The 279,316-nt window shown below is 40.7% G+C and overlaps 27 protein-coding genes and 1 long non-coding RNA gene across 46 annotated transcripts in view; 14 read left to right on the forward strand and 14 right to left on the reverse strand.

Annotated features, from left to right (window-relative positions):
• The window catches only part of pitpnc1b (phosphatidylinositol transfer protein cytoplasmic 1b), a 15,727-nt gene extending 2,333 nt beyond the window's left edge, over positions 1-13,394 (forward strand). The window contains exons 2-10 of the mRNA XM_061050339.1: positions 2,838-2,986; positions 4,964-5,052; positions 5,296-5,303; positions 5,456-5,527; positions 7,832-7,924; positions 8,990-9,145; positions 9,890-9,953; positions 10,180-10,266; positions 11,764-13,394. Of these exons, the coding sequence (XP_060906322.1) occupies positions 2,838-2,986; positions 4,964-5,052; positions 5,296-5,303; positions 5,456-5,527; positions 7,832-7,924; positions 8,990-9,145; positions 9,890-9,953; positions 10,180-10,266; positions 11,764-11,921 (876 nt within the window). The 3' untranslated portion in view covers positions 11,922-13,394. The remainder of the gene's footprint in view (positions 1-2,837; positions 2,987-4,963; positions 5,053-5,295; positions 5,304-5,455; positions 5,528-7,831; positions 7,925-8,989; positions 9,146-9,889; positions 9,954-10,179; positions 10,267-11,763) is intronic.
• A 20,053-nt stretch (positions 13,395-33,447) lies between these two features.
• On the reverse strand, positions 33,448-47,501 carry si:dkeyp-69b9.3 (myocardin). 2 transcript variants are annotated; one of them, XM_061050367.1, is made up of 16 exons: positions 47,186-47,501; positions 46,107-46,235; positions 43,357-43,410; positions 42,492-42,547; positions 42,066-42,132; positions 41,158-41,283; positions 40,840-41,036; positions 39,251-39,391; positions 38,506-38,671; positions 38,178-38,397; positions 37,906-38,050; positions 37,228-37,797; positions 37,030-37,128; positions 36,775-36,912; positions 36,433-36,487; positions 33,448-36,345 (listed from the first exon to the last, which is right to left on the reverse strand). In XM_061050367.1, exons 2-16 carry the CDS (start codon positions 46,159-46,161, stop codon positions 35,924-35,926), a joined length of 2,511 nt encoding a protein of 836 aa, XP_060906350.1. In that variant the 5' UTR covers positions 46,162-46,235; positions 47,186-47,501; the 3' UTR covers positions 33,448-35,923. The 2 variants fall into 2 exon arrangements, with proteins under 2 accessions (XP_060906350.1, XP_060906349.1); XM_061050366.1 differs by having other exon boundaries at positions 46,107-46,273; positions 47,186-47,500.
• A 4,963-nt stretch (positions 47,502-52,464) lies between these two features.
• LOC132983834 (zinc finger protein 236) lies at positions 52,465-58,439 on the reverse strand. Of its 2 annotated transcripts, XM_061050341.1 has the most exons (3): positions 58,268-58,439; positions 54,790-57,233; positions 52,465-53,550 (listed from the first exon to the last, which is right to left on the reverse strand). In XM_061050341.1, exons 2-3 carry the CDS (start codon positions 57,202-57,204, stop codon positions 53,194-53,196), a joined length of 2,772 nt encoding a protein of 923 aa, XP_060906324.1. In that variant the 5' UTR covers positions 57,205-57,233; positions 58,268-58,439; the 3' UTR covers positions 52,465-53,193. The 2 variants fall into 2 exon arrangements, with proteins under 2 accessions (XP_060906324.1, XP_060906323.1); XM_061050340.1 differs by lacking the exon at positions 58,268-58,439 and having other exon boundaries at positions 54,790-58,259.
• Positions 58,440-58,574: 135 nt separating this feature from the next.
• ntd5 (ntl-dependent gene 5) lies at positions 58,575-67,254 on the reverse strand. The gene is made up of 8 exons (XM_061050342.1): positions 67,107-67,254; positions 65,642-65,788; positions 65,022-65,213; positions 61,354-61,471; positions 60,779-60,855; positions 59,743-59,925; positions 59,302-59,499; positions 58,575-59,187 (listed from the first exon to the last, which is right to left on the reverse strand). Exons 1-8 carry the CDS (start codon positions 67,174-67,176, stop codon positions 59,105-59,107), a joined length of 1,068 nt encoding a protein of 355 aa, XP_060906325.1. The 5' UTR covers positions 67,177-67,254; the 3' UTR covers positions 58,575-59,104.
• A 764-nt stretch (positions 67,255-68,018) lies between these two features.
• Positions 68,019-76,748, reverse strand: dbpb (D site albumin promoter binding protein b). The gene is made up of 5 exons (XM_061050347.1): positions 76,156-76,748; positions 75,691-75,978; positions 74,627-75,067; positions 71,085-71,338; positions 68,019-70,336 (listed from the first exon to the last, which is right to left on the reverse strand). Exons 2-5 carry the CDS (start codon positions 75,878-75,880, stop codon positions 70,121-70,123), a joined length of 1,101 nt encoding a protein of 366 aa, XP_060906330.1. The 5' UTR covers positions 75,881-75,978; positions 76,156-76,748; the 3' UTR covers positions 68,019-70,120.
• Positions 76,749-78,468: 1,720 nt separating this feature from the next.
• si:dkeyp-69b9.6 (zinc finger protein 628) lies at positions 78,469-86,964 on the reverse strand. 3 transcript variants are annotated; one of them, XM_061050344.1, is made up of 4 exons: positions 86,662-86,964; positions 86,150-86,262; positions 84,162-84,827; positions 78,469-82,085 (listed from the first exon to the last, which is right to left on the reverse strand). In XM_061050344.1, exons 3-4 carry the CDS (start codon positions 84,376-84,378, stop codon positions 79,723-79,725), a joined length of 2,580 nt encoding a protein of 859 aa, XP_060906327.1. In that variant the 5' UTR covers positions 84,379-84,827; positions 86,150-86,262; positions 86,662-86,964; the 3' UTR covers positions 78,469-79,722. The 3 variants fall into 3 exon arrangements, with proteins under 3 accessions (XP_060906327.1, XP_060906328.1, XP_060906326.1); XM_061050345.1 differs by having other exon boundaries at positions 86,135-86,262; XM_061050343.1 differs by lacking the exons at positions 84,162-84,827; positions 86,150-86,262; positions 86,662-86,964 and adding an exon at positions 82,374-84,155.
• LOC132983840 (uncharacterized) lies at positions 86,836-92,667 on the forward strand. Its single transcript, XR_009674882.1, has 2 exons — positions 86,836-86,971; positions 92,444-92,667. It is a non-coding gene; the product is annotated as an uncharacterized LOC132983840 (long non-coding RNA).
• On the reverse strand, positions 90,694-102,222 carry LOC132983838 (protein shisa-7). The gene is made up of 6 exons (XM_061050346.1): positions 101,269-102,222; positions 96,824-99,219; positions 95,891-96,045; positions 95,430-95,495; positions 94,997-95,182; positions 90,694-94,824 (listed from the first exon to the last, which is right to left on the reverse strand). Exons 2-6 carry the CDS (start codon positions 97,588-97,590, stop codon positions 93,899-93,901), a joined length of 2,100 nt encoding a protein of 699 aa, XP_060906329.1. The 5' UTR covers positions 97,591-99,219; positions 101,269-102,222; the 3' UTR covers positions 90,694-93,898.
• A 1,142-nt stretch (positions 102,223-103,364) lies between these two features.
• Positions 103,365-107,602, reverse strand: ube2s (ubiquitin-conjugating enzyme E2S). Its single transcript, XM_061050349.1, has 4 exons — positions 107,418-107,602; positions 106,234-106,381; positions 105,020-105,210; positions 103,365-104,905 (listed from the first exon to the last, which is right to left on the reverse strand). Exons 1-4 carry the CDS (start codon positions 107,418-107,420, stop codon positions 104,537-104,539), a joined length of 711 nt encoding a protein of 236 aa, XP_060906332.1. The 5' UTR covers positions 107,421-107,602; the 3' UTR covers positions 103,365-104,536.
• A 188-nt stretch (positions 107,603-107,790) lies between these two features.
• On the forward strand, positions 107,791-112,866 carry josd2 (Josephin domain containing 2). Of its 2 annotated transcripts, none has more exons than XM_061050356.1 (7): positions 107,791-107,886; positions 108,727-108,888; positions 109,103-109,231; positions 110,258-110,383; positions 110,845-111,039; positions 111,459-112,459; positions 112,654-112,866. In XM_061050356.1, the coding sequence occupies exons 3-6, from the start codon at positions 109,110-109,112 to the stop codon at positions 111,568-111,570; spliced, it is 555 nt and encodes a 184-aa protein (XP_060906339.1). In that variant the 5' UTR covers positions 107,791-107,886; positions 108,727-108,888; positions 109,103-109,109; the 3' UTR covers positions 111,571-112,459; positions 112,654-112,866. The 2 variants fall into 2 exon arrangements, with proteins under 2 accessions (XP_060906339.1, XP_060906338.1); XM_061050355.1 differs by having other exon boundaries at positions 107,791-107,860.
• A 69-nt stretch (positions 112,867-112,935) lies between these two features.
• ttyh1 (tweety family member 1) lies at positions 112,936-133,614 on the reverse strand. 5 transcript variants are annotated; one of them, XM_061050350.1, is made up of 15 exons: positions 133,229-133,608; positions 128,361-128,530; positions 126,584-126,813; positions 124,291-124,402; positions 122,874-123,211; positions 120,685-120,780; positions 120,419-120,491; positions 118,879-118,954; positions 118,661-118,716; positions 118,297-118,389; positions 118,107-118,199; positions 117,856-117,995; positions 117,014-117,181; positions 115,377-115,455; positions 112,936-114,015 (listed from the first exon to the last, which is right to left on the reverse strand). In XM_061050350.1, exons 2-15 carry the CDS (start codon positions 128,493-128,495, stop codon positions 113,932-113,934), a joined length of 1,773 nt encoding a protein of 590 aa, XP_060906333.1. In that variant the 5' UTR covers positions 128,496-128,530; positions 133,229-133,608; the 3' UTR covers positions 112,936-113,931. The 5 variants fall into 5 exon arrangements, with proteins under 5 accessions (XP_060906333.1, XP_060906337.1, XP_060906335.1 ...); XM_061050354.1 differs by having other exon boundaries at positions 117,121-117,181; positions 133,229-133,600; XM_061050352.1 differs by lacking the exon at positions 115,377-115,455 and having other exon boundaries at positions 133,229-133,610.
• A 2,367-nt stretch (positions 133,615-135,981) lies between these two features.
• Positions 135,982-141,673, reverse strand: leng9 (leukocyte receptor cluster (LRC) member 9). The gene is made up of 7 exons (XM_061050357.1): positions 141,253-141,673; positions 139,307-139,400; positions 138,588-138,712; positions 138,123-138,449; positions 137,757-138,021; positions 136,892-137,015; positions 135,982-136,798 (listed from the first exon to the last, which is right to left on the reverse strand). The coding sequence occupies exons 1-7, from the start codon at positions 141,368-141,370 to the stop codon at positions 136,136-136,138; spliced, it is 1,716 nt and encodes a 571-aa protein (XP_060906340.1). The 5' UTR covers positions 141,371-141,673; the 3' UTR covers positions 135,982-136,135.
• A 247-nt stretch (positions 141,674-141,920) lies between these two features.
• flcn (folliculin) lies at positions 141,921-150,268 on the forward strand. 2 transcript variants are annotated; one of them, XM_061050358.1, is made up of 12 exons: positions 141,921-142,198; positions 142,342-142,554; positions 142,721-142,879; positions 143,015-143,236; positions 143,370-143,536; positions 143,642-143,733; positions 146,146-146,309; positions 146,587-146,700; positions 148,187-148,310; positions 148,426-148,551; positions 149,477-149,579; positions 149,666-150,268. In XM_061050358.1, the coding sequence occupies exons 2-12, from the start codon at positions 142,342-142,344 to the stop codon at positions 149,871-149,873; spliced, it is 1,692 nt and encodes a 563-aa protein (XP_060906341.1). In that variant the 5' UTR covers positions 141,921-142,198; the 3' UTR covers positions 149,874-150,268. The 2 variants fall into 2 exon arrangements, with proteins under 2 accessions (XP_060906341.1, XP_060906342.1); XM_061050359.1 differs by having other exon boundaries at positions 141,922-142,198; positions 142,721-142,867.
• A 1,492-nt stretch (positions 150,269-151,760) lies between these two features.
• Positions 151,761-154,829, forward strand: zgc:174888 (uncharacterized protein LOC558116 homolog). The gene is made up of 5 exons (XM_061050363.1): positions 151,761-152,339; positions 152,708-152,814; positions 153,139-153,210; positions 153,478-153,624; positions 154,037-154,829. Exons 1-5 carry the CDS (start codon positions 152,327-152,329, stop codon positions 154,388-154,390), a joined length of 693 nt encoding a protein of 230 aa, XP_060906346.1. The 5' UTR covers positions 151,761-152,326; the 3' UTR covers positions 154,391-154,829.
• Positions 154,830-156,393: 1,564 nt separating this feature from the next.
• grwd1 (glutamate-rich WD repeat containing 1) lies at positions 156,394-163,084 on the forward strand. Its single transcript, XM_061050360.1, has 7 exons — positions 156,394-156,650; positions 156,756-156,873; positions 158,671-158,833; positions 158,942-159,152; positions 160,995-161,140; positions 161,806-161,997; positions 162,492-163,084. Exons 1-7 carry the CDS (start codon positions 156,428-156,430, stop codon positions 162,798-162,800), a joined length of 1,362 nt encoding a protein of 453 aa, XP_060906343.1. The 5' UTR covers positions 156,394-156,427; the 3' UTR covers positions 162,801-163,084.
• A 210-nt stretch (positions 163,085-163,294) lies between these two features.
• Positions 163,295-166,167, reverse strand: cdc42ep5 (CDC42 effector protein (Rho GTPase binding) 5). Its single transcript, XM_061050362.1, has 2 exons — positions 166,005-166,167; positions 163,295-165,199 (listed from the first exon to the last, which is right to left on the reverse strand). Exon 2 carries the CDS (start codon positions 165,195-165,197, stop codon positions 164,307-164,309), a length of 891 nt encoding a protein of 296 aa, XP_060906345.1. The 5' UTR covers positions 165,198-165,199; positions 166,005-166,167; the 3' UTR covers positions 163,295-164,306.
• A 2,913-nt stretch (positions 166,168-169,080) lies between these two features.
• leng8 (leukocyte receptor cluster (LRC) member 8) lies at positions 169,081-178,992 on the forward strand. 2 transcript variants are annotated; one of them, XM_061050364.1, is made up of 15 exons: positions 169,081-169,456; positions 170,189-170,321; positions 170,760-170,954; positions 171,123-171,200; positions 171,358-171,778; positions 172,093-172,264; positions 172,348-172,518; positions 172,627-172,875; positions 172,968-173,132; positions 173,280-173,574; positions 173,835-173,936; positions 174,056-174,124; positions 174,217-174,346; positions 174,441-174,648; positions 174,753-178,992. In XM_061050364.1, exons 1-15 carry the CDS (start codon positions 169,416-169,418, stop codon positions 174,913-174,915), a joined length of 2,592 nt encoding a protein of 863 aa, XP_060906347.1. In that variant the 5' UTR covers positions 169,081-169,415; the 3' UTR covers positions 174,916-178,992. The 2 variants fall into 2 exon arrangements, with proteins under 2 accessions (XP_060906347.1, XP_060906348.1); XM_061050365.1 differs by having other exon boundaries at positions 170,775-170,954.
• A 1,649-nt stretch (positions 178,993-180,641) lies between these two features.
• On the reverse strand, positions 180,642-194,101 carry rbfox1l (RNA binding fox-1 homolog 1, like). The gene is made up of 12 exons (XM_061050368.1): positions 193,680-194,101; positions 187,965-188,201; positions 184,550-184,729; positions 184,379-184,432; positions 184,205-184,297; positions 184,039-184,108; positions 183,795-183,854; positions 183,568-183,703; positions 183,437-183,476; positions 183,281-183,348; positions 181,970-182,051; positions 180,642-181,885 (listed from the first exon to the last, which is right to left on the reverse strand). Exons 1-12 carry the CDS (start codon positions 193,764-193,766, stop codon positions 181,841-181,843), a joined length of 1,152 nt encoding a protein of 383 aa, XP_060906351.1. The 5' UTR covers positions 193,767-194,101; the 3' UTR covers positions 180,642-181,840.
• Positions 194,102-195,196: 1,095 nt separating this feature from the next.
• Positions 195,197-197,499, forward strand: rps9 (ribosomal protein S9). Its single transcript, XM_061050370.1, has 5 exons — positions 195,197-195,284; positions 195,972-196,084; positions 196,193-196,315; positions 196,491-196,677; positions 197,239-197,499. Exons 2-5 carry the CDS (start codon positions 195,988-195,990, stop codon positions 197,414-197,416), a joined length of 585 nt encoding a protein of 194 aa, XP_060906353.1. The 5' UTR covers positions 195,197-195,284; positions 195,972-195,987; the 3' UTR covers positions 197,417-197,499.
• A 350-nt stretch (positions 197,500-197,849) lies between these two features.
• mboat7 (membrane bound O-acyltransferase domain containing 7) lies at positions 197,850-206,324 on the forward strand. Of its 3 annotated transcripts, none has more exons than XM_061050372.1 (9): positions 197,850-197,971; positions 199,134-199,216; positions 200,629-200,758; positions 201,139-201,265; positions 201,375-201,531; positions 201,895-202,090; positions 202,638-202,790; positions 202,941-203,117; positions 203,652-206,324. In XM_061050372.1, exons 2-9 carry the CDS (start codon positions 199,141-199,143, stop codon positions 204,037-204,039), a joined length of 1,404 nt encoding a protein of 467 aa, XP_060906355.1. In that variant the 5' UTR covers positions 197,850-197,971; positions 199,134-199,140; the 3' UTR covers positions 204,040-206,324. The 3 variants fall into 3 exon arrangements, with proteins under 3 accessions (XP_060906355.1, XP_060906354.1, XP_060906356.1); XM_061050371.1 differs by having other exon boundaries at positions 197,856-197,971; positions 199,137-199,216; XM_061050373.1 differs by having other exon boundaries at positions 197,859-197,971; positions 199,087-199,216.
• A 355-nt stretch (positions 206,325-206,679) lies between these two features.
• Positions 206,680-213,281, forward strand: tmc4 (transmembrane channel-like 4). Its single transcript, XM_061049420.1, has 16 exons — positions 206,680-206,734; positions 206,821-207,064; positions 207,884-208,032; positions 208,223-208,372; positions 209,121-209,206; positions 209,555-209,697; positions 209,829-209,976; positions 210,109-210,267; positions 210,356-210,519; positions 210,889-211,018; positions 211,542-211,639; positions 211,743-211,926; positions 212,050-212,180; positions 212,400-212,555; positions 212,698-212,776; positions 212,895-213,281. The coding sequence occupies exons 1-16, from the start codon at positions 206,680-206,682 to the stop codon at positions 212,973-212,975; spliced, it is 2,157 nt and encodes a 718-aa protein (XP_060905403.1). The 3' UTR covers positions 212,976-213,281.
• Positions 213,282-213,386: 105 nt separating this feature from the next.
• leng1 (leukocyte receptor cluster (LRC) member 1) lies at positions 213,387-216,330 on the forward strand. The gene is made up of 4 exons (XM_061050374.1): positions 213,387-213,833; positions 214,246-214,434; positions 214,652-214,959; positions 215,730-216,330. Exons 1-4 carry the CDS (start codon positions 213,702-213,704, stop codon positions 215,947-215,949), a joined length of 849 nt encoding a protein of 282 aa, XP_060906357.1. The 5' UTR covers positions 213,387-213,701; the 3' UTR covers positions 215,950-216,330.
• A 1,419-nt stretch (positions 216,331-217,749) lies between these two features.
• Positions 217,750-236,802, forward strand: lmtk3 (lemur tyrosine kinase 3). Its single transcript, XM_061050375.1, has 16 exons — positions 217,750-217,945; positions 220,250-220,383; positions 220,782-220,929; positions 221,918-221,991; positions 222,191-222,309; positions 223,890-223,977; positions 224,612-224,760; positions 224,865-224,949; positions 225,129-225,250; positions 225,683-225,832; positions 225,942-232,191; positions 232,287-232,450; positions 232,771-232,898; positions 233,396-233,730; positions 233,815-233,899; positions 235,338-236,802. The coding sequence occupies exons 1-16, from the start codon at positions 217,855-217,857 to the stop codon at positions 235,469-235,471; spliced, it is 8,256 nt and encodes a 2,751-aa protein (XP_060906358.1). The 5' UTR covers positions 217,750-217,854; the 3' UTR covers positions 235,472-236,802.
• Positions 236,803-236,934: 132 nt separating this feature from the next.
• prpf31 (PRP31 pre-mRNA processing factor 31 homolog (yeast)) lies at positions 236,935-242,718 on the forward strand. The gene is made up of 14 exons (XM_061050376.1): positions 236,935-237,079; positions 238,951-239,166; positions 239,268-239,328; positions 239,421-239,504; positions 239,594-239,691; positions 239,821-239,927; positions 240,053-240,222; positions 240,340-240,497; positions 240,596-240,685; positions 240,988-241,115; positions 241,386-241,458; positions 242,056-242,184; positions 242,276-242,374; positions 242,460-242,718. The coding sequence occupies exons 2-14, from the start codon at positions 238,951-238,953 to the stop codon at positions 242,571-242,573; spliced, it is 1,527 nt and encodes a 508-aa protein (XP_060906359.1). The 5' UTR covers positions 236,935-237,079; the 3' UTR covers positions 242,574-242,718.
• Positions 242,719-243,862: 1,144 nt separating this feature from the next.
• cnot3a (CCR4-NOT transcription complex, subunit 3a) lies at positions 243,863-251,486 on the reverse strand. 4 transcript variants are annotated; one of them, XM_061050379.1, is made up of 18 exons: positions 251,333-251,486; positions 250,658-250,729; positions 250,415-250,482; positions 250,235-250,309; positions 250,037-250,126; positions 249,795-249,923; positions 249,441-249,536; positions 249,092-249,311; positions 248,865-248,992; positions 248,623-248,679; positions 247,387-248,323; positions 247,186-247,291; positions 246,939-247,080; positions 245,898-246,006; positions 245,332-245,530; positions 245,032-245,164; positions 244,791-244,916; positions 243,863-244,679 (listed from the first exon to the last, which is right to left on the reverse strand). In XM_061050379.1, exons 2-18 carry the CDS (start codon positions 250,680-250,682, stop codon positions 244,581-244,583), a joined length of 2,739 nt encoding a protein of 912 aa, XP_060906362.1. In that variant the 5' UTR covers positions 250,683-250,729; positions 251,333-251,486; the 3' UTR covers positions 243,863-244,580. The 4 variants fall into 4 exon arrangements, with proteins under 4 accessions (XP_060906362.1, XP_060906364.1, XP_060906361.1 ...); XM_061050381.1 differs by having other exon boundaries at positions 245,907-246,006; positions 248,865-248,998; XM_061050378.1 differs by having other exon boundaries at positions 248,865-248,998.
• A 242-nt stretch (positions 251,487-251,728) lies between these two features.
• tfpt (TCF3 (E2A) fusion partner) lies at positions 251,729-256,700 on the reverse strand. Of its 2 annotated transcripts, none has more exons than XM_061050437.1 (7): positions 256,549-256,700; positions 256,166-256,267; positions 254,684-254,806; positions 253,941-254,011; positions 253,780-253,849; positions 252,668-252,828; positions 251,729-252,497 (listed from the first exon to the last, which is right to left on the reverse strand). In XM_061050437.1, exons 2-7 carry the CDS (start codon positions 256,265-256,267, stop codon positions 252,401-252,403), a joined length of 624 nt encoding a protein of 207 aa, XP_060906420.1. In that variant the 5' UTR covers positions 256,549-256,700; the 3' UTR covers positions 251,729-252,400. The 2 variants fall into 2 exon arrangements, with proteins under 2 accessions (XP_060906420.1, XP_060906421.1); XM_061050438.1 differs by having other exon boundaries at positions 252,673-252,828; positions 256,549-256,698.
• A 41-nt stretch (positions 256,701-256,741) lies between these two features.
• On the forward strand, positions 256,742-258,822 carry ndufa3 (NADH:ubiquinone oxidoreductase subunit A3). The gene is made up of 4 exons (XM_061050439.1): positions 256,742-256,829; positions 257,074-257,148; positions 258,397-258,474; positions 258,628-258,822. Exons 1-4 carry the CDS (start codon positions 256,823-256,825, stop codon positions 258,717-258,719), a joined length of 252 nt encoding a protein of 83 aa, XP_060906422.1. The 5' UTR covers positions 256,742-256,822; the 3' UTR covers positions 258,720-258,822.
• Positions 258,823-259,481: 659 nt separating this feature from the next.
• Positions 259,482-276,215, reverse strand: zgc:158689 (uncharacterized protein LOC791177 homolog). Of its 2 annotated transcripts, none has more exons than XM_061050430.1 (15): positions 276,065-276,215; positions 270,478-270,622; positions 270,265-270,340; positions 270,071-270,157; positions 269,478-269,539; positions 269,214-269,285; positions 268,350-268,487; positions 267,697-267,849; positions 266,982-267,158; positions 265,668-266,307; positions 264,718-264,922; positions 264,323-264,385; positions 263,780-263,948; positions 263,611-263,651; positions 259,482-261,930 (listed from the first exon to the last, which is right to left on the reverse strand). In XM_061050430.1, the coding sequence occupies exons 1-15, from the start codon at positions 276,166-276,168 to the stop codon at positions 261,858-261,860; spliced, it is 2,205 nt and encodes a 734-aa protein (XP_060906413.1). In that variant the 5' UTR covers positions 276,169-276,215; the 3' UTR covers positions 259,482-261,857. The 2 variants fall into 2 exon arrangements, with proteins under 2 accessions (XP_060906413.1, XP_060906414.1); XM_061050431.1 differs by lacking the exon at positions 276,065-276,215 and adding an exon at positions 272,829-273,319.
• Between the last annotated feature and the right edge of the window lie 3,101 nt (positions 276,216-279,316).

Genomic DNA, 279,316 nt, shown 5'->3' on the forward strand with positions numbered 1-279,316 from the left:
TTACAAACCACGTGGATATTATTTTCCTGGTTTGACGTCTAAAAAGGAAGTCATCTAATTTGATTCAACCTTATGCCCATGACACATGAGGTCTATGAAACTTTTTATAGGCACTGTTCTTCACCGCTTGATGGGCTTGATCTGTGATGATTTTTATTTAGGACTGAGGCTAAAGATCCTTTGGAGCTGAATACTAACTACGTCAATTTCAAATATTCAGTTATATTCGTATTTTGCATAAAACCGTTTTATTTTTGTTGTCAGCAGACAGATCTAGTGTTGCATAACAAATACAAGTCTTTGCTCTGAGCATTTTATCATTGGTAATAACAACAGTGGCTTTGAGCTGTGCTTCCTTTTAATCATAAATTCTTTCATTTTCCATGCCCGTCACATTGACACTATTTGCAGAGGCTCCAGCCCACAAAGATGAGCTATATTTACACTTCTCAGGAATTTATGACAAACTCACGGCTTGTAAACTTATCCTGGCCTTCTAATTTAAAGACAGAAGGAGGAAAAGGCATGCCAAATGTGTCTGAAATGAGTTTCTCAATATATCATTCATCACAGCCATTCACGGTAGTCCTATTGAACAGTGATTTAAGGCGAGATAAGTCTTTTCAACTTCCTGCTTAGATTAGGTGTCTAGGAAGTCAGAAAGATTCACAACCTGTTTGTGTGAATGACTCACTGCTCCATAGTCTGCTAAGCACCCATCGCTTTGATTAATTAAGCCCCATGAATACCCAATAAGTAAATATTGAATGTTGACATTCTACCGTAATTGGAACAAGTAGGAGGAGTGTCACATTGATGTCAGCAGACAACAGTGAAGGATGGAAAACTGAAATCTGCCCTCCTCTTTCTCACTTTCTCCCCATCTTTCTCTGTTTGTGTTTTTAATTAAAACAATGCTGTACTTGCACACCAATATAGGCCATCACAATGGATTACATTGTGGTGGCCACCGCAGAACAGTTCTGTTCTTTTAAAGTATAATTTTATTGCTTCTATAATAACTTGAAAACAAACTTCACTGAATGATTTGCAATTAAAGTAAACGAAAAAAGTGTACATAGACACACAGTGTTAAGGAGAAAAAGTCTGAAAATAGCAGTGGGTGCAAATAATGAAGTGTTATTGTATAGAGCATCTGATTTGTGCATTGTCTGAGAGGGGAAAAGGGATTCTGTCAGGCTGAGCTCATCCACATGCCCAAAGGCCTCGTCCTCTTTAGAAAATATTTATCCAGCCTCATCAGTATCGAGCAAAAACTAGGGCTGCAGCAGAAAAACAAATCCCCCCCTAATTTAGACACCATGCATTCCCACACACTGGCTAAATTAGAGTTTGACGTCTGATATGGTCACTTGAGGTTAATCTTTATACACAGCAAACTACTATTCAGAGCGAATACAGTAAGTCTGAACTGAAGCAGCACTCACTGCTGAACGTGCTGCAAGGAGATTTTTCTATCCTAACCCTCACCAGATACTTCTGCTTAGTGGCTGATGGTTGTAATCATTTCCCCAATGGAGTGTGCGGTTCATTGATAAGACCTGAGTAGATTTTTTGTAATTGAAGTCCCCAACAAGTCCTTTTTATCTTAGCGCCAAATCTTGTGGGATATTTTTAACTTAAACTGCTTCTTACATTTTGAGTCAAGTCATTTAACTTACCTACCCTCTAATCGCAAATTTGCATCAAGGAGCTTAAAAAATGTGTACAGCATGCACGTCAAGCTGCATCTTAAAACATCTACTCGAAACAGGAAAAACTCAGAGAGAGCATTAAACAGAAAATGAAAGAAACATTTTGAAGAGCAACAAAGGATGGTCCGTTTTCCCAAAAAAGTATGTGGACGAATTCCAAAAGTTAAAAAGAGATTTCTGAACAACAATTCAGCTATGGGTTGGTGCTGAATGCTTGAATTTTGTTTAAAGAAGAACCCGAGTCCTTGTCGGACTGCAGTTATAGCATTAGGTAGCTTTAGCCTCCAAAGCAGCAGAAATATCAAACCAACAAATTCAAACCTTAAGCAAGATAAAGCAATAATCACTCTTGATTTAAACCTTCAAATCACAAGAGGTGAAAAGTGTTTTTCTTTTCCAGGGACTGTAAAAGAAGTCGAGGGTTTGAGTGACCTGCATTCCTTCTTTTTGCCAGCAGGGGGGATCTCTAGTAGTTAGAAAAACAAGTCCACTGGCATAGGAGTCTATGAGAAAACAACTCTGCATCTAGTTTGATTTAAAACATGTTTTAATTTGTTTATGGTTTCAAGTCTTTTTCAACCTGTTATGTTCATCACTTTGTAAATTACTTTGTCATTTAGAATGAAATAGACGATGTGCAGGGTGCTGCGAGGCCTCGCTACCTTGTGATAGAAATGGGCAATCTCTCAATCAGGTTAAAGGCTAAGCAATTTATATCCGCCCTTTCACACAAACATGGAAACTTCTGAAACAAAAATAAAAAGACGGTGATTGACATTGACTGTGTGACATCTTTGTGGCAAAGTCTACCTCCTTTATACAGTCTATGGGTCTTTTAAAAGTGTCATGGTATCATTACAATACATTAAAGACGAAAATAAGGGCCTGTCAGCCTATTTAAAAAATGTCCCTGTATGGACCACCACCATCAAGCAGCGCTGTGTTGTTGAAAGGGACACTCATTCACTTTGGATGGCATGTTGAGGATTGTGAAATTAATTTGGCTTCTTGTTTTGCTTTTGTTTTTTTCTCACCACAACTTGTTTTCTCTTTCACTTTCTTTGACCAATCCCCATCCATATCCACCATAACCCCCATCCTACACTTCTTCTCTGGTTCCAGTACAGGATCGGGCAGCTGTATATGATCAGTAAGCACAGCTGTGAGCAAAGTGGTGGAGGAGAAGGGGTGGAGGTGGTGACGAATGAAACGGATATTCACCCCCAGCATGGACAGGGACAGCTGACCGAGAAGAGAATCTACCTCAGCAGGTAGTATAATGCAGCCATACTAATGATGTACTTAGACTCATAATTCTGGCTATTACCACCCTAAGCTTTTATCCTTATGTTGTCAGCTCTGTCATTATGATAACTGATAGGGATTGATCTTTGATCGCTTACATCACTGTAAAGCTTTACGTCCTATGGTTAGCAGCCTCAGGTCTGACTGACAGGCAATAAAATGGTTCAACACAGTAACGCTCGCAGTGCAGAGTAACCTTCTCCCATCCAAAGTCCAAGTCCCCACAGCCTGGAACATGTTGAGTCCTGTACTGTGAGGTTACAGGAGAGCTGTTATCATACCATGAGCTCATCTTGTAGAAAATCCTTCAAGTGGTATGGTTGACTTCCAGCTGAGACAAACACGTCCACGTCATCGCTATTGCAGCATACTTGAGAATTTTTAGGATTGTCATTCCTCTGTTGTCAAACTGTAACCATGTTTGCTCATAAGAAATGATAGACATAATGCTTTTTATTGATGGTTAATTTTAGGTTTATTCATTCAAATGATGACGTTTTACTTTAACACCCTCTAAAACTGTTCTGAACAAGTGATGAATGTTTTCATTATGATGCATTATAGGCTGTAGTTGGAAGCAGATATAAGAACATTTTTATTAGTTAATTTTCTGAATATTTCAGTTCATTGGGGATTTTGCTTCAGTTGGATGAGAAGATAATTTGAGTACAGTTTTTTGTCTGTGCAATAAATATGTAGTAGCTGTTAGCCTTACTTAGCATAGATGTCAGCGTGGCTCTAACCAAGGAGTACACAATTCTACAAGCACTTCCCAGAAGTGGATCTTTTAATCTGTACAAAATTCTTAAAGAACAACAGTTTTATGTTTAATGGGGGTCTTTGCTGGACTCCTTGTTAGCTTAGAGCAGTTGCCAGGCAACCTGCAAAGACTCAAGGAAGTTATACTGCTTTGACCTAAGATATCTAAAATCTAGATATGGTCCAGCACAAGTGTAGATAGGTGGATTTGTGTTACCTTAGTCAAGTTAGTTGTTCCGCCATTTACACTCTTTTTTTTAGCTTTATATTTATCATATTAAAGACATGAGAGTGGCATGCATCTTCTCAGCTAACTGCCCACAGCTAATACACAAAATGATGGTGTGTGTTTTTTTTTTTCAAACACAGCACAAGAGCTACTGTTATTAAAGAAGCAAGGAGAGGTTTGAGGAAATGTCATCACTGATATGTTAAAATGATTGTTCAATCTCAGGAATTTAAAGATGTGCACGAGTGAAGTGCTCATGTTATTGTGCTAAAATTATATGAGTTTATTTGCTTTTTGCTCAGGGAGAAAATCCATTAATTAATGAATTGTGATTCAAGTGAACTCCCAGTAAAAAAAAAAAAAAAAAAAAGCCAAAATCTCTTTTAACTCTCAATGTATTTCCTAACCCTAAGCTAACCTCAATCATTACCCTAATGTAACCTCAACTCTTATTCTAATCACCACTATAAACCCAAGGCCTAATCCTAAAATAAACTCCTAGAGAAGTAAAGAAATGTTCTCACTGTGGAGGATTTTCCTAATCTTTCTGTGCTTGTGGGACATTTGGTCCTCATTAGTAAAGATACATTGGAACACACGCGCGCGCACACACACACACACACACACACACACACACACACACACACACACACACACACTAACACACACTAACACACACAAATACATAAGTACAGTGAGTACCGAATGTATTCTACCTCAATCATGTTCTGACATGTGACCTAGAAGCTACAGTAACAATTCATCACCACAGGTGTAATTGGGAATGAGTCACACAAATGAACGCAGTGGTGCGAGTAGCCTACAGGTAATCTGGCTATAAATGGCACAAAAACCACTTACGATCTCTCCGTCTCCCTCCATAATCTCCCCCTCTCCTTCTCTTCCACTCTCTAACTGTGATTCGTCTTTCATCCTGTTTTCTTTTGCTTTTCAGTAAACTGCCGTCCTGGGCTAAAGCGTTTGTCCCTCGTTTCTTCTATGTGACAGAAAAGGCCTGGAACTTTTACCCGTACACAATCACAGGTGTGCGTTTGAGTGCCTTTGTTTGTGTTAAACATCAGGTTACTTTCACCTCAATGCATTACACAAAACTTATTTACTTTTACCAGCTGGTTTTCCAAGTACCATCAAATATTTATCCTTATGTATGAGTGTATTCCCCTGCGGTAACGTGAATGTGTATGTGAGTGTAATTGCGTGCTCATGCATGTATGAGTAACTAATGCTGTTTCTCCCTATCCATATTGAACGTCCCTGGTGCTGCAGAGTACTCAGTAAGTATTCTCACACATCATTTACTGTACATGAATGCAACAGAGCTCATCTCTTTGCTGTATCAGTGGATCTAATCTGCAGCCTGTTTCCACTCTCTCTATCTGTGCCCTCAACCCATTTTTCTACGTTTCTACCTCTTGTAACCCTGCAGGTATCATTCCTCCCCAAATTCACCATCCGTATTGAGACGAGATTCGAGAACAACAACGGCGATAACAGCAATGTGAGTATAACGCAGAGGGAGTAAGAAGTGCGAAAGATGGAGTGATTAGACAAGAAGGAGAGGGGAGAAATTGCAATTTGCTCTGCGGCACATAAAAAAAAAAGTTCATCCAATTGATGTTCCCATTACTAGGAAAACAGGGAAAACACAGAATGTTATATTGGCAGATCTATTAACCACTCATGCAGTGGCCTTAAGCATGGCTGCATTTTATCCAAAGTCAACATACACACACACACATATATACACACACAAGCTTCATAAATAATTGCTACTGTGTCTGCCCCTTGTGTCTGTGCTGTGTAATCGAGGAAGGTGTGAGGCAACAAGAGTCAACATGTCAAAATACAGAGAGAAAATCTGGTGGATCTTGTTTCATTTCAGGCCGTTACGTGTTGTATAAGTCAACTCCACACAAACACACATCATGCATGATGGACACACAACATTGTAAAAAGCTTCATAGGTCAGTGGTGAAAAGTACACTAACTCAGAACTGTACTATCTGAGGTACTTTGCCTTCTATCAATGCCACTATATGTTTCTCTACATTACCAATAAGAGGAAGATATTGTCATTTTTACCTTACTGTCACAATGTTCTTTAGAAATAAGTTTGTACAAATAAAACCTCTTGCTTAAAAAATGACAAGACTTTGATAAAGATTAAAATTTCAAACAGTACAAGGAGAGCTGAAATTGTTTTCGTTGTGTTTTTGGCAGTTTTCCTTGTAATTACTGTATGTTGATAATATTTTTTTTATTTAAACCAAAAAGTTGAAAATAAGAGAAAGAAATGTACAGTAAGGGATTTTTCACTATAAAAGATAGTTTAAAAAACACTCCACTTCCATCCAAAGAAAACCTAATAATGCTACATGGACATTACATTTCCATTCATAACAATCTTAAGTTATCATGCCATTGAAGTTGTGGTGCTTGAACAACATTTTCCTGATTACTTTCCATATGTCCTACCTTTTACTTCAGCTGTATAGAAGGCTTTTATCTGAAGCAGCCATGTATTGAAGAAGAGCCTTTATTATTTCTCATTCCCGCTGCCTGATTTGTATAAAAGGTCAGGGTTTTTTTTTCACCCCATATTTCATTTTCTCCCTTTACTGTAGTACTGTTAATGTAATTGCTCCTTCACTGGGCTTTTATTATGAAACACTCCCAGTAATGTATTGTGGAAAACTCATACAGGACCTTTAAATGTAGCTGCTGCCACATGTATGTCACTTTAAAACAGTTTGTCTGACACATTAACACGTAGACACATGCAGTGACTGAGAACCCAACACATTACACAAGTAATCTGGAACAGTTTAATACTGAAAATAACATAATTAAACTGTGGAATTAACTATCCTTGGTGTGCATGTACATAATATAAAAGCCACCCTGAGTTTATTCCCCCTCTTTTTTTGTCCCCAGGCTGTTTTTGAGACTGGCCTGGAAATGTTCGGTTGGCCAATTTTTAATACACCGCTTTTATTTGACTGCTGGCTGTTAAGAAGCACTGTTCATATTTTTAATGTACTAACATTTAAAAATGAATGATTTTTATTTGTAATGGAGTATTTTTACAGTGTGATATCCGTCTTCTTTTTTTTTTCATTGTTGAATGTATCCTCCTCCACCGTCTTTGTTTTGTTTTGAAAAACAACACCAGACACAAAGAGAGACAAATATGAGGAAAACATGATGAGCGTCATGCCCTGAACACAAACTGAGAAGCAACACAATGCAGATGCTGCAACACATTCCATAAGAGCGAACAGGAACCTTGGGGAGACACGGACCAACAACAGCACCACGGGAGCGTAGCCTGCTCTTATCTTACAGCGGGTTTTTCTTATTTGTTAGTTTTCAACTGTGAAATGAACAACTTGAGCGAGGCTTTAGAGCACATTTTAAACAAGGTCAGATAAAGGTGCACTCTCCCAGGTCTCCCTTCATTCTCTCTCAAGGAAAAGTGTATTCTCCTCTCATAACTCTTCTTTTCCCCTCTCTTTAATATCCCCCATACGTCCTTGTTTTTATTTTTTTTATTCCTCCTTGTCTCCCCCTCCTCTGCTCTCTTTGTCTGTGCTCTCCTCTTTGCTCCACTGTGATTTGCTCCAAGGGCCTCAGGGTAGGATATAGTGAGGGGTGTTATGGTGTGTGACCTCAGTTTTCTACACAGTTACTCATCTACTCCCATCCACTGAGTGAGTGACTGTATGTGTGTGAGAGTATCAGTTTATGTATGTGTGTCTGTGCTCATTATACTGTATGACCTCCTCCATCTGTTTGGCTGTAGGTGTTTGGGGACACTCCAACCCCGGAAAAGAATGTGAGTTTCCTGGATATCCTGAGTGACCCCATCCCGGAAAAGCACTACAAAGAATCAGAGGTACATACTGTACTGTTACAAGGGCATGCGCTATCAAAACAGATAAATACAAATGATTGTACAGCCTTGTTTAGATTGACAACTGTCATGGGAAAAGTCGAGTGTTGCCTTAGAAGATTAGTTCAGAATATCTTGAAATATAATTAAAGTAAAATAATGATAACACATGTATCTGCATTAAAAGTAGTGAGGTCATATCTGGTGACAATCAGCCCAGCTGATCATTAAGAGTCGGAGTGGGGAAAGTGCTGGCCTGGTGGTTTTCAGTGTTTTAAAATAAACATGTTAAAACCTCTTCATGTTACAACTTCATTTTCTCAAGCTAAAAGTGTGGAACTTAAACCTCAAATCTTTTTTTCAGTTTTGTTTACAACAAGGCTCGCTGTTCACTCAAGTGTTTATTTTAGGAGAATCTGAGTTAATCACCTTCAGGCCCTGGCTCCATATTAAGTGAACTGATATGATAGAGCTGTGAATCATCTAATGTACACAAAACAAAGGTGTACAGTATTTCTGAAAAATGTTCGACTGATTTTGCTGAACTGTCTTGTGTTTTTCTCCTGAAAGGAGTAAAACACCCACACACTCCTTTTTAATCTGCCTATGTTCATGTCCTCCCAGCCAATATTTTACACGCCTTTACTCCCTTTAAATCCTCAGAGATAAAGGTCAATTTGCAGGCCAGACACAGAAAATTGCAGATAAGTGTACATCAACAAAACAGAAGCATGAACATACACAAACACACAATGCATGCACACTCAAAAAAAACATAACACAAACACACCAATCTGTTGGATGAGGTGATACGGTGAGAACATAAAATCACAGACACTTTCCAATCATCCTTTTGTCACAGTTGCCTAATGTGTGTTATCACACTTTCCTCTTATGGGCTGTGTTGAGCAACATTCTACTTGCACCGCCACATTGCACACACAAACACACTGGAGGTACACAAAAGCAGTAAACATCTATAGTTTCTCCCTGAAGACGACTCACAGGGCCAAAGTTTTTTTTTTTGCAGATTCAGCAAATAACGTGTAGACTGTTTGCTCTGTGCAGGACCTGAGTCTTTGGCAGTCCAGTAAAACCGGCCGGGGGCCTCTGGGAAAAGGCTGGAGAGAGGAGCACAAGCCTGTTATGTGCTCCTATAAGAGGGTGCAGTGCAGCTTTGAGGTGTACGGCTTCCAGACCAGGACTGAGGAGTTCATCCACAGAGTGAGACAGAGCTTTTACTCCCATCACTCCCTTTCCCAAATATAAAGACAGTCGGATGAGGATATGATCCGTTATGTCAGGAGCCCTTAAAGGTGTACTGGAAGGTGGAGAAAAAATGAATTTACAGCTAATTGAATTTGATAAAGTATACCCTACTTCTTTCAAACAGTGATTTCTTTAAGTTGGAGTTTCTCACTTTGTAGGTTTACAGTAAAATGATGATAAATCAGTTATGATTGGTCTATTGAGTGTGCTATGTGTTGAAGTTTGACACAAATAAATCATTAGCGCATAATTTTTCAGACATTATTATAACTACCAAGATCACTGCCAAGAAGGCTGTTAGCCTTAAATGACCTCTGTACTCCGTTTAATGGGATCCGCCATTAGGTCCTATTCTTCTTCTTTCTAGGAAAGTCAATGTATTGTTTTATGCATCAACACAGACAAAGGGCCTCTCTTCTTCATGCGCAGAAAACAAAACAGGTTACACACAGTGATGGATGATGGAACAAGATAAACTTGTCAATCATATGTTTGCGGTGTGAGAGAGCAAAACTGGCAACTCCCCTTTCGTTTTTGCAGTTAGCAGAAGCGTTTCCAGGAAAGTAGCTTTGGCTTTGACTAAAGCTAACATTTAAGTGCCAAACTGATACATAATGCTGTGTGTTGTATGTTATTCTAAAACACCTGCAAACATCCAAATTCAAAGCACTATTTGTTTATTCTCCTGTTTCATTTCAGAACATTCAGGACATTCTTCTGGTTGGCCACAGGCAAGCTGTAGCGTGGATAGATGAATGGCATGGTGGGTTAGAAATACAGGCACATTGCAACATTTTACATATTGCAAAAACAACATCCAGAGCAATTCTGTTGTACTTGGTTGTACTCTAAATATGACTGTAACCTCAATACACTATGTAACAGTGAATTCATAATTCATACTCCGCTATGATACATGCTGTGTGTGTGTGTGTGTGTGTGTGTGTGTGCTTGTGTGTGTGTTTCTGTGTACATTTGTCTCCCCACAGGCCTGAGCTTGGAGGAGGTGAGAGAGTTTGAGAAGGCGATGCAAGAGAAGACCAACTGCAAAGTCAAATCAAGCCAGAACAACGCAGGTGAGGTAACAGCTCCTGACCTATACTCCTGACTATACTGAAATACCAAAGAGGAGGGTAAACACAGGGTTGATGGGGTGAGGAGCAAATGTGGATGGAAAAGTGAGAGCTTTGAATGTATAGAAAGAGATTGAGATTAAGGTTTGAAATGTATATTTGTGCTGCACAGTAATTCTTGGATTTAATTCCAGCATCATAAGCAGCCTGAGATGTACAGAGAGGCTAAATGGGCTTTTTAGTTCATTACCAACTAACAACAAATCTGAACAAGTATTCTGTACATGTTAAGCTTTCTATGATATCCATTCTTGTCCACAGACTGCATAAAACTTTGAATGAATAACTTGCTAATGCTGACAGGCTTGAACCCAGGCTGGTTGCAGCACTAGTGCCGGAGTTATGCCCTACAAGTGCCCAGATGGCTAGTGTACATCTGTGGATGGGAAGAAAGAGAGAGAAGAGCAGTCAGGAGGCATTTCACTACACAAGGAGCAGCAAGAAGGGAGAAGCAGAGGGTGTGAGCCCAGAAAAAGACAGATGTAGAGTGGGGGGGGGGGAGGAAAGAGTGGAGGCTTGCTCATGAAGTGATAATGCCACTGCGTCGCTCTGATAAACAGTGTAATGCAGCCACCTGCTGAACTCTCCCCATCACCATCGCCTTTCAACATAAATAACCAGCTATTGCAGCACTTAGCTGCAAATGTCAGCCCTGGTGGGGGTCTATGTCTGGGCATATGTGCTGTGTGTTGTGTGTGCATGTGCGTGAGTGTGTGTGTGTGTGTGTGTGCATGGTAATCCTGCCCCCTGCTGGTTGGTCTGGTGAACCTCAGCTTGATGGGAGACATATCAAAGGTAGAATTCCCAATATGGCCTGTAGCGTCGTTCTGCCTGCTCTCTCACTCTCCCCCTCTGTGTGTGATGATGAGAGATATCAAGCTGCAACAAATCTGCAGTCATTGCTCAACCTGCTGCAGCTTGCTGCACCGCCATGACCCCCTACAGGCCAAACGCTGCTACTGTGCTAATCTCTGCATAGCCCTGCACACAATTTTCATTCATCCGCTGTAATAAAAGTAAATGGATGTCATTTACTCCAGAGAGTCTAATAAAAAGTCGGAAGTGTGAGGTGAATATGAATAAGGGATTTAGATAATGTGCATCTAAGTGTACGACACAGGTCTTAAGTATACTCTCATTAAGTGAAAACTCAAACACAGAGTCCTTCTGTTCCTTTTCTGCTCAGTGCCTCTTTGGATGTTTTCTCTTTCTTTTTTTCCTTCTACTTTTTCTTACATTTAAGTGAAAAACATCTTTCTTTTTTTCTTTGTGTCTTTCATCTCTCAGTCTCTAAACTTCAATTTCAATGCGTTTTATTAGCACGGCATGTGGAGAAGAGGAATTGTGGATAAATTAAAAAGAAACGACTAATCTATCTACAATTAATTTATATATCTGTCTGTCTGTCTGTAAATATGTCTATCTATTTGTTTATTTCAGGCCCGGCAGCTGCCCCTCGTCCTGTTTTTTCTCGCTCCATCTCAGTGACAGACGAGCGTTCCCTGAAGAAGATGGGAGTGACGACAGCGGCAATGTCTGACCCCTCTCCCTCCTCTGGGCCTCAAACTCCTGTTCGCCTCAACTCCACCCCAGAATAATGACACACACACACACACACACACACACACACACACACACACACACACACACACACACACACACACACACACACACACACACACACACACACACACACACACACACACATACTGTTTTCACACAGAATCCCATGTCAACAGTCAACAGAGTCATATGAGGTTTCTCTCGGACATCAACACACACATGCAAACAGTGATTTAAACATCATTCTACAGCCAACCGAGGAAAACATTTGTTACCTCTTTTGGGGAGAGACGGTTGACAAAATCTGAAAAACTTGAATTCGTAGCTGTTGAATTCAAGGCAAATGCATTTAGCAAGTGAACTTTGATTAGCAAAAAGACTTGAAACAAGAAAAACAGCTAGCTCGGTTATGCGCAAAGGAAATAATAATATTCCAACTAATATTTCAAAAGTTCACATAAACTGTTTCTTGTTGGATTAATATACACATAAGAATGAGTATAAAAATGACATTTTGATGGTGGTTAATTATCAATCCCCTAAATTACCGTAATTACTAAATTGATGTTTTAAACATCAAAACCAAACATTAATAAATCATCTGCTGATGTACTAATGGGGGGATTTTGGACACATATGACATAGCTAGGCTAGCTTCTCCCACCTGTTACCAGTCTTTGTGATAAAATACTGGAAGCTAACTGGAAGCTAGCTCCATATTTAGCATGTTGATAAAAGTGCAGTATTTATCTTTTAACCCATCTCTCAAACAGAATGAATAAGCATATTTCCCAAAAATGTCTGAGGACTCCTGCAGAAATATCTATCTGTTCCTTTGCAAACATAGTATTCGCACATGATGTTTAAGCTGCACAAACACACACACAAGCTCTACGCGCCTGCTCAAAGACAATTTCTACTGTTGCCTTTGAAAATACTCAGTGCTTTCTCTCAGCTCCTCAGCCAGAGAGGAGCCCCTCGACCACCAGCAGGGCTCTCGATTGTTTCTCAGCCCCCAGCCAGCAGCCTACAGACAGATGCATAAGGAGTTTAATGGAGTGGATCTAATGAGAAAGCAGAGGAGAACGATGGAGGCTGTCAATGCTATGGATCGGCTCCCCTCTCCACCTTAGCCAATAGGTCAGACCTGGTGTATTGATAGAGGGCAGTGAGGCTTTGTATTGGTTCCTTGATCGCTTAGCTGAGGGCTGCAAATGGGTCAAGCCATGGATAAACTTCAATTATAAGTCAATGATGTGAGCATTTATAAGACTATTAGCTTAATTTTTGTAATACACTTTAAGGGGAGAATGGCTTCTCGTCATCAGGGATGAACAAAAAACAACAACGAACTAACACAATTCTTGTTGCCTTATTTGTAAAAATGTTGAGTTTTAATGAAGAATGAAAACTGATAATTTTCTGATAATAAGTAGAAAATTCATGTTGAAATCACGCTGTACAGTCTTTTGTAATGGATTTTTTTCAATAAATACAATTTCACTCTAGTGAGTAGATGTCTTGATATCTCGCTGGATAAGCGGAAAAAAATGGACTCTGTGCACACATTATCAGCCATGTTTGATCAGTATTGAGCTGTAAAGATGGACCAGCCGCTGGCATATCACAGCACTCACACGTAATCCACTCACCAATTTCACACTTGTGTGCCTTGTGGAACTGGTTTCAGCAGCAGTGGACATAAAGAGAGGCAGACAGTTGGTCCACATGTAGCTCTAAGCATTTTCTCTCTCTCTGTAACACAGAGGAGGATAATGAATGTTTAACAGATGCAAGGTTGTGAGCTGGGCGTGTGTGTGCATACCTGTTATCTCTGTCTCACTTTATTGTTCAGGATTTTAGGGCAAAAGTCCATGGAGAGACGTGCAGTTTCATTTGACTGACAGACATCGCAGCTTGCTTCAAATGCTGCTCTTGAAAGCTCACATCATGAGTCTCATTATGGCGTCTTTTATCCCTACAAATCAAGAGCCAGCATGAAACTTCGTTGTTAGCTCCCAACATAAGGCTTGCAGACGTGCATCCACATTCACATATAAATACATGCACGCAAAACTCTTTATCTCAATGCCTCTCCTTATAGCAGCAGCAGGAGGCTGATATAAAAGAGCAAGTGCTCAACACAGCCAGGAGTGCTCACAAGTGCTGCAGAGGGAGCAAAAGCTGTCGCCTGCACTGCATTAACATCCTTCTCTTTTACTTCTTTGTCTCTTCCATTAAATTTTCTCTCTCATTATTGCCATCTCCCATCCCTCTCCTGTCTCTTCCTTTATTCTCCCTCTCTCATTCTTGAAATCTCCCTTGATCTCCCTTTCTTTCACTCCTCTTTATCTGCTTGTCCTCATCTTCGTTTCTTAAGAGGGCCTCTAAAGAAGATGTACTATGTTCATTATATGGAAATGTCCCCCATGGTACATTATCATAGATCCTGACCCTGTAGCGCTGAATCATCTAGCTATTCCCAGTTCGCCCATCAGACCCCACAAATAGCATGGCAGGGGAACAACAGGACGCTTCCAGAGCTGCAGCAAGAAAAAGCTGCAGCGCCGTCCCCTGCACTGTACTCTACTGTAAAGATGCTTTCATGTGAAACGTTGAGCTGGCCAAATATGGGCACACAAGAAAGGGATGGAGAGGACATTGGAGAGAAAAGATGAGGAAAGTATGAAAAAAAACAATGAATAGAATAGAGGATTAAGGGCAGAAACCTCAATGCATAATAAAGAATACAATTTAGAAAGTCTGACAGCTTTACAAAGCAGTCAGGTGTGTGTGTGTGTGTGTGTGTGTGTGTGTGTGTGTGTGTGTGTGTGTGTGTGTGTGTGTGTGTGTGTGCACTTCTACATAATCACTCCTCCACCTTAATGGCTTTTGCCTAACCACGCTGATGTACAAGCTTCTCCTCCAGATCAATACATGCTCTCCATTCACTAGACAGACAGTAATGCAGCTTCTTCATTTGTTTGACGTGTGTGTGTGTGTGTGTGTGTGTGTGTGTGTGTGTGTGTGTGGGCAAACAGGACCATTTTGCTGTGTAGTATCTTTAAATCAGCCGTAAAAGTATAGTGACCATTAAGCCACATAGTTTAGCATGTCACTAACTTAATGGTTTCTTCAACATGCCTACACTGTTTTATGAGAATTCAATCGTGTGTGTGTGTGTCTTTGTCTGTGTGTGTGTGTGTGTGTGTGTGTGTGTATGTGTGTGTGTTTGTGTGTAAGTTCATACTCAGCGCTGCTCCTGGTGGCTGGTGCTGGGTTTTTAGCGAGTCACTTACACGTCACTCTTCTTTATTGTTAGTTGCTTGTAAATCCTTAAAGGCCTTCAGATGACAGTGGAACAGGCTACATACTGAAGGATTGGGTCAACTTAACCATGCTTTTTCACTTTAGTGGATTCCTTAAGTTAAAGTTTCCAACTGAAGGGAAACCGAAGGAGCAGGAATGAAACATTTTGTTGATCAAATAAGAGTTAATTTACCCATCCTGTGATTTAGGAATAATCCAAGTACTCAAGGATAACCACCCAGATTCATGAGAGAGATTGTGTGAGTGAGTATCCAGTAGAAGACATTACATTGGGTTATGATGTCCCCATTACAACAAACAAGAGTGTGTGAATCAACAACCAGAAAGTCCAGTCTCAAGTGAGCAAATGCGAGGAGATTTGCAGGATCATTAAATTATGCAACTTCTTGAAAATATTGATTTGAGAATTATTTTGTGTTAAAGACTTGTCCTTGCTATTCTACGTCTTTAACATGCAACATGCTGAACATTCTCTTGCTTTTATGACACAAAGTAATGGGGTAAAAATTACTTCTAAATATCTAAACGCTACCTTGGAAACCCATCAAAAAAGTTTTTAACTGTGTTATTGTATTAGACCTGATCAGGACATGACAAACTTGTGTAATCTTTACGAAAAATGGATCTTATAAACAATGCATTTATGCACATCACATTTACAGAAAAGAAGTTCACACTTGGACTTCACAGCATAAGTGGAGTCTGGGTCAGCCATTGGTTCCCAACATGTAAAATGGTATAGTAAAAATCTGATAATCCGCAGTATCACAAAAATGAGCATGAAATGTGAATTGGGGATTTCAGCATATAGACACAAAGAAAAATACACTGATCATTTTATATAGGACAAATATTAAGATGACACTGAGCTGGGGAACATTGGACCCTGGGTACATAGTAACACTGCGGTCCCCTGTCGGCTATAGACATTGACAAATGTTTACTCTTGTAAAGTGTGGAGAGACAGGCATACTCCAGCATGAAGATAAAAAAGATAGAAAATATAAAAGCAGAATAAATAAAATCGTAACCTATTTAATCCTTTTTTATTGCATTTTATACAGTTGTGTTTAAACTATGCACACTTTAAAAGAGTGCAGCAGAGTTTTGTCTGACCGAGATTGGAAACAAAGCCTGACATAATGAGGAAAGTTTTAATCAGACTTTCTGCTGTCGTGACATTATTTTCATTATCCAGCGTATGGAAGTATATTAATGACAAAACATTTTACAGGCTATAAAACTAAGTTTTGCATTATGATGTCAGCATGATGAACAAGGAATATTTAAAACGAGATGATACTTAATGACTAAAACACCCATTCACAGTGCATTTTAAGAGGCAGCCTTGACAAACTAAACTACGGATGCTTTAAAAGGGGGGCTAAATCAGGGTTCTGGAAAAAGTTCTTGAAGATAAAATCATTGGTGACATGGCTGTGTCATCAATTATTTTAAAGTGAATGCTTTAAAGATGCACAAAGCATTTAATCTTATCCAGGTGAGATTTAAAACACACGCTGAGGACATGCAGTGTTTTTACAGATCTATGACTTGATATAAGAAATTAAGTTACAAGGATTTCCATAGATTTATTTGTGTGTGTGTGTGTGTGTGTGTGTGGGGGGGGGGGGGGGGGGGGGGGGGGGGAGAGAGAGAGAGAGAGAGAGAGAGAGAGAGAAAAGTGGATGTGTTTTGATCATATTTAAAGAGCCCATATTATGCCCTTTTTGGGGTTCGTATATTTAATCTATGTACCTACTTTTGTACGTTCACAATAGCTAAAGTCCGAAAAAAGTGTCTGTTTTCATATACTGCTCCTCCTTGCTCCCTCTACGCTCTGAGTCCGTCAGCTGCACTCTGTTGAGCCCCTACTGTTAGACCCCACGTGGGCCAAGTCTGCTCTGATTGGTCTGCCGATCCGCTCTGTCGTTATTGGTGAGTTGCTCAGCACGCGTCTCGGAAATTTCAACATGAGCTGCAGGGCTTGCCACAACGAGCCAATGGGCTTAGAACAGTGATCTCACACTGACAATGACATCGGATTGACAAATTTTTATCGAGGGGGCCTAGAACCGAGCGTTACATGCAGCTAATGCTACAGCTAACAGGAGGACGTAGGAGAAGCCGCGTTTCCGCGGACTTTGAATTTTTGCACATAGATGTACCTAAACATGCACAGGACACTTGGAAAAGACACTAAAGGGCATATAAAACCAGAAAAAGTATAATATGGGACCTTTAAGGGTGTCATGTGGTGTTATAAATGTAACAATAGCATATTGAATGCATTTTACCATCCACTGTGTGATTATCGGGTTCTGATATTGCATGCGTGTGTGTGTGTGGCTGTGTTTTTGTGTGTTTTTGTGTGTGTGTGTGTGTGTGTGTGTGTGTGTGTGTGTGTGTGTGTGTGTGTGTGTTTGAATTCCCACAAGTGTAAGTCTTTCATAAGACTAAACGGTGAGGCCAAGATGCTTGTGTTTCCTCATTACAGTGTCAGCAATACAGTTTTTAGCCCACTCAACCACATAAATGACTTCAAATCCTCCGTGTATTAAGCCTCACCGTTGGGAACCCAATTTGTAACCTCTGCCCACTAATACGTTAACTGGACTTTATCTGGAGACAGGCAGAGTGTAAAATTCATACAGTATCCGAGAAAACTAATTGAACCAATTAAGGAAGTGAATATGGATTACTCTGGGACTGTGAACACACACATCCCCTCTGGAATAGAGTTGGAGACCAGTGCTTTCACGCCATTATCATTGTCATTGGAAATGGATGGCAGTGCAGGGTCCCACAGTGCTGAGCAGCAACACAGCCAGAGTCAGCTGGCTTTGCATTTACACTGATGTGTTTTCATTTTCTCAGCCGCTGATCCCAGGGCTGCTATCCTGAGCAGTAATTAATTACGTGCTGGTAAAGGAAAAGTCGAGGATAATTGTAAAAACTGTTGCTTGCTTTATACATACTCTAACATCACAAACAAACACAAAGGCATCGCACATTTGCTGGAGGAAAGAGAAAGCAAAGAAATATTCACAAGAAGATCTGCTAAAATTTGCACCAAAATAAGAGCCTTGGGTAATTCATGTTTTAAATATCTTAATCAGCAAGACGGTAAAGCCTCCCAATTTTAATTGTCCCACCATGACTATTAATTACATAACAGCAAACGGCAGCCAGCCCATATGTTCACTAATGGGGAAGGATGAATAAGAATAGTGAGTGGAATACATTAGGATACAACGGTTTCTATTGATCCACCATGGTAGCAATACATTTCCCCTCCAGGATGTACATACAAACAAGCAGCGTTGTATAATGTCAGCTTTAAAAGAATACAATAAACACATGACAGAAGACAATTTATATGCTAAAAGAACAATATGTCGCAATTGTATAGAAGACGAGATTACTGGAAAACAAGAGATGCAAGCCGTAAGGATGAAGCACCATATTCCTGTAAAACAAACAATGTGCATTAGACTGCAGACGCAGTGCACTGTATTGTTCTGCTGAAACACTGTATTGTTCTACTGAAAAACATGTGCATTGTTTTAAATACAAGCTTACAAATTGTACTTCATTTTATTGGCAAACGGTTAAAATAAACAACTCTTGATTGAAATATCTCCATATTCTGTTCTACTTGTGTCATAAAAAAGCAGAGGGCATTTCTCCCAAAGGATGCACTGATTGTTAGTTTTGTAGAAACAGTAATGATAATGTTTGTCCCGACATTTTTACATTTGTGGACCCCTGGTACTTCCTCTCTGGGATTTTAGTTTTGTGAAAAACTGTACTGACCAATAAAGCCTTCCACCAAATTAACTATTTTATTTTAATTATAGCGTAACTAAGATCTTTATGAATCTATCAATCAATCAATTTTTATTTGTACCACACAAAATGCATAACAAATGTTATCTTGAGACACTTTACAAAAAGAGCAGGTTAGACCTTTCTCTTTATTACATTTATTTACATGTCAATCAAAGTATTGGTGCCAAATATATCATATGTTGGGGCTATTGCAAACACATGTAATGTGTAAAGTGCTTAAACATGGGGGACCTTTGTAAACGTGTATTGTGGTATGTGGTAGGCCTATATATAATAGATTTTAAGCAATCTCCTGTGGACTGCTATTCCAAAAAAGGGGAAATATCCAGCAATGCGTCTATGTAGAGTTTTCTGTCTGACTTACAGAGCATGTTGACAGGTCGCTTCAGACTGACTGTACATTGGGAAACAGGCAGATACATGTCAACAGATGATTGGTTCCACAGTGACAGTTCAGGATGACAGTCAGTCGGCCTGCACACTGGAGCAGAAGGATCCTTTCATTTTTCCTGACTCCCCTGTTGCTGCTGCAATCTGCACTTTTGTAGCTCCTTGTATTTATGTTTTCTGGGCTCCTCTTTCTATTCACTCCAGCCTTTTTAAAGGCAGACAGATGTAAATTATTATTTCATATCCTTTAAAAAGTCTGATTTGTTTATTACTTACTCCACAATGTTATCTCATTTTGTGTTTTAATCCAAACTAAACAGAGAGTTTAATGTAATTTGCTTTATGAATAAAAAAAATGATCAAGACAGTGAATGGTTGCCTCATTGTGTTGGTACACAATGTTTGGTATGTTTCTCCATATGCTTTCACTCCACTGACACACCGTTTCTAGGCAGCAGGTGTACTGCTGTTTCCTTGCTTCCTATTTGTTTGTGTACTTGGCAATAAACCTACATTCTGATTCTGATTTTTAAATAAGAATATAAAGCATTATACTTCTCATGTCCTTCTCTCTGAGTTAAGTATAAATATATATTTATAAGGCTGCTTGATAAACACAGTTTAAACTTGTGTAACTGTATAACTGTGGGTATTAATTGGGGATGTAATTTGAGAAAAAGCCATGCATTCCTGTGAGAAACTGAGAAGTCTTAGACAATATGGTAATGGCTACCCAACTCTTAATTCCATAAACGCCCACATGCTTTTTATTCTCCAGCTGCTCACATAACATCTATTACCACTTTCCATAGCTCCAGGCCAAGCCTGTCTCTTGTCTCTCGTTCTTCTCCCCCCTGCCTCTCTCTCCCCCTCATCTGTGCTCATTACCAACTTTGCACTGCATTGTGTTTTATTTTTAAATAAAAGTAATAAAAAGGATCATCACTAAGGTGTTTTTTTAGCCAGCTAAGAAGGAACTATTGTTGTGGCAAGGGGGATGATGAGTGAAATAAAAAAAGTAGCAGGAAGCGAGCAGAGACACAAATCATAGCGGCCTGGCTGCATGACTTACTTTTATTTCAGATTCCAGCTCGATCTATAGAAACTGCCTTGGGGAAAAACTAGCCTGGGACTCTTACAGTGTTATAAGTCATCAATCTGTGGTGCTCAGTGGATTGAAGGAGTTCGTTTGTCATGTGGTGTTGACATTTTTACTTAACAATGGATTTTCCCTGTGTGATTGTTTAACAGTGGTGCAGAATCATACATCTAGCTAGCTCTTGTTCTTTGTTTCTGAGGTAGGCTATGGCAAAATCAAAACAGCAATGATTAAAAATAAGTTTTTTGTTCTCCTACTGAACTACCTAGACAGTTTTAACATGACCTCATGTTTTCTGTGTTTGGATATTATTTCATTTAGAAACAAGAATAACAAATAACACAGCTTTACAGCTATGCTAGCAGTTTTTTGGGGCTTTAGTTTAGCACAGGTTTGCTTTGAGCTAAATGCTATGTTCAACATGCTAAAATGCTTACTGTGATAATGCTAGCAGTGTGATGTTTAGTAGGTAAACTGTTTGCCGTCTTCACTCGTGTTAGCATGTTAATATTTATGATAAGCAAATAACCTGAGACTGATGGGAGAGTCATTTTGTTAGCAGGTGTTTACTTATAAACCAAGAGTGAGAAATATGTGACTTTAAATCTTAAACTGTAATGGCACATAGTTGATGAGCCAGGAGGTAAACTTGTTGCTTATTTCACCTACTCCCCATGAGCGACCTGATGCCTGGCATTCCATCCAATGGTTGTTGAGATATGTTGCTCACATACAAATATTTAAGTTTCATAGAAGAGCTATAAGAAGATGCCGGTACCATTCATCTTCTGGGATACATAAATGCATCAAAAAGATTTCACAGCAATCCTTTTAGAAGAGATTTCTTTCTGGACATATGTAGGTGAACAACCAACCAATCAAACAGACGGATCATCATAGACATCACCATTGAATGAAGATGTAATCTACAATTTAAAAAAAAAAGCTCCACTCAACAACAAAAGTGACTCAGAAATGCAGGTTGCATCTGCAAAGCTGCCCTGAAGAGCTTATTTTCTTCCATGGATTTTTTCCCCCCTGAAGCCACATTTGTTAAAAACAAGTCATTGTAAATAACAAATGGTGCTATTTAATTAATTAACTGAAATTTCTGTGAATTCCCTGAAGTTACTGGGGTGGAATGGAGCTTGCGTGCGCCTGTGAGCCTCTGTTACCGTGGGCCCGCTGCTGTGGGCTGTCGTGTCTACCTGCCTCACAGGCCTATTATAGAGACATCAGGGGTGTAACTGAGGCCGACAGAGACAAACAGGTCACCCTTACCTGGGCTGCAGGATAAACGATTTCCCCTCCACCATGGCCCTACCTCTCTTATTTTCCCCATCTTCCTACCGTCATCCCACCATTCGCCCCTCAGTCAGCCCTCCTCTCTTCTTTTCTACCTGTCTGCTTCTTTTCATCCTCTGTTCCCTTTACTGCCCTTCTCCCCATCCCAACCCCATTTCTGTGCCCCATCCTCCCTCCCACATTCGCACGCCTCTGCACGCCTCTACACAACAGAATTAATGTGTGTGTGTGTGTGTGTGTGCGTGTGTGTGTGTGTTTGTGTGTTTGTGTGTGTGTGCATGTGTGTGTGTGTGTTTGTGTGTGTGTGTGTGTGTGTGTGTGTGTGTGTGTGTGCATGTGTGTGTGTGTTTGTGTGCGTGCGTGCGTGCGTGCGTGCGTGCGTGCGTGCGTGTGTGTGGTTACAGGGAGGGGGTGATGAGAGTAGGACAGCGTGTACAATGACCTTACTCGCAAATCGTTGCCTCATGTACAGCAAGTATGTCCTTGTTGCAACACCATAACAGCTTCAAGCACCAGACCACAACACAACAGAAACAAAATGCACTCTTACACACACAAACATTTCTTATGACTGTTTTCTGTCACTCTCTTTTGACTGCAGCAGTGTTGTATGCTCATTATTTCTCCTTTAAAAATCTCTCAGTTTGCTTGTTTGGTATTTGACACAATATACATAAATAATATACATCCCAAATTCCAGTCTTATAGCATATTGTTGAAGCTGGGTACAACACAGCATATTTTACAACTGACACCTCAGTTAGGTGGAATAGGGAGAAAGAATTTCCCCCCTGCCTGTTCCTCCTTAACCGTCATATAAAGGGACAAATGATGTCAGACCCTCTCGCCCCTGATTCAAAGACGCACATGTCCTTTCAAAAAGTGCTCGAGCTCTGGCAACATTAACACAAGACAGGTGCCCTCATGCATTCAGCTCTGTGTCACAAGCCAGTCCTTGCATATTTATGCATGAATCTCATCGGCTGATGTATGATCACATGCATGCTGTATGTGTGAACTGCACGTTTGTGTGTGTGTGTGTGTGTGTGTGTGTGTGTGTGTGTGTGTGTGTGTGTGTGTGTGTGTGTGTGAGTATGAGTGTGTTGGGCTCTGTGCTACCGTGGCATAAATCATTGGAGCTGAGCAGGGGGCTGGTGCTGCTCCCTCCATCTGTCTCTGTCTGCAGGGGTGAGGTATTTTACACTGATGATAGGGTGAACAGAGGGAGGCGAGAAAAAGTCAGCCATGCTTGAGTCGTGTGGGACGGACAGAAAAATAAATGCTGTGGTATCGAAGGGCTTCTGCAGCATGTGCATCGTGTGAGTATGAAAAGAGACCCAAGCCTTCGGTTCACATAATGTACATCTCTGCAGGGCCTGTTACTCCCAAACTTAGATCTATTAACGTGAAATAGACTCTGCTATCCAATTCAGCTCTCCCTCTCCTGAACTCTTCTTACTGGATATAAGATAGAATTCAACTAAAGGTTGTACTGGATATCCCTATCTCTGTTAGCCATATTTTCCGTCAGCAATAACAGCACATGAGAACTATTGGACTTTATTTCTGGTTCAATTAACACGCATCATGTTTCTTAAGCCTGGAAACTGGCTCCATCAATGGGATGGCAAGTGGCTGTCCACTGGTTAACAACCTTCCATCAATCCTGCTCACCTTCTCTTAACAGGATAAACCAGAGCAGAACAGCGCCTGAGCAAATGTATCCAGTGACACATTGACAAAGGAAAACACCCTTCCTCTGTAGAGCGCACACTTAATCTACTGCATGGAGTTGTTTTCCTAAAGTGTCCTTAAGTTATGCAATGAAACCCTGAAGCATACGGAGATCGTTCCTAAACTTCCCCTAGAGTCTATGAAACTGGTAGGTAGAGGCCAATCAGACATAAAATGGACATGTAAGACACTGACTTGCAGCTGGACATCATACAGCTTTGACAGCAGCATATCCACTGGAAACTTTGACTTGTTAACAGCCTCTGCTCCTCCAAGAAACCCAGAGAGCTTAGTGGAAAAACAATTCAAAAGCTGGAATAGGTTTTGAGCCCCCATTTATGACTCATGCTGCATCCTTCAGCCCTCCTATCAATTTGGATCCCAGAGTTTTGGAGGGAGTGAATGACAAAGACAGACATGTAGGCGAGAGTGTTGGCATACATGGGTCTTCCATTGAAGGAGAGGGGGTCATGCTTGGCTGACTTGGTTGTTAAGGTAGAGGGAGCAGAATCTCTCCTGACTGACAACCAGTAGCTTTCCACAGAGCAAGATTGGGTTCTGGGTTCTGAGATTAGCTCAAGCATGGCAATCACTCCTTGGAAGCCTTCTTGAGGGCTTAGAGACAGCCATAGAGCAGTAACACCACTGAGGAAAAGGACACAGCCATGCCAGGATGTTTTTTTGCACACCGAATTGGCAGAATGAATGCTGCGTATAGTAACACTGTTGCATGATTGTTGTTGTGGTAGTGGCATGTAGCCCGCTGCTTAACAGAATCGTTCAACATTAGCTAAAATAGGCTTTTAATAAGAAGTGAAATACCAATTTGAAATGGTATCTCCCATGTTCATATAAAGGTATGAACAGTATCTCCCCTTCCCCCACAAACACACACATTAGTGTGGGGGTCAGCCTGAATCTTGCCCTTTATATATTGCCAGTTAATGGTGGGAAATGTATGCCCCTTTTATATCTCGTCTCCAATGTGTATTGCACAGAGGTGTTGGACCAAAGTTGTTCCGCCCCTGATCTGGAGCTCCCATGTCAATGCCATAAAGCCTTGTAAAATCACACACTGGAATACCAATAATATTATGCCATTGTGGATGTAATGTGTAAGTACGATGGCATAATGACTCCAGAAATTGTAAAGGTTTTGGAATGGCAATGTGTACAGGGCTTCTCTCTGTTGCTATATAAAACACAACATACCACCTGTATCTGATGTTTAAGATGGCAGTTTGCACACCTTTAACGTTATATCGACTTTACAGTTTTAAACTTTATTCAAGTAAAGAGTTTGAACACAAGCAATACATACAATGTGCTTATAGGTATGTAGGGATTGTTAGGGGTATGGTGTTTAGCAATCATCACAGCTTCTTCTGAGGTAGTGCAAGGAAATTCAGGTACCATCTTTACATGACCAATTGGACAAAATGATATATCACATATAAATCAGATCTGAGTTTGTTCCCTGATCTATAACGCCTATAATAGCTATATCACCTATATCATTAGCAGGACTGAAAAAACGGCAAAGGCGGTTGATGATATAGGTGAGAAGGATTTATAAACCTTGAGCTTATATGTTGGTTGCTATTTAAATGTATACCTTAAAGAGAAGCCCACACATGTTAGGAGGTCAATCTAATCTGTGAATGCCCATGTTGGTATTCAGAGCATATGGAATAAGGATGCATGGGGTGGTTAATCCCTACAGTACTTCTACAGTGTGTATGACCTTGGAGGGATGGGAGCCCTTATATCCTCATTAACATGGATGTAGCATGGAGGATGAAGCCACAGGGTGAACACACCTTACACCACATGCTGGTTCCCAGCAAACTAATAAAGGAGGTAACACTTGTACACAAACGCACATGCTTACATGCACACTGAAACGAGCAGCCAGGCATGCATAATACCCTGAACCATCAATTTTTTATTATTACAATGCAACCAGCTGGAGGCAAGATTGGGCTGTGTCACCCTGCAGCTGTACAGAAAGTGAGTGCTCTAGGTGGGCTGTCATTGACACTCGGCCTCAAACATGAGTCGCTACTAAGAACTACTGAAGAGACCCAGCAGGGAGCCGAAAGGGAGCAGTGAACTCTATCCTGGTCTGGAATTCAGTTGTTGCCTTCATAAACACAAATACACACACTTAGATACACAGGTTTGCTTGTGGCACAGGCTTTGTTTTATCTGATTCGGCTGTAATCCTGCCTCTACAAGATGATAACTCTGTAGCTACAGCACAGAGGGAGGCAGTTTAACAATGTCAAACGACGGTATCAGACCGGTTTGTGTTTTTACTGTATAATGTCCTGTCCTGTATTTCTTTCAGTGTTGTCCTTTGCCAAGAGGTCCATGATGTCTGATTTATTGCAGTGACAGGTCCAGTAATGTGACCTCTTTCTGCAATTATTTAGGTTTTGCCTAAATAATTACTCAATTATTATAATAATTATAATTATATATATATAATTACTCAATTATTTAGGTTTGCCTAAATAATTGATACAGCAACATTTGCTTAAAATGTTCATTAACAAACTGGACAACACAGTTGAGTAGAGACAATCGCATACAAAATGATCATTGACACAATCATTGATCATTCGCCTCTTCAATTCTCATTTGAAGAAAAAGCAAGTAATAACATTTACACACCTGGTTTATTTGTTTAGCTTTACAACTTTTAAGATTTAATCTTTACACTAACATCTAACCTCTCTCTCTTGCACACACACACACACACACACACACACACACACACACACACACACACACACACACATCTTCAAGGGTTCTGAACTCTTCCTTATGTGATGTTTGATGTGACTACAGTGATTTTTTTTGATGGATATTTCACCCTTTCTATGAAGGTAGAAACCTGCTTTATTAAATAAAATTTCAATTTAGTGCAAAATGACACTCGTGGTCAGGTTTCTAAAATTAACATCATTGTTATGCAGAGTAACTTTGACAAGAAGAACTTCAACATAGAAATGAGGTAAAATCACCTTTGAGGATGTGCAGTACTAAAGTGACAATTTATGCAACAATTCTGTCACCTTCCTTCTTGTCGAATCAGCTTCAATAAAATAAAATAAAAATGTCTCGACCTGTTTGTTTGTTTGTTTCTTTGGAAGCAATATTCACCCTCTCTTTGTTCTGGTTTGTTGGAACTTCTCTTTTATTTTTCGCTGACAGCTGACCTCAAAAATGGTTAAATCCAAAAATATCATTACTCATTGTCTGGTCCCACTGCTTATTGGCTTTCTGTCTCATGGGTTTAAATGGATTTAGGCCTTTTACATAATTTGAAATGCCTTTAAATTCTTATCACCAAGCAATAAAAGTGTCACCTTGTTGGAAGATTTTAGTTGCTTATGTGATAGCATATGGCTGCTTATCACAGATTTTTGAGATATGAATACATACACTAAGAATATAAGATAATGCCCTTTAAAAACAGATGAGAATAGCATCCAAATATTGCCTTTGAAAACCATTGTTCCTTCCCTTCACTGACACCATTTACTGTTCACTAAACCCTGCTACCATACAGCGAGTGTGCAATTTTACTTTAGCAACCGAATCAAGAAACAAACAAAACCTAAAACACAACAGCAAATGTTTAAGAATTACATTAACAAATACTAAATTGTTTATCATTAGCTTCAAGCATAAGCATGGTTGGCTTACCAGATACAGGAGTAACCATCCAAACTGGAACTTCATACTGTACTTATTTTAGCCTAAACCAAAATCCTTTCCCAAACCTAACAAAATGTCATGTTCAGGCACATAAACTACTTTAATAGATATAGAAAATAAGATTGTTATTTCAGTTCAAATAAGGCCCCTGTATGTCATTATAAAGTACAAAGTAAGTGAAGTTACGTATGTGAAATTTATTCAGAGAAAATTAATCAACTGACTTTGACAGAACAAACCACTTCACCACCATGCAGCAAAGCTTCTTGACTATTAGTATACATTTCAACTGAAGAGGTGTTTATGAAATGAATAGGTTCTGATAGTTGCTGCCATTTAAACCCCGACATCAGTGTTTACAGACTTGAATTTATTTATTGTGCTTTACAAATGAATGTTTATTTTCTTTATTCGAGAAATTAAGATCCAAGATGGGGCAATGTCCGACTCCTTGAATGACTTTTTTGTAATGTTCCTAAAATCCATAATATTCACTGGATTCATGGAGGCTCCTTAGTCTTTTGTATCATAACTGCTGTAATAGAAAATACATTCTGCATTTATCTCACACTATAGGCCTACAGCATGCTCGTAAAATCTTAAGATATGGATACTTACCAAAAACCCTCTGGGTTACTTGCTTTTTTTTTGTTAGTACAAGGCATTGTGTGCACTGCAGAATGGATCATTTTAGGCTGATAATAAAAAGCACTGAGGCACAGTAAGAAAAATAAGGTACGAACTCTCCAGATGATCCTCATGTTCTCCAGCATTAGTTTCAGGATTTATTCTATGTATTGGATTTGTGAGCAGCCTCAACATATAGACAGTACAATAACACATGGATTATAGGATTCAAAACTTTATATAGTTTACTGTTTGGATCTATATTGAAATGCAGGGCTGTAGTCTTCATGAAGTTTTGGGGTTTGGAGAGTACAGTTGGAAATTTCGATTTTTTTTAAAGAGTTAACAGTTCAGTCATGATTAGAGTAATGTTGGTTAAACTTTCATCCCACTGGGTTGTTTGCCTCGACCACTGACTGTCAAGAATCTCAGTTTGAGTTTTTGAGGCTCCTGCTATTGTGGCCAAGGTCCATCTAAGCAGCAGTACATCACAAACGTGCCTACCCGCCTGCTTTCTGACTGCACTGGGGCCTAATAATTCCACAATGGGTTAGCCTTGATTACGAGGCTCTTTTCTTCCTGCCATCTTATTTTTATTTAACTAAAGAGAGACAAAACATCTGTGGTACAGAAAGACTGCTCAGTCAAGCCTGTTTTCTTGCTAATTAGTCCAATTAGCCTTCCCCTTCTCATGCAGTTTTAAACAAAGACGAGCAGCAGCTCAGCTCAGCCCAACCAGCCCCACAGTTTGATGTGTCGCAGCCCTGGAAAGCTGCAGAAGCCTCTAGTTTCCGACACAAAAGCAGGCTGCTTTAAACAGTTTCAGGGCATCCTTGCTGCAAAGGCTTGAACACCTGGCCACGTCTTTTAAAAAAGATCTTTAAACGTCCCCATAGCAAGATTTTTTTGTTTTTGCAGTACATATCAGAGTGGAGGTAAAATGCCTACAGATGTAATTTCATGATTAGCGATGCTGAAGGACATGCTCCATATTGGCCACGTGCGCTGTATGAAAACAGAATTCAGGGGGAGGTGTGAATGAACCAGTTCTATAAAGCTCAACCAATAACGACAGGGAAATTATTTATTCTGAACACATGAGGACTAATTATAGTCTACATGAAAGCATTGATCATAAAGACAAAACAAACAAAATACAATTTACAAGCTATAAATGGGTACAACAATATGCTCTTTAAATGGGAACATTATTTCTACCTTCGAACAGCAGATGGAACAAGAAGAGAAAACAACATTTTAATGTTTTACATTTGTTTCCTCCTTGGGATAGAGCAGTAGTAATAATTCACCTGTTTCTGCTGCAGAAAACAAGATTTGCATATAGTGACTCCACAGTTTCACATGTTTTTGTAAGGAAACAATATGATTAGAAATTATTTATTTCATTTCTATAGACTTAAAGAAGTGACCAAAGGGTCCAGACAAAAATCCAATCATTACATCTTCTCTGCACTGCCTCCTGAGATGAAGGTGTAGCCTACTTAAAAATCTAAAATCAAGACAGTTTCTGTTGTTCTTTTTCTCTGTTTTACTTACTGAGAAAAATAGTTTTATTGCCACTACTTGTAGATATTTCAGTCAGACAACCGACGTTGGAAATAGTTTGAAATGTTTTTGCAGCCGCAGCAGAACATTGTGTTTGGCATCTGGGCTTCGACACCATCGCTCCTAGCATTTTTATTTTACATGCAGAAAGTTAAAGAGTCGAAGCCTTCAGGTGGATGCTGGGGTGGTGGTAGAGCAGGCTGAGAGGCTGAGAGCAGGAGCGCAGAGCAGAAATGGCAATTAGAGAGCAGAGAGGGAGAGACCGGAAAACTTGCAGCTTAAATAGGCCGCCAATTGGGGGGATGTGGTGTCAGGTGATTGTGAATATAACAATACGCATGTCGGTGAAATCAGTGTAGCTTGAAGTGTGTGCCTGAATCTCCTCGCAGGCATTGCTCCATTTAATGTAATTAATGCGTACATTAATAATTGCAAGCGTTGACCAATGACACTGGAGGAGGTTCTTGTATTGCTTTCGGCTCTTCAGTGTCCCCAGGTCTGATCGGTCAGGTAGAATGCTTTACAGCCCCTGTGGCTGCTTTAATAGTGAACCGCTGACCACGTCAGAACTCCAACAACCTCACCTTATCATGAGTCTGCCCTCAGAGAAAATGTTTTGTCAGTTTTTTGTTTTTTTTTAATAATAAAAACTAAGGTCTGTGTTCAAAATTAGCCTGATTTTTCTGGTCAATGCAGCACTTTTTGTATTTAATAATTTTGTCCTACGTCATGATATGATTACTAAGTATTTTATTTTACTTAACATATTTATTCTACATTTCTACTAGAAGAATGAAGGCCTCGCCACTTAAAGCAGCTAATGTTAATAATTTACATCAACAAGCACATGACTAAAATATAATTTTATAAGGACTCATCCTTTTGACAAGTTGACAGATATAAACACCCAACTATGCTGGACCTCTCTGATCTATGACTCTTAAAATGTTGTTTTTCTAGATCACTGCTTAACAAATAAGGGCATCTTTTTTCAGCGAAAAAACAAACAAACAAAAATGTCCATACATTACGCTGCCTGCCTTACAGACAGATACGTTTTACAACAAGCTATAAATCATTGCACAGCATTTAGCACTCAAGAGCATGTACTTACTATCAGAGTTGTACTTACATATAGTATGTTGCCAGACAGAAAACACACCTCTACTGATCTCCATGCTTCAGTAGTTTTATGACACTTCCTTGTTTCAAATCAAATGTTACTGAAAGAACCAATCGGGGTCTAGATGGGCCTTTAATGTGTTGAACAAAGGAGGGTTGAATCTTTTTGCAAACAAATGTAAAAAAAACAAACAAACAAAAAAAAGCACAACATTTTCAAGGTTTATAAATGTGCATAAAATTGTGTTAACACGTATATGTCAATAGCTGACTGGTGTTTTTAATATTATTTATTTCTGTACATTTGATTATATGAATTAACTTCACTTCTAAACCTTACAGTCTACCTGGTGGATTTGTAAAGGTAAAGTATATATATTGCATCCAAATGGCCAAAAAATCAGTTATTTTAAGTTAAAGTAAGTATTAGTACGGATTAAATGATGCTTTGGGCTCGGAGTCAGCAGAAGGTCAAGGTCTCGTGCTCCTGTAGTGCTTCATTGAGTTCCTTATAACCACGCAGCTTACATAGTAAAGAGATTATTTAATGCTCCTTTTCTGCCTCACACTGTAAATGTGATTCATGTTCACTGTTGGCTAACTGACACACGGGCTACTGTAGCTGCTGAGAAATTAACATCCCTCTGCCTTCTCTCCCAGGGTTTATAATTGCAGAGCAAACCTCTCACTGGAGCGCCAAAGAAATCGAACCATAGCGACCTTCTGCCAGTGATCAAAGACTACCTCAACCAGCAACCCCCCCCCCCCCTCCAACACCCCACCCCAACCAGGACCCAGGAGACGCAAACTAAAGAGAGAGGGAGAGAGGTAGTGAATCCACACGAACCATCTCACATCTCAGCAAGAGCTACCTGCTTTACATATGAAACACACCTTTCTCACTTTAATTCCCATGAAATCACGAAGGCAGCGGTTATTGCATGGAGGGGACGTGGAGGAAGTGATGTGGAACGGCTAGAGGGGCTATTACACGGAATCCTTCATTACACCCTGGTCACAGCTTCAGAGTATTACCCCTGTGAAAACACACTCTCACCCCTGGGTGGATAAGTCAGAGGGAAGATTGTCTTGTCTCGTTTCTTGTCTTTGTACCTGGTCCCTTGACAGGTATGGTAGGGTTAAACTTATCAACATATGCAGCCTTCGCTCGCCGAAGATGCAACAGACTGATTTAGATCTCTCTGAGCTCTAAGTGAGTCTAAATAACCCTTTTTTGTATCTGTACACCCCCGTCTTTGATTGAAACAGAGATGGATCTTCACAACACGTCTTGGTCTGTGATCAATCAATCAATAAATTAACCCACTTGCTTTTAAGGAGGTAGATTATTTACGGCAACGGTGCTTTAACTGCTGAAGTCATCAAGCCTGATAAGAAAAAAAGAGACTGGCTTCAGGCGTCTTCTTGCATTGCAGAGCAATTTTTGTTGTTTGGCACGACATCAGAGGGGGAAAAACATCCTGACTCATCCATCAGATACATGTGGAGCTATTAAGTTTCTCCATTCATTGAGTAATGCAGTTTACAGTAGAGGCAGTTTGTGGAAACACTGACAAATGCAAAAAAATCATGGATTATAAAATACAGAATCAGCATCGCAATAAGTAAGAAAATCAGATTCCATATTCAATCAAACACTTATTGACATTTTTAGCTATTCTATGTGTAGCACTTTGTGGATGGCTTGTCTTTAGCTCAGTCCACTGGCATTAAGGACAGATCATTTTGCTAGCTTCTTTTTTTAACCTGGCCCATGTAGGATCAATCCAACCTAAAAGAATCTAAAACACAATTACACTACAGAGGAGTATTTTTTGCATAAACAACGGAGATGGCTACCACTGATGAGAGATGTTCAGAATTGACTTTAAATACCAGTAATGAAGAACTTTTTTAACTTGCCAAACATCTGTGCATTGTGATGAACTAGAAACCAAGCGATGTCCAGCTTCTTCTCACTCCCATCTCGTCAAATATTTCTTGCTTGGAACTGAAACCTCAGCTACCCGTATAGTATAACTTCTTGTCTCGTAAAGGTTTTGCAGAAAGCCTACCTGAATGTTGCCGATGCATTATTGCTAATTTGAACATGGAGTCCTGCATGTGTAAACTGATGTGAACTTAAGTGTCATTTTTACATGTTTTTTTCTCTGATTAGATTGAGATCAATCAAATATGATAGCGCTGATGGGAGGAACTCAAAAATGAACTGTGAGGGGTCAGACTAGTTTGTTCAGCAGATAGGTCTGCAGATGTCTGTGTTGTTTGTGACCAAATACCTTAAAGGTAAATGTATTCCTGTCAGCATCAAATCTGCTATTATTTGTTGTTGTAAAGCAAATGTTAGCATGCTAACACGATGAACATTATAAATGCTTATCTTATTGTCTTTAGATTCTAACATGCTAATCCAAGATGACCTTTTTCTAAACAAAGTATAAACAAAGTAAATGAGTCAATGTTATGAACACAGTAATTGGATGTGTAAAAAAATAAAATCTCTCTTTTTTTCATTTGATGGTGTTGCCTGAGACTGTGTCATTATGAATATCAACCATCAAGCCACATTAACGTTAGAGTAATCACATGGATATTTGATATCAGTTAATATGTCCGTGTAGCCATCGATATTTGATTAAACACAGTTTGGCACAGTGTCATGTAAAAATCAAACAATAAGTATCATTTTCTACACAAGACAATCCATTTAATTATCCTTTCATAGTGCCAAATCACAGCAATGAGATGTTAGCTCACTTCCTATAATGAAAACACAAAGAGAAACCACATAGAAAATCTATTAAGACTTTAATTTTCTTTATGCTTTAAAATACATTTTTGATATCTTTTCCACAAATAAGTTACATAATAAATAAAAGCAAAAACATTTTACATTTCAAGGCATCTATAGCAGCAGAAGTGGCCTACAGAGTGTCATTGATCTGAAACACCAAAGTGTCGGCAGGTTGACATCTGTCCTATCCAGCTTTAAATCCAGACTAGATCAGTCAAACCCAGTTTAAGCAGAAGTATTAAGCCTGAGCTTTAGTCAAACCTGTCAAACTGTCTCAGGGGGGTTCCAGGAAACTCTGCACCAGTGTTCGGAAATTAAATGTGGAAAACACTGGTGTCGACCCTAAAGCATTGGAAGTCACAGGAGGTAGCATCTTACTCTCCTGCCAATCAATTTCCTCATTTTTTTTTCATACATGCAGCAGGCCATGTTTGTTGATCGCTATGATTATCATAACCATCCATCCACATGTAACTGCATATTTTATAGTCTCTGTGGTGAAAGCTGTACAAGAACTGCATTAACATAACAGCAAATTATCAGAACAAGGAACTGGCTGGCAGCAACACTGAATATTTGCATACAAAAAACATCACATAAACATAATATGACCTCAGATCTGTCGGTTTATGTACCCTCTTCACAAAAGATATTGCACTCAGCATAACCTTTATTTTGGAGACTGAGGAGGAAACAAAACCTTATCTTTCAAAATAAAGTGGTCTCGCTGAAGGACTTCCAGTTGGTTATGAAATTACAGTACATGAATCTTTTAAATATGAATGAGCCAATCAGACCTCTCCAAAATGATTGATGAGACCTGCAGCCGATTAAGGTTAGAAAATAAGTTCATGCAGATGAGATCAAAATTACATTCATCTTGTACATGAGGTTAATGGCAGCTAACCTCTGTCAGATTTTTTTCATTAATGTCATTATGTTAAGTAGGATTTAGTACGAACATAACTCACTGAAAATGTATTATCCAAACAAATAATGTACCCATTTCTGCATGACCAGTAAATCATGCAGAAAATAAAGGCAACGTCACTGTCACCATTAAGTAAATGTGCAGCATTCACTGACATGCTCACCTCTGGTCATGTGACATGTTAACAGATTACATGTGCTAAATCTACAGTGCAATGTCTCTTATATAAATGGTCATTCTGAGACAGCAAAGATGTTACAATTTAAATCATACATTTGTGGAATAAATTTAAACTCAGTGACCAGGTGTGGCCTGGGGATTTAAGCTATAAATTGTGCAAAATCTGGCTTTGCAAGAAGCAGAGTAAGCACGGAGCAGCAGGCCAGACACTGTTGGGGGTTAATCAGGGAACAAAATGACCACCTGTTTTTGCAAAGCAATGAGGAAACTCTCACTTGTCTGATTGGGGCATTTGTATGTGGGACTATTTTTGGGGTGGTTGCCTGATTGCTCTCTTGGAGAACATAGACTTGAACAAGGTAATGTGGTTTTTCTAATGATTACACTGGATAACTACACTGGAGTTACTGCCTGCTGGCAATGAGACCACAATGAAATGTGGACAAAGAAATCCACAGCTTCTTTTCTGTCTTTCACACGGATCCTCTCATAGATCAGTCACAACACACACATACAGGCACACCTAATTGCAAGCGAACAAATAACTACAAGTGCATTTGGCATGAATGCTCATTAATATACATGGAAGCATTTGGCAGTTGACACATGCAAACAAAAGCAGCCTTGTGTGCACAGTCACAGTCGGACATTCAGAACACGCACATACTTAACACATGTGCACACAAGCTTACGCGAACGCTTGCTCTTACTCATGAGCTGGCACGCACACACTAACATGCACGCACATACACATGGCTTTCTTGTAGCTTATGCCAGCTTTCTCTCTCTGCATGCCGACTGTGTGTCTGGCACCGAGGTTAAGGTCTGGAGCCACACACAAGCTGTGTGCTCTGTCTGGCTTTAACACACTCCAAATGGGCTTTATGAATGGCTAGGACTCAATGACTGAATCAACACCAGGGGCCACACTCGACCCAATCCGACAACAGTTTTTGGAGATAAGTCAGAAACAACATTCTCGCAGCACAACCAGGAAGCATGTTTAAATGATTGTGCCACCAGGTTTTCTTTTGTGTTGCACAGCAAACATTGTGCACTGGGGTGTGTCAATCCACAGATGTGTTGCTTGTTTGCTGGTTTTGGGTGAGCCCAAGGTCTTATAAACAGCACTCTGCAGTGCATGTGTGTGTATGTATGGGTGTGCATGTGCTGTGCTATAGTTGCCCCATAAAAGCTAGCAATGGACCCAGCTCTCGACATTGCGTGGAGCCGGTGACTCTGACAGCCTTTCAGTGATTCACAATCTTGTGCCCTCGGTTGGATGCAAATGCTTTGCCCCATTCACGATATCAATAAAAAAAAATGCTCATCTACATTACATACAAACACACACATGTCCTCACCACTGCTCTATCATTAGATCCAACACTCGACTGACATTCAGATCTGAATCCAGACTGAAGTCTGACTCAACAAACGGAGCCGTCGGTGGAGTAAGTGGGCGGAGGCCAGACGTCATCGTCTCGAGCCAGTCAGCGGCATCAAACAGTGTCGGAGCTCGCCGTTTTCGTGACTTCCTGGTGGACGACAGAGGGGAGGTGCAGATGGGGGGTGGGGGAGGAGCTGGAATCACCTGGCTGGGGTTTATTAAAGCTGGAGATGGGGGGAGTTCAAGCAGGAGAGAGGAGCAAAGAGGTGAGGGCAGGAAGCTGTCATCTTTGTTGTGCTGCTGGGAGGACTGGGACTGATCAGCTTGAGGAGGAGGTGAGGGGCCGGGAACTGACTGGGTAGAGGATTTATGATCAGAGACACCGCCAGAGCCTGGAAGAGGAGGGGTAAAACGATCAGACACTGAAATTAATATGACTGTCATTTAAGTAGTATGCTTTTTAAATCATAAATACTCACCAACATAAGTCATAGGCTCATCCAGAATGTCGTCTATGGACTGCGGAGGGTCCATCTTTGGAAAAGAGGAAGGAAAAAAAGTGGAATTCCACTGTAAAAAATGAACTCTTGAGCTATTTTAATGTATGAACATTGAACAATGTCCTGAAATTCTGTCTGATAATTTCCACATTTATATATGGAGGTCAGACATTACATAAAGTCTGTTGAATGTCCAGTTCAACTACTAGTGAGATTGTGCTCTTGCTTTAAGTATTGTCTGGTCATGTCCTGACATGTTCAGGGTAAAAATGGTCAGAGAAATGGGCTTTAGTGATCTCCTTCTCAATTCTACAGACTAACCTGTGCTTTCTGAATGGCCTCCTGTAGTTCTTCCTCCAAGCTGCGAACACCGAGCAAGGTTTGAACTGGACTTGCTGTGATCTGCACTGGCAGCTCAAAATCCTGGCCAATCACATCACAGGGCTGGCAGCAAAACACCTGATTAGAAGGCAGATATTACTTAGTTGACAGGTGATGTGCGCACATGTAGTGTACTCTAAAAAATGATTTATAAGAGATACATATGTATTGTATATGTATGTATTGTGTGTTTACCTGTGTAAACAACACCTCTGTCTGTGCATCTGGTTCTTGCGTGCCATTCGAGGATCCAGTATCCTGTTGCAGGAAAGGATGAAGAGATCCTCCACAAGACTGGAGAAATAATAATAAGAAAGGATTATTGTTGTCATCTATTCTATAAACTATTTTTCAACAAATTTGCATAGATGCAGACCTAATGTCTTTGCTTACCTTGTTGCTGGTTTTATTGGAGCGGTCCCTTGGCCTACTCCTTAACCTCTCCCTCATCTCCAGCTCGACACTCAGCTCCTGCTGCTGCTGATCATTCTCAGTTCTCCATGAAGTCCCGCACTGCAGGGGTGAAGAGGACGACATGGGTAGACTGGGACTTGGAGTTCCTGAGGCTGTGCTGGCAGGAGCCAGGAAGACAGCGTTGGTAAGACTACAATTTTCACCTGCTGAGAAACCATTCAGCACTGTGTTCAGAATTCCATTTGGAACTCCATTTGGAGCGTCACCGAGTATCCCATTAGGAATTCCCCTGTCCGCGTTGTACATCTGTTGGTTTGGACTCCTGTTGGGTGAGTCTAATCCAGAGCTGGAGCTTGAGCTGGGGCTCTGGCTTGGTGGCAGTGGGAGGCAGGGGGTGAGGGGCTCCACGATGGTACCGAGCTGGCTGAAGGGAGCAGGAGTGGGGCAAGTGTGGGGGAGTTGGAAGGGGCGGAGACGCTGCAGCAAAGTAGGCTTGGTGCCGGAAACGGGGAGGCCACGCTTTCGCAGGTGCTGCCGCAACTCAGACACCTTAGGAAAGGGAAGAGGTGAAGCAATAATTACATAGTGATATTAATTGTTATTTGGTGGAGTGTTTTCTGAGAACTTTTGCCTACGTTGCTTTCATGTTTTTCTTACAGTTAGATCAACAAGATTTGCAGGAAGAGGCTCAGGTTTGGATGTAGGGTTTGTGTTTGTAGGGGTTTGATTTGTTGTGGCAGGAACAGGCTGGGGATTCAAGGGCATAGCTCCAGAGGACTTCCCAAGATCATTGCGATCTCCACTGCGGACATGACAGAAGCATTAAGGTACCAGGATTACCTGAAAGCTAATAGTTCTCTGATGAAGTAGAGAGAGTGAGATCAATTTGGATTACCTATCACTGAACTAACATCAATCTGTCTGCATACCTGGGCACAACCATGAGTTGTTGTGGCTGTAGCTTTTGTTGTGGCTGTAGCTTTTGTTGTTGTTGTTGTTGTTGTTGTTGTTGTTGTTGTTGTTGTTGTTGTTGCTGCTGCTGCTGCTGCTGGTTCTGCAGGATTTGTAGCTGGAGAATGACCTGCTGTTGCTTCAGGAGATTGGAATAGGCTGGGTCTAAAGACGGGGTAGGGCTCTTCTGTTTGGAACCTAGAAAAAAATAGTCAAAGTTCAAAAACTTCACCAGAAAAGCAAGACGGAAAGGACAAATGAAAGGTGTTTTTGAATAATTTGGAAAGCCAAACATCACATCTGTACCTCCCGTCCCAGACCCTCCTCTCTGATCTGGAGGAATGTACTGGTGATATGTAAGTGTCCTCATTTTGGGTTTGGTGTCTCGCAGTTTCCGCGGGCGAGGGAGATGGTTGAAGTGGAGGGAAGGTGGTAGGGAGGAGGAGCCAGGGGGGCTGGGAGGCCGAGCTGTCTGTAAAGACACATATTGCTCAAGTTTCGTAAATCTGTAACCATACTGAGGTACTTGAGTCATTTCAAGCATTTGGAAACACATGCAAAACATCAAGTCCTCTCACGTTGTTTGACCGTGTTTGCCCCATGATGTCGAGGTTAAACACTTTGTTCAAATGCCTCACAAATCTCCAGATGACAGCATATGCTGTTTCTGACATGCAGCCATGCTGCTTGTGTGTAAATGTGTTAACCTACAGGGCAAATACTGAGCTGCCCAAGAAGTGTAAATTGACAGTAATGAATGCAGAACTGTTTAGAGTCTGTGACAGAACAGAGGACTGACCATCCTGTTGGTTCATGCTCTTTTGTCTTTTATGCTATGTAGCTGCTTTGGAAAAACCTGTGACCACTGCCCCCACATGCACAATCCAAAGATTTGTCTTGATAAAATATCATATTACTCAGTTGATTTGCCTGTACTCAAAAATCTAAGTTTTATTGTGAGAGGTGATGGAAGTCCTTATAAAATTTAAATGGGCAAAAAAAGGAAACTAAAGGGAACACTTTACACTAATTTTATTAGTATCCACATTACCTTTGGCAGCAGGGGTGTGGACTGAGAGGTCACATACATCCCGTTTGGTCTCCCAGTGGTTGCCATGGAGTTTGATTCACTCAGTGTAACACTTGTCGGCTGTCTGATGCCCTCGGTTGCCGCGAGCATCGCCAAACCAGACTGAAGGCAGAATATCAGATTATCAGAGTTGGCCCAGCCGGCTATTTATAAACTCTTCAGTCTGTTAATATTCACTTTAATGTGTTAATCAGAGGTTATTGGTGCAAATTAATTTATCAGACTTCCTGGTTGCTGCCAACATAGTGTAATACATGATGATATAACAGAGCCTGAGGGCTTTTCTTTGTTTTGTTTCGCCTTTCCTCTATCTTCCTGCCTCTCAAAGAGAGAAAGAGAGAGAGAAAGCTTTTGGCTTTCCAAGGAGTAAACATGACGCGCAGCGGAAATCTACTATTTGGATTAAAAGAAGGTATATGCGTCATTATGGACACTGTTATGTGCATCTGACAGCAGAGATGGAAAGTGACAAAAACAAGTTTTTGTCACCAAAAAAAGAAGGTTTTTAGATATGTTCTTTTTACTTGAATATTTATTTTTGGGACTACTTTTCACTTTTACCCTCTACATTCTACAACAAATATCTATATGTTCTCCTTCAAATGTAGCTTTAATGCATTTGAATTTAAAATAGCAGGGAAAAATCAGTAATTTTTATTTTTTAACATTGCACACTATCTTCACATCAGGTCTGTTTTCAACTAATGTGAATGTGGCAATAAAATATGAGGGGAAAAAAGACTTGTCCTGGTTGTACATTGATTCTGTATTTATTGCCAAGTACATTTACACATACAAGGAATTTCACTTCGTATTTTGGTGCAAAACAATTAGCAAAAGAAATATAAAGACAGCAAAGCTCTTGCTGACAACTTAAATAGAATACGATAAAAACATAAAAAGCCATTTAAAAAATTTAGAATATAAAAATATAAAAACACAAAATGTACACAGTGTGCAATGGAGGAGCTGTGCAGGTATGCGCAAGATTTGCAGTCCAAAACAGAGTGCAGTGTAAACAGAAAATATGAACTCCAGTGAGCGTTAATGTAACGCAGAGATTCATCCCCAGCCTTCAGAGATCAAATGTCTTCAGATTCAGCCAGTAGGAGCAAAGATGTCATTACTGCGGACCATTTTACGTCTTTGGTCTCTATACAGACTGTTTTTCCTTTATACACCAAGCCTGCTAATTCGTGATTGGTCAATTCTACTGGACCACAAATATGCTACAGACGGACACGAGAACACCCATACTAAAAATGCTGACCCACTAGTGCAGATTTTACATTTTTGTGTGGACTAAAAAGATATTAGAATGATATGAGTTAAGACTCCCCAATGTAACCGTGAGTAAAGAATATGTGTACTTTTGCCCTCCCCTTCTGACAGAGTTGATAGAACTCTGCCGGTAGGCTAGAACTAAAATATGGATCCATGATACAGCTGCTATGAGAGACTGAGATTCAAGGAAAGGAATGGGAAAAGGAATCAAGTATGTATGAACTGAGAAATCTGAAGAAACTTAAATTTCAGTGTCATTGTCATACCTGAGATTGACCAGAGCTGTGGTTAAGGGGCGGCGCCACAGCTGATAACTCCCTCAATAATTGGTCACCTGAGAGCCCTGGTAAAGAAGAAAAGGCTGGTGATTGGTGGAGACCATGCTGCTCGGTGGAAGTGGAAGAGGAGCAGGAGGAGATGTCATCTTCGAAGACATCAGCGGGCAGAGGGAAGGAGGCCGAGCCTGAGGAAATGAAAAGTGAAAGGAGGTGAGGTCAAAGGAGGAGTAGAGGAAGATTGGTTGGTGGGAAATGAAAAGAACTGTGTGTGACTCTGTTCTTGTGTGCAGATGTGTGTTGACTCACGGTTCTCCAGAGGCAATGTGTGTTCGTGCTGTTGCTGCACAGGAACGGGCAGACGTTGGATCCTGTCGGTGAGGTCCTGCACCTGGCGAGCCTTCTTGTGCCTCTGGGCACCACACACAGTCTTCTCTGTGGGCGGGAGGATGAGAAAGGAACGGTGCAGATAAGTAAGAGAGAAGGAGACAGATGGGAGATCAGCAGAGAGAGAGAGAGAGATAGAGGAGAGAAAATTGGAGAGAGAGAAGCAACAGGAGTCAGAACATATGTGCTGTGAGCATGCATGCCACAGGCAATCAGTCCCAATTCAAACCAGCGGCAGCATAAAAAAATAGTAAACACACAGCCTATAGGGAGACGTAGTCCCCTGGATATTTAAAATAAATACACACACACTTTCATACAACATTATCAAAAGGGCAGAAAAGGATTGTCTGGGTAATCAGACAGTTTGAAAAGACGGGTGTTATAATGGTAATCTTTTCAAATTAAAAGCAGGGTTAGAGGTGTTTGAGAAGAGGAAGTCAGATAAAGAGAGAAAGGTAGATTAGAGAGAAAGATGTCAGTAATGGCAGAAAATGATGACTCTGATCCCGAGATGGGCAGGTTTATCATGCGCTGTCAATCACTGATATGTTTGCAGACTGCTTAAAATGCAGAGTTACAGTGTACAACAAGGTCACATTTCTATTTAACTGACAGCTGATGAAACACCGAGCCCACTGCCAGATTTTCACGCTTCATTTCCTCGCACAACTACTACACAAGAGGGAGCGGAGAGCAGCACAGATCAGATAAAATACAAGCATCAAGAAGGTGAGAGAGGCAGAAAAATATGTTGCTATGCACTTTGCTGGGAGCATTCGGGGTAAAGCAGGAGGGAGACAGCAATATATCTGTAGGCAGGGCATCACCTGGTGCAGTTTCAGTGTTCAGACCACTTGGGGGCAACTTCTGCGCAGCACCGTCGTCAGCTAGACTCTGCAGCAGGAAACAGCAGTTTAAACCAATAGCCAAGGCCATTTCAAGACAGTTTAATCAGTAAAACACTGAATAAAAGTTTACTTCAATAAATCTTATTTGAGAACATAAAAAGGTCTTTGAAGAATGTGTGGACCCAGTGCTACAAAAATGACTCTCAAAACTGTTACACATTTGTTCTTAACTCATTAAATTACTAAGAAACACAGACCGATTTTAATATTTTCTCCTAATAGACAATATAAATGTGTATAAAAAATGTATCTTATAAAGGAGTTTGGCTCATACTGCATTAAAATAAGAATTACTTATAGTGTGTAAATGTCGTGCTTTTCTTTTTTAGCTGGATGCTAACCCACCAGAGCTTCACTCTGGTCTTTCTCTGACTTCTGAGGTGGACACGTAGACTTCAACCCTGAAAAGACAAACATGTGATTATTAGATTAAAGGACAAGAAAGCAGGTTGTTTTCTTTTAAGAGAATGCCGGTCTGGTAAAAGAACAATTCAGGTGCTCGAGTACATCATTAAAACACGTTCAGTTTTAAATGTGATCATTCTGTAATTCAGCACAGACCATCTCAGGGGCTCTGTTTGTGTTTACAGGCATCACAATATGCTCAGCACCTTAGATTGTTTTCATTTTCTACAGTGTAATCACTCACATTGGCCTCACACATCTGGACTTTAGCTCCAGAAAAGGCCTAATATTGAAAGTGTGTCTTTATATTTGCACATACATATTTGCAATTTGCACTGAAATTATTTGTTGCCTTTCACAAAAAAACCTCTCTATGATTGCTATACATGTGTCTTGTGCAGACTTATTAATGTTAATACATGCACATTTTGTATACTGTATATTTTTTGGGTTATCATCCACTGACCCAGGCTAAAATGTAATATAAATCACATCTAATGTTTTCTTTCTTCTCAACATCATTTGGTATTTGATATATTTCTTCAAGTAGATACACAGTGAAATACGGCAGCATTAACTTACATTTATAATTAAGGTTTTTTTAAGTAATAAAACACAAGATGAAGACTCCCAAAGAGTTTCATCAAAGGACAGTTAAAGCTGGTCAACATCATAAACCTACAAAGGCATTTACTGATCCATATTCAATCATCTGTCAGAGAAAAGAGGTGACCTGAAGATCATACATTATGCTCCCATAGTGTAGCTGAATCAATCACAATGTTAATGATACACACAGACTAACCAGGGTCTGCATTGATCTCACTCTGCCTTCGGTTCTGAATCCTCAGCTGCAGCACTAAAAGACAAGAGCAGAGATTGAGTCCAGCGTGTTAAGAAATGATGAAATATCACACGTTTGATGGAACAGGAGCTTGGTTTGATTTCTCATTCCAGTACAAATGATATGAGAAAAGATGTGACACTGACGTGGAAAAGGTAAGAGTTGAGCAATGCAGGACAGCCTGATACTGTACCTGTCAAATGATCTGGACATGTAACTATATCACCTCATGACTCTGCACTGCTAGTACATGATATATGTCCTTGCATACCTCCACACACCTACACGGCACACATAAGCTCACATACATTCAGTACACATAAACAGGTGAAGCAGGGTTGGGCTGGACCTGTTAAACTGTGTGCCCCCCTTCCCATGATACACTTCAATGAGTTTTGAGACCTGTTGAGGGGGGTGGGGGGGGCAATGAGGGCTGTAACTATTTATCTCTCAGTATTTCTATTTCTGTAGGTCCCCATCCCCCCTCCAGCTGTCCCCCTCTCTCCACAAGTCGCCTCACGTCATCCTCATTCCTGCTTACACTCCTCTTCCTGCTGTCTACCTCTCGGAGTGTTCAAAACAAAAGTTCAACGTTGTAAAAATCTGGATTTAAAGCAGATTAGCACACTGGGCTCTGTCGCCATAACAAGTTATAGAAGTGGTGTTTATCACTCTGAAGCGTCTGTTGGGTTTCAGTGTGTGTGTGTGTGTGTGTGTGTGTGTGTGTGTGTGTGTATGTGTGTGTGTGTGTGTGCGTGTGTGTGTATGTGTGTCTACCAGTAAATTGATTTTTTTTCTTTTCTTTTTTAAACAGGAGGCCAAATTTAAATCTTTAGCTCAACCTTAAATCACATCATATAGTATATATGTTTTTTTATGCCTCTATTTAGAGACAGGACAGTGGATAGTGTCAGAATCCGGGGAGAGAGAGAGAGCGGGGAATGATACGCTGGAAAGGAGACACAGGTTGGACCCGAACCCAGGCCGGGCCGCCTGCCTGGAGGACCGCGGCCATCCGCACATGGGCCGCGCACACCAACCACTAGACTACCAGTGCCCCGAGTACACCTACATCTAGTGTTTTTGCATCTTTCTTGTAAATGGCAAATCAATAATCAAATGTAACAATCTTTGAAGGGAATTGTGTTTTCAATCATAGCTAATTAAAACCTGTGGCGAGGCATTTCAAGTAGATTGTTTGTTTTAATGAGTCAATCTCTAGTTCAACATAAGGTTTTCCACATTCTCTGAAAACTGACACATGCTCACTAATGATTTCATCATTTAATTTCTAAGGTCAACATAAACATACAAATTTGTCTCTAAAAAAATCATGACTGAATCTAAGACGGTGTGTCTTGCACTAAGTATGAACATTAGTTCAACATGCTAGCTCAGTGAAATATTCCTCCAACTCTGTTATGTTCATACATGATTTCAGACAGAGCAGCTGCCCTAAAGAATCACGTTTTCCAGCAGGTGTTTGTGCACCTAAGGGGGCTGTCTCCATGTTGTTTCCTCGTCTCTCTAGTTTACCAGCCCTTTACGACAGCTGCATCGGAACATTACAGCAGCCGCTTCGCTTTGTAGGCAAACTCTCATTATGCACGCATACCAAAGTTTCCTCAGTGGCGTGTGTGGCAGCTAGCTGGTTATCTCCTGAGAGTTGTTTGTCAAACTCTGTGAAATCATTTAGAAAAACTTTCTGCCACTCTATTTTTGCCCTAAAGATATTAAGATACTAACTCAGGATGTAGAAGGATATCATCAGTGTGTTCTACCAACATTTTTGAAATTTGATTTGCAAAAAGTCAGGATGCGTTTCCCAGAAACTAACTCTGACTGATTGTTATTGTGACAAAAATCATTATTTTGATGTGGATTTGAAATTATTTGCTTTACATTAAAACACTTTTTGATACAGACTAATCATGAAATTACTTGTATGCATTCTTAGTTTTTGTCTGCAGCGCACATTCCTGGCGGTTTTGGTTGTAATGAATGTGTATTTGTATTTTTTTTGGGGGGGGGGGGGGCTTTCTGTGCCTTTAATGGAGAGATAGGACATTGGATATAGTTGGAAATCAGGGGGAGAGAGTAGGGAATGACATGCGGGAAAGGAGCCACAGGTGGGATTTGAACCTGGGCCGCCTGCTTGGAAGCCACCAGCGCCCAGGATGTGTACATTTTGAGATGTTTTGTCAACAGGGAATTTTTTTTTCAATAATCTGTTTGTTTTTCTCTCAAGTTTCTCTGTTTTCTTAAATGTTTTTTGGCTCTATGTTTTTTTAACTAGAAGTTTGGGGGTTTTATGCATCATTGGCTCTTATCCCAAATCATTTTCTCTGTAGGAGACAATTAATTAAGCTTAACCTTAAAGGTCATCCGTCTCTTTTAACATGTTTAGTGACAAACCAGTGTCACACCGTCACATCCAAAGATCTTTACCCTCAGGCTCAGCTGTCTTCGCAAATATTCAAAACATCTCGGCCTGCGGGTTAGAAATCACTAAATCTATTCAACATGATCAATACATATCGATTACGTGACAAACAAACTGACCAAACAGCCAATAACCTTCGGAGCAACACCTCACCTTTATGTATTGATGCTAATGGTGGCAATTATTGTGAAGATGTAAAGCTACTGTTGTGGGGAATGATATCCTTCTTTCTTTGATTGGTTTGACTTGAGACATGAAAAATCCTCACCTGAGCGGAACTTGTTCCGGATGAGGAGTGACCTCTCGGAGGCCAGCAGCGTCATGGCGGAGAGGATGGAGGAGCCGGTGCAGAGAGAGAGAGAGAGAGAGAGAGAGAGAGAGATTTCCTGGTGTCACTCTGCCAGGAGGAATGGACCCCTCTCCTTCTGTCTCTCACTGTTGGGAGTAACAGAGGAGGAAACAGGGGAGAGAGAGGGACAGATGCTTGTTAATCCACTGATAGACACAAACCGATATTGATAGAGGCACACAAAGCACAGCGGAGATAGATTGAGGGGGGAAATAGAGACGTCCTACAGGCGGACTGCGGAGAGCTGCTCAGGCCTCCCTACAGACAGCTTGTCATAATCACACAGAGAGTCACAGAGAACCACCCACAGACACACAACGAACGACACCAAGAATTAGACAGACGAGGAGGCTCTAAGAGAAGGAAAAAGGGAGAGCGGGGCCTTCATGAGAGTGGAACAGAACCCTCAGGAAATACTCAGACATCAGGGCTGGGGAGACACAAATTTTATGCCAGTCAAACATGATCTTGAATAGCATCGCACAACACGACCACAAAATGTGTCATGCACCAAAAGAAGCAAACAATGAGAGTTGTGAATCTGCATAAGCTGCATTAGTGTGCACAAACACACACACACACACACACACACACACACACACACACACACACACACACACACACACACACACACACACACACACACACACAGCCAATTAACAATATTGATTTGAACCAGCCGCCCACAGAACACCCAAAGGAACCCTGTTTGAAGGGATCATTCGAACACACACATACAATAACACACACAAGCACTTTGGGGTAGCTGTGGTGTTGCATACTAAATCAGCGCTGTCCCAATCCCATAAATGCACACACCTCACTTGTTTACAATACAAAGAGCCAAAAAGAAGGCCTCTAACTCGTGAAGGCAATCAAATAAGGAGGACAATGATTGAGATTTCTGCTCCTGCACAGGCGTTATTTCACAGTAGGGCACAAGAAGGCAGTGAAAACACAGAGAGAATAAAAGCAAGAGAATGAAAGAGAATACTTACAGGAAAGGAGAGAATTGCGTCCCTCGGGGGAAATTGGAGTGGATTTAAGATTAAATTGAGAGAGGTGCGAGATGCAGGAAGACAGGGAAAAGAGAGAACTTCGTGGTGCGTTTAATGACGATTTCTTTCTTTCATGTTCTTTTCAAATCCTTTTTTCCCCTTTTGCTCCTTCTCACTTTCTTGTTTCTTTTCTTTTTTAGCTCCTAAAGGTGAGCCGCAGAGAGAACAAGGATTGGTGGTTCCTTCGTCTCCCTACGATTGAAACTCACCCTCTCTTCCTCCGCCTCACTCTCTCTGCCCCCTCTCCCAGTCCGCCCCAAAGCATCCTGGATCTTTGGTGCCAACTGTGAGCGACTGTCAAACTTCACCCCTCCCCCCTCCATGGCCCCCCACCTCTACCCCTGATGTTTCTGCAGATTCAAAGACAATAATCACTTTTGTTGTGTTTGTTTTTACATGCAAACATCCCCAATAGGTTTATTAAAGTACATAAGTGATTTGAAACATAATTTGACGGATAAAAAGACAGTATCAGGCTACAGAGTCAGTTCATTACAAGACAGAGAGAAAAGCCCAAGAGTATTAGGGACTCACATCAAATCATGTACTGCAGCAGGACTGCAGGCTCAAATGTACCTGTCAGGACACCTTTGGGTCACCCTCTTAAAGTGATTTAGTACTGTTAGCATGCAAGCATAAGTGTGTGTGTGTGTGTGTGTGTGTGTGTGTGTGTGTGTGTGTGTGTGTGTGTGTGTGTGCACTAGGTGTATGTGTGTGACACAACAGGGATTCTCAGGTCAGTGAGTCAGAGTCCGTCAGCATAAAGTAGCAAAATCACCTCAAGCTCCCAGAACTTCAGTGAACATGTATGACAGTTCTTTTCCCATGTGCACATGCTCTTTACATGTGTGTGTGTGTGTGTTTGTATGTGTGTGTGTGTGTGTGTGTGTGTGTGTGTGTGTGTGTGTGTTTGTGTGTGTGTTTGTGTGTGTGTGTGTGTGTGTGTGTGTGTGTGTGTGTGTGTGTGTGTGTGTGTGTGCCTCTGGGCTGCAGAGGGGTAAAAAAGTGGGGGAAGTGAGGTCGTAGCCAGAGCACCTGTTCTGTCAACTTGACAGACAGGCCGGTGTGTGTGCTGGTTCAGCAGGTCATCGCGAGGGGGAGACCAAGAGGGGAGGCAGTGGGGGGTGAGGTAGAGTGGGGGAGGCAAAAGTTTAAGAGGAAGGGAGGGAACACAGGGGGAAGTCTTTTCAACTAGGACAGGATGAGAATCAGGGAAACAGAAGAGAATAAAAAAATTAAAAAAAATGTATCGGATGTTGGATAAAGACTGTGACGTAGAGACCAGGCAGCAGAGATAGCCCCGCATGAGCCAATGAGGGTTGCCATGACACAAAATGAAACTAATGGAACACAAAATGAACAGGAACCTCAATTCAATACACGGTTACAGAGGGACGGCTCTTTCAGGTGCAATTTTCGCAGCACATCTGAGTTTTTTCATCATTATAAAACCTCACCTTTGACAGTTATTCCTCTCATGACCTGTAAATGCATTTTCCCACACACACACACAAACAAGTGACACACATGTACAGTATATATAAACAGTGACTGGACTGACAGCGTGGCACATTATTGAGGGAAAGGTGATGTAATTTCTGTTCTCTCTGGTTCCCCTCCACAGCTACACCCTCTCCTCCACAGCCCTGTCTCATTAACACCTGTTGCCCCCCCCCCCCCCCCCCCACACACACACACACACACACACACACACACACACACACACACGCACACACTACTGAACTGTGTGTCTGGTGAGGGAGGAGGCTTGCACGCCGTTAACCTTTCCCTTGTGAAATATCATATTTCATAGTGTAATTCTGCACTCATGTGCTGCACACATGCTGGGATACATCATACAGCTTGCAAATGTGAATCTATTATACATTTGTAATGTCACGTAAGCGTACATTTAGTATTGCTGTCCTTTGCAGCTGAATCTGCAGAGTTCAAATATGGATCCAGCTCTCCCTTAGCTTGCTTTCCAACCTGGTAAAAGAAACCCTCCACCGTTTAAAGAGTCAGCAGAGGGAATGAGCCAGAACATGCAGCACATCATAGGTGTAATAGTGCCCTCACATGGCCAAACTGTGCAACAACAGCCATGCATTTTGCACTTTAAAAATAAGAAAACATCCGTAGATAATTTAGGCTTTCCATCATGTTGGCTGTCTGTGGTAATAAAAGGACAACAAAGCGGATTCAAAACAAACATATAAAACTGCAGGCTGTACCAGAGAGAATGTAAAGCTGAAACACACTTCATTACATCTGCAGCCTCTGCCTGCTCGTTCATCACTGCACCCATTCTCCTCTCTCGCTCCTCTTCTCCTCTACCTTTATCACTTCAATCACTTGGCCATGTGCCGTGTGCCACTCAGAAGGCCTGCTGCCCGTTCCACTTCACGCACACACACAGGGAGTGAGAGAGAGAAAGCGGCATATTTCAAACACACACACACACACACACACACACACACACACACCCCACAGATTTCCTACTTCTCTGTCCGTCATCCACCTGTCCGTCAGTCACTGCACTTTGAAGCTCTCTGCAATCTGGATACCCACCAACTCTACACACATACACACACACACACTTTACTGTACACACACTCCTCTCCAGCTGGACTACCAAACTCAGACACAAGGTTGAATATTCATCATCATCACACCCTGAGAACCTTGTACACTCAGCGATGCAGCAACCCAGCGATGTCAATTAGAACCCAGAGTCTGTTTTCAATGTATTCTTCTTTTTTTTTTTAACTGATGGAGCAGCATTGATTAAGCGGCTCAACCCTCACATTGACCTCAACAATATGTATGAAGCACCTCAACAACAAGGTTAGTTTAGGCCCCCTCGTTTAAAGGACATAAGGGGAGAGGCTTACTGTAAGTGTGACCAAAATAAATTAGGCCATTTTCATTATAAAAAATGAATTCCATCATATCATGTGATGAGGGTAAGAATTATATGTCATCTTTTCTTGGGAAAAAAAACAACTTTTCAGGGTTCATGTAGGGGCCTATGCATTCTCGTTCACCATAAACAGTGAATGAAAACAATTCAAACATTGAATTGATGTTTTTGTATGATTTACAGTCACGTGTGGACTTTCAGGGAAATGGTACAATGGTTATGATAAAATATCTTTACATGTTTGTATTAGAGAGAGTCTACACTGTAGGCGTGGCAGCAATCACTTCAGGATGAGAACACTCTTTGTGATGTTAAGGTGTAGTAGCCTAGGTGTTGGGGGAAAAAAAGGCTGTGCAGTAGAGCTGAGGTTTAAAACAACATTTTAAACAAACGTCAAGGCAGTTTCACTAAGGAGTAGGATGAACTGTACGAGTGTGTTTCTAAAGTACAGAAACAGCTAGAATACAGAGATAACTAGCTATAAATACTAAGTGTTAACTATTAGTAGTAAAACAGCATTTATAAAGCAGTTGAGCTATGCATCCTACAACTGTGCTAATCACTGTAAGTGACTCATTATCAAGTGCACAGAAGTCATACCAACAGAAACTGATCACACAAGGTCACACAAACTACCAAATACATTTAGAAGTACGACTTTGCCACACTTGAATGATGTTTACAAGCTAACAGTTATCTAACATAACAGTATGTAAACAGACTGAAAACAACATAAAACACACAAGAGTTTTAACTGGCTAACACAAACACTGGAAAACTGGAAAAATCCTGGAATTATCAACTCACATTTTTTCTGAAACACACAAAACAAATGTCCTCTCCGAGACGTCTGTGTCCGTAGGTGGTCCGTAGTCTATGGTCCGTAGAAGGTAAGGTCAACACGTCAGAGTGTCTCCCTCCCTACCGCATTGTGGGGACGCACGGTGAGCATGCGGCGTTCAGGTGCATGCGGCGTTCAGGTGCATGAGACTGATCAGCCACGTGAGATGTAAAGAAAGGAAAGACCACTGTGTCTAACAGTGTTAATTGTCTACAATAGAGTATGTCTTGTGTTCTTTTCTTAAATGATGTGTTACAATATGTGTGATGTGAGAAAGTAGCCAAATAAAATAGGCCTACGTAGTCGTGAATACTAAATCTGCCTGGCCTCAAAGTCAAGGTAGGTATTTTAGATGGCCTGTACTGCAAAAAACGTTAAATTCAATAGCACCACGAAGGAGACCTGCTCGTGTCCTTGTCCTTTTGCTGGCACAGCACAATACAACTGAAGATAGTCAAGGACATGTTCCCTTTTTCACATGTTTTAAATATTTCCAAATATTTCTTTGTTTGTTTTTTTCTCTTATATCTCCTCTCGAAATCCCTTCTTAGCAAAGTGGTTGTAGCAAAGGCTAAGTGGTTGAGTTTGAAGAGTCAACTTTCACTAAGAGCTCATAATTCAACAATTTAATTTTGTTAAACTGTCTTCATTTTACTATATTCCAACATTTTGTCTAGATTTCTTTGTTGAGTTGGAGAAATTGAAAAATAAAATGTTCAGACAATCTCAACCTGCTGAAGAGTCATAGGCTTCAGCTGAAGTGTGTTCTGCATTTTCACACTGCATAGAGCATGAGGAATTTTGACTCCTACAGTTGGTATGGACAGGAGGAAAAATACAGTGTCAGTGACTAATAAGTCAGTATGGGTGACCTCTATGCCCTCTGTGCCCCCCCAAAAAATCTCTTTTGCTCTCCGCTCTCCTTCCACTGACCCTCTATAAAAGATAGTATGCCAAAGTAAAATACACCAAGTTTAACCTGGGTCTATCAGCATGCAGCAGCAGTATCTCTTTTTCACACAATGACCAGCATATGGGACGTCCATGAGGACCCAGTGAGGCCATTTGAGCATTACAGTCCTTAATAACTTATCTTGAGATCAGCTTTGTTAGGCTCAGTGGCGTAAATGGAGCAGAAAATTGAGAGTGAGAAAAAAACAGAGGACTGTCTTACAAACTCAATTACACCCTGGAGGCAGTCCAGCAGATACACATCAGGTACAGTTCTTCTTTTTCCTTCTTTAACGAAAAAAATGTATGTGAAGTCTGGCCTCATCTTTGGTTATTAATGTAGAATAGAAAGTTAAATCTGAGGATGAGTTCATTTAGAAGAGATGTGTTCACATCTGCAAAGAGAAGTTATTAAATACCTTTTTTTAATCAACTTTAACTCTTCAACAATTGCTTTTGGGGAGAAATGAATGAACATTAAAAATATGATGAAAAAGTAAAAAGTTTAATTGATAAAGTTTAATTCAAATAAGTTAACATAATTCACATTTAACAAAACAAATCTCAATATAGTGTTCATGTGAGAATCAATCAATACATTTGGTCAAACTCTGACACGATATGAATTAAATATGTAAAATAAACAGCTGCAAAAAAGTTAGTATTTTCCTTCACAATTTACATTTTTTTTATATTTTTCTAAAATAAAACATGTGCAAATGACTCACAGTGTCTCTGACAGTGACAAGATAGATTATATCTTTCACATATAGTGCAGGAGTGCAGCTAATAAAAACAGTTCTCTATATATATATTTACAGCTAGAGCAGAGAATTGTTTACAGTAAATCAGTTATCTTTCTTTTCTGAGCACTTGAGGGTTTTTTCATTATGGATTGTATAGGAATGCACCTCTTGTTTGCGATCAAAATAAGCATTTCGACCTCAAACTAAAATCATTATTACAAGCAGGAGATTTCCCTTTAAATTATGCAATTTTACCCAAAACATAAACGCTCAAATTAGCATCAGAAGGACTGAAAAGGCTGAATATTTGGACCATTAAATGGAATGGGAATACTATACATTCATAAATAAATTATTTTATAAACATTGAAACATATTGCATGTGCTCCCTTCTTTGACTTTGAATTAATGAGGAAAGTTTAGTGTTTAACACTTGATCACCCTGCTGATCTCCTTCCTACACTTTGGACTCTGTGCAGACAGCTCTCTAAGTTTCCAACTCAGACTCTGAGTTTTCCAGGTTTGACACAGTGGAGCTGTACCACTCAGCACTCTCCTCTTCCTCCTGCACCCTGGATCCTTCACCTCCTCCCCCCTCTCCTCGGCCGCCTGCTCTCCTTTCGTTCAGCATCTCCATGGCTACTTGGTGGTAAGGGTGTTTGCGCTTAGTGTGTCTGCGTAGTGTGTTGCGCTCAGCAAAGCGGGTGTGGCAAAGTTGGCACTGGTACGGTTTCTCTCCGGTGTGCACCCTTTGGTGGCGCTGCAGCTCACCAGCTTCCCTGAAGCGTTTGGAGCAGATGGGGCACACAAAGTTTCTCTGGCCTGTGTGGATGTGCTTGTGTCTCTGAAGGAAAAAGTAAACATTTTACTTTAAAATGAAGGGAATTGGAAACGCTTTGTGCATTGCCAGACTAATTGTATTATCTATTCTTATTTTTCCGGTTGTCTTTTTACATGTCTTTATTTCACTCTTTTTTTCTGTCTCTCTCTCTGTCCCACTTTCTCCACCTAGATAGTTTTGGCAGATTACTTTCCACCAATTGTTCTACCTCTTAAAATGAAGTTTTTCCTTGCCACTGTTGCATAATACTTGGTGGATTGAGCCAGGTCAGCATTTATACAGTTAAGATTAGCTCTAACAGCTCTAATAACTTTAGAAAAGGCAACAGCAGGTTGCTGTTTTTCATCTAAAAAACTATAACACCCACTTTATGCTACCAGCTCAGGGGCGTGTCCAAAGGGGTGGCACGGGCCGCCCCCTAGAAATCTGATTGGCCATCCCAGGTGCCACCCCAAAAGTCGTAAACTGTGATAGGCTATTTGCCCTGTCAAAGGCGGGACCTATGTTAAAACCAACTAGGTCATTTTTTGCAAAGGCTGGTAGTATGTTTCTTTGCAATATAGCATATTTCCTTTTTTGTATCTATTTTTTTATAAAAAAGAAAGTATGCAATCTGTCTTACTTGCAAGTCAGGACCAAAATATTGCCATTTCATGTATTTTTGCAAGTTTAACTGCGTTCAGGAGTTTGCATGCACATTTTAAAGTACTTTAAATTGTGACTTTGAACAAATATCTTCTTTTTTTTTCATTGCAAAATGAAGCTTATATAAAGTTATAAAGGGTAAATAATTGATATTTATTTGTGTGTGTTTGTGTGCACATCACACTTTAAGTTACTCCTGCAAAAGTCAGTGACCCGGTTTGGCCACCCCAGTCAAAAAAGGTCAGGACACAGCCCTGTACCTGCTCAACACCAAACAGCAAGTTACACACAAATAGCGACAAGCTCATGAAAATAGCAAAGCATTTAGCAACTAAAGAGCAAGATATTTCCCCGGAGAGTAGGGAAAACAAAGCTAGAGTTAAAAGAGTGAACATGGTATCCATCTGATTGCCACGGATATCCATTTCATTCTAATGTTGCTCCACATCTGCTGGGAGTATAAAGAAACTGTTTCATAACATATAAGCTGGAAAGGTAATAAAAAAAAAATTAACTAAAGAATCTGTGACTTACTTTCTTTTTAACTTATTTCATAAAGAGAAAACAAAATAATAGGAAGCATTAGTAAGCACTGACCTGCAGATGGCTAGATCGTTTGAAGGCTTTCCCGCACTGCTGACAGACGTGAGGCTTCTTCTGTGAGTGAGTGATGGCGTGTCGCTCAAGGTCAGAGAGGTAAAAGAAGACACGCGGGCACAGCTGGCAGTACAGAACCCTACGGGCGTTGTTGGAGGACTCTTCTGAAGAGAGGGGATCCAGCGGGTCCAGGGGATCCTGGACGGATGAGAGGATAGATCCAAAGGGAGGGGAAGGAGGAGCGGCGGCGTTTGAGAAGTAAAGATGGTCGTCCAGAGGTAAGTGTTGTGAGTGCAGGTCTGGCGAGTCATATTTGGGTTCCGAGGCAGGTGACTGGGCCTCTGAGCTTGGCTGAGCTAAGCTTTCCAAGGTTGTACTAGCAGAGGATTCTGAAGTTGATGGCTTGTTGTTTTCATTAGAGATTTCTTCAGCAGATATGGCTTCACTTCCTGGGGTTGATTCGGAGGAGCTGATTTGAGTATGGAGAAGGGGAGTTGTGCGGTGGAGGTCATTTTGAGGAGCAGGAGAGGACGATTGCACGCCAAGAGAGGTGAGAACAGAGCCAGAGTTGACATTATTTACCCCTGACAGGATGACAGGGGGGTTATTGGGGCTCAGTCTGATGATGGGGTGGGACAGTGTGGGCAAAGGTGATCCCAGCTGACCACAGGGCAAAGGGAGGGAGACCGCAGGAGCCGAGGCTGCCGTGATTTGTGACAACTGACCTGTGGCGGGGTCGAGAACGGCAATCGGGGTGGAGGTAGAGGCGGAGTCACCAGAGGATGTACTGGGTACAGATGATAAGAGAATGAACATGGAGGTGGAAGCACCTGGGGAGGTCTGTGTGACTGAGAGAGGAAGCGATAGACCCCCAGGAGCAGAAGAGAGCTGAGGGGAGGAAGTGGCTGACAGGAAGAAAATAGGAGTGTTTGTAGAAGGGTTTGTGAGGATCTGAATGGGCTGGGTCGGGAGTGATATCCCAGTGGAAGCTGACTCAACAGAACTAGAGTCCTGAACAGGTTTAACGCTCAGTTCTGCAGGTCCAGACGGGTCTGATTTAGTAATCAAACTTGCGAAGGCTTCGTTCTTTGTCGTTGTCTGATCTATAGGTAGCGACAGAGAGTCTGTATCAGGGGCTGATGAGGGGGACAGATCACCTGAAGTTTCATTTAGTACTTTATCCAAACTTTGGCTGATGCTAGGATCTGCTGATTGAGACCACTCTGTTTCTTCCTCCTCTGCTAAATTAGCCAGATAAGACTGAGGATGCTCTGGCGTGGAAGCGTCGACCTGCTGCACTTTAAGTCCATCCAGACCGAGAGTGTACGGGATTCCCTGGTCGTCTATGAGAAGAAGATCTTCAGTGTCACAGTCCACCAACGAGGAGTCAAAGAAAGAGTTGGAAAAGAAAGAGGGAGACAGAAGAGAGTCCCCTCGGGTATCTCTCCCATCCATATGTTGCACAGTGTTCTCCCCTCGACCCTCATCGTCCTCTTCAACTACATCTCTGTCTCCTTCTCCCTCATATTCATCCACCTCCATGATCAGCGAGCTCTCGCAGCCTGAGTCATCCAGTAAGAGTCCACACCTCCTGTCTCTTTTCTTGGGCAAACTAAGATCCAGTGGTTCTGTCTGTTCTTCCATTCCACAATCCAAAGTCTCATATGACTTTAAATCAATTGCTTGCAAAATTAGAGGAATATTCTCAATTTTTTGCTCTGTATTTTCCTCTTTAATCCTTTCGTGGGTGAGGATTTGTTCCATATTAGTGCAGGGGATCATATGAGTCTCTGGGTTATGGTTTTGTGTGATGTCACCACTCAAAACTTCTTTCTTTTTGCAGGTTTTCTCTTCTCTCTCTTTCTCTGTCTCGTGGAATGATTGTGGTTTAGCATCCTCATTGTTTTGATGAGAAACTTCCTGGATTTCTTCTTCATTCTTATCAGCAGATATTTTGTTTCTTAATTCTTCAGCTGAGACAGGAACAGGTCTTATAAAATGTGAGCTAGCAAAGTTTTTGGTCTGGCTGATGGCAGAGTTTGTGATTGGCTTCTTGCACTGTGTGGGGACAACAATTTTGAGTCTGATTGGCTGGCTGCACACTACAGGCACTCCAGTCTTGACTGTAATAGGCTGTCTCAACCCGGCAATCTTGCTTCTTGTTTCCTGAAGGGCTGGCTTAGAAGTTCCGCCCACCTCCAGATTTTCCCCATTGATTGATGGAGCTTCTGTCCTAATGGTCAGTGCTGCTGTGACAGGGCATGGCTGGAGGTTACCTGGTACAGTACAGGGTGAGGTGTTTTCCTTGTGGTCCAAAAAAACCTCTGTCACTGGCCCTGATCCTTCTGCACACTGGCTGCCATTTTGGACATCCAGGCTGCCACTGGTCAGGACTGAAGCCAGCTGAGAATCCATTTTGGGGCATACCCATTTATATTTCTAGGCTACATAAAAGGAATAAAATTAGAAATTAGAAACCCATAGTAGAAAAATGACAGTAGGCACAAATAAAAAATATACATATCATGGCAAACTGGAGAAGATTACATAAATAAAGGCCTTTTCTGTTTTTTTTTTTTTTTTTTAGTTAAAGTAAATTTGTCAAATGGGATTTTTGGGGTCAAGTTTAGTTCAAACGCCAGTAGTCACAGATTCTGAGTTATTGTCTGTAAATGAAGCAGACTAAACCCCTAACTCCCTACAGCGACATGATGAACGACTCAGTTAACCCCCTCCTCCTCTTCCTCCTCCTCCTCCTCCTCATCATCATCATCAGACCGTCCCGATAATTGCGTTGAATAGCTTCCTTGAATGACACGAAATTTGTATAAGCGAATTTCTCACACGATATAAGTCGCCTATCATTCAGAAACAACACCGGGACTGACAGATGTGAGCGAAACATTTCCTCTTTCGTCGGCTACTTCTATCGTCCACATGCACCACAGACAATAAAACATCTCATTTCAAAACTCGCACTGGATTAATACTTGTAAGCCTGCTCCGTTTGCTTGCGGTTACGAGCCTGTTCTCAATATTTATCTGTGGATAAACCGAGAAGCACTATCCGTGGAGGACGCCATTACGCACAGTCCTAGGTCCGAAAAGCCAGTATAATGGTTACAGTGCGTGTGCGCTTTGACAGCTCTCGGACCTGGGACACCGCCGTCGCTAGCACTTCAGTCAGGGTGAAGAAACGCGAATATTTAAAGACAGCCTCGGTGTGAAACTGATCTTTCCCTATAGCACCGGAGCTTCCTCGGACCTAGAGCCAGCCATTTTATAGCCGAGGGTCCGAAACAGCGCGAGTGCAGCCCCGGCAGCCTTCAGGACAAACTTTCCCCGCGCGCTGTCATTTCATTTCCCCGCGTGCTGTCAGAGCCGGCGGTAGCACGCGCCGGGCTCCCTTTCGATACATTTAAAACTGTATTTTAAACTATACTCCACCCATACTCTCGCGGCATAGGGACTGGCTTACCCGTGCTGTGGATATTTCCGGAGGACCAAATATGACTGTGCAGTGTAAAGGGTGATGCTGCGAATGCCGAGGGAGGGAGGGGTCAAGGGGAGTTGCTATGGTGTCGCAGCCTACCGGGTCCGACCAGTAGCCATGTTCAGCCTATGAGTACGGTTGAACCTGCAGCCTGAAAAGAAAGGCTCTCTGTGCGCCTGACAGTCAAGCAGAAGGGAAGCAAAGCTAACGACACATTGAAAGTCTATAGAAATATGGCCCTGAACTCGCACAGCCTACTAGCACTACATGTGTCACCAAGAGGAAGCAAGAGGCCGTTTTGACATAACTTTATTTCAAATCATTAACACTTACAAGCCTGGAGACTCGATGCGTCACGTTTAACGGAGGAAAGAAAGATCACACAGTGAGATATCACAGAGTCGTTATTATGAGTAAGGTTACATGAAGGTATCATCACAGGCTTTAACTGAAGTAGTAATACATTGTATATTCATCAGAATTTAGGCCCGTGGATTGCAGCCACAGTATGCATAGTCTCAAGCATGAGAAAGATCTAAGTAATACTTTTGCAGTTATAATTACGCCTGCAGTTTGATAGCATGCAGGATAAAGTGACAAAGGCCATGATCCTGAACCACAAGAGCTGTGAATAATATTTCAGTGTCTAACAGACCATAATCATAGTAAAGATAGTCGAAGGAAAGCTGCAGAGTGGAGACGGACTGCCCAAGATGAAGGGTGCCGGTATGAGTCAGGTGGAGGGCTCTATTGTGACACCATGTCATGTGTCTCATGGTCACACCATGAGTGTTGGCTGGTTGAGGTCAGACGTGAGGGTCATCACTCCACATCACCAGGCTCGCACGCTTCAATCTCCGAGACCAGCCGGTGGGGGAAGAGTTTGTACTGCAACCATGTCGGCTCTGAAAGACAAAATAAACTGTCAACAATAAATCAATCCCACCTCATGCTCCTCTCACGGCTCACAGCAGACGCAGATAGGACGAGAAGGACCCGCACAGGAGGTCATGGTTTACCGAGGTAGCAGGTTGGTGGCTGCATCTCTCCATCAGAGCAGGTGTTGGTTGCAGTGAGGCTGCACTGCTTACGAGGATGTTTGCAGTAGAATGTCACGTTTTCCCCATGAGGAACCATGGCGTCCGTAACATCAAACGGCCAGCGCTTCACTCCACCAACCACAACACGGCTCCGCTCAGCAGGGATCAGACAGCGAGCTGTGGAAACAATCAACAAGGTATGAAAGCACAGCATTAGCGTCATATAAAAACTGCTGATGCTTCTATTCATGCTTGAATCTGTATGTATAGGAATGTGTCTATGTGTGTTAGTGCAAAGTTGTATATTTGCATTCTGCAAACATTAAATGTGTCATAAGAATTTAAATTCTACATTATTTTTTAAATCTTGATTATCCTTAACATAATGCAGCTTGTGTAACAATTTCAAACCTTCCTCACCTCTGCAGTGTGGGGGCGATGCACTCCAGCTGCCGTTGGACAGGCATGTGACCTTCTGGGGTCCATCCATCAGGAAGTTCTTTTTGCATAGGTAATGGATGTCGAAGCCCACTTCATACTCAGTCTTCTGGACAGCCACCACGTAGCCCTGCTCCACTTCTCGAGGAGGCAGGCAGTACACCTCTAACAGAGAGAGGGAGAAGCAAGATGATCAATGTGTTTGTTCAGGGGATTATCTAATCAAAGAGGAGATCTAGTTAAAAAGTGTGAAACTGCAACAATGCCTCTGTTTTTTATGATGTCATCTTGTCTTTACTTTAACAAACGGCAAAGTTGGTCATAGTCCGCTTAGCAGAGGCATCCTGTAAGTTAGACTTTTTCAACTGGACTGGTTATTCGGCCTCTGGGCCAAATATCAGCACTTTGATTATCTCTGTTAAGCCTTTTGATCATTTACGAAAGAAACACTTATTTTATTACAATCTTAAGCTTTACATGCAGTTTAAGAAGATGCAATTTAGAAAAAATTAAACAGAATAAAAAAAGCTACTATATGCAACATTTTCTTTATTTTAACAACAATTGTACTTTTTTTCTTTTAAGATAAAAAAAGTGCAGTTGTTATATTTTAAATTGTAGTTCTCAAATTTAAATATCCAGCTCCTCGGTTGCTAACTCTTTTTTTTTTTCAGGTAGGGCCCTTCCTTAAAGTAATTGAATAGTTGTTGTTGTACAGGCCACGCAGTGCCAAGTTTGGCCACAAGATGGCAGAAAAGTACTATGAAACTGAGTTAGAGCTCTGATTGAAAGGCCTCTGCTTGAAGGATTTTTTTTTTATGTTCATCTTCCTCCTTTGATTCACTCTTTTGCATATCTGCACATGCACACAACAAATAAATGTACACACAGTCCTTCAGTCCATTCACTCTCGCATCAACAACCATTCATTTTTTCTGACTAAACCTTGAAAAGACTGACTGTAAAGAGGAAGACAATTTCTCACACACACTCACCCATATAACCCGTGCACACTTACCCTTACAGATGGGATGAGGATACTGCCAGGTCTGATTATCCTGGCAGTAATTTTCACTGCTCCCGACTATATCGGCCCTGCAGAGGAGAAAGAGGAGAATGATGGATGCAGGTGTTGGAGTGACATTTACATTATTGACACCTAATGAGCCTCATCTAAATAAAAGTGATGAAAAAAGGTGTCAATGGTTCCTTTTTACCACTCTGCGTGTCTTTCAGAGGGTCTAAATTTTGTGTGCACAGCTCTGGCTGACACATCCACTCAGGCTCATCTTTTCCTGTGGATGAGTCAGTGTGTAGAGGGGAGTCAATACCAGATTAGACTGTAATGACCTAGTTAGTGCAATAGAGGCATCAGCTGGGAGATCAAAATGAATTCCCTGCCATTCATCGCTCATCATCCGTCGTTTCCCAAACACCTCTCCTGTAATCAAGCCCTCCCTCCTCTTCTTCTTCACACTCCGTCCCCGTCTTCTCACTTCCTCCATTTCTACCTTATCATCATTACAGGTTTCTCACAGCCTCTTCCTACGCACTCACAACCTTAACCCCTCATTTTCTCCCCCTCTTTCTCACCCAGACAGGCAGCTGTAGCGGATGGATGTTCCAACTGTAGCGTTGCCCTGGATGCTGAAGGTGTTGGTGATTTCCTCAGGCAGAGGGCAGGTTTGAGAAGCCGTGGGTATGAGTGACTCTGAAGGGTGAAGAAGAAACAGAGGGTTAGAGACTTTATTTGTAGATCCTAACTCTCAATAAAAGTAGCAATAAGTTGAAGAAAAATATACCCTATAACTAGCAGAAAATCAGCCTTCAGTTACTATATGACATTTCTACAAGAGAGCAGATGATTGGCAGAGGTGGATAATACCTGAGTACACTCAAGTTACGTAAAAAAGATGTAGTTTGTTGTAATTCATTTGAATTCTTTAAAATAAACTTCTAAATATTTCTACATTTCCTCTCTTCTCCTCATAAAGGGGCTGCAAGTCACTGCATCACATTGAAACTTTACAGAAGTTATAACGTGTTTAAAAGTATGCACTGTTTTAGATTCCATCATTCCATCATGCTTTTATATTTCACCTGGAACATAATGGCTCAAGTAAAAAACAAATGTACATGATTTTTAGTGTCCCTGTAAATTACTTTAAGCCGTATTTAAACAGTTACTCAATTTGAAACACTTTTGAATGTAGTTGTATGATATGAGGTCATTTTAAGTGTAACACGTCCTATAAAATGAGTTTTATGTTATAATATCATTGTATGTTCTACACAAGCCACAGCAGGAGTTATTAGACACTTAAATCTGCATACAGCGACTTTATTGTCTTCACAACACCATAATACAACACTGCTTTCTGCACAGTGAATACTTGTACTCTGACAATTTGTCAGGGCACATTGCATTGTTGTATTTCTGTTTTTGGCTAAAATCGTTCTTTATCCACAACTGTCCTGTACTGCCAGCTTTTATGTGTTGTGTAAATCTCCTTGGAGAAATGCAGAAACACTACAGAGAAGTAAACACAACCCAAAATATGTTCCCCATAACCCACACAAACACAGAAAAAACATACAGGAGAAGTGTTGAACTGACGGATGTGGATGTAATTTTACAGCTACACCATTAACAAGTTAAAATGGAAGAACAAATAAGAACATGAAAAAAGGGTAGCAGCGCAGAAAATAAGATGGATGGGGGAAGGAATTTCCATTATTCTTCCTCATTTGACTTGTGTTTACCAATGTGTTTGAGGTCTGTGTTTATTTTGTGACCCACAGAGGCGTTTCACCCTATGTCTTGTTCTATTTAAGTTGAAAGAGCCCTTCTTAGCTAAGAAATCAAAGTTCCATGAGCAGGTGAAACACCTCTCCGAGCTCAGAGCTATATCTGTGATTGTATAACACAGAGCAGTGCTCGTTCCTGGACGTTTGAGTACCTCACGCTCATGGAAATATAAATATCAAGAGTGGTGCTTGGAGAGAGGCTGCAGCGACCTGAGCTCCATGAAGCGCAAGGTTTTGGAGCTGTACACCGCTTTGAGAGGCAGAGACAGCTCTAGCCTGAGGGCTGTCTTAGGTATCTAAGCGCGAGAGACGTTAATATAACAATGTAAAGTCACCTATGGGAGAGGAAGAGTTACGATTCTGTTTGGCTGCGGATGAGAGCCCGGAGCCCAGTTTCTGTTTTCACATATTGCCCTTCCTCTACCTTTTACTGCTGACACCCACACAGACTGCAGCAGCAAACTGCTGTGAAGCAGGTGCAACAGTTCATCTTTAAAAAAAAATTAGAACATGTTTAGTTGAATTTTAAATGCATTAAATACACTACAACCATAAACAGACCAAAAGATGCAAAGGTTATGGTTTTACTGTATTTGTCTCACCCAAACATTACCATGCACACAAATCTAAATTGACTAAAAAAGCCCAGAGTTGCAATGAGGTTCTCAGCTCTCATCGTACAGAGAGAGAGAGACTTTATCAGAGGCCTCAGATGGAAGAGGATGAGAGGAGAAAAAGAGAAGAGAAGAGAGCAGAGGAGAGGAGAGCAGGGAACAGAAAGAGGCCTGCAGCAGCATGAAAAAGAGAGAGCTATCTGACTCTTCTGACTGTGATCTGTCGCCCACTCACACACACGCGCACGCACGCACACATACACACACACACAACAGAAACTCTGTACCACATGTGCAATCCACCCCCTACACATCTAATGTATACAGAGAAATATCTACCTCTCCAATAAGCACACACAAACACACTCTCACTGTGTGCTCGCAGCTCCGTGTGCCACTTTAACAGTGATCTGCCGCCCACTGCCTCTCAACAGGCATGAAGCAGCTCGACTCACACTCCAACACACATGCAAAAGGAAACACAATACGAACGCTCTCACATGTTCAAAACCCACCTACCTTCTGCCTGTCTCTCAGCAGGAGGATACTCTACCAGAGAGCCGAGAACCGTATCCTTATTTCACATCTTACGAAAGATAAAAAAGCTCCAAGGCTGACACCAGGACCCAGCAGGGTTTGAGGATTCCTAAGACAGCATGTTTGCTGTAGCTGCAGGTGTGTGATTACCGCAGCAGGAATCGACCTTTAAAGCTGACTTTGTGCTGCTTTTTGTCAGAGTTGGCATGTTGTCGCATGCAATAAGCGAAACCCATCTTTCCAGATATTGAATAATGACCAGATGTGTAGAGTATGGATGGTGCATGTAACGCTCTGCAGCTGTGGAAGTAATCAAATGCATAGCAGTGAAACAAATTCTGCCTTTTTTTGGCCATTTGTTAAGATTTATCCTCGTTTGTTCCACGTTTAGTCCAAAAGAAAGTACAAATGTGTTACTGCATGATCATCTTGGCCAAAGACTGAAACTTTATTTTTTTCTTTCTTTCCATAAGGGCTGAGTTCAGCTACTTATTCGTGTCAGCTTTATTCAGGCCTTTAATACTACATTAGGTAGATCTTTAAAGCAAACCTAACAATCAATATTGTTGTTCATCTTTAAGCTTTCAATTAATTTCTAGATTTTCATTGAAACTATTTTTCAGGAGGTCATAAATAATCTTGAATACTGTATTGTATTGTATTGTATTGTATTGTATTGCTTTTTGCAGTGTTGCATAGTCTTTTCAATCTATTTGACTACTTTATTTTGTCTATGTTGAGACTACATAATCCAAACCATTAACGAAATATCAAAAGATCTGATGTCATTCATGTGTATGATGTATGCATATACAGTATGTACATACAGTCAGCCCCTGTCATAAGTGCACAGGTATCAATATGATTTAAAGCACAATCACATGTGTGCTGAGCTTCCTCTCCTCGTTAAACTTATTAAGGGTTCATCAGTAAAGTCTTCAACAGATAGCATGAACAACTGAAGCTCTAGTTGCTATGGTGATGAAGAGCAGCCCCAGTTGTGCAATATCTCAGCGGACACAATCACAGAGGGGGCTTCATTCCTGAAACTCTCTTTCTTTCTCCCAGTCTGTCTGTCTGTCTGTCTGTCTGTCTGTCTGAAATGATCTAAACTCTTGACTTCATCTGTAACCGGAATACAAACTGAACACATCACGATTACCTGAAGCATTTGGTGAGAAAGGAGATATTTAATAAACGTAAAAGTATTATTCTTCCAGATGTTCGTTCCCTGTTCTTAAAGAGCCTGATATCAAGTGAGAAAGATGCCAGAAGACACATTTCTGTTGAACTTAAACACACCTGTGCAGACGGGCACATCCCCGCTCCACTGTCGGTCACCTTGACAACGTCTCATAGTGGCATCCAAGCCGTTTGGGAGTTTGAATCCCGGCTTGCAGCGCACTTCAAGGAGAGCATCGAAGGAGCTTGTGGGATGGAGGAGGCGAGCTTCTGAGTTTTCACTGGGGGGCAGAGGCCAGGGACAAGTCCGACCTGAGGAGGAAAAAAAAACTCAATAGAAGGCAAAGGAAAAAAGGAACAAACAGTACTCAGAAGGTGCTGGATTGTTCTGTATGCAAAACAAATCAAACCGTTAAACCAAACACTCTTAAAAAATGGCACTAATGAGGTTGTATAATCACACTGGATCCAAGCAGTGCCCCATTTAACAATGCATAATAAAAAGCCGGTTTTCTGCAGATTTTCAGCCCAGATGTTATACATGAACAAGGCTTTTATTTTGTTTTCAAGGGAAAACACAAAATGTTGTATGTTGGCACAGCTGCTCAACACATACACACACACACACACACACACACACACACACACACACACACACACACACACACACACAAACACCTCTAATAGCTGAGCCCCCAAAGTTGTTCACAGTCAGGGCACACAGGCACACAAATAGTTACCTGGAACCACACAGCTGAGACCACACTGGCCGTCACACAGGCACTGCCTCTTGTTTCCACAGTCTCTGTCAGTCTTGCAGGGCCGGGGACACGCCTTCCTCTTCTCATCTACCAGGAGTCTGGGTGCACAAGATCCTGTGGTGACACCTAACACACACAATCACACCATCACTGTAATTGTCCCTTTTGTTTGTCTCTGCTCCTTTTACAGACCCTCGTAAAAGTAGCAAACTGGAAGGGCTGTAATTGAGATTTTCTGTTTGAAGGAAAGTAAATTCACTGTGGGTGGCTGGGTAAACATTTGCCACCCAGGTTGCCAGATGAGCAATACATACAGTAGATTGCAGGATAAATGACTGTTTGCCATTCATCTATCAAACATGTTGAGGAGATAATAGTCAAAAATACCAGTATGGAATGAGGAGGATGTATAGAGGTTGCATAGAGTCAAGCTCAAAGTACACATAATTTATATTGTTGTCGGAGTCAATCAAAAAGTGGGGAAGTTGTTCTATTAAAAAAAGTTGGAGATAGTGCTGGTCTGTTTACACGGTGTCTCCTCTTGTCTCTCATTTCGTCTCTCTCTTGCATGCCCAGCCCCAGTAACAGGAGTGACTCTAAATACAGAATCAGTCTATATGAGTATAATCTAGAATCTAGTGTACCCCTCCTCATTCCACTCAATCCCCAACATCCATCACACACTATAAAACCTGAAACCAGCACTTATTCCATTGCACACGAGCAGAGACACACCCTCAATGTCCAGAACATTTGAGGGGGAGAGGAGGGAGAGGAAGAGGGCGAGTCAGACAGGGTTCCCAATTTTTCATCTCTGAATGAAAACATGTGTGCTACTGTATCCACTCTGCCCACAGCACATGTGCCGGGCTAATGCACACATGATCATGCCAGAAGAGCAGCGAGACATGGTGTACGGTACATACATGTAGCAGCAAGTATTATGGATGAGTAGGAAATTAAATTTAAAGGTGTAAAAAGTCAATCAGGATTGAGCACAGTTACTGCATCCACAAAACAAATGTACCTTGTACCAATAACTGTGTGCAAACAAATTTCTCATGCATGGTATTAGCAATGCAGACAGGCATTCTTTCTATAATTTAGCACTATTTTTTAATCAGTCTATGTTAATCAGCAATCTTCCAAATGCATATATTGCAAAGTCCCAGCGTTAGTTGACCAACTGCATTTGACATAACTGAAAGTAACAAACTAAATATGCAAACTGATAAATTGCAAAGTTACAAGATTTAAATGCATCATCATCTTCATACTGACACACAATTTATAGACCAACAACCACTGCAGGAGAAAGTCCAGGTAAGTTAAAGTCATTTCTTCATTTCCCCCAGTATTTAGTGATAGTCTAGCTGTGTTTATCACGTAAACAGGGTTCAGTGATCTCTCAGGTGTGAGTGATGAATGGAGTCAGAGGTCTTACCTGGAGTCTGCAGGGACACCAATCCAGCCAGAGCCCACAGGGACAGCAACAGCAGCAGTGCACAGTCCATCCTTACAGCCAGGCCTCAGACGATATGAGGGAGGCACCCGCAGACACAGCACTTTTAAAGAAGGGGGGAACAAAGGGTGGGAAGAGGGGGAGGAAGGGAAGGGGGAGGTAGGGGGACAGAGAAAGAGGGGGGAGAGAGAGGGCACAGCTCTGGAACATCTGGTTCGCGTTGAGGAAGAGAGAGTTGACAAAAATTCCACTCTGAGGGACCTTTCACCCATTTCTGTTGAGACAGCAGATAAAGAGGGTGACACGGCTGTTGTCCCCTCACAAAATAAACAAATAGAAGTAAACAAACAGGAACAGAGGACATTTATGGACTTTACCTGAAGCTATGTGGAACATTTACTCTGCTTTACATTCAGTCCTGCAACCCTGTGTGACTTCAATGATTTGTTACATAGGCCGTAATGCCTGCTTTATTTGCATTTATACCCTCTACAAATGTACATATTCTAATTAAGACAAATACATCTCATTTGTGAGCATTTTGTTGTTGTAAATAAAGGGTGTTTTCATTTGGAAATCTCCAGAAATATTCTAGGACAGATGAATTGCCTCTGTTGGGTAAGAATACACACTTGTATTGCGTCTCCTGTTAAAGTTTTAAAGAATTTAAAAACAAGTAGTCTTGGGAAATTGCACTCTTTAATTTAGCCCTGTTTTCAGACTTGAAAAATGTAAATCCAATAGTTTGTAGTCTAGCCTCTGTCTTGCCTATTCTCCAAATAAAACCTGGGAGTTCATTCAAGGTGCAAGCACACAAGTTTAATACCAGTACTTAGAAATACTGAAAGAGTATAAATGAGATCAACTACCCAAGAAAAGAGAAGAAGTCGTGAATGAGAACAATCTTTTATTGGTGTTTTTGGAAAAATCTCGACTACATCCAAATAACCAGCACCAAGTGTGCTGGGCACCAAGGACACCATTGATGCAGCAGGGCAGTTGTAGTTCAATAAAAGATTTACCAACCACATCTGTGAGGAAATTAGACTAAATCCTGTTGGAGGAGCAAACAATCACTGATTGAGGTGGTAAAGGCGGAAATCAACCAACAAGGAGCAAACATTGATGGTGTGCATAGTCCGTACACCGCTGGGGGAACAGAGGAGGTCATCGTGAAAGGTAAAGTAAGTCTGCACGGACATCATGTTCGAGTAATTGAGCTGTGCTCATCCATGTTAAGAGAAACCAAAGTGGCAGCAGGATCCTTTGCAGGTATGAGTAATGTTTGGAGGTGTGAGACAGGATGCAGACAGAGAGGGTGGTTTCCATGTGAATAGTCTTTCTGAGGAACACTGAAGATGCTTCAAGGTGCAACAGATCATGTTCATCCAAAGAAAGAAAATCATTCCATAATATAGAACAGCGACAACAAGAGGGATAATCATTATAATCATAACAATAATAATAGCAGTAATGGTCATAAAGGGGATTAAAACACACTCTATTACTAGTCATCCCTCCCCCAGGAACATAACATAGTGTACCTGTGTAGGTGTGGTGGGGACACAGAGAGGTTTCCAGATACAGTTAAAGTAATAACAGGAGTAAACAGTAAAGGAAGGAGCAGTATTGAAAAAAAAGCACTAAATAGCAACGATCTTTGTGGATCAACAATAGGAAATTTTGGCTTTTATTTCTCCCAGAAATCTGAGAAATTAACACCATTCCACTCAATGGTTTCTCAACCAATCTCCTGGAATACATCAAATACACAAATATCATAGGCTTTTTCAATATAAACAACATTGTCTCCCTCCGTAATAACGCTGATTAAAGTGTGTTCATAAAGTACAGTAAAGTAAGGACGCGAGTTTAGCTGGGGAGATGATAACGATTTCAGAATACAACACTGAGATCTGTGCTACTCTGTGCACCGTGGAGGTACAAGAGAGACACGGGGACAAACTGTAAGAGGAAAAGTTTGCACATGGCTCTGAGGGGATTGGCTGCAAGTGAGAGCAGACAGAAATAGAAACAGAGAGAAAGAGAAATATCCCAATGAGTCAAAGAGACGGTGAAGAGGAACAGGGTTACCTGGGGGGCATCACAAAAGCAGGTTTTCACCTGCTTAGGTAAAATACCAAACACCAGATTAAAAACCCTCATCTGGGATAGAAAAGAGATAAGAGTCAAAAATACCAGTATGGAATGAGGAGGATGTACCAATTGCATAGAGTCAAGCTCAAAGTACACATAATTTATATTGTTGTAGGAGTCAATCAAAAAGTGGGGAAGTTGTTCAATTAAAAAAAGTGTTAGAGATAGTGCTGGTCTGTTTACACGGTGTCTCCTCTTGTCTCTCATTTCGTCTCTCTCTTGCATGCCCAACCCCAGTGACAGAAACATAGCAGGAAAATAAGTGCTTGAGTAAAATCCACAAAAATGTATAACTATACGATTATAAGATCATTTTTGCTCTCTATATTACAATTGTTACATGCGTCCTCGCCCCTGCTGCTGCGTCCCGACTGTAATAATAAGTCGAAAAGATACCCATCAATGACTGACACCTGTTAAACATCTCAGAACTCACCTAGAATAAAAAGAGATTTACCATAGCTTTCCTCCTTGTCCCCCCGTCATGTAGAAAATATACAAAATTATTGTCCAAATTTGCTCTCCCTCTAATTTTAAAGTATTATAAAAATATACAATTCTCCAATAACAAAACTCTTAAAAGTCACATCTCTCATCTGTTAAATTATTCTTTCTGTCCATCGCTTTTGAGAGCTGACACCTCAACAAAACAAGACACCTGAGCTTCAATACACAAACCTTCTCCTTGTCTTATACATTCATCATCAGAATCATCAGCTTCTTTAACATCATCACCATTTTCTTATTATGTCCATCATGCCAACCCCAATAATTTCAAGTCTTTCAATGAATCCAGCTTTAAATTCTTCCTCTTCCTGATATTTGCTCCCACACTGTCATCACTGGTCGGCGAGTCGGTTTTCATATTTGCTAAGGATGTTGCGACAGCGGCCGAGTTCCTTTCGGATCTCTGCTACTTCCTGTCGAAGGGCGGCGTTCTCTCTCTCCAGGTATGCAGCACGCACTGTGATTTGGTTCTCCTTAAGACGGCGAGCGTCTCGGGAACGCTTCGCTGCCTCATTGTTTTTGTATCTTCTGGTCCAGTACTTCTCATCCTGAGAGAGGACACACAGAAACAGTGCACATTGAATACATGTGATCGTTTTTTTTTTATTTTTAGAACACTTCAATAAAGAAAAATCAATGACTGGTCAGACTAGATTCTTAAGATGTGTGCAGTTCTCTTTTACTACGTTTCCTGTTGTTGGTAATGTGTAATGTGGGTGTTTGGCCATGAATCAGCGTGGGACACCTTTGTTTCAGACGCTTTATCCTTCAGGTTTGGACAGAACTGAGTATTTGTCTGAGAGAAAATAAAGTATGCAAACATCGTCCAGTTCCAACAGCCTACAACTGGAGAACTAACACTCATCTTAAAATGCTCAGTATCGTCTACCGCGGAACATTTTGTGCTCTTTCATTTGTTGGCAATTAAACAAAGCCCCCATTTTAGCCCCCCAGCCTGTAGATTTACAATTATATGTACTTCTCCCAAACTCACTCACCATATATTTCCAGCCTTTTCTTCATGTATATATATATATTTAAATATTACATTTTTTACAAATTAAACCCATTCATATTTGTGTATATTAGTAATTTGTCTTAGATTTAAAGCTATATAAACTTGAGTACTGAGAGAGAATTTATTTTGGAGTAATTGTTAAAGTCAATAACATGACAAAGTGTGTATGGTTCCAGCTTCTCATGTGTATGTCCCATTATGCTCTTTAATCATGACCTTGAATTCCTTACAGGTTAACCACTTCTCCTAAGAATGTTTGCACTTCAGGGAGCACTCACCTTCATGTTATCTGGCACATGGATCTTGCGGGCCTTCTTGATCATTGGCTGTGGCTTGAGCTCCTCTTCACTGAACGAGTGCCTCCTGGGGTCGTAGTTCGGCTGGCCGGGGGAGTTGGACATGTCTGAGGTATCCATGTCAAACATTCCACCGCCATCAGGCCCGCTGTCCGTGGGCGTCAGCAGAGGTGGACAAGAGGACGAAGAGGAGGAGCAGGGTGACTCACAGGAGTCGTTCATACTCGTCTGACTCCCTGAAAAACAAATAAAAAACAGTTTGTTTTAAATACTTTTTATTTATCCACATTTTTCCTGGAATAGATATTGCATTAAAAATCAGTTAGAGTAGCTAATGACAGCAGCCAGATAAGACAACAAACACATGTAGTCATACACCATGATGGCCACCAGATGGCGGCAGAGAGCTACTTTCTTGGTGTTGAAAAACAAACAACATTCTTCTGCTGTACACTGACTCAACAGAACTGAGGACTTTTTTCATCAGCCTTCATGGAGACTAAAACCTACAGTTTTTTAGGGGCAGTTTAATATTGGAGAAATTCTAAGAACCCCCTGTAACAGAACACGAAAAAAGACACCATTACATTAAATGATTCATTTCTATCAGATGAATACACATCAGGAAACAGACTGAGATTATGGAGCATTACGATGTTAAAAGTAAGAAAAACTTGTCAATTAAAATCTAGAAGTGAAAATGTTCTGTAACTTTGTATTCCTCCCCCTTGCAACTAGTTTCTTTAAGTGGGGCCAGTATAGGGCTTTACCTCTCCCCACCCCCTCTAAGGTCTAACACACCTCACTCAACTGACCGTCCTTCTCTGAACGTCCACACAAACTGTTCCTATATTTTAAAAGAATCTCAACAGTTCAATAAAAAGCTGTTGTTATTAAAGTGGTCAAATAAATGACATGTCAATAGGAGGACTTAAAACTTAGACTATATCAACATTTTAGACTCATGTTAAGCAAACCTTAACCAAATGTCAAACTCCATTTGGCAAGGGTAACTGTCCAGACAATCACATCACTTATGACAAACACACAGAGCTTGAATTGGGGAAAGAAGGATGCATAACAGGATAGCAACAGCACTGCAAATGATTAAAATTATGGCAATGGAGTTGCGTCAACACAATCCAAACACAACTCTACCAAGCTGGTAATTAATGGAGATTTACTGGGTGTAAAAAACGATCTGAGTACAGCAACTTGTTAAAATGGCCAATAAGTAGACATTGTATATTTAGAAGAAAGGGGTAAGAGATTTATGTGTAAAACCAAATCTATCCCCTTGGTCTATGATATGTGCAGCCAGCTGTTAAACATGTTATCTGAGGATCTGAACTCCATGAGAAGCTATGACATGAGTAATGGCTGTACAAGGTGTACCCTCAGGTGTTAAGTGTACCCTCATGATGTTCCCATCTTTCACCAATTCAAGAGTTCTGTTAGTACACAATACATAATACACAATTAGCATGACTTAACATCACTGACTCTTTGTGTGTGGTACTGTATTAAACCAAAAGCAGATAACGCTAGACAAATACTTATTTTTGGAGGTGAACTGAAGTTTTCTGCAGCTAAAGCCTGACAGCAGGAAATATTCAATGCAACCACCTGGTGTTGTGTTTTTGTTTTTTTTGGAAATCCTACAAACTCCCAGCCCTCCTGTGGTGCATTGTTGCCTCTCCCTGTTTTTTTTTCCACTTACAAAGTTAGTATGGTGCACTTTTGTCCACTTGAGAGAACAGAAGGCTTTTACTTTCCACAAGAACGGTCCTATATGTGACTGAACTCATTTGAGGACTGGTAGGACTGCATTCCACAAAGGCCTGAATCTGTTGTTTAGGTAAACAGTAGCCCTGCTCCTTCTTTGGTACCTAATTTAAGCATTTGTTGTCATGTGTTGCTCCATACAATATTCATGGAGCAGCTGTTGGCTGGGAAACTTTATGACTTTGTTGATTTGAATAAAGCTTCTCTCGTTTCAGACATTGGGGAGAGTTGGTGGGAATAGTTCAGTCAGCTTCAGCAGTCTTTATTATAATATTTGATGTTTTTTTAAATAATAATCTTTAAGACTTTTCATAAAATACTTTAAGTGGATTGTAATTCAAAAGCATAGGACAATATGATACATTAAAAAGAGTCATCAGATTGTAAAAGCATTAATTTTTTCACTGAAGGGCGAGAGGAGTTACATTCTCATGTTAATCTAACATTCAGTTTAAATTTCATTGTGAATAGCAGTAAACTAAATGTCATTCATTGTCGATTAAAGGCTCCATTTGAAGTCTGGCATCTTAGGGAAACTCTTCCTGTTGATCAGTCTGTCCCTTCCCTCTGTTGGCTCCTCCTCCATGTCTGCTTGCCCTGCCTCTAGTTCTCTCACTCCAGTACCCTCAGCCTCTGCACGTGTACTGACGCGTACACATGGCTGTGGCGTGTGAAGTGGGAAGAGATTTAAAGACACGCAACCGCAAACACTCCACACACTTCTCCCTCGCCCTCTTAGTACTGTTTTGACCCTGCTGCATATTAATAATTGGCTGGGGCTGAATGCTGATTGTGTTGTACTCAGCAGTACACACAGCACATGCCAGAATCAACCAAACCCTCCTTGTCATTGCTGAGAGGTTGACTCATCAAAACACTCGAAGACCTCTTTCTTTTACTACACCTCTTTCTCTGAAATCCTTCATCATTCTTTGTCTGTTTTCTCCACTTTACTCACCCAGGAACTTTAACCCTGAACAAATGCTATGAAGTGAAAAGAAACGTATATCAGTCATTGTCAAGAAGCCATTCCTAATCTGTGTTCTCTCTTTTAAGTTGACTTTGCAATGAAAGAAAATGTGACTGTATCTCCTGCCTTCAGTCCCCCCCCCCCCCCCTACGGGACAGAAAAATGCTTGGTCACTATGGGATTTGCTATAAACTCAAAGGAGAGTTTAAAGTGCTGACATTATAAAGCACACCGAATAACCTTGATGGCACCAAGACCACTAATGTATTGTGGGGTGTACTTGTCTCATATCAGCTTCTGGGGACAATTTGTCTCTTCTAACTTGTCAACTCTGCAAAGTTTGCACAACCCTCTTTCTTGATATTGCTGTTTTGAGCTGATATGGATGAACCTTGAAGAATAAACTGTCCTTGTACATTTTTTAAGCCCTCTTGTTCATCTGTAAATCTATCTGGGAACTAATGTTTCATTAAAGTGTTTGTTATTGATATGTACTTCCCTGTTTCTCGGTTTACACAGGGCACTGATTGTTCTTTTTCACTGTGCTTTAACACCATTGTGAGGACAGCTAAATATGTGCATATTATAATATATATCTTGTTGTATTGTATCGTTTTGTATTTCACTAAAGTACATTGTATCATATCATGACATTGTATGACACCATATTTTATCATATGGTAGCGTGTCACATCATTTTGTATTGTTTTGTATTACATTGTTTGTTATCTTAGCCAGTTGTAACAAATCCTATTATGTTAAAACTCACCATGAAGACAGTCGTTTCCCCCTGTGAGGTTCTGCGGCTGAGCTACCTCCAAGCCAATAAGCGACGGCGAAGAAGAGGACGAGGGTGACGAAGATGTGGAGCAAGGTGGGGAGGAAGGCGGTAGGCACTGGGAGCTCTGGTTAGGTACAGCTGACTGGGAGCTCTGTGAGGGGATCTGGGCTGAACTGGAACTGTTGTTGTTATGCATGCTGCCCATTCCATTTTCTGTCAGAAACTCCTCCAAGTCCATGTACTGAAGCTGGAAGAGCCCCCCATCTGCAGGCAGGGTGCGATCCCACAAGAGAGGCCCCAAGAACTGGTTGAAACTTCCTCCATTTCCTCCTCCACAGCCATTACTGCTGTTACTGTTGCCAACTCCACTGCCATTCCTCATGGAGCACACTCCCAAAGAGTCCTCATCAAGGTCCAATCTGTCTTTATCTGTAAGAAACAGAAGAGTACAGTCACAATTTGTACAGAATAAAAATTAAGAATGTTAACTGTGAGTGTATGTTCTATCACCAATCAATGGATGCTAATATGAACTCTCCTTTTGTTGGCATAGTTAAGTGGCTTGGCAGGTGTATCTATACATAGCACTTTTCTTAAATGTCTGTTTATGTCTAAATTTGCACAAATTGACCAGATGGTAGCTGGAATGCAAAACTCCCAAATTAATCTGACAATAGCTGCAGGTACATTTTGGCACAGCAAGCACCACCAAAGAAAAAGCTGCATAACATTTCAGATCAACCAACACACTCATTGTAATCTGGATCCTAACTGAAGTCACAGCAGGGATTATAATCCAGGTGAATACTGAGTCAGGTCACATGAGCGTCATCGTGATAATGTGTGATGGAGCATCAGACTTCAGTGGCATATTTTGTACCATAAAATATGAAAAAAGAATGTGTTAAAAAAGAATGTTGAATCACATTAACAGCAACAGTGGTTGGAATAGACAGTTATGACTTGTTCATGATCTGTCATTGAAGACGAACTGTATCAGGAGCAAAAACAACACTGTGACAACATGAAGTCACAATAAGTGAGAGTATTACCTTTTGAATCCAATGGACTCTTTAAACGCTGGTCTCCCTTCATGGGATGCTGCAGGAGGGACTTTAGTCCTGTCATGGAGTTCAGATGGCCCCCTGTGAGGGATCCTGCAGGCTGAGTACAACTTCCAAACTGTGGGCTTGCGCCAGCTGGGAGGTCGGGGGTCGGAACCTGGGAGAGCTGCCTGGACATCCTTGACCAGACGGGGTCGCAGAGAGACACCTGGGGCACTTGAAGAGGCGTGGTAAACTGACCCGAGTACCTACCAATAGGACTAGTTGGCTTGATGTCTGTGCGTGAGTATGCACGAGGGCAGGAGGGAGGGGGTACAGAGAGAGGGAGAGAGAGAGAGAGAGATATAGTTTTGAGAAGTGTCCATGCAGAAAAAATAAACCATTGTAATAAACTTCGAAGTATTAATGGCGCAGATGAATTACACTTAAGTTAGAAAACAAACGAAACTTTACCTTTTACTTGTCGTTAAGAGTTCCTTATTTCCTTGCAAAAATATTTCCATCGAAATATTCCATTGCAGTTGAATGCTGTTAAAACTGTTCAAGAGGGCTAGCTGTGATTCTCAAAAGGATCCGTGTAGGAGGGACAGTCAGACCATCTGAGTAAGAGTACTGTCCTTAATAAAAATGCAAACTGCGTGAAAATCCGCAAACAACCCACAGACCGGAGAATTATGATAAAAACTTGAAGAGTGATATCCCGAGTTATTCGTCCGGCACTGAAAAAGAAGAGCCCAAAATACTTGCAAAGCAAAACCTCCGTCAAAACAAAACAACTGATGAGAAACTGTGTATAAAAAACACGCAGCGTCAGGGCAGTGGCTGTGTTGGTCAGATGACAAGTTGCATTGGTGTTTCTCTCCTGTGCTGTCGCGCTCTGCTGTCCGTCGTAGAGGGAGGAGGGGTTTGTTTCCTCTTTCTCTGTCTGTACTTTTTTTTGCATCCGGTGGATTCAGTCACGGGCGCACGGGTTTTCGGTCTGTGTTTGGGCCGCGCGAGGTACACGTCCGACTGTCCTCTCTCTCTTTCTCTCAGCTGGAACGGACACGGGCAGTTCACGTGACGTCACACATCGAGGCATAAACGAGCGAGGCTCAAAGGGGGGCGGGGTCCAGATTTAAGCGCCCTCTCTAAGCTTGTGTGTTATTTATGAGACACACCTACCCTCGTGCCGCACATCAAGGAGAACAAGCTGTTTGTTTTTTTTCTGACAGGTACAAACAGTGGCTCTCTAGTTATTCTATGCTGAGGCAACATCAATGTACATTTGTTTTTTGCTTCAGTATGATGACTATAAGGGAAATGTCAATACACAAAAAGGCCATCACAAATCACTTATTTACTTATTTACTTGTTCAGCTTCCTTGATTACACTTTGCTTTACTCTGTAAGAGCAGTGTTTTCACCTCTGATAATCAGTAAGTCCAGCATGGCTTTTCCAGCCTCCTTGTAATCCAGGGAAAACGTGAGTGTGCCGTTTTTTCAGGCGAGAGGAACGCTTCAGCACGTTGCCTCCCGGCGTACAATAGCTGTCCCAGCTCACGTGTATCAAGCACGGGGAGACCAGGCCTGTCCGCTCGCGGCACTGAATCTGATTTGCTCTGTAAGCTCGTCGCTCCGCCCACGACGTGCGCTCATTGGATAGAATTAGGTCGAATAAACCCGCCCGCTCGGATTCCCCTCATGCATGCTACTGCCGCGTGAGACCAGTTCGAAACACAAAAAGCGCGAGGGCTGTCTTGTCTACTGTACAGCTTCAGAGCACATGCAAAACAAAACTCGCAGCAGGAGTTCACCTGTTTTCATACATGCAAAGGTTGACAAGTGTATAGACGACAGAATACAGTCAACTGAAGCTCAATGTTTCAGTGATTAATTTAGTTCAAATGAACCTTATGCACTAATTATGACACTGAATAGTACAAATTCAGCAAACACGGTCCTATGACCCTTGATTTTCTTACTTTATACAGTATATAGTATTTACTGTGTGTGTGTGTGTGTGTGTGTGTGAGAGAGAGAGAGTCGTCATAATTTATAGTTTGCAAGTCAGATTGATGGATTCTTTTAAGTATATAGGGATGCAAATTCATACTTTAATGTTTTTGATCCCTTTAACATAATATCATGTCTCTCATTAAAGTATTGACATTATTGTATGAAGTGTATCTAAAATACAATTTTAATACCACAGAAAGGGTTGTAGTAGCATTTTCTAAAGTGTAATTGTAAAATTATAGTTCACTCATGTAGTTACTTGCATTGCATTTCACCATATTCATTGATTGTATGAGTGAGATTTGATTGACGCTCAAGCGTTCCGTTTATTTTCTGGCATTAGTCGTATTGTAAACAGCGCACAAGGCACATAATTCAGTCACACAACACTCTACAGTCCACCCCCTATCAGTACAAAATCCATGTGACTGCCACACTCACTAGGACAAGAGTAAAGCATAAATGAGTTGCTTACTGCCACCTAGTGGAGCTTGTGGTGAGAAGTTTTACACAGCAGTTTCTCTCAAGTATGATAATGTTATATATACCAAATTAATCATCACCCTGGACTGCTTCGCCCCTGAAGATCATTAAACCCAAGAACTTCAATATTTATAAATCTAAATAATACAGGACATAAAGCAAAATAAAATTGTAAAACCTCAATACTGTGTTTGGTTACAATTACAAATAACTTGTTCAATTATTAGCAGTTTGTACCATTTTATGGATGATGTAGGTTACTTTAAATGAGACATGAAAAAAACGACTGGTTACACTTAAGGTTTATTCATTGCTGAAATGTAATCAACTACTGACTTCTCAGTAAATAATGTGATAAAAATCTACTAAAACTATAATTTTCCTTTAGAAGAAAAAAAAGGCTTGACAGGGGTATGACCATTTCATATGTGGATAGTGACAAGATGTTATTAAAACATACAAAGAAACAAAAAACAAGGCATGACAGTAAGAATATGATTGCAACCCAGCAAAAAGTAAAACATAGAAGGGGTTAAGTATAATATTGGCAAGAAGACTGATTGGGTTACACACATGAATACATGGAATATTACACTTGTTTCTACTGTGATAGGTCCTTCCTTAAACACACTGTGGATTACTGTAGAAATAATCACTGCTAAAAAGAGCATACAAATTACATGAGATAAACATGTGTCACAGTTCACTTGTTTAGCCTGTTTTAAATCTCTTGGTATAAAAGCTAGGAATATTTTTAAATAAATGAAGTAAAGTGAATATACTAAGCAAGGCTTTTGTAAGTTTCTTCGTTTTGGCAGAAGAGGGATCCTTGTAATGCTAATTACCAGCAACTTGACATTTATTCTATGCATGATTCAATTACTAGGGAATATAGAGCCACTTTCAAATCAGATTTATCACTACAAACTTCTGGGGATATACTGAATAAACCATCACATACTGTAGGAGTGATTTCACAACCTCCGCAAAAAACTTGACCAGAGAACAAACATGCACTGACAAACTATCAACAAAGGTCTTTGTCCCAATGTCCCTATTCCTAAATAATGCACTTTACATTAGTAAAAAATCCTCAGAGCCTCTAAGTGAACAACAACAAGACAGAGTACACATCAGAGACGTTTATCATACAGCAAGAGATGTAGCAGGGATTCTAGTTATGGGGAGAGATACATTAGCAGGTCAAATCACCTAAACTTTTCTGGTAACTGCACAGTGTCAGCCAAGCATTGTCAATGCACTTAAGGGGTTAATGAACCTATGGAAACAGTCACATCTTTTGAAAACATCTTCCAATATAATCTGGAAGAATTTCCGGTGATATCTTATAGAATGTTTTACAGTAGTTGTTAACACACTCATTCTAATAATCAGCAAAATAAATGTCAAATGAGACATGAAGCAAATTCTTCTAAAGGCAGCATAAGCCTTTTCAAGTCCCTTTTTTTTTTTATCACCTTCCCATTTTAGAACTGAAATATCCCTCATGAATGCAACCTGTACCAGATACAATGATGCTCAGTATCTGTATGGTCCCTGAAGGAATGGCACCTCCTCCTGACCCTCGTGGGTCTGACTCTCTCCTGGTCTCTTTGAAAGCTTCAGCCTATTAGCATCTCCTCGCTGCAGTCCTTTCGCCCTGCGGCGGCAAGAAACCTTGTGCCGTTTCAGAAGTGTAGCATTCCAGAAGCGAGTAGAGCAACGTCGGCAGGAGAAAGTCCCTCTGGCACGATGGGAGGCCCGATGGATGAAGGCTGCCAAAGCCCTGTGAGAATGCTTCCCACACACACTGCACCTCAGTCGCTCCAGAGTGGTCAAGCCTCTTTGTCTATGTTTTACTGCCATGTGGACTAGCAATCCTGCTTTGCGTGAAAACACAGAATTGGGGCATTTAGGACAGCCAAAACGTTTCACAGGGACTTTAAGAGACGACAGGATCTGCACCTTCATGCCCCCAGTGTTGACAAGCTTATATCCACCACCACCTGATCCGCCTCCTCGTCGAATTGTCAAACGAAGGGAGCCTTGTTTTTTAGTCAACTGCCCTCTTATTGTACAACTTATCTTCTTTTTTTTGCTTCCGTCGAGTCTTACTAAATTGTTGGATTCCCACTTATTTTCCCTCCAATCTCTCTGGTTGGACTTTTTTTTTTTCTTCTTGTATCGTCTCATGTCATCGTGCATTAATTGGTTGCTGCAGTCAAGGTGTTGATGGGACTGGGCACCTGACTGATGATGAGGATGATGTTGGGAGTGATGATGATGGTGATGCAAATGATGATGTTCAGTGGAGGGCAGTTCCGTGAGGGGCTGGAAAGGGGCTGTGGTGTGAAGCGTACGGCTACGGGATCCAGCTGGATATATGTGCTCTCCTTTCACCCCGGCTGGGGAATGAGGGTGCTGGGGGGGCATTATTGTAGAGTTTGGAGGCAGAGGCTGTGAGTACGATGGAGGGTTAGAGGCTGAAGAATGAGCAGCATCATAAAAGAGAGGAGAGTATCCAGATGGTGGTTGTGGCGGTGCCTGTTGGTGGCTATGAGTGACAACACTGAGACTCTGCGCTCCATGGCCTTCTGCAGAAGGAGCCATTTGCAGGAGGGCATTGGTCGCAGCCTCACTCTCTGATGCTGACTGATTGACATCACTCCCACCTCTGTTATCTCCAGACCCACTGTTGCCTTCTTGTGGGTTGGATGATTCATTGCGGGTCATCCCATGCTGTGATTGCCTATGCCGGGTGAGGCTATTGGAGTAAGCAAATGCTTTCCCACATACCTCACAGCAGAAGAGCTTTTCCCCCCCACCTTCATGAACCGTCTGGTGATGGGCAGTCAAATGAAAGTGATGGCGGAACGACTTCCAGCAGATTGCACACGTGTAAAGTCGAGGGGGAGGGGGTGGCTGTGTTTGGGGTGGTGGAGGCTGTTGCTGGGTGTTGGTATCTTGAGGCTTAACGTCTTGAGAGTAGGAATAATAGGAGGAGGTGCTTGGTGCTGGGTTTTGGCTCCTATCTTGGGCCACGCTACATTGAGGGTTTGGGTTAAAGCTGTTTAGGTTCTCAGGAGCTGGTGTTGTGGGCACCTCTTCCAGCTCCCCTTTCTGATGTAGTTTGCTGTGCCTCCTGAGGCTCTGGGAGTATCCAAACTCTTTCCCACATATGCTGCATTTGTAATTCTTTGCCCCAGAGTGGACTGTTTGATGCTTGCTAAGATGAAAAGCCTCTCTAAAATACTTTCCACAAACATTGCAGTGATGGGGTTTTTCCCCAGTATGAATGCGGTCATGCCGGCGTAGTGTCTCGCGGCGTGCAAACCCCTTACCACAGACACTGCAGAGGTGAGTGCGTGGGAGCCCGCTGGGCCCCATTCTGGGAGTGTATTGCCTACGTTTGGGGGGCTGTCCAGCCACTGCAGGATCTTTCTTAGCTCTAGGTTTGCGGGGACGTTTTGGTTTAGCCGTAGGATTCTGCGGGTTGCTGTTCATAGCCTCCTGGCTCCCACCTCCTCTGAAATTCTTATCCATACCAGAAGTTGTTGAGGGTGAGCCCAGAGGACCCAAACCAAGACCACCTAGTAGACCTCCTATGATGTCTCCCCTATCATCCCCTCTATTTCCACTGTTACTAGCGGCTGTTATAGCAGAGATTGCATTATTGACAGAGCTAGTAACATCATCCTCTGAGTCATCCAGAAGAGAAGAAAGGGGCAGGTGGGGTTGTTGCTGCGGATGGTGGTGCTGGTTGTGGCTCTGTGAGTGTGGATGCAGTGTCGGGGCCAAGGGTGCCTTTCTCAGAGCTGGGCCCGCCATCCCACTTCCACAGGGGGAGGCACCAGAGTAGCATGGAGATGGATTACCTTGAGAACGATGGTCATCATGGTAGCCTGTGTAACGATTCCGAGAGTAGTCAGTGGGGTATTTAGTATCTGTTCTGTCCCTGTCATTTGAATTCCCTCCCCTTCCAGACTGAAACAGACTATCACATCCTAAACCTGATTTTGGTTCTCCTTCCCCAACAATGATTACACCATCTTCTTCCTCAGTTTTCCCATAAATAACCCCTCTATTGCTTTGATAAGTTCCCCCTCCTCCATTACCTCCTCCGCCCCCTCCCCCGACTCTGTCCTCGCCATCAGTTCCTGTCTTGCTGCACCTCTGCTTGGGTCCCCTACCTGGCTTGCCGCAGGTGCCTGAGGCAGCATGGTTGAGTAGAGAGGTGCTCTCACGGAAGGAACGACCACAGGCGGGGCATCGGAATGGCTTTTCCTCATGTATCTTCTCATGGCGGGTCAGTGACTCTCTACGATTAAAAGCCCGAGAACAGGTGGAGCAGCCATATGGGCGAGCTGAAGAGTGTATAACACCATGTTGCAGGAGGTGCCCTTTTTTTTTAAAGCCTTTGCCACAATCTGGGCAATTAAATATTTTGTCTGGGCTAGGACAGGAATTAGATGTGGGTTGAGGAGTTTCTTGTGTCGAATGGGGAAGGCTTGGGTCAGGCTGAGCTTTAATATGAATAGGGTTTGGGCCAGTAGTGGCACTATTGCTAGTACCTGCTGTGGTTGGCTCATGCATGCGCAAATGCCTGCGAAGGCTTGAAAGGTGAGGGAAGCTTTTGGCACAATCTCCACAACTATAAACAGTCTCTGAATCAGACTCTGTGGGATTGGGTTGCATTGAGCTCTGGTTATTAGATTTAGAAAGGTGAGAATCATTAGTAACCAGTACTGAGGCAGCAGTGGAGGAGGGAGCAGAGGAGGAAGAGGAAGAGACAACAGATGAAGATGAAGATGATGAGGCAAGAAGAGATGATGGGTCTCCACCCATATTTGATATACCAACCCCACTCCCAATTAACGCTGGGGGCTGACCATGACTTAACCCAGCTCCATTACTACTAGTGCTAGGGTTACTGCTGTGGCCATGGTTGCTGCTGCTATTATTATCAGATTTTCTCTGAGGCAAATATCCAGCCATAGCTTTCTTCCTCCTGCTGCTACTGCTACCACTGCTACTACTTCCACCGCCACTGTTTTCCCCTTTACCATCATCCTTAGATAAGGATAAATGAAGTGGCAAGGGAAGGGGCAAACCTGCTTCTTGCTGCATTAAAGAAGCTATCTGATTTGACGAAAGTACAGGGATACCCTGGAAGTCAAAGCCTCCAAGTGATGAAGGCTGGGAGCCTGGGTGAAGCGGGTGATGAGGATGAGAATGAGAATGCGGATGAGAAAGGGTGTGAGGTGTAAGTTGTTGCTGTTGCTGTGGAGCCTGCTGTGACTGGGGAGTGGAGTGACCATGTGAGTGAGAAGAATGCAAAGCAGGAGGTGGAGCAAGACTAGTACTAGGCTCCCCGCCTGTCTGACTTAAACCTAACCCTAAATGGTTATGGGTTCCCTGTTGCACAAGAAATTGCTCTAAACTAGCATTAGTAGGCACACCAGAAAGGAAATACTGATTAGCAGCTAACATGCAACTAAATTGTTGGTGAAGGCTACGTGCATCAGATTGGGCCCCAACTAATTGGTGTCCCAATGAGCTGACTGCACTGCTGCTAGAAAGGTTATTAGAGGTGGCCACAGAGGTTGAAGGGGAAGGAGAGGAGGAGGAGGGACCAGATGATACTTGGGGGACAGAGAGGCCAGGATGCAGAGGAGGAGGGGGTGGAGGTGCTGATGTTACTAATCCTCCCAATCCCCCAGCACTCCCACTACTTCCCCCAGCAAAGTGCTCAAAGCGGCCTACACCTGGATGTAACTGCTCCTGTGCTAGTGCTGCCTCAGACGGGTGGAAAGAGCGCAGGAACTGTGGGTAGCCTGAAGAATGACTTGAGCTGCTGCTGCTCATCTTGCTTGACTTTGAACGAGAGCTTTGAGATGAGGAAGGCTGTTGTTGTAAAGGTGGGGGAGGAGGGGCACTCATCTTGGCAAAAATGGAGGCAGAATCAGAAAAGGCGTTACCTCTTGACCCCTGCAGGGGGCCCAAGCCAAGTCCAGACAGAAGAGCTCCAGAAGATTCAGCCTGCTGCTGCTGCTGCTGCTGGAGTTGATGCTGGTGGAGTTGCACTTGCTGTTGATGTTGAAGTTGTCGATCTAAACCGAGGCCTTTGAACTGGTGGGCCTGGTGCCCACTTAACATCTCTATAATGTCCAGATTGTATTTTCCAAATTGGAACATTTCCCACTCACTGGCACATGGGGTTGTAGGGCCAAACCTTCAAAGCAAGGAGCGGCAACAATAATCCAAAGAATGACTCTTGAAAAAAATGCTTTACCCTAAACGGGAAGTTATAATACAATTTTCAAAAACTACTTAAATGTCTTAGATAAAGCGTTTGTCTCTCCAGATGTTTACTTCTGGTGTCCTAGTTCCTGTTGATTATCCACTGCCCACACTCGACTTCCAAAATGAGTGGGTAGCCAGAAAGATGAGTTTATGATCAAAAGGCAAAATGTCTTTAAGACAAGTAAAGGAGTTCCACCTAATTTCAAAATTGCTTTTAAAAGTTTTTTTTTAATGAGAAGCAGTTTAAATGACTTCTTTTTTTCCTGTGAGAGTTACTGCGTTGACATTTCCTTCATCTAAGCAAGATTCCTCATCCTTGTTCAGCCAAGAAGTTCCTTTCGCTGAAAAAAAATCAAAAAAGGATAAAAGTCATAGAGAGGACCAAGACTATATTTCACTTTCCATGGGAAACACCCCCCCCCCCCCCCCCCATTAACTGTTCTTTCACATTACAAAGCAGAGATTTATCCCACTTCATTGCAGCCATTAAGTGTAAAGCTTTTAAATTCATGTACCATTATAAATATATTTTCACAATATGTAAACAATGCCAACTTAAAAAGGTACAATTCAAGTTATTTTGTTACATATAATGATACAATGCCGGGCTTCTTCAATGACTTAATACACATTAACAATCTTCTACTTTATTTTTGTATAACTTACCATTATGTCTCAGGTGCATTAAAGCACATACAGAAATGTTCCATGAATGCAAATTGTTTTTATTAATAGGTTCAAAATGAGGTTCTCAAAAAGGAAAAGTCATTATCAACATAGCTACTGTCAATGCATTGGCTCTTATTTATAGACATCATTCATGAAGGTGGGAGGTAAGAGATGGGAGGTGCTAGACCTTGATTAATAAAGAAAACCACTGAGGAGATTTATACTGAGCTACCAAAGGTTCAGGTAAGGAATAAATAAAAGCAAAAACAACAAACAAAAACAGTTCTGCAAACTTTGGGAAAGGTTTCATAAACTTCACAAATCTGTGGGCACTAACTGAAGACATTAAACACTATTCAAATAAGAATCAACCTCTTCTGCAAATAAACAATTATTTTCACTTACTACTTATTTAAGATTGTTTTTTAGGTTTATTATTTGCAGATAATAATATAGCATACAGGTTATCACTACACTAAACAATTGTTAATTTCATTCTTAGCTGAAAATCAGTGAAATAGTGTAAAGACACTTGTTTGTAATATTGTGTTTAGTTTTACATAGTATTGCTTGTAACATTAGCAATGAGATATCACATAATAGGACAGATGAAAGTAATTTAACACTATCAGGTGCTGTGTAATAAGTAGGTAATAGGTAGGCCAAGGGTATGACTACTGTTAAAATATTAACATGAAAATAGACTAATTCTTTTGAGTTTGTAATTCATATTGAACAGGAGTCATTTTATTGATATGTTTTTGTTGCTCTCTCTTTGTGATACACAGTAAAACAAACCGTACAATTCAAATTATAGCCAACAAAGGGAGAATACAATCTTAAAATGTGCATCATTATTATTATTTTAACTAGATGAAGTCAAATTGTTGTTTAGGTTAACATTTCCCTTTATTCTCCTCCTGGAAGGCAGACGTAAACTGGAAACAGAATAACTCACTTTGCGTCTCGTTTTGCTCACCTTGTAAAATCTTACCGTTTCCTCTAATCGCTGCGATGAATGTAGAGGGAAGTGAGTTCCCTTGGCAGACGAAGAAGATAATCTATCACATGTTTGACAGGCTCTCATTTTAATGTAAATCAGCAATCCTGTTGGAGAAAGGCAGAAATGCTAAATTAACAGATTAAACAGACTCGCTGCAAAATGTAAACATAAGCAGTACACGCAGGCCCAAGTAAAAACGGATGCACTTGAGGTAGCATCCTGTTTTAGTATTGGCATACATTTGGAGGAATAACTAAAACATTGGAAGCGCCTTGCATGCAAAACTTTACGGTTTTTAATGAGCATGATATTTTTTGCACAAGCTCGGCATGTTTAGCCACTCGGCGCCACACGCAGTCTAGAAAAACCCCACACTGCTGCTAACGTTAGCCACCTTTCAAAACCCCACTATATTAAAAAAAAGCACGCCGACCACCGTGAACATTACGATGCTAACGTTAGCATATACATCCGCGTAACCTATACATGGGGCAAATGTTTACCTACGCATCCAGTCGCAAAGCACAGTTGTAGATGGATGAGGCCTGTCACGCCTTCTTCTTACCGCCTAGCCAGCTATCGTCGGCTTTCATTTCTGCGTGCTGTTTTCCAGTCGTTAGCCAGAGCCATTTTCACTGATGCTGAGCTGGGTGAAAGCTTACACCGTCCCCACAACAAATCAACGCCGACGGGCAATGCAGCCGCCTCCTTTCCATTCGGCTACGACAGCTTATGCCGACGGGGAACGTTAGCTAAAGATTTCGACGGACGAGAAAAATGGGGTGGTCGGTGATAATATTTTTTGGGTAAAAAGTGAGTGACGTGTGCTCTCTTTACATTGGTCCTTTCCGGCCCTTGTAATATTTCCGGGTAGCTCTAGCGGGGCTCGCGGGTGGTTGAATAGGGTTTAGGCTCCAGTGTAAAGGAGATCCTCTTTCACTAATATTCATTATCATCATTAACCAATCCACCCTGACAACACTGTCCCACTATATTAAAGTCAGCTTGTCTCAGAAGGAGTCCAACGCTGATGTTTTATGGGCCTATTAGGGAAATGATATCTCAATGCTATGATAGGCTATTTCTTGAAAGTGCATAACATTACATAGGTTTATTTATCTTTTATCCTGTGTCTTATATTTTAGATAGAGGAGGACTAATTGCAGTTATAACGCATTGTGAATTATGACATACAAGTAGGCTAAGCATCCAAATGAATCAGGAGCAGCCTCCAATAAATGTACATGATATAAAGGCATATTCTCAAATATTAGTAAAGTAGGCCCACAATCAGGGGGTCCAGGGTTTATGAACAAGGGTTAATGTCTTTTTAAAACCTGCCAAAATGTCAAACTGTTTCATCTAAGCCAAGTGTATAATAATAATAATAATAATAATAATAATAACTTTATTTATAGAGCACCTTTTAAAAACACAGGTTTACAAAGTGCTTTGACAAACAAGAACAAACTAAACCAAACACAGAAGAACATTAACAACAGCAAGAACATAACAAATGCAAAATACAAAAAATTATTAAATACAATTCAACAGAAAAGAACCCAAAGTGCACAATACCCAACAGACATATAGAACCCGACCGTCACAAGAACCATGATAAGAACCCAGGCAAGACAAGAACCCAACAACACGAGCTGAGACCAAGAGGACCAAAGATTTAAAAAGATGTAAGAAACTAAAAGAGCTGAAAATAAGAAAATATGTAAGGTCAATGATTACATTAGGCTATATTGATGTGGCATTAGTTAATTGTAACAAATAGTACAGGAAAAGGTCAATTTTATTCTGAGCCAATAGGCCTAAATATAACACAAGGTTTAAATGATATAAGGTTTATCAAGGACAAGCATCAATAAGATTTGCAGGTCATTATACTAAGAGTGTGTGATTTCATTTGTGGCCCTTGGTCACAAAACAAAAAACCCATGTAGAACAACTTATAATACTTGAAATGCCATTATGATCACAAGTCACATTTCTCATATTGAGATGGAGAATAAGAGGTGTTTATTTCTAATCTGCCCCGTTCTTCTGTCCCAACAATTAATTGACCAATAATGGTCACTAATGTTTAAAAGTGATCTACCAAAACAAACTGTTTCAATCACCACATCCATGCAGTGATTAAAAGATATTGATGTGAGTTATGACCTGTGTTTTTCTGAAGCTGTAAGAACAGTCACAGTGAACTCAGAAACTAAACCTTTGGCAAACTCGTCATTTTATCATGACACACGTCTTGGATCTGATTCAGTCACTTTAATCCCAGAGATGTGAATCATTTCCTCTCTGATTTGTAAAGATGGTAATCATGATTGGGTATCTTTTACTCATCATACGAGGAAACAGAAAGCATTAATCACACACATACATCTGCATTTTAATTTTTCTTTTCCAGCAAATCTTGTAGTCGTTCTCAGCTACATTCAGTGCCAAGAACTGAGCAAATCATGTGGAAAAAGGGGTTTCACTTTACTAAGCAGAGATATGAGGCATTAATATGCATGGTGACTGGTGCTGGACAGTTCGGGCACCTTATCCATCCATAATACTTTTTTAAAAATGGATATTATTAAAGATATTATTTCTTTACATTTGCATTGAAATATATACGTGCAGACTTTCTCTGTGAGCCGAGGACCTACTGAACCTCCTGGTGGTGAAATGTGTAAATTACAATGATTGTAGAGCATCAGAGGCCATCAATGCTGAAATCAAATGTAATATTTTCTATGCCTTTTGTGTACCTCCTACAAAATAATGTCTCTATGAGTACAATACAGCAGTCTGCGCTTTCATTCAAGCCTTCCTACATCTCAGTGCAATAAATGTATTCACAGGAGGTTTTAAATATGAGCTGCTCTTACCTCAGTGGAAGGACGCAGCAGGAACAAAATGATATAACTCTGCACTTAGATGGCCTAGAGATGTGAATTATATGAAGACAGTCTCACCTTTTCGTTTAATTTAGAGTACAGTCGTCCACTCCCACTGGCACTGTCTTACTGCGGCTTATACAATACCTCACATCCCGGTAATGTGTGATTTTATCATAGACCCAATTTGTGTGCTTACTAACCTACTGAAGACTAAAAGGCTTTTTGTTAATATGGAGCTGTTGTTGCTATTTTGACCCCTTATAAAACACTAATCGGTTTTGTGATTATTTTTAGATACAATTTCATAACACACTGCCTTTTACCAAAGCCACGGGTCTCAAAACTGTGACTGCTTGCACAAACATGTTTTTCTGTATCTGTTATGAGATGCATGTCAGAACAGTCCCGGGCTCCGTCTTTGCTTTTAGTGATTGACACAACTTGGCATATACGTCTAGTCCCCATGCCTTAGGCCATGTCTTAATATTTACAGTCTATGGCCATGTCTCAAATGAAGACTTATTTCTGTTATTCAAATCTGTGACAACATATAGAAAAAGTTCAACCCTGTAGATCAATGTCTAACAAAATAAATGTAATCAATCTGCCGTACACATTTCAAGGTAGGCATACTCTGACTTTATTTATGAATTAACATGTTTTGCTTCTTGACTCCACCACGATTCAAATAGAAATATTGTACTTTTCACTTAGCAAAAGACCAATATGTTTGTCTATAGATTCAATTAACTGATATAGTTAGGTAGATTCGTAGATTAGGATTCAACATAAAATACACATGAGTTTACAAAATATGATGCACTTTTTAATTTACCTGCCAAACAGATGATTTAAAAATGTTAGAATTACTTTCACCACGACAAGCTTTAAAAGAAAATACGTATGACCAATGAGAGCAACTGTAATAATGTTATCATATAATATAGAATACACAATAAAACGCACAGGGATATATATGTCCAATACATACTGTACATTTTAGTAATACTACTACCCTATGAATTAATGTTAGTTCTTTCCACCAAGACTTTGACTCATCACAGCTTTAGCTAATATCAGCTAATCTCCTGCTACAACACAGATGTGCGTCACTGGTTTTTGTTAAAAATACTTTTAACAAGTAAGTTTCACTAGATTACTTTGCAAATGATCTTACTCCTTCTTTTGATCATTTCCCATTTCAATCATAAATCTTTGGTAGATAGTTCTGAGCAGACCAGAAAATGAGGGGTGTTTGCTTCTATGCAGTCATTCCAGATGCAGAGGAACATTTTTTTTCTCCCAAATGTATGAATTAATGGTAATTTCCAACATGACTGCAAAGTATTTAGCACTGTTTACATTTTTTAGAACATTTTTAAAGGTGCCTAAATTCCTCCATTTATTAGGCATCTTAATATATAATTAAGTGAATAATAAATGTATACATTAGAAAGACTATCAGAAACAGAGTATGTGTTTGATAATACTGATAGGTATGTACCAGAGGAGTGGGCATGATTGTTGAGGTTTTAGGTGTCTCAGGTAAAGGAAATAGAGGTGAATTAAATATATAACAGAAAAAGTCAAAACCAGGAATGCAAGAAACATTAAACTGTAAAATTAATGACCAAACATTTTTTCCACCAACTTTATTATACAAATTCCTCGTGTAAGTAACTGTAGTATTCAAGGGGATCAATGCATTGAACAATAACAAAGGGGTCGTTTTTAAATTTATAGACATGAAAATAAATTTCATTTGTGGACGTGGTCCCTGTCCGTACGACATATTGTTCATATATCTTCACATTTCCGGTGGCCATTAACCATCCTCTCTCTCAAAATGAATTCATAATGGTAAAGACACACACCATATTCATTCATTTCTGTCTGGTTACTAGCTTTTGTAGCTCACTCGCCTGTGTGTTAATTCTCAGCTGTGAAAAGAAATCAACCAGTGTCGCCTCTTATAGGGGTCTCTGACAATTGAAAGTCAACAAAATGTTATGAGTTTGGCACTGTACAATTCATTAAATACTAACACATCATTTGTTGAATCCTCAAGTTAATGTCACTTATAATTTTTCTGATTGTACTAGCTATACAAAATACAATACTTGCACAAATTAGATTAACCATTTATGAAATTGTGATCATGAGGTTCAATGGATATGGCTTGTGAGATTTTACAGACTTTGCTACAGACCATTTGTGGCTCTATTAAAAAAATCTAATCTAATACTACTGTACGTCACCTGTCCTATTTCCCTGATAGAGACACTGCGCTCAGGTTTCAGTTACAGTGTCTCTCCAACATTCATCCCATCGGGTCAGGCAACAAACAACACAATGTCTCCAGTGTGGTGACTTTAATAGCTTCCAGCCTGTCCCAATCATATCTATCCCTTCACCAAAACACTGTCATCTACACATCTACGTTTAGAAGGCTGCAGATTCTTTCAATAGATGGTTTTCTACTCAAATGGAAACTTAAGTAATCACTTGAGTTCAAGAAATCATAAGGCCGATGTCTAGGCACAGTACGTACAGCTGGAAAATCGGCCATATCTAAGTGTGGATGACCTTAAAAATCCAGGCAGACTGTAAATGCCTCTCAGTGAAATGGAGCTGGCATGCATCAAGATTCAGAATGTTTTTAAAAACTTGAATTTACAACCTAATGTATGAAAAAAAACAACCAGTCATGAGAATGCTAGTTATCTAAAAACAATAAACACTTAAACCCCACCAAGTAAAAGAACATCACATCATAAGATAATTGTCAATAATAACCATAACAGTTATAATAATTATTAATAATAACACTCCATCATATTCAGAACAACTACATTTAGCACTGTGTATAGGAAGATTGTCCGAATGAAATTTGTTTGCCAGTTTTTTCATCTCTGTAGTCTTTCACATGACTGAACAACAACAAAAAAAAAACAGCGGTAACAAGTTCCTTCTTTGATTTCCATCTGTTGATTTAAAAAAAAAAATCCTCTCTCAGTACAATACCTCCCATTGATCGGTCACACGTTCAGCCGTTCTCGTACCGAATGTAAACCTTGAGGATGTGATACAAAGTAAGTTTGTATCTGGTGCAAATATCAGGGGAAAGATTTGTGCAAAGTTTTGTCTCTGTGATTCTCTTTGAACTGTGCTTAAATTGCTCTTTGTTTTTTTGTACACATTAATACTTAATACATCATGACAATATCAACACTAAATCAAGAGAAAGAGATAGCATTATATAGGGACCAAATATATCACATACTACAGTATAGGATAGGATAGCCCTTAGTATTGATACGCAATGTTATTGATGAAGATTTTTTTTCTCTTTTCTGTTTTTTTTTCCCCCTCATACTGGCTGAAGTGCGATATGATACAGCAAGATCTTCGTCTTGAGGATGGGCAGGGCTTCCCAACCATCCGAGTCTCTACGGCGTTTTGAGCCACACAGGAGAAGGCCTCAGGTCTCCTGACTCAGAGGTGTTTGTTTGGCTTTCTCTGAAGCCGAATCCTTTGACTGTACAAAATATCACTGACTTGTATAATTTGTCACCTGGAGAGAATAATAAAATGGTGATTGTCAGACCAGCTTCCTCTGTGGTATTTTCTTTGTATCTTCATAAATGGCTTTTGAAGGACAGTTGTGTAAGTGCAACCTCTGCGTCACGGTCTTTTCATTTGTGCTCTGTAGAAAACCTTTTGCTCTGTGTACACAACCTACATAAAGAAAGTTGCCCTTTTATTAGTAAACTGAACACATCGGTCTGTTCTGTTAGCTCTTGACTCGTTTAGGTTAATGTCAAGATTTTTTTGAAACAGATGGCTGTATACTTTTTGGTAGCCCATTGTTGTTACGGTTAGGTCCCGATCTAAAGGTGGAAAAATTAGGGGGAAAATAACCCATATTATAATCTACCAACAGTTAACACTTCTGTAGTGTAGCAGTGATCAGAGTGTGAGTCCCTGTGGGGATTTGATCTAAGGTCACATGGAAAACTAGGCAACCCAGGCGTCAGAGTGGTAATGTGGGTACGTCCCCAAGTTTAAATCGGGCGCGGAGACCTGCCAATGGTGTCAGGCTGCTGAGTCCCGGTTAGAAAACAGCCCCCACCCATTCAGTCATTTACACAGGAAGCAACAACAACAAAAACAAAAAAAAACAGGTTTGCCTCCCTGTGTCAGGATGAGGTCGGTTCAGTAAATGTCAGATCTCCAAAAACCGCCATCAGGCACACGGTTCATGCAGACTCATCTGGTCCATCAGGCCCTTCAACTATGAGAGTCAGTTTAAGAAATCAGGTTGAAAGTCCAGCAGGTAGTCGGCTAAGTTCTCTATTAAATTCTGTGATAAATAATCCCCATGGTCCTCTTCTTTTTAAACTTTTTTTTTAGTATATACATCTATATATCTTCTTGATCCCTATCTAATATGGCTCCTGAGTACTTTTTAGGAAAAACATATAAAAAACAAAATCATGAGCGACACTTCAGTTGGTTTTGTCTCACCCCCCAGTCAGTCTTTCTGCAAGTAATGGCACTGCTGTTTATGGCAATATGGCAAATTTTCTTACAAAATATGGCTGATGCAGGCTATCACATAAATGATACAGATATGCCCCACCTATATTTTTAATAAAGTATCATATTTAAGCTATTTAATAACAAGATAACACTAATCTGAATAGCCTAAGCACATTGTGTTGTTACCATACTTAATACTTCTAGTTTAATTTTCAGTTGTCAATCTAATATCTAAATGCAGAAGGGTGATCTATTCCCATATCTTTGATGAGAGTTAATTCTATTTTAGGCACTAACCTCACACCGTCACCTCATTTTTACTCCCCGTCCTGATCCCCTGACTCCCCCCTCCACTTCCCCCTGACCCCCCGCCTCCCCCTCCTGGTATGAAATGTAGCTGCTCGATGGTGTTCTGCCTCTTCGCTGCGAAGGCCATCCTCCTCGCGCTGTGGCCCCCTAGTGTTCCTGTTCCCATGACTACACCCGCCCCGGGCACCTCCCCTGCCCAGCCCATGCCCCCGCTCATGTGCCCCGTCATGGCCGTGCTCCTCTCCTGCTCCCGCCCGGATGTGGGATGAGAGTTCATCTTGATCATGTGGTGTCGGTCCAGGGAGGGTGTGGCGCACACATTCTGCTGGGACTGGGCCTTCTGCTGGCGAGGAAGTGTGGGGACAATCCCTCCTGGTGTGTGGGCGTAAGGATCCACGACCCCCATACCGCCACCTCCCATCCTCTCCTCCAAATGGTCTGGGGACATGAGCAGCCGCTCCTGCCTCTCTTCTCTCCTGTCCTGGGGCTTCCTCGTGAGAGTCTGCGTGTTGGAGTTCTTATTGGAGGCAGCCATGGCTTTGTAGTACTGGTGCTGCTGGTTCTTGGATAATCTGGACAGGGTCCCTGTGTTGCCTGGAACGTCACTCATGTTGAGCAGCTGGTCGCTGGACTTGACTTTCCTCGGGGGTTTGGACAGAGTGTCGTAGTTGGGGTTGTACTGCGGCTCTGGGGGATCCAAAGGGTAAGGATTGGGGGTAGGTGAGGCAGGCATGCCAGAAGGTGGTGGCGGGATCCAGGGACGGGCTGCATGCCTTGGAAGGGTTCCTCTCCCACTGAGTGTATAATCTCCTCCCCAGTGGAGATGGTGCTGGGAGGACTGGAGGGCCGGCTGGGCTGTGTGAGGCCTGCGCTTGGTGGTGCAGTAACCGGAAGAGTACTCATCGAGACCTTTCTCTGGAAACCAAAGAAAAACATTTCTGAATTGTTATCACCACCGCAAACAGCATTAGCACATAATGACACATCCTGCACTTTGCCGCAGTGTCAAGAGTGTCACCGTTGTGTCAGTGCTCATGGACCAGCTGCAGAGACAGACATTTCTTAAACATGTACAGTAGGTACATACCGAGGCGTTTAAGTGAGGAGTATCTGTTGAGCTCTGGCTTGGTGGCACTCTCATAGGAAGGCGGCAGCTGAGCCAGGTTGTGCAGGGAGTGGTGGAAGGCAGGCTGGGATTTGGTGTTGTTGTGTTTACTGGAGAGCAGGGTGCCTCCAGCCGCCAGCTGAGCATTGTTCATTCGAGGTGTGCGCTCTGCAGAGACCACAGGGAGAAAAAGCCCCATTTGTTAAATGAGATTTGCTCCTCTGGATATAGCACCCTGCACGTAGCAGTATGTGAATGTTCCAGCATCCACTAGAACACAACATTTTAATCTTATAAAATCATTATTATTGTTGCGATGAATAAGTCTACTTTACCAAATTGAATACGGTAAATGAAGAATTGTGGCATTTACATATTATTTACATATGAGCTCAGCTGTCACCAGCTGCCTTACCGATGGTGGCGGTGTGTTTCGGGCTGGAGCCGGATGAGTGGATGAAATTGTGTTGCAAATTGCCCACTGTAAGTCAAAAGAATAATTGTTCTTTAGCATACAAAGATTGTCTGCTCCAATTCAACTTCACTTACTTTTACATGCACAGAGCTTCTTATATTTTAAATGCACTTATCTCAAAATCCATGTTCACTCTTTGTGTATTTCAGTAATCACAGCATAGTCATTGAAAAAACTGATCAAAAAACAATCTAATTTATGTTGTACATCACCATTGAAGATTATTTTTTTTCCTATAATGCCACATGGTTACAGCCTTGGGACTGGGAAAAAAAATCATTCTTCATGCAGACGTGACAAATACGATGTGTCTGAGCATACAGAGGATGCAGTTACAAAAGCTCTGATTGTGCCTCCGAGTCTTCTATTCACTGATGCAATAAAAAGCCTGAGACGCTCACATCTGTTGTCCTTGCTGGGTAGGCCTGGGGCGTAAAGATTTTTTGGAGCTCTCCCCAGTGTGCCCTGTCCGTCGCCTACAGTCAGAGCCACGCTGTTGTTTCGCTCGTCCTGCTGGACCGGGCTTGACTGGTGCCGCAACATGTCCACCAGGGCTCTGATTATATCACAAGCAAAATGGAAAGAAATTGATAAAAAAATTAGCTTCAACTATCGGCTGTTCACTGACTGTCACGTAGAATTCAGAGTGATAAAACGTGTCTAGCACCTTGAAGTCCTTCTGCTGAGCAATCTTTGTTCTAGGACAAGCAATTTTGTGGTTATAATTTTTGCAAATGTATCATTATAAAAATTGCTCAGATTATTATTTTTTTCAACGGATTGGCTCATATCAGAAAGTGAACAGAAAAACCATGTTTATGCTTCACATGAGGCTGAAGGCCTCTTAGGTTTGAGTGCAATTTATTTAACATTCATCTTGTTTTTTCTCAAAAAAGTTGCTGTATTTGAATTGGATTAGAAGGAATCTTAAAACAACAAAGAGACATTCATCATTAACGTCATTCTTTGTGCACCATCATCACTAAATATCTGTCCAGATGTCTTTTCAAATACTGTAGCCCATGATAGAAAATATCGAAACAGAATCTAATAAAACAGAATCTTTAATACAGAGGTTTCCAGCCACATATTAGTTTAAATCCCAGAGGAATTAACACAGCCATGAATTCCACGGAAGCCACTTGACAAAGATCAAATATGTTTCAGAGGATGACTAATGACAATATTCTGTGGCCAGAATGATGAATCTGGCCCATTCATGGAAGCCTGAAACCCTAATAGCATTACAGTTTTCATACATGCGATAAAGCAACATATACTGGAGTGAAGTTATGAATGCAGCATTGAAAGGGGAGAAAAGAAAAAAGTCTCACCTAGGCATGTTGAGGTCCCTCTGATTGGCTTCCTGCTGCACCTTATTGAAGGCCACCTTGATGCCTACAGCCACAGCCACCATAAACACCACCACACCACCAATGACAAATCCCGTGTTGTGGCTCTGCTGCTTCAAAGGATCAAAGTCCGGGTCAGGACCATGTTCCTCTGATATGATCATGGAGTCTGTCTGCGGCTTGGCCCAGTCTGGAGAGTCGTAGTTCTTGCAGTTGTCCTGGTCCAGCTGCCGGCTCCGATCTGGACAGCAGAAGCGGTAGTGGCAGGTCCCACAGCAGAAGACGAAGGTGTCCTTGGAGCAGTTGAAAGCGCTGTCAAAGTGTCCCATGACGTCATAATAACCCCGACACACATCAATCCATAGATCCATCATGCGAGGTCGAATGGGTGCCACCTGGGCTGCTCCTAAAGGAGGTGCGAGAGCCTCCGCTGACGTCACATTCTTGGGGAACATGACCTGGGGAAGGGGTCTGGGAGGCGTCTCCAGAACTCCCCCTGAGGTTTCTGGAAGTTTCTCAGGAGCTTTCTTCCTGCCTTGCAGAGCAGCGGGCCTGATGTTGGCCTGCATTGCCAGGAGCAGCAGAGAGGGGCTGGGGTCGGTCTGAGGCTGCTCGGTGAACAGCCTACCTGAGTGGTCTACTTGCTGAAGAGGAGGGGGGGACGAAGAGGTGTCCACAGCAGCGGTGAGGAGGGAGAGGAGGGAGAGCAGGGAGACGGCGAAGACTCGGAGATTGGTGGTGGGCGTCATTTTTACATGACTAAGAGACCGAATTTCTGTTGTTCAGTCAATGCAGTTACAATAATGTATCCGCTTTGCAAGTCAACCCACTAGAACAGCATGTGAAATATTCATGTAGCATGTACGACCTGCTAGAATCTGACGATGTATAGTTTCATTCAGTTATGTTTGATGATTAAATCTGAAGCTTGATTTTTTTTCCAGAAACTGTGTACTTATACAGTGTAATATTAGAAAAAGACTGCCAACAGTGGGAAAAAAAAGGACCAACACTGTCAGAATCTCTTGGTAGGTTTTCAATAATTGCTGATAATGGTGTTAAAATTATTTTAATTTACTGCTAGAGAGGAACTCTGAATGCATAATGACTTCATCTTCTGCCCTCAAAAAACACCTCTCAAGTCTAGAACACTGTGCATCTCTGCGAAAAGGACAAATTAAAAACAACAATCTTCATGCTTTTAGTCCTTAATACCTAATCCTCCATGTCCACCTGCACAAAAAAAACAAATATCTGACTTGGTGCTGGATGAAAATATGTTTTTTGCAACCACAAAGGCCAGTGAAAGTTAAACACATAGAGTGTTATTCATTAAGATATGGCAGTCCTAGACATTCCTGTGCTGGACATGGCACTTTAGCAATAATATATGGCCTGTGTTGTATTACGTGTAAACAGTTTGATCTGGTTTGTTTATTCCTGGACAATGTGTTTAGTTTGGCACTTCGTACATTCGGAATTGGCACTTGTTTAAGCTGAAAGCAATTCTTTCTTGGAAAATTGTATGAAATCTATCATTCTTTTTATATATTTTGTGTTTTTTGGCATTGTTAACAATCAAATATAATAAAGACACAGCGTCGCTAATGAAAGCTGTCTATTATTGATGCCAAATTTCGATGAAGATCCATATAACCTTTTGTAGGCACTCGTCACATCTAAAGAAACACCACATACTTTACCTCTATGTTTTTTAAAGTGGGATTATTATGCATCAGTACTCGGCTGGCACAGACAGTTTGTGCGATCAGGCTGGGGGTGATAATGAGGGAGGCTCGGCTTATGTGCAAGAAGACTGTAACAGTTGAAAATCGAGAGTAAGCATAAACCAGCCTGAAATGTTATAGATTTGAAACACTCTGTATTCAGCGTTCAGGCACAAAAAGTTGCCCCTGTCATTCAAATGTAGCTCTAATTAGACATGAACTGAATGGCTTCTCCCTGTGACATGTCTCTCTAAGTAAGATAATTCCTGATTGGTCTCGGAGGTTGAAAGAATATCACTGTTGTTGAGAAATATGTAAATGCGTGAAGTTATTGTGTTGGAGGTGTTGGCAATAATAGACAGAAGCAGATCTGTCTCCCAGAGAAATTATAATTACATGTAATTATCAAAACGTCCCTATCTGTGGCAGAGAATGTAGGCACAGACGGGGGGAGACAGAATGCTGAAATCACCGAGGGCTCCACTTGTTTCAGTTACATGCTCCTCTGACCTTCTGAGGAGGGTTCAGCAGAGGAAAAATGAGCGAGACAAAGCACTGAAGAATTTCTCCTTTGTCGGATATAAATGTTCTGCTTGATTTCCAGAATTGTCCTCAGGGTTTGCACGTCGATAATCAAACCTGGAAGGTCCACTGCAACACAAGTGAGAAACATGATTAGAAAGCAGCTCTGCAACCTCTGTGTGTGCACATTCAGAGTACACATGTGCTGCCATTATTTATTAATTGCATTATGTGAGCAGATGTGTGTATTCTGTGAGGTGGATTAGTGTGTTAGTGTGCCTGTTTGGTTGCAGGAGGAACACGAGAATGGGAGCAGGCAGAGTGATACATGCAGGGACGGGATTTAAATGAGCAAAAAGAGATTGTGGCGAGCGGGGAAGAGCCAGAGGTATAGATGTGCAGAGACGACCGTGAGTGGGAGGGCGGCGTGTGTGGGTGGCACAGAATCAAGTACATTTCTCCCAGCACTTACCAATACAACATCACACAAACAGCACCACTAAACAGAGCTGCAAATACAGTCAATGCCACACACAAGAAGAGCGCTAATAACAACTATTAATCAGATGCTGTTGGATCAGTTAAACGGGTACTATCTGAACTGCAAAAAAAATAAAAAAAATCTTTGCGTGTGTACATTTTTGCATGTGAGAGACTATAGTAGGCATTCTTTAATCCTTGTAGTCTTCTCCTTGCTCCCCTCCTTCTCCTCTTTTCTCCCTCATTCTGCCTTTCTCTCTCTTTCTCAGATTCTGTGCGTGGGTTGAGGCAGCTAACTCTCTCAGAATAGCACTGCAGCTCTGTCTGTGTGTGAGTGAAAGAGGCAGTGAAAGAGAAGGGAAGCAGAATCCAATCTACACCCATTAGACCAACCAGATTTCAAAGTCACATCTGCTGCATGTCTCTTGGTTGGAAAGATGACACTGACGATGTGTGCTTCCTTTCAACTTTCACTGCCAAATTTCGGCTCAGATACCGCTGAAGATGTTCTGGCAGAAAATGTGAAAACTCCCCAGATAAATGTGCAATTACAGCTTTTTAACAATTAATAATATTTAATATATAAATATTAGTAGTAGTAATATTAATAAGTAGAAATTCAGAGGCTTTTATCAGTGTGAAGCCATACGCTTTAAGTCTTATCACATCTTTCAAAGTGTCTCAATATACAAAAGAAGCGCATGTTTTCCCGTGGGGATCTTTATTCTGTGCTGTTGAGGCAATGCAGTAGAACGAGGGGGGAGAGAGAGAGAGAGAGAGAGAGAGAGAGAGAGAGAGAGAAGCTGGGAACCAAAGGGTGAAGGGCACACATTCAGAGCTGTGAAGATGCGTCCCTGAGTTACGTGGCCACTGGAGGGAGAACAAACCGTTTCAACAGACTCAAGCATTTGTATAAAAGCAAATGAAGCAAACGGCGCCCTCACTTTGTGTTAGTGCAGGAAGCCGAGCAGCTGTGCAATACGGTCTGAGCGTGCAACAATTTCAACAGGTGTTTGTTGGAAATGACACAAAATGGCTTCATATTTCTATAGAAATGCTGCTGCAAAACACGCATTGTGATGGGAATCGAGAAGGGCAACCCGTAGAAGAAAAGTCGATGAAAAGAAATGTAATTTAAAAAAAAAAAAAAAGAATGCAGCGTTTGCTTTCCTTTTATCTTTAAAATAAATGCTGCGCAATGACATCGCATCATAAATTAGACAAAGTCTCTTCTGGCTCCGACATTCATTAGGTTAATAAGTTGCAATGAACAAGCATGCAGTTTATGGACATGACTTGCATGTAACAGTGGGCTAAAAGTGCGTGGGTGTATCCGTACCGGTGTGTGTGTGTTTGTGTGTGTACAGTCCGGCTTGGCTGTGTCTTTTCGTGGGTCTTAAAATCAGCCTTTTTTCATAACGTCTTCATTAACCTGAAGTAGTCGATTCAACTGTATAAGTGATGAAAAACATGTCAGCGGCGCACAATGCCCGTGTGGAGATGTTTTTTTCTCTGTGGCGCAGCTTTCATCCAAATGTTTTGTTTGAGAGCCTCCGGCACAACTGATGCGTCCAAACAGATGCCAAACTCGTCTATCACACAGACACACACATGCAATGAAGCTATGGAACAGTTCTTTGTCCGTAATTAATTGCCTGATGTTGCGTGAATAAAAAGGTGCATAATGTCGTGTCTTACCTGTGCGTTGCTCTGGGGTTTGATGCTGGAGAGGAGCGCTGGGAGAGCCTGCGCACTGGATCTCTCTCAGATGGAAGCCTGTTATTGTAGCACAGGATGATCAGGACAGCGTGAACTGTTGCCGGATCTGCCACCTGTTTTGAATGATTTTTTTCCCCCCCTCAACACGCTGCAGTTCTCACTCGCTCTTCTTGGTTTGTCTCCACCCGGCGTCTTTTAATCCTTTATTACGGCAGAAAGAAAACAAAAAAAGACGCGAGCAGCAGACAAATATATCAGTGTCCATAACGAGATGTTCTCAGATTTTCTGAAATATGAGACAATTAAACTAAGCACTACACAAATAAAATGTTTTACAGCAGAAGTTGTAGAGGTAGACTACGTTCCTGGAAAAAAAACGCAGAAATTCAGGGTGCGTAAAGTCACCAAAGAAGAAAAGATTTCACTAATTGAACTTTTCCCCATCTAGAATTGAATGAGCTGGCTGCCTTCATGAATTCCAAGCGAGATATAGGTTACACCGCCTAACTGCGACTGGCCTGACGGAGGTCCGCCGGTGGTGGAGCGCTGTGATTGGTCGCTCAGTCTGGTGCTGATGAGACTCTCAGCTCGCGCTGCTGCTCATGATGATGCTGCTGGTCATTAAGCCCATTCAACTGGTGGCGTTCATGTGTATTCCCCTCCAATTCATTTCCCTCTTTAATTGAATGACCCTGGAGACCTACTTTTTACCAGCTCTGGCAAAAAAAAAAAACATATCGGTCAGGGATTTAGCTACAATGTTCTTCCATCCTAGTAAAAGGCAAGGATGAAACAAAGCTACAAAAATGTCGGGGGAATGATGTACAAATTACAAGCAGCCGGTAAATTCAGCAAAAAAAAAAGGAAAAACCTCCAAGATGCAAAATGTGTGTGTATGTTTTTTTTCTTTGTATGTGTGTGTGTGAGGGAGAGAAAAGAGAGACATGGTTGCCACAGCAACTGTGTCATTATGTTGGTGGCAATTATGAAAGCAATGAAAACGGGGAAGGGGAGAGGATTGGCGCAAAAGCTTTAACACTGGAGCATGAACGAAACTGTCAATTAGACCCAGACCTGCACTGCCAATTCAGAGATTTTGGTAGAGCAGCAGGGACATGTAGAAAACCACACACACACACACACACACACACACACACACACACACACACACACACACACACACACACACACACACACACACACACACACACACACACACACACACACACACACACACACACACACACACACACACAAACAGACACATACAAAAACATCAGAGTGAAGGAAACAGTGTGAGGTTTGTAAGAGATGGAGTTGGCTTCACACAGTTACTGCCTCCTTACAAGCCTTAGATCAGCAGCACATGAATGAAACCAGATTTGGGTCTTTTAGTAAAATTGTTAACAATTATTGTGATGCTTGATTTGACATAGGGCCAAGAAAAGGACTCATAATTAATACCATTGTAGTATCTTCTCAGAATCAGATTGTTGTTGTTCTACAAAAAACAACAGATGAGCATGATTTCCCCTTTACACCTGACCAAGACTGCAACATATCAGATCTATTTCAGATTACTTTAGGTAAACAACAAAGATAAAGGATGTGTTGAGCAGGTGGGGAAGCGTTTCCAAAATGTGCTTTTGGGACGGTGTAAAGGGTTTGGTGAAGCCCCCAGGTGTCTAAGAAAGGCCTGATTATTACCTGCATGGCAGGCTGCTATTTCTACACAGGTGGGTGGGCTGCTGCATGTCTGCAGTAGAGGCTAGTGGAGCCCTTCATTAGACGCTCCACTGACGCTCCACCGGGTGCACTTTCACTCACTGGTTTGCTGGGGTGGATGCAATTACTGATTCCCCCTCATAATGGTTATTTCTTCACTGCAGAACAGGAGAGCACTATAAACAAAATTAAGCGATATTATACGTCACTGAACAGTAAAAGATCCTCAGCGGATATACCGATGCACATACACACTTATTATTGCACAACACTTCACTGTATACCCTGATAAACAATTATGCATATAAATGCCACTCAATCAAGAGCAAATGACTCATTTTTCATTCCACTTCTGGTGTTTCAATGTTTTATTAATTTAAATAATTTAAAATGGACACAAAATATCCAGCCAACAGTCTGCACAGTGACAGGAGTTCCAGAGGCACCTTTTCCATCCAAATTAACACAACGCTTCAGTGTGTTTCCTTGGGAAATGTACGCCCAGCATGCATTTAGAAAAGAGAGAAAACCTGCCCAGGAAACCCGGCCAGTGCGACAAGTAGGGAGACAAGCTCATTCAAACGTGGAGATTTTCTTACTGATGGCTCTTCAGATACCCCCATGGCCTGTCTGGAATTGGGTATGTGAGAGCACAGAACTGCTTTGTAGGGAATCAGGGATATATGTTATGCTTTCTACAAATAATAGATTTAGTCTGGCAACCTACCCTGTTCCCTTGAAGCCACTGATCTAGGTCTTCACACAAAACTACAAGACAACCGAGTATGAACATGACAATTATAAACAACTTTTGAATATACTGGACAGTGAAACCATTTTAGAAATATTAAAAAAAAAAAAAAATGTTTAAAGGGGTTGAGATTCTGTGAAGAACATAACAGGCCTTTTATAACCCACTGATGACTCTTTCCATACCTGTGCCCTACTGGATTATAATATGAAAAATACAGTTTAAAATCAGTTTAATGTTTGGTGTAAGAACATTTCTCTCCTTAATGTGAACATACTGCCTTCTTACATTATTGTTAAACAACTTCTACCATTATTTCCTTTGAGTAACATCCTGGTTTAGGCTCACAAGTGAGTCTGGCTGAGCAGTACACAGTACCATCACAGCAGCATTTACCAAGAATCACTTCAACAAGAGCTGATGTCAGGCAGAAATAAGAAGCAATGTTTTAACAGTAAAATCCAAGTCCTGTATTGTTCATTCACACCTGGCCACAAGAAAAATACAACTGATGGCATGATTTCAGCAGTCTAAGGGTTGTCTTTTTCTATTAAAAGTCTAACAAATATATTTCATTGTGTCTTGGAAATAATTGACACACCTCTAATGCCAACAGGACAAACTTCAGATATGGGTACAAAGTGGAAAGTCTGGATAGGTGGTAGAAATAGTCAGAAAAGGAAACGAAAACATCATCGGCACACTTCAATATTTATATTTACACACTCTCGCACTCACACACACAAACACACTGAGAATTTGACTGAGGTATTAAAGTCGCCTCAATGCACGCTTCTTATCTGCTTTCTTTTTCCCTGCTACATTACTAGAGTTATTACTACTGTTACTATTGCTGCTGGTTGTACTGGCTCCGTTAGCTCCGTTACCCAGAGCGGCTGGCACAGCTGCTGCACTAGGCCCTGCTCTCTTTGTAGGGTCGCCTGCATGCTTTTTTGGCTGTGGGCCCTCATTAGGGTCCTGAGGTGCCCCAGAGGTCCCACCAGGCCCACCCATGGCGTGGATCTCTGTGAGTAGACGAGCTCGGGACTCATATTCTGCATAGTCCTCTAACAGTAATCGCCCGGCCTCTTCGTTCAGAGCAGACTCAGGATTTGGATGGATGAGAAGACACTTTATCGTCTGAGAGAAATGAGAAATGTGGAAGAAAAAAAAAAGGAAACAAAATTGTAACACAGCTGAAACAAAGATAGTAACACAGATGAAAGACAACTTCAGATGTGTGGTTGTTCTTACAAGTAAGACATGTCGGAGGCCAAGTTCTGCCTTCCAGTCCCTCTTCAATACGTTGACACAGATCTCTCCCTTGTGGCCCACATTGGGGTGAAAAATCTTGGTCAGGAAATACCCCTTGGGTGGAACCGCAGGGAAGTCCTTCCCGAGGACCAGGCGCATTCGGAAAACGCCACCGGCAAACGGAGTTCCCTCTGTCAAATCATAAAGAATTAATCTTGTGAACAGTATGCTCTGAATGTGCCAAACTTGCAGCAGAAAAAGAAATAGGGTCATAGAGCGACAAAAAAAAAAAACAGAAAATCTTTCACCCAAGTCCAAATAATTAAGTTATATAATATACTGCATTTCCACTAAAATAATACTACAGAAATGCTCAATATGTCCAATGCAATTATCTGACAGAAATACTAGTATTAGGAGTCAGTGAATTAAACTGATGCAAAGAGATTGTACAGCGGAGGAGTTGTAATGTGGACTTGTGTCTGGTTCTTCAAGGCCTACTCAACAATAATAGGGTCTTTGCCAACAAGCTTCTAGAAACAAGATGGCATTGTCAATGTCAGCTGTGTTGTCATCTTACAACCTTCAGGAAAAAAACCTACAAATCCTTACATAAAGGCCTTTATACAATGGTACATATATTTTGCAGAGCATTGGAAAATAACAATTTCTACATTTTAAAAGTGCTGCATTAATAGACACAATATGAAGAAGTTTGCCTTATAAAAAATGAATGATTTTAAAGATGCGAAATAACAAGATGTTCCATGAAGCTGGGAGCAGATCTTGACATTAAACCATTAAAGCCAAATAAGCAGAAATGCCCAGACAACTTTTAAGTCTGACTCATCATTAGCTGGCGAGGTTAATCGGTAAGAGGTGTTATAACCTTGGTGTGATGATAAAAGGTACTTACTGCCAGACTTTTCAAAATACATTACTGAATATGTGGTGATATGGAAATTGACATATTGTAAGCTGCAAGTATGACACAGATCAAACATTTCTTTGAGAGGTGCAATTAAAAAAATCCCTATAAATAAAAAACTGCAACTTAATAGCTGTCATAATAAGCAGTAAGGAGATCAAAATAAATATAGATAACTTATTTCTACCTCAGGAGGAACTTTACACATTTGTTCCTATAAGTGTTTCAGTCTAACGTCTAATCATGATCCATGTTAGTTTGATATCACACCCATTGAAATCCTTACCAGGTCCTTCAATGGCTGTATGCAGTTCAGTTATGTCTTCGTCACTGGGATAAATCTTGATACCCTCAGGCGGGTCTGCTGCTAATGCTGAAACCTCTTTGTAGACCAGACGAAGAACATGAGGAGGCAAATTCTCCACATTGGAGTTCTGTGGAGAAAGACAGTTTAGCTTTGAATATGTAGAGACAGAAACTATGAGGAAACATGTGAAAGATTTTTGGTGGACACTGCAACAAATCTAAATAAATTGTTTAGTGATGTCCACTGATGTTCAATAATACTGGCGATTTTTTAAACTTACAAAATAGGAGTGTATCCGCTTTAACTAAATAGAATAATAGAATTACTTTATTGATCCCAAACTGGGAAACTGTGGCGTTACAGCAGCAGGTTATAAAACACACAATATGAGTAAAAAAACACAATGTTAGCAAATCTAAACACAATATAATATTAAATACAAAGTAAATAAATACTAAAAATATCCAAACTAAGAATGTGAATATATACAACCAGGCTTTAACTAAGCATTACTAGTCTTAAATAGGAAGATTAAATATGGAAGATTGAATGTAAATGTAAAAACAGAGTCGTAAATGGTAAGTCGAATTAAAACTCAAAATCAACTGATAGTCTCTATATTTAATCTTACTAAAGTACACACATGACGACACTTTACATGTTTAGTTGCTGTTCAATAATAATAATAATTTTAGCTCTGACAAAATGGAAAACTGGAACAGCTTATGTCTTACATCAATAGAAGTCAAAGAAGTTTCTAACAAAGGCTGTGTAAGAACAATTAATAATTGATAAACACAAAAACAAAAACAAAAGCCGGGTATAATGTATTTAATGTCAAACATCAGCCGATACGTCAGTTCACCACTAACGTTACGCTCGTCTGTCATTAGCGTTAGCATTACTAGCTTAGCCTCGATCTGATAACTTATATAGAAAGAAAACTGTTCAGAGTCTTTAATTCGTATTGTAAATCATTGCAATTTTGAATTTAATAGTACAATTGGAAAATGAATCTTAAGTTTACAAATTATAGTCTGGGAGTCGAGAAAGGAGCAATTACCGACTTCAAATACTCGACGGCTGGCGACGGCTAAACATCGAAACAAGCTAGCGTTTGCTGCTTTCAGCCATTAGCAATAATATCAACCCAAACGACTTACCATCTTCAAACAGAGTTCTGCTAGAACGGTGGATGTCTGCGTGCTTACAGATATGAGGAGAGTTTTCCTTTATGTTCAATTCACTATCTTTAGTGAAAACTTAACCGGGTTTAACTGGCCACTATTCTTTTCTTCTTTTCGTTGACACAGGAACAAAAATACGATCCTCTGTTTAACCTACTACCACCGACCAATGGGCAGCTTAGTAGCGTGACACGTCAGAAAGATTTGGCCAATCGTGATACAGTATTGTCCTGACGTCGTAGTCGGAAACCCAATCAGCCACACAGAGTGGGAAACGTCACTAATGCTCGGCCGTCATTGGCCCGTTTGAAAAATTCAAATCCCCATGAAGCATCTGAAATGATCGATCTTTTGTGGGATACAATAAAGGCGAACAAGATTCAAAAGATAAACTCTCCTTTAACTACGACTTCAAACAGGTGAAGAAAACCCTTAAATGAATATGGTAACAAATCAAATTATTATATTTTGATAGAAATGTTTTTAATTTGTAAGTAGCCAAATAATTGTGCAGATGAAACCAGTGCACTCGAATACACAATATATTTGGTATAGTTTAAGTTTGGTAGTTGTACTTTTTGTTTCAGTATGAACGTCTGCATATTCAAGATTCAAGAGATTCAAGATTCAAGATTTTTATTTGTCACATGCTCATACAGATGTGCAGTGAAATGTAAGGACTGTTCCGCAAGGCCATGCAATAAACACTCAAATTACTAATACACATAAATACAGTAAAATAGAATATAATGTAAAAAGTAAAAAAAGAATTATTTGAATGTACAAAATATAAAATATAGAGTAATGTAAACAGTGTAAAGTGTCAGTGTGTCAAAGTGCAATGTGCAGATTGGAATGTGTGGTGTGTGTGCATCATGAAAAGCATCATGTGTAGCGTATAAACTATTATTTAAAACTTTAAAATAAATATGGTGGAGTGTAATATTTGTCCTGCAAATATATAAAAAAAAATATACCATGTTGCAAAAATAGTTATTCTCAGGAGAAGCATTTGTATCCTAAATTGTGGTTGAATCCAGTGACTAAGAAATCTACTTTTTTGTTATCTTTTACTGCTGCAGATGATCAGACATAATCCAATCACCAGTATATTCAAATGGTGATTCATCATTACCATAGAAACCATCATCCGACACCAGAGGGCGCTTTAACACAGCGGCCATCACAGTCTGGTCGGCAGTGTGTTGTTTGCGTATCCAAGGAGACAAATTGTATTCAGTATTTAATTTAGTCCTTTATTTCTCTTATTTTCTTAAACTTATAGAAACAAGAATAACAGAATAAAGCGGACGCTGCTACAGTGAATGCCGTAAATGGGCGTGACAGCTGCTGCACAACAACAACAACACAACGGATCTGCTTCCGGTTTCTGGATGTAGCTGTCAGACACCAGCATTGTATTATCTGAGAATCGCTTTATCAGCAGGTCAGTTGCTTAGTTTATTCATCGTTGATTAATTATTGTGCACTTTGACGTTGTTTAACCAGTATGCTGTCACTTTAGCCACTGTAGCACTCTAGTTATCCTTTGCCTGGATGACCTGCAAACTGCGTTAGCTGCCTTATTCATCGCTTTGTGTTCTCCAGTGATTCACTGTGTTAACAGTACCTCTTCTGTGTGCTTGTCTGTCATGGTAAAGTGTTAGTATGAGCGAAGGAGAAGTGTTTCATGAGAAGCAACGATTGGAGCTGTGCGCGATTCATGCACTGAACAACGTCCTCCAGGAGCGGGTGTTCACCAAAGAGACAGCCGATGACATCTGCAAAAGGTAGGGTAACGTTGTAGATTGCTTATAAAGCAACAGAGACAACAAGAGATAGAAAAAAAATCTTGTGAATTTCTGCCAATATTTGAATCTAAGGAGCTAAACTAAAGCTTCTTAACTAAAATATGTCCCCTGTTTGGTCCATATAGTTTTATAATTTTGACCTGTTATCCAGCAGCAGGAGGTTAATCTCTTCTGGTCCAGAATGATAACATGTTTGCAGGACACGAACATAACGTTGAAAACATTCGATTGAAACAGCCTGCCATAGATGTACCAGCTGAGAAGAAGAGGAAAGAGGAGGGGAACGGTGTTGCTTCTGCCCCAGGCAAAACATTTCATTCCAGATTGACTGGTGGGAATCTGTAGGTTCTCAAAGCCCCGTTTGAACAGCAAACTTCTCTACAAAAGATGGTTGTAAAATAAAACCTTTTTGCTTCTCTCCGTGTCTGAATGCTGGAGCCACAAAGAGATGTCGTATTTTTGTTCACAACCTGCCCTAGTTTCATATAGCAGTAAGGTTGTAGAGTGTGTTAAAAGTGAATAATAATGAAATCCACTCCCTTATTTTTCATTAAATAGAGGGAATGTAAATGTGATCTCTAAGAACAGGAAAGTCAATTTGACACCTCAAAAAAAAACATTGTATGTAATGTGGCTTCTATTTAGGAAGTTATTTTCTAACTTAATTGACTTCGAGATGCAATGAGTCATGATCTCTGTGGCTCATGACTGAGGTTAAAGAATAATGTGCTGAAAACCCTCTGACCTGATTTCAAACAATGTAGCTGTTTCTGAACTTAGTCATTGTGGATGTTTAGTTTGAAAGCTTACCCTCAAGTGTGTGGACATTCATACTGAAAACAAAACAAACCTCAGAGAGGTCCTACATTTAGTTTGCAATCACATTGAGAAGAGGTCTCTCCACCCACCATGGCCAAATATAAAACTGAGCTGTACCCAAAGTACAAAGTGGTGTGGATGCCCCTTTTTTTAAATTTCTGTTGCTCTCATTAATCATCTTTGCAGACTGGCTCCACAGTGTGTGGTGAACCCTCATCGCTCAGTGTTAGGCACTGGGAATTATGACGTCAACGTCATCATGGCGGCACTACAGAGCCGGGAACTGGCTGCAGTGTGGTGGGACAAACGCAGGTAAGCTTGACTACACAAAAATGTTTGTTTCACTCTGTATTTCTGGGCTTGTCTCTTTCATTGGATTGTGCATTTGATCTTCTTTCATGCAAAAAGTATCAAAAGATAAATACAATTGCTTGGAGATGAATGATGGAACAGCTTTTCAGAACTTCACCGAGCATCAGCTTCTTGTCTCTGCATTTAAAGTACAAATGTATCTTTTTGACTTAGATCTAGATGCAGAGCACTCATTGCTACACAAGTTGTATGAATTGCATTTTGCAATGTGAATCACATGTTCAACTGTCTCCTACATAGTAATACATTTTTTTTACAGACATCTAGTATATCTGAAAATATTTGAAGCAGGATGAGTGGGATTTTTGCAACATGAAATACATAAAATGTGCTCAAAGACAATATGAATGACTAACACAGTTTTGACTTCCCTTTCATTAAAAAATAAATCAAAAATACAGGACGGTTCAGAGCCTTTGCATGTCAAAGGTCCAGGGTTTCATTCTTAATGTCCCATCACGGGTATCTCTTGGAATCGTCTCCCTCCCACTCCGACGGCGGCACTGGCTCGCAGTTCGGCAAGTTAATGGTCAATATTACAACTTGGACTCCAAACTGAAGAGTCCTGCCTGTATTGGAGGAGAAGCAGAACTACGGTGAGGATATATTTCCATCTGTAAAACATTTTCAGGGCTTTTCAGAGTGGACATGAAATGTGTGTGTGTGTGTGTGTGTGTGTGTGTGTGTGTGTGTGTGTGTGTGTGTGTGTGTGTGTGTGTGTGTGTGTGTGTGTGTGTGTGTGTGTGTGTGTGTGTGTGTGTGTGTGTGTGTGTGTGTGTGTGTGTGTGTGTGTGTGTGTGTGTGTGTGTCTCTATTCTGAGTGGAATCAAATGTTGTCGTTTGTTCTCTGCTGTAACTCTTGTCACCCAGTGACTCATCCGACATGAGTGGTCACTTGAGGCTTACCTCACTGTGTGTTTGTGTCAGAATGCTGCACTCTAGAAATCTACCCTCTGTCTCTGTCCAGAGTGATTGTAACCTCTCCTCTCGCGTTGTCCTTGTGTCTCTCTTTTAGCACGTTTCTCAGTGAGCAGCTTTCTCAGGACGTGGCCGAGATGCTCCTGGTCGTCCGGCGGGAGGTGGAGGAGGACGGCTCGTGGCTGAACTCTGACAACCCCAAGAAGTGATAACTTGTGACAGGACAAAGCATGGGAACGGAAAAAAAAAACTCCTCTGGGAAAATATGACTTTTTTTTTTTCTTTCTTTTTTACAAAACTGAAACCTCATGACAGAAAAGTCTTCAGGGAATCCATTAAAATCCATTCAATATCTACACTCAGACTCAGAGAAGAAATTCCAAAGAGAAGCAGAGACATTTGTTTACTCCTGACATGAAGAACTGTTTTGATTGTAAAAGCTATAAAAGCTACAATTGCTTGGATGTGACTTATGTATCTGCGTAGTCCTACTATTGTACATTTGTTTGAACTCCGGGTAGCTAATATAGTCTGAGCTAAAAGTGCGCAAGTTTGATGATAGCTGGATTTAGACATGACTGATTTCTCACCGTTTTGTGCATGAACAAACATCTGCAAAAAAAAAGTTAACTTTGATAACTAAAATCAGATGAGTATGGTTTAGCAGAATTTTCCACCTAAAATATCCTTGTCCTAGATTTTTACATTCAGGTTTGCCAAATTCAGATCAGTGTGTTGTGTACGTGCAGGATGGTTTTGTCAAACCGGAACAGTTATGAAGCAGAAACAGAGTGGACCATCTTTTCCCCAAGACCTTTTCTCTGAACCTTCTATGCACTATAGAGTAAAATGTGTTGGCACTATTTGTCTTTTTGTGCACCTGTAAAGGCATCACCTGGCGAGGTATTGAAGAACTACCAGTGTTTTTGCATGTTTTCATGTTTTCACTACAACCTTCTGAACATTTTACATAGCCTGCCATATTTGGGGTTTTTATATGTGTTACTTCTTGGCAGTCTTTGTTTTCCTTTCACTAAGCTTCAGGGGTTAGCAGAGGTTTCAGATTTTCTTGAGATCGACAATCCATCCCAAAGCCAAGTCAAAGTTATGTTATTAATGTGTGATAATGCAGCTAAGATGAAAAACAGTAATGAAGCTGTCACAAATCAAAAGCTGACCTGACGTTGATTATGATGGATATTCCATCTAAATCACTTCATACAGATCTGCAAAGAATAACAGCCTTTATATTCTGGGAAGATCTTTTGTTTTGATGTAATAGAAAGGGTCAGGAATATAAATAACACTATTTTAGATCAATGGTAATGAGTCAAACATGCAAAAACACTGGTTTCTATGACTAAGTTTAATGTTTGTGTTGTGTCTCTCCTTTATATTCTATGCATATCCGAATAGGAATACTCTGGTATACACTAGTGACCTACTTATACATGAACCTATTGAAGCTTATTTATATTAAAGTTTGACCTCCTGTTTTAAGTTCAGTCTGTTGTACATCACACTGTGTTTTCATGTTCTTTGCATTGACTTGTAGACACCATGCAGACCATATGACGGTTATTGAAGTTATTTTTATTTATATTAGACTTTTTTGAGTGTAAAAGGATGCCATTCAAAAGGAGCATTGATAACCATACAAACTCAATTTGGGTTAACAAGGTCAGTAGGCAGGGAGGGGAGGGGGGGATTCAATGAAATCTCCAACATACCATACCTTATATATACACAAAACATCGTGGAGAGATCCCAGAAACCCAATGCTATACATAGTACTTATTGCTAGTTACGGTAGGGCTACTGCAGCACCAGTAGCAAGAATTATATTGCTATGTACCTGCTGTCGCATGGGAATTGTAGTTCTCAACTCTCAAGACTTGAGTGGTAGTTGTAGTCCTCCATTCAATCATGAAAACAGGGTCTTGGTAGCCCTCAAGTAATTTTTTTTTTAAGAGCAAAGGTTCATGATTATTCAGATATTATAGACAGTGAGATATACAGAATACCATAAGGTAATACAAGGAAAATACAGAATTGCCACCTATAAAAAGTAATTTAAAAAAAAGATACCAAGTGAGAAAACTGCATAACCATTCACAGAAAAAAATGTGTTGTGTTGCTACGTGCCAGTGCTTTTCTACAACAATATTTATATAAAAACTTAAAAATAAATCGGTGGTACTGATACATTTAAGAATATAAAACTACAACGTAGTAACGTCAATACCATTCTGACTTGCCTCACCACTGTTCACAGTTTACAAAGAGTTTTGACAGACAAGGGGGGAAGAGTTTAGACCAAGTGGACTTGGTTCATAGCTTTGCACAACCAGCATTAACACTGTCGGTTCAATCAACAGTCCCTTTATACCTGCGTCTTTTAAGTGCTTCGAATAAGGATCATATTCAGTGGTACTGACGTTACACACTTTGAACTGACACCTAGCATTCATTTTATACAGATTAGCTTCTTTTTCATTTCAGTAAAGTGTCCATTCATATGAAAACTAAACATTTTTTTCTATACATTTCCTAACAAAAAAAAAATAGAATCAACGTGAATACAGGTTCCGCGAATGGGCAGGGTTGGGATGTGATTGACTTCCCCCATAACCAGTCAGCATGCTGGGAGAGTACTGCACTTCCAGAAAATAGGATGGGAGTCAAGAGAGGAGAGGTAGACACGGTCCGAAGATGGATCCAGAGAAAATGAAAGAGAAAAGAACACGATTTGTTAATTCACATGTGAAGAGTTCAAATAATCAATAGTAGCAGAAGTTTCTTTATCTCACTGTCTGACCCACAGGCTTAAATAAATGTAGTTTTCAGGATTAATCAACAGACAGCATTTTAACTGCAATTTGTTTATTATTAGGTTAACTATTTGCCCTTAAATAACAAGCTAAAGATCAGCTTACTGTCTTTCACAGATTTCAAACAGAGCTTCCTCACGTTTAGCTACATAATCATGATAGTCACATTATGACTGTGTTATTGTAGTTCTTTGCAGATGGCCCCTCCAGACTCCATCTGCTTAGTAAGACAATGATATGAGACTGAAGCAACTGGAAGAAATGAGTGGAAGAAGTTTTTTCAAAATCATTTTGTCAAACTTCTGTTCCAGAGAAGAAAAAGTAAAAGATGCTGAGACTAAATCAATCAATCAATCAATCAATTTTTATTTGTATAGCGTCAACTCATAACAAGTGTTATCTCGAGACACTTTACAAGAAGCAGGTAAAAGACCTTACTCTTTGTCTGTTAACATTACAAAAGAGCAGGTTAAAAGACCTTACTCATTGTTATGTTACAAAAAGCAGGTAAAAGACCTTACTTATTGCTATATTACAAAGACCCGGCCTATCCATCATGAGCACTTTAGCAAAATAATCTTTTCAATTAGTCTGAATCATTTCTGTCTCACTTCTTCAACAGTAAACATTTATAGTAAGGATACATGTTTTGACACTGTTTTATTTCAAGCTTATCCTAGCTAAAAGAATATAATGGCCATAATGGTCTTTATTTCTGGACAAAGTTCACTTAGTTGTCATGGAGATTGGAGGTCCATGAGGTGTGACTATGTAAAAAGTAAGGGTACCTGGAGCTGAATACATTTTTGTCAGACTTCTGCTTCTGAGGTCAGGAATTAGCTTTCAGCTGAATGTTCATTAGTGCTGAACTTGTTAAAACTGCTGTGGTCAGAGTGAGATATTGAGAAAAGGTCATGAAGCAATCAAATTGATCTTACTATCGAAGAGGTATGCACAGGGTTATTGGTGACAGTGGAAATATTTGAATTCTCTTTCATGTTTTTGCATGATTTGCAGCATTGCACCAAAAACAACAAAAGGCCGGCCCACAGGGTCCTGCGAGGTCGAAGGCTTAACACCATGTTAGTCCGTTTGCTATAATTATCAAAGCGAGCGTGTGTACTAACAGCAACGATCAAAAGGCAGAGAGACTGTGATGGTGTCACAAGTACAGAGGAACTCACAGAGGGGGGTGGGGACTGCCTGTCAGTCAAGGGGAGGCTCTCATAGCCAGGGTTGCCATTGGAGGAAACGTTTGGAGTCCTGTATAGAGATAGAAAGAGACAAGGACAGAAGAGAGGGAGAGGAGGAGTGGAGGATGAAGAAGAGAGGGAGACAGGGGTGAGACACATTGAGAAAGACAGAGGGGGCGGAGGAGAGGGGGAGGCCGCAGGGTGACGGGACCCAAGGACAGGTGACAGGCAAGAAGGAGAGAGAGTGGTTAGAAATATAGTGCGGAATAACACAGCACTCAGTATAACTAGTTTGTATTAATACTACAGGCCATGTGAGCACCATACAGTCCACTCCTGACTGCAGGATTTAAACAAATAATCTGCAATCACATGCATTTAAGGCTGGATGTGACTCATCAGTCCCATTGCAGCTGTTTTTCTTATAAATCTGTTTATATGCATGAAAAACCCCAGAAAGCTTTTAAAGCCATCCCAAGCTGATTCTGTCTTAAAAGAGTGGACTGTATTTTCGGTGCTGGCTGAGTTTCTGAGCCTTGATGGTTCAGTTGAGTCAGTATCCTTGTTTTGTGTGTTAAAATTAAACGGGAGCAGCTGGCATTGAAAGTGAATTAGTTCCCGGTTAGGATTCTCAGAGCTCTTACTAAGCTTGTAAACACCAGTGAAGGTGGAAGGAAGGAAAAAAAACATAAAACTGAAAGTGAGGGGAAAAAAAAAAAAAAGGGAGAACTATAAAAGGAAGCAGGAGGTTTGATAGAGCAAGAAGCCAGAGAGATAACTGGAGAGATTCGGACACAACAGTAAGGAGGCGGATGAGAGAGATGCGGGAGGGTGTTTTGGTGGTGGGTGGGTGCGTGGAGCGGGGGTTACCTATAGTCAACCTGAGCCTCACATCGCCGGAGTTTTTAAGAGCGCAGCCTCGTCAATGACACCCTCCCCCCAACACAGCAGTACTCTGCTGCTGTTTAGGAGACAGGACGCCATTTGAGACCAGATCTGTGAAATGAGCGAGCGGCCTACACATCGTCTGTCCTGAAACACTCGACAGACGGATAGACAGACACACAGACAGACAGACTTCTGGAGTTGTGTCTGTTTCTCTGCCTACACTGGAGTCCATATTGACCTGTCTGTGTGTCTGTCTGCAATGCATGTGCTTAACCTGGCTGTGAATTTACACTAATCCTGCATGGCTATCGAGCAAAGTGTGTAAACCTAGCTACACTGCACTACACTGCACTACACTGCACTACACTGCACTGCTCCCTTCAGAAGATGGATGTGCAATACATGTGTATCACTAATATAAATATATAAGTGTTTGAAGGAGAGAAGTGTGGTCTAAAAATGTCTATGTGTCTGCAGAAAAACATCACTACATTGGTAATTCTCTTTGTGTTGGTTAAACATACTCTGTGTTGCTATACTACATCCTAGCATATATATAGTCCCTAATCTTAAGGGGAGGGGGTATTAGAATAAAAGTTGCCCATGCATACAGATCTACACACAAAGGCACATGCCTGATGTAGAGTCTTTATCTAAGAGCAACATCCTCCCCTTCCTGAGACATCTGGGCTGTTCTGTCTGTCTGTCTGTCTGCGTGTCTGTGTGTCTGTGTTACTCACGGGAGGGGCGGCGCACTAGAAAAGGGGGGTGTCCACCCGGCCCCCGGGTAATTATAGAAGGGGGCCATGGCCCCTCGTTGAGACCCCGAGGCCTGAGGTCTACGTGCCTGATGGGAGGTGAAGGGGTCCTCACTCTCACTGTCCGAGTCTTCGTACTCCTCCGATTCACTGTCGTCGTCAAAGAAAGAGACACAGGCACATGTGTGAGCAGAGAAGGGATGACAAACTCTATTTTCAATAGCACTTCATTACATAATCATTTTATTTATTTATTTAGATGCGTATCCCAAGACAGCTCTACTGTATAGTTCCTCTTGTTCCTCTTGTGTAAGTTAGACGCTCATATTTCAGGAAAATAAAAAAATAAAAAAATGTGCCAGCAGATTTCATTCAACATTAGCAGCACCAATCACAAACTACCTATTCTGAAATCTTGACACAACACTTGATCAGTATTCTAATGAGCAGAGCTGTAACACACTGCCCTCACTTTATTGTCTCTCAGCAGATTCTACAAACCTGTGTCACACATATCTCACTCTTTAACATTAAACTGTATTATTTGGGGGAGAACCAAACCAACTCCTCTGCACATTATATCTTATTAAGTGGTAAGAGAGGTTCATATCCTCCTTGACACTGTGGGTTTAATGCTTTTTAGTGGAACTACGACCCAAGATCAAACTAGTTTTTGGCTCGTATCCCCTCTCTTTTTACTGCTTTTGGCAATGTGTACGGTATGCTACTTCTCCCAATTGTCCTTGGTTTTATTGAAAATGTACATAAGGAACATCCTTATAAAAAAGTTTTGCACTATAAACATATTCCCCCTCGTCTCTCACCTGGGGAAGCTCCTCCAGGCACCGGGCAGGGAGCAGAGGATGGCAGTGAAGGCCAAAGCAGAGAGGAAAGAGTACAGGGAGAGGTAGAGCAATCCCTCCATCCCATCATAGCACAGGCCTTTCAAAGAGTCAATGTAGTCCTGCAGAAAAAAGACGGATATATAAATGGAGATGGAAAAGAAACATAAATTGGTGATTAACTGTATATTTGTCATTAATCTCCTATACACATGCACTGCGTATCTTGTTACCTTATTCAGACCTCGGCAGTTCAGCAGTGCCACCAGCTGATGGAAGTTTCCCTCTGTGGAGTTGAGTATCTGCTGAACCTCCCTGAGTGATTTCTGCAATGACAGAAAAAAAAGCAAAAAGTGAGAAAATGGACCAAAAAGGAAGAGGAACTTTGATTTCTCATGCTGCATTGTTACATACATAACATACCTCCGCTTTGGGGAACTGTGTGAGAGCATTTCTGTCCAGATTGGAGAGCTGTGTGTGGATGTTAGACAACGCCCTCTGCGACTGGGTCAGCAGCTGTAGCCAACAAGTCCGTGAAGTTAGGAGCTTTCATTTTTGCATTATTGCTTAAATACATCGTTAATATGCTGTGCATGTAGAGCAAATAATTCAAGGACAGGACACGCAGCAATAGCTGTCCATCCCATCTTCACATGATTTGTCCTTAACCGGCCTTGAGCTAGTCTGACATGCAGCCTGCTCACTTACTGTAAATCAGGTTGAGCGTGTCAGCTGAAAGCCTGCAATGTGCTCTGATACATATATGAGATATGGGAGGTCATGTTACCTGCTGGAACGGACTGTTCATGCGCCTGCTGCAGGTCAGGTAATAATCCAACACATCTGAATGGGCAACATAACACCACAGGACAACAGAGGAAATTGTCATGAAATTGATGCTGACATGTGCACAGATTGGAGGTAAATCAAGTTTTCTGCAGAATCCGAAGACAACCAGCATTGTCAGACTGTGTTGTTTGTGCAGAAGCAGACTAAATACCATACCTGAGCTGGTCCCTGAGTTGAACTGGGTCGAGTTGAGGACAAACATGTTCGGATCAGAGCAGAAGTCACTGAGAGCCTGACCGTGCAGAGAGTGACAGGGAGAGTGAGAGGGGATGACGAGAGAAAAAAACAGCAAGAGAGAGGGACCGATGAGGCAAAAGATAGAGGGCGAAAGAGAAAATGATCACAAGGGAAAACGTTAGCAGACACACAGACCGACTGACATATTAACCTCCTCAGATATCTGACAGCAGCCCGCAATACGCCGGTGAATATTGATCGGATACATCACATGCTGTCCTGGATAAACCTACGCTACAATCTGACAACTAGTTTTTCTTTCCATTAGCTCATCAGTCATATCCTCCCCTCTGCTAACCTTTTTTTTTTTCCACATCATCTCGATACATTCCTGTACAATCTGTCCTACTTTTAGACACAGCTCTCCCACAAACACACTCAGCTTGAGCTCGGCCCACCAGAAGAGGGAGTGAGAGACACACACAGAGCGCCGGGCGGCTGACGGGAAAAGCAGGAGAAAATGGGCAGAACCACAGCTGGGCCATTGTTCCCCGGTCAGTGGTCAGAGACAGAGCGGCTCTGTTCGAACCCACAGGACTTGGGACATCTCCTGCCAGCTCCACATGACACTGGGACTTTTAAAGTGGGCAGCAGGGCAGAAAAACAGCCACAATTTACCCTCTTCAAACAGCCCCCCAAAACAGTGTCCCCTTCATAGAGTGAGACTTCACTGGGGGAACAGAAAAAGGACTTCTCTGGAAAGGACATGAAAAACATTCTTCTTCTGTTTTATGTCCCTGCCTTTAAAAGTGGACTGATTTCTGCGTGTAAATCAAAGCACTTCGCTTGTTGTCATATTTAGCTGTAAAAGCACAGCTGTAAGTTTGCCCGGCTATCATGTTTGTGAATTTCACTTCGTAGGATTAAACTCACACTTGTACTCGTGCCTGTGAAGCCTCGGGGACTGAGTTAACGCTCCATCTTCAAGCCTCGCACTGCTCTCTCTCTATCACTCTGTCTGTCTCTAACTGATCTGGAGATGCACTCTCCTCCGCTTCCTCTCTCCTCTCCTGTAAGCAACTCTCCTCATCTTCCATTTTCACTTCTCCAAGCCAAACGCCCACACACTCGCAAACACACTTACATGGAAAACATGCACTTTTCTACACAAACACACTTTGTTCACAAATGTGCACACGCGCATTGAATCTTTAATCTCTGCCCCATTTTCCTGCCTTTTTGGTCCTCTGCCACGACTGCAGCGTTCCCTAGGAGGCAGGTCTTTTCACAGTTTAGCACAATGGGTACAGAAATGACACACACACACTCACTGACACACACAAACATACACACGGCTTAGGCCTGCCATCATGGGTCTGCCTCCTATAGCTCTCTTTCCTCAGCTGTAGGTGGCCATCCTTCCAATGATAGCCTCATTCACTTTCTATTCCTCCAGCTCCTCATCCCTCTCTCTCTCCCTCACTCCCATCAGCAGAGTACTTGTCCTGGGTCTACTCACCACTACAGTGGCTGTCTCCAAACCCAGGGAGCCCCAGCTCAGGAAGAGAGCCAGCCAGGCCAGCACGGTCATCCTGTGGTGGGAGAGAGCAGCACAAGCTCTTCAGCCAAGAGGACACCCAGACCATTAATTCACTGTTGTGTTGTTTGTGTCGAAAGCAACAAGACTCTGTGTGTATGTGTGTGTGTCTTCGTGCGGGGGCATGCGTGCATGCATGAGTATGTGCCTGTGTGTGAATGTGTGCGTGTGTGCGTGTGTGTACTCACAGGATGAGCAGCCAGCGAGCCTGCTTTGCCAACCCCAGCAGGATGAACAGACACACTATGAGGTCGAGCAGCAGCAACAACACATACGATAGCCACCTATATCAAAGAAATACACAAACACCACACATAGAAAGTTTTATTAGATACAAAAAGTCAGATTGTTTCTTGCATTAAATGAGAGAAAAAAATATTTAAACTATTTAGAGACATACATAAAAAACACAAGACAATTTGTGGTTCTCAAACTTTATATATTCTACTGATTTTCAGTTTTGTGGTCAGGTTTAAAGCTGTGTAGTTTTTTTTTCTGGTTTTATTTCATGGGAATTTATGTTCAATATTAAATATACTTCAGTTAATACATAATTTACATCTTGAGCTTGTTGATAAGACCGACTGACATGGCATACAAATTAAGTTGGATTTTTATTATTTAAAACATAAGCTGACTCACATCATGAAGCAGAGTCACACAAGCATCGTTTGAAAAAAACAAAACAAACAGAAATTAGCAAAAAAAACTATAAATGATTTTGTTTTGATGTTTCTAGACATTAAAATGACCTTTTCTCTCTTTCTGGTTAAGACATGCTGTTTTCAAAGATCCCCTAGTGGGGACTGAAATTAAACTACTGTATGTAAAAATGTACACTCTTAAACAAGAGAGTTCATGTGACTTGTGAATTAAAAAAAAAAAAACTTATCAGCCTCTACAAAAGAATAGTTTACATTCTTTGGTCTGCAGCCCCCCCCCCCCCTCCCCCTGCAATTTAAATAATCCTTTCTTTCTTTTGTGTTGAATCTTCTTTTGACCATTTAAATGTAAATTGTTACTCCAGTGAGGTTGAAGTTTTATCCGATGTGAGGAACTGCACTGTTGATATGATCTGAATGTTCTGCTTTCTAGTCTCCTTTTTTAGTCGTAATCTAAAAGCGTGGTACTTTTCATAATGATAAAAGCTACATTTGAATGTGCAACGCATGTATGTGTGGAAAATGAAGGTCAGTGCAAATGTGCAATGGTGGGTTATTTTGTGGTTTTATCAGTGGTTTAAGTATAGTTTTTATTGTTTCATTTATCTACATTTTATCCGTCGGCACTCGTGTATACAGCCAGTCTATCTCTATATTTCTGTCAATTCTGATTGGTCATCAGCCATTGTGTTTGTGGTGATGTGTGAAATAACTGGTTTTATTCATTCAGCTTTTTTTCCTGATCCTGGATTAAAACTTTCCCTTTTACACAGTTTACAAAGTAAAAAACAGAGCAGTAGTGTAATAAGATTATTAGGATAGTTATGTTGGGGGAAAAAAGAGTCATTCACTCAACACATGCCTGTGGTGAGCTCAAATAGTTTCAGTGCTTATAAAAGTGAGGCAGGCTCCACTGCAGGAAGCCAGGAAAGTGGTGAAGTTATGAGCTGACCCCTCTTTAACCTCTTACTGTCTAAAACAGCTGATGAATGACATCCTGTGTGTCAGCTGTGTGTGTGTTTTTTTGTTAATGGTTAGCAACTGTGCACATTATTAATCAATACGAGCATTGTAGCTATGGACTTTTACTTTTTACAATTGAAGGGTGTACATTACGGGAGATGGGATATGAAGGCATGCCATCACCACATAATGTTTAGAAGTATTTTGTGTCCATTGCATAACCTCAACAAGCACAGCCATACTGATTAAAATGCAATATTTATGAAGGGCGGTCAGAAGAGTTTCCTCATCCTCTTGAAAAACTAAAAGTCTGGCAGTGTTGATAAACAGTCTGAAGAAGTTGAGATTTGAAATTGACCACAAGGGTTTATAGGCATTATTCTCCAAATGGTCCCATCTAATTTTTTTGCTGCATTAACTTGTACGAAAACTGAATTTTATTTGGATTCTACACAGGTATACAGTCTCTAAAAGAGAGACAATGGCTAAGAGATGTAAATCAGTTATAGTTTGATGACACACAAAGACGGCCTACATCAAATACAGCACATGTAGACTACCAAACACACTTTATCTTTCCCATAATTCCCAGCTCAGACAAAGTCTACGTAAAAAACTTTGATTTTCATCTTAAGTGAACTTTTTTTTTGTAACACAGCATCAATAAGGATATCTATTGTGTTTTTTTTTTTTGTATCAAATGTAAACATTTACTCATTAGTCCAGCGGCCCTCTCTGGACTGCAGTCTCACCTGTAGTCCTCATTGACCATCAGTGTGTTGGCAGCCCAGCCTGGTGAGAAAGGGTTGGGCATTAAGCTGCTGCCGGGTACCACTGTTGGAGCCACAGAGGGAGGGACCGGGGTCAGAGGGATGATGGATGCCCCGCTTACACTGCTGTCATTCCACAGGCCTGCATCCACGCTGGAGCGAGCCAGAGAGATGGAGGAGAGGAGCTTGATCATGTTCTCAGATAACCTCCGGCAGTTTCGCGTCGACACCAGAAACGGTTTACTGCCGGTAAAAAGCTCCTCCATGGACGTCAGAGGGCCAGAGATGGACAGTTGCAGCCCGGAGATTGTGTCTGAAATCTGGAGAGGAGGGAAGAATGGGGAGGGGAGTTAAGTGGGATGAAACCACAGAGTAAAGAGGATGATGCTTGTAAAATCATTGTGGTCGTTTTATTGAGATGCAGAACTAAAGATGGTGGGCAGTTTGTGATGCACATTTCCTGATCATCTATAAAGCAAGTTTAGACCTGACCAAACTGCCCAATGTAAAACTCTAGTCTTCTAACTACGAGATATTCAAAGGTTCTTTTCAGGCTGTTTAGAGACGATTAATGATGGCTTCTGTGCAGAGAAACAAGAGTGCAGAATGTTTTGTTCTGTTTTGAATCATGATGACTTATTTGTTTTTTCTCTAAATCAGAACAGGGTGGTGTGTGGCCAATTATTTGCAATTTGTTACATCAATTTCAATTGATATAAATTCATGTTTATCACACATTATCTTTAATGCTATTTTCCTGCATTTAGTACATTTATTTTGTACATAATTGTATGTTTTATGGCTTCAAATGAAGCACATCTGCATGTAGTTTCAGTGGGAACATGTGGGTAATTTTTCACGTGATTGATTAAGCGATATTCTTCTCAAATGGGCCATATCCATCTTCTTTATTTCATTTGAATGATTCACTGTCAAGTTGGACTGTTGCATTCAGGGCCTATAAGACAATAATCCCCTGTGTCTGTAGCTCCATGAGGTTCATATTAGATTTTTACTACTATGTTGTGATCTTTGATATAAATGATAATGAGCTGGACTGATGGACTCGCGTGTGTTTTTCCAGCTCAATCAGGTATTAGGGTCTACAGTATATTGTTGTGTTTTGCTGACCTGTATATTCTACAGCGCTCAACAGAAGAGGACATTTATCAGTCTGACACACAAACCACTGTCTGACCACAGGGAGATCAATACAACAGAAGTTTGTATCTGATTGTCTTTGGCTCTCTGTAGACCACATGTAAGCATCAACACATCCTCTTCCTCTCTCCCACACATACACAGGTGCACACACAGGTGCACACACACACACACTCTCACACACACACACAAGGTAGATACTCTGCATGACAGTTTACTTGCAGGGAGCAACACTCACCAGCAGATCGATGGAAGCTAGCGTATAATTGGCTGTGAGAAGAGACGAGGTCAACTGATACATCCCATCATTAGCCTCGCTGTTGCCATAGAAACCGACGCCTATGGCAACACTGCAAAGGGGAAAAAAGAGACATGAAAACACTGTGGGAGGATAAATATATATGAGTGTGTGTGCAGTGAGAGAGAGTGAGAGAGGGGAAAGAAGAAGAGATAGCAGAGGCCTAAATATAATGTTTAATTCAGTGTGTATGTACATTTTAAATGAATTTGACACAAGCAGATAGAGCTGAAGAGGATGGGATGTGTGCAGTCTGTGTGAGCATACCAACAGTGCAACACAGAGACAGGAATAAACAGATGATTGGAAAAAAAAGACAGTTGATTCCTAGTACTCAATGGTTAAGCTTCGGCGAGGAAAATATTACAAATGTTAAACATAGCACGTGTTTACACATCTTTCGGTTATTCAAATATTTAGATTAAAGCTCGGGCCAGATGTTCGTAAAATCCCCTCAAACCCGAGAGGAATGGTATGACCCAATCTCCCACAAAGTATGTGACCCAGATTAGAAAGCAGGGGGGAAAAAGGAGGAATGTGTGTCTGAGTCTGTGTGTGCTTTGCATTTCAAGCTGCCAAATGTGAACGCAGTGTAATGCGGGTGCACACTTCAAATGACACAGTGTTGTTTTTGTGACGAAAGGCCACCATCTGGAGCAAAAGGGTGTCGCATTAAATATTTTCAAGATGTAAACTGCCGCATTATTTTCCTCATCCTGTCTGGCACAGAGAGATCTTGTATGGAGCATCAGCGAAGGAGACAACTCCATTATTTTTGCATTAAGGGGGAGACATGAACCACAGAAACCTACAGTCCATATAAGATGACATCATTATGACACTTGGAATCTAATGCACAGTACATCATGTCCTGTGATATTACAGCAGCTTCTGTGCAGGGAATGGACTGGAATACAATAACAAGCCCTGCTGAAGCATTCAATTGCAGTATAATTTCATAACGGCACACAGCTGGGCCCATAGATTTAGATTTAAAAAGGTCTGATGGGCAGCTGACTCGCGCTTCCTCTATATGAGAGTGTGTTGGACAGATGTCAGGCAGCATTTCTGTTCATGTACAGCAGAGACAGTGTACTCTGACTCGATGACTGCATGTTCACCAGAACTAAAGGGGGAACACTGACGGGTAAGTGACTGTGTCGTAGGGGGGCGTGCTGAGATCACCCTCTCACACACACACACACACACACACACACACACACACACACACACACACACACACACACACACACACACACACACACACACACACACACACACACACACACACACACACACACACACACACACACACACACACACACACACACACACACACACACACACACACACACACACACACACACACACACACACAGCTGTCAGAGGCCTGTGGTTGGTAAACAGCAACCCAACATGACCGTCAGCTGCCATCCAGGCCTCCTGTCCTCTCCAGTGAAATTGGTGTCTGTATAAATGACTAAAGTCCACATGACGTTGGAGGATGACAGCGTGTGATTCACAGCCTCGATGCTGCTCCACCTAAAAGGCAGCTTTCAGAAGTAACTAAGTACATTCGGTCAAGCTAATAATTAGCTAGTAATTAAATACAAAGGACAAGGACATTTGTCACTTTGAAATGTACTAATTTTACACCTGCGGCTACACCAATCAGGTGGTTTAAATTAAAGGAGCAGTTCAACAATTTGGGGAAATAACTTTCTTGCAGAGTGAGATAGTGAGGTGCTACTATTGACTTTATGTAGTAAACTAAGCAGCAGACTATAAAAGATTAAAAAAAAAAGTGTGAAGCTGTGTATTCAAACTTTTCCTCCCTCCTGCACTGTGAATTATCTCACAAACCCCTCAGATGAATCTGTTAGGAACCACTGGACCAAACTACTTGAAATTAGCCAAACCTCACTATGGAAACCAAATGCTGATGATGAATTGTGAAATTAATATTAAAAAGCAAATAATCAGTTCTGGAAAAAGTATGCACATCTTTCCAAAAAAATATAATCTGTCTCCAGTCTTCATTCTTATGTTTGCTGATAGCATACTTGCTCATATTCATTTTACATGTAGGAGTGCCTATTTCTTTACAGTCTCTTTACTTCAGCGAAAGATGTGAAAACTTCTCCCATCACTACTAAACGATGGCGGATGTGTACGTGGCGATCAGATATGATAGATAAGCGGTCAATAATGGCATCTGAATCCTCCTCCTCACCAGCACAGAGTGACAGCCGCAACCGCCACCCACGTGACACAGCAGATGCCCCTCCCCTTCTTCCCGCTGTAACCGTGACCTGTGCTGCCATCTTCATCCTCCTCCTCCTCCTCTGATCCCTCGCCCCGGTCGCCACGGTGACAGCAGCAGTAGTGTATAAGGAAGGACAGAACCACCAAGAGCGAGATAACGAGAGCGATGGCTGATAAGCTGGACAAAACCAGCAGAGTCTGAAAGAGAGGAGGAAGAAAAGAGGAGGGAGAGGGAAAAATGACTCATTGAAAGTGAAAAATGGCATTTTAATCTAATTTTTACAAGTGGAGAGGAGCAATTTGAGAGAGTAAAATACTAGCTAATCCTGTTAAATCCTATAGCTTATAGCATATTGTACTGCGTCCATTGGCAGCAGGAGATAATGATTAAAAATGTAGAAGAGTATAAATTGTGTCTTTAGAAGAGATAGGGAAAAATGGATGATGCAACTACACACTTTTTTGAAAATGTATAATAAAATGATGATATAAAAAATGTTATATCAGGTGATTCTTGGCTGTTTATATTTGATTCAAAGGATTTAACCCATGCATCCCTGATCTGTCGGTGCAGAGTGAATATTAATGTCACTAAGCCATCAGACTTTGCTCCTGATCAGGCTCCGTGTCATAAAGTCAACATCACTGAAATGTATTTCACTCCAGCACATCTATAGCATTATCCTTCATCCATCTGCCCGTCTGTCTCTCCTCGCTCCTCGCTCCTCCACCTTCTCCATATCTCACCTCCTGTTCCCTGTAGCCCCTCCCCACCCCACCAATCCCTCCTTTCCCCCGCGCTCTCACACTCTTTCTCTCCCCCACTCTCTCTTTCTTTCTCTCCACACCACTGAATCTCTATTAATAATCTGTGACCTACTTAAATACATTCACCGCCACTCTCTCTCTCCCTCTCTCTCTCTCTCTCTCTCTCCCTCTCTCGTTTTTCCCTCGCTCCCACTCTCCCAGGCTTCTCTCTCTTTCTGTGTGTGTGCCCGGTCTTCTGTATAGCAACCTCCTCGCATTACTCATTCCCTCTCTCATTCTCCTTCTCCGAGCACTTTCACTCTCTTTTGTCTTTCTGTTCTGCAGGATAATTTGTGCCCCCCCCCCACACACACACACACACACACACACACACACACATACACACACACACACAAACACTCACACAGACACAAACATTTTTTTCTTTGTACTGCAGAGTCACTAACACGAACTCTGAGATGCTAGAGCAGTTTTTGTATGAGAAGGACCTTATGGAGGGAGAAGGATGAAGCCTTTGCAGTTTTGCAGCGGAAAAACTACAAAGTCCAGAGCAGAGCAGCGGTGGAAACCTGTAAATGACCCTCATACACTCACTGAAACCAATGTGTGTAATGTATCTGCATGCATAGAAGCAGAGTTGAGACTGAGGGTATGATTACAGCATTTAAAAAGGTATAAAATACTAAAGATGTAATCTGAGCAAAGGCGCTCTTAAGTGATACAGTATAGCAATCTTCCTGCCAAATCTTTTATTAAATGCCTTAAAATGTGTTTAAACGGACTACAAATTCCTTTTGTAGTTTTCCAGCAACTTTTAGGGATGTGGGGGAAATTTGTATTGCATAATAGGGTCAACATTCCTCTACATTGATATCCACAAATGGAGCAGCAGGGCTGTAATTATTATGCAATGTGTCCCCTCAGACTGAGCATGTGGTTATAGTGTGTTACGAGCAGTTGTGGCAGGTGTCCATTACCTGCTGGTACTCCCAGCTGTCAGGGACAAAGATGTTATCCTTCATCTGCATGGTGAGGTCCAGCCGGGGAAGGGCGTGACACACTCTCACCCACAGTGAAGGGGCATAGCTGGGCACCGTTGTCATGGCAGCCATTTTCTTCTGCCGCTTGTCCCCCCCCTCCTCCAACCCTGTGAGGGAGGGGAGAGCAAGAGAGAGAGAAACGAGAGAAAGAAAAAGAGAGAGAGAGAGAGAGAGGTCCGAGCGAGCAAGGATGTGGAGTAAGAGCAGAGGAGAGTAAAGAAGAAAGGTTAGGAGAAGGTGAAGGACAAACAGATCACAGAGGTCACAGCAAGCTCAACACAACCACTGTCTGCCCGCACAAAGGAGACAATTTATGAACAGACATCACCAGAGAAAAGTATAGGTCAAAATGACAGCCATAGTTACTTGAAAGAGACTCTTGGGTGCTTAAATCAGCACAGGAACCTGATTCAGCGCTGAGGCAGGAGTGTGTTGCCCTGCTTTTGCTTCACCTGTAACTTTTTGGCTTTAAGAGACTGAACAAATAAAGGTAACCTGTAACAGGCTTTTACAGTGCAATAGCTTTCCTAATTTCCCCTTTTTAATTCATTTCAACATGTTTTAATAAGCTTTTTAAAACTAACAGGACGGTCATATATCGAGAAAAAATAAAGACAATGAAGAGGAAATAGACAACGATAACCAGAGACAAACAAATGAAGACTTTTCTTGATGTGTTTGGGTTGAAAGACAATGACAGATTCATATGAATAAGGAAATGTGACTTATCTCATTTGGAGTTATATTCTCATGGGTATGAGGTTAAGCTGAACTTGAAAAACAATTCTCAAAATTTCCAGGAAGCTATGTATTACAAAGAATATTGTTGATAAATTTGAAATAATTTATTGCATCCCTTAACTTTCCTTTAGTGTTTTTGAGACGTTACCGAAAACAAAACATTTTGTTGAGTCTGTGATGTGATTACAGCCCAAGCTATTCTTCAAACAATTGACTACAGAGGCAATAAACAGCAGATTATGTCATCATTTCCAGCATGTTAAAATGTCACTGTGATGATAACTAAGTATTTCCAGTTAAGTTTTTGCTATCTAACCTTTCTCTCTGGAAGCGTGTGTTTGCATTTTCTTTCTCCTTTTTTTAACAACTCATAAAACAAAAATTAATCAATCAATGAAAAAGAATCAACAGATTAAATGTTGATACAAATAATCATTAGTCAGAGGGGGTTGAGCCAGGAAGATTACATGACCTTATTTGACAACTGGCTGCTATTCACAGAACGTCTTCTTAACCTTTTAAAAGGGTGTATGTAATGGGAGCAACATTTAGGGGATGTAAGAGGGTCTTTGAAGTCCTCATTGCAGAAGAAAACTACACAACAAGAATAAACAAAAGCTGCTATATTTGACTCAAACATCAGTCCCTGTTCAGCGTTCTCTTGCTAAAGCCGGCCAAGGGGGAGAAAGTAGGGTAAATACAAAAGGCAAATCCGTTTATCCAAAACATACACTCCAATCCTCATTACAATGACGGAGCAGAGGAGGGGGGGTTGCGGAGGGCGAGTCGGGGGCCTGGTAGGGTCCTGATACTGGCTGCCCAGATTAAGAGACCAGCAAAGCTCTATAGTGTTTAAGAAAAGAGAGTTTTATTATGACAGCTCAGAGAGAGAGAGAACCATTCACAACACAGAGTTACAGAGCTGAGCTCAATGCTGATATCACAGGCCCGTACAATTCTATGTTTGAGTCGAATAACCTTTGATAGATTCTGAATTAAAGGCTTGTTTTATTGTATCGTAATGCAGCTGTTATCTTTTTTTTTTATCTCAGCTTCTAAACAGCACATTGTTCTACACTGCTGAGGCATTTCACTCTCACTATTGATTCAATCCGTAGCTCATAAAACCCTGCATGAAAAAAGTTTGGATGTAGCCACATGTCACATTCACGCCAAACAATTTCCCTTTCACATTTGGGGCGTTTATGACCCAGAACAAGTTAACAGCTCACCCACAGGCCAGACAGGGCTGCTGCTCTAAGCCCATTACAATAAGCCGGTTCACCTTAATGGTTCCAGCAGCCCAACTGTCACAAATCGAATCACTGCCAGCACTCCATTTCCCTTATTAAAACTGTGCCCAACATAATGGTTCACACGCTGGGAGAGCCGCATCCGGCCGGCACACATCATCACTGTAAACAGACTGTGCTCTGGTGTTGTGTTATTCATTTCTAACCATTTATCTTGACTGAATTGATTAGATTAGACGTATATGAGGAGACGTATGGCAGGTCTATGAGGTGCATTCATCAGAGTTGGGAGGGGGGGGAAAAAAGCAGTTTTAGAGGCGCTATAATCAAGTAAGGGAATAATTCCACCATCAAAGGAGAATCAGTCCACCTGTTGTGTTCATGACAGCCAACAAAGTGGGTCAATATAGGAGAGCATTCCCTTTGATAGATAACATAACTGTATGGTAATCATTTTCACTGTCAGTAAAGTTTTCCCTATACCATTGATGTTATCAGCCTCCTATGCTGCCTAAATGTTGAATCGCGCCTCGGCGAGCAAACCCGTCAATGCAGCGATCCAATACCATGACCAACCCTCCCCTAAAATTCAAAGCGTGAGGTTAATTATCTATTGACGATAACACAGACCTACTACACAACAGTGTGTGAGTTAGCAGACAGTTTAAATGTTAGTCAAAGCTGTCAAAATATCAGAAATTGAGGGGCGCCAGTAGTCTAGTGTTTAGTGCGTGCACCCCATGTACGGAGGCCGTGGTCAGACAGCCCAGGGTTCAAATCCGACTTGTGGCTGCTTCCCCACTTCCCACCCTCTCTTCTTGATTTCTGACTCTATCCACTGTCCTCTCTCTCAGTAAGTCCTCTCTCATTAAAGACATGAAAAGCCCAAAATAAACTTTTAAAAAAAAATCAGGTATTGTTGTTTTATTAGACTAGTATCTTAGGGGTTTTCAATATCAGACAATTCTCAGTCAGTGGTATCAGTAAAAGGAGTAAACAAAACAGTTAATGGAATACTACTTGAAAGAGTTGGAACAAGTTGTAAACACCTTAAAGAAACAATTATTATTTTCGTTAAGCATTTTCTATGTGATGTGCTGTTTGAGAAATGTGCTCATCTGCATTTATTTTAATTATTCATATTTCAAATGTATGTTTTATTTTTAAATCTTCCTGCCCCGGAGTTGGCCCACAGATTCCAAACAGTCGGGCTGTGCAGATTACATTGGCCCTGTCAAAGAGACTTATTAAACTACCTACCAAAGTGTTAAAGATAAAGATGACTCACCAGCGTGACAGCAGGAGGTCTGATGTATTGTGTGGTCAATTAATGCACAAAATGATTCACTGAGGAAATGTGCATTGATAGAGCACATGAGGTCTGTATGGTAGGATTCTCATGGCGACAGTTATTGAGGCGACCTAATGATGTGCTGATGGAAGTGGGGGTTGGGGGGGGGGTTACAGTCCAGGAGCAGCAGTTACTCAGCACTTGTCACAGATATGAAGCCTCAAGTTGACTTGATGTCTCCTGCCAGCTTGTTATCATGACTGTTACCGTTGCATAAGTGAAGCCAAATAAATGTGATTTTTGAGTTCAGCCGGTGGAGGAGAGAGAAAAAAAAGAGAGGGAGGAGAGGGATGTTGAAGAAAACCAGCGACTCTCACCCAAACGTGACTCTCTTAAGAAAGAAAAAAAAAAAGGCTTCCCTGTTTTGTTTTCAGTCGCTGCATCGAGCTCAAGACGACAGCGAGAATGAAACGAGTTGCATGGTATGAGACTCCATGATGTCTGAATGTAAAGTACAGGGCCATTTTGTGAAGCAACTAATGAGAGCAAGGATGAGGCATCTCTGTCAGCTGAATTTAGGATCATCTTTAGCACGGGGACCATCATCTCCACCTTCATCTTTTTTTATCACAGTAGGACTCACTTGATCTGATGATGTAATTGATGTAGTCCTGTTGCTGCTGAAATGATGCATTTTGCCTCATAAAGTCCGTAACGATTCCCATTAACGCTCAAGTATCTGTCCAACAACCTCTTATCAATAACCTTAATGACTGTAATTTATGAGAAGCATTACAGCCCCATAACACAATACACCAGCCAGGAGAAATTCATTAACATTTTATTGAAGGACGCCAAGTTACGTACATTTAAATACTGTTAACTGAAGCCTGAAAAAGAAGAGACTCACAACCTAATTTGAGTTTTCACTTAACATTCATCTGCAATATAAATGCACAGCTCCAAAGATGAAGCCTGGAAGTGAGTGCAGCTGACCGTAGGTAAGTAAGTGCAGCTCATAGTCAGTAAGTCAGAGCGAATCAGTGCTGTGGTGTGTGCAAGAGCTCGACATGACAAGTTGATGGTGACAAAACGCTTCCAAGCTACTGACCGAAGCCTACACACAACCAACCAAATATTCAATAATCCTGTAGATAAGACAGCTCAGAGAGAGATTACAGTGTAAAATCACTTAGAGAAAATGTGACAAAGATGGAACGGTCACAAGGTGGAAAAAAAATAATGGGATGCAATGAAATTATTACAGCATCATGTGATGATTTTCTTTCTCTGCATGAGAGACCATGCATCCATTAAGTGCATAGTGGTAGTTGAACTAGATGTGCATGAATCCATTTTGGTATGATGGTTAGAATTTTTTTCTTTAACCTGAGCATGGATGCAAATTAACAGAACAATGCATTTACATATTATATTCTATTCGACTGGAAATTATGATTTAAGTAACCACATGTACAATTAAAAACAAAATTGAGATAAGGGAGAGATCAGTCTCTTACCTCTATCGGCTGCGTTGGGAGGTTTCTCTCTCCTTCTGTCTCCTCTCTTCACCGGTGTCCGTGAAATATTTACCCACTCAAAGCGGTACACTGCCAGCCATCAGCGCTTGATGCTCTTGAAAAAACATCATCCTGAAAAAAAAGGCTTGGTGACATGCCAAAAATATGTCAAAATGGGGAGAAAAGGGGGGAAAATAAGCCGGGTTTTCTTACATTTATTGAAAAAATTAAATAGCCAATAATTGTAGGGTTGTCTGGTGACAGTGGAGAGGTACTTGTGGTGATGGATAGGAGAGGAGCTCTCAGCGAGAGCGAGCGAGTGAGAGAGTCAGAGAGCAAAAGAGAGAGAGAGAGAGAGAGAGAGAGAGAGAGAGAGAGAGAGAGAGGGGGGATTAAGACTGAGGAGACACCCCTAAGGGACCCTTTATCGTTGCATTGTAGCTCTTCGTAGTTTAACGCCCGTACGACTTCACAACACGGCAGCAACACAATATTGCCCAAAGATAATTAATCTGTTAAAGGGGATTAGAGGGGGTCCAACCCCTCTCTCACTTCATACCCAGATATCAGAGGCACACGTCTACCACCAACCCCCACCAACATCCACGAACATTCCCATCAACCTGACCAATCTGTGCCCAGACTTCCAGCCTGAACCTTGACCAGATTACTGTGAGAAGGGCTAAAAAAAATGTCGACCTGCCAGCCAACTGTGAGTGCTGAACGATTGAGCAAAGAGGTTTTGTTTAGAAATCCACTCACAGGTTAGATGCATATTATTTAACTGGAGTTGTATTGGGAACTAATGTGAGTTAGAGATTCAATTAGAGTGTAATAAGCAAACATGGATGAATAAGGGGAGGAGAAAATGCAGGGGAGAGCAACAGTGGGCAAAAGTGGGTTCCCATGGAGGGATGTTGAGAAAAGAGGGAGGAGGGGGGGGGAGAGAAATGGAGAAAACAATGAATAGAGAAGGGGGAGAAAAGCGGCATGCAATGGATTTTTAAAGGCAAAAGCAGTAGAACAGCATCAGCACTGATTCAGGGGGCAGGAGGCTGAGGAGAGGTGCAGCTGAAGTGATGAGAGGGAGCTGATGGAGATGCTTCATAGGTGATTGGTCTGCAGGTTTGAACCTTAATGGCAGCAAAAGGAATTAAAAAAAAAAAAAAAAAAAGAGTATGGTGTTTTTAGAGAAAGAGGGGCAGAAGCGAGCGAGCGAGCAAAGAGGGAGGGGGCGGCGTTAGTTTTTCTGTGTCACTGAAAGAGAGTGGGGGAAGGGAGGAAAGGAGATAATGCGAGCGAGGGAGCAAACAGTAAAGAGCCAGAGAGAGCATACTCACGGACTCATAAGCCGTTTTCACATATGCACTCCGGATAATATCTAGATAATTACGGGAAGACTGCTCCGGAGATTCTCCCCGACCTGGCTGTTCACACAATATGCTCCTGTCAGAACCCTTTTCACATATACGAAAAAAAAGTCCCGAGTGGGTTGATGGTGAGAACGCAGCAGGATATTCTCCGGGATTCAGCTCAAGCCAATAGGAAGATAACGAGGTTTATGTAGCCTGCTGTGACTGCTGCACGGTGTATAAAGTGTCTGCACGGCTGCATTAAGTTGTTCTCCACTCTTTTGTGGATGTTGTCATTCCGCTGGACCACACATAGCATCGATATAAAGGCAAATATTCTCATTATAGCGTGTAGCAGGCAGACCCTGTTGCTTCGTCCGCTACTTCCTCTTTGTTTTTTTTACGTCACGTCGTACCTCGGGAGACCCCCCCCCCCCCCCCCTCCCGTCTGACAGGGAAAGTCTCCAGCTGTGATATATAGACTATGTAGTGGAAGACGGGAAAGATGACAGACATGTAGGCCTATGCAAGAGTTGTTCAGGGAGCCTCCGTGTGTCTTAATATCACAACAACAGTAACTCATCCAGGACATCCATCACTGCTTTGATAAAACATCACAACACACAGGATTTTAAACAGCCAGTTTTGTATTTAATGAACTTACAATCGAGTCTGTACCATTCATTGAAAATCATACAAAGGCTTCTGTTGAAAAGAGTGCATACAATATTCATAGATAACAGGCTGTATAAATCGAGCCATTAAGAGCTCCAGATTACAAGCACTTTGATTAATTCATGGCTGTAAAGAAAATGTAATCTTTTCCCCTCGTAAACAATCTATGTGTGGCTCATAAGCCTTAACAGCGAGTGCATATGTCCTGTCTGTGCAGCAGTAAAAAAAAACGTAGATATCAAAGTGAAGTATGCCTGCATTCACCGTACACCTAGTTTGTTGCACCATAACATAAAGGACGGAAACTATCTACATTCAACTCAAGGGCTTCTATTTTATGAGAAAGTTGGAAGTCTGCGCTGCATTTTCAGTGAGAATCAAGTCTCAAAGATGATGAAACATCCTTCACAACTATCTATTAGTGTGTGACTCCAGATCTGACCTACCTACAAATGAACAGCTGGTGATGTTTACACCGACTGTTTCTCAGGGCTTATGCTAGGGGTTGTATTAAAAATACATGTATTTTTTTCAGAGCTGGTATTTTTAATTTAACTTAAATAGAAGTAGTGTAACCTTTTACATGTAAATAAAGTGAAGTTTTATTATTGCACGGTGCTTTTTGTCGTTTTGCGACGCTGCATCAAGTTAGTTTTTTCTTCCTTCAGGCCTTCCTTCTAATTTCTACCCCTTTATTAAAGTGCTTCTGGTAAAAAAAAAGAAAAGTTTTTCTATCAAATTTAAAACTTAAAACACAGACACCAGATTTGGTTGTATAAGGCCACATGACCAGTGCAATTGTCAGAGGTGTTGCACCCATCCATACAGTATTACTGTACATGGAGGTAGTGTGTGCACGTAAATAAAGTCAACTCCTCTATCATCTAAGAGTTACTGTGCACACTGTCTCATAAAAACCGTCTACTTTGGGGCCACCCATGGCACACAGGTGTAAGGTGTTTATTGGCAGACGACCAAAGTTTAACCCCTTCCCCACTTTCAGGTCCCCCACCCTTTCAAAAATCCTCTCCCCTTCCTTACTGTCTAACTTGGCCAGCGTGAGGTGGTAGCGTGGGTTGAAGGAGTCCCTGTGGAGCAGGCCCTCCTTCTTGTAGGCCTCCTGCATGCCGCTGTTAAGCTGCTGGAGGAGGAGCTGAGGCTGGGGGCTCAGGTACAGCACCCTCCCGTTGAAGTGTTTCAGCTTCACGGGAAAGGTCAGAGCAACGGGAGGGTTACGATCCAGATGAGCAAACTGTCGGAGGATTTCCCCGGCAGCGGCCACCTCAGCAGGGCCGGGCAGCACCAGCAGGCACAGGGTGACATGGAGGCTGGAGGCGATCTGCCAGTGAGAAGCAGAGGAGGGGAGGAGGGAGGTCAGCTCCTCCTGCAGCTGCTGGAAACCGGAGAGGACAGCGGGAGTGTTGGCTCTGAAGGTGATGAAGTGTGTGGGTTGTTTTTTAGGGGGGCGACCACCACGCTTGTCCTCCCTCTGCTCCAGAGGTGCTGATGGATTCTGGTTGATGTTGAGAGCTTCAAGATGACTCTGTGTTGAAAAGAGCGCAAACACATGTTGAATCGGCTTGTTAAACATGAGCTAAACAAAAATCGCATCGCTGACAGTCATTAGTCTACCCACCGAGGTATCGTCCTTTCCTTCCCAGCTCTCTGGCCATTCTGCCGAAGCCTCCTCCTTTGCCTCCTCTTTTACACTTTCTCCTTCTTCCAGGGATGAGGAACTTTCGTCTGTGGAAGTCTCAGGTCTAAAATCAAAACAGCTGAGTTAAATCACTAAAGTGGGAGAAGTGTAAGGTTGATTCCAATGTCAGACAACAAACATTTTGGTGCAAGTCCTAACGACAAACATTTAAGTGTTTACAAAATAGATAAAATGTTATGACTTAAGAACTTAGTAGAAAAAAGTCCTTGTTTTATTCAGTAATTAGTATGTTAGTTATGCATGTTTTGTAAGTATTGTTATATATGTCTAATCACTTACACTTAAAACAGCCTGCATACTATGGGTGTAGATGCATTGTCCTGGGTTTTGCAGGTTAAGCAGATACTGGGTGATTGTGGTTTGTTGTAACATTCACTAAAGAATGAAGCTGTACAGTTACAGTAACACATGAATCACACAACAGGAGCCAGTGGATTCAGTTAGTGATGTAACTATTCATCAATTGACCATTTTCTCAAGCCTCTTGGAATTCAGCTCAGCTTAAGATTTTCAGTTTAGTTTAATTTAAGGCAACGTGGAGCATCATCTACTCGTTTGAAAAGTTGGACTGGGCAAATGTTTTAGAAAATAACTTATCTCTTTAAGAGATTATCAAAAAAAAACTTCACTAAACTAAACGCGCTCAAACTCCTGTCTCACTTTAATGTTAAATTTGCTTATAACAAACAGTGAGAAGAACATGTAGGCACTGAAAACTATATTGTGTTCTCTGCAGCTGTTGTTGTCTATCAGTTTAAGTAAATGTATAAACGAACATGCAGACCTTTTATCAGCCTCCTCCGTAACACATGCTCCTTGTGTTTCCTGTTGTTCTTGAGAAGTGTCTTTTCGACACTGAGGAGATGCTGCTGCTGTTGAGTCAGCGGTGTAAATATTCATCTCCCTCTGCTTCTCCTCTTCCAGATGTGTGTCCTCGGTATGAATACACTCGTCTGTTTCACTCTCTTCCTGCCCACAGGCAGCAGGTGGCTGCTCTTCTGTTGTTTTGAGGAGCTCTTGTTGTTCTTCCTGGTTTTCTGTGTTAATTTCTAGTAAAACAAATGGTTATATTTCATCAGGTTACACTCTTTAATGTGTACTGGCTCTTTGCAAATGTTCAGAGTTTTAGCATAAATGGGTCTTCTTTTACCCTTTACTTCCTCGTCCCCTCCAAAGGGGGGAGCCAGAGATTGACCGGTGGATCCAAACACCCTGTCAGTCCGTGTGTGGCGATCCCACACACGGTACCCTCTGTAGGTGAAGTACTGGATCCTGTGTCTGGGGAGGGCCAGATCAGTAGTGTAATCACAGTCACAGGGATTGGTGTCCCAGTTGAAGTCACAGAAGGGACGCTCCAGCACACCCAGGAAGCGATCCACATACCCAACCACAAACTCTGATGCATCTGCTGTGGGGTCCCAAAGGATCCGGGAAATAACGTCATCTGCTGTACGCATACGAGGCTTTTTGTTCACTTCTGTGTGAGGATTTTATGAAAAAATGTTTTTGACAGATTAATATGGGGAAAAAGTGAGTCATGATCAAATAAAGTCTGACTGGCGGCGTGACAGTGTGATGTCATTAGCACATGATATAAGACAAGACATGAGCCGACCTTTTGCCTCATATGTGGCCTTTTTTGGTTTGTTCACTCTCTGCTTGTGTTTTTCTGCTTTTTCTTGATCTGGTTTGTCATCCTGGTCAGGAGCTGCAGCCCCTGAATCATCTATTGAGGGGACACTGAGAAAATGAAATTATGTTAAAATACATAAAACAAACGGAAAAACATCAGACAAGTCTTAATCCAGTATAACACTGATTCATGTAACAGTAATGAACTTTGTGCAGCATCTGTATTTAGTTAAGTATCCTTGTCTGTCTGGTGAGTAATATAAACAATTAATGACATCAACTAGAATAAAGTCACACAATATACTTCAAATCTATGTGTAATCAATACTCACAGGCTCACATGTACAATGACACAGTTACTGCGGCTGAAACAGCCTGTTTTTTTTGCCCCTGAAACTCATTTTAATTCAGAATGAGGATTATGTATTTTTTCCACTTGCAGCCACAAACAAGATTTAGATGTACATTCTATAAATTCCAAAGTATACTTTTTAATGATAAGCTAAAATTTTTTTTTTTTAAATGAAGCCAACCTTTAACATCAAGGACGACTTCTTTGAGAGTGCAAGAGTTATTTGCAAACTCATTTAATGTCGCTTTTACTAACTAGAAGTTATGCACACTTTAAGAATCTAACTAAGAAATTGAAAGTTACTCTACATCCTGTTGGTGAGTTTGCTGAACAAGATAAGGTGAGCAGACCTGTGAGACATACGACATCTGTGTCCAAAGTGACACTTTCCCATCAGGAAAAAGCGACACACATCGACTCCACTCGGATTCTGTCCTGCTGACTCTGTGGGTGAAAGAGAAAGACTGAAAGTGAGCAAGGCAGATGTTTAATTAAAGTACAACGTAAACACTTAATAAAACTGAACACCCCTGGATTTCGATTACATCAAAGAAACAGAGAAATGGCTTTTTACATGGTCATTCAACAGGTGAATAAATATTTGTGATGCCTGCCACTTAATTATTTTCCAGTTTTCTTTTTTAATGCCTTTATTGTAGAGATAGGACAGTGGATAGAGTTGGAAACCAGGGACAGAATGACATGTGGGAAAGGAGCCACGGGTCGGAATCAAACCCCGGGCCGCTGGCTTGGAGCACCGCAGCCTGGACATGGACTGCACACATTAACCACAAGACTAACAGCGCCCCCTTTTCTTGTATACTAAAGGTTTCTTTCTGATAAAAGGACTACAGGTTCAACAAGCCTCCACAGGAACACAGGCCAGTTTATATCAGTTTATAACACTGACAGTACTCACACCTCTCTGGCAGGTTGTTTCTGAACAGAGTGCTCACTTCAATTAAGCAAGCCAGGTTAAAAATGAAAATAAAAATAGGAGTTAAACATTTCAATTCATATTGCGCCTTAAACCTGAATATTATCTGTGTATCCTCTGTGTCTTAATTGGCCAATGATACATTAGAATTGGTATTTTGAGAAATGTAAACAGCATGCTGTTGACATTCTTTGCTTCTTTTCTGCCAATGTATGTGTTGTACTTAGTATAACTTACTGTAGTATCCTGAAATTGACTCGTATAGATAATTCTGACTTATTCACATTAATGTTTATAAAATGCAAATGTATGAAATGTCTGAAAAATACACTGAATAATGAAGACCATCGCCTTATTGGATGGATATTGCTAAAACTCAGAATGCCAGAAAAACTCCAAAAAAATATTCTTTGGTGATTTTTATATTAACCAGGTTTGATACTGCAATCAAAATCGTTGATATAGTGCTGAATAACTCCCAAGAGGACGCTGACTCTGGGAATAACAAATTTGTACAACCCTTGACTTCCTCTCCATTACACTTCACGGGAGTATAAACCCTGTAACAGGTGGGAATGACTTTCTCCATAGGGACTCAAATGTCAGCCAAGTTTGTTGGGAAGCGGTTGTCTGTAAAGTTGAACACACACCACCAGCCCTGTAATGCTGTTTCCAGATAGTAGAACTGAAAGTGACTCATGACCAAAGACCATGACCATTATCCTTCAATTATTTGCTGCCTTATCTCCCTTCCCACTGAGAGAGCACCGGCTTGCACCGGTTGATACGGGGCACAGGAAAACATGAGCAAACTCTTGTTGAATGTTTCCAGGCATCTGATCTCAGAGCAAGTAATCGGGTAAAGTAATAATTAAGAATTTCCTCTGAAAGTTTATCTGGATTTGAGCCCAGTGAAACAAGTCGATGTAGATCCAGTCAGATAGGCGTAAGTCTTCCGGAGGTCATAACTAATACTTCTTCTGGCTTATGACTCACTTCCCAACAATGGAGATTTGTCCAGTACAGCAACCCAGCATGAAGTGTTAAAGGATGGCAGACTTAAAGTGGTCAACTAGCATGTTGGAGATCCCCCTTCAGCTTCAGCTCAGCCACATGATAAGATAAAAGTTACCAGAACTCATTTGCTCTCACTAACACGGAAATGAGTCACAGACGGAGAAGTCAACTACAAAGAAAAGATTCAGACAAATCCCAGTGATATGACTTCAAAACATTCATATAAAGTAGGCTAAATAATGATAGGCTACTTTATATGGACTCATCATATTAATTACTAAACGTATTTGGAGAACCAAAACAGATACCAATTATCATTCAAACAGAAATAGGTTGATTTACCTGCTGAGGAATTGGGGACAGAGTCAGAGGGGACCCCCACCTGCTCTGTGACTGACCCACCATCCCTCTGATCCGCCGCTTCAGCTGGGGGCATCTCCAATCCGTCCTCCGATGCCATACCGAAGTCTAATAAAGTTTGCTGTGTCACGGTAATGTTTACCTCTAAACCCTTAGCTTTGAACTGACACAAAGACAAATAATGACCGGACACTCCTCAAACAGGAAAATTGAGTTCATATCACTTCAGCTAATACGGAAGTGGTTTGTTAGAGGGTTCTTTTTAAATATTGCAAACCTTTTTGATTTCAAACACTAAAATAAATCACCTATTCAATGTTTTTTTTTTTTTTGGCTTTAACACTTATTTGGAAAATATTTATCATATATTCAGCACACCAACCAGAAAAGTAAACGACGCTCGCTTTAAATCAACCTTTGACCCAGAGTTTGTTGTCTCGTGGGGAACCCTGGGTAATGAAGTTTTCTATTTGAGTTTCGTATTTTACCTTCCTGGTTACATTTAAGAAAGCACTTGTTCGAGAAAATGAATGAGTTGATTGCTGGTTTTCGTGTTTTTTTAAACAATACGCCGTATATTTGTGAGTTAAGGGTTAAAGTTTGAGGAAAAGAGACGTCGTGAACTACCACGCGTCATTTCAGCTGGAGCGCGTGACTCCACGTCATGTGACACGCTGTGTTATTGTCAGCTAGCAGCTGCACGGATGGAAAATAGATCAAGGAAAAGTGTAGAAAACACAATTCTGACTTGCTGAGAATTGTGTATTTCTGAAAAACGGACTGTATCAAGAATCGAGTTTGTTTTGAATCCTTATTTTTTTATGCTGCTATTTATGTAAAGCCTGTTTGGATGTTGCGACAAATGAATGCCACTTTGTGAAGTAGCATTGAGTACCAGTCATTTGTTGAACTTGGCTCAGTGCTGAAGGTAAGAATAACTTATACAATATATAAAATGCTGTAAATGTAATAAACACTGTGTAATGCACTGCTTGTTACTGTCCATGTCTGAGTCAAACTGCAGCGTTCAGCACAGCAAACAGGGATTAACTTGTTGTTTTGTTTCTCCAGATGAACGCTCTTGTTGCTCTCTGTCATTTCTGTGAGCTCCATGGCCCTCGGACATTGTTTTGCACAGAGGCACTGCATCCTCCATCCCCATCTCCTTCATCCCAGACAGGTGTCCCTGTGCCTGGGGACAGGGACCGAGATGGTGACCGGGAAGGCGAAGGGCTTACTATGAGGGCTAACAGCTCAGCCACCCAGAGAGGAGAGATGTGTGATGTGAGTGGAGGGTGACAGTAGGAGGATAGCATGTCAACTTAATGTGAAGTCATCAGAAAAATGCACCATTCTCTAAACCCATCTTCAACATTGAAACTTTTTATTACACAGAAGAGTATTGTCTTATCTGTTATAATTGAGTTTGCCTCCTCCTTTTGCCCCGTAGGGATGCCGATCTCTGCCTGCATCTCACCCAGGCTTTGTAAGCATAGATGATGAAACAGGAATACGTTTCCTGAGCCACCAGCATCCCAGACAGCCGCAGCTTTTCAGTGTGGTCCGGCAGGCGTGCGTACGCAGCCTCAGCTGTGAGGTAAACAGTGACGTACGTCTGCATGTATTGTGTTGGAGTCACAGATCTCATTGCATAAAATAAATGCAACCTATTGTTTTTTTTTTTTTTCATTTTTAGTTGCAGCAAAAGCTTCTACCTTTTGTTTCTGTTTTTCTGCTTCATCAGGTGTGCCCTGGACGTGAAGGGCCCATTTTCTTTGGAGATGAGCAGCACGGTTTTGTGTTCTCACACACCTTCTTTATCAAAGACAGCCTGGCCAGGGGCTTCCAGCGCTGGTACAGTATAGTTATGGTAGCAATGGACAGAATCTACCTCATCAACTCCTGGCCCTTCCTGTTACGCCACCTTAGACTCACCATACAGAGCCTACAAAGCACAGCCCTCAAGGTAGAGAACACACATGATTCATGCCTTTATATAGCTTACTTAAATAGAAATGTGAGGATGTTTTTTTTTTTGTAGTTTTATGCATGTTTTTATTAAGGATCACTTAATGTCTTGTCCCTGTGATCTCCATCAGGTGTTTGACAGTGAACAAGGAGTGTGTCCCCAGCGAGCAGTGAGAATGAACAGCGTCTTCTCGCCTGCTGTGTTCCCTCATCAGAGGAGTGGAAATGCAGCCAGATCACTGACCTCTTTAACCCAGCATCCCAACCTCTGGGCCAGTCTGCACTCCTCCTTTAGCTGGTGAGCTGATAAACTGTCTGCAGTCCTGCAATAACATACATGCAGTTGTCTTTTTTTCCAAAGCTCACTATGAAATGCTAATTTGTGTTATCATAATGACTCCAGGTTGCTGAAGGCCTGTGGAAGTCGTCTGACAGAGAAGCTGCTGGAGGGGGCTCCCACAGAGGACACACTGGTGCTCATAGAGAGGCAGACAGGTAATGCAAACTTTGGTAAACTAACGCCTAGAGGTGGGGGGATTAATCAATACAATATATTATCGCAATATTTTGTGTGCCGATATTATATCGTCTCATGGCCGCCAAGTATTGATATTTCAATTATATTAATAGCAATTGTTCCTTTACATTTTTGAATTTTTGAAGGGGTTGCACAATTTGAATAAGTTGCATTGTTAAACATTTCTGCACTTGTACAGTCGTCTGTACATGTTTGTGTTCAGTTCGATTAGACTGAAATACCAACAGTTCAGATTGTGAGGTGCTTGCAGCCTTTTACATGGTTGCAATTCTCAGCATATCGTAAAATGTTTAAATTCGCAATAATACCGTATCGTGACTCAGGTGTTGTGATAATATAGCATGGGGCCTCGGGCGATTCCCACCTCTACTAACACCTGTTCAAGCATGTGACAAGGTAAAAACATACAATGAACTGTTGTCAAAATTAGAGGTTATTTTAGGATCAGACATTTAGTGGTGCTCAGCGCCTAAAAAATGTGACATACAGTATAAAGTTCCATTTAAGTGTTCAATCCTCCTGCTAAATAACACATTTTCTATCTATAAGAGTTCTTCACTAGTTACTCAAAAACATTATTTTTTATTATAATATATGTTTTTTTTAAGTATTTATATTTTTTAACTTATTTTTTTCTATTGCTTGTTTTTTTAATGTTCAGAACATTAATGTGAAGAGTGTGTAAGTAGGATTATTGCAGAATGATGATGTCAAATCATTGAGTAATCATGTTTAATAATTGTGATTTCTATATTAATCAAAATCATCGTCATTATGATTTCTGCCATAATCGAGCCGCCCTACTGTCTACTGCACATGACACAGACATTTGAAGCCATGCAGGTGGTGGTTTCAAGTATACCAGTATAAATGTCAATCATTGTGAATCGTTTTTCTTTTGTTAGAAAGTTGCTGTCTCAATTGCAAAGTGATATCGGTGTTCAATTGGTCCTCGATCAACACAGAAAATGTATTTTTTCTTTCCAGCTTAAAAACATATTTTACACCTGCTTTCATGACTGTAATCTGCTCTTTTTACCTCTAAAAACAAAACAGTATCAGTCGGGCTCTAGAAAACGTATATTCTGTCTCTTAAAAGAGATCATAAATGGTCACAATATCTCCCGATACTCAAAGACTGGAAACAGAAACAGATATTAAACAAGTACGGGCTCAGTGACCCCAAACTTGAAATCCAAAAAGGAAACAGAAAATCATGGCAACAAAAAAGAAAGAATAAATTGTAAGGTTCAACGGGTGAGGCTGAGACAGAAATGCTCCTCCTCCAATAAAGTTCAACTTTAAGTGATATAAGCCAAATGTATTTTGCAAGTTGACCTCTCTTAATTAAGGTTTGTAGGAGCTTAGCGACCTCACGCAGCTAAAAATAGCTTTAGGGGTGGCAGACGGGGCATTGCTGCCCAAATCTGATCATCACACAGACCCACACACAAGCCTTCCAGGCAACACACACTATGGTGATATTTATATCATAGATCATGTTCTCATGATCTTATTATCTGATCATTGATTAGTTTTATGCTTTTGGCAAACATTCTTACTTCATCCCAGTTAAGCGTCTGAATGGAATCATATGGAATTGATTTGAATGGACTTGAATTGAGTTGACTGTTAGCTTCAGTAACCTGAGTAATGCTCCAACATGTTTTGGCCTCCTTATGGCTGACATCATCGGATGTCATGTGTTTGCACAATGTGTCGTAGATTTATCATCAGTCTGAAAAGTCTCCTGTGAAATTCTGATTCACTGGGTCAGTCAGTGAGAGACAGAAAACCAGTGATTCACTAAACCACTGTATTCACATACGCTGCCTTTCCAGAAAGTGTTTACACAATTTTTAGTCAAGATTTAGAAAGTGATTAAAAGATTTACAGAGATGTGCCCCAGTACAACACAGCTCTTACATTGTGGAATTTTAATCTCCTGTTCACTCATGTTAATATTGTAGAGGAATCAGTTTGATTTCTGTTGCACTTTACCAAATCCCTGTTACAAAGGGATAAATAAATACACATGAATTACAAGATCTGATGAAATCATTTTTAATAAGCAATATTCAAGCAGTACAAATAAAATAGCCACTTCAAACAACTTGTTTTAAAAGCTGTTGTGGCTTGTCTTTGTGGTCTGACAGGGATTGGAATAAGTCGTAAAAAAGAGGTCAGATGTACACTACTGACTTTGTTGAGGAAATAGCGGATAGCATCACGTTGTGCAGGCTGTAAACAGAGTGTGATATTAAGACAATCTTTCATAATGACAACTTCCTGTGGACTTCCCCGACATTCTGACAGCATTCGGTCATCGTTGTTTTTATTTTTTAAAGCCATTTCTCATTTTTCATCAGAACAAGAGGAGGAAATGAGCTGCTGGGAGGGCGCAGAAGGAGGCGGCCCTAGGCCACAACGGATCCAGTCGGAAAGCGAGCTGGCCCACGACTTCCTGTGTGATGATGGAAAATTGGATGAATTACCAGGACCCAAGTTTTGGTCACTGAGGCATTTGAGACAGGTAAAGATAAGTATGTTTTGAGTTGGTCTTGTGTTTTGCACAATTGTATTAAACTAAAGATGTAAGTTAACAGAAAACACATAAAGATATAGAGATAATAAAAACCCTCCACCTAGTGAGAGCATTACAAAAAACACAAGACTTTATAGCTTTTTGCCACTTAACATATTTCAACTATTACTAAAAAGAATTACTAAGAACTTGCATCTCATCCTGATATTAGCTCATGTTGTGTGTCTGTGAGCCGTTGTACATCACAGTCTGATTGGGTCTGCAGGTCCTCGGGGCGGCCGAGTTTCGTCAGCTTGTGTGGCACGTGCTCATGGGAAATCAGGTCATATGGAGAGGAGCAGACCCCGGGCTCATCCAATCAGCTTTCATAGTGCTCAAGGTACTAACCCTAAATCCCTCTCCGTCTGGTTAGGAAGCATGTTATGTTGTGGGTAAACATGAAAAAGGACAAGTGGTCACACTTCATTAGCTAAGACTTAATTTATAGGTGGTTAAAATAAATGAAGTTTAACACTCTTCTAATGCTGAACAATCACCTTACACAAAACACTTTAAAGCTCCTGTGAGGAACTTTCAGTTTGTGTTGATTTTGGTAACCTGGTGGACAAAGCATTTCCTTTTATCTCTTAGCTGATCTTGTCCTCTGCATGTTTTTTTTAACTAAAAAATGCCTCCTGCTTTCTTTGAACAGTCAAATGCTTCACTCATTGAAACTCTTTGCGGTGAAAACAAAAAAGGCTCTTTAGCTGTTTCATGCAGACACCTACCCCCTAGCAGCGGTTTCAGGCTTTAATAAAAAAATATAAAAACAATCAGTGTTGTTGCTGATGATCTTGTTTGCGTTTGAATGTCGTCTAGAGACATTAGTATTAATTTCAGTCTGTTTCATAACTGGCTAAAAACTCCTCACATGAGCTTTAATGTTGTCAAGGCTGAGAAGCAGGCTTGCCATGTCCACAGTTTTCCTATGAAATTTGGCTACTTTTTAGGTGCTATCAAGGGTAGTTTTTTTTGTCTGCGGGTTGAGTGGACCTATTTTTGATATACATTATTGATGTAAATTATTAATAAAAATAATGATAACAAATAAAGATGTTTGTTAATGGAAAAGTCAACAAACAAGAACACATGGAATATGTCCCACATGAAAATACACAGACACACATTCCCGCTGAGCCCACACACACAGACGCAGCCCTCGCGCTCGCACACAGCCTTGACAGAGGTTTTTATGGGCTTATTTTGATTTCCAGCATTGGGCTGGTTTTATTAGCTGTGGGGCTTTGTTTTGATTGGCCATTGAGCTTGTTTTGTCACACAGATCTGGTAACCCTGCTGAGAAGTACTTTATTTATATACATATAGAAACCGTATCTTTGCTTTTGTTGCCACATTAAGTTTTCGTTACCTCTCAAGTAAAATGTTTTTATTTACTTTCTGAAAGCTCTTCACTATGAGCACCCTGTGTTTTTGTTCATGGTGCACTTCCAAAGCTTGACATTTACTTTGCCTGTACATGCTCATCTCAACTTTGTGTGCAGAAGTCACCAACAAGACAGAACATGTATATGTTTGATCATGTAACATTTTATGATTATTTATCTGTTTTACTGCCAAAGGGTATGTGTAATGTTGCTCACACTTTTGTATATTGTTGATCTTTTTGTGGTTTTAACTGTTCACACTTCCATTGTTCATTACATTGTACGTATTTTTACTTCCTTTGACATTTTGACTCATCGATGTAGAAAAAACAAATGTCTTACTAATAACATAATTTATAAAGCATCCCAGTCCAGTGTGTCAACAGGTCCAGTAAAGTGCTTTCTTTGTTGATAATCTGAGTCTCTCCTTCTTCCATCCAGTCTTTGCTCCCAGTGGGCTGTGTGCGTTCTGTGCCGTACAGTGCTCAGTATGAGGAGGCCTACAAATGCAACTTCCTGGGTCTCAGCACGGATGTGCCCATTCCAGCGCACGTCAGCTCCTCAGGTATAAGACAGTTTGTGAACTCACACTTTGAAAGGTAGCTGTTACATGTTGAGTGTTTGTACTTCCACATCATATTATATTGAATTTGTTTGTCCTTTTTTTTTTAATCCTGTAGAGTTTTCCGTGCTGGTGGATGTCAGTTCAGAGAGAAGCTGCCAGACTTCAGCCCTAGGTGAAGATGACATCTCCTCTCTTTATCAGTTTAGCATCAGCAGTGCCAACACACAGCCCACAGACAGAGGTGAGCACACAGGCCGTGGTTTAAAAATAGCCCCTGTTCAATTGATACAACTTCTAGGGTATAAACACATACAATCAAAATGTGAAGAATGCTTATTGTTGCCAACACAGTTCTGACTCTCTTCATTTTAATCCCAGGATTTATTTTCGACATTTTTAATGATCGTCTGACTCTGAATAAGCATCAAAACACACGTACCTGTAGGGTTGGCCTTAATGTGAGCCAGATTTCTTTTTGATCAAAGTAAGAACAAAAGAGTAGGGAAATGTCCAGACATGTCCTGTACCAAGGATCACAAGAGCTGGTTTCATTTGGAAAACAGATGTTATCTACCCAACTGCCATTTCATCTGTTCAGCTTGCTAATTTTGGATAAAGCCCATGGATAAAAACATAACCCCATATTTGAAAGTACTGTCAGGAAAAATACTATTTGTAATGGTTGCAATGGGGTCAAGAAGTGCCTGGTCAAAGAACTTCCATCAAAAGTACTTGTTTTTGTTGTAGTTGTTATTCTACATGCCTGACAACGTTACTGAAGACTTTTTTTGTTAAAGATATTTAGAACACCAGGAAACAGTTGTTCCTTTCTCTGTTCAAAGCCAGACCCCACTGAGAAGAACAGAAATTTTACCATGGAGGTTGCTCGACTTCATCTGCCTTAGTCGTTCAGTTTTTCGGTGTTAATTGTGTTCGATCAGAGCTTACCCTTTAAAACACCATCATCACACAACAGTCAAACACAGTAGACATGTTCTAGGAGAAACAGTGGAGTTTGTTGGCTTTGAGCAGCAGTGTAACAACTGTCTCTTGCTAAAAAGGATCTTAACCTTTTGCTATTTAAGTTAGCAGGAAACGCTTAAAAGTATTTAATTTAAAACAATAGAAGTATGGCCATTGTGAACTCTCAAACTATCTTTTTTCAGGTCCCACGTTACTGAACAAGCTCGAGGTGGCCCTGTCTAATGAGAACTTGTCTGTGGATGTCGTGTCTCACTGCCTGTTGTGTCTGAAGGAGGAGTGGATGAAGTAAGTACAACTCGTGAATTCTTAAAGAAAACCATCCTGGTTGTTGCAGGATTTCCTCCCCTCACAGCTGATTCTCTTCCTTTCAGTAAGGTCAAAGTGCTGTTCAAGTTCTCCAAAGTGGACGGGCGGGGAAGGGAGGACACCCAGAAGGTTCTGGCCCTCCTCGGGGCAACGGGGCCGGGTGAGGAGGACAACGTCAGGCTACTCAAGTTCTGGATGACCGGACTCAGCAAAACCTACAAGAGTCATCTCATGACGGCCGTGCGAGGAGGGGAAAGGAGCCCCAGCCAGTGATAAAGAGAGAAGGAGAATGTAGTGAGGGGAAAAAGGGGTTGAACAGAGGGGGGGGGGGGGGATTACTAAAGAAGGGAAAATGAAAGCAGGATTTGTTAGATCATCAGTAGATTAATGTATTCGGGACTTTTTTTAGAATGAAAGAGAAACATGAATGGACGTCAGTAATGCTTTGGCTCATTTATTGTTTTTTGTTTTTTTCAAGTAATTTGAAATCTTCTGTTAATAACCTGATTATTCTCCCGCTCAGATTCAGCCAGTGTTTGTCAAAGGGAATTATTGCAGACGGCCTTTAAGACTAATATGTGTATCTTTAACTTATTAAACAGACTTTGCACTTTTTAAACTCTTTTTTGCCGATGTTTTTAAACAAAATAAATGACCGTGAACAGTCACTGGCTTCATTCTCCTTTCACATTCCACACTTGGCTCCATCTTGTGGTGAACAAAAGGAACAAAGAGGGAAAAGGAGTGAACTGGAGGAGCAGATCAACATTTCTCCAACATAAGCTCCCACTCACTTGTTTGAGTGGCCGTCGGCCAAGGAGCCCCAAGTGGTGCAAGACAACACTTTTTTATAAGGTTTCCTTCTGTCCTAAAATGTACAACACAGTTGCATAACAAGGCCTCGTTTCAGTACAGCCGACCACATCAGCAGGATTTGGGCAAGCCAGTCGCACACTGAGCCACTATAAAGCAGAGTTTTTTTTCATACCTAAGATATTTGAGCTTGTTGCTTTGCTGAAGCTTGCAGACTTTAGTCAATAAAATTCTGTAACATACGGCTTTGCTTAAGTTGGGGGGCTGCTTTATTGTCTTGACCCATACGTATTTAGTGATTGAGTAAAAAAAAGGAATTCAAGCTCACTTTGTGCTCCAAATTAACTCTTAGTTCTGAGTCCAGCTTTTCTTGTAATAAAAACGTTACATTGTTAGTGTGCTGCTGAGTCCTCGTAGATTTGACTGTTTTATTGCCATGGTTTTCTAAGTAACTCAAATCTGGATTTCATTTTGCAAGTTGCACAAATAGAAGCACCAACATAATTTGTAGCAGCACCACAAACGAGTTGCATATTTACTCTCCCCAATATGCAAGCAATGTATGAAACAGGAAGACGACATGGTGGCTGGGTATTTATAACTGTCATTAAAACATATAGAGTAGGTGAAGAGGTTTCGAGATGACGATGCCTCTTGAGAGTGTTCATCTTTCGGCTGCTCTCTAGTTTCCTTTTCGTCTGAAGCACAGAGGGGACTTCGGGAAATGGTCTTGCTGCCTTTGGCTTGTGTTCAAAAAAGGATACGTAGAAGAACAATCTGTCTTTGACTTGAAGAAACGACTTTGCTTTCCTTCCCATCATGAGTAATTAACACCTCCCTTCACAGAAAAAAAAATATAATGAGGCTTCACATAACCTGAGGGGAAATCTGATGACAGCTGTGACCAATATTAGATATCACAATCAACACCACCCACCTCTGTGCAGCCCACTTTAACAGTAATGATCACAGAAAGCTGTCACACATGGGATGACTTGCAAGTTCTGACAATGTGGTGTTGCAATCCTGTTTGCTAAGGAATGTGATGTATTTTTAAAAAAGTAAAAGAAAGATCATGTGATCATTAAACAGGATGGATAAAGAGCAGGGGATATGAGGGCGCAGAGGTGTGGGGGAGAGTCCAAATGAAAAACATACGCTCCAACTGCATGACTAAGCCTCCTTGGGCCTGGTTTGCTGGGAGGGAGGGGGGAGGGAGGGAGGGAGGCTGGGGGTAATAAGAGGGAATGTGGGGAGCAAAGGGGGGGGGGAGGGGGTTGGGTCAGTGTATAGTGAGGTAAAACGTGTAGTAGTGGGAGTGGCTGAGACTTAAAGGGAGCAGACAAGCAATCCAGCCCAGCACTTTCACTTTGAGCCGAGTGAGGATACACAGAGTGGCCAGAGGGAGAGATAGAGAGGAAGAGGAGGCCAGAGTCTATCTCGTTCTATCCATTGACCAGCTGCGAGGGAGAGGGGGCGATTCAAATTAGGCTGTTCAGGAAGATTCTAGGTCAGTGGTGAGAGAGAAGGGGAAAGGGAAAGAGATATAGGAACAAACAAAAGGACAAAACAACAAAAGCTTTCACAGGAAAAAGGCTGCAGCCTCTCAGGCTTAAGTGGGAAAATCCAAAGTGAGAGAGCAGGATGGCGTGAGAGGATAAATGAGGCATTTTTGTGGAAAGTACCAAAAGAACTCAAGAGGACGAAGTGCAAAAAGGGATGTCAACAAGAAGACTGAATATCAAGCTATGAAAAGAGGAGACACAGCAGCACACTTTGTGTCAAAGATCTCAAGAAACGACAGAGGAGGAAACTTTGCCTTTCACAGACTGACACAGTCACCCCCGTCTGCAGAGTGATTGCTGTCAACAAGAAGAAATGGAGAAGTGCCCCTTCTTAGAAAGATAAAAAGGATGTCACTGCCAGGTGAGAAACAAAGTTTAGTGCATGGCGAAGCTTTTTGCAAACTTTCTTTGAAAAGTCTCTGTGGGGAATCCTGTGATAGATCGTTCAAGAAAGTAAAAGATGTTTAAAAGCTGAATGAAAACAGATTTTTTTGTCTTGTCATTTAAGCATTTCCTTCGTGTTCTTGTTTAGTCAGAGCTGTTGCAACCACAGGCAAAGTTTCGTGATGGGTTTTTTTTCTGCAGAAATAACCAATTGAAGCAGGATGTGATGTAATGTTTCTTAGTAGGTATGCAATGTGAAAAAAGCTACAGAGAAACCACAGAAAGTTTCCATCAATTAACTGAAAGCATTCTGTCTCTTCTTCTTCTCACTCATGCCTCGAACAGTTTTGCTGTTGCTATCACTCTTGACTGTCCAATGTGGTGGATGTGACTTTGACTGGGAAGGTGTGAAAAACATTAAAGCGACCATCGACTCGAATCCGACTGGATTTGTAAGTTGAGAACCTTTGACGCTTTTTAGGATTGAATGTAGATGGTGTGGTGTTTCTCAGGTGACAATAATCCTCCCTGGTCTGTGGTAATGTTATTGTTCTACTTTATCTTGCCAAATTTCCTTTCCGGAGTGAAAGCTAAAGAGCTCGTCAATTTTAATGAGAATGACCCGCTCTTAGCTGTCAACTGATAACCTGCAAAGTTGTCTGATTAGGTCATTTAAATATAAAGTAAAATATTTTCTTTTCAGTATACTGGTTAAATGATTTGATCATCCGTGGGTTTATTCTGATCTTTTTCTTTGTTTATGTTTTCCTTTCCAGCGGAGAGTATTTCCAAAAGATTACTATGTCGTGCACCACTACACAAGAAGCATGCTGTGTGACACTGATCCGGTGAGTGTGTTATCAGACATGAACAGGGGAAGAGAGGTTTGACACGCAGTAAATGGATATTGAGATCAATTCTAGTTTTGCCCATCATCAGACATTTTGGACATTAACTTCAGCTTCTGCAGCTACTGTGAGAGGTCTTGCATATAATGTGTTTCCTCAAAGATACTCTGCAATGGATTTGGTTTGTGTGCAGGTTTGTCACGTGTGTGTTTTGAACACTTAACTTACCTTGAAGGGTCGTTGTGTTGTCGTACCATTTCTCTGCAGTGCTGTGTGTTCCCTGCTGCAGTTGTGCTCCTGGATTCATGGCATGTGCTCCTCAGAAACCTCTGGGATGAGCACCTAAATCACTCCCTCATCCTCGATCTGAAGCAGACACTGGATAAAATTATAAACAGGAACAAAAATACAGAGGTAGGGATTATTTTCATGTGTATCTCACCCAAATACTTTGCTTTACTCTGTCCGGAAAGTTGCTGAATAAATTAGGGGCCATCTCGGCTTATTTGATGTGTGCTTGCTTTCTGATAGAGAAAGCTTAAATAAGAGCTTCAAATGTGTATTAATTCAGGGTTAAATTAGTTTTGTATTGTATGTTCGAACATATTGTTTGTGAAAGGAACTCATTTGGGTTGTTTTTAATAGTTTGTATAATGTTAGCTTGCTGCCCAGGGAACATGAATGTTGATTAGCTTTGATGCCAACAGTTGTATTTTCCATGGCCCTTGGTAAATTAAAAAAACTAAAACTAAACTAAACTTGTGTCTTTAAAAGCATCTCACCTTCCTTCATAGATCTTCATTTGTGTCTTGTTTCATTGTCCCAGAGATTCCATGAGGAGACAGACCTGGATCATTTCTCCACATTATCTTCCCCTCCTGAAGAACTCCTCAAACTAACGTCAGAACTTTTTACTCGCTGGCTTGACGTTGGGTGCTCATCTGGGATTGAGACGTGCACACTGCCCACTTTGCCCCCCTCGGTCGAGAGGAAGGAATACGGTCCCTCGAGGGCCAGACTCTTGACCACTCGAGCCATCAGCAGCGAGGTGGACGCTCAGCCTGACAGGATGATAGACATTACACAGCTGCCTTCCAGAAGTGGCTCTCCATCCTCCTCATGTTACGCTTCCGTCTGGAGTCCCCTGTTATTCAGACTATACTGGTGGATGTTGCCATAGTTACTAAGAAAAATTATATATTTTTTTGATGATGCACAAAAAAATGCAAAGACATTTCCTGGCACTGAATGTTTGTTTTTCTTATACTTGTGTCTCTGTGTTTGAATGCAGTAAGCTTTTGTTATTTGAAGTGACATGCACAGGTTGCATTTAATGTCCAAAGCTAGTCCACATAACTATTTTCACTGCCCAGAAGTGCTCTGTAACAAATAATATCACACATGTATACCTATAATAGCCATCATCTCTAAAGCTAGCCCCAAGCTAAAGCTAGCTATGCTCTGTATGCTAACAAGAGATAAAGCCAATGCACATATGCCATCGTCTATTGATGTGGAATTCGTCACTGTTTACAATGAGTTGGATGTAAATGTAAGATATGAAAGTCTGTGGGTTTTTATTTTTGTACATAATTCTAAATTAAAGACATTTAGATATACACATTGGTAGTTTTTGGTTGAACTCAGCAGAGCTTAAATTATGGTGGAAAGTACAGCACTTAGGTAGCCTATATTAGGAGCTACTTTTAATAGTTAATGCTATTTAAAATGTGTACAACACTTCATTTCAGATGGATTTTGTTCTTGTATGCCAGCATATCTGCCATGAGATTACAGATAAAATGCATATTAATTAAACTAAATTCTAAATGCCATCTCCTATAACAGTAAAATGTTAACTCATTATTACATCTGCAATATTTTCTATAGAATAATTATAATTCAACAAAAGGGGTTATTGTCAATATTCCTTTTTAAACTTCATGTGCATTTTAATAGGCCTATCTATCTTCACATTCTTTGAGACATTTTGATTGCTTTACATTGTTAACAATTGCTAAGTACAAGCTAGGAGCATGTCTTCCTCCTCGACAGTGTGTCAGCAAGGTTACCTAAATATTTATATTTCTGTCAACTTTGCTAAGAGATACTATATTTGGTTTATGTTTAAGCATTGCAACAGCACACACACAGTTTGCATTTGATTCATGTGAGCTCAACAATCACTGCTGTCTCTGTAAAGAGTCATTCCCAGAGCACAAATCCTACACAACTATTTTGTAACTTCGATAAACACGGATAGATGAGTTGCAGATGAGATAGGAATGCGCTCTGGATGGAAAAAAGGACTCCAGAAATGTTCTGACTTCAGTCAAGATTTGCTCAAGGAATAAAAGTGAACCATTTGCTGCTCACACTTGCCCCTGCTTGTAAACGCCCACGCATGTAATGTGCCCCATTGTCCTCACTGGATCCTCCTGGAAGTTTCATAATACTGAAAACACAGCTTTTAGCTAAGGCCAGTATGGGGAAAAAAGTTTTGGCTTGCACCTCAGTTTTTCATTGACCATTTATACATCATTCTTGGCATAACCTGGAAGGAGGGGCAAATGTACTACAGCATGTTATCAAATGCCAAAAGAGTTAGACCATCGTAGTACAAGTAGAGGAGATTTGGATCGGTGGAGAGTACTTTTTTAAGTGCAGTCCACTTGTCAAAGCACGTTACTGTCAAATGCTTCAATATCTAGCCTGTCCCCATTAAAGGCTCTGGCAGAACAAGTTTCCATTAGTGTTGCAGGGGTAACTGCAGGCGTTTCTATTGCATCTGTATAGCACATGTTGCATTTAATTGAAATAAATGCAATAATCTGACTCACTCAGAGAAAGTCGGAGGTCCTGTCCCTGGTCAGAACATGACCCCTAAATGTAGAAATGATTCATTTGATATCTCAAACAAATGTTTGTTTTTTTTGTGCAGGGAGGGGGAGAAAACCCCTGACCAACCACTTGACTCCCCGGATATCAGACCGAATTAACACTTGTGTTTAAACATCGTAGTTTGTGCAACTTACAACACAAACAGTTTAAAGTTGAATTTTTCCTGGCAACAGAAGCACAAGCGTCAGACAAGCCAGCTGAATTCCCGTAAATGGAGGGGAGCTGGGAGGGAGACAGGAGGGAGGGAGGGAGGGAGAGTGCAGGGTGTTCAAAACACGTGGCCGCTCAGAATACCGGAAGTAAGCAAATTCCCAATATGTCTGCGCCCGATGAGGACACGTTTGCCGAGGAAGGAGCCGAGATGGAAGAGATGGATGAAGCTGGCAGCGACGATGATGAGGGAGTAGACATGGAGGAGGAAGGAGCGGGCGGAGAAGGAGAAAAGAAGGTGTACGTCCCCGGGATCGAGCCGCTTCAGCCCGGAGAGGAGCTGGAGATGGACCGGTCCGCGTACCGCTTGTACCACGAGTGCCAAACAGGCAAGCACAGGCGGCTAAAAATAGCCAATAATGACATCTTTTATCATAAAGAATACAGGAACTGCGTATTTAATACAGATGTAAATATGTGTTGTTTGTGTTCAGGTGCGCCATGTTTGAGTTTTGACGTCCTGAGAGATGGCGATGGAGAGGGCAGGGAGCAGTTTCCTCTGTCCATGCAGCTGTGTGCGGGCACACAGGCGGACACAGCTCTGAGCAACAGGTACAAACCTTCATATTTACAGTCTATGATACACACACACATATACACACATACACACACACATATACACACACCACTGGTTATAAATGCTTTCTGTGAAAACTGATGAATCTGACTTTGAAGTTATGATAGGTGTGCCATTATTGGAATCAAGGCAGCAGGGATAGAAGAAGTATTCAGACGATTTAAGCAACTTTCCTGTAATATTTAATATCAGGGATATTTAATACAAGTGAAAATGTATAAATGTAAATCAGAAATAGCACAGATTGATAGTCAAAAAAAATGACAACAAAGCTCAGGCCAATTAGCGTTACCTGTGTTGTCTTTGTTATTGACTTACGGAGGATCATGTCAGAGTCACCATGCTCTCTCAGGACAAACTTACTGTACTTTATCAAATAAAAAATAGAATGAATCAATTATATGTAAAATGTCTCAGATGTGTATACAATAGACAGCCAGTACAATACTGCATGGATATTCATTATGACAGTGTTCTGATTATTATTAGGAAAAAATCACTGATCCAAAGAACCTCGTAGAAGACACAAACAAACAACAGGCTAAACTTTAGGACACAATTTACACTGGCAGGACAAACACAGATGGAGAGGAAATGAGCAGCTTTCTTTGTTGTTTTTGCATCCTCTCCTCCTAACGTTGTAGTCCCTCCCACCTGAGGTGCAAACAGAGGAGTCAAGGAGGAGAGAGGAGTCAGAACAACAAAACAAGGCGGCTGTTCTCCATAGCCCTCCTTTCAAAGTAACTTTGGTCACAGAAGCGTTATCTGTCTAGATCTGTGTTTATTGTTAACAGCTGAATTTTGTGAAGAAAGGAGTGACTAAATTTAAATGATCATTAAGCCACACGTGTAAATAATGGGACTTTTATCTGCAAGGCTTTTCAAAAGATTGCATATCCTCTTGAAGATTTAGTCTGAGGTGACTCATCAAATCTGCAGTTCATCACAACATCCTGAAACTGAAAACGGCTGCCTCTGAAGATTGGGATGTTTTTGAGAGAAACACAACAGTTTGATAATTTCTTTGTTTTTATACTTGGACTCCAAACAAGAACAAGAACATATTTCTATAATTCAGAGTAGGAAAGTCTGCCTGTGTAATTAAAATAGTTCAAGTCAGAAAGTAAAGACGAAAAATAGTTCAAATTCAGTGCAACATTTTTTGTCTTGGTTTTATTTTGTTTAAAACTCTTCCAGATTTTTCTTCAATCATGTAAGGAACAAGTCCATTGTATAGATACAATGTCTCTTTTTCATCAATTTGAAGTTCGTACATGCAGTACAAGTGTGTTCAATGTGTAACTATCAGGACTCTTACAAGTTGGAGAAGAGGATGTCAGTGTAAGAAAACATTAAATATACACATTTTAAATAAGCATAAACTTTTAAAGTTAGTGTCAAAGAGGAATAATTCACAGTGCAACAGCTGCTTTTTGTTTTATTTTGTTGATACACTGTTTTATTTCTCTCATGACATCACTGTTAGATGGAAAAATAGTTTTCTTCTTCTTTTAAGAGACACTAAAAAGATCACTTAAAGGGTGATGGATAATATTTATCAGAGTTTGTTTATATTGCATCAGAACTAAGTCCTTGAATACAGATAACAAACCACATCAGATACTTCTCTAATACGTTATTTTTCCGACCAACAGCCGACTCTGAATAATGAAAATGTTTTAAATGGACACAGCACTCTGTAATAATGAAAAGACCAAAGAGACAGTCGACTCTGTCATCTACAGCTTCATAAAACACACTCTTTCTTGCAGACTTCTCGTTTTGCGCATGCACAACCTTCATGGAACAGAGAAAGAAAAAGAAGGGGAAGAGAGCAGTGATGAAGAAAGTGATGACGATGAGGAGGATGAAGATAAGAAGCCAAGGATGGAACTGGCCATGATGCCTCACTATGGAGGCATCAATAGAGTCAGAGTATGTTGTTTATCATTTTATCTGAAGACTAAAACATCATGTCTCCCAGTATGAGAAGTTTCCCTGGTAAAGGTTTCTACTGTCTGATTCTGTGTCTCATATTTCCAGGTGACTCAGCGTGGAAAACAGTCTCTGGCTGCTGTGTGGTCGGAGAAGGGACAGGTGGAGATATTTGACCTCCAATCTCAGCTGGATGCCGTGCACAGCTCTGCTGCCATGGCAGCTTTTGTCAACCAGCAGAAAGAAGCTACAGCTCTCTTCAGTTTCTCAGGACACATGACTGAAGGATTTGCAATTGATTGGTCACCAACAGTAGCTGGTGAGTGAGGACTGCACCTGCAATGTAAAAAAGCAGTTTGTTTTTTTCCCAAATATAAACCGGGCCTGAACACGGTTACCTGTTGAACATAATGTCGTGATACAACGCATGCATGACTTTATGTAATTATATAGTGGGCTTAGTTTACAAGACAGGCAAACTATATATATATATATATATATATATATATATATAAATTCCAAAAAAATAAAAGGAACATACGGTTGAGTCTGCCGCCGCAAATCAGGGAGCAACGAAAACATGACAGCTACTTCACTGACTTTGAGGCTATTTTTGAGTCCTTTGAGTCAGAAACATCCAGAACACTTTGGGATTTCTTGATAATGGAGGCAAGGATCGATTATACTTTATGTCCACGTTGTGTCATACTTTGTGTCATAACCTCCGTACCTCCTCCAACAGTGCCAGGGTCAAGGAAGTGTAGCGCGGTCAAGCACGGAACAGAGCACTCACACTAGTCAAACAAACTGAACTTTGAGGATGAAGTGTGCTTTGGCACAGAATATATTTCCTAATGTGAATGTTCCCTCAAAATAAAAAAAAAATCCTTGATTCCTTTTAAATGAAATGAAATGAAATGCATTCATTTGCTTAATGATACCATCCCATGCCAGAGTCTGATTGAATCACTTGAGCTTCGTCTATCGGCACTTAAAGGATATGAAAGTTGTCCTAATAACCTCTTAAATATTTTTTTTATATGAATTTGCTCCAAAGCATTTGACACTGCCAGGGTTGCAGATAATGCCCCAATAATGTGGCGGTGATTTTAACAGAGCTTTAGTTTGTGCGTTCACACAGCCAAGATTCTCAAGACAGCTGTGCTTCCTGCATTTAGCTGCTGCAAACGTGTTGCTTATTGCCTGGATTAAGTGTAACTTTTTCTATTTGTCTAGTATCATATTTTGTTCTTGTTCAAATGTTCCTCAGCTGCCACGAGACATGCTGATGTTTACAATTTGTCATAATTGCAAACAACACCTTTTTTTTTTTTTAAGTAAACACGCTCATGGTTAGATGGGGAAGCCCTGGGCTGACCTTCAGAGTTAATAACCACTGTCATGTGACCACTTAGCATGATGGCTTAGTCAAGCCAGATAATGAAGAGATATCCTGGGTATGTGGTTGAGCTCGCTTCATAGCACAGGCCTCAGGCCAGCTTAGTAATGTGAGAGTAAAAAGAGAAGAACTGTTTGTACCTGGTGTATGTGTCCGGAAACCCAGCATCCAAAAATTCTGTGTACCTTCCAAGCTGCAATCATTGTATGCCAGAGATGATCAAATCACTTTGTATAAAAAAATGTTTACTTTAGGTTTATAGGAAAATAGAGCTTAATGATGAAGTGCTGATGGGCCAGCAACTGCTCAGCTTTCAATGTCCAGCATTTTTAAGCACTTAGAGCCACATCAGACCAAAACAGTTACTTTACTAAACCCATGATGCAGCTTCCTACCTTTATTGAGAATAACCTGGGTTATTCTCCTCAGTATTCACATTACAAACAAACTGTATTCGTTGTGCTAAAATATGCACAAAAACTAGTTGGAACAAATAGGATGGAGTCATTCAGAGAGGAATCATCATTATGGCTGTGTGTGTGGAAGTGACAGAACCGACCAATCAAATGGAAAAGAGGGCATCGATCAGTTTAAAACATTTGACCTATTAAAAAAAAATATTCTATTAAATTCATCTGACTTCATCTAAATAAGCTGACATAAAAAAAAAACGTGCAAATTTCCGATTAAGTTAGATTAAGTACGACATTATGTGTCTATTACAAAATAAATGTAGATGTTCTGTTTGTTCTTTGTCTTCAGGTCGTCTTGTCAGTGGTGACTGCAAAAAGAACATCCATGTCTGGGAGCCACGGGAGGGAGGGACTACATGGCAGATCGACCAACGACCTTTCAGCTCCCACAGCAAGTCCGTGGAGGATCTGCAGTGGTCGCCCACTGAAGCTACAGTATGTTTATAGGAAGATAATGACGTAGTAGAGGGTCAGACTGGGGGACTGTTTTAAGTACACAAGGGCCTGATGCGATATGTTTGTATTAGACATGCTTGTTACATGTCCCCCATGCCCCCTGACCTCACTGATCCTAAAAAGCTGGAGTGATTCACTGCAGAAGAGGAATTCCTTGCTCACCAGCTCACTGATGTTTTACATGTGTTTGGGTGGAAGAACAGGTCGTGTGGAGGGGGATGAATGATCGGAATGAGTAAAACTATGTGCCCTTCTGAAACACCACCTGTTAACGCTACAGCTATGTGCTATCACAGAAACGCAGACTAAAATATGAAATGTCTTAGTGTCAAAGCTATTCAGTCACCAAACTGGTTTATAGTATGTGGATCGGAATCCTATTGCCGGGTTGTTGTTTTTTGTTACCTTTTTGCTCATATGAATTTAGCATGTTGGTGATGATGTTGACTTTGTATTTTTATTTTGCAATTCAGCGAGCATGGCAAACCGAATGAAACACAAATGATTAACAATGAAGGTTCAAAGTCTCCATCACTAAATGACACAGTGAATATGATATAATGTGATACACACAGTAGAGTGGGTAAAACAACTGTAGCCTTGCTTTGTGTATATTTGTGTTTATATACTCTTTTTCCTCACAGGTTTTTGCATCGTGTTCAGTGGATCAGTCAATCCGTGTCTGGGATATCCGTGCTCCTCCAAACTCCATGCTTTCAGCCAATGAAGCCCACTCATCAGACGTCAATGTGATCAGCTGGAACAGGAGCGAACCATTCATCCTGTCGGGAGGGGATGATGGGCTTCTGAAAGTGTGGGACCTGCGTCAGTTTAAGGTAAAAAAACTCAAATGTCTCATTTGAAAAGAACTTCACACTAAGGTACTAATTCGAAGACATTCAGCTGTTTCCATACAAGTATGAATCATTGCCTGCTAATGCATGACAGGGAGTGATGCTGTTACTGTTTGGTTTGTGAGTGTCATCACGACATAATAACCCACCATTAGAGCTATAAGACAAACATCGCTAAGCTCTTTTTGTATTACAAAATCCGTTCATCAAACACCTCCTCAGTCAGGCAGCCCCACCCAGCTAATAACACTGGTGCACAGTGGTGTGTTGTTATTGCACCCTCCTTCCCTCTCACACAGGAACCATTTTTTAAATTTACTTTTAAAACAGGCACCCAAATCATTTCACTTTCTGTGTTTTCGTTAACCAAAACAGAATACACATGTTAATCAGTGAACCTGTTTGACACTTATGTAGCCTGATACAGTACAGGATAAGAAAACTTAAAAGTGTCTGTGTTCCACCTGTACCTGTAGACCGGGCGGCCTGTGGCAAACTTCAAACAGCACACTGCTCCCATCACGTCCGTGGAGTGGAGCCCCATGGACTCGAGCGTGTTCGCTGCCTCGGGTGCCGACGACGTCCTCAGCCAGTGGGATCTGTCCGTGGAGTCGTGTGACGTGGGTGCCAGGGTGGAGGGGGTGAAGGACTTACCCCCCCAGCTGCTGTTCCTGCACCAGGGTCAGTCAGAGATCAAAGAGATCCACTGGCACCCACAGATCCCCGGTGTGATGGTCTCCACAGCCCTGTCAGGGTTTAACCTGTTCAGGACTATATCAGTGTAGTGTGTGTGTGTATTTGTTCTGAGTGTGAATGTGTGGAAAAGAAACATACGATGTTTGCTATTTTAGTGGTGCACATCATATGTGTGTTAGGAGCAATAATGTCCAGTATGTTCAAAAATGTATATAACAAGCTGTGCAGCTGATAATTGCTCCTTTTGACATTTATTGGCCAACATGGCGCCATAAGGTGTTATAATCTTTACCTTTAAACTTTCTGTATGTTCTACAGATTAAATATTTTAGGCATTCCCTGTTGCATGCTTAAAATAAAATGTTTAAAAACCCACAGTTGTATTGTGTTCATAAAGGTTAAAGGTTAAAGATCTGTTTTTATCTTTCCCATTGAAAGGACAGAATGGCTTGATTTCAGGAAGTGGTTATAGGAAAAGGCCTAATCATCTTTAGATTCAACACTTCTCCTTTGTGCTCCAGTTTCGCCCTGGAGTCATTTCTAAAGGGTGAAGAAGAAAAAAAAAAACTCTGAGCCATTCCGGTTGAATATTTAAAAATCCCAATAAGTGTTTTATTGTACTCACAGTAATCCTTTTGGAACCACGGGATAAAAAATGTGTTTACATCCAGCATTTTCAAAAAGATGAACACAATGGTCTGTCCCTCTTTACAGCACAATGTAATACAATACTTTTCTTTTTTTTTCTTTTTTTTGAATAACCAGCATTATACAAGAAAGAGACATGTACATTAATACACCACTGGTGAAGAATTACAACTGACCCTTGAATTCCCAAGATTGTCTGAGCATTTAAGTATGAACCAAACTGCAAAAAAAGAAAAGCTTTGGTATGTTAGAAACATTGTAAATCACTGCAATAAGACAACGGGTCAGATTTTGTGTGAAAAACAAACATCACACTGTCTAGATTTGTAATGTGACAAATTCACAGTATTTAACTACACAGGATTTATTCCCTTTCACAAAGTCTCTGGGGTCAATTTGTAAAGCTTAAACAAGAAGAGAAGGCCCGGAGACTGTAATAAACATGCAATATTAGATATGACTATTAAGACATTGATAAGGCACAACAGGGTACATTTAAGAAAGCATGCAGCTCTATTTGAGGCATTAAATGTGGAGCTCACAGCGCATGTTGTGTGCTCTTAAGACGGCAAATGTAAGACATGAAAACTTTACAATGCAAATGTATTAATTCAGCCTGAATCAAGCTTTCACTGAGAATCGATATCACGGCGAAGCATCCAGAAGAACTAAGTCAAAAGTGCTGTTAACCTCTTTGTTATTTATCTACATTACAACTTGATATATCTTTTGCAAATCTGTTACCCGGGCAGATGAAACATTAAATGTCTTTTCCAGTTGAGCAACATCGTCAAACTGTAATCTTCCATTAAGTCCTTAGAAATCCAGTTTGCATTCTTCCCAAGCCTCCCATTCAAATGATGCTGACATGAGTTTAAGGAAAATACAGTATACTTGATTTAGTTGGCAGCAAAGATTTGTTTTCAAGGGGTAACTGCACCTGCTCCCTATAAACCGATTTCATCATCAAACTCATCCTCAAATGTGTAGCCTCGTCCTTCCTCTTCCTCCTCCTCTGAATCAGTCTCTGAGTGGCCGCTGTCGACCCTCCTCCTGTCCAACGAGGTCACTCCTTCATACTCTGAGCTGTGTGATGAGGCGGGACTAGGTGGCAGATCTGATCTATGATTGGCGATCTCCGCTTCACCTCCACCTCCTACACTCTCACCTTCACCCCGTGTTGGACTAAGACACTCCAGCTGATCCTCGTCCTGGAAGTCGAACCCTTGACCCTCCTCCTCTTCAGATGCGTGGCGAATGATCTCCTCTCGCTTGTCACTGAATCGTACTTTTGGTCGTAACCCCTTTGGCTTCATACCATTCCCATCTGGTATCCTGCTGTCCCCGACCTGGTTTCCATCCAAACCCACCAAGTCCTTCCCGTTCAGCATGTTTACAGACATCTCACTGGGCCCTTTGCCTTGCTTTGAGCCCGCTGAGGAGGGGCCGTTTTTGAGGTTGAACACATCCTCCTCATTGGAATCGAGCCCCAAACCGTCCATCACACCTAGTACATCTCCCAACATGGACGGGCCCAGATCCAGGTCCAGGTCGAATGAAGACACCGATTCAGAGTGCTGAAGCTCGTTGTCCTGTTGGCTTTCAGAAGCATCCATATGAAGATCACTGTGGTCGTCTGTCACCTCAGGCTGAGCCTCAGATCCTGTGCTTCCCTGGTCATTGCTGGCCTGGCTAGGGCCAAGTGTGGAAAGGAAGGAGGTGTCCCCAAAGGCGTCGCCACCCCTCCCAATGTGCATGGTATGGCGAAAGTCACCTAATGGGGCGGAGATCATTGTAGGATCCAGGCGGGGGGCCCGGGTTGATTTGTGCAGCGGCATGACTGTAGACCAAAAAAAAAGAGTGCAAATTAGGAAGGGGGTAAATTCTTATTTAGGAGGGATGTGTTAAATGACAGATGTGACACTCTGAGCAAATAAGATAACATGGTGTAACAAATAACAGCTTCCCGATAAGACTGGGTCGCTGGAACACTTCACCATGTTGTGCAATGTTGGAGGAAAGCAATGAGCATTTTGGCACTGTGAAGGCTTTGACGGCCATGCTGAGACTTGTACTTGAAACACACTCATGCAACGCTAGCACATACTTTCCTCTCCCCTCAGGGGTGACTGTGGACCAAAACAAGATGTTACTTTCTCTAAAAAAAGAAAAAAGAAAATAACTGTGTCCTATGACACCTAAGTCACTGAGCCGAACTGCTTTGGAGAGAATTCTATTCAAATTTCAGCATGACAAAAATAGGCCAAAAAGGCAACATTTGAAGTGAATCATTGTCACACTGTCGATCTATTTGATAAGTTCTAACAAACTAAGTAACATTAATAATGTTTTTTTATCAAGATCACCTGAAGCCGAAGTGGGCCTACATTTTAGAAAAGACTTTTGTGTGTGTGTGTAAGTGTGAGATATATTTGGGAGGGGGTTTCAAGGCCTTCCCTTACCCTGATAACTTTCCAATTCTAATGAAAACAGTTTCATTTTATTGTTTGATAAGTAAGTTATTACCCTTACGACGAGCACGCGAGGGTCACACTTATTTACAGAGTAGCGAAGGTAAGGTTCAGAAGTTAAACTAATCAAACTGAGTGAGCGTCACCGAAACGTGAAAACAGAGGGAAACTTACTTTTAAGAGAAGAGAATATTCTTATCTTCGGTCGGCTCCCTCTCCAGTATCCAACGCTTTCATCTGGCTTTTGGCTTTCGCTTCTCTCTCGACTTTTCCCTCGCTCTTTTTCTCGCCGTCGTTTAGTGTGAGTTTTCTTTTTCTTTCCAAAGGGATGGGCATGGGGCGAGGAAGTGACGCGACACATATCGGGGAGAGCTGGATCAAAGAAGCTGTCGACTTCACCAGACAGGGTTCAATATAACGAGGTCAACAGTCACCTCAGAGTCAGACAGGGGGCTTCATGTTGAGGGATTTGTTACATTTGTGAGCTGTTATTGATTAATAAACAATAGGATAATGAAGGCTGGACAGCAGGGAGTATATGTAGCCTAAGAAAAGTTTATAAATATTCTGTTAACAAGGAGGACTATCAGAATCAGAATCAGAAATAGGCCTACTTTATTAATCCCAGAGGGAAATTCGGTTATATTATTATTATATTATATTTATTCGGTTATCAAATGCTATGTTTTAAAGTCAACTTTAATGTTATGTAATAGACATAAGGCTGTTTTAGACGACTATCAATTGAAATTAGCCTATACCACTCCTACAATGTTTATTTAAAAAAAAAATGTAAATAGACTAAACGAAATCAGAACTTTTCATTTTACATGGCGCTGTGCTGTGAAGCAGAAATGTGTCTGCTGTCCTACAAATAAAATGGAACTGAACTGAATTACACTATTTGGATTACATCACTAAAGTTAGACTAGCTCTTTAATTAAACGTAGAATATATATATATTTTTTTTTTTTGAGGCTGGATTTACGTTTGTTATAATTGGCAACGAATGACAACAAATCACGAGGGAAAAATCAATAGGCTACTTTCCAACTCAGTCTAAAGCCTATTAGCTTTTCCTGGAAATAAATAGATAAAGTTATTAAACAGCCAGGCACTTCAAACTAGAGTAAAAAAAAAGGCTACTTCTAACCTATATTTAGCTGATAAATAATACACAATTTGCAAACTTGTCAGTATTTTTTGGGTGCAGAACTGAATATTCAAATTAACTTAAATTGCCTTTGTCAGTGTGAACCAAAGAACCAGTTGATTATCAATCGTTTATTTTCTTTATTTGTAATGAAGGTCAGGGTATCACACCTTTGCGAATAAGACAATATTTTTGTGTGGTTAATTTCATTCTATGACTATCAAAATGCATTTAGAATATGCATTTAAAATACCAGAAGCCTTAAATATGAGCAAATTTGTGACTGTTGAACATAAATGCCAATAATGCTAAAATCCTTAAATTAGACATTGAACCCGTGTGCCCTCCCTCTGCCTGGGCTACACTGATTTATATTAAAACTCATGCTATACAGGGGAGCTTAATGCTGCACCAATATACAAGGCCAATGTAATTTCACACTCAAATTGTTATGAAGGGCTTGACTTAAAGTCTACTGCAATTACAGTGGAATGCATTCAGTGAAGCAAACCATTGTGTATTGCACCACTGAGCTGACGACAGTTCAAAGTGTGTCAGTCTGATGCTGGTTGGCAAATTTAAAAAATACCCTACGTTTAATCACACAAACAACCAAAAGGCTAATAAGAAATCCATTAGCCTACATGTTACTGGTACAATACAAATATAACTAGAATTTGGATCAGCAACAGGAGCGGAGTGGAGATGTGTTAGAGGAGTCCATAATATCCAGCTTCCTCCCATAGGGTTAAAGAAACAAGCACCACCAAACAGCAGGTACTCATACAATGGTGCTGGCTCGGGAGTCATTGTTTATGAGATCTTGTCACAAATGCTCAACATATTTGCGTGATGATGTAGCCGACAAGACAATTGGTACAAATTATTCATTCAGCAGGAACATTATGTCATTCACTGTGGGAAATGGTCTGGAAATGACACTCAATACAGTAACTCATTCATTTCAAAGTTGTGCAATCTGAACTTAGAAAGGATATTGCCTTTGAAAGAAAGATAGTCATACTTGTATGTAGATTTGAATGGAGAACACTGAGGTTTTTTTTACCATTATGGTATTTACTTTATAGTTTGTACGTTAAAAAGGCACTACCTATAGTCTAAATTTAATGAGAAAAAAAGGTTGTGTGAGTGTTGTTAGTACAGGAAAGAACATTATCAAAATAATATATAAAAAATGTTAAACCTGGTTGTTCGGTGTCAATTTAGCCTTGAATTATAATTAGACTACAACAGTTAAGGCTAAACATAATTTGTACTCCACAGACTTCCAAAAGGTCTGGATGATTTTGGGGTTCAAGTGTGGGAGAGACTCACAGGAAATGGCTCCCCTCTCTGGTACACACAAGGTCAAACAAACACACATCCTGCAGCTGTGTGTGCTAAACAGAAATGCAGTGGGAAACTTGTATGAACAAAGAGTGGGCCTAGGTGTTTCTACATTATGGTAGCCTATTTTTTTGTTTAAAGGACTTTTTTTATTTTTTTTATTTGGTAACAACATCAAACAAAATATGCATATTTAAAACGTTCATTAGGCTAATTAACGTTTTGTCGAAATAGTGTCGTATCTTTTAAGAGTTGCATCAACGTTGTTAACGATAATAGTGAGAGATAATAGCTATACATTGGCGAATTCGTGATATATTTAGATAGTACTTATTGACTATAGTTTCGTCAGGCTTGTTTTTTTTTTAACCCTGCACTGTAATTTTTAATATTTAATATTTTTACTTTATTTATTTCAATTAATTTCATTTGAATTATTTTTACTTGAACATATGTTCAGATTTAATAATTCCAGTGATTTTTTTTTTTTTTAATGTTCTATTTTAATATTTATTTTCTTTCCCCTGTCATGATGCTTTTGATGTCTTGTGTGAAGCACTTTGAATTGCCTTGTTGTTGAAATGTGCTTTATAAATAAACTTGCCTTGTTTTCTCTTTAACAAAAATATGTGTGTACGCATAAATTAAAGTAGGTGTTACCACGGTTACCGCTGAACCCCTTCTGCCTGTGAGACTGTGTTCAGGGCTTTAAATCGACGTCACCGTAGCGTCACTGAACCTAATTTTACTTATCTGCCATTTTGTATCTCCACCATCCGGTCCGACGAAGTTGGTTGTCAACGACCAGGGAAGCGAATATACCGAAATCGACAACAATTTTTAAAGTGCATCCTGATTTAAAATATGTTAGAGTTGAACTTATTCGCATAGGAAGTCACAATTGCGGTTGGTTTAGTGCTCTTTTGTTAGTTTAACGTGTCAGACCTTATCTTGTTTACCTTTTGCTTTAGCAGGAGAGCTAACGTGAACGACGTTAGCAGTGTCTCTCAGCTAGCCAGCTAGCTTAGCTAGCGAGCAACAGCCCCAGCGTTAGCTCTCAGCGGCTAACTGTGAACTGAGGCGAAATGGCGGCGAACACGGCACAAGCAACACCTTCATCCAGCTGGTAGGTCTCAGTCTCCTGGGCTAAACATCAACCACAACAGACGTTTAATAACGCTGCCTCTATTAAGACTGTTACTGTTATATGTGGTGTTTTAGTAGAAATGTCTAACGAACATCTTAAATTGTTGATAAAAGCCTAAGCACAGGGTGTTTACAAGTATTAGCACACACAATTAGCCAGACACAGGCCAATGGTTTGGTTAACGTGAACCGTGATAATGATATTCATTTGACTGTATTGTAATAATTTGTTGATTAATAGGTTAATTTTATTTAAGTCTAATGTAACACCCTCCAACATTGTAACTATGTCCGTGTTTAGTCTACACACTAAGGCCACTGGTTAATTGGATTGTCTTTTGTCAGCGATTAGAAACTGCGTGACTCAATTACAAGAAGATGGTGAACTTAAAATTAAACAATCCTGGATACAAGTCTGTCTGAAACATTAGAGGAAACTTTATTCTTCTCATGCCTGCTGTTGAATATACATTTCATATAGTTTTATGTAATGTTAGAGTGTTTATCAGTAGACTAGTTTTGGTCAAATTGTCTGAGAATTACCTTAAATATTCCTGAATAAGGTCAGGCAAACTCAGTTCTCCAATAATAATACATGTTTTTCTCTATATCCAGTATGGAGCCGCATATCACCAGGGCCTTACCAGTGTTGTTCCTACCTTCTGATGTTAAAGACACCCTTGACTCAAGTTCTTGTGTTTTTTTTCTCCAGGTCTTACGGTGCAGCTGGAGATGCCCAGGTTCACGAAAATCCTGAATGGGAGAAGGCGAGACTAGCACTGGCCTCCATTAACAAGAGTCAGAACTCAGCTAAATCTGCACAAGCAAACCGGACCACAGCAGAGGTGTGACTTCAGATTATTGTGTGTTTGGTATTAAAATCCATCTTAAGGTGATCCCAGATATGAAATTGTGAGATCTAAAAGTAAAAGTGGGGAGGAGAAACATTTTAAGAAATCCAAAATGTGAATTATACTATACAAAGTTGGTGTTTAAAAAAAAAAAATACAACAAAAACACCTTTGAAATACTTGAAAGATATCACCCAATTAATAGTCACAGCATGAACGCATACTCAAGGATTTTTATTTGATGGTAAACAGGTCTTACACATCTACTGTTTTATAAAATATATATGTATGTATATATACATATCAAGTGTTGGTTTGTGATGCGTTTATAAAAACGTTTTATAATATTCTTGGAGCATTGTCCCTCTGAGATGATTTCCTTTCTGTTCTGAATAATAATACAAAGATATTTATGTATTGGTTTAATTTTAGGCTGGTCAGTTTCAGCCAACAGTATCCGATTCTACTGCCATGCCGCAGCAGCAGCCGCAGCAACCACAGCAGCCACAGCCACCGCAGCAGCAGCAGCAGCAGCAGCAGCAGCAATACTATCCATGGTACCAGCAGACTCAGCAGCATTACCCTGGATACACATACCCGTACAACTACTACTACCCAATGGGTCCAGTAAGTACATAGAATAATTGTGTTACCATGATAACACATTATTCTGATACAGGACATTCAATGCTTTAAACAACACAAGCCACAAGTCTTGTTTGTCTGAGAATGACCTTAAATATTCCAGAATAAGGTCAGGCAGAGTCAAAGTGACATGTTTTTCTCTATATCCAGTATGGAGCTGCATACCCACCCAATCAGTATGGTGTACCACCAGGGCCTTACCCAGGACCTCCAAACTCTAATGGACAGGTACATGCAAGAATTTGCTTAAAAAGTAAAATGTTTTTAATTTGTACAAATTCCTAGCCTTAATTAGGCTACATTTTTGTACGCCATTTTACAGAGGAATTTGAAAAAGTTTGATTTTGTTTGATGCAAGATTTTTTAAAATCTTTTCTTATTTCAGCCTCCCCCAGTGCCAGGAATGGAAGACCAGTCCTCCAACTATCCCCCTCAACCACAGCCTCCTCCCCCTACTACACCCCAACCTCCCCAGAGCCCTACCACATCAGACAAACCACCTCCTCCTCCACCCCCGCCCATTCCTCCCCAATCCAACTCCCAGTTCCCCCCTCCCCCTTCTCCAAGTTCCTATAGTGCCAACAACTCCATGCCATACCCACCGAATGACCCCAACCAAATGCAAATGTACAACCATTCCCAGACAAGGCCTAACTATGGACAGGGCTTCCAGGGCCAAAACACCTACCAGCCCTCTCAGAATAACCCGCAACACCAGCAGCAGCCGGGCCAGTACCTGCCAGGGCTTTGCAGAGGAGACAACAAAAACCAAAAACAAGGACAGCAACTCTGGCACCGTATGAAACGTAAGATTTACACTAATGAGGTAGTTTATGTATAACATTTTCTACAGCATTTGTTGAAGTTTTCTTTGATGAGGCATACACTTATGTCATCCATATTACAGATTCAATACGTTCTGTTGTGTACAATAATACTATTCTTGTTAGAACTAGAAACTCTAGAAGACAATTTACTTCATGGCCAGATTGAGAAAATGATACCATATAAAGAACTTTGGATTCTGTAGGGTTTAGACAGGGTGTCAATTTGAGTTAATACAAACATTGTCATTTAGTTTAATTTGTTAATTGTTTTCCTGTAATATTCTTTTGTTCAGAGTCACCTGGGACCGCTTCTGTAAAGTTCAATATTTCCAAGAGGCCCTATCAGGTTCAGTGTGGTCCAGTTTCCAATCAGGCTTTCCCTCCAGGCGAGCAGCCCTCAGGGTTAAACCCGTCTCCTTCCTCCCCAGCTAGTGCCACATCTGCACCCCAAGGTGCTCAGACAAGGTGAGAACTTTTTGACAACCCCAGATTTCTTTTTATTCTTTCAATCTTACACTTGTAGCCTTGCTCAAAAGCTTTCTCTCCAGGCCCCAGGACTGGCCCCAAGCCATGAAGGAATATGTCCAGCGCTGCTTTACAGCCTGTGAGACGGAGGAGGACAAAGATCGTACAGAGAAGGTTCTGAAAGAAGTTCTGCAGGACCGATTAAAGGACGGCTCTGCCTACACCATTGATTGGAATCGTGAGCCGTTACCAGAGTGAGTTTAGTGTATTCCTAGTTTGTATATATCAGTTGTTATCTAAGCGTCTTGTAAAAGTTGTTGCCTGCTGGTTGAACTTATACATTTGGATCTATGTTTTCATAGACTGAAGGCCAAACAGTCACGTTGGGAATCAATTCAACCCCAGAGGGCATCAGATGGCTCAATTTGCCGTGGTGGAAGTACAGCAGCCGCAGCTTCAAGAGGCAGGGGTGGTGGACATAGACTTGGCCACTACAGAAATATATTTTCTCAAAGGAGTCCATCTTCCAGTTCCTCCCATTCCTCCTCCCGCTCCCCGTCCCCCTCTCATGGCCGGCACAGGGACAGAAGCAACCAAAGGCACAGGCGCAGGTAAGACTATTTTTCCCCTTTGATTTTATTTTGGTTGTTAAGGTTTCCTTTAGTATCTCAATTTTTTAAAATGTCTCATGTCTCTGTTCCAGTGATTCTGGCTCACAGTCTGACAGCAGCATCTCTAGTGACCTCCGGCCTCAGCTGTCAAGACGAAGCCAGAGAGGAGCCCGCGGCCGTGGTAATGACAGAGACAGAGGACGTGGAGGTGGAGAGAGAGGGCGAGGAAGAGGAGGAAAGGCCAATAGAGGAAGAAGGTAATTTACTAAATATGTTTAACAAAGGTTGCACTTTTTTAATTGATCACTATTCTTATGGAGAGGCCACATTAAGGACTGAGTGTGTCCCTTGCTACACTATGAAACTGTGATAGCTTGTGATAAACCCCTTACTGTTTCCTACAGAAATATGGAAGATGCCAATGCAGCTGTTGGAAAGAAGAGGAAAGGCGGCAATGCTGGTCTGGATTTCCATGATCCCAACAGAGAAGCCAAGAAGCAGAGTAGAGCAGCTCGTTTCCACAAGCAGCTTCGCTCCGAGCCCCTGGTTCTTTCCATCCATTCACTGGACCTGCCTGATGGAACTCAGGAGGGCCTTAGCTGGGAGGACTGCCCCATCGTTGGAACATGCCAGGACATCACAAAGCACTACCTGAGGCTCACCTGTGCCCCAGACCCCTCCACTGTTCGCCCTGTGTCGGTAAGTTGAACTCTTCTGTCTGCCTTGTAATGTGCTGTAGTTTAGTAGTTCTGTGATTATGTGTAGCTTTTAGAGAATTTGTTACCCATAAAGGTAAAAGAAATACTAAATATGTGTTGTTTAGCCTACTTTGTAAGAACATAGTTTTTAAAAAACAACAACATGGAGGGCACAGGGATTGCATATGACCCTTGAGCATGAACATTTCTCCTTCTACGTCTGCCAGACTGATCTAAATCTGAACTTGTTGTATACCTCAGGTCCTCAGAAGATCCCTGCAGGCTGTGAAAACACACTGGAAAACCCACCAGGACTACACCTATGCCTGCGAACAGATGAAGTCCATCCGACAGGACCTCACGGTTAGTTATCTTCATACACATTACTTTCCTTTTCAGTCTTTTTAAAATGTTTATTTCAGACTGGATTCAGTTTGTCTTATTCTTTTTTTATGTTTATATTTCTTCAAATCGATACCCAGGTCCAGGGAGTTCGTACTGACTTCACAGTGGAAGTGTACGAGTGTCATGCACGCATTGCTCTGGAAAAGGTGAGCCATTGTCTTTTTGAAAAGGGACCAGCATAAAGGCATGACAGTGCTTTTTTTTGTTGTTTTTTTAAACTACTTGTTTTTGTCTTTAGGGAGACCATGAAGAGTTCAACCAGTGCCAGACCCAGCTGAAAGCTCTGTATAAGGACCATCCCTCTGAGAACATCGGAGAGTTTACAGCATATAGATTGCTGTATTACATCTTCACTAAAAACTCTGGAGGTATACCCACATTGTTTTCTCTTGAGTCACCATGACACATGACATCAATGTTTTATTTCCACATGTTAACTTTAGCTGTTCCTCCTCCTCTCAGATCTGACCACTGAGTTGGTATATATAACCCCAACACTGCGGGCAGATGTTTGCGTGGCTCATGCACTCGCACTCCGTGCTGCCTGGGCATTAGGAAACTTTCGCAGATTCTTTAAGCTGTACCTTGAAGCCCCACGCATGGCTTCGTACCTCATTGACAAGTTTGTAGAGAGGGAAAGAAAGGCTGCACTCCGGGCCATAGTCAAAACGTAAGAGGAGTTCTTGAAGCATAAAGTACAAAATATAAAATATATATATTCTATATTTGAAACATATTCTGACCACTATGCCTCCTTTTTTCTTCTGTTCACAGGTTCAGGCCTTATGTACCAGTGCAGTATGTGCAATCCAGTCTGGGCTTCCCTTGTTTAGATTCCTGTATGACCTTTCTTAATGGGCTAGGTGTCTCATTTACCCCAGCTGACCCCGAAAAGATAGACTGCAAAACCAGCACAGCTGCCTTGGCTGCTTCCTAAGGGATGGAGGGGGGTATAGTACCATGAAGGGTGGGATCTTTACATATACAGTGTAATGCACTTGAGACTTCTCAGCCAGTACAGAGTAGTTTGCAATCCTAAAAATATAGAAGACCCATATAGAGGGATACATGACTCATACATGACATTTCTGAACAACAATGTGATTTTGACACTCAGATTACTGTTTAACTCGCAAGTCTGCACATACAGTCACACAAAGATAGAAATTTAGCCCCATTCCCATCAAATCTAACAACATTTACAATGACAGAAAAGTGAGGGAACAGATCAGATTTGAGATGATCATGCGGTCTCAGCACTTAAGAGGCCAAGAAGTCAGAGAAGCAGATCAGAGAGGCACTAGCTCGTCATGGTTCCTGTTCCTTTCGCAGCATCAGATGTCAAAGCTAACAGTGTTCTGTCATGTTTTTTCCTTCCTCAAGTCAACAGCTTCAGGACCTGAAGTTACAAGCCCTGTCCTGCATAAGGGAAACGTTAAAGGCAATTCTTCAAGTTGTTGATTCAGCTGTCTCCTGTTTGAAGCAAAGCTGCGCACGATTCCCCAAAAGAGACTGTGAAACAGCAAGGTGAGAAGATGCCAGCAGTCTGAAAGAAGAGTTGGTGGTTTGTATGTCCTGCCCTGCACCCCGTTTCCTGAAGGCACCTAAAGTCGTCCTCTCATCCTGTTCCTTGTCCCTGATTTTATGGCCCATGAAAGCTATGGACTAAAGTCTTTTTCCAGATTTAATTCAGAAGAACTTGTTGGTCACAGGCATGAAATGGTTGGCCAGCATTTGGGGAAAGTCTCCATCTGATGCGCATTGACTCTGTTTAAGAGAAAGGATACAGGCACAAGTTTGTCGTCAAGGTGATCCCCTCACTCCTCCAAGCCCCTGACACCAAGCTTTATTTTAACGATCCAAGCCTCCTGAGGAAGATAGGAAATCTGCCTCCCATCATCCTCGGGGAGAATGTCTGCCAGCACACGTGGAATCCAGCACGCATTGATTGAGCCAATCCTTCATCCACGGTTGTCTTTTCTGCACCAGCTGTAATTCAGATGATCTTGAGGTGAATTCGTGAAATTGGAGCATCATTGGGAAAACCTGCCGCTGCTGCTACAAGAAGGATTAACAACGAGTGGTTTGTATGCAACACGTGCCTCTGTGTTTGCAAAGCTGGTAAGAGAAAGGGACTTCTCTGGAGGAGCTGAACGACGGAACAACAGAGGTGTTTTCACACATTTCTTCCGTGTTAAATGTTTTGTCTTGTGTTTAGTGGACAACAGTATTGGGCTTTCTCTTAGGAAATGATAAACAATTATGGAGTCCCAAAGCAGATTTTAAAGAAAATAAACAGGTTCATGTTTGACAGATGAATTTAGTATCATAATAATTGGATAATAATACGAAAATGCCAAAAGCCGAGTCAGTAATATCACAGAAATGTTCCTGCACAGATACATGCTTCTGGTTTAGTATTTACACTTAGACAGGTTTAACACTGATGTGGACAGTCATGTAATAAAGAGGGAGGTGCAAGTCGAGTGAAGACTAGTGCTTTTATGTCCATGTATCAATAATTAATTAATTTTCTAAAATAAAGCTAAAGTTTTAGCCTCTTACTTTTGAACAGAAAACATTCAGCCTTAAAGACTTTTTTGAAGTGGAGTTGTAGTTGGATTTCTCTGTGTGTCTTATCCTCAGGAGGTTTTTGCTTCTCAGGACCTACATTAATCTTGATTGGGGTGCATGTGTCTTAGGTGATATTTTTGCCGAAAGTGATGTGTCGCAATACTTAAAAAGGTGATCAGCCAGCTCCAAAATAACCGAAAATGTTCACTTAAACAACAAAACCCTCAACACTGACTTTCCATAAGCTACACTGTTAGCCCTTTCCAGCTGTCCTGACATTGAAAACATATTTTCTATATCGTACAGTAGCTTTAATTAAAACAGTATTGAATTACCCTTGTGCAAACACACAGCCTGAGGGACTTGACGGTGAAGTTAAAGGAGGCAGGCTTGCTGAACAATCAATACTTCAATACTCAGTAGATTTATTTTGTAAATATTGTATGATAGTGCTGTGATTTATTTTCAATTGGTGCATATTGAAGGTTTTTTTTGTTCACACATGGGTAAGTGTGATTTTCTTTTGTTCTTTTTTTTGTTTTTTTTAGACCATTGGTGTGAATATGTAAACTTAACTGCAGGATGAAGTGGTGGGAGTGGAAAATTGCTAGATTTTTCCCAGTAAAGCCTGAAAATATTAGGGAAGACCTTTGAACCAAATTGTGAATTGCAATAAGTGCTCTCCATTTCTGGTCATATGTAAAAAGTGTTTGTTAAAATTGTCCTTTCTGGCAGAAAGATCACTTGTATGTTATAGTTGGCAGATGTTTCCATGTAAAGCTTGTACACATTCAGTGAAGAATGGGAGCGTCATTTTTCGATACACAAGTAATGTGAAGGCCTTCCATCAGGCTCACAGCACGTCCTTGTAATCCTTGATTTTAGATTTGTTCTTCCAAACTGTTCATTGTTGACATATTTCAGCAAACATCTTGTAATAACAATGATCTCAACATGTTTTCTTTCCTCCCACTTTCATTTACCTCAACCCCTGTCCTCTTTGCTGATTCCCCCTCCCCCCCTCCCCCCTCAGTCCCCTACACCTTCCTCTCACACACCACCAGACTTCTCATCCTTCAGCTCGTTGTAGTGCATTGCGGGAGAACACGGGAGTGATAAGTGGGCGAACAACCACCTCCAGACGCCGCCAGCCGAGGAGGGTGAATTGTGAGCAATCCAAGTCTTGGTTTGACCCACAGAAGTTGAAGCCAATTAAAATACATGGGAGCCTCACTCAATGAAATGTGGAAATGTTCTGCTGCTGCTAATGTAATTCTGCTGCTAAGACAAATATTTCAAGAATTTTCCTCTGCAACCTTCTACCTGTTCAGTTTGAAAAACAATGTTTAACAATTGACAGAGTTACCGTATGCTGGCTTCTGTTTGTCCAGATGCATATTATACATCTTTTGGTAATTCCCATGGACCCCCCCCCTTCCAAAAAAGAGGATTAGTGCTGGTAATACTGGTCGTTATGATCATTTCTTTAACAGAATTTATTTGATTTTGAATAATTTAACTTTCCTGCTAGATTAACAGACATAGATCTGCAAAAGAGCGTCTTGTGTCTGGACATACTGAACCTGCTGTTATCATATTCACCTTAAGTAACTTTTCATTTTCTTTATAGTCTTGGTCTTTAATAAGTAACTTTTCTTTTTTTTAATTTTATTGCTGGTGTGTGCTCCCATGCCAAGATGCTATTATTTGGTTTCTTCACATGTGATGAACTTCTCTGATATTTGTGTAAATGTACGATTTTTCACTCCTGACTGAAGTGTGAACATCTCTCAGGTTTTCAGCATTGATTCAGCCCGTCAGAATGTTTGCTTTATTCTTTTTTTTTTCAAGTAGAAAATTCCCCCGATAGACGACTAACTTTATACATTTTCATTTTGGATGCTTTTGTGTTTTCCTCCCTCTGACGCCTGATTCATATTTCAGATTGATTTATTTTGTTGCTCCCACGTTACAGTATTCATCGGTCTTTGTAACTCTTTCCTATTTGACACTAGAACAAACTCCCATGTCCCTCACTTCTTCAAACCCCTTCCATGTCCTGCTCTTTCCTTTCTTAATCATCTTCATCTGATTTTGTCTTCTCTCATTTTCTCTCCCTGCATGCTTTCCTCTCCTGCTCTCCCCCCCAAACCTCTTCCAGTATTTGTCCTTTTCTCATTAAAATTGTTTCCTTTTAATGTTAAGTATGTTTGTGACTGTTTGCCTTCTGTGCAATAGTCACAATCTCTAGTAAGTATTGTATTTCTTCTGTAAAGCTTTAAGTTTATGTTGCAACTCACTAACAACTGAAGGTTTATCAGCAATCCCTCCACCCTGTCCCCAACGTTCACTTCTCTACAGCTCTGACAAGACAAACTGCCATTTTGTAAATATTATGTACATTTTGAACAAAACGAATAAAATACAAGTATAATAAGCATCCAGTGTTTTCAAGTTATGGTGCATTTACCGAGAGGTTGAGAAAAAACTGAGCGGAAAAACAGTTTGATCTGGAGAATTTATTATTGATTTCAGGAATGAGAGGTCACTCTAACATTGAGAAGAGAAAGGGCCTTAGTCATCCAACCTTCTGTGTTTTATTGCATACAGCTTTGTTTTGGCTTTTTGGCCAACATGGAAAAACACTGAAAATGATTTTGAATGGAGTAGTTGGAAAAAAGTTTGAAGATAGCCACTAAAAGATTCAAGAGTATACTAAGAGAGAAAAAAGAGGAAATGATTGAAAGCAGTAATGAAAGATGAAAGATAAAAGAACTACAGTAGTTAGTAAAAGAAAAATCATAGTTATGTTAAAGTAAGAGAATATTGGAAACAACTTTTTTGAAGCTTTAGATTTGTAAATCAAATTTTAAATAATAAAAGAACATGTCTGGAGAAAGCAGATATACATTATTCAAAACGAAAAAGTCAAGAGGTTTATTTCCCCCTCGCTACTAGGTACTTAATTACCTCAGACATTACCTTAACGTTAAATAACAACACCTTTATTATCAAGATGAATATAAGGCATCATACATCACAAAGCTGTATCTGTATATAGAAGGGGGAATGCAGGCAACATGTCACCTTTATGAATATTTAGTGCACATGATTTGACCTGCCCAAACTAAATGTATCAGAGGACTAAACTTTTGATAAACTGCTGGAGTGACTCGTAAGAAAATTCAGCAGAATGCGGGAAATTATTTTGAGCTTGAACATTCCTCCTGGAAACCCACAGACCCCCCAGTATAACATCAACATTACAAATATGAAACCAAACCTAAAACCTAGACAAGCAGTATTTTGAGAATGTGTCAAAGTGGGCTTCTTCTTTTTATTACTAATTTTCTTTTTTTACAAATCAGTGTGGCTGTTCAGTAAGAGAAAAAGAAACTATTATAAAGACAACTAAGAGCAATGGAACTGCTGATGAAAGAAAAAGGAACTATAGAAGAGCTCTAATAAGTTTAAATAATCTTAGAAGACAGAGAGGAAAAGCTAACACTACAAGGAGACGAGCAAGAAGCTAATTTAACATTCTACTAAAGTAAACAGGAAAGAAATGAGAAACATTATGCAACATGCAAAGGAGAAAGAGTCTTAAGCAAAGTTTTGTAAATGAGAGAGAAAAAATGAGAGAAAGGATGAAAGTCCAAAGGCAAGAAAAGATACAAAAAGTATGACAAGTCTAATGACTGTACAACTACACCTATACTAATAATACAGAACAAGAAATAAAGAGTAAATATAGAAGATAATAAATTAAAAAGTTGTCGGTCCACAGCAACATTTTATATATTCTAAAATGTGTTTTCTGTAGAGGAACGGAAAAGGAAGAAAAGAAGCATTAAGAATATAAATGAGAAATAAATTAAGAAGGAGTTGGAAACAGGTTGAATACAAGAATAGAAGGAAAGAAGCTCTTTACATTTTTTTAAAACCTGACTGACATAAAAACCTTTTCCTGAAATGTCAGGGTAGATCAATCAAATCAAAGGTTTGTTTGTATTTTTGCAACAGAGCTGTGTAGGATCAGAAAAACAAAAGAGTGGAAAAAATGTAATCAATAAAGGACAGAAGAGAAGGGAAGAGGAAAAAAAGGATTTATTTAGAGGTAAACATCAAACACACCAGAAACGAGTGAAACAGAAACTACGAAAAAGGCCGAGAAGAAAATGATCAATAAAAGTTGAGGAGGCATTCAGCAGCTCTGAGAGAGAACACAAGCAAAGAGTGAAATAAGGCACAGGAGTGAAGAATAAAGCTGAGAAAGAAAAAAACAACTTGGAGACAGTTTTTAATATCTGCAGCATACATATTAAGAAGAAGCTGTCTTTGAGCAAGGCCATCAGTCCTCAGTTTGTTAGTTAGACCAAATAAAGACAGATTTTCAATGCCAAGTCCAAAGTTTGGATTTAAAACGGGATTAAAGCAGTTTAGAAAAAATAAAAAAATCATTGGAGGTGAGGTACAAAAGATAGCCATAGGAACAGAAGCTACAATATACTGTATATAAGTGAGGATTAACAAAGAACAGAAAGGTGAAGCTAGAAGAAAGCTCGGCAGATTGAAAAAATGAAGGATAGAGATATGGGATTAATAAAGGCTGCTGGATTTAAAGCTAGAAATGTATGAGAGGTAGATTGTTAGAAAGGCTAAAAAACAAACAAAATTCCAACTAAGTCCAAACAAACATTAGTCCTGTGTTTGTAATAATGAAACCATAGTCACAGCTGTCTCTCAGTTGATAACTTAACAGTGTTGATACACGACTTGCCTCACACACACACACACACACACACACGCACACACACACACACACGCACACACACACACACACACACACACAGACTCAAACACAGATTTAGTAAATAGCTATCATCAAAAATATGTCATTAACTGTTGCACAAATGTTTTTTTGTACAATTTGACCCGTGATAGTAGATTGTACTCGCAAAAAATAATTCTCACAGTATTCACCACCATCTGGCCCTCCTGAAGTGTGAGCGAACATCTTTAAATACAGAAAACAATAATCCCTTAAAGGGTTTTCTTGTCTTATATGACATCTTCCTCCAAATAAGTATTGATCATTACAATAAGTCCTACAGTATTTACAACTTCAGTCCGTTTAGTCTCTCTAGGAGAGGTTGCGATGGAGACAAGGGGTGAATCCATCCCCACATTTACAAACTTTAAGGATCTTATCATCTGTCCTGCAGTGTCCATGGATAAGCCATTCCCAGAGTTCATGAGGGATGTCATCCCTGCCCCTGCCGGTAGTCTCAGTACGGGGTGAAGCGGTTATATCCTCCTCTGTACAAACTGGCCTGTTGAGAGAAACAGGTGTGAGCAGAGACGGTTGCACATGTAACAAGATAGCCTTCTCAGAGCCTGTATGGGTTTTTACTCACCATCGTACCAACTCCATATGTTGTTGTTGGTCCGACTGAGTGGTGATAGGGATCAGCAGTTGTGGCGTAGACCCGGCCATAGCTGTTCAAAAACATCAGAAGAAGATGTGAATTTCACTCAGAAACCCCTTACTGCATTTGAATGTTTTTTAATGTGACTTTTCTCCTGCTTATCTGGTACGATCCAACATGTTTTAGACTGGTCTCCAGATCTACTTAGGAAACTGTTTTCACTGACCAAATGAGATATATTATCCATCCTGTAAACTTTGGGTCTGCCTAGAGGGTCTCCTTCCAGTTGGACGTGCCCAAAAGTCCTCCAAAAGGGAGGTAAAAAGTAGGCATCCTAATCAAATGACCAAAACATCTCAGCTGACTCTTTCGATGTAAAGGACTAGTGGCTCTACTCCAAGCCCCCTTAGGGTTTAGGGTTAGGGTTGTAGATCAAATCAATGCTCTGATTTCTGGGTTAGCTCCCTTTTTACAATGACGCTTCGCCTGCCACCTCATTAACAGTTTAACCCTCGACCATCAAACTGCCCAAGTGCCTGCTGGAAGTGACAGAACCACACCATCTGAAAAAAGCTGAGGCGGCATTCTGATTTTCCCAAAATGGTAACTCTCCTCCCAACTCTGGCAGAAGCCAACTCTGTCCAACAACCTCTGTGCACGTGTTGGACTGTAGATATGGACACAGCTCTTAATTTTGTTATAAAAAGAAAGTAGCAATGGCTTGGTACACCATCCTCTCCAAAGGAATCTAATTAAGGATGAATGGTCATAGGCACAGCGCTCCTTCCCTGCCGAGTCCTGTTTTGCCTTTCTGAGATTTTTAACACTTTGCCAGAACTTTCTGAAGGCCAACCTCAAGTCCTCCACAGCCTCCACGGACCATTTTTCCATACTCTCGTTTTTACTTTGCAACCAGTAAAACCAGCCTTTGCGAGCTGCTATCTGTCTGTTGCTTTAGGAAGACCCTGATCTAACCAAGCCCAGAAGGCCTCCCTTTTTAGAACCATTTAGCATGAACTTGCAACACCACTTTTATCCACTAGTGGGTTCTTAGGTCACCCTGAAGACAGGCATGGACACATTTACAGTAGGGCCAAGTTTGTCAGCCCTCAAGGGGCCCCCTACTGATCTGGGGCCCCAAGCAGTTTTCCTGCCCTGCCCGCTCACAAGCAGCCCCTCTGCAGAGTGACCAATGTAGGTCTAGCTTTAGAAGTGCATTCGAAAACAAATCAAGGATTAGTAAATATGTGCAAAACATTGCCATAAGAAATACATGTGAGGACTGTGTGTGATGCCTACCCATCGCTGTAAGTTGCTGTGGCAGCAGATGCTGATTGAGCTACTCTGTAAGCTGCAGGGTAGCCTCCCTGCACCGGAAAAAAAAAACATGAATAAAGCTGCAACACTTTAAATAACCTTAAGGTGTAGTTATGTTAGACATGAGAATAGACTTACATAGACTTCTGCTCCATAGAGCCCATCCTGATATACAACCCTGATTAAAAAAAAGTGGTTAAAAACAACATTGAGCTGTTAAGCGGTGAATAAAATGAGTGTAGACCTGGCACTTGGTAATTGGGTCTTACCCGGGGTAGGCAGGTACAGCGGCAGGTGTTGCTGCAGCAGAGCGGATCGTGTTATAGACAGCTCGGCCTCGACCGCGCAGAGCAGAGCCCCGGTAGGCCAAGGTGGGAGTCGCTACAGGATAAGGGAAACTGGCAACTAAAGAGAATAAAAACAGTACAATATATGAAAAGTACCACAAATGTGATCTCTTGACAATTAGAGGTCATTGTTACAGAGAAGAGCTTACCTGTATAGAGTTCTGGTGCGTACATTGCCCCCATCATTGGGTTGATCTTCCACCCAGAAGCTACAACAAAATGAAGATGACAGTTAGTTTCATGTCTGTAAAGGTTCTCAGGCATCCAGGTCAAAGTAATTCAAGATTTTAAAGTAAGTAAGTGACAGTAAGTTTCTCTTTCAGGAGAAACAAACAGAAACCATCTCGGCTCAGTCTAAGTATAATGCACAGATATCATTGAGGTTTGTCGTACTTGAAAGTTCTCCATTCACAAGGGGCGTCTGGGGCTTCTTGGTAACTACTCTTGCTGTTGCATTGTTAACCTGGGATGGCACAGAGCAGGACAAAAGTAACGTTAAAGGCAAATCATGCTGAACATTGAGGAGGAAACCTAATAAGAGTAGGAAATTCTTCCTCACCTCAATCTTTCTACCCTCCACAATTGTCCCATTCAGCTTTTCCCTTGCCCGGTCAGCCTCAGCAGCACTTTCGAAGGTGACAAACCCGAAACCCTGCAGGATCACACAGTCTTACTCTTTGTTCTGTTTTTAAATTGTATTTTTCAGCTCTTGTCATTTTTCTGTGATGCTCACCTTTGAACCCCTCTCATTGAAAATTATTTCCACATCAAGGATTTTTCCAAATTGCTGAAAATGTCAGAAAAAGTAGCTCAGTTGAATGTAATTTTCTCAGTTTAGTTTACTCACATTGACAACAGTAATGTTAATGCATTGTTATGCAGAAAGATGGTGAGAATTTTATACCCCAAACATCTGGCGGAGGTCTGGGTCTCTGAAGCGAAAGGGGATGTTGGAGACGTGGAGGCGTTTTGGCTGGGCTTTACCTGACCCCTCCTCATCACTTCCACTTCCTGCTCCGCCCCCTGATGACACCGATATGCTCAAAGACTGGGGGTCAGAGGTCACAGTGGCCAAAGCATCCTCCTGACAGTAATAAAGTATGAAAACAGAAGGAGGAAGAGGGGAGGAGGCATGCATGATGTGGATGGAAGAGGAATGGACGAAAAGGAAGTGGACGTGAAAGAACAAACAAAAACAGAAAGATGGAACAAAAATGGAAAAAGAAAAGTATGAATGAATAGAGTAGGTGTGAAGATAAAAAAAAAAACAGGGAGAGGGCATCAGTAGGAAAGAAAAGAGAGAAAGAAGAAAAATCAAAGTGAATTCAGAAATAAAATTCAGCAACTTCTGATAATCATTTCATGTCTGTAATAGTTCAGTTGCTTAGCATCACGTCATTAGGCAAAGATCATTTTCATCAAGTAAAGTGATTCAAACCAAAGAGCATTCAGCAACCAGTGATTCCTCTCAGGCGCTTTAATCACAATAAATATTAATGAATCTGCCTCTAAAACTACTTTAATCAAGCTGTTGCAATTAAAAGTCATATACTTTTTTATCTCCTCTCAAGAGACAAGAAATACTGTGTTTATATTGTCTTATGATTACTCATGTTATATAAGCAGCTGTAATATTTTGTAAATACACATTAAACTCCCGTCATATTTAACTCATTAAAATGTGCCCATGCAGAAAAGAACCAAGACCTAATGTGCCAAAACCAAAACATTCACTCTCCCACAATGCACCACGATGCTAGTGTGTGCACATGTATGTGCATGGATATGTTGTTCAACCATTGCAAGAAAAAAAAAATGTTAAAGACACGTTTTTTTTAGACAGATGAATAAGTCCAAACAAGAAGAAGAGAGTGAAAAGGTCTGCAAAGAAAAAAATACAGCAGTGAGAGCAAGAAAGGGAGCAGAGTGCATTGGAAAGAAAAAAGAAAGCAGAGAAAAAGTACTGGAAAAACGCTGACACGTGAAAGAAAGTTGTAGTTTTGTATGCAGAGGTAAAGACTCAAAGACGTAGGATTATAAGTATTCTACCAAGAGGCAGATTTTTGGGCCTCAGTGCAGCAGTAAAGGGTCAAATTAAATGAAAGTGAACAATGCAAAGAAGGTGCGCAAAAAGCTTGAAAAGGGTGATGGGGAGGAAGGCAAAGAAGGCAGAGTTTAAACTGAACATTTCAAAAGTGTCAGTCTGGGGTCACGGTGCTGCTTTTCTGCCAGGGGTTAAAGATCGTTTGTCAAGGGGCATAATTAATGAGTTGGGGATAGACAGAAAAAGAGACACATTCACTCAGGGGAGTAATTTACACGCATAAACTCACACAGGCCACTGGATCACACTACACTGGTTTGCCATAGCTCACTATATAGTAGACAGCAGACTGTCCACCCAAACACACACCACAGACAGGCCACAGGGGAGGGGTGACAGGGAGAAAGGGTTGAGTTGGGAGGTGGTTTCATTTCACGATGCAGAATAATGTTTCTGGACCTGAGCGATATTTCAGAGGGGGAAAGGGGGTCATCTGGTCAGCCTCCCCCTTTGACCCCCTCCCTCCATGGCGGCGTCTCAACTTTCCTCACACGAAAATCAGCGCAGACCCAAGTATGTCAGGGGCTCTAGTAATAAAATATATAGATGGGGCCACAAAACACCATTTATAAGAGGAGGTAAAGTGATGTATAGCAGCAGGACCACAAGCCTGCCACAAAGATCAAACTAAACCCTCCGACCTTGTCATAGTGGACATTTTCATGCTTGAAGGTTATTTGATTTGTTTGTTATACTTTTAAACACTGCAAAAATATATCAAGGCTTTCTTCTGTCTTTTTGTTTCCCTAGCAAATATATTTCTGATGATAGAATATTTCAACCTGTTTCCGAATGCAATCACGTTTCCAATGAATTTTCAGAAGTGTAGAGTCATGCTAGCATCTCTGTGAAGCTGCAATTAGCGTAATGCTAATTTCAACATAATATCATGATCACAATGAAAATGTCACTGTTGACTATAAACAAATAACATATTTAACAGTTTGCCATTTTTAACATATACAATTTAAGATTATCTTGTGAGAGTTTTAACATGCTAAATCTAAGTGTATTCTACATTTCAGCACGCATGTGTGATTCTAGGCAGGGGCCAACAGGGGCCAGTGCCCCTGTAACACTGAGCTTAGTCCCCCCTGTGCACCCCCCCCCCCCCCAAAAGGAAAAGCCCCCCTCATAACACAAACCCAGTATTTGACTCAACAACCGGGCTCACAATCTAGTATTAAATACTGCTACTGAAACAAATATAAATCATGGTATTTAATGATGTGTTATTTAATGATGTGTTATTTAATGATGTGCGTGTGTGTATTTTTTTTAAAGCGATCATCTTTGTCTATTTTTCACCTGGGTTTAATGTTCCCCTCTGACAAAACAACTGGCCCCAGTTTTGGCCCCATCAGTGAAAGTGGTCTAGAACCGCCACTGACAGCACACTTAATCTTAGCTTTATGTGTTAGCATGATGAGATTCTGCTGATCATGTCGCCCCAGAAGAAGTCAGAGGATTACAAGATGTTTTTTTTAATTCTCTGTGGACATCGAGTATCTTTAAACATTTTTCAACCATCCATCAAGTAGTTGTTCAGACTTCTTTCTGAAAGCAGAAATGGGCAAAAGTGAGCTGTTTAAGCCTGGTTGAATATCAAACATAATGTTGTTTTTTAAAGAAGACATTTGGAGATTATTTCTTATGGAAAACAGGTTGAAATAATATCACTGTGCTGGTGGATGTTTAAACTTATTCTAGACGATACACGTAGCAGATCAGTGGATACATTTTTTTATTCTAAAATCAGAATAATTAATTTGTTCATTACATATATACTGTATGTTATTTTTCCTCAACACGAACCATAAAAACATGGCGTACAAAGTGTATGTTATTTTGTTTATTTTCCTTTTGACTTTACACTGTCAATATAGACCTAACACTGACTGCACAGCAACAATCTTGAAAGGTGATCTGTTTTATTGTTATCTAAATAAGACACATGGGAGAAGGAAAGTAGGGCTTTATTTTCATCAACAAATCCCCTCTCAGCTGCCCCCCCCCCCCTTTGCTGTGGTGTGAGCTGCATTCCCGTACATGGACAGCACAGTTGAAGTGGACTCTAAATATAGATGGAAACTCTATCTGCCCATGTTCCTCTGATAGGACATGTACTACCTGTGGCAGCGAGGCTTCTCAAAGTTAATGTGACACATTAACTTTGAGAAGATCATATTTAACTGGGGCAAGATTTTGTTCTTACCGTGTTACTGGATGTTAGAGCCTCTGCCCCGTCGTGCTGAGGGCCCTGATAGATTCTGAGCTGAGGATGTTCAGGATACTCTGAACCGGCATGTACAGAGCTAAAGTCAAGAGGTGGCAGTCTGCCTGCAGATGTTGGCGGGCCTTGACCTGGAGGAGGGTAGGAAGGGGGAGGTGCGTAGACCTGTTGCAGGGTGGGGTCACCGCTGCCGGGGCCGGCCTCCTGTGTGGGGCCTCCCTGATGAGGAGAGAGACAGAGAGAGGAATCAGCCCCTGATGACAAGCAAGGTATCAGATATCAGGGGGGTAAACAAAATAACCACAGTGTGGGTGTCCTTCGAGCGTTCCTCTTCAGCTATAATGAAGTGTTGTGATTTAGCATGAATAATTCATGATGTGATGTAAAATTTCTCACATATTGTAAATTGTTACAGCTCTTTGAATGATCCCTCCTATTCCTCCTTCCTTGCCTGAGTATTTCCACAACGCTACACTTCTTCTACAACAAACGCAATGGCAAAAGTTGCACATTTAACTCCTTTTGTTTGATATGTTTGATTCATCTGCAGATAAAATTGATTTCATTTTTTTATTTCAAAAATGTAAAATAAAGACAAAAATGAACCTGCAGACAGACAGAAAGAAAAAAATACCTTTGGCAAAGAGCGCAAAAGAAAAGTATGTAGAAGACATTGTCAAACACCAAGTTATGTTTGATGAACAGGTCTGAAAAGCGTGAAGAAGAAAAACACCAGCCACCATATATCCAGATATTCACATATATAGCCTGTAAACCATTACATTCATTACATTTGTTTATTATTATTTTATTATCATTTATTCTCCAAATATCTAATATTTACTTCTAATTATCTTTGTCTAAAAACATAAATAATTATATAATGCAACATATAATCAGCAGATATATTATAAAGTCACTTTATTGGTTAAGATCCCAAACGGAAAAATGAACAGAACATAAAAACATCAAACAAATTGCTCTACTTTAGTTACAATGTTAAAGTTATGTTTCTGCATCAGGAACTAAAATCCATTAATATAAAACACGGTGCATTGCTGTTCTATAAAATGAGGACTTCATGTGAAATTTGAAAAACTTGAGTTTTACTGGTAACAGAGCATTCCTGCACTGTGGTAATGTTAGAACTTTTCTTACCATTGCAACTAACAATGAAGCTGAAACACTTGATCAATCATTTAGTAAATCAACAAAAGTTGTCAAATAATTTATTGTTTATGTTTCATATCTTAGTCAAAAATAAGTTGGACCAAAGAGACAGGGAATTTTAACATTTAACTTAAACATTTATAGATGTACAACAGAGAGCGATAAACGATGAGATTAAATGTAATGTTACAGACGTCTAACTCTATGAATGACTGTAACTGTGACTGAGAAGCGTGAAAAGATCTCTAACATAAAGCCTGAATTCCGTCAAAATCACCTCACAAAAACAAGCTTAAAGTTAGAAACAGAAGGGCAGAGCGGAGAAATATTCATGTTGAGAAAAAGAGAGATCTCAACAGCACAGAAACAGAAGTGAACAACAACTCTAAACAAGTGATTTCAGAAGTTAGAAGCCAAAGCATTGTCTCACCCCTTCACTGCATTCCTCGATCTCTGCTGCATTGTCCAACAACTGCAGCATGTTTTAATGCCAGTTGACCACCCGCCTACTGCACCATAAGTTCTACTCATCCACCAATCACATCAAATGATTGCCACTTACCACTTCCAAAAGACCAGGAAGGGGGGGCTACACCAGCTGTGGTCATCTGTAACTGTCAATCACAGTAACTGCCTTCACTTTAAACACACACACACACACACACACACACACACACACACACACACACACACACACATGCACACAAACACACAGACACACGGACACACGTAAACACACACACACGCGCACACACACACACACACACACACGCACACACACACACACACACACACACACACACACACACATGCACACAAACACACAGACACACGGACACACGTAAACACACACACACGCGCACACACACACACACACACACACACACACACACACACACACACACACACACACACACACACACACACACACACACACACACTCCCTCTCAGTGCAGATGGCAGACAGAGCTCTGCCCCCCAGATGAGGTATTTTTAATGTAAATGCTCCTTCAGTACATGTTGCCGGTCAGTACATCAAGCTAAAGGTCGTCTCTAAGAATATCACTTTGAGAGGCCAGCTTGGTTTTACTACTTTTACTGGAACATTTTTCAATCAATATATCCAAACGATTCCCCCTATGTGGAATATGCTTTGTTGACGTGGTGAATTTATAATTCCTATATAATACTCGACTGTCGTTTCTGTTCTGTTATGAGTCACACCTGAGAAATAACCAGTGAAGTTAAACACTTAAAATGGTCCTTGTGTTAATTTTCCAGTATATTGTTGAAGTTAAGACAATACTAATGATCATATATCTGTAAAACATTATTTAAAGAAAGAATTCCTTGACACTTTAAAGTCAAAATCAGTCTGGAACATTAATAATATGGTAATTACACTCTAAATACAGTAGATGTGTATAAAGCTATAGCCGGCAGGATTATCTTAGCATAAAGACTAAAGATAGGATGGAATAGCTGGCAGTCTTGACACTTTTCTTCTTCTACTGATAAAATGAACAAAATGTTTAAAAATAACTATAAGTGAGATTACAGCTGAGATTGGTCTATTTTGTTATCTCTACTTGAACCTTGCTGTCTCCCCCTCTTTACAGACTCTATGTTAACAAAGATAGGATAACTGGCAGCTGGGACCACTCAGTGTGTTAACAAAGTATTCCTTTAATTCTGTTGCATTTATTCATATCCCATTGTTCTCTGCTTCACTTAATCAAAGTCTTAAAGCAGTTCCTCCATCACTGTATCCTAACAGACTGATAAATATATGTACATGCGTTGCCATGTGAGCAAGATGCCACGAGTTTGTCACCCAACTTTAGGATTTAGAAGGATCTACTTTAATTATAACTCAGCTGCTGCACTAAGAGGTGCAAAATTAGAGAGATGTAGATTGCAGATCTTATAATTAGGAAGGAATTGGAGTAAGGGATAATGATAGTGGGTCAAGTTCTCAAACCCAGAACACTTCAGTCTCTACCTCACAGGGTTTCAATGCATTAAAACAAGTTGTCGTTGTTTCTTTTGAGTAATTATCAGCAGATTGGAAAGATGTCAAGGGAAATAATACACCACAGATTATTTCCAGTTAATGTTTAGGATCCAACTATGTATAGGCCAATCACAGAACCTGGAAGGGATAGACTGCACTACAGCTATGTGTTTGTTCTTTCTTATATTATTGTCCTTGTTTGCTCTGGTTTGCTAACTCATTAAATAAAATACAATGCTCACATTTTCACTATAATATAAAATTCTAATGCTATTTAGGAATCACTTTGAGCATAAACGATCTGCGTTTAGCATGTTTGTTTGCTTAGCTTTTCATATTAGCAACACTACTCAAGGTAAGCGAGGCTAGTTTTTCCTGTTTTTGTTTGTCAAAGAAAGTATTTTGACCTGATGATGACGCTTCATGAAGAGTCAAGGGGTCCCAAAAGTACTACAACTCATCCTGAAGGAGACGTGAACCTTCATCAAATGTGTAACAAACCATTCCAGAAGTTGTTGAGAAAAGTCACAACACAAACAAGCATTTCCTTTTGACAATTTCACAGTTTGGGATCAATAAAGTAAATCTATGTCTCGGTCTATAACAGTTCATAAGAGAAGGAAGAACTTCATCTTCTTCTGGAGACCAGATACATTTCTAAATAATTTTGCAGCAATCCCGCCTTTGACTTAGAAATATCTACTGTAAGTCAAAGTGGTGAACCGATCTGTTTTCTGAGATTGCCGTCCCTTTGAGCCGTGGCAGTAGTGAGATTATAAAGTGTTTCCTTTGTTCCTTACTGGGAATTTACATGAATCTATTTTACACAGAAGCATGTTTTGTTTGTTGCTGTCATTCTTTCTCAGTCTGGACCTTTTTGTATGAAGCTGTAGTGATAATGTGATCGTGAGACTTTTCACTAAGTCTCAGTCACTAACTGCAACGTTTGCAACAGTTTTCTATACATATCAAATCAGCATGCCTGTATTGTATCCTAACAGATAATAAAGGGACATATAATGAAGATAACACAATCTCCTGCTTTACATTACCACAAACTATAACTATACCAGCAACTCTGCCTGATTCAGTATCACAGCGTCAGCAGGCGTACAGACTCTGTGTCCCCATGCTCCTCCTTGCAGGCTTTTTTTTTAATATCCATTTGTTCCCCTTTTTCTCTGGTCTCCTTCCTCAGCTGTCATCTCAGGGGCAGAGGTCAACAGCTCTGAGCCAGGTGCCTGCTGGGACAGCTGCCACAGGATTTACACACACAGACAGCAACTTTTACTGCAGATGTGGCCTTTGAGTGCTGCTGACTGAGTCACAAATGTTAGCCAACACATACACACACACACACACACACACACACACACACACACACACACACACACACACACACACACACACACACACACACACACACACACACACAACGCACCAAATATTCTCTTTACTTTCTTATTTTTTTCCTTATTTTTTTGTTCCTGTAATGATATTTGTAAATGTACATGTTTGCCTTTTATCAGGCAATTATGAGAACAGTACGGACGCAAGAGACAGAATGCAGAGGCTGACTTGTAACAAATCATTACTCTTCAAACAGATGCTGATCTTCAATCATACAGAAATTCTGTGGGAAATCACCCTGAATAATTTCACAGTACTATTAGAAGTAACATTTTAAAGTAGAAAAACAATTTCAAGCATTTGACAACATGTCTTATTTAATTCCTTTGGGTTTGAAACTCTTTTTTTTTGCTGTTGCTTAAATCACCTCCAAACATCAGCTACAATATGTCTATATCTGTTTGCTCTCAGTCTCCGAATATTCTGGAATAACCAAAGAGATGTGAACAACATACTCAAAAAGCTGTACTAGTTAGAATTGAAATACAAACCTGCAGGTTTCACACCTATTTTAAGTAGAGTTGACTGCAGGCAACAAGATAGGTGACAGATTATCTGCTCAGGAAAGGAGGGCTAAAAATACAGCTGGTGTGAAGCACAGAGACAAGGTAGACAGATACCAGATGCACTGTGGCATCAATGGTATGTCAGGGACACTTACACATGCACGCTGTACACACACACACACACATGCGTACTGCTGCTGGCATCACTGACACAAGTGGACTAAAGATAACCACTAATGTGTCCTTACTTTAAAATAAATTACAACTTTCGCAATCTATGTACTTCACCACAGTCCTTGTTGTGACTCCTTCATTTTTTTTCTCTGCATAAGATTTAAGTTTCTTACAAACAAGACATCGCTATCCTAAACAAGATGTAAGATGTGACTCATTAAGTTAAGAAAATAATTATGTTCTCTGTTACATCTAGAGCTTTGTTATAGCCATCAGCGAAGTTTTGGGGATGGTTTATGTGCTACACCAAAAACTAATTATTTATAACAGTAAGTAAGTGTAGGGCTGACAGAATGAGTTGATCAAAATGACTGATAAGAACAGAGATTCTTGAGTTTTGGGGGGAAAAAGGTGATAGTTTACCTGAACTATGCTTGGGTAGCATGTGGTTGTCTGTGGGTAGACAGGGAGTCCATAAGGCTGGAGAATCACAGTGGGTGAGGAGAGCATGGCCCAAACACCACGCACGGGTAGACAAGAAACGTCGGGGATAGGAGGAAAAGGAAAATCACAGCAGAGGAAAGGTTGATAAGCAAACGGGAGAGGCAGTTAGATTAGGAAAATAGAGAGAGAAAAATCTGAAAAAAAATCCCAGCAGGAGAGAACAGATGATCCAAGAGGTTGACTAGAAGTACGTTTTTTAGGACTCAATGGGCTTGCAGATGGCTCAAAGTAAAAAACACAAAGAAAGTCCACAAAACAAGGGAGATCCTGTCCGGAAAAGACAGGATAAAGAGCAATGAAACAGAAAGCAAGTGAGCGTCTGTTGGTCCATCAGTTGATCATGCAGCCTGACAGACAGAAACACATGCTCACAGGGTCCCATTTCAGAGTTATATAAATAGTCACCCATGTCCTTCTCTCGGAGTTTACCACCTTACCACCCTTACTCTTTGACATGCAAGACTTCTCACTACTTGTTACATACTTGTACAACAACAATCTATTCAACTGGAGCTCAGTGTTAAAAAACATAATGTAATACAGACCATTTTACTCCTTTTGAACCATAGTCTTCTATCAAGATTAAGATTAAGATTAAGATAAGATTAACTTTTATTGATCCCCGCAAGGGGAAATTTCAGTTTTTACACTCTGTAGTCATGCAACACACACATAGGCTGAAGTATATACACACATGCACACTTTATATATATGAAAACATGAACCATATTTATTATACACACTTCGAAAAGTTGTTTAAGTCACGCATGAGGCAACGTTTGCTGTTTAGACCACTGTCTGATTATATAATAGCATTAAGAAATGTAGCTACCTGCCAAGGAAGTTATGTATTAGGCAAACTCGCTTACTCTTTGCTGTCAAGGACTGTCCAGTGAACCCTTAAATTAGTCAAATAAAGTTAATGAACACATCAACAGGAGAGGAGTAACATATGCTTATTTTATTTTTAAACTGTATTTTAAGATTTAATGTATGTATAAAATAATCAAACTGTTACAATATCGAGGCGAGGTTGATAAATATCAGAAATCACAGGAAGGATTTAAAAACCTGTAGGCTATCAAGAAGAAGAAAATCCAACCGGGAAAAGGGAAGGAGAAATAATGATACAGAAGAAAGGATACAGGTAATAATCATGCATAAGTGTAGCCTACATAGTTTTTCAGCATGGGTACTTTCAACCTTTTTTAAACATTTGTTCAGCAATAAGTCATTAGTTTTAATTTAATTAATTAATTTTTGTGCATTCCACACTGGAGAAGATTTATCCAATCGACATGCATACTATTTATGTAATGCTGATGACAAAACGCACTTATATTATGTTAGCAGCTTCAGTGTTTTCAGCTGTCGTTAACTGTTTGACCAACAGAGAGCGACAAAATGAACATCATCACTTCCGTTTACGGTGCATGATGGGACATGTAGTGCATACGTGGGACCTATAAGTTAACGTGGACTTCCTTTCACGTCCTCTTTACTGCGCGAGCCTGAGCAAGACAGGTACGGTAACGAACCTTGTGCTATATGTTAACAGAATAAAACAGCGTTTGTGACTTTAAATGTAACAACTTTTAACAGGGTTTGAAAGTAGAAGACTGTTTATTGGTAACAGTCTGTTACTAACATAACACATCCTTGTTAAAGTCGTTTTTGAGTGAGAAGCTAATTCGGCTAAGCAACGTGGTGCGGCGCTGCGGCCTCGTCGTAATGCTGTGAAATAGCCGATGAAACCAAAACGTTTTGACTAGCTGTATTTTGAAACTATTTTTGACTTATCTCATTTATACCAATGTATTAACGCGGGATGGCAATTCGATGTAATGTGTAGTTATAGTTCACGTAAGATGTTTCTTATTATCACGCCACCACAAATAATCTCAATGAAATGGGATGAGGTTATAGTTTTGTGTTATTAAATAGAAATTGATACACGTTTCAAGCAGTCTTAACTTAAGTTGTATTAGTTCTTTACTTTCAGGTAGTTATGAAGTGAATATATATGGTGTTTTATTTTGGTAACATCAAATGTCTGAGTCTTTGCGAACACTTACTTGATAAATGTGACAAGTTAATAAAAACCTGACTCAATAGAAACCATAGTGAAACAGCAGTTACCTGCAAATTGTTTAACATATTTCCCCCTATGATGTTTTTACTTTTACTTACAAACTTTATCTGATGTTGCAGGCACATCTAAGCCGCCATGCCCGTTGCCAGGAGTTGGGTTTGTCGTAAGACATATGTCACCCCCCGTCGCCCCTTTGAGAAGTCCCGTCTCGACCAGGAGTTGAAACTCATTGGTATGCTGTGATTTTAAAGTCAAGTTGATGCTTTAAAAAGCAGTACTTGTATTTTCTAATTGCCAAAAATTAGACTAAACTTTTCTTCTTTTTTTTTTTTTTTCAAAGGCGAGTATGGACTGAGGAACAAGCGTGAGGTGTGGAGGGTCAAGTTCACCCTTGCCAAGATCCGCAAAGCTGCCAGAGAGCTGCTCACTCTGGACGAGAAGGACCCCAAGCGTCTGTTTGAAGGTAACTATAAGAAATTAAAATGTTAACGGGTGCATTGGCCGATGATTTAAATATCAACTTGTCAGACTTCCACATGGTGTCAAGAATTCCTCGTCAATGAGGCCAATATTGTAACTTTTCTCAAACTCTGCTGCAGTGTTCTTAAGGTTTGTAACAAGCGTGTGTGATTTGCCAGGTAATGCTTTGCTCAGGCGTCTGGTGAGGATCGGTGTGCTGGACGAGGGTAAGATGAAGCTCGATTACATCCTGGGTCTGAAGGTTGAAGATTTCTTGGAGAGGAGGCTGCAAACACAAGTCTTCAAGCTTGGACTTGCCAAGAGCATCCACCATGCCAGAGTTCTTATCCGTCAGAGGCACATTCGGTAAGCTCTAGTGCTCCTGGGAAAGAAAAATGTGATCAAAGGGAGGGGCCTGCATTTCCAGAGGGACTCATGAGAATCTCTCAATGCTTCCTCTTCCATCAGAGGACCATCAGCTTGTAATGAGCCCCGCTGAAATCAATTATCAGCAAGGTCAATTCGGTATCAAAACCGTATACCTTGTCAGTAGACATTGCCCAGAGCCAATCCTGCCGCTGAGGGCTTGGACTTTGCCACTATGGTGTTGTGGCTGTCTGGTAAGGTATGGGGGATTGCACCTCTGGCAATTAAAATGTGTAGTTTTATTCCCGTGTGTTACGATGTGGTGAAACTGAGGCTGATGATTTAACTTTCTATACATTCAGATTGTCTGTGGTGTCAAGAATTCCTCGTCAATGAAGCCTGCAGTAATTAATGGAGGGAAACTTAATGCGCATATTAAACTAAATAACTTTACCCTCCAAAAAAAATAACATTTTTATCCAGTAGAATTTCTGAACTATGAAATTACTCAAGTCATTAAAGGTGTTAGTCCCTGCCCTCATTGTATTTCTCCCTCTGCAGTGTGCGTAAACAGGTTGTGAACATCCCATCCTTTGTGGTTCGCCTGGACAGCCAGAAACACATTGACTTCTCCCTGAGGTCTCCATACGGCGGTGGACGCCCAGGCCGTGTGAAGAGAAAGAACGCCAAGAAGGGCCAGGGTGGAGCTGGAGGAGCTGACGACGAGGAGGAGGATTAAGAAGGATGTTTTGTAGGCAGTGTTGTGTTATGCTTCCTGTTCTATCGAATGTTTCAATAAAAATGTTGGGTCAGACCAGATAACTTGAGTCTTTCTTTTCTTCTAATGAAGTGTATCTAGAAAGTTAAACAGTTTTATATTCAAGAAATAGGAATATGCATAGAGTATTAAGTTGTTTCAGTCTTAGTACAATTACAAACTTTATATATAAACTGCTTGATTAACCAAAACTTGTGGCGTCTTGTAAGAAAGGGTGTATTTAAAAAAAAAAAAAAAAAAAAAAAATACCATTAAAACCCTAAACAACTGACTGAGAAGAACAGGCCAAGACATGTAATTGTGGCACACACACATTTGTAAGTCAACATGGTACAGCCCACGCCCCTTCTGTTTGAGTAGTACAGTCCTATTCCGCAAGGAGGCGTCACGTGTGTCGTCATTAACCAGGAAGTAAGCAGCTTGTGCTAACATGGTACCAGCTGTGTGATTCGATAGGTACATGGGTGTGCAGGGCTGTGCCAGAGACCGCATAGTTGTGAAATCGACGTAAACGAAGTAAGTGATTAAAATCCTGTTCAAAGTAGTGTTTGTTAGTTTATCACTCGTCTAGTGTGGCAGCAGATGAGTTTAATGATGATAAGTTTGGACAATGCTAACGAAGGCATGAAATACAATCAGTGGTTTAAACCCTGCCTCTTAACATCCACATCTTCCGAATCAATGTAGAGCTTTAATTTGTAATCCTTCTCATGATTTCACATCAATTGTGGTAATATTTTGAGTAGCACGTTGTGACCTCGCTCCGTGAAATATGCTACACCAAATAAAACGGAGTATCATCAAAGTAAGGTTACGTTGTTGTTGTTGAAACCTAATGTTAACACTTAAACTCAGTCATTGGGGAACTTGGTTTTGCAATGCAACAGGGTGACTGAAGACAGGTTTTTATCTTCTTTGAGCTGTACTTCCTGTGCTGTTGCCAACCCAGGTCATGACATTAAGTGATATCCCACTTTAAACAAGCAGACAACACCCTGAATATTTGTTCATAATGAATTTAAATACAATAGTAAATAAACATCTAAAATGAATGACTGATATCAATACTTAGAAACAGATCCACGAATGTCAACATGGAGAGAGAAAAAAAGGGTCAAACAAAATAAAACTATCACATGGACCTAATGGCACCATTTCTTTGTATTTTAATAGGCAATCCTTGGTGGTCTATTTGCACTTCGTCATGCTTTTATAATTACATTATACTTTACCTTTTCGTGTTTTATATAGTACAAGCAATAACCAACAACTTCAAAACCTACAATTCTACAATTCACTTAGCAGACGCTTTTATCCAAAGTGACGTACATCAGAGAGTAAGTACAACACAAGCAAGGATCTAGAAAAAAGGAAACAATGTCAGTAAGAGCAAACGATCAGCTTTGAGTCTGATTGGACACACAGGTGCTGACAGGCATTACACAGAGGCAAAGCACAACATTGACGGAAGTTCTTGAGAGTTCTAATCAGTATAGAAACCATCTTATAAGTCATCGTTATCAAACAAAAACCATCGTGACAACCATCATCATCATCAATGATATTATATTGTGATTAACTATTATTATGGGATGTCTAATCATGATTTTTTTCCTATTGTAACCCTGAAGTTGTTCAGTAAGAGACTGTTCAGATCTGAGCAGGGTTTCTGTGTCAGCAGAGCGATGTCTCCTGATGAGCTGGTGTACTTGGGAGTCCTCGCTGCTTCCATCCCTGTTGGATTCCTCTTCCGATACCTCAGTGAGTATTTTTTTCAGGTTACACTTTGAACCCAAATAACAGACATGTATGATTTAAATATGAGCAACATGTGTTTTTTTTATTTCAATATTTACCAAAGCTGAAATATAATAACCTCACAGTCTCTAACTCACTGTGTAACATAACATTTCTCTTTGTAATTTATCCTCTGAAATGTAGCCGTTTCTTTTCCTAGTTTTGCATTGTTGGACTAGTAAGTAATTATCAAAAACCTGGACCTGCTCGTGAACAGAAATGTTGCCTATCCTGCTATTAAACCTGACTGGACTGTTTCTTTAAAGGGAAGCCTCCTGTTCTTTGCAGCTGTAAAGAGGCTGGAGGTCGGCTGAGCAGCATCTGCTCCATAGACTCTTATTACAGATTAGTGATGATTAATCCCCTGTATGAGGAGAGACCTCGAATTAAAGTGAATCTTTTCTCGTTTTCAAGCGAGTAGCTTTCATGCATCTTAACCGTATGCACGCCTCTCAGTAAACAGTGGACTCGGTCTTACTGTGTTTTCAGGCTTCAGCTTGTCTGGATTTTGTTTTATAAACATTTCTCTTTTCATTAGATGTCAATTTAATTTGATATCTAATGTTCTTGCTATTTTGACCCTGACTGTTGTCTTTGGGCGTGAATTATTGTTTGAAAACATACAGTTAGATATCTAAGGGAGCATTGCCAGATCTCTGTGTGGAGTGTAAATAAGAAAATGTGAAGAAGGTGGAACATTGAACAAAAACAAAAATCATCTAAGAACAATATTTGTGACCATATGTCTTTTTAAATGTCACTGCATATTACAATAGATAGATAGATAGATAGATAGATAGATAGATAGATACTTTATTGATCCCGAGGGAAATTCAAATCTGTGTGTTCTTTTTCTTTGCCAGTCTTGGATTTAAAAAACAATTATCACATGACTAAAGATAACGAGAGAACAAGTGTACTTTACTGTGACTTTAACTTCTGATTATTAATAATATTTAAATGATAAAAGACGTTTGATTTTCAAAGTTGTCTTCAGCAACAACCTCTGTTGACTCAAGTGACATCACTTGAGGCAAAAAAAAATGCTGTGTTTTGGGCCACAAAAAGCTTTATACAACTTTCTCACAAAGACAGGAATTCTTTCCAACACCTGGAAACAGATTTGAATGAGTTCCCCCTCAAACCGCGTTACTTATTGCAGAAACATTTTTTTACAGATGTACAAATGGCTCCTTTATAACCTGCTGCTGTAAACATTTCATCTTAGTCTATTTTCAGTGCTGCTTGTGAGAGAATCTTACAGATTTTATGACACTTCATGCTCTCTTAGGTACTTTTTTCCGAGCCCATTGATCTTGTGTTTGATGTTTGTTGGCGCTTGAACTGATTACTGAATCTTCTTACTTTCACTTCAGGTCCTCCTGTGAAGCAGGGAGCAGCTCTTCTTCTGGGCCTCTCCATCACTATCGCCACCTGTAACATCCACACACTCCACTCCTTGCTGACAGTGATTGGAACATGGATTATTATAAAGAGCAGCTGGCGGTGAGAGACAAACATGGATTCCTTATTGAACTTCTTTCACTGTGTAACATTTAGTGTTACTTCAAATGTCAGACCAGTATGCGTGCCAATAGTAACTATCTGCATTGATTCATTCTGGCAGCATGTAAAGTCATTTATTTATAATTATACAAATGAAAAAAATGTCTCTCTTGAAGCCTGATGAACTGCTTATGTTGTCATACAAACAAATCAAAAACCATTTTTAATGTTCCAATACATTTCACAAAGAAAACTAAAAACAAGAACAGGGAACCAGAGATTTTTGTGTTTTTTTTGTTGTCTAGGCTTGACTTAAATAGATGATGAATGGGTTGAGTTATAATTGTAATGTTAACTTACTAATAACCTCTTGATACCAGGCATGCACCAGCTCTCTGTCTCAGCTGGACCTTTCTCTACCTCCTCTTCTTCCGGCTGGTCACTTGGTTCGGGCTGCCATCTCCGACACCTTTTGCCAACGCCGTCCAGCTTCTCCTCACTCTCAAGGTACAGCAGCCTACTCAGTGGATACAACTATCACAGCAACACTCATCATCCTCACATCCTGGGCATCTTTGTGAACTTCTGATGTTCTGTTTTCGGACTCTTAAACTAGATGGTGAGTCTGGCAAACGAGGTGCGCAGCTTCCACGTGGAGAAGAAAGAGGAAGTGAGCTCCTTTGCCAAGTCGTCTGTCATCATTGGTCTGACTGAGGAGCCCTCTCTCTACGATATTCTGTCCTATAGCTACTGTTATGTTGGTATAATGACCGGTAAGTCTGTGGGAACATGTGACACTTTGCAGAGTCTGGTCTGTTTATATTCATGTGTGTTGTTGTTGTTTATTTGCTTTTGCATGAATTTTAACTGTTGTCTCTCTTTGTCTTGCTCACCGCTACTTGTCCAATATTGTGTGAGTCCATATCGTTTTCAGTATCACCACTTCTGTTTTTGTTCATACTTCTCTTTTTGTCTTTCTTACTCCCCTCTCCCACCTTCTCTTCATTAAAACCACACTGCCCTCCACTGGTCCAACTCTTGTCCTGCATTCTCCCCATTTTACATTTCTTGTCGATCAACAACATCTTCTCAACGCTGCCTTTATTCCTTTATCTCATCCCTCCGTGTCCCTTAAGGTCCCTTCTTTCGCTTCCAAACGTACGCCGACTGGCTGAGGCAGCCAAGCCCGCAGACCCTGCCCGGCTGGTTGCCGTGCCTACAGCGTCTGAAGCTGGTTCCTGTCTACGGCGCTCTGTTCCTGGCTGTAAACTCGGTCTTTCCTCTGGCCTACGTTCGGTCAGAGGAATTCCTGGATCAGAACTTTTTCTTTAGGTACTTTAACAATACATGACAGCCCTGAAACTGTCTTTTAATAACATAACAATACCAGGTATAGGAGTTGTAGATTATGTTATTATCATTCAAATAAGATGTGTTTATAATGTGTTTTTAGAATGATAAAAACCTGAACATGAATTTAAATATATATTACAGATTTGTATTAATTGCTTTCACTTTTTTTTCAGGCTGGTCATTGACCAAAACGTGGATGAGACATTTTAGGGTCTTAGAAACTACACACTGATAATGAAATACTGGTTTTTGTCAGATGTATTTCTTTAAAACTTTTAATTACCATTTCGGAATGTTTCCTAAATTGTTCAGGCACTCTGTTATTAGACTCTGTTTGCATATTGTACAACATGGCTCTACTTACATTTCTTCGGTTTAGGTCTAAGTAAAAAAAAGGATTCCTGTTGCTTAAAGTTACGACTGTGCATGACCCAGTTTTACTTAAGTCTTAGTATTAACAATATCTCTGCAGTTGTTTTGTAATCTAGAGATGACAGGTTTAATTTTCCTCTCTCTGTATCCGCAGGTTCTTCTACATGATAGCTGTGTTCTTCGTGTTCCGAATGCGTTTCTATGCAGCCTGGTGTGGAGCTGAAGCTGGCTGTATCAGTGCAGGTCTGGGCTGCTATCCAGAGAAAGCTCTGTCCAAACCTGGAGGAGGACCCACTGTCATCTACAGGTACATAATCACCTGAATAACAAGTTATTCAACGAGGACGCATCAGTTATTGCTCACTGATGTCTTGCCCTGTTGGGTGTTGTTACAACGTTAGTTTTGCTGCCAGTTTGTTTTCTCTGATTCTCTAATTTTGTTTCTTTTTTTGGTCAGCCCTGATCCCACCGCTGAAGAAAAATATGACTTCAGAACCATCCAGAACATCGACTGCTATAACACTGACTTCTGTGTGAAGGTCCGGCACGGCATGCGTTACTGGAACATGACAGTGCAGTGGTGGCTGCATCACTACATCTACCCCAATTCTCCCTTTAAAGCCTACACTCTCAGGTAAGGCTCTATATGCTCTGGTTATTTCCATGAATCTCTATTCTGTGCTTGGGCATTTAAACGTAAACTACTGTAAAGCCTGTGCAATGAAATGAAATCTCATCGCGATTATCTTGTGAGGTAGCAGCAAGCATCTACTGATTTAGCATGTTGGCAGTTTTCCAGTTATTCTTATTCTCTTTATCTACCAATGAACTGAAGTCTTGAAATAAACATTTTCTGTAAGGATACCATTGAAGCACTTTAACGTCAAAGTTCTTCACTGGTATCTGGTATTTTAGTCAATCTTTTTTTTACATCAGAATATTGAATTTGAACAGATTGATCTTGTGATGTATCTATCATGTACTGCATATATTAGAAACCTTATATATTTCTCATTAAATTACTTAATTCCAAAGTAATACCTGAAGCTGCGACCCATCCTGATCTCGCCACAGCATCTTTATTTTTCTTACCTGAATTTAATCAGCTGGCAGAAATCAGAATCCCTCACAGTGTGAATGACCTCAGCTTCCCTCCTGTCACTCTCAGGGCTGGTTGGACCATGTTCATCAGTGCATACTGGCACGGCCTCCACGCCGGATACTACCTCTCCTTCCTCACCATCCCCCTGTGCATCGCAGCTGAGTCTGCCATGGAAGCCTCAGTCCGAGTCAAACTGGGCCCTCGTGGACAGAACATCTTTGACTGGGTCCAGTGGTTCCTGAAGATGAGGGCGTACGACTACATGTGCATGGGCTTTGTGCTGCTGAAGGCCTCTGACACCATCAACTACTGGACGTCCATCTACTTCATCATGCACATTATCGCTGTTTGCTGTATAGTCATCGGAAATGTCCTGAAGGGAGGGAGAAGAGGGGGCAAGGAGGTAGAGAAGAAAGAGAACGTGAAAGAGACAACTGGAGAAAAAAACGACTGAATGGAGAGACAGATTCTTCTTCAGATATGAGAAGAGTTACATCAAAACAAGAACTTCCAACATTGATCGCACAAACACTTAACTCTCAAGCAACAAAACATCCCACACGTCCATTTGGATCTCTTGTTTACAAAATAAAGTTCAACTGGATTTCATTCAAATTAGATTAAATCAGACAAAATGTAAAACCTGATAAAGGTCAACATTTTAATTCACATGTACATATACATAACAAAACTGTGACCTCTGGGAGAGGAATGTTTGAGATCAATGAATGTCACTTTTATAGTGTGAATGGAAACCTGGGTTGAAATAGTCGATGAGCTCCCCTGTATCTACTCTGTCTGCCTGTACAGTATGTGTGCATTTATTCCATGAAAACATTCCCAGTGAAAAGCTGTAACACAGGTCAAAATGATGTTGTTTAAAAGTGAGGATTATCAAAATATAGCAGGTCCAGTCCAACAAGAAACCTCATTATGATCATATAAATAATGAAAAGGGGGGCCAATTTACTGAGATTTGATTGGATTAGTTTTCTTACATAACAAACACTCAGTTTAATGTTACAATGTATGAAGTGTGGAGGGCAGAAATAATAGATTATGTTGAATGTGCCATTATTATTACGGTTCAGATGTCAAAACCTGTGTGAGAGTATTTTCAAAGCTTTGGTGAAAATAATTCTGCTGCCATCTAGTATCTCAAATCATCAAATAGTTTTTTTTTTTTTAACAACAATGAGTGGTCAAAACAGAGTAATGCTTTTGTTAAATCATCTTAACAAACACGTATTAGTTCACTTAATGCAATATACAAGCATCATGGTGCTCCACCAATTTCAATATCCAGATGTCCAGATGACATTTTGTTTTTCTGTTAACATTTTTCAGATATTTTGTTTTTAGCTTCCTAAATCAATTCCACTCTTACAACATTCTGACTTTTCCTGAATATTTCTTTGCGAGGACTTACTCTTGTGATCCAGTGAATCCAGCTATTCCCCCCCCCCCCCCACATACTCTTATTCTGTATCTGTAAGCACATCAGATCATACCAGAAACATAAGCACTGTCAGCTCTATAGAACAGCGTAGCATAGAGTTCTCTTTAGTGAAGAGTCCGCTGTGTGGAAGAGCGAAAGTCCATTCACTGCCAAAAATGTTCTCTGTACTGCCATCACGGACCATTCAGGGTTGGGACCAAACATTGGATAACAAAGAGTCGTCTGTGTTGCATCATAACTACAAGCTGCCAATGTTGTCCATGAATAACAGCACAGTTAGAGCTGGGCAAGGAAACCATCTACACAAATTTGAACCAAATGTCACGTAAATCCATCCAGTAGTATTTCTGTCATCTTGCTGACAGAAAACCAAAAGATCCAAAGACAATCCCCAGTGGGAGTGATGATCACAGTAAACTGTCACATTGTCATGTGACCTCTTAGATGTCTAAAAGAAAAACGTGAGACTGCTCTGAAAGATGTATTCAGGCAGAAGACATTTCTATAGTTGTTAACTTTATGACTTAACGTCATGTTATTCTTCTACTCAAAGTTCATTTTGATAATGTTGAATCGTGCTCACAGTAAACCAATGTATTATTGGACACACTGTCAGGCCTTCTTTCACAACTGTGTCCTCCTGTGAGGCAGCATCACTGCTTTAAGCGAGCGTGACTGCCTGAGCTGAAAGTCTTATTTCCTTATGTTATATTGTTATCGATCTCATTTAACTTGCAAACAGATTATTTGTTTACCCTCTCAGTGCCACAAAAGAGCCCTGTTTCTCTCTGTTTTTATTATTTTACAGCAAAAGTTGTGATGACTCTGGTCCCTGTTTACTTCTCATGTTGTTTTCCAGCCTCACTGTCTGTAACACACTCCTCCCTGCTCTGTAACACTCAGACACATATCAACCTTTCCTGGCAAATATAACCCACACGTGTCCTCATTTATGAAATACTTCCTGGTATGATTGTCATTGAGTTATTTGTATATTTTGACCTTTATACTTACCTTGAGTATGCAGCAAAGATTAAATGAGTTAAGAAGCTTTCTGGGTGTCAGACGGGGAAATCATTGACTCTCCTGCATCAGTGAATGCAAACACACCTGCAGAGTTACTGCCACACAGAGTTTAATCTTCATATTAAACACTCAAGAACATGTATAGAACGCTTTCATGATGAATGTAATAGTCATTGAGGGTTCATTCACAATGTCAAAGCTACATTTTTTCTTTTGTTGCCATCTTTGCCTGTCATTAAAACTCACCAAAACTGTTCCTGAATTGTCCATTGTGCTCAAGAGACCTTTATAACCCCCTTTAATAACACAAGTTACTGAAGGTTAGTGCGTGTATTGATGCTACTTTTCCTCGCTTTGTATTAAACCGTGCACTTTGTAGAACCATGGCAACCATCTCCTTGTAAATAATGGGTTAAAGCAAACAAGGAAGTACCTGTGAGGTAATTTAGAAAGGGGGTAAAGTCCATGAGAGAAGACAACGGTTTCCTGGATGTTAAGTGTTTCCTCATGAAGAGCTGGCTCCTGGTTCGTTTAATTCTGAGGTGAAGTTGTTGATGTGTTCAAAGAGAAAAGTCTTAGAAGCTGCTTTTTTGGAAGCGCATTAAAGAAATGGACAGTCACCCACCGATACAAGACCCAAGGAGGGTTTACGACGACAATGAAGGTGTGTCTGTTCTCACATTTACTTAAACACATTCCTTTTGTCATTTTTAAAGTGAAGTGCGTATTTAACAGCACTGTTAGATTAAGTCAGTTCTCTTGACACACATTGCTTGATACTTTTCTGGACTGTTCTTCTGTCTTTCTCTCATCCGCTCACAGGCGACCAGCAGTCACTACGGTTAAGACAGGTTCCATCTCAAGTGTCCAATCAGAATTACCCCCAGTTCAATTGGAGCTCAACCCCAGCTGAGGAGGATGAGGAGGGCACTAGTGGTCTGTCCCAGGACCTTAAGAGCAGCCCTCTACCGATGGCACTGAAGAGAGCCGTACGGTATGAAACCTGCCTCTCAATGTTGTTTCATGTTTTATTCTGTCCTTTTCATCCATGAATCACATCATGTAAACAAATAGTCCTCCATCATTTGGAGCAACTACAACCAACATTTTTTAATAAGTCAAGCTGTGATGTCTTAAAGTCTGACTCTTAAATGATATCAGACGTAAAATTAGCTCAGAGAGCCTCCCCTCCCTCGGATGAATGTGAACTACTTTGTCTAATGTCAAACCCTGCTCATAAACTCACAGTGAATATCATCAACATCCGAATAAAGTAAAAAGATAAACATTTTTTTGTGTGGGGGGAACTAATACAATCATACACGTATTTAGCTCTTAAATATTTCCATAAAATATGAAGAGAATACTCACGACTTGGCAGACATGAGCATTTCTGCAGGTCTTTGTTTTTACTGCACATGTACAGTATGTATATATTTTATGTTTCTATATCTAACTGTCCGTTTACCAATTCTCTAGAATGAATGTAAAAACAAGACACTGTATCTTTTTTTGGGGGGGGCTTTTTGTGTCTTTATTGGAGAGACAGAGTTGGAAATTGGGGGGAGAGAGAGTGGGGAATGACATGCGGTAAAGGAGCCATGGTTTGGATTTGAACCTGGGCCGCTTGCTTTGAGGACTACAGCCTCTGTACAAGGGACGCACAAACTCAGAACTTCTTGTTTACCTATGATTAGGACCCACCATATTATATGTGACTTTTTTATGCAATTATATGTAAACAGCTGAGCTATGGAATAGATGGTTTCTTATAATCATAAATAGTTATTAAAGTGCTGCTTTTCCATAACAGGCAGGTGAAACAAATGCAGATCCCTGTGGTTTCCAAGAGGGATTCCTGGAGACAGAAGAATGCAAAGACTCTGCGTAAACTTAAAAACAATGCCAGAGAATTCATCTACATTTTTGCCCTGTGGAACAAGTCGCTACAAAAGATTGGAGGTAAACCTTTAACTCCTCATGCCAGAACATAAAGGGGCTTTGTTAGAGGAGATTTTTTTTTTAGCTTAAACCTACAGATGTTGCATCCTGTGCTGTACATTTGTAACCCAGTCAAATAAAAAAAAAATTATACATTTTGTTTGATTCCATTAGAACAACTATTTTGTAATTATGGCCATTTCCTCCACAGGGAACTTCGGCGGGGGCGTCCAGTCCTATTTCCTTCTGCTGCGATTCTTGGTGTTGCTCAATTTTGTTTCCTTTTTACTGATCGCAGGTTTTGTCATCATCCCCAGCATCGTCTTCAGATCTGTTGGGGACAGTCTTGTTAACACGACTGGTAACGACATGTTCAGGATACAGTTTCATTTTTTTTTAAACTTTCACTTGAGGTTAATACACGGCGGTGGTTTGTCAGGTTTTCATGGGTCTTGTATCCCCGTATTCCTGATGTCCTGAAGTTCGAACACATTTTTTTCTAATATAAATATGAAGCATCTCTCAGACTGATGCATCACTTTCCAGTCAACAGGTGTACAGTATATAGGGGTAAATGTAGCGTTTGAATTCCCAGCAGAAATACAGCAACGATATGATCTGTGAAGTTCAATATATATTCCCCAAATTATATGTAAATATGAATAATAGAAATTAAGTTTCAGCTGTACACAAGAGTCAAAAATAGAAGATATATCATGGAATATTTTTTAGGACAAAACAAAGAACTTAAGCCACTTACTCCCTATTCTCCAACATTAAATAACAAGTATCATTTTTGCTCTTAGAAATTTTCTAGGTCTGCTATTTTTTCATATGGAGAATTTAATAGGATAAAACCCTTTGTTTTTTTTGTAAGACTTTGAAAGGAAGCTTTATTGAAATGACAGTGTGGGGATTAAGACCCAGTGACTCTGCCATCCAGTGAACCACAGGCCTGAATGTAATCACTGCAGCTTTCACTCTCATCTATCTGTTCTCTTACATTGGTCTAAACATTCTCCGGGGTGGAGGGAAAACCTGCATACATACTATAATTTCTGAGAATACATACAGAGATCATAAAGCTTAACTCTTGTGGTGTGTTCCAGGTCCAGAGGAATGTATGCAGTATGAACCTAATCCTCAAGGCTTGGTGGTGTTCTATAATTACTTCCTTGATGTACTTTCGGGAACGGTGAGAAACTGCAGCATTAAAATGACCTGCACAGATAGAATGGCAAAACGATTACAAAACATTACAATTGTATTATGTTTCTATTTTGGACATTATGATTCTTTACACCTTATGAAGTTTCTTTTTATATATATATATTTTTTATACACAAACAAAACACAACATAGGTAAAGGTCAAAAATGGAAATACATGGAAGCATAAACTACAATTTTAGAATAAAAGCTGATAAGTCAATCTAACTCCACATCTACCATATGCCGTGCTAATAAAAATAGATTTGAGCCACATTCCTTTCATGTAAGGGACTTTTTGACTTGCTTAGTGACAGTCCCGTTCTCTTTTTCCAGGGTTTTTTGGAGTATTCTTACCTGTTTTACGGCTACTACAACAACACAATGGTGAACAGCAGCTTCTCCTACAACATCCCACTGGCTTATCTTTTCACTGCCATCTTCTACTTCTTCTTTTGTCTCGTTTGTATCACAGCACGGTGAGTAAAACAATCTGAGCTTCAGTAACAGACAAAATAAAGAGAATGACATTTAAAGGCCTGAGTCCAGAGTTCAGCAACCTTGACCCACTTCTGTATCTCTTATTTCCTGACTCGCTGCTCACATAAAGCATGGGGACTGCAGCTCGAGTTGCTGTGGCAACAGGAGGCAGCGCTGTAGGCAACTACAGCATGATAGTATTCACCAGCTGGGACTATGGTTGCCTGGGAGACCGAGCTACCAAACTGAAGCAGAAAAACATCAACTACCAGCTACAGGTCAGAAGGGATGTGTCCTACTTTACATGATGGTGAAAAGATGTGCGGTCATGTTTAAATGATAATAACACTATAGAAGTGAAGATTTCAGATAACCTTCACCTCCTTCTTCTTCTCCTCTCTTACTGTCAGGTGGATCTGGGGGAGGAGATCATGAAGAAGAAGATAGCGTCTCTGACTTTATCCAAGAGGATAGTTTTATACTCTCTTCGTGTTATGATGGGCTTTTTTTCATTAGGTCTCATCGGAGCAGCCTTCTACCTCATCTTTTGGGTCACTGACTTCAGCCAGGTACTTCATGTAAAAGAAAAGTAATGATGATGAAACTGATGCTGTTGGGCCCTAAAGTTTTTGGTGACATTTTTTGCCCTATCTTTAGAAACAGGCTACGAGTGGACAGGACGGGATCCTGGGTTTGGTTTATGAGTATTTACCTTCCATTGTCATCACCGCTGGAAACTTCGTGGTGCCGCTACTGTGTGACCAGATTGCATTAATAGAGCGATACTCCCCCAGCAACACCGTCATAATGGCACTATTAAGGTTTGCACTGGTCTGTAAGTCAATTGGCCATGAGCTGATTTGTGTTTGTACATGATTCAAAGATGGGGGGGGGGGGGGGGGGCATCCTACAGAAATGTATGTTACATGAACACAGTGTTGGAAGAAGAATTAAAAACTTTTACTTAAGTTAAAAAAAATCCCCCCGTATAAAAGTTCACTTCAATAAATGAACAAATTGCCAGAAAGAGATGAAGTGTCTCTCCTAAGTGTCACAAGTTTATTCTAAGATGTTTTGAAAATGAATTGGAGAGAAGAAAATGAAAACCTGTGACAAAGGGACACGTTTTGTATTACATTAGTAGCATTAATGACATGATAATGACTCCCTTATTTCTCTTCCATATTTAGGGCGGTGTTTCTTCGGCTGGTGAGTCTGGGTGTCCTCCTCTTCACCCTATGGCGTCAGATCACCTGCGAGGGGAAAAAAAGTCAAAGTGAAAGTTGTACACTGTGCCATTACAACCATGATCTCTACCAGGTATTTATACAACTCATCCATCATAGGTGTCATTGGGCCAGAGACGAGGCACACCCTGGACTGGTCGCTGGTCAATCACAGGGCTGACATAAAGAGATAGACAACCAGTCATACTCAGTGGCGTTAACCACTGCACCACCGTACAGCCCCACACCACTCATGTGCATGTAAATGATTTTAAAAGATGCTTTTTCTTAATAAACAGGATGGAAGGAGTCCCAAAGCTATTAGCAAAAGTGTCACTAACTTTAAAATATGAAATGGAGAGTGATTGAGATTGAGATTATGAGTGATACATACAATAATACACTTTGAATATGTTTATTTGTCTCATACAACTTCCTTGGTATGTATTCGTTTACACTTGGTTTATTAATGGGAGTAGATGACTCTTATTTCTTAAACCCGGAAATTTTTGAATGACATAATTTAGGAAATTAGGTGAAATACAAATGAACACACACCTAAAAAAAATGCATATCAATGTTTCATCCTTGTTTGTCATGTTTGTCTCCTCATGTAGTGCTGGGAAACACGAGTGGGGCAGGAGATGTACAAGCTGACACTGTTTGACCTTCTCATCAACATTGCTGTGCTCATCCTGGTGGAGTTTCCACGCAGGTATAAATCACTGTGTGATCTATTTGTCTAAATATGATGGTAATTGCGGTCATTTTTAAGCACTATCAGTTGTGTAATGATGTTTTTTTCGTGTGTGTGACAGGATGGTGGTGGACAACTGGTCCAATAAGCTGACCCAACGGGTGGGCCGACAGGAGTTTGTAGTTTCCTCCAACGTGCTTGAGCTAGTTTATAGTCAGACTGTGGTTTGGACTGGAGCTCTGTATTGTCCTCTGCTGCCACTTATCAACACCATCAAGTTTGTCATCTTCTTCTACTGCAAGAGGGTGAAGATGTTTATTTTACTCAGCACACATTCTGCACACTGGAGATCATTGTTCATCACCCGTCTGTTTTGTATTTTTTTCCTTACCCTGTTTCTATGTCTCCGTTGCAATTTTCCTCCACAGATGACGCTTTTCTATAATTGTCGACCAGCGCTTAAGACTTTTCGCTCCACCACCTCCACCTTCTTTTTCCTGGTGGTGCTCCTGTTTGGTGGGGGCCTTGCCACAGTTGTCATGGTGTATAGTCTTGCTGAGTGAGTGCTGATTGCTGTCTCCTTCTCCTCCCAGTAACTATCAGACGATACTTTAGTTTAGCGCTGGCCCTTAAAAAGTGGTTGAAATGGTGCATTCTGATGTTTTTACTTCTGGACTAACTTGCAAGATTGGGTTTTGATAAAGTATTAGTCATTGCACTGCTGGAAACATTGGATGAAAATCTGTTTCAACATTTTTTTCAATTTTTTTCTACCTAGGATCCATCCTTCTTATGGTTGTGGTCCTTTCCGTTTCTTCCCCAGCATGTGGGCAATTGTTCCAGCCTCTTTCGACGGTCTCTCTGAAACTACAAAGGAGTTTCTCTTCTTCATTGGTTCCCAATCATTCTCCATCCCTCTGTTCGTGTTATTTTGGTAGGTGAACTGTGGTAATTACAGTGCTGCACTTTAAACTGAATTGAAAAAAACTAAATTGAATACAACATATATTTTACCTGGATATGATATGGTCTTCACTATGACTTAGTTGTGCTTTTTAATCTTTCATCCCTTTCAGTGTGGTGATGTGTTATTTCGTAGCATTAGCCTCTGTCTATGGGAAAACTGTCGCCCTGCTAAGAGCACAGCTTAAACTGGTAAGTTCGGGAATTAACCTGTATTGTGAACTAATATTATTTATGATAGTCTATGTTTTTTCTTAATACTGCAATGCATTCAGTTTTATAAATGCAATGGTTGATCTTTGGCTTACAGGAGGGTCGTGACAAGCAGTTCTTGGTCAAGCAGATTGAGGAGCTGAGTAGAAAACTACAGATACCAGATCACACTACATGAGTACTGAGCAGATAACAGGGACTGTGTTTGATTTTTGACGTTCAAAATAATGTAAAAGTATGATGTAGTTCTTAACAAAGCAGAGAAGTGTTCTATGAAAAATGTTAATAAAAATATTTTAGCCTAGGTACATTTTAACATTTTCTACCTAATTTAATGGTTTAAGGTAATTACAGAAGGCCATGCCATAATACATTTAAGGTGTTATTGTTGTAAATAAATACGTTTTACCACTTTGCCTGTCCAAGAAATAGTGTTGAATGATTTTTTTTTCATTTGAAGAATAAAATTAGGAATTATAGCCCCCTCTGGTGTCACAATTGTGTTAATGCCAAAACTGAGTAATGTTTACTTCCTGTTTGTGTCAACTGGTTCCTGTAGGCTACTCTGCTGCAACCAGCAAGAGCAACTTTTCTTAGTTAGTGACGATATCTTCGTCTCATTTTGAATGTTGATTATTCGGAATGATGAGTTTGTTTGAAGAGAACAGGTAAAATGTCTCTGCATGCAGATATATCATAGAATTGTGACTTCAAGCCTGACTAGCGTTAGCTTACTTGCTACAAGGGGAACAGACAAGGTAAGACAGTGCCAAGCGAGTGAGTTTGGCCAATTTTAGCGCCCCAGTCTTCTAGCAACACGGTGTTTGCTGTCTTCACCTACGTCGAAAAACGCGAGTTCCCCTTTTCACTAAGCCGGGTAGTGTCCACTGTCGTCAAGGTAACCATGAACATTCTTCCGAAGAAGAGCTGGCACGTTCGCAACAAGGACAACGTCGCGCGAGTGCGGAAAGACGAAGCCCAAGCAGCTGAAGAGGAGCGCGAGGCAAAGCGTCGCGTGGAACGTGCTGAGCAAGAGGTGAAGATTATTGTCACGAGTGTCGAGTTGTTTACTGTGAGCGTGCGTGACATTGTGCAGTCCACCTCACACACACACGTGTCAGTATTATCAAACACGATACATATTTAGTGTCACATTTTGGTTTCCAAACGTCTCCAAATCATGCCATGGAGCTTGTTAATTATTCAGGTTTTTTCTTTTTAATGTCAGCCATGCATTTCAATTTCAATTTGGACTTGGATTTGGCAGTACATATAGAATAATTTAAAAAATAATTGTGCTGAATGCAAGTGCAATCTTTAAAGCACATAGAAAACGTGTTAATAGAAAACGTTGGTGTCGTGAATAAAGTATGGGATGTTTCTATATTTGTATTTGTATAGTTTTGTTCTTTGTATAATTGGCTTAAAACAATGTCTTCTCTTTACAGGCACGTACAGAGTATTTGAGAAGGAAATCCAGGGCTGCTCTCCAGTCCGATGGAGAGACCAAGTATGATGTTGATGAAGCACGGACTACAGGAAGTGAAGTTTTGGAGCATCTCAATCTTTTTCCCCTGGAGGAGTCCTCAGAAAAGAAGGGGAATGAGGAATATCTCAAAGAAAAGAAAGATGAAAAGGTGATTGTGCTCATATATGACCCCCCACACCCCCAGAACTTTTTAATGTGAGGCTATTTCTGATTTTGCACAGTTTGCAGTGAAGCATTAACCATGGCATAACAATTGTATGCATTTAAAAACCATGGTGGCAAGCCATGGCAATGTTGTTCAGATGGAGAAATCTACAAAACATGTTTTTAACCACTGTTGGTATTTCTTTTTCTTATTTTTCCAGGAGAAACAGGAACGAGCCATAGGCTTGCTGGTGTCTCTGGGGCCCCAACCAGGGACGGAGGTCACACCGTGGTACATGAAAACCAGTAAAGAAAAAGAAGAGGAGAAAGAAAAAGAAGAAAGCAAAGAAAAAGGAAAAAGGAAAGGAATTAGTGAAGAGGAGAAAGAGAAGAAAGACCGCAGACTGAAAGACAGTTTAGATCCATTAAAAGATATGAAGAAAGCACTGGCTATAAAGGACAGAAAACATCACAAGGGCAAGAAATCTGAAAAAAGAGACAGAAGGGAAAAGAGGAGCAGTGGAGAGAGGTAAGGTCAAGTCCCCATTGTTTTCATTACTTGTTAGCTGTAGTAACTAAGAATATTAAGACGTGGAGCACAGGGTTTGTCTTTTTTTCTGCTTATTCTCTCAGAAACTACTATTGTACAGCAGAATGCTGCCTGTTGACGTGCAAAAACTTCTCAAGAAATACTTGTTGCCGAAATAATGTGATGAGACATAATATGCTTGTTGGTTACCTCAGAAGTGTTCGTAGACAGAGTTTGTTACTTTGGACAAGGATGGACTTCTAAAATTCAACATTTCCTAATCATCAGTTGAGAAGAATACAATTTGACTTGCATTTGTCATTAGACAAGCTTTATATCGAACCTCCAAATCTGATTACACAGTCAGAATTTGCCAGCTGTTTCCTCATATTTCCATCCTTAATGCTAAGCTAACAAGCTTCTGGCTGTAGCATGATATTATATGTAAGATTTGTATCAATCTTATACTCTTATCAAAAGCAAGATATTGAAGAAGTCCAACACTTAAATTGTATAATTATTTTAAGGATTTTTGACCACTCTCAGTGTCAGATATTTTTAGTCCTCTGTTCCCTATTCATTATTTTCTTTTTAATGTATTTTTTACAGTTTACATACTTTATTAATCCCCAAGGGGAAATTCTGGTTTTAGGATGTTATTGAGATACATGCTTCTCTCAAAAATAGGCCAGAAATTATGACGGAATTGAGTGTGATAATATTAAGAAATGAATTAATGTTACTTATTATGTATCTCCCGTCTTTTTCAGTTCCATAGAAAGGCTTCGTGCTGAGCGTTTGGAGAGGGAGGCAGAAGAAAGGAGGAGAGCTCGAGCCCTGCTGGACCAGAGGAATGGCAAGGGGAAGGAGTCGACGAGGGAAACGACTGAGAGGGAGAGACCGTACAACAGTGCATACTTCCCAGAACTAGCCCGAAAGCGTCAAAGAAGGGATCGAGATAGCTGGAGAGATGAAATATTAAAGTCATGAACAATCTTCATTGGTCATGGAACAAGTGTGATCTGTGATGGATGATCAGTGGACAGTTATTTTGAGTTTTTTCAAAGAACATACTTGTGCCTTGGTTCATTTTTATTTATTTATTTTTCATCCAGAGTGGATCATTCATGCAGGAGAGTCAGATTTAGTTTTGGGTTCCTTGGTCTGTGCAGCATTTGCTCATGATCATGTCTGCGGAGCAGGTGGTGGCCTCACAGGGGGCTTGAAGTCCAGGCTGTCAGCAAAAAAACAACATTCAGTAACAGCTGTTAAAATCTTCTATATTAAAGCAAAAAATTAAATTGGATTATAAGGTGACAAGAAGTTCAGACAGGAATGTAGCTGCACCAAATGATAGTATTTGTCATTTAATATATTGATTTAAAAAAAACAAAGAGAATTTGACAAATTTCAGGCTAAACCAGTCTTTGTTTCAAGCAGGCCAAATGTATGCCACTATTTATAGTGATGAGAAAAATTAAAAACAGAGTAATTCATTAATTTGAGCCCTAGGTGGGATCACTCAGTACATATGCTTTACAATAAAACACATTGTTTAAGGTTCAACCTGTAAGTGAAAGTCATTTCATGTTTCTTAAAACTGGTCCTGGCAAGAGAAATACCATTTTTTATTTTTGTCTACTAAAAACAATGTAAAGATTTTTTTTTGCAAGAGTCATTTCAGCATGTCACATTAGGAAATCACGTTTTTTTTCTAAACTAACATTATCTTTATTCTCTTCAGTTTAAGAGTCCTGGTATTTTGCATGCTGGTTTACTGGAACGCTGCCATTGTTCTTCTATTAACACAGTGCAATTGTACTACTATCAGACATGATATCTGATGTTAAAAACCCCCAACTCTTACAGCAATGTCAATGAGCAACACAAAAGAAAGACATTTACTGTGTATTTTATTTGCTGTAAGTTACTTTAAGAAATGTACACAAAGGGAAAAAACTACTGAAATACAGCTTTCAGACTTTCATAATGCCAATTTGGTATTTGAACTTCTGGTAAACTGTTATCTGTTGTTTCTTTGGCTCATACTATCAGACATGATATCAGTGAGCAGAAACAAGGTCTCTAAAATGGTCATAAAGTAAAGTCAGTACATGGAAAAAACTGAGTAGTCTGTTTAAAATAAATGGCCAATATAAATTGTGCACAAAACTGGATTGTAATTATTTGCTGGAAAATAAAGAGATCATTTTAATGAAGTGCAGTTATGAGTGGTCATATCACCTTTAATATATTAAATTGCCTATCCCTACTTATTTAGAGTAATCCTCAATGTTTAATATTATTTAAAAGGGTCCATCAAATGAATAATGAAGTGATAGTTTAAGGGATTAAACATCCAATTTGGGATCAATATCATCCCACTTTGGAGCACCACATGCACACCATCAGCTCCCTGTGGGAATATTACCACAGATTTCTTTCTTTTTTTTTCTCTCCCTATAGTGCATAATGATGATCGAGCTTAGACCATGACAATGCGCGCCGTGTGTCTGACGTAGGCAGGCGGAGGAGAAAAACACAGACGACCCTCAACACAGGGAGAGCGATCGGAGAGAAAGACTTATATTTATGGGAGAAATAGCCGATGGTTGTTTTCAGGAGCTCCACACGGACGGAGGCAGAGGATGCACAATAGAGCATCTCTCACACCGTGTTTAATTGCAGATTAGAGGAGGGGGAGAAGCGAGAGGGAGGAGGAGGGGTGCACAACAAGGAAGGCGAGGAGACGCTCTTTATTATTAGGAGAAAAAGCGGAGAGGAGGGGGGTGACAGAGACAGCGCAAGCCCGAAGACGGCACAGACCGTGGCGGGGGGGAACGGAGAGAGAAGGACACCGATGCTGTTGTTGTTGTTGCTCCGGACGCGGCGACGATGCGGCCACACTGCTGGGTGATGGTAGCGCTGGCGGGGATCATGTCTTACCTGAGCCCGGAGAGAGCGCTCGGAGCCCCGCAGAGGGAAGGTGAGCGGAGTCGGTGGAGGAGGGGGGGGGGGGGGGGATGTTGAAACCCTGTCAGTGATGCGTTAGAAAGGAGAAAAGAGGGGGGGATGTAGTCAGTTATGAAAAAGGGCCTCTTTACATTGGGGGGTGATACTGTATTATTAGCCTGTATGGTTGAGACACAATGCGAATTAATAGGTTACTGCCGTAGTCTACGTGGCTGACTTAATGAAAACAGGAGCGAGGCTGATTTGGAGATGGGTAGGGTACCATATTTGCATGCAGTGATGAAAATATTAGGAGGCGTTTCGATCTCGGGCCTGACATCGATGGCATTTAAAAACAGCATGCTGTATGAATAGCAGGCTAAAATCGTCGACCATTTATTCTATAAATAGCCTCTGCTGGGCACTGGAGATGATTTAGCCTATTAACCACTGGTGGCATCTTTATTTTGCTCCATCTGAACACGTCTTCTTCTACCCAAAAAAGATCTGGCAGAGTGTTGTGTTTGTGTAATGTGTGCAGTCATTGTATTGTGGTGTATTGTTTTGATAAGAGCTGCTGGCACCGGAGCTGGTGGAAAAGGCCCTGTGTTAGCTTCCTATTTATATGCAGTGTCTGTCTGGACATCTGTCTCGGGAAAGATGAAAGAATAGCACTGCATAGGAATTGTGCATCAGCATTATAGTTGTATGTCTGAGGTGCATGTCTAAGGTAAGAACACAACCAGAGGGGTCATTCAGTTTTCACGCAGCCTCTGTGTTGCAGGTAACCTACAAGGATCAGCAATTAGAATGTAAATGAGGTTGCTATTGTCTGTTTCATTGGCGAAATTTCGTGTTAGAAAGCTGATTGCAAATCTATTGCAACCCAGTATACCCGTTTTTGTTTATTTTTATATTCTTGAATGCATCCTTCCTAAAACTTGCACAGCATTCTGCTCTGTCTGTGTTGCAACTTTTTGTCAGCACGAAAACAAATAAAATACAACATAAACGATTTGGTTAAGGTGCCAATGCAAACAGGGGATGCATATTTAGCAGCCTTTCATGTCTTGTGGTTTTACTGGAGTGCTTATTCTCTTAATATTTATTAAATTGGTTCATTTTTAAATAATCTTTAAAATGTATGTTTGCTGTGATACTATTATCATGACCTCATGAATGAATGTATTTTGGGATCTAAGTAGAAATGCAAAATGAATTTGGGATATTTTAAGACATGACTTAGAAACCATAAGTGAAGTTACATTTTAAGGGACAGTTTCAATGTTCATGTAGCACCATGGGTTATATTCGGCTACTTTTTCAATGCATTCTCATTTTTTTCCGCATAAGCTAATTCAAGATTGTGATCTGTGCATTTTATTATGTTAAAAACAGCAATAAATAAAAACATGGGATAGCACATGGTGTAATTCCAGCTCTGCTCTTGCTAGTATTAGGCTCAGGCTTAAATGTAGCTTTGTTTACACTTTGAAACAACAGGCTTAGTCATGTATTCTCAGGCATGGTTTAAATATTAATGTTTATATATTATATATGTCCTTTCCCCTTTTAACCCATCTACTGGTTCTTTCAAGGTGTCACTGTTGCTCTCTCTTGTTATCTTTGTTATAAGTGATGTAATGTTTGACCTATTTTTGCTACAGTATTTAAATAGTTAAAAACCTGACGGGTATTTAACCACCCTGCCCTGCCCCTTTTCTTTTCTACAGATGGTTCACTTCACTCAATCAACTACTTTGAGGTACAATTATCAAATGTCCCGATCCCTCCCTCTCTCACCTGAGTAGTCAACCTTCCTGATTTGAGTAATTCTTTCCAACCCTTCCCAGTTAGCGCTCCTCTTTTACCTAAATGAAACTCCAGCCACCCCTCCCTGCTTCTTAACTGTTTCCTCCGTGGAATGTCATTTCTGATATTTCCCCTCTCTCCTTATGCTTTTTCTCCTTACTGGAATGGTATATTATCCTATTTTCAACAATTATTCCAGTCTCTCTTGTTTTTACTGATTCCAATAAGTATTTATTTAATCTTCGAGTTCGTTTTTTTTCCTGCTTAACCCCCCAAACCCCCCTGGTGCAAGCTGTCCATTGGGGTTCTTCACTGTGTTCCAAGCCTGCCGCTAAGAAAACGCTCCAATGGTTTCCCTCTAAACAAACCAGCTATGTAACAAGATTTTACACGTTTCCAATTCAGTGGTCTCTTCTCTTTCTCACTCAAACCTAACAGTGTGTCCCCCTTATAGAAGCACAAATACCATGCATTTCCCTGTTTAAAGCCTTTCCTCCTTTGTATTTTCTACCTGTCTTCCTCGCAGTCTCCCAGACCAGGACTGCATCCCTCTCTCCTCCACCTTACATCGTCATCCTCATCTCTTGCTCGGGCCTCGTCTCTTTTGTTCTATTGCTCCTGACCTGCCTGTGCTGTAAGAGAGGAGGAGTGGGGTTCAATGTAAGTCTTCAACATGTAAGAGATTTATTCACCTATCGCTGCTTTCTTTTTTCTTGTCACACCTTTTTTTTTTGCATGTTGGTATGCTTTTTAACTTGGGCTTGACTTGATAAACTGTATGGAAGTGGGGAAAGGAGTCAGTAATTCCAGTTTAATGAAGTAGAAATGGTCAATAATCATCTGTCAGACTAATCTCAGCTAAGCCTGCACATTTAGACCTGAGTTGCTGTGTAGCTCACAGGCAGGGGTCATTAGTTCAGAATGGCTGCTTTGTTGTTGTCTGTCTTGGTACTTACCACTAAATCCAACCCTATCATTAAGTGGGAAAAGTACAGGTTGTTTTATATTTCTGATTATGCCAGTTTTGTGATTTTTGTGTTCTTCTATGGCTGAAACAGGAGTTTGACAATGCAGACGGGGAAGAGTGCTCCGGCGGCTCAAGTCCCATACAGGAGGACAGCCTGTCATCATGTCCCTCCCTCCCTGAGGTCTACACCCTGCCAGTCAGAGACAGGTCCAACTGCCCCGCCCTGCAGGACGGAGCAGGTAACAACTTCCAAACAGCTCTCACTCTGCTCCAAACACCTCAAACCCCCTTAACCCAAGTTCTGTCCTGCCCTGACCTCCCTCACGGTCTGTTGCTCAAGTCACTGATGCGGATCCATTAAAGGTCTCAAACTGGGTGTACAACCAGCTGCCAAACTCCAATGGAGTGGAAACTCTGATCTGAAGAAATTTTGCATCAGTGCTTCTTACAAGCTAAAAGTTAGAAATATGATCCCAGAAAGGGATTTTATCAGCACAACTTACAGATATCAAAATGGCTTTTAGCCTCAGGACGGGAATTGAGTCCCTCGATAAAGACCCCTTTCCTTCAAAAATGTCTTTACTTCTCTCAGTGTATATGTAAATATGACTTTAACTTGCAAAATTATGCAGGCGCACATTTAGTCTGTTTGCGTTTTCATCTGTTGATAGGTTGTCCATGCTTAATTTCAACTTTACATTAATGGCATGTTATGTAACAAACCTTCCTTGTTGAGTGATTAACTGGTATGATGCTGTTTCAATCTGACTTACCAAAGCACACTGGGTTTGTAGCACAGTACTGGGTGAATAGCATCTTAGCCAGTCATAACAAAACAGGAGCTATGAGACAAGACGCACCACTTTGTCCACTGGGGTCTCCAAAAAGAGCACAGAATGAATGTTCCTCATGGCAAGGTAAATAGATTTATTGAGTGGTGTACACTATCCACACTCTTTACAACGATGTTCACGCAAAGAGAAGATCCCCTTTATTCAGTGTAATGATGCACTCACTCTACTTAACAAGATCATTACACTTTGTCTTCTGTTATTTTTTTAAATGTGAGACATCTAGCAGCAGAAATAACAAACTGTGTGTTTAAGAACGTCAACTAGTTCTGGGATCAAAATGCAATTTTAACAAATGGGATGTTAAAAAGGATTATATATCTCTCTGTTACAAACAATAAAGCAACCCTGATGTTACTTCTCTCCTTTGTTACAGACTCCAAGTCTCAGTGCTTCAAAAGACACGCTTTAAACTACCTTCAGGAGATAGGGAATGGCTGGTTCGGAAAGGTAAGAAGATCACCTCTCAAACTCATGTATCATTGTGTTGTCATTTAAAACACATCATAGCTTCTTCTTTCTTACAGTATGCTCTGCTCTGTTACATTTGATACTGGCTACCAACAAGATCAAAATAGTGACTCAAAATAGTCCTTTTACTGCCTCTACTGGGAACTCTACCACATCATTGTTAATTTATCTCTCGTAGGTGATCCTGGCTGAAGTGCTGTGTGACTGCAGCTCCTCTCAGGCTGTGGTGAAGGAGCTTCGTGTCAGTGCCAGCCCCCTGGAGCAGAGAAAGTTCTTGGCTGAGTCTGAGCCATACAGGTGAGATGCTGAGACTGTGGCAACCATTTTTGGTACTTAATGCATGACTATAGTTACACTGGGAGCGTTATAATGTTCCCAGCTCCTTTGTCCCCCATCTCAATATCATTTTAACATGACACAATATGGAGACTGCTATGTTTTTCAAAGTCAAGTGTTCAGTGTACCAGTTTGTTGTCCTAGGGCAATGCATTGAAATCCCCTTATCCACAGCTTGTAGCCTAATGATATCAATTTGCATTTGCATAGCATTTTTCTTGACTTTAAATATTGATATCTCTAATGTTTCAGTACAGATTCTAACCTCTCTTCCATTGTTCTATTAAAAATGTAAATATAAAAAATATTGCCATACCAATCTATCATAATGGAATTGAACAAAAGATTACTAGAATATAGGGACAACATGATGAAGGGACAACTGTGACCACAAGAGAAGCTTGTTGGATTATAGTAAATTTAGCGCGTGATTCTAATCACTGGAATGATTTTAATAAGTTCATCCTATGTTAGCTTTCAACAGCTCAGGCAAGGCACTGTAAGCTAATGGTCACAACAAACTTGATGAGGCTTTGAACAAGAAAAAAAGGCAATTCATTTTATGTTCAATGTTAGCTAACAATAGCTAGCGTTAGCCATCATAAGCAGCATGTCTTAACAAAACAAGTACAGTTTTAGTCAAGGAAGAGTGTAGTTTACTCTATGTTCAACCTAAGCTGACATCAGGCAATAGTAGCCACCATGTGATACTGATATATCAGACCAAGAAAGGCTTTTATCAAGGAGTACAAATTAGCATTTGCCATTTGCCATTTGCCAAATGCTGATTGATTTGGCAAAAAAAAAAAAAAAAAAAGAGGTCAGGAGCGATGACTTGTTCTTGACAATGACAACTGAATCAACATATTAAGTGAGCTTGTCTCAGAATCTTAGTTGTGTTTTGGCTGTCCTTCTTTGTCTGTAACACACTCAAGAGGAAGCATTCAAGGACAGGGCTGTCTGTTCTCTTTCCTTTCCTTTTTTCTCTGAGCAAAACCTTCTGTCTCTCTCATACATACATTCTCACACATATAAATATGCACCCAAAACGTCTTAAATATGGTTGTGCTGTTTACTGCCGTCTTTGTCTGCTTCTGCTGAGGAAGAAACCCTCCACTTGCCACGCCATCTTCTCACTCATTTTGTGTTGGATGAAAACACACCACACACATGCAACATTAGGCAAAAAAACACTGATACGCTTCATTTCAATTTTCCAACTTCCATTCACACTTAATTTGGCTTTGCTGAAGTGCTTCATACAAGGGCATCCTCTTCTTTTCTATCACAGTCTCTATCTTAAAATGTGTGGTACTGAAGCTGCCAGCTTATTACCACCTCTCTATCTATCTTTCTGTCAGTCTGCCTGTCTGTCTAATCTATCCCTCCATCCACCCATCTACCTTCCTATCAATCAATCTATCTATCTACCCACTCATCTATCTATCTGTAATATGATACTGTAATAAATTAAGTTTAATTCAATAATTATATTTTTCTAATTATCTTTTTTGCTCCCTGGCTTCTCCTCTTCTGTTCAGGAGTCTTAAACATCCCAACATCCTTCAGTGTTTGGGGCAATGTAGTGAGAGCATCCCCTTCCTCCTGGTAATGGAGTTCTGTCAGCTGGTAAGTTCCTGTCAGCCACTGAAATACTGGACCAAAGTAAAATGTAGTTACATGAGTATAGATACATTTTTAAATGTTACAGAGTCGCTGAAATTAGTCTTGTATCCCTACAATCAGTTTGTTTTCCCTCCCTCAGCTAGCTTAATCACTGACTGATTAAGGAAGCCTTATGAGTTACTCTTTGGCCAAACAAGACACAAGCAGATCAATTATACCAACACAGTGAGAGAAGCCAAACATCACTAGGGGACCTCTGCTAGACTGCTATTATCCTGTTTGATAAAGTCTCCCATTGTCCTTTCCTCTCAGATAATTCTCATCCTTTTATAGGGCCCTCATTTTTCCTTGCCCTTCCTGAAGCACAAATGACTAATACAAGGCTGCCAGCTCATTACCAAATCGCTGGGTGCTTTTAAGGCTCTGTGATAGAAAACACCTAAAAAGAGGCATATTTATTGCAGAAGTCGCCAATATCCTCTTGGCCTATAGGTTGTTCCCTGAGAGTTTTATTTCTGTTTTAGGAGAAAAGCACAGACACTTGGCAAACACTCACAGCTGACCTGGCTTGAACTCAACATATATTAAAGTCTGCATACAAGTAACTGCTTGCATTGTGTCTTAATGGTATAAAAAGGGTGACCTGAAGAGGTATCTGAGAGCCCAACGCAAGTCAGACGGGATGACTCCTGACCTGCTGACTCGAGACCTCCTGACTCTTCAAAGAATGGCTTTTGAGATCACCTCTGGCCTGCTGCATCTTCATGAAAGCAACTACATCCACAGGTCAGTCGCGCCTTCATCTCTGTAGAAAATCAGGATCTAAGTCTTTAAAGAATATCTCTGTCCATTGTGGCTGATTTTCTGAGGTTGTGTTCTGCTTTGTGCAGTGATCTGGCTTTAAGAAACTGCCTGCTGACATCTGACCTCACTGTAAGGATAGGGGACTATGGCCTTTCTCACAACCATTATAAGGTATGTGGATCATTGCTTGATAAATGTATAATTCATAACTACCTGAGTAGTTATTTTAAATTCTTTGTTTTTGATTTTAGGAACCAAACCATAATATTCTTTATTTAAATAATGCAAATAGTCGGATAAGAAAAATGTCCACAGCATCTCATGTATTCTTGCTGTTTGTCTTTTTGAAGGAGGACTATTACCTTACTCCTGACAAGCTTTGGATTCCACTACGCTGGATTGCTCCGGAGCTGCTTGAGGAGTACAGGGGATCTCTTATTGTTACAGACCAAACAAAAACCAGCAACGTGTGGTATGTTTTAATGCTCTAACAATTGTCTCATACAGTTCTGCAGAAAAAATGCATCTAAGGCTGGTTTTGGCTTGTTCGTGGGAATATTACTTCGTCAAATAGAATACAAAGGATAGACCAAACTTTTAAATATTTCATGTACATATTGCCTTCTAAACATTTAGTTATTTATTAAGACAAAAAGAAAATATTCTGCAATCAAAAAACAAAAGTAAAGAAAGATGTCTGCTTGCAAAGTAAAATCGAGAAGCATGGTTATTATCCCGTTTCTTCTCAAAACAAGTTATTTTCTAAACAAAGCCTCTTATTTTGCCTCTTGGAGTTTTCTGCACTTGGAAGGTGTTGGATATAATAGTATTGCATAACAAAAACCTAAAAGGTCTTTGATGATATGTCCTGCACCATCTCTTCATCTTTTTTTTCTTCTTCTAGGTCCTTAGGAGTGGTTATATGGGAGCTGTTTGAGTTTGGGTCTCAGCCCCACAGACACCTAAGCGACGAAGAGGTGCTGACCTTCGTAATTAGGGAGCGACAGATCACCCTCGCCCAGCCAAGACTCAAACTCTCCCATGCTGACTACTGGTCAGTACTACACTAAGTGTATTGTGCAGAAATGATGGTTATTTGAATAGAAAGAAATAATACTCTAGTTGTGTCTCTCCAAACTCACCTCCTCATGTAACTTTTTCAGGTATGAGATCATGCAGTCCTGCTGGTTACCTCCATCTCAACGGCCCCCTGTAGCAGAAATATTCCTCCTCCTCTCCTCCCTCCTGGCCGCTGAGCGAGGAATGGTGAGGGGGAGTGTCGGGGAAGAAGATGAAGAGGATGAGGAGTATGAGGATGGCAGAGGAAGGAGAGGGGAGAGCGAGGAGTCATTTGAAAGACGCTGGGACCTACTCCGTCCACCTGCTTTCCAGACTGCAGCAAATGAAAGGCACAGGGAGAGAGACTATGGCAGGGAGGACAGAGACAACTCATACCCTCTGCTGGACCCTGTGGGGAACTGTATCACCCCGTCTTCTTCAGAACTGGACGATATTCTTACTGTCACTGAAACCAGCAAAGGTTTGAATTTTGAGTATTTCTGGGAGAAAGCTCATGCCAGAAGGGGCTACAAACCTCTTCCTCCCCCTCAGCCGATCCCGACTGTGAACAACAACCACAGACAGTCTTTGGACACTCCCACTGTGGTTCCAGTGATAAGTGCCCGCAGCCCTTCTCTTGCCAGCGAGTATTACATTAGACTAGAGGAGCACACTCCCCAGGACAAATCGCCAACTCTCAAAGGAAAGACCCAGTCGTCGTTTCGCTCTGACTCGATGTGCCATGGAGATGTGGAGCTGGTGGAGATTCGTAGTGGAATGTTGGGAAAAGAGCGAGTCCCTTATTGTTCTTCTGACAAATACGGAAAGGGCCTCCAGACTGTCAGATCAAGCGAGGTTCAACTGCAGATGCCAAACACTGGTGTTGCTGAGTTTAGAGACACTTCAAGTAGAGTGACTGACTTCTCAGTGGTGGATTTGGGAGATGATGATGAAGAGGAGAAGAGAAAGAGCAGCAATGCAGATAAAAAGTCATCTGAAAGTTCTCAAGCCCCTGTACTCCCTCCCAAGCCTCGCTCAATGTCAATGTCTAACCACCTTCACTCACGCCCCCTCCCTGTCCCTCCGCTTGGATACAGAGGACTGCCTCATTACACCATTGGTGGAAAAATTGAAACAGACCCCCATCATATGAGCAGCTGCCCACCTTCCACATTTGAACACCTTGGGCTTCACAGGGCCCGACAGACTCTTCCCCCATCCCCATCCCTTTCCCCATCCCTTCCCCCATCGAGCCACCCAATTTACCCCCAACCCCCCCAAATGTGTCCCCCACCTCTTCCTCCCCACACGAAACCACAAAGGAGCTGCAACATCTATAACAGCTATAACACAGCAGAGACTTATTCCAGATACAATAAGCCACAGATGCAGAGATCTCATAGAGACCCGCTATCCTGTGACTTGTCGGACAGAGAGGGGGTTACCAGGCACTCAGTATCATTGCACAACTCCAAGGAGACTTCTCATTCTCGTGTAAAAGACTTTGACTCCCCTATTCGTCGAGAAAACCCGCTGCGCCCTATTTATCGCAATTTACCCCGTCCCCAGCCAACAAACCCCCTGATCGAGAGACAGTCCTCATCGAGTCCCACCTACTCAGATGAGGATGACTCTCCCTTCATGTCCCCTGAGAGACAAAGCGGTGGGACTACTGTTACTCATTCCAGCCTATCTGAAGATGCAGACCCAACCTGTTCAGAGTTTTTCTCCAGGGGGATGAAAAGGACTCAGTCACGCCTTGACACCATCCTGCCAAGCATTTGGAGGGAAGATGCTGAACTTCAAGCAGAACTTGTGGCTGCTGCTAAGAAATCCCCTATGCATCTGTTTCTGACAGAGATATCAAGCGTGACAGAGTCTAATGAGTCCAAGAAAGAGACTTCATTTGAGGGAGAGAAGGTAGAGAAAGGAGATGGAGAGAGATGGGGGAACTTTTTGCTTCCAAACAGAGGCATGCGCCGCTCCCAGTCACTGATCACAGAGTTGGGTTCAGCAACTCATTCATGGGGATCAGAGAAACCCAGCAGCAGGACAGGAGCTGAGGAGGACAATTCAGTCACAAAAGAAACATTCCAGGGAGATCTTTTCCTCACAGAGATAGACACAGGAAGAATGGATCCAGGTACAGAAGGAGGATCAGAGCCTGATCCAGTAAAATACCTCTATCCAGCAGGATCCAGATTGCGGCCCTATGTCTGTGCCCCAGGCCTTCCCTCATACACTGAGGCTGAAGAAGCCTACTCAAAGGGTATAAGGAGATCCCGCTCTCTCCTCTCTGAGATAACAATCGGCAAGCAGGAGTCAGAACTGCAGCAGCCTGAGAAGGAGCCTCAGAGAACAGAAATGACCAGGGAGGAGTTCCTAAAGGAGATCCAATCAGCAGAGACCTTCCTTACTGAAATCATATCTAGACAAAAGGCAGCTGCAGACAAAAAAGAAGCAGACCCTTCTTACTCCCCTACTCCACTGTCTCCTGAATATGAGTCCATATGCATTGACCCAAACTCTGCTCAGACCATCAGATTTCAGTCAGAGAGCGCCATACGAGCATCCAGCAAAGGAAAAGATGATACTCAAACTGAGGCAATCTACGCCCAAGTGACAAAGCGAGCTAAAAAGAGTGAGATTAAAGTTTCCAAGAGACCTGGGATCCCAATCCTTCACATAGGATCTAACAAACAACCTCTCAAAAATGACAGCAATGGTGACCTCTGCCAATCTGACGAGTTTGTGTTTTCAGAAATCATGCCCAAAAATGGTCTCCTGCACAACCAAACACTAGGTTGTCAAAAAGACGAGGAGGAGTGTGCAGATGGCCCTGCTTTACCTTCCAGGGGAGAGCATACAGATCTTTTAGAGCGGTCAATTTCTGAGTCAACAGAGGATGTTAAAGAATCTAACACAAATAAAAGAGATACTCAAAAGGCTGCCGTTATAGGGAATGGTGACATAATGAAGGAAGAACTACAGCCCAGCAGCCCTGACAGAGAAACATGTGGAATGACCAATACCATGTCGAATGACAATGACAAAGAAAAGCACCATAATGATAACATTTCTGTAGTTGACTCTAATCACATCACAGCAGCTAATGACTTGCAGAACGCCAAAAGAGACAATTTGTTTCAACACAATGATGCAAGTCAGGAAGAACAACGTCACATTGCTCAAATGTCATCTACTCCTGCCGCCACTCCAACCACTCCAGACTGGGACCCATCCACTGATGTCTCACTTACCACGCCAACTGACTCAGTACTGTCACCTATGACCTCCAGCTCAGCCGACTGCCTCACACCCAGTGACTCATGGGCGGGTACCGGAGGAGGAGGAGGAGCTGGGAATAGCAGTTGGCGAGCTCTGGGAAATGAAACACCACATCGGGACTCTGCCTATTTCTCAGATAGTGACTGGGAGAGCGATGGGATGAACAGGAGGAGCAGTGATGGACTGGTCGCCTCCAGACCAAGCAGTGGTCGAGGAGGGGATCGGGGAACACTAACAGGGATAGAGGAAAAAACAGAGGAGGAAGGGGAGATGGGTCACAAGAGCCCCTTAAGAAACAGCATACAGACGTTGGATAAGAGAAGAGAAACTGTAGAAAAGACGACTATTGAGATGTGTGACGAAAGGAGTACTCTGAATCAAGATGCTCCCGAAAATGCCATCTCTCATTTCAGTAAAGAAAAAGATATTCTTAACAAAGGGCTGGAGTCAACACAGAGAGACGATTCTGGCATTTTTCAAAATGAGAGCATAAATTCAACAATGTTTGGTGATGATTTGCAGGTCGAGAACTGCGTTGACTTCATTGATCAGTTGTTTTCAGATTTAGATGATGAAAAAGGGCTCCGAAACTGTGGTGGGTATCCGATTGACAACCACCTCAGAGACGGTATTATCTCTCAAATAGCAGATTGCAAATATCAGGACTGTAAAGAAAATGATGTAAACCTTCATTCTAAGAGCATGGCTGAGACAAATATATTGATTGAGTCTCTATCTGGCAGCCAGTCAAAGGAATGCATGTTAGGGCAGATAAACAATGATTACACGGGCGTTACAAAGACTGATATCAATCTCTCTGCAGTGGACTCCCAAAAATTTGGAAATGACTCTGTGGAATTTGTGATAACATCCCAAGTTGACGACAAAGACTCAAGACTATCTAAACTGCATGGCATTAAGAAAGGTGACACCACTCAGTTGAAAGTGGAGCCATGTGATGATGGGAGGTCCATCTATGAAAAAGAGATGATAGGTTCTTCTTGGGATGTGGAGGTTGTTGAAGAGCTGGAAGGACATAAAACGAGTCCCCGTCTAGACCATAATGAGCTGGGCCTGAGAAACCTGCATTGCTCTGACGGCAGCGAAGAAAAACAGGCCACGACAGAGACCGATAAACAGCTAGCTGCGGCAGAGCTTTGTAATGCTTTGAAGGAAAAGTCACCCCTCAAAGGAGCAGTACATCTGAGGGAGCCTTCTAACAATACGGATGAAGACCCTTGTGTGGGCCTAGAGGTAAAGACTAAAGAGTTATGGAGTGTCCTGGGGGAGGATGAGGAACGTACAGAATCTAGTGTTGTGAAAGGAGAGTTTGACTGCCAGCGTTTCACTGAGTCAAGGGACTTGCGTTTGTGGCCTGATGAAAATGACCAGTGGGCCACTCCAGAGAGGAGGAGCCAGGACGCTGAACTTCGATCAGAGTTTTTCTCTGGGTTCAGTAACAAGGCCTGGGAGGTTGGGGAGAGGCTTGTTGTGGGTCAGGAGTTTTGGGAGACTGAAGAAAATGACGAACTTGCAGGAAGTGAACCTCACCCTGCCATCTTGGAGGGCTGTGAAGAAACCTGGAACGATGAAACCCAAGGACTTGCTTGTAACGTTGCTATGAAGGAAAAGTGGGAGTCTGAAGAAGACGAGGACCAGCTCATTGTCCAAGCAGTTGACATACAGCAGGAGGAAAATATTGAGAGCTTTGGAGAAACTGGCATCCTCGACAAAGAACTGAGAGGAGATATTGAAGTAGAGAATAAAGAAATCCCAGAGAAGGAGTACAAAGAGAGATCCACTGTGTCATGCATAGAGTCAGTCAGTGAAGGGGAAGGTCTGCTGGACTCCACAGAGACAGAGAAGAATCACAATTTTAACAGATGGCCTCAGAATCCCCTCTGCAACATGCAAAAAGAGGGGCAGGCATTAGCTGAGGATGCTGACGAAGACGCAAGATCACATTTTGAGAACCACCTCAGTCAGAATAAAACAAATATATCCATATGCATTAGTGAAGCTCCTGATGTGAACTTGTCAGACGAGGAAAATGTTGAGTCAGGCTTAGATTCAGAGGCTGAAATGAGACCATGGCTTGCCGAGGAGAGCATAGAAGATGAAGTAAGCATTAGGAATGTAGAGGAGGATTACAGAGAAATGCCTGTTCCCTCCAATCCAATCTCTTGCCCCAGTGACCTTGATATGCAGGAGGTAGATCAGTCAGATCCACAGGTAGACAATTTTAGCTCTGTGGATTTTCCTAGTCCTCCACCAAGCATAGACCTCGACGTGCAGGATGATAAATTGGAGAGTTTAGATGACTCTTTTCCTAGTCCACCCCCATCTGTTGTAGAGTCAGAGGAGTTTATTAGTCCCATTAATCTAGAAGACTTTAGTACCGAGACCGAGCCATTTATTTCTCCAACTCACACCACTGATGTCTCAGATCCACCGGCTACTACTCAGAGTGTAGGGATCTCAGCCAATCTCAACCTTCCCTCTGTGCATGTAACACTGGTCGATGATAGCAACCTTGCACCAAACACAGAGAGGCAGGATGGACAAAATAATCTAACCCAGGAAACCACCAACTCATCTTCAGCTCAAGTTCCCCTCAACACTCTGCCAGAATTACTCATTTCTGAGTGGAAAGATATAGATGAGGAGCCCCTGGAGGATTTTGAAAAACTGGAAAAACTTTGCTGTATATCTGGGGATGAGGAAGACTCTCTGGGTGACCTTTTTCTGGGGAACCTGGAGTTTCTGGAATCTTTAAAGAAAACACCTGATCAGAAAGCGTGCACTGTTGGTGATAGTGATACGTCTGAGGGGAAATGTGGCCCCTTGGCTCCTGAAGGGAACGATGTGAAATTGAGAGAGGGCAGGATTTCTGAACAATCAGACGACCTGGTGGAGTTTGTGTCGGATGTCACCCTGGACTCTCAGGACAAGCTGTCCCCTCAAGACGAGAGGAATGTTGGGCAGAGATCCCCAGGACAAGCATTGGATGTAAAAGACCAGGGATCTCTCTCTAAGTTGACAACAAAGAATGGCCTTATGATGCAGGTGAGCAGGTTATGTCGTGGTTTGTAGTTAGATTGCGCTTACATTGTCTCTCTGAGTTCATTTACCCCTTTGTTATTTTGTTGTTGTATTTTCAGGTGTGTGAGGAGAGGCTGCAGTTTTCCCTCAGTGAAAATGTGAAAACAAATGTGCTTTGGGGGGCAACTGTTAAAGACACAGTGACGCTTCGGCCCTGGGGAGAGCAGATCACAGAGAACAGCAATACTCTGGTCACTGAGGAAGAACAAAAAGAGGAAGCAGGGTATGAAAAAGTCTAAACTTTGAAATCTTTTTTTGAATAACAAACTGCTGTATAGCTGGGTATTGTCCACAAACTCACAATTCAATTCGATTTCAAGTCAAGATTCTTTTTGGGTAACGAATCGATTCGATATTGATCAATATCGAAATAATAATACGCATAGATGACAGAAATACCCAGATAACTTCTGATAACCTTCTGATATTTGTGAAACAAGATCTTTCAGCTTGACGTTATTTTTATTAAATGTGTTATAAAATAATATAAATGAATTGATTTTTGTTTTTTTGTGTGTGTTTATGTTGTTGTTGTTTGTACAGCCTCGAGGTGCTGGAAAGTTCACCAAGCATTCAGACAGAGACCGATGAAACTAAAGATGAACCTTTCACTGTGATTGAACAACCTGAGGTCACAACCCCTCAGCCTACTGCAAACCAGGCCATGAAAGGTACCTTCATCTTGCACATATTGTAAACATTCATTACTGTGATTATTGAATACAAACTGAAATATGCAGCCTTTTATTTTATATGATGATAGGCCTATGTCTGGAAAAATCACATGTTTAATTAATCTCAACAGTTTCCAGCCTTTTAAGAGTGCTCTTTTTTTCAAATGCATTTTTATTTAATTCAATTGTGTCATTGTTAGTTTTCAAATCAATGTGTGTTCTTCAGAGGTAAAAGGCCTGGATAAATAAAGGGCTGTATTGAATATACTTGAGTTTTGGGCAAGATGTATTCTTTCATGTCACTGAAATGTGACTGTATTTTATTGAATTTCTCTTCCCGTCTTGTTATAAAAAAACATTTGTTCGAAATGTATCGAACATAAACATATTCACTTCTCCTATCCTGTTTGTACAAGAAGGGATAGTTTGCTAGGAATCTCACCAGATTCTTTTGTTTAAAAACAAAATCTCTTTCCTCCTCTCACTTTACACAGCAAAACTAGCTCGCCTGTCTCTCGCTCTTCCTCCTCTTGCTCTGACTCTTCCCCTCACCCAAACCGGTAAACGGGGATATGTGGACGGAGCAATTGGAAATCGAATTGGAAGACGGAGAGGTCTGTCCTCGGGAAGCGACCCTGACGAGGAGGAGGAGGATGAGCAGGAGGACGAAAGCTCCCGCAGGGTGATTGTTGTCACGGAAACAGACGTGGACAAACGTGTCGGACTGAGGAGTCTGCTGAAGTCCCCCAAGGAGCCGATGGACAGAGAGAAGGACAGAGGAAGAAATGTGTCCTTTTTTGATGATGTCACGATATATCTTTTTGATCAGGTATTAACCACCATACTTAAAAAAAACTGATATGAGAACATATTGTACAGAAACAAAGGTAACTTTTATGTCTCATTACAACAGGAAACTCCAACCAATGAGTTGAGCACTTCAGCGCCCACTAGTCCAGCCCCAGTGACGGTCAAAAGCAACAAGCTGGATTTGCGTGGTAAGATCAGAAACAAATGTGAAAACAATCTTACAACAAACATAGTGGGCCATAACTGCTAAACACTTTGTGGGTCAAGTGTTTCACGGAGGATGGAAACAAAAATCAGAGGATTAGAGGATGAGTCATCAACTGTAAGAAGGCCTATAAAACAACTTATTTTGCCATTGTTGGAGGTGACAGTCAGCTAAAGACATGTGATAAGAAATTGAGACATTTATTTTGAATTAATGGGGACTTTCAAAGTAGAAAGTGAGTTGTATCAGTATCAGGATGTTAGCATGCTGCTGTCAGCTTAAAGCACTGCTGTGAGAACGTCTCGTCTGCATGCTGTGGACTCCAAATCTCACTGATTACAAGGATAACCTGCATTAAGTCTGTTTCTCTCTGTAAATGTGCTGAAAATCAGTGTTCACCTTAAGCAGGAGTATGACGTAATACAATCTGACAGTCCTTAGCTCATCCCCACCCACCTAAATGAAATACTCTCATTTCGACCATCTCCTCTCCGAATATGCAGCCAGAATTAATCTTCTATAATTATCCCCCTCGACATTCTGACATCTGGAACCGAGCTGGGACATTAAATCCTTAGCTCAAAAATAAAGGCCTAAGCTGTGTTTCCCCAACACATTTTCATTTGCTCTCTTGACTTCCTCTCTCCATCTCCAACTCTGATCACCTCATTTCACAGAATAATGAAACTTTGGGCTCAGAATTTCCTTCGGGCTGTACACAAACACAGACATGCAGAAACTCCAAAATTAGATGCTTTGGTGATCTTTCATTGCCTTCAGAGTTGAAACTTCTAAGTGCTGAAAGAAGACGCTGTGTTCCCTTTGAGTTATTTATAACTAAAACCTCTCTTATTGCATCAGTGCCATTATATTAATAGATAACAGTTATGTATTGTGTCTGCAGCCTTGTATTTGGCTTGTTACTAAAATCACACTGAATATGTTAGCATTGTTGAAGCCCCATGTATCAGTCATGAAGAGATGATTAGACGACAGGCAGACATTTCAACGACTCCCCATTCCTCCTGTTGCAGAGAGACATTCATGTTTCTGGAGAACCACAAAGTGGATTTGAAACATCACCTGTTCTTGAGCTTACTCTGAGGATTTAGTTCTGATTGACATTGCTTTACTAATTTTACCACATTTTACTAAGACATCACTATATTCTGTGCAAGATGTTTGTTTCGAATGAATACGTTAAAACTCAACAACAACAAAAACGATATCCTAGCATAAGAAGTGACAAAGCACATTTCTACCTGTCTGGCCAGACAATCAACACAGAAGGGGAAACAAGGAGACACTTTATGTCTAAGTGAACTAAAGGGATACTATGAACTGTAACTCTAAATCATTGGAAATTAACTAGGCTTTCACATACAAAGCTGTATGCTTAATTTTGTTTTTCTTCCCATCAGGACCAAACTCCAAGAGCAAAGATTCAAAGAGAAAAGAGGAGTTATCAATCAAACCAAGGTCGCCTGTGGGGGCTAATCCAGTGACATCATCGCGGTTCACGGTCAGCCCTGCCAACGACCCCCACTTGGTGTGATGTCATAACTTTTCGTGGGAATCTTCAGAGTCAAACCCTCTTGGACTGGCCAGTAAATTAACCCAAACAACCAGCCATTCACCCAGAGGCTATTTTTTTATTGAAGAGGCAACTGAAGAATGAGACTCCCGATATAAAAGCTGGACACATTCCAGATTTTACCAGCGTCAGGACTTTGTATGACAGGGGTTGTTGTGCTCCTGCCTGCCACTATTTACAGAGTTTATTCAAAGCCTTCGGCTACAAAAGTCTTTTGGAAAAGGCAGCATATGTCAGGAGAAGAGGAGCCTGGAGCTTTGTAAAATCTGAAACAGATTTGACAGCTATGCAGTGGGAGTCTTGCTGTGTACCAGCTTACCTTCTCTTTTTCTGCTTCATTTTGTTGTTTTGTTCCCCAGATGAGCGGAGAATGCACTTTGGTTAGTCATTCGTCAGTCTATGTAAACTCTTGGATTCCAGTCCTCTCTTTATAAAAGAAGTTTTTCATTGCAATCAGTCAGTTGTTGTTGTAGGCAACAGTTTGGAACAGAAATCACTTGACTCTTGTATTTGAGAATACTCATTTGCATTTGTACAAATATCATAACACAGATGTATACAATATCATTTTAGAGCTGTTTACTTTTAGATGTATTCTTAGACTGCACGAACTATGAAACAAGCTATGCTTCGATATGTTTATAATTCTAAAGAATTCTCTTAAGTTATTCCTATTAATTTATAATTTCATAATGTTTTATTTATTTATGTAAAGCCAGTTTCCATGCAGTATTTTTTATTTGATGATCTATTGACTTATTTATAATTTTATTTTATTTATTTGCTTTTCTCTGGGTAACATACGGTCTATAAACTTAGCTATAATTTGTCCTTGTTTGGGACAGAAAGCGTCTAGGTTATACCTTCTCTAAGATCTTCATAACAGATAAATCAAATATTTTCCCAAGCGTATTAATTGCTAAAAAAAAGAGAAGGTATTTTGTATAATTTTACTTGTTAATATATGCCCATCTGTATGAAACTACGTCCTGTAATGTGTCATTTTTTGCAATGTCTAAGAATTTAGCTGTCTTGTCATTTTTTTCCCTTGTTTAATGACAGTTAATGTAGCTTAGCATGAAAAATCAATGCCTTTCATCAGTAAATAAGTCCATCTGTTTGTGTATCTGTTAATTTACTCCATTTTCTACTAATAACAGTCCATTATGCAGTTCAGGTCCAACTAGTCAATTTGTTTAGTCTGTTTAAATGTTGGTTTAAAACCTGTATTGTTTAAACATGGTTTTCAAGGGAACAATGTATAAACGAGGGGAAATAAAAACTTAAAAATATGAACCTCTTCAAAATTATTGTTTTGGTTTTAAATCATGAAGCTTTCCAAAACCACAGCTCCAGCACCAAACACCTATTTGTTAGTTGTGTTGACTCCATTACCCAGAGGGCAATGGGAAGGTGTAACACGTAGAAAGTCTGCGACAAACACTACAGCAGTAGAGTGCAGGCGACTAAACAACGCAGCACGGATCGTTTACCTCGTTACAGAAGTTAAAGCCTCTTTAACATTTAGTCGATTGTATTTATCTAGACGATCGCAGTTCTAATTTAAAGGTGAGTCGTTTTTTGTTTTGTTTGTTTTACTGCTAAATCGTTTATTTACAGGCCCGGTTGCGAAAACACACGTATGCTAACTGAATGCTAGCTAGCCAGTAAGAAGCAAATGCGTCAAATTAACGATACAACCTCTTTGTTTGACTCGTCTAAACGTCACTTTATAAAATATCCTGTTGTTCAGCTTTTAATGTGCCTCATGGTTTATCCCGTAATGCATTTAATGAAGTCTCTGAAGAGTCTAAACCAGATCACGGGTCATGTGGTTTCTGATTAGTAGTTGAACAAGAAACCGGTGTGACAAAGACTACAACATGTACCAAAGACTACAACATGTACCAAAGACTACAACATGTACCAAAGACTACAACATGTACCAAAGACTACAACATGTGACAAAGACTACAACATGTACCAAATACTACAACATGTACCAAAGACTACAACATGTACCAAATACTACAACATGTACCAAATACTACAACATGTACCAAAGACTACAACATGTACCAAAGACTACAACATGTGACAAAGACTACAACATGTACCAAAGACTACATGTACCAAACCAAACTACAACATGTACCAAAGACTACAACATGTACCAAAGACTACATGTACCAAACCAAACTACAACATGTACCAAAGACTACAACATGTACCAAAGACTACAACATGTACCAAAGACTACATGTACCAAACCAAACTACAACATGTACCAAAGACTACAACATGTACCAAAGACTACATGTACCAAACCAAACTACAACATGTACCAAAGACTACAACATGTGACAAAGACTACAACATGTACCAAAGACTACAACTTGTACCAAACTACAACATGTACCAAAACCAGACTACAACATGTACCAAAGACTACAACATGTACCAAAGACTACAACATGTACCAAAGACTACAACATGTACCAAAGACTACAACATGTACCAAAGACTACAACATGTACCAAAGACTACAACATGTACCAAACCAAACTACAACATGTACCAAAACCAGACTACAACATGTACCAAAGACTACAACATGTACCAAAACCAGACTACAACATGTACCAAAGACTACAACATGTACCAAAACCAGACTACAACATGTACCAAAGACTACAACATGTACCAAAGACTACAACATGTACCAAAGACTACAACATGTACCAAAGACTACAACATGTACCAAAGACTACAACATGTACCAAAGACTACATGTACCAAAGACTACAACATGTACCAAAACCAGACTACAACATGTACCAAAGACTACAACATGTACCAAAGACTACAACATGTACCAAAGACTACAACTTGTACCAAACCAAACTACAACTTGTACCAAACCAAACTACAACATGTGACAAAGACTACAACATGTGACAAAGACTACAACTTGTACCAAACCAAACTACAACATGTACCAAACCAAACTACAACATGTACCAAAGACTACAACATGTACCAAACCAAACTACAACATGTGACAATGACTACAACATGTACCAAAGACTACAACATGTACCAAAACAAACCAGCTTGAGCTTCTTGATTATTGCCATGGAGAAAGATTTCGTTCAGTTTTATTTCACTTAGATATAACAGAGGGAAATAAATGTGTCAGATAAAATCAGATCAGGATTTACAGAGTTTTGGGTATTAATATTCTGTTATGTTAACAATATTTATATTCCATGCAGTCTTGTCGAGGATTATATGTCAGAAAGATTAACATCTTGTTAATTTCTAAGATCAGTACCCTACAATCAGCAAAGCTCAAAATCCCTTCTTGATAACAATCCATGTCATATGAGTTTATCTAGCCAGTGAAAAGGATTGTCCTTAACCCTTGTTGTTGATTGAAGATGTCCCTGGCGGACGAGCTACTGGCGGACCTGGAGGAGGCCGGAGATGAGGGCGAGGACGGGTTATATCCTGAGGAAGAGGAGGGGGAGAGTGATGGAGAAGCGACGCAGGGAATGACCGAAGGAGGACTGGAAGATATCCCAGAGGAGATGGAGTTGGACTACAGTAAGGCTGAGAGTGTCGGGTCCATTGCCAAACTCCGCAATAGTAAACAGGTGAGTTGTATCATGCAGGGTCATTAGACCAGCTGATGCAGTATATCTAGTGATCTGTCTGTTCTGGTTATTTCTACATCATTTTAACATTTTGTCTTCAGTTTTCAGAAATAATGGACAAAGTTTCCGTGTATGTTGGAAAGCAGCGCATGAACTCCGAGGGTAAGTGTGACATTTTTAATCGTATGTAAGATGAGTGTTAACCAGACCCTCAACGCAGCTGATGTGTGATATGTGTTTTTGTTTCATTTCAGTCTCAGGGCCAGTAGAGTCTGATCCAGAATACAGACTGATCGTGGCAGCCAATAACCTCACAGTAGAGATCGACAATGAGCTCAGTAAGTTTTGTGCTCCTGCTTGGTAAGAAGAAAAAAACTTAAATTTTCTCCTGTTCTGTGTAACATATGGTTTTCTTTCTGGGTTTCAGATATAATTCACAAGTTCACGCGGGACAAGTACTCCAAAAGGTTCCCAGAGCTCGAGTCTCTGGTGCCAGATTCTCTAGATTACATTCGCACAGTCAAGGTGGGTTGAGTGTAAATGTTTATTTAGCTTTTAATGCAGAGACAGAGGGTGGAGAGTTGCTTTCTTTGGAGTGGTTTTGATTTTGTTGTATTTTTAGATGGACTAAATAGGATTTTTATATCTGTTTAGGAATTGGGAAACAATCTGGAGAAGTGCAAGACGAATGAAACTCTGCAGCAAATTCTCACGAACGCAACAATTATGGTTGTCAGTGTCACAGCCTCGACCACACAGGGGTGAGTAGACAGGCGTCTGTGGTTTTATTGATTTATATCTCTCATCCCCGCCGGCTGCTGTTGAGCGGGACTGTAGTCATTAAAATGCAGATCAATTAATTTGTGTTTTTTTGTAATGGTTTTAGGTCACAGCTAAGTGAGGATGAATTGAAGCAGCTGGAGGAGGCTTGTGACATGGCTCTGGAGCTGAATCAGTCCAAACACAGGATTTATGAATATGTCGAGTCCAGAATGTCCTTCATTGCCCCAAATCTGTCCATCATTGTCGGAGCGTCAACGGCTGCCAAGATCATGGGTGAGAGATTCTGAAGGATCTTTCACGTTTTAAATTCTTTAAGAATATTGGGATATGACCTCTGCTAACTTTCTCAACTAATGTTTGCTTTTACTCTTTATCTCTCTCCGGCTGCAGGTATTGGTGGTGGTCTCACTAACCTTTCCAAGATGCCCGCCTGTAACCTGATGCTGCTGGGAGCTCAGCGAAGAACTCTCTCCGGCTTCAGCAGCACCTCGCTGTTGCCCCACACCGGCTTCATCTACCACTGTGATGTTGTGCAGTCACTACCACCCGTCAGTAAATACATTCACTCACACATAGATCCTGTCTGGGGATTATACTCAGCTTGAGGACCTTGTGGTAAAATGATATCTCTGATGTTTGTCTTCAGGACCTGAGGAGGAAGGCAGCTCGTCTGGTTGCTGCAAAGTGCACGCTGGCGGCTCGAGTCGACAGTTTCCACGAGAGCTCAGTGGGAAAGGTGAAGATCCAAAGAGAGCACATGAATGAGCAGCTGTTCTAAATACATTTTGTAAAAAAAAAAAAAAAATACATAGTGTGATATTTTCATGAGCTCATTCACTTTTCATTAAAAAGAAAAAAAGCACAAAGTTGAACATCAATTTAAAAATACAGTATCCACCATTTCCTTTGGCTAATATCACAATTCTGATGTCAGTGAAGTAAAAACATCAAATAATTTAACATTGAATTATCTTAAAGCAATATTGAATAAACACTGGATTCATTTCCGACTCCACTGATGTTGTAATCCTTCTCCAGGTTGGATACGATCTAAAGGAAGAAATAGAGAGGAAGTTTGATAAATGGCAGGAGCCTCCACCAGTGAAGCAGGTTAAGCCGCTGCCGGCGCCGCTGGACGGACAAAGGAAGAAGAGAGGAGGAAGGAGGTATGGAACCTGTCGGCTACTCTAAACGAGCATATCATCATTATTGTTATTATAATCATTATTATTAAATAGAAAGGTAGAGGGCAACGTATAGATTCTAAAAAAAAAAAAAAATTCCAAGTGGCCTTAAGGCAAACCAAAGAAGAAGACTGAGCAGCACTTTGATGTACAACAAGAAGCTTACATAACGTGTTGCCAAGAATACCACCATCATGTCTAAATCTATATTCAGAGTAACCTCTCTGCTGCTCTTTTCTTTTGCTCCTGAAGGTATCGAAAGATGAAGGAGCGTCTCGGGCTGACTGAGATCAGGAAACATGCCAACAGGATGACCTTCGCAGAGGTCAGATATATTCCACAATGCCTCCTTTTCTCATCTCTTGTTTATGTATGCTTCCTGCAGCTCTAAATTCAGTTAACTGTTTGCTCATACTAAAGGAATGTGCTTTACACATTGTTAAAAGCCATTCAAGCGACACGTAGATCAAACATACAGGAACCAATGCTGATGCTCACGTTATGTATTCTTTCCTCCCAGAACATCTAAATATAATGAACATTTTACATGTGTTGCTCACTCTGTTACGATCTTCTATCTCCTGAGAGGATGATGGCTAACAGGAGCATGTCTGCCTTCTGATTTCATCAATACTACCGCAAAAACCTAAAGTGCATCCAAAGCTATGGCCCACAGGGGGCTCTTAAATTTCAGCCAGGTGTTAAAGCACTAAATGTTCTAATGTTTACAGCTTAGCCACTTGAGTGAGATGGTTTACTTTTGGTTGAGCATCTGGAAAACAAACTTCTTGAAGTGGAAACAGAAGTCAGTGACCAGTACAAGGATGTGTAATTTTAAAGCCTGTGATTGAACATTCCCTACTTTGGAAATTCCTGATTTCAAGATGTGTGTTTTTGCAAAATTTGTGATTTTGTGTTGCAGATTGAAGATGATGCCTATCAGGAGGATCTGGGCTTCAGTCTCGGTCAGCTCGGGAAGAGCGGAAGCGGGCGCGTGAGGCAGGCTCAGGTCAACGAGGCCACCAAGGCCAGAATCTCAAAATCCCTCCAGGTATACTCCTTCAACTCATTCCACTTAAAATCACTCCAACATTGATTTCTATTTTCAATTATTAAGTCTCAAATTCTTTCTCTGACAACAGAGGACTTTGCAGAAGCAGAGCATGACATACGGCGGAAAGTCCACTGTCAGAGACCGCTCCTCAGGAACCAGCTCGAGCGTAGCATTCACTCCTCTACAAGTAAAAAAAGATAATTGTCTTTTTATCCTCTCCTGTGCAATGTGAAGCTTTATGTTGGTCAAACATTGTTTGCTCTCCTCTGCAGGGTCTGGAGATTGTGAACCCTCAGGCTGCAGAGAAAAAGGTGGCTGAAGCCAACCAGAAATATTTCTCCAACATGGCAGAGTTCCTCAAAGTCAAGAAAGAAACTAAGATGTGAACAAAGAGACATTCTGCATATTTACAGTTGCACTCAACATTGTAGAGGGATTGTATATTTTTCAATGTATCTGGAATTGTCATTGTCCTGCATTTTATTTTCCTTTTTTTGATTTTCCATTTTAATAAAAAGCGTTAAAAATTAAGCAGCATCCCGCGTCTCTTTAAATAAGACTTTGAGTTGTCTTGAATATTGTTAACTTTAATGGTCCGAGCACTTATTGTTTTTAAAAGTCAACTAACCAGGAAGAATATTAAGTTAATCCATATCCCTTTATAGGAATAACAGGACTGTACACACTGACTTGTAATTTCTTAAAAGTATTTATTGAAATTTTACAATCCTGTTATAACCCCGTTTATGACATCTCCCATGCAGAACTGTGATGAGAAAAAATTGTAAATACGTCTTGAAATTCACATTTTAGCAATTTCTTAACTGACCATCCCTTTCTGAAAACCTTTAGAGCCCCAAAAATAGAATCTATAAAAGGCAAATCTCTCATAACTTTTCTTTCTTTTTCCCCTTACCTCCTCAGCCCCTTTTTTTCCCTCCCCTCCAAAAAAGCCTGAAAACTAACCACACACAACATAAAGTTTAGCTGCAGCACAGATCTGAAGTTTTCATGGTTGCTTAAATGGAAAAATCTGATTCAGTTTAACACTCTCCCCATTCAAACTTCCAAGAAAATGTGGGATCTGTCCTACACTGGATTAACAACCAGATTATATCTTAATGTTCTTCAGGGTAGCACATCAACAACCACGGCAGAGATGAGACATGTCTTACTTAAAAACCCACAAGTTTAATCTACCACCAGAATTTGAGGATTTCTGTGTTTTCACTCTACATGTAAACAGTTGATCAGTGCACATTCACTGTATAGGGTTCCACTTAAATATCAGGTGGTAAATTGAACACAGTGGCTTTGAGGATGAAGTAACAACAGAATAGAATAAAACTGCAACTTAAAGTGGGAAGTTGACTCAAACCAAACTCAGATTTGCGACTAATGCTATCAGTGTATTTTCAGAGTAATTAAGAGGTGATTTGGGTACAGGTACATTCACTATGCTTAGCGTGGCTGTTTGCATCGAGGGGGGGGTGGAAAGTCTTCTACGGTGAAAGAATCAAACATTGAGTAAATTAATGTCTCAAACCCTATTTTTAAGATTTATTTGACAAGTTTATTAATTTGTCACAAACATGAATGTGCCATAATAATGCATTTTCTTTGACATGTTAACTTAAAAACATTTTATTTGTAAAGAGAGGGAGTCAGAGACCAGTTCAATTGCATAGCAATTTAATCCATGTCCAATAAGGACTCTTTCCCTGTCACAGGGAGAGGCCCTGTGGTCACTCTCAATCAGCGTTTTAAATCGACCAAGACAATATCAATAAAACTATTGATAAACGCTCACTATCTCTAATAGTGACCATGTTCAACAGGCATCGTAGGGTCTTAAAAGAAGCCAGTCCTACACACCATGACTATATGTCCGCTGTACCTCCCCTTTCTAAACCACCAAATTACAGTAAATACAAGAAGGGCAGTTTACTTAACAATCAAATCCAAGGTTTGTTTTGTGTCAAGTCAAAGGCTTCCAGGCTCTTGTAGGGTAGGTGGTACAGAGAATCTTGTTGAAACGGAGAAAAGAAAACAAAAACATGAGAAACATGCATGGGGTAGGCTTTCCTAATGCCACATACTGAGTGTGCACACAGACAGGCACAAACGCAGATCTCTAGTGAGAGCCCCCCCCTCAGCTCGTGCAGCGCCATACCTTTCATCAGTCCCACAGGGAAATTTTTGTCAAAAGCAGAGCGCTGCACGAGGAGCGAGGGCGTCACATTGAGATGCAGCCTATACAGACACCAGTCTCCATTTTAGGAGAGGGTTTCTACTACACATCACAATCTCTATCCACAGTTTGAAGTTCAGTCTCGGAATGTCAACAGCAGCACATTTTGTCTCTCTCCGTCCTTCTGCGTCCCCTCTGTGCGTCACTGCAGGTCTCGGTCTTCCAGGTACCTGTACTCAAAGGTGAACCCCTCCTTCTTCCGCTGGCCCCATTTCTCATAGTCAAAGTAAATGTAAGTGCCCTGGAGGGACGGATGAGTGGATACAACAATCAATGAAAGGCTCAAAGCACAAAAGCAAAACCACCAGTCCATATAACACTAGTTTAAAGAAAATATGTGTTCAGTCTGCACCTGTTCAAACTCGTCAGTGATAGTCTTGGGCTCCTCGTGCCTCTGGAACCACATCATGTACTTGGTGTGAAACCTCCACGACTGTTTCTTCAGAGCCTTGGCAGACAGATACTGAGCCTTGGTGCCCTGAGAGACGCAGCAGACATTCACCATTAAGCTTAAAGACTGGAACGCATTATTGGGAGAGGAACAGAACAGTTTGACAGGAAGTAAACATGGAGTGGGCAGATACAAGTTTTACCTCCAGGTAGTAGAAGATGAAGAAGAGTGTCTCTGTGGACAGTCTCTGGTAGAACTCTATGGAGTCCGAATGGTGCGGTGGTATCTGATGATGGAACGGCAAGGTGGGACATGGATTCCTCATCAGGTATTGCCTTTGGGACAGAAAAAACAAAAACTTCAGGTAAGTGGTTTAATGAAAAAAGTAAGTTTCCAAACCAACTAGAACATTCTTTATTTTTGTTATAGTCAACCAATCCAACAAAGAGACCAAAAACTAAGAAGTGTGTGAGTCTGTCTGTGGAAAAGGTTTGGCTCTCACCTGATCCTCTCAGAGTCAGAGGGGTGTGGCATATGTGTCCATGCAGACTCCTGCATGGCCTGCTGGTACAGTTGGTCTTTTGGGAGAGGGGTGGGGCCAAGTGGACAGACCCCAAGCGAGGGTGGGATGCTGACTTCCGAAACGGACGGCTGAGGGACGGCGGGTGTGCCGGGCGCTGCAGAAGAGCCAGAGAAAATATCTACAGGATGGAGACAGAGTGAAGGGTAAGTGACACAAGTCCAGTAAACACACCTGTTTTTATTTTAAGAACAACTATTCAAACAAAGGGGGGGGGTATGAAACTGAGAGAACCAACAACTGAATTTGTGAGTAAACAATACTTTATGTAACCCAAACAGCTACAAGCAGCTTGTAACTATGTCTACCACTACTGCAGCTGTTACAAGTTGCTTTTGAGTAAAACATTAAAATAACATTATTTATTACGAATGATGTTATGCCTCCTTTGACCGTGTTTGAGTGAAAACATAATTAAACTACACTGTGAGCTGGTTATATTTTAAAACATCACTCTAAAAGAAAGTAAGAAAAGAAAGAATTCTGACCGTTCCGACCTCTGTCTGTTAGGTGCAGGTTGGGAATCTCTCCGTCTAGGCCTGATCCCAGCGCTGCCCTCTCAGCCATCGCCTTCAGAGAGCTGAGAGGCTCAGGGGCCTGAGGTGAAGAAGGCAACAGAGACAAGATGAGAACAGGGATGATGATGGAATTAATTTGGTAAGACAGGAAAACCTCCAGAGTTTGGATCATATAAAAGTGGAAGGGCAGCATGAGGGAGCAATTGGAACTAAATGAGAGCACAAACTCGTTCTGAAAACTGATTGACAACACAGCTGTTTTTGTAGAAGTGTCTCAATTATCTGCAACTCATCAAAATAATAGAATAGAATGTATTCCGTCAGTGCCAACACATGTAAACTGCCTTCTTTCTGGTGTTTGCAGTGAAGAGAATGAGCTCTGGATGAATGCTTTTAAAGTCCTAGTATGAAATAAAATGATTCATACTGAAACGTGATTGCATAAAGCCCTTTTCCGTTTCCGCATAATATTCTTGCCCCAGTCCCTGAATTCACTTTGACTGTGTGTGAATATTCTGCAACACTGAAACACAGACATGCACAAACACACAGCGTTGCGCTCCACTGCTGGCTCAACTTATCCCCTCTCGCCCCTGTAACGCCTCTGTTACTACCTCAGAAGACGATAATGAGGGGGGGGGGGGGGGGAGAGATCTCCTAGTCCATCCATTATGCCCCTGCGTCATTTAGATTGAAGGGGAAACGTCACAGGGATGTAAATAAAGCGGCTCGAAACGACAGTCTGAACAGCGCTTTAGTGTGTTGCTATGTTTGGCGTAAACGTGGCACGCAGACGCAGGAATGTAAAACTTTTTGCCCAGAGGTTTGTGGAAAGTCTGGAATACTTTTTGATATTGCTGTTTACAGGTGAGCACATCAATGTTTAACAGTTTGCACCCATTTGAATCATTAACAGATGATGGCTATTAAGGATGCTGGTTGGAATCAGAACATGAGTCCACTGCATGGTTGTGTACCTCATTCCTCATCCCCGTTGCTCTGATATCTCACCTTTAGGCCTTCCGAGGCCTGTGTGTAGGAGTGAGGCCCATTAAGAAGACTCCCTCCTCCAGGTGTGCTGTCTGAGAACGAGGGGGACGGAGAGCTGGGAGGCAGGGTGATGGTGCTGATTAAACTGGGGCCGTTGTCCATCCTGCACCGAGCAGAGAAGGAGACAAAAGAAGTTAGAACTAATCCCTGAAAGAGCAGGAATGTAAAAGTTTCTGTATTCAGGTCAAACAAACACAGGATAACTTACGGCTGACTGGTTGACGAACTGAGAGATGATGGTTGGCTGCTTTGTGACTGGCTTGGTGTGCTTAGAACTGATTCTGTGGAGCTCTCTGCCACTACAGCACTGTAACCTGTAAACAAGTTAGGGAAAGGGGTAGGCAAAATGAGCATCAGAAAATCTTCAGATATAGAGTCACAAATGGTAAGGCATAACAGGATAGCATACTTGTGCTTCCATTCTGCTTCAGTCCACTGGGTGGTCTAGCAGGAGCAGCATTCACCCCTACTCCAACCACACCCACACTACCTCCGTTTCCTCCCATCATGCCGACCACTCCCGGGGTAGTGCTGACAGAACTCGGCGGCCCCTGAGATACTCCGGGTGCTATATTTTGCCCAGGAACCAGCCCAAGGATACTCGCGCTCAAAGAGCTGTGGGCCGGGCTGGAGCCCAGCAGGCCGAGCCCCGTCCCTGCCCCGTTGGTGGTGACTCCACTGGAGCCAGAGGTGGGGATGGAAGTGCTGCTCTCCACTGAAATGCTGGACTGGGTGGTGCTGTTTAGACCCAAGCCTCCTGGTGCTGCTGCCTGAGCGTAAGGGGCGGGTGTGGAGCCCGAAATGAGCCCTGCTATTGTGTTTAGAGGAGAGGGGTGGCCGCCTAAGCCTAAACCAGACATTTGGCTGGTGCTGCTGGTCCCCGTAATGCCGATTTTGCTCAATCCCAGCCCAAGCCCGAGTCCTAAACTGGATGCAGGTGTGGGCCCGGATGGGGGCTGAGGCTGAGAGTTGGGAGCTGATGCAATGGGGGTGCTTGGAGTGGGGAGAGAGGGGGCAGTTGAGGCAGGGAGGAGGGGGTTGCTGGGCGGGCTGGGGGTGTTGTTTGAGGGGACTGAGGGTTTTGTCTGAGATGGCTGCTGCTGTTGCTGTTGCTGCTGCGGTAGGTTTGGTGGCTGAGACTGTTGCTGCTGTTGCGCAGGTGGATGCTGATGTTGCTGCACTGCACTGCTGAAGCTCCCTATGAGACTGCTGCTTGTGGGAACTGCAGAAATGCCTCCGACTACACTCGCCATGGACACAAGGGAGGACGACGATGAGGACCCAGAGGTGGTGGAGGAGGAAGAGAATGAAGATAAGAGGGATGGTGTACCATTCTTCACCGGCGACTGAAAAGGAAAAAGCACCAGAAAAAATAATTTTAGACAAAGCCATCTAGAGGGCAGCTACAGCTGTCAAAAGTATACATGTACCAAATTTGACTGAACTGTAAAAGCCCATGTATGCAGGAGAATGTACAAACTAAATCAGAAGTCTCCAACCATGGTCCAACAGAGACAGAGCTCCATCCTGTTCAGCGCCTGAGAGGCCGAAACCCCTTCAGCCACGAGACCTTCCAGGACCACGGGTGAAGAGTGCTGCACTAAACTGTTCATCTACTGGCACAGCACACACGAGAGCCTCTCACCTGACTAATTTCACTGTCTGTCGACCGTCCCCTTTTCTTATCGTCCTCTGAGTTCTCCTATAGGAGGAGATACCTTGATATGACAATCCACTTTTTCAAATGTTGAATCCGAAAACTAGTCAGTGGATTACACAACATCTGGTTTCATGAAACTAAAAATATTGTTTTCGAATGTGCTTTTTCTACTCAGCATCCCTTTAACATCAGGACCCAAGAGCAATGAAACAAAGAGAAGAACTTACTGCAGTGCAGGTGGCCGGGGATGGAGGGATGGGTGAAGAAGAGGTGGTGGAAGTGGGAGTGCTGCTGGAGTGGAGGTACATCTCATCTTCAACATTACCCTGACCTGAAGGCGACGTCGCAACTAAAGCTGCAGCTGACACAAACACAGGCTTCATCATTAACCCTCAGACGTCCACATTTTAATCAAAACATTTTTGATCCCCGCACTGGACAGTTTTTCACTCACGGATGTCTTCCAAGTCCAGGTCATCATACAGGAACTCATTCTCCTCGAAGTCTGGGTCTTGAGAGGAATCGATGTAGTATTCAACATCATCCTTGATCTTCTGGATTGAATCCACCGCTATCGAGTCATTGTCCAGCATTCGTAAAATGGTCTCCAACATTAGAATGTGGAATCGATGCCTCTCAATCAACCGCTTGAGCTCCTCAATACGATCTTGCTTCTACATGACAGACAGAAGAAATGCACACGGTTGACAAATTCTGGCCACATTTGACCGCACTAGACAAACATGATAATTACAGTATTTTTATATTAAACATCTTTGTATAATGAAGACTGATGGACTTACGTCTTTATCGCCCTTTTTCTTTCTCGTCTGAACTGAAAGCGATTCCACCTCACTTTCAAACTGATCCACCTGCATATTTAAAGTGTCTATCGTATTCTGCAGATAATGAGGCGTAGGGAAAAAAGAACAGTGTTAGTGGATTTGATCTCAATATGCTCCAAAATATTATTTGAATCGAGCTGCCTCTTTTATATAAGTCTTGTTAATTTATGAAAAACAGACACAATGAACTTTTTTCCTGCATTTTAAAAGTATGTTTTACTTAAGGCAAAATGTTTTTGTTTTTTTTAATTATCATGAAATATTCAACTAAGATGAAGTACAGGTAGAAAAAAATTTAAAAAAATGTATTACTGTTAGCCACGTTCCCGTTTCCTCCTTTTCCCTCTGAGCTGGGTCCACTTTCTGAGCGAGCCCCAACCCTTCTTTAGAGTAAGCTTTTGTTTTTGTTTCCCGTTCCACCACCTTGAACCGCTCCATTTGCTAAAGAAAGCAAAAGACACAGCAAAAGGTTTTCATTAGCTGATGCCCCGATGCAGGAACATTTAACATTGGTAAAAAATAAACAATAATAAGAAAAGATAGAACACCCCTACCGTCTCTATAAGTTTGCGGTTCTCAACTAGCTGCCTTTTATCTTTGATTTCATTTGAGGCCACCCATGTTTTTATCTGATCTCTTAATCGCTGGAAAGAGGACACAAAGTGAGAAAATGTTAACGCATTACCAGGGTTAAAGGTAAAAACTGCTGATAAAGAGTATAGGAGAGGAGCAGCATGAAAATTGTGTTTTACCTGTAGTTTTTTAATCTCTTTCTTGAGGTCAGCCTCATATTTTTCCTTCTGGTTTGCATTGGCTGCATTATGGAGCTAAATTGCACATAATAAAAATGATACATTTAAGATTTTAATGCATCAAGCAACGAAACAACAACAACAAGATTTGAATACAAATCCAACAATAACATAACTCACCTTTTGCCAAATGTCTTCAAACTGCTCTACACCTTCAGCTACTTTTTTCAAACATCGGTCGATCTCACCTGGGAGACAAATAAAAGATGTAGTCCATCATAACAATGTGTCAATCAGTGAAATTCAACAAAAACAAGACAGAATTGTTGGATGAGAGCATCCTGTGTGTGTGTGTGTGTGTGTGTGGATGATGTGGATGGTGTGATGGATCCTAAACAACATTGGTCTCACCGAGAGTCTTACCTTGAAGTTTTCTCTTGTCAGCCATGGCTCTAACTACGACAATGTCCACATTCCGTCTGTCACAGAAGTTAGCTATGCAAAGAAACATGAATCAGTATGTCATCCAAACAAAACACACATCCATTCAGAAGAGCATCAGTGTGTTTCCTCACAGTGGACCTGACTACAGCTAGCTCACCACTTCACCTTTGTTGAACATAACACGTTTTCTCTGTGTGATTTAAGGACACTTTGAACCAGAACTTCTGTAGGAACCTCAGTTTATCTATTACATTTAGTTTACGTAGCCGATCTGCATGTAACCCATGTCCCTGACGTGATTGTCGGCTACATTAGCCACCTAGCCTGCTAACGGTAACACTAGTTACTGTGCTCGGTAACTGCTCCGTTTCAAAACAAATACCACGAAGCATGTTTATGGATATATTTGTCATATTCATGCATAGTTATTTTGGGCTCCGATACAGCTAGTATATGATGGGTTTGCGTTTTGAAATGCACAACATATCAGAATCCGTTTTAATCGTTAACCTGTAAGCTAATATTGCTATCTGTCTGGCTAGCTAATGCATAAAATGCTAGCTAGCAGCTTAGCTAGCCAGCTAGCCAAAATTAGGAAAAAGGGAAACTGGGTCAACCCGACCATCTAGATTTATACTTGATTACGACATTTACCTAGTATATGGGCTTTCGTTTGTCTTTTTTTCAAATACAGCCAAAACTAATTCCAGAAAGTCTTCTTTACTTCCAAATTGTGTTTTCTATTCGACAAGCTCGCTCACTGTAATATAGCTGAAGATGGACGGTAGCTAAGATCCCACCTCCGCTTCAAGCCCCGCCCTAAATCAAATCTAAGGGATTTGATTGGACGTAGTTCACGCCTGTCACAGATTGACATCCGTTTGACTGAGGTCCGACAACTGGTCCAACCATAGAGTGAATAAAACTGAGTTCCACCGACAGATGAATTATGAAACAAAAACTAAACTGCATAGGAAAAAAATAAATTAATAACGTGTCTTTTCTGAAACATTCATGTTGATTGTATATCTTTATCAACCGAAAAAAACATTTAATGGAAACTGACAGTTTTTTTTATTCATTAATGTTGACAATAAAGCTGAGCAATGCTTTATATTTCTGCCTGAACTGAAAACATGTAAACAAAAAAACAAAAAAAACTGCATGCCTTACAGTGCACTGTTGCTGAAGTCCAAATTACTGATGCAGATGTGAATATTGAAAAATGTGAAACCTCTGGTTCTTGACATACTTCTGAGAAAATAAAGTAAAACATCTCTCTCTAAATAGCAATCGCAAATAAACATTAGAAACCTTGTAAAAAAAAGAAAAGAAAGAAGAAGAATAAATCAGTCAGAGAAAGAGACAGTCTATAATACTTTAGTGATGACCATTGTTTTCTCTTCGTACTGGCATTAAAAAAAAAACATGTAATCATTGATCTTGAAGCAATTATTTATACAAGTTTGTTATCCTTAATTAATTACCAGATAAACAAGCAAAACATGTTTTTAAGAGTTTGGTTGAGAAAAAGCACAGTTTATCACTGGTCATAATTATGTGTTGTCAGTACAAAATTTGAAATGAGATACAACAAAATGTAAATATGTCCCTAATGTTCATTCAATCATTTCACAACATTCAAGTAAAATTGCACACAGTGCAAACCCTGGCTGAACAGAGGAGGTTGCATCTAAGAAACTGGGTGCTCCTTTATCACTGTCACCTCCAGGGCAGTGCGACGTCAGTGAGACAGTGAGGTTGGGCTGGGCATTTCTCCAAACTGTGCCTCTGCCAACACTGACAGCTCGGGTTCAGGCTGGAAAAAGAAGCAGATAATAAGTTAAAAGAAAATTATAATTCTGCACCGTCAGATGTCTGAATGTGTACTTTAAAGACATCGCTCTACATTTTATCACTCATCTATATTTACAGAATTACCGCCATGCGAAGACACAGGACATGCTGAACAAACAATGAAAGCATTACTTTACTTGATCTTTATCTTTGTCTTGTCGTGGAATTCGATGTCTCCGCTTCTTTGGTCCAGTAGCATGATGCAAAGATGCAGACGAAGCAGAACAGGACAAACCGTTGAGCTGGTCATCCTCGACTCCAGCTGCAGGATCTAAATGTGCTCCCGATTCTTCCTGGAACAAGACAGAGGGAATTATTCCAACAAGCATGAAAGGGGTTTGAGCATTTGTATTGATATATAATATATCAAACAAAAAGCAGACACAACTGCGAGATTACCTGTGATTGTGTTAAGGTGAACTAAATTAGAGTCCTGAATTATTAGCCAATCTCGTGGCCCTTTCGTAGAAGGGTCTTAAGTCAAAAACACAAATAAGCAGACCATACTTGGATGAGTAAATATAGGGCCCACAAGTAAATGTCTTTTTTTTTTTTTTTTATCTTGAGGGTCCTCATATCAGGCTAATCCACACATGGTCAATTGTCAAAATTAAAGAGATTAAAATAACTTCATCAGGTCTGAATTAACTGATTGTATTTAGTGGAACCACTACTCTAGCAGTTAGGACTATTAGAAAATACCAGACTAAATATGTAACTTTTTCTGGCTTTAGGTTGACCTACCTTACTGTCATTGTGTTAACTAGGCACAGTCAAATAAAGAGGTAATGTTACTATTCTCATAGTTAAATTATTTCCCCTTTTATTAACACTACAGTACATTCTGCAGAGTACTGGGACATACAGTACTACTCATTGCCCAATAAACATCGACTCTCCTGCTCATACATCCATCAAAGTCTAAAGTGCAAAGCTGTATTATTGAAAACAAGTGGAAGCTCTTCAGTTAAAACACTTTTTGTGGAGCACAACAGAGACACACAAACTGTCAAACCCTGAGAGCTCTGCTGTTGTTCATTGTAAAGCCAGTAGTATCATATTCACAGCAGTAAATAGGATCTGTATTCTGATAGTATGGCATGGATGGTAACGATGACAATGATTTAATCAGCTTCATGACCAGTTTTAAACAAAGGGCTTATATGTGTATACTGTTCTTCTTAAAATGTGTATCACACAGCAACTTTGTGACAGATTGTAAAACTTGTCAACCTAATTCTCACCTCTAGAAGTATCGTGAGTTGGGCGTTTCTGTAGTCATCTCCATGAGCATCTAAAGTCTTCATGAGAAACCTGCAAGGTAACACAATCCTAATTTAGTCATCAAGCGGGAAATATTTAAGAAGAATGTTAGAGTTAATGTAATGTGTTTTTTTTTTTTTACCGCCTCTCTTTCTTCATGCGCCGTGTAATTCTTTGTACTTGATGAAGACGACCAAGAATCTTCTGATTCACCTGAAAGAGACACATTTTTAAGAGGCTATGAGTACACTCTCATAGCTGGCTGATGTGAGCTTTGAATAGGATTATTTATTATTATTATAATATTATTTAAGTCTTGTATCTGAACGTTTCATAATATGGATTGGATATATTTCTAGACAAATGTGCCATAAAAAACAGCTAGGGAAAGCAACAGAATAACAGAAAGTATCAGAATAAAGAAAAACTAAATCGGAAATATAGCCTGCCCTGCTCTGCATTTACAGTCCTACAATGAAATCAGCTGGTATAGATAGAAATATTTCAGAAATCTGGGGTGCAGGATAGCCAATAGGGGTTATGTTGCGCGCACCATGTATGGAGGCGATAGTCCTCATAGCAGCAGACGTGGGTTCTAAATTTCGATTCCGACCTCGTCACTTTGTAGCATGCCTTCCCTTACTCTCTCTCCCCGACATTTCCTTTCTCTTTTCAGCTGTACTATCTTATAAAGGCTAAAGAGCCCGAAAATAACTTTAAAAATAAGAAATATTTCAGAAATCTGTTATTAAAAAAACAAACATTTAAGCACATACCTAGAACAGATGTTAGAAATTAGGAACTTAATGACAAATATATCACACAGTAAGCAATTGTTTACAAAAGTAGCACACGTAAAACATGCAACTGTAAACTTGCACACACCTGTTCAATTTCTTTACATCTCCTGCTCAGTGCCAGATATTTACTCTTATCAAGAGCTCTTTTCTCTTCATCCTCTTGTGCCGTACTCTCCAGCAGCTCATTGCTGCCTGGGCCCAGCTCCACCTGGAGGAAAAACACACCTCTATTTATTTCCTGTTTGACTGTCTGGGTCTATGGCTCAATCACAATCCGTTTGAACAAAAATAACATTCTCGTTGCTGAATCCATTACAATGAAATAGAAATGTTTAATATCATGTTAACAACTTGTGACATTCTACACAAAGCACTCTCAATTGAAACGTTTAAATGCATCAACCCTGTCAGGCGCATTCATTTGAAATCAAACAAATGATACTTGTGCGCTAATGAAATGGATAAGTGTTCAGTGAAGCAACCCCTCCTTTCACTTATTGCCAATTCCTGCTAACATGTCACATAACCTAGACCTTAATGGCCCAAATAATTTAACAGTGTAGATAGTTGGGCAGCAAGGCCAAGGCCTAACTAAACGAAACCACAGCAGGGCCAGGACAGTTGTTAAGTGGGCATCTCCCTTCACCGTGGTTTCGTTAAGTTAAGCCCAAGACATCTCAGCAAAGCTGCACACTTAGCTCCAGTGTATTAGAGCCACCCCTTAATGCCAGCTCTCACCACCCACAATACCCCTCTCTAGCTTTGAGGCTTTGAGTCAGCATTTTCCTGATTGAATGTTCATTTAACACATTTAAATGGATCCCTATTAAACTAAAATGCCTGACTATGTCCCTCTCTTTCCTCTTCCTCCTCAGATGTTCTGCCCTGCAAAGTACTGCTAACATCTTAGCTCTTCTTCCAAAATGTCAGTTCTCTCTCTCTCTCATCTGTTCTCCTCTCCTTCGTTGAATCCTCTATTTCTTTCTGCCATCTGGATCTACATCTCTCCACCCTCTCTCTGTCATTTACTCCAAATCTTTCTGCACCATACACACAAGTAATGTCTCCCCTCTTCTCTAATTGATTTGCCTGTCACATCCTGTTCCTTTAATCTTTTCTCACAGTATTATCAAGTCCCTGTAAACTGTCTCACATTATGTCCTTTTATTCACTGAGATCATTTACAGTAACTGGGTTTTGCCCACTGTACTCCTCTCTGAATCCCTTTCTACCACACTCTCGCTGCTCTTCAGTGACAGATTAACTGATAGCATGCTAAATGTTTCAGCCGACTGACTGGACTGACTTCTCAAGGCGTACAGATCGATGTGGCCACCCTGCACTCCCTTTGCCAAACACTTCATCCTCCCCCGATGCGTTTTAAGGCCTTTAAATTATGTTCATTTCTGAAAGCCACAAGGACAAATCCGGAGCTTTTTTTTTTCTTTCTCCCCTTTATCATTCCACCCCTGTCCTTCATTAATGCATCCATCTTACTCATAGAGCTACTGCTACCCTACCTAAACTCATAATAACACTAACATTACCATTAGCTCATAGACATTACCTCTCCTGGTCCCAGCTCCACACCACCAGGCTCCAGCTCTGCCTCCAGAATGTGTCCTCCAAAAAGAGGGGGCAGAGCCAATCCAGAGAAATCCTCCATCATCTTAAAAATGTAGAAAATTACTTCTTTACACACCTTAATTAAAATAGAAAAAATAAGTACTTTTCTGCTTCAACTTACAAAACTAGATTTAAAAAAAACGGAGAAGGCTACTTTGCCGATTGTTTTTTTTTTGTTTGTTTTTTTACTGTGGTAGCTTTTGATTAATATTAGTGACGTTTTATCCAGTTAATTGAAATCGTTTGATAACTGGAATCGTATCATCAATAACAGACTGGTATCCCATCTGAAATACTATAGATCTACGTAGGTAGCCTACTTACATTAATCAGAGATAGGTCCAAATAAACTGATTCTTTTTCAGCTTTTTTAAATCTGCACTGCAAACCTTTTCATAAAGTCTCTTAAGTCCATTAGATATTAAATTTACTTCATAGAGACACAGCCTGTAAATATGAAGTAGAGGTAGAGCGAAGTAAGAGCAGTTCCTGTTTCGCGTTAATGTTTTTATGCGACGGTCGCAGAAAACAGGCGTCAGGTTAGTATTTACTACGTTTCCCATGAGCACCCGCACGATTAAAGACTACACAAGTCAACATGGCGGGTATGTTAACATTTTGTCATCTTTCATACACCTATTCTGTCAAACGACTTTAATAAGAAACCCAGGTAGTTAAAATGTACTCTTTAAACATTTATAATGTCGCTGACCAGGCCTCAGATTTGCTCTAATAAAATGGTATCCTTTCGAAATTCAACTAAAAACGTGACCTTGGATGAGTTGCTAATGGTGGCTAATGTTAGCGTATCGTAGGTTGATTTCACCTGTCCTGTTTGTTTTCCTACAGGAATAGGAGCTTTCCTGAAGAATGCTTGGAATAAGGAGCCCGTTATCGTGGCGTCTTGTGCTATTGGAGTGCTAGGTGAGTTTCACGCCGTCACAAGTTTAGCTCATAAATGTGTGTTTTAGTAAGAGAGCTGAACATTGTAAAACTTGTCTTTGATATACCAACACAGGTGTTGTTATTCTATTGTTGCAAAGTCTAAAACTCGACATGTAAAAGAGAGAATAACCAATATTCCAACGTATGGCTTCCTTAAAATGTGCATTGTTGTGTATTTACTGTACTTAAACAAGCTGAATTGAAGTCCCAAACATACGTGCCTTGCATGATGACCGATTAATCAAACTCAAGGTGATGAAGTGGAAAAGTATCGAGACACTCCCCGTCATGAGATCGTACCTGAAAACATATACTTTGATTATTTTGTTAGCTATCTAAAGCAATCAAATGTAACATGAGGGTGACTATCATAGGAATCAAAGCAAAGTAAAAAGGGAATGTCTTGATATGTGTTTTCATATTCGTGATATTATTTGACTTGATAGGCTGCCTGCTTCAAGTTGCTGCTCCACAATGCCCAAATGCTGTTTGTCAATACTCTTTCGTTTTTAAACAACTACATTTGGGCGGCTGTGGCTCAGTTGGTAGTCGTTGCCTCTCAACCGGTAGGTCGAGGGTTCGATCCCCTGCTGAGCAACATGTCCGATGTGTCCTTGGGCAAGACACTTAACCCCGCATTGCTCCCGCTGCTTCGTGGAGGTGTATGAATGGATTAGTGTTGTACTTACTCTCTGATGTACGTCACTTTGGATAAAAGCTGCTAAGTGAATTTTAACATTGTAACATTTAAAGGTGCACTACGTAGATTTGGTAATGACATCTGATGTCATTTTTTTTATGCTATATTTTCTGAACCAAATACACAAACTTTACTCAAAGAAAGTGTGGGTCCCTGGAACACTGTTTGTATCTTAAAAGCTACCAGGAGAGTTACGGATTCACTGTTGCGGGCCCTCCACCGTTACTTCTCGCCTATCATTTTATCTTCAAACAGTGTTCCAGGGACCAGATTTTCCTCCGAGGACAGTTTGTGTATAGAGTTATGAACATTTACAGCAGAATATGTAAACTTCTCCAACTTTCACATTTCTCTACTAAAACTCCATAGTGCACCTTTTAATATCAGGACTAAAGCAGTTCACTTTACAAGCTCAATTAGGTGTCGCCCTCTCTCTGTTGTCTCTATGTGAACTGTAAGGATAACCAGTGTGGCCGTTATAAAGTGTTATTAATATGTTATATGTTAATACATTTTTCTGTCGTCAGGCATCGCTGTACCGCTCCTCAGCCCCATCACAAAATATACAGGAATGATCAATTCAGCTGTGCCATACAACTACCCAGGTAAACACGGCTGCTCATCATTTCAAGAAGATTGTGCTACAGTGCTGATGATGATAGATGCAAAACAATACCCACACATGTGAAACAGCTCTGTGAACCCCTGAACCTTTTGATCAAATATTTAAGCTTCCTTTCCTTACTTTCCCAATGCAGTCCCAGTGCGAGATGACGGAAACATGCCCGATGTTCCCGACCATCCATGTGATCCGAAAGGAAACAACCTTGAATGGCTCAAAAACCTGTAACTTCACAAATCAACCTATCAGCACTTGCGCTGTTCCTCTTGTTCATATGTGTCTGCATAAGTGCTCAGTGTGTCCTGAAATAAAGATTCTCTATTTAATTCAACTTTAGTGTAACATTGTTTGATTGTGATACATACATTGCTATTTAAAGCTTTTTTTTGTACATCACAGGTTTAAGTGAATAAGCTGAACCAGTTTTTTAGTTCAGAACTTCTAGCAAGACCATGTTTTGGGATTTGCTCTAAAAAGTCTGCTTACATTGTCTGAAAAGAAAAAAACATTTAGAACAGTTGATAAAAATGTGCGTATTCACTACTATTTGACCCACTTGTATGGTTGCACTTGAAGCTTAAACTAAATCAGTCTCACATGCTAAAGTAAGCCTTAAATTAGCTTTAATGAATGTTATAAAGACATTTTCATTTACTCTTCATTTCCAGGTTGGTAGACTTAAAATTAAGATTAAAAATCTTAATGAGGTGTTAAGACTCAAGAGAGTTTTGAAACTAAGCTGCAACACAACCCTGATCGCAAAAGAGGCTTATGACAAAGCTGGACTGAATTCTTTGTTCCATAGCAGCATTATGTTGCTTGCATGAGTAACAGGGGTAACAGAGCAAAACAAAATAAAGAGCTGTACAGCATGGAAGCCCTTAAAAATTAAGTATGCGTGTAATGCTGGCCCCACAAAAAATGGACATTTAAAACACCAAAGCTACCTACAATAATGGAAAAATCTCTTGTAAGAACTACAACTCTGGGGAATGTTTCCTTAGAACTTTATTTCACATTACACAAATGTTCAGTGTTTGAGGTGAAGAATGTCTCCAGCAGTTTTCATCATAATAAAATACCTTCTAAAGTCACCAGGATCTCATGCTGATGTAACTCAGAGAACAGATCGACAGTCCACTAGTCCATTTTTTTTTAACAGACCTGTGGAACTGTGTATAATGTGTGTGCAATATAGTAACAATATTTTACTTTGGAAGAGGAAATTCAGACTTTGGATATGTTCCTTTTTTACGTAGCAGTTCTCCCACAACCAATCAATTACAAAAATACTTGTGTACATTTTGTGCCTTCATCTACATACCATATTCTGAATACTAGCTATTAATTTGCTTTTTAATTTTTGCCATGTATTTCTTGTTGCTATGCATATTCGACATCTTTAGTTTTAATTTAAGTGTCATGTACTTCTGTACAAATTCTTTTGTACAAAATATTTCCCAGTAATCCCAGAGTATTATTTTTCTATACACATGTATATATATGTAAGTATATTTATGTAAGTGGTTTTCACATCTCATAGCTGTTTGTGCCTCCCAGTATTCGAAGTTAACAAAGTTCAAGCGTTCTTCCAAAGTGAAATACTATTACTAAAAAGAAGTTAAATAAAAGTCATACATTCACAGATGTTTTAAGCCCTATTTACAAGCAGGACTAAGCATTAGCTCTATCAGTTTGCTAGCCTTCAGCTTTATTAATAATGCCATACTACTCAAAGGTATATAAATGCTGTTAGAAATGATTCTCTACAACCCTCTGGGCGATATCTAAAATCTTTAAGGTGCTAAAAGATCACAGAAGCTCAAAGTAATTACAACAAGAACAAACCATTTCAGTTTGCACAGATACAAAGTTTCACCTTAAAATGACAGTCCCCTAGAGCTACAGGATATTACTTGGGATAACTCTAGTTTACCATTAACACCTGCTCAGACGCCGGTCAACTTCCCAGTATGCTTTCATCATCACTTTCATTAAAACATTTCCCAAATGAAAATAAATCCTGTTGTCTGTCTCGGCTTTCACATGTCTTTCAGATTCTACTCACTTTGATTGGTAAACACTCGACTAGCCTATATGTTGTCTCGCTTTAGATCTGGGACTGAAAAGGAATCAAGACGACATCAAATCCAAAGACTAATCAGGAAAATCTCTCACTCTTTTTACTTTAACCCTCCACAACATGCAACTTTCTGAAATAAACACTTCTTCAATAATACCATAATCTCAACATTCAGCTATTCTTTGCTACAGTTGTTTTCTGTGGCGCTCAGAAACTTTCTGTAGAACTTCCTCTGTCTTAAAACTATCTATCTGAGAACCTACGAATCTCATTAATCGAATGTTTGATACATCACATTTAAAGAAATACTTTTTTTCACAATGATTTTTTTTAGGCCAAGTGAAGGGTTAAACCATTCAATAGTTAAAATAACTTTAAGTTACTTTTAATTATAAGTAACTTTGCAGCAGCAAAAATTGTCGCAGTAACTTGAAGTAACTTGTAAGATATAACCAACAGGGACTCCATCACTTGAACAGCTCTGCCCATCGTCAGTGATGCTTCAGTAGAAATGACCAAAATAATAAACATGGCTAATTTCATTGAAATACAGAAAAGCATCTCAACCAAAACACATTTTGAATTAGAAAAGACACTTTGACTAAATTCAAAACTCAAATTCATTCAAACCAAGAAAATGCAACAATCTGGCAGCATTTCTAACATCTAAAAATATAATATCGTAATAGCACTTTTAGAATAGGAGCCTGTCCTTGTCCTGTAACACTTTGTTACAGTGAAAGTTCACAACCTGCTATTAGGAGCCAGTCCCTAGATCAACCAAACACAGGAACACTTCAAAATATGGCACAAAACAACCAAAAAACTAAATTAAAGGTAGTTTTGAGAAAAAAATAGCAAAGTAAAAGAAGTCAGAGGCATCTTTCATAGGCAATGAAAAACCTAAAAATGTTAGCTATTCTTGATGAGTTAAGGAGATCTCAAACACTCAGGTAAGTACAGACAAAAACTTCTGTCATAAACTAGTCTATATTTTTCATACTCATATTCTCTCAGGTGTTTTCAGATGTTAAAGAGGTTCTGATTCTATTTTCATTTTAACTACTCCAAATTTAAATGGACTGAAATCAAATTTAAAACAGATCTCTACAATTACACCTTTTATAATTTGATTTAACATTTTATCAAGAAATATAATCTTTATTTGATTATTTAAAAAAAAAAAAAAAAACTCATGCGTGGGTTGTTTCCAGGAATCAACCTGAGGTTTGAAGACCTGACAAACCACAGAACGCAAGATTGCTGCTGTACGAATACAATTTTTACTCGATGATGGGAGCCGAGCGATCGTTGGTGACAGTTTTTCTGAGTCGGATGTGAGCAAACGGGTTGACCCTGTAAGCAGGAAAAATAAAATAAACATTACATAAAATGGGCACTCCAGAGGGTTTAATCATAAATGCTGTAATGGGAATAAAAGAATCAGGTGAAAAAAAACAGGAGTTGTAGTTGGTGCTAGCTGCTCTGTCATGCTTAATGAACTTAAAGCTACCGTCAGCATGCTAATATGATCACAATGGCAATGCTAACATGCTTATATTAAGCACTTTTAATTATTCACGTGTTCACCATAATAGTTCAGCGTGTTAGCATGGTAAGATTTCCGATGTAAAATACTGAGAACAGCTGAGTGTGCATTAATAATAATAGATTAGGAGTCAGGCGTAGATAATATTTCATTTAATTATCAATGGACCGTGAATACAGTAACAAATGTCATGGCCACCCATTTAATTTATTATTTTATTGAAATTTTTTAAAGTTAAAACAACTGACTTATACCAGTTGGCTGCCGTCAGACAACAGCTAATGTTAGCATCCAGCCAGTTCCTAGCTTACATTACTGTTAGCCAGAAAGAGGCTGATGACTCTACCTTTTAAAAGACATGTCTAGGAAAGAGATAGAAAGACTTAATATTTTAAAAGCAGATTAACAGATAGCCCTCAACTACCTTCAGAAAAACAGTTTATTTAAGAATTCAACCACCTCTTTGTTGAGATAACACTTTGCTAGCGTTTTCTATCGTATCCTTCCCATTGTAGTGTCGTGTGGCAAGACACTGTACCCTGGATTGCTCCCGCTGCTACGCCAGCGCCGCATGAATGTAGTAGTACTATTGGACAGTTTGGCACTTTATGAAGCAGCCTCTGCCATCAGTGTGTGAATGAGTGAATGTGACAAGAAGTGTAAAACTTATAGAAAAGTGTTACATAAGTCCAATTCTATTCCCATTTATCCTTTAAAACTTTCAAAAGCTAACAGCAACTCTGTAGCTAAAGGTAATATTAGCAAAGGAGTACTAAGAGTGTTGTTTGATGGTAGCTCACAGAAATCAGTACTTATGACATACGGCCAAATGTCCCTGCAAATTTTCACTTTTACTTGTTTTTCAGCCTATAATCATTAAAATGTCTGTCAGATTTCCTGTTTGATTTTTTTTTTGTCAGCTTTGTCAACAACCTGAAGCAACATCTCATCAACAATATAACAGTTGATTCCCATCCTAAGTCTGATTTCAGATGATTATATCCACATTGTGAATATGTTTAATTCCTGAAGAGAATCTTGTGGCAACCCATAGAACAGAGTAGTAGACCTAGCTAGCTTGACTTAAAAATAAATCAAGTCAAAAATGATAGTGAAGGAGCCAGTCATGGCCTTGTTGTCAGATCAGGCTCCATGTACAGAGGCGGTAATCCTCCAAGCGGTATAGGCTTGGGTTCAAGTCTGACCTGCAGCTCCTTTCCTGCATGGAATTTCCCTCTCTCATCAACCCTAACCCTAACCCTCATCAAATAAAGGCAAAAAGCCCAAATATAAATCTTTAAAGGAATATGTGGTTAGCAACAAATGCATCTTAAGATATCTCCTTCTAACCTGGTAAACAAATCTAAACTATCCCATCAACCAAAGATCACTGAAGAGATTAGAAATGTGACAAATACAGAGACAATAGGTAAAATAAAATGTGTGTAATTAAGACACTAATAGCTCATTTGCATAGCTAATTTTACCTGGTAGGGGATGGTGGTGGGGAGGCAAATGCTGAAGTAATCTGAAATGTAAAGAAGAGCACTATTACATTTCAAATCACAAATCATCTCTTTCTCCTCCATTAAGATGATCATTAAGATTAAGATGTTCAGCAAGATGAACTAATTATCAGAAAATCTTCCTTCTGACCCTGTTGCTGTCGGCCATGCTGTACGGGCGCGGGCGGAAGGTGCTGACCCTCTGGGGAGGAAGAGACCGCTCCTCCTCTGACTCTGGTGTGAGGGCTGCAGGACCCTGAGACCCAAGCTTGTCGAGCTGGCCCGTGCTGTTGCTGTTAGCCTTGGAGAGGAAGAGGGAGCTAAAAGGAAGATCACGAACAGACGGGGAAAGGGGATAGAGGAAAAAATAGAAAAGAAACATGATGATTTGGGAGCATTGTTTTATCAACAAAAGTGGGTAACATACTGCTGTTTATGAGCTCAATTTCACTCTGTGCTTCTGGCATGATACATGTTTTAATACTGAGAATACAGACGAACATTGTCACATTTATCTCAACTTGAAAATTACCTTTTTTTTCTTTGAGTCAACCAATGCTATTACTTCCTACAATATAAGGTCTGCTGATCTACTTAGTTTTAAAACAGCTAGAATTATAAGAATGGATGTTTCTTTTATAAACAGTTTATCTACCACTTTAAGAGGACAACAATTATTTCTCCCTTGACTTACCTCTCGAGGTGATCCATCACATTGTGCTGTGGCTGAGTGTAGGAAAAAGGGAACCAGCCTTTCCTGTCAAAGAAAATTTCACTTTAAGTAACCTCAGCAAGACATTCAACTGAGTTCTTCAAGCAGCAAACAAGTGTGTATCGTCTACATTGTTCTCACAGTAATCTACAAAAGAAAAAGAGGATGAAGGGAAGTGCTTTCTCTGACCTTTTGGTTATTGTTACGCCTTAACATGATCATGTCCTCATCTAATAGCGTTGAGATTATTCAGTCTGTGCATACTAACAGTGTTAAACCTAATAAGACTCTGTCTAGTCACCAGCCAGTCATTCAATGCATCTCTCTTTTATACACTTCAGAAAATTCTCCTTCAGTGTGTGATCTGTAAAACATACCGTCCAGTTCGTTCATTTTGACCGTAGTGCCATCCGTCTCTGGCCTCAGATATGAGCAGGGTGATGCTGTCACCCTGCTGGAAGTGCAGCAAGCAAGCTCCGCCAATGCCGCCACCACCGCCCTCTGACTCCCCAGGGGAGTGGGCAAACAAGGCTTCAACACGTGTAGGACCAGACAAAGGCATAATCCTAGGGAGACTGGAGCCTTGGTAGAGGAGAAAAAAAGAATGTCATAATCCTATTTTTATCTTCATGAATCAAAGTCTCAATAATTATGCTATTTTTCCTTGGAATGTTTTTTAATCAAAAGCCTTTAGATTATTTTTATACTGAGCGAGTGTCTCCATACATAGAAGTCTTCATTGTTTACTGCAGTAGCCACCAGTCTCAGGTTTCGTTAGCATTGAAAGCCTACAGACGAGGGATTCTGAATGATGGATGTTATTGTTCAGTGATTACTTTCTAACAGCTGTACTAGCACTATATTAACTTACTGCTAATGCAAACACATCATTTCCTACAGCTGCTGCTTGACAATAACAGCTCTTTCCGCTAGCGCACTATCTGTTAACAGTTCAGGATGAAATGGGGAAAGGATCGCCCAGAGTGTGCTGTTTCATGAAGAGCTGCAGCTGGAGGTCAAGAGCTTACTAGTCACCACGGTAACCAACTTTTTAAACTAGCTCTGCTGCAGTTACTCAAAGGCACCTATGTGTCTGAAGCATGACATCAGAGTATGAGTTCAATTATTTTTGATAGAATTCTTTATTACATTTTTTAGCTCGCTTGGCTGCACTGTGGACTGATTCACCAGTTTAATGTTGGCCACACATTTGTTGTAACCACGTGACCATATTATCCATAAAACAGGAGAAATCTTAACAAATGTATTACTGACTATATATAATTCTAGACATTCAAATATAGGGAGAAGATTTCTCCATTCTTACCCTGAAAGCCTCCGAGCCTCATTTCACTGTTGGGTTTCCTCGGCAGTGGCAGTGTTGCTGTTGCACTCATGTCAGAAGTCTTCATCCAGGGAATGTGTGACGGCGATGAAGTGTTGCTCCCTCCTGGTCCCACCTGTTGGTGCAGGAGCTGCACAGGAGTCATGGCCCTGGAAAGAGGAGCACTGTGGGGCAGTGGAGGACTGTGAGGAGCACTGTGGGTGATGGGGAGGGTCATGCCATGCAAGGAGCCGCTGGTCGGGGAAATCTGGCTGAGTGACATCACAGTGGATGGGATGAGGCTCGGGGAGAGGTTGGTGGTGTTGGTGGTCATTAGTTGGGGGCCTTGCTGGCCAGAGCTGCTGGATGGGGTGGGAGTGGATGCAGCTGGGCTGGGGCTGCCGCTGGTGCTGCTTTCAGGGAGGAGGCTGGCTGATGTATCGAGGGGAGTGCTGCTGTGCTGAGGAGACGCTCCCTGTGATGAACCTCCGGCTGCTCCCCCAGAGGAGAAGGAGCAGAAAGTCTGAGGGGAGCCCTGAGGTGGACAGGTTTCACTCTGAGAGGAGGAAGGGAGCTGGCGTTGCTGCTGGGAGCGACTGGAGTCTCCATTCAACATAGTCGGGATCTCTAGCAGAGAGAGCCTCTGAAAAAAACAAAACAAGGACTGTTAACCACCAAAAAATACAAGTTACTGATAAAACTTTGACCGAAACACCGGAGACTGGTGACTTCACTTTACTTCAGCTCTTTGACTTGGAAGGACTTCATATACCTCTTAACATCGTCACATAAGCATTTATAGCAGGCTTTCCCAACCTTTCGGTCATGACCCCACGTGGGGTCACATGAAATTTTGATTTACTGATCAATAACAAATATATTGTATATTGAAATATATTGAACACACATTACTGTGGGCCATAGCCAAAACAAGAAACTTGTCATCCACTGTGCAGAAATGTTATCCCGGCATTTCTTCCTTGGTCCACAGTATTATACACAAAAAAGCCTAAATGTGGTCAAAATGAATGTTTACTTGCAACACAGTAGGGTTTATACACCTGCATGTTCTTTTAAAAATCCATAAACTATCACTCATGTATTAACATACTTAATATGTACTTAACAAACAAAATGCATGTCTGGGTTTATCCAAGGAGGTCTTGATAGCGTTTTAAAATAACAACTGGCAACATAATCATTCTGGGAAATCCAACAAAAGGGAGGCCCAGATTTGGAGCTTAAACTTCTAAAAGTGATCAACTCAACCCAAACCAAAGTAAATACCTGAACACATAAAAATAACAATAATCTGACCTGTTCAGGCTGAGCAGAGCCTAGCTTGGTGTGGCGGAGTACCTCGGCTATCCCAGCAGCACCTGAGCTTTGAGGCGCAGTGTGGCGCAGCAGATTCAGAGCTCGCTCTGGTAGTCTTGTGGGCTGAGAACAGGACAGCTGCCATGATGACAGTTTCTGCGACAGAAGCTCTCTCACCTGGATTGAAAGAAGGCACAGCATTGAGTAAACCACAACAGTGTTAAAGGATGAGGCCGGATTTATTCAATGCTTTTGCTTTTTTCAAATAACCAAAAAAATTGTCAATGCACTGGTTCAATTTTCAACTTCATTTTTTATATTACAAACACATACTTCTTAAAACAGCTGGGCACACAAGTGTTCAACACGTTTAATAGAAACAGAAGGACAAAATTGGGTTATATTTTCCATTTCCAGCAGCAGAGGAACACATGTAGTGAATATTTAGATGTTCAAACTGAGATCAAAAGAACACAAACAACAGAGTCTCTGTTCATATAGTAAAGGATCATGTCCACCAGTGCAACACTGAGGCTCATAATGTGTTTCTAGAAAACAATGAAGGTCTCCTGCACAGAGGAATTAGCTTTTTCAGAGTTTGATTGCGCATACGTTTTTGTAGGATTAACTGTTATTTGGGTTTATATTGCCAACATTTACCACATGAGAGCTAAAACGATGACAAATTACAAATAAGAAAATGTGAGCCCATTACCTTAGAGTGGTAGCTGATGAGCAGTTTGGTTACGCAACACTGTCTGTCGACCAGGAAGCAGTATCGTCTCCTTTCTTCAGTGAGCGCAGACTTGTAACCCGTGGCAACCATCGCATCCAGCTCACCTTGACGACGACTCATCAACTCCACAAACTGTGGAAAAAGTCAGGGAAAATCTTGGATCCAAATCGTATGCACTCAAGACAGGGTGACCTTCAATGCTCTTTGTAAGAGGAATAACACAAGGTCACAAAACCTCTAATGCCCTCGTGAACTTTTCTTCTCACAAAACCCGCAAGCTCAATCTCAATTCTCATTTTCACTTTCCAAAGTGGCTAAATCAGTTCATCCTCTTATGTCATTCCTATTTCCTCCAGGAATATGTTTGCCCACTAAGTTGCTTGTTTTCTGAAAATCAGCTGAGGCAGATTGCTCTTTAATCTTATTCACACCAGCCTATTTCTTACACAAATGCTCACATAACCTCCGTTTTTAATCTTCTATAATGCCGAGTTAGATGATCCATTTGTTTGGAGGATTTCTGTTTCTCAAAATATAAATGATCTGACTAACTTAAGCTTGCGTGTTTTCATATTTGATTTCCTCCTCGTTCATTACGCATGTTTGTTTTTCATCGCTGGGTTTGAACTCACCTGCATCTCTCGGTCTCCATATTTGTTTGGGTGTCGACTGCCCTGGCTCTTCCTGCGGAGCTTCTTCAGCTGGGACTGGCAGCGCTCGATAGACTCAGACTTAGACCTCCGCTCACTCTGATACTTCTTCAGGGTGGCCTTGTGGGAAATTTTTGTGTTTTTTAAATGACATCGAGCAAAATAATGGAAGATGTAGTGCTGTTGTGCTTAATATCAGCAATGCTGTTTTTTTTTTTTTTCGGTCAGTGACACAACACTGCACCCATGCTGACATTCAGTACAACAGCACAACCTTCAGTGTGATATAGCTTTAATTAGTCAGTCATAAACAATATTTTTTTTTTACTTAATTTGGCTCCACAAACACAGCTAGTTCAGGAACACAAACACTGTCCTGAACACTTGCTACATTTTGTGCATCTACACATTTAAATTCATACTTGATTCATTGATGAAATGCAAAGTTTGCTAAGATCTACACAATGACCATTTGCTGTAATGTCAATACAAAGTATGCAGAACACCTGAAGTGAAGTAATACATTCATTTAAAAGTCCCAGTGCTGTTGTACATTATATCTACATCAGCGCTCCTGGAATGCTAACTAACTAACATGGTCAGAACTTAGTGTTTTCTAATACCTTTTAAATGAAACTAGGTTTATTGAGTTCATATCTATTGTATCGCTTGTATGTGACTGTTTAATTTAATTTTCACAGTTTTAATCATCACAATGAATCACATTTTACACATTCTTCTGGTTTGCATCATAATTTACATAATAATTAAAATCACTCCGCCTCACACTGTCTTTGCTTCTGGTCAATTGAATTAAAAAGAAGTGGTGGATCAACATAAACTTACTGTGAGGTATTTAATATCCAGTTCCAGCTTCTGCTCCAACTGGGCAAGCAGTTCAGAGTGAAACAACTTCAACTGGTGATTAAAAACAACAATCAAGACTTAGCAATTAGACCAACGTATGCTGACACTGCAACATTAACATGATAGTGGACTGTACTAAAGAAAGCTTATTATTGTTGCTGTATTATAATAGAAAACTGCACTCTTTCTGATCACTTCAATAGCATTATATCATTTGCACAGAGCATCTTAGCGCAGTCTTACCACATCTTCCAGCTGCACCTGAATCTGTCTGTGCACCTCGGCCATCTGAAACAATGTGTCTCCTGTGTAGAAATGTTATAAATGATTTAGATATAAGAAGTAATCAGTTGCTTTTATTCAAATCTGTGTTCTTATCTTGACCATTATGAACGGCAATCGACAGCCACAACCATGCAAACAACACACGAGCAGTAATGTCTTTAAACTTTTCTGTTTTCACACAGTTTCTCATTTACAAAGCGGCAGTCAGCTGTGAGTGCCTCCCTCGGTCACACAGCGCTGTAGTATGTGGTGGCTGGCATCTCGCCCTCCGACTCTCCTGCCTGCCTCCCCCGCTGTTTTCAGCATTACAATGAGATCATGTGGTGTTGTTAATCTCCCAACAATGACCCTACTCTCTCCATTTCCCTCTGTTCTCGCTCCCTCTCTCTGTCTCTACATTTCCTTCTCCCCTCTCGTCTTCCTCTGCTCCCTCACTAACACATAAGCAGACTGTTTTCATCCTCTCCTGCAGCTGTCAAGTCCACTCTCTTCACTTTATTAGGTGCCATTGCAGATTTATTCTTAATTTCTCCCTCACTTCCCTCACTCACCCAGCTCTTTGGAGCCTTGGCTGTCACTTGCCAGTTCTCCCAGTTTCACCAGAGCATCAAAGTACCCCTTGGCAGCCACAGTTACTCCTGAAAGAGAGTTCATGTTAGGGGACATACACCTTTAAAGTGATTGTGTAACGTAACATATAACCCTGCTAAGAGGAGAAAAAATGAAAGGCCTGTGTTTGGCTAACCTGTCAGGGCTCTCTCATAGTGTTTCCCCATAGTAACAAAGTTCTTCAGACTGGGATTAAACTGGTCCAGAATCCCCTGTTGGCAACAATAAGAGGACATTTTAATCATTTCACAATACAATGAATTGTGTAAGATTTTGCTTGCGATGAAAATATCTCCCAAATCTCTCACACTGTGATGGGGCTCACTGCCAGGGCGCTTTAGAGTCTTACCTTGTAGACATTTTCCGTCATCTTGTTAACTTCTTCTGTTCGAGACATTTTGCTTCTCTTGGGTAGGACCGACCTCTTTGTGTGTTTGTGTTGTTTTTTCCTTTTGTTGGTCAGGGCGCTACTCTTGACAGCAAACAGAAATCCACTAAAAGAGAAACAACGTAACAACGTTTTCACAATGACTCTTCACTTTGGACTGCAAAGGTCAAAGCACTTATGGTGTGATTATTTTTTTTCTCTTTAATGATTTTTTGGAAGGAAATTTCAGCGCTATCTGAAAGTTCAGCACTGAAAGGACAGACAGGAAACAGAGGGGAAGACCAAAAGCAACGAGGGTAACAAAAGGTGCTCTTATTTATTTGTTTTTAACTTCACCTGAGCTGAAACTATTCTCATTAATAAAATGAAAACACAAACAAGTATTTTGATGATCGAAAACACCAAACATTCACTTTTTCCTTGCATCTTGCGTCAGAATTTGCTGCTTTTTCTGATGCTGACACTTCATTGAACATATTTGGGTTTTGGACTGACTGTCCGACAAGACAAGGAACTACAAGATGCCATCTTGTGCCCTGATGAGTAATAATTGAAATGTAATGATTTCCTGTTATTTAAAGACAAAACCTTTATGTGATTAATCAGGACATGACAAAACTGTAAGGTTGTGTCCTTGGTCCATGTGCAGAAAAACCCCCAAAACAACTGTCCTGTAAAATAATAATAATCTAAGCAATGTAACTTACTGGAATCGTGTCGGTCTTTTTTAAAGAACTGTGAGCTGACATCTGTTGAGTAACATCAGCCCACTTTGAGGCACTAAAAGTGTGAGATTACCATAAACATTTAAGGTTTAGGACTTTTAAGGCCATTCAACAAGTGCCGAGGATGTCAGAGCTGCCTTGGGTTTTGTCTGAGGGCAGCACTGTTATTTTCTCACGACTCTACCCCCCTGTCTAAGCCTGCCAGTTTCTACATTATCGCCTCACAACATTACGGCAACCCAAATATTTCTCCAAGATTGGAGTGCCAGAAGAGTTATACCATTTCAGATAAGAACAATGGTCTCCTCGAGAGTGAGACGCAGGTGTCAAAGTGCTGAATAAACACGCGACGAGGATGTTTCCTCAGCAGAGGGGACGATCAAGGGGGGACTGATCTGGGGTCAAAGGATTTCCAGTCGCGGATTTGATAGCAAAATCCTCATTCCCTGTTTTCCCACTGCAGCCCTCCTTTGTTATCACAGCAAGATTACAGAGAAAACGGTGACCCAGATCAACTAATGGTATATGACACAAAGAAAACATTTCCAGGCTCTTGCTCATTAGGGCCACCCTGGTGTAGTCTGTCATCTGACTGAGAAGCACTCTGCTGTTCTGCAGATACTTTTTTTTAATTTGAAAGCTTTACAACGATGCACATTGTTCAGAGGACGGAGTACAAAACCTAATATGAATAAAGCATGTATGTTTACTTTCTCAGTTTGGTGTTGTTTTAATTCAAAATCATTGAATACAGTGATAAAGTGTTGTTTGTTTCAGGATGCAACAGGAACAGTCTGCAGGTGGTTGGGGATACAGAAGGTGCATTCATGTGGTTTGGCCTCTTAAAATGTCTTCAAATAGTTTGGTTGAAACCAACAAATGTCACTAGGGCAGCTTAGAATAGTTTTTCTAAATAATCTTCAACTCATTTGAATGCTTACTCTTTTTGATTTGTCTTTTTAGGCAACAATAAATCCAAATTCTGCTTTGCTCTCCTGATAGGAGTCATAGATGTCCTTCTCTATTCAAATGATAAATACTTTTTTGTGTTTTGGACCAATTTACCATTTTAGACATTTTCATCCATTTTCGGACATTTCCCATTTGCAGTCTTAATGTCACTGCAGTGTTTTTAATCCCTCAAAAAAAAAGCCTGGCAAGTGAGGCACCAAAGAGAAAATGAAGCTCGGAAGATTCATATAAGACTTCTAATTAAAATGATTTTGTCTTGTGTCATGCATTCACTCCCCACATTAACCTAAAGATCAATTAATGGTGTAACAGTACAGTTAAACAGTACTTCACTGCCAAATGAGCTTTTCTTCCACAACATCATCTAATTTGAAAAAAATACTTTTGCGTGACTGAGGGCAAAAAATAATTGAGAAGAAAGGATGAGTACAAAGTTTCTGTAAATAGAGACATGAATAAGTTGCAGAGTGAATGTTTCCCTGAGTGTTAAAATGGAAACAGCCTTTTGCCCACTCAGTACAGTTCACAGTTCAACAGCTACCTGTTGAGCTCCATTAAAAAAAAAAAAATCAGCAACAAGAAATTCAGCTACTTTCTATAAAAAAAGTTACATACCTTTTCAGATGTCATTGTGGGGAGCGATAAAGGCTTCCTGCTTCTTTGAGTGTTAAATGAAGAGTACAACACCCCCTCCTTTCTTCCTATTAGGCTACTCTCCCTCTCCGTTAGTTAGTGGGGGGTTGTCTCATCCAGCAGAGCACTAAATCTCAGCTCCCCTCCACCCCTTTTTCACATGGCCCTCTCTCTCTCTCTTCTTTTTTCTCCCCCCTCTCTCTCTTTCACACACACACACTTCCTCCCTCTTTCTGCCTCTCTTTACTCCCAGGAATCGGGGTCAGATATTTGGTGCCGTTCAGTACCTCTCCACATTACTGAGCCGATTACCAACATGCCTTCACGCCCGCAGAAAAACCGACCACCGACTATAGCCCCCGCCCTGAACAAGCAGCTCCCAGAGCAGTCAGCCTCGCGCTCAGTGTCCGCCTCCCTCTGCCTCTCTCTCTGTCACTCGGGCAGAATAACAATGAGCTAACGGGACCCCGTCTGAATAGAAGCAGGAGGAGAATAATGACTTGAACTTTTTAAGCCACAGCACAGGCAAAGGCCTATCACTGGCCTACATACACCCGGATCATCACCATGTCCCTACTCCCCATTCTCAGAGGGGGGACAGGAGAGGAGGAGGCCCTGCAGGACCCATCTTCATTAACTGATATAAATACTTTAATTTACTGCAGATTATGTGTTTTATTAATGGAAGACATAAAGGTGATTGGGGGATAAATTGACAGGGAAAGTCCATTTGTTGTTTTTTACAGTCTGGAAAGCAAAAAAAACAACAATTTAGTAAGTAATCCAGTACAATTTAAAGTACTTTTACTTGTACTCAATGATGACTTTCCATTCTACAAATTATTTTACTACACTTCATGTGTTTGAAAGTTACAGCTCCAACTTTGCATATCCAGGTAATAGAAATTATAAATCCAATAATATAATCAATTTAACTATTGTTATGGGTTAAACTGACCAGCGGTACATAAAGGTATTAAAATTACACCCCCTTTGTAGCTGCAACATTAAACACATGAACACATTTAAAATGATTATCCAATACTGGCTACAATATTTTTAACGTTTGTTCTTCTTAGTTATACTTTGAACTTTAAGTATTATTTCTAACTTTTCTGGGGATTCATTTGTGATGGGAAGTTTTGCAATTTCGTATCATTACTTTTCGGTGAAATATATAAATACTTGCCATTTGTTGTTGCCACGTTTATTACACAGTGGTGGATAGTTGCTGTCGTAAATGAACTGAAGCTCAAGTGTGATGTACTTTATCAAGACTGTCAACAAGGTTTTAGAGGTCATGAAGGCCCCAGCACATCCTCCAAAAAATATTTGACTGGAAAACTCAAGTTCTCTTTTAATAATAACCCTGTGTGTCATATTATTATTATTACATTATGTTTCAGAGACTGAATGAGCTTTAGATGCAAAGTTAATTAATAGTAGAAATACTTAAGTGTCCAATTCATTCCGCTGCTACAATTTTAAGTTGCAGCCGAATTGATAATACATCACTGATAATAATTTAAAAATAATTTAAAATGTGACAGAAACAGGTGTCATCATACACACTAAGCCTTCTTACTTTTCATAGCCTATTTTAGATCGACTAAAATGTTAATTCTCATGTACTTAGGAACTTTAATACAGAAATTGTGGTTCAGTGTATTTTAAGCACTATTTCTGTGCTTTGCTGCATTTATCCCCTTTCACCACTAGAGGTCAGAAGAAAGCCAAACATGTGGACAGCCCTGTGATGACTAAAAATACCTTGTTGGCATCATGTCACCTGTGGAGAGGTTAGATGTAACGGACTGCACTTGAAAAAGTACTAATGCAATCAATTTAAACAAGTTCATGAACTCCCCAAGAGGAAATCTGTTTGGAGCAATTATAGTTCAGTAAAAACTGTTTTGACATGCAGTTTGCTTCTTTGCACATATCATTGTGAAGGTGTCACTTTTGTCTCTGCCTCATTTAATGACATATGTCACAATTTTCCAGAATTTTAAAATCCAAGATATCAATTGATTATTGGAGAAGATAAGAAGCTGATAAATCCACAATGAATAAAACATTAATTGCAGTCCTGTAGTACAAACTACAATAAGAATAAAATCATCAAATCAAAAGCTCTATTTTAATAAGCGCAAGAGAAACCATAATCTTAAAAATACGGAACAGCTGCTTTGAGTAATTCATTCATTCAAAAAATTATATTATTAAAAATAATAATTAGTAATACTTAAATTTAACTTTTCCTGAACATACCGACATATTACAGCTAAAATAAAAAATGGAAACATTCTCCACCACCTTGCAGTAGGAGGTTCTTCCCTAAAGGTAAGAAAAGTGTGACATCACTTTGCTGCAGTAACTTGTATGGCTGAGCCGCCACAGAGTTACACAGAACTTATCTGTAAATCTGTGCCTTTAAGACCAAAAGCAGGTAGCAAAGTCACAAATAATAAAAGGTTGATCAACTTATAGGTCACATTTTATGTAAAATATAGTTCACCATGTTTTTAGAACACTAATGTGTATCTCTAGTCTGTCTACAACCCCCCAATAATGAGAAAAGACCATCCTCTCTGTCTTTTGCCTGCTCCACTTTTTTTTTAGAAAATGTGTACTCAAAAAGGCTGTTTGGATGTTTTTTCGTTGTGACATCACAAAGGGTAGTAACCCCTCCCCCAGGTGGGTGACACTCCTACAGCTAGGTGTTTGTTGTCCCTCTGAGTCTGCCTTCTCACCATAAACAATTGGGCATGGTGCAAGAAAGCCTAAGCCCCATCCCCTTCCAGAGAGGGGCGTGGTCAAACAGCTTACATGCATTTAAAGCTACAGACACAGAAACAGCCTATTCTGAACAGGGCTGGAATAGAGAGGTTTATGGGCATGATGAAATACAGGACCAGAGTGGAATTAAAGCAAGAAACATCACAGACATGTTTTGGGGAACTCTGAGACTGACTTCAAAGGAGTATCATATGTGACCTTTAAACTTGATATTGTCAACAAACCTGATAAATAAAACTTTAAGCACAGCTCTCATGTCAACAACCTCCATTATGTATATTGTTAAACCCTCTCCTCTGTTCAGACCTTACCTCATCACTGCAGCATAAGGCCTCTCAAAATGCTACTTAAATGTCTTTCCCACTACTGGACAACCAAAATCACGTATGACAAAAAAAAACAGATAAACATGTGTTTACTCAGCAGTAGAAGGCTGTCTGACTCTGGGTCCATCTTTTCTCCGTTCAGAAGACATGATGTCATCTCTTTCCATCATCCGAGGAGCTTCCAGTTTGGCCGTCATAACAGACGAGTGGGCTGAGCTTTGTTGTGTTCTGGATCATTTCATTCTGTGTGGAGGGAACAATTGAATCATCTGTGGTCTTGTTTCCTTGGACCTGATCCGTAAAGCTCTTTCAGACGCTTCGCTTCCTCTGGACCTAATTCACTCCTGATAAGTAGATTGAAAGACAGGAGAACTTGGCTCACACTGACTTAGGTAACAATAAGCATGACTCATGCACAGACCTCTCCAATCTAGACATCTCTATACCTTCATATTGTGACACGCAGGTGTAATCAAACACCCCTGAAACACAGACATGCTGAACATGTATTTATGTATTTAAAGAATGTATCTTTCTTATTATCTTCTGAAAGTTTACTGGTAATAGATGTCCATATTAAGCTCTTTTACATTTAACCCAAATGACAAATAAGATACAGTTAAAGGAAGATTTCAATCATTTCAGAAAAGGTGAATGTACAGAAATCATTTGAACATTCAGTGTAAAACCATCAAGACGGGAAGTTTTTTGCTCTTTGAAATTTCATGTTGCTACAAACATGCCACATATATTTAATTTTTATCTAAAAAATATACGAAATAACCTGATTATTAATATGTTTTCTTTAGTAAAAACTATTTGTCCAAAAACATTATTTTCAAAAGGGTCAAAACTATATGATCTGCTTAAATGCCCAAACTCAATCTATAAATACCAATCTAAGACTACTCCAACACAGTGTACACTGTCTCAAACCCTGTTGAATAAATGTCATCTCTGTATCCCCGATTTATGTAAATACAGAATAAAAGGCACATATTTCATTGCCTATCAATGTGCTCAATTATCAAAGCATTCTGGAGGTTCTGGATATTTTTTGTCCTTGCATGTATAATATTGAAAGTTTGCCCCAAACTATGTATCTGTGGAGTTTTTCCTGCAAACTGTAAAATTAGCAAAACGGATATGAGAATTTATATCTTTTTTTTTTAGACAAGCAAAGATACTAAAGCCATCTATTGTAAATCAGTCAATAGACCAAGCCTACAGACTTTGCTCAAGGGTTTATGACACTCTGAGAAAACCTACACGGACCAATAACTGAGAATACTTCATCTGTTAGAAAATATGTAATTTTTTTCAAAATCCAGGTTGTCTTGAATGTTTACGTTTCTGTAAACGTTTGTCTCAGTGTGCTCATGCTAATGTTGCTGTAGTCTGACAGGAGGAAACAAGTGGCAGAAGTTTGAAATAAAAGAAGAAGTTACTTAAAGATGTCAAAATAAGTTTTTTTTACTCCAGTATCACATTATCCCGTTGCTCATCCATCACCATGCTCTGTACTGTTGCACTTATTGTTCTGTAAATCTAGGACATTAAGTCTGATATTATGGATGTTAAAATCAGATAACCTGACTCCCAGCAGAGCATAATGACAGAGGGCGGACATGTGTCATTGTGTCTGAACTTGTTCTCTAATGTTTCTGTGTAAGTACATGTGCTAGATCCTGTTATCAACATGCCCACTTCATTGTTTGTGTGTGGTGTGATTTTCTCTGACCTTAAAGGAACCATCTGCTGTCACTGCTGCTCTGGCTCTCAGTCAAACGGGAAGAGACAAGTCACTAATCTAGGCCAATTACTCACATGTAGAGATCTAGGTGAGCTGTTTGACGTCGCACAGGAGGACATGAGCCAGCGATTGTTTCCTGGTAGACAGGAGAATCAATTAGAGGTCAATTTTTTTTAAAGAAAACTTTTCTTATGTATCAGCATTATTTCAAGTACATTTCCGTAGTAATAAAGATGGTGGAGGCGTGAGCAAGAAGTGAAAAAGTCAAAAACAGTAGGACAGTAAAAGAGGTGTGGTCTTCCAAGAAAAACACAACAGAGCTGATGAAGGGGAGGGGAGTTAAGTAGAGACAATGAAGAAGGGATAGAGGCATTGAGCTAAAGCTCTCTCAATCTCATCAGTGTGTGAAGGAGACTAACTCACTGCAAGTTCACAGAGTGGACACACAAGGTGCAGCCACAAGGACAGCAAGGTAAGACCGATGTTTGCTGACTTTGTTTCACTGTAAGAGTGTTAATTTAGTTTGAGCATAATTCAGCTGTTTCAATCAGATGCACAGAGAGGCTGCTGTGGCTCTGTGTTATCTTTTACAATTTAAAGGCAGAAACATTGTTTTTGTTTTGTTTTCTACATAAAGGCAGCTTTAGGCTTTGGCAATTGTTTTATGAAACTTTCCTGCAAAGGAAAGCCAGTTTCTGGGTTTCGAAGATTGCTTACTGAAAGCACTTTTATTTTTTTAATCTGCATGTAGTTTGCTGTTACTGACCAGACTGCATTAAACGTATCGTCTTCGTGTTCATCTGAAGCATAAATTATCAATGTATTACTCTGAAAAATGAAAATTGCTGGATCTACATAAATCATCACTTTAATTGGTAACACAAATCAGTTGAGTTTTTTCAAAGTTTGTATTCAGTTTTTTAAAATTTCATTTAAAAAAAAGTTAATTAAATACTTGTTTAGAAATTGATGCAGAAAAAAATGGTTACCACGATTTGTTAAAAAAATATCTTTTTTTTTCAGTGAACATTTAAAGTCAAGAATCTCTCTCAAAAATAACTCAAGATTGAAAACAAACAGAAAAAATCTTAAAAACTAATGACTTATTTGCATCTTTTTCTACATGTACCAAATTAATTGATTCCATGAATATATATAGAAATGTGAAAAATATGATGTGCCATAAAAAGACGATATTAAGTGAAACTAAACTGAGCTAACAGGAGTGTTGTATCAGCATTACACAGGTTTAAGTAAACTTTAAAGGCAGGAACCATTTGACACTTATGTGAACACTTTATAAGACAGACGATCGTGTATGAGGAGGCAGCGAGGGGATTCAAATTGAAGCACACTTTTCTTTATTATTGTGCCTCAGTAAATTGTTGGAGAACTATTTGCCAGGGAAATCAATGATAACATTGATCTTGTAATGCACTGAGATGTTGATAATAATAGTTTTATTGCTATCCTTACTTTGTCGTTGTTTACAAATAAAGAGCACTTAATGTTGTAAGAGTCAACAGCTTTTTGATCAAAGGTCTAACTGCAGTTGTCAGGTTTTAATTGGGGACTAATCGCACTACTTAAAT

The sequence above is a fragment of the Labrus mixtus genome, chromosome 11, assembly GCF_963584025.1.
Source record: "Labrus mixtus chromosome 11, fLabMix1.1, whole genome shotgun sequence".
Classification (NCBI taxonomy): Eukaryota; Metazoa; Chordata; class Actinopteri; order Labriformes; family Labridae; genus Labrus; species Labrus mixtus.

Bases quoted from the DNA above. Each gene is read 5' to 3' on its own strand.
- si:dkeyp-69b9.3 (XM_061050367.1), bottom strand. From the start codon at position 46,161: ATGACGCTGCTGGCCTCCGAGAGGTCACTCCTCATCCGGAACAAGTTC. The intron at 42,548-43,356 runs GTTAGTCTGTGT...TTGTCTTTTCAG, and splicing joins TGAGATCAATGCAGACCCTG to GGTTGAAGTCTACGTGTCCA. The intron at 42,133-42,491 runs GTGGGTTAGCAT...TTCCTGCTGCAG, and splicing joins AAGACCAGAGTGAAGCTCTG to AGTCTAGCTGACGACGGTGC.
- LOC132983834 (XM_061050341.1), bottom strand. From the start codon at position 57,204: ATGGATTCTCAGCTGGCTTCAGTCCTGACCAGTGGCAGCCTGGATGTC. The intron at 53,551-54,789 runs GTCAGTGCTTAC...TTTTTCCTTCAG, and splicing joins AACGATCTAGCCATCTGCAG to AGACACAAGCACATCCACAC.
- ntd5 (XM_061050342.1), bottom strand. From the start codon at position 67,176: ATGGACTGTGCACTGCTGCTGTTGCTGTCCCTGTGGGCTCTGGCTGGA. The intron at 65,789-67,106 runs GTAAGACCTCTG...TGTGTGTGTTAG, and splicing joins GGTGTCCCTGCAGACTCCAG to GTGTCACCACAGGATCTTGT. The intron at 59,926-60,778 runs GTAAGTGTGCAC...TCTCTCTGTTAG, and splicing joins TCCTCATCCCATCTGTAAGG to AGGTGTACTGCCTGCCTCCT.
- dbpb (XM_061050347.1), bottom strand. From the start codon at position 75,880: ATGTCCAGGCAGCTCTCCCAGGTTCCGACCCCCGACCTCCCAGCTGGC. The intron at 75,068-75,690 runs GTAATACTCTCA...TGTTTCTTACAG, and splicing joins GAGTCCATTGGATTCAAAAG to ATAAAGACAGATTGGACCTT. The intron at 71,339-74,626 runs GTGAGTTTTAAC...TTTGTTTTTCAG, and splicing joins GGGAAACGACTGTCTTCATG to GGAGTCAGACGAGTATGAAC.
- si:dkeyp-69b9.6 (XM_061050343.1), bottom strand. From the start codon at position 84,123: ATGAGTGCCCCTCCTCCCCCACCTTTACAACAACAGCCTTCCTCATCT. The intron at 82,086-82,373 runs GTAGGGGACCCA...ATCGTTACACAG, and splicing joins AGGCACCTGCGGCAAGCCAG to GCTACCATGATGACCATCGT.
- LOC132983838 (XM_061050346.1), bottom strand. From the start codon at position 97,590: ATGACGCCCACCACCAATCTCCGAGTCTTCGCCGTCTCCCTGCTCTCC. The intron at 95,496-95,890 runs GTGAGCGTCTCA...TTTGACTTACAG, and splicing joins ACCCAGCAAGGACAACAGAT to TGGGCAATTTGCAACACAAT. The intron at 94,825-94,996 runs GTATGTACCTAC...TTTGGTTTCCAG, and splicing joins CTCCTCACTTAAACGCCTCG to AGAAAGGTCTCGATGAGTAC.
- ube2s (XM_061050349.1), bottom strand. The intron at 105,211-106,233 runs GTAAGGATTTCA...ATGATTTGACAG, and splicing joins TACAGCCATTGAAGGACCTG to AGGGAACTCCGTTTGCCGGT. The intron at 104,906-105,019 runs GTAAGAACAACC...CATTTCTCTCAG, and splicing joins GCCTCCGACATGTCTTACTT to ACGATAAAGTGTCTTCTCAT.
- josd2 (XM_061050356.1), top strand. From the start codon at position 109,110: ATGAGCGAAGGAGAAGTGTTTCATGAGAAGCAACGATTGGAGCTGTGC. The intron at 109,232-110,257 runs GTAGGGTAACGT...TCATCTTTGCAG, and splicing joins GCCGATGACATCTGCAAAAG to ACTGGCTCCACAGTGTGTGG. The intron at 110,384-110,844 runs GTAAGCTTGACT...TCAAAAATACAG, and splicing joins GTGTGGTGGGACAAACGCAG to GACGGTTCAGAGCCTTTGCA.
- ttyh1 (XM_061050350.1), bottom strand. From the start codon at position 128,495: ATGGCTGCCATGACAACGGTGCCCAGCTATGCCCCTTCACTGTGGGTG. The intron at 123,212-124,290 runs GTGAGTGTTGCT...CCTCCTCTCCAG, and splicing joins TAGCTTCCATCGATCTGCTG to ATTTCAGACACAATCTCCGG. The intron at 118,717-118,878 runs GTATGGTATTTA...TTGCCCATTCAG, and splicing joins CAACTCAGGGACCAGCTCAG to ATGTGTTGGATTATTACCTG.
- leng9 (XM_061050357.1), bottom strand. From the start codon at position 141,370: ATGGCATCGGAGGACGGATTGGAGATGCCCCCAGCTGAAGCGGCGGAT. The intron at 138,022-138,122 runs GTAAAAGAAGAC...TTGTTTTACTAG, and splicing joins AGGGGACGAGGAAGTAAAGG to AAATTAACACAGAAAACCAG. The intron at 137,016-137,756 runs GTCTGCATGTTC...TTTTGATTTTAG, and splicing joins ACGGAGGAGGCTGATAAAAG to ACCTGAGACTTCCACAGACG.
- flcn (XM_061050358.1), top strand. From the start codon at position 142,342: ATGAACGCTCTTGTTGCTCTCTGTCATTTCTGTGAGCTCCATGGCCCT. The intron at 142,555-142,720 runs GTGAGTGGAGGG...TTTGCCCCGTAG, and splicing joins AGAGAGGAGAGATGTGTGAT to GGATGCCGATCTCTGCCTGC. The intron at 146,701-148,186 runs GTACTAACCCTA...TCTTCCATCCAG, and splicing joins CAGCTTTCATAGTGCTCAAG to TCTTTGCTCCCAGTGGGCTG.
- zgc:174888 (XM_061050363.1), top strand. The intron at 152,815-153,138 runs GTAAGTTGAGAA...TTTCCTTTCCAG, and splicing joins ACTCGAATCCGACTGGATTT to CGGAGAGTATTTCCAAAAGA. The intron at 153,625-154,036 runs GTAGGGATTATT...TCATTGTCCCAG, and splicing joins ACAGGAACAAAAATACAGAG to AGATTCCATGAGGAGACAGA.
- grwd1 (XM_061050360.1), top strand. From the start codon at position 156,428: ATGTCTGCGCCCGATGAGGACACGTTTGCCGAGGAAGGAGCCGAGATG. The intron at 156,651-156,755 runs GCAAGCACAGGC...GTTTGTGTTCAG, and splicing joins GTACCACGAGTGCCAAACAG to GTGCGCCATGTTTGAGTTTT. The intron at 158,834-158,941 runs GTATGTTGTTTA...TCATATTTCCAG, and splicing joins GAGGCATCAATAGAGTCAGA to GTGACTCAGCGTGGAAAACA.
- cdc42ep5 (XM_061050362.1), bottom strand. From the start codon at position 165,197: ATGCCGCTGCACAAATCAACCCGGGCCCCCCGCCTGGATCCTACAATG.
- leng8 (XM_061050364.1), top strand. From the start codon at position 169,416: ATGGCGGCGAACACGGCACAAGCAACACCTTCATCCAGCTG. The intron at 172,265-172,347 runs GTGAGAACTTTT...CTTTCTCTCCAG, and splicing joins CCCCAAGGTGCTCAGACAAG to GCCCCAGGACTGGCCCCAAG. The intron at 173,133-173,279 runs GTAATTTACTAA...TGTTTCCTACAG, and splicing joins AAGGCCAATAGAGGAAGAAG to AAATATGGAAGATGCCAATG.
- rbfox1l (XM_061050368.1), bottom strand. From the start codon at position 193,766: ATGCTCTCCTCACCCACTGTGATTCTCCAGCCTTATGGACTCCCTGTC. The intron at 184,109-184,204 runs GTGAGGAAGAAT...GTGCCATCCCAG, and splicing joins TGGAGGGTAGAAAGATTGAG to GTTAACAATGCAACAGCAAG. The intron at 181,886-181,969 runs GTGAGTAAAAAC...TTCTCTCAACAG, and splicing joins CATATGGAGTTGGTACGATG to GCCAGTTTGTACAGAGGAGG.
- rps9 (XM_061050370.1), top strand. From the start codon at position 195,988: ATGCCCGTTGCCAGGAGTTGGGTTTGTCGTAAGACATATGTCACCCCC. The intron at 196,316-196,490 runs GTAACTATAAGA...GTGATTTGCCAG, and splicing joins CCCCAAGCGTCTGTTTGAAG to GTAATGCTTTGCTCAGGCGT. The intron at 196,678-197,238 runs GTAAGCTCTAGT...CTCCCTCTGCAG, and splicing joins ATCCGTCAGAGGCACATTCG to TGTGCGTAAACAGGTTGTGA.
- mboat7 (XM_061050372.1), top strand. From the start codon at position 199,141: ATGTCTCCTGATGAGCTGGTGTACTTGGGAGTCCTCGCTGCTTCCATC. The intron at 199,217-200,628 runs GTGAGTATTTTT...CTTTCACTTCAG, and splicing joins ATTCCTCTTCCGATACCTCA to GTCCTCCTGTGAAGCAGGGA. The intron at 201,266-201,374 runs GTACAGCAGCCT...CTCTTAAACTAG, and splicing joins AGCTTCTCCTCACTCTCAAG to ATGGTGAGTCTGGCAAACGA.
- tmc4 (XM_061049420.1), top strand. From the start codon at position 206,680: ATGGACAGTCACCCACCGATACAAGACCCAAGGAGGGTTTACGACGAC. The intron at 209,698-209,828 runs GTGAGTAAAACA...GCTCACATAAAG, and splicing joins CTCGTTTGTATCACAGCACG to CATGGGGACTGCAGCTCGAG. The intron at 211,927-212,049 runs GTGAAGATGTTT...TTTCCTCCACAG, and splicing joins TCTTCTTCTACTGCAAGAGG to ATGACGCTTTTCTATAATTG.
- leng1 (XM_061050374.1), top strand. From the start codon at position 213,702: ATGAACATTCTTCCGAAGAAGAGCTGGCACGTTCGCAACAAGGACAAC. The intron at 214,435-214,651 runs GTGATTGTGCTC...TTATTTTTCCAG, and splicing joins AAGAAAAGAAAGATGAAAAG to GAGAAACAGGAACGAGCCAT. The intron at 214,960-215,729 runs GTAAGGTCAAGT...CGTCTTTTTCAG, and splicing joins AAGAGGAGCAGTGGAGAGAG to TTCCATAGAAAGGCTTCGTG.
- lmtk3 (XM_061050375.1), top strand. From the start codon at position 217,855: ATGCGGCCACACTGCTGGGTGATGGTAGCGCTGGCGGGGATCATGTCT. The intron at 224,761-224,864 runs GTCAGTCGCGCC...TGCTTTGTGCAG, and splicing joins GAAAGCAACTACATCCACAG to TGATCTGGCTTTAAGAAACT. The intron at 232,192-232,286 runs GTGAGCAGGTTA...TTGTATTTTCAG, and splicing joins AGAATGGCCTTATGATGCAG to GTGTGTGAGGAGAGGCTGCA.
- prpf31 (XM_061050376.1), top strand. From the start codon at position 238,951: ATGTCCCTGGCGGACGAGCTACTGGCGGACCTGGAGGAGGCCGGAGAT. The intron at 240,686-240,987 runs GTGAAGATCCAA...ATCCTTCTCCAG, and splicing joins ACGAGAGCTCAGTGGGAAAG to GTTGGATACGATCTAAAGGA. The intron at 242,185-242,275 runs GTATACTCCTTC...CTCTGACAACAG, and splicing joins GAATCTCAAAATCCCTCCAG to AGGACTTTGCAGAAGCAGAG.
- cnot3a (XM_061050378.1), bottom strand. From the start codon at position 250,682: ATGGCTGACAAGAGAAAACTTCAAG. The intron at 248,324-248,622 runs GTGAGAGGCTCT...TTTCCTTTTCAG, and splicing joins CAGACAGTGAAATTAGTCAG to TCGCCGGTGAAGAATGGTAC. The intron at 244,917-245,031 runs GTAAAACTTGTA...TGCGTCTCTCAG, and splicing joins TCATCTTCTACTACCTGGAG to GGCACCAAGGCTCAGTATCT.
- tfpt (XM_061050437.1), bottom strand. From the start codon at position 256,267: ATGATGGAGGATTTCTCTGGATTGGCTCTGCCCCCTCTTTTTGGAGGA. The intron at 254,807-256,165 runs GTAATGTCTATG...TTTTTCCTCCAG, and splicing joins TGGAGCTGGGACCAGGAGAG to GTGGAGCTGGGCCCAGGCAG. The intron at 252,498-252,667 runs GTAATGCTTTCA...TTCTTTTTCCAG, and splicing joins AAAGATAAAGATCAAGTAAA to CCTGAACCCGAGCTGTCAGT.
- ndufa3 (XM_061050439.1), top strand. The intron at 257,149-258,396 runs GTGAGTTTCACG...TTCTGTCGTCAG, and splicing joins TTGTGCTATTGGAGTGCTAG to GCATCGCTGTACCGCTCCTC. The intron at 258,475-258,627 runs GTAAACACGGCT...TTCCCAATGCAG, and splicing joins TGTGCCATACAACTACCCAG to TCCCAGTGCGAGATGACGGA.
- zgc:158689 (XM_061050430.1), bottom strand. From the start codon at position 276,168: ATGACGGCCAAACTGGAAGCTCCTCGGATGATGGAAAGAGATGACATC. The intron at 270,341-270,477 runs GTAAGACTCTAA...TGTTGCCAACAG, and splicing joins TGACGGAAAATGTCTACAAG to GGGATTCTGGACCAGTTTAA. The intron at 264,923-265,667 runs GTAAGAATGGAG...TCCTCTACCAAG, and splicing joins GAGGCTCGGAGGCTTTCAGG to GCTCCAGTCTCCCTAGGATT.